This window comes from Rhinatrema bivittatum, chromosome 1, assembly GCF_901001135.1.
Source record: "Rhinatrema bivittatum chromosome 1, aRhiBiv1.1, whole genome shotgun sequence".
NCBI lineage: Eukaryota > Metazoa > Chordata > Amphibia > Gymnophiona > Rhinatrematidae > Rhinatrema > Rhinatrema bivittatum.
This window is the reverse complement of record NC_042615.1, coordinates 437,219,742-437,508,099: the sequence shown is the minus strand read 5'-3', so window position 1 is coordinate 437,508,099 and position 288,358 is coordinate 437,219,742. Positions and strand designations below refer to the sequence as shown.

General features: G+C 43.7%; 1 protein-coding gene and 1 pseudogene across 1 annotated transcript; both read right to left on the bottom strand.

The window, feature by feature from the left end:
• Positions 1 to 102,077: 102,077 nt before the first annotated feature.
• Positions 102,078 to 279,594, bottom strand: RAD23B (RAD23 homolog B, nucleotide excision repair protein). The gene is made up of 10 exons (XM_029604901.1): positions 279,075 to 279,594; positions 243,008 to 243,089; positions 226,754 to 226,833; positions 206,519 to 206,817; positions 181,864 to 181,919; positions 154,949 to 155,076; positions 123,447 to 123,567; positions 122,456 to 122,583; positions 121,178 to 121,342; positions 102,078 to 103,847 (listed from the first exon to the last, which is right to left on the bottom strand). Exons 1-10 carry the CDS (start codon positions 279,369 to 279,371, stop codon positions 103,734 to 103,736), a joined length of 1,470 nt encoding a protein of 489 aa, XP_029460761.1. The 5' UTR covers positions 279,372 to 279,594; the 3' UTR covers positions 102,078 to 103,733.
• Positions 231,113 to 231,284, bottom strand: LOC115093222 (annotated as a pseudogene).
• Positions 279,595 to 288,358: the final 8,764 nt, after the last annotated feature.

Genomic DNA, 288,358 nt, shown 5'->3' with positions numbered 1-288,358 from the left:
GCCTGCCTCCATTCCCTCCACCCCCCCACACCTTCCCCTCCCTTCCCCTACCTAACCCACCGCCCCAGCCCTATCTAAACCTCCCCTACCTTTGTTCAAAAAGTTACGCCTGCCCAAGGCAGGCATAACTTGCGCATGCCAGGCCAGCTGCCGGCGCGCTATGTTCCGGTCCGGGGGCTGGTCCGGAGGCCTCGGCCAGCCCCCGGGCCAGGACCACGCCCGTGGCCCCACCCCCAGAACACCCCTGATGATGCGCCGGCCACGACACGCCCCCCCAGGAAAGCCCCGGGACTTACGCACGTCCCAGGGTTTTGCACGTGCCGGCAGCCTATGCAACATAGGCTCGGTGCGCGCAGGGTGAGCTTGGGGCAGGTTTTCGGCGGGTACGTGTGTATCTTGCGCGCGTACCCCTTTGAAAATCTGCCCCTAAGCCAGGTGAAAACCTTTTCCAAAGTTTCTGTAATTCTTTTCCATAATAAGAAGACATCATCAATAAACCTTTTCCATAAAATTATATTGTCTATAAACTCATATTCTGTTAAAAAAATCTTTTTCAAATTTGGCTACATAAAGGTTAGCTACTGACGGGGCTATGGTGGACCCCATGGGCATGCCTTTAATTTGCTGAAATTTTTTTTTATTGAAACAGAAAAATTTTTTTGTTAATACTAACTCGGCTAACTGGGTCAGAAATTCACGTGGAATACGTTTATATGTTGTGCGTCTTTCTAATTGATAGTTAATAATTTCTAATGCTGCTCGCTGGGGGATATTAGTGTATAGAGCCTCTATGTCTAATGTCACCATTATAATCTCATCATTAATGTTATCAATTGTCTCTAAAGTATTGATAAAATGTGAAGAATCACGTATATAAGATGGTGCCTCAGATACTTTAGATTTAAGAATGGTGTCTAGGAAAGTAGGGAGGATTTCAAGTAATGATCCTATTGCAGGTGAATAACGGAGCCAATGAATCTATTTCTAAATCAGTGTTGCTACATACACGCTTCACACTCCTATCTAAGTTAGGACTATCAGGAAGCCTTTTATCATTTCTTTCCTCTCTGTCATTAATAATCTCATTCCTACTTTTAACATTTCCATTATTTCTATGTATCTGCCAAGAATATTGCCAAGAATAAACACGATTGTTCTTATAATCAGCTTCATCTCGTTTGAATTTATCAAACTTGATAGTTTTCAATTCTTTGGTGAAACTGTCAACATTCTTCTTGTAGTCCTCATGAATGATATCAAAACATAAATCATGTTTCTTCAAATACTCCAATTGGATGTCAAGTTCACTTTTGAGTTTCTCCTCTCTTTTCCTTGATGACTTAATTACCAATATCATTAAGTCCAGTGAGTATTTATTGAGAATTGCTTCTCAACAGTTTAGGAATTCTGAATCTTCACGATACATACTCGGTGGTTTATTAATGCACAGCCCTCTCGGTATAAGTTTGTACCGGCAATAGTCCAATAGGGTTGAAGCATGTAAGGAGCTTCTGATTAGACTTTTACTGATACTAATAGTATGTTCCCATTTTTAAGGAAATCATCAAATACTTCGCCATTCCTGAAGAAGGGTTCTGAAGGTAGGAGTTCATGGAGTTTACCATCTGTAAAACTAAGGACGTCTTTCCAGGGGGGAAAAGATATAGTCCTTAAAAGGAAAAGTCCCAAAAAGCACGAAGGTAGGCAGTCTAAGAAAGCCATCATTGGTATAGCTCTGGTTTTGTGCACATCTCTTTAGACACACAGACAAAAGCGGGCTGCGGCTATGTTTTATGTATTATATATTTATTGGTTATACCATTCCCTTCATTTAGTTTACATGATTTCTTTTATATTATTAACATAGCTTCTTTAGCCGCAGTGCATGACCAATGCGACGTCTGAGTTGGAGGTCCAATAGATGTATCGCATTAACAAGATCGTGAATTGCGAACAACATAAAAAGGTCAGTACATTCAGAATCACAGGCTTAAGATTAAATCAATTCTTAAAGAAAAATATAATAAAACATAATCTCACATATACTTTTTAGAATCAATGTTACAGCGGATTGCATTTGGATAAACAAGTGTGTCATGCAAGATTACAATTGTTTCATCCCGAGTCCATATATATTTGAGGTAAAACTTTAAAATGTATACACTTCAATCCTTAAATTCCCTCATTTTTTAATTAACTTTTTTTTAAATTAATTTTTTCAAAGATTTTCAAATATGGGCAAACTGCAATTACAAGAATAATTTTTCCAACTCCACTTTTAGGGGCAGATTTTAAATGCCCTGCGCGCATAAATCCAGCCGGATTTACGTGCGCAGGGCCCTCGCTCGCCGGCATGCCTATTTTGCATAGGCCGCCAGCGCGCGCAGAGCCCCGGGATGCGCGCGCCGGGATGCGTACGTCCCGGGGCTTTGTAAAAGGGGTGGGTCGGGGGCGTGTTGGGGGCGTGCCCGGAGCGATGCGGCGTTTTGGGGGCGTGTTGCAGCGTTTCGGGGGCGGCGACGCAGGCGTGGTTTCGGCCCAGGGGTGTTCCAGGGGCGTGGCCACGGCCTCTGGACCAGCCCCCGGGACCGGAACACGGAGAAGGGCTGCCAGCCGGCGCGCGCAAAGTTAGGGGGGTTTAGATAGGGCCGGGGGGTGGGTTAGGTAGGGGAAGGGAAGGGAAGGTGCGGGGGAGGGCGAAGGAAAGTTCCCTCCGAGGCTGCTCTGATTTCAGAGCAGCTTCGGAGGGAACAGGCAGCGCGCGGGGCTAGGCGCACGCTGGGCTCGGCGCGCGCAGGTTGCACAAATGTGCACCCCCTTGCGCGCGCCGACCCCGGATTTTATAAGATACGTGCGGCTATGCGCGTATCTTATAAAATCCAGCGTACCTTTGTTCGCGCCTTGTGCGCGAACAAAAGTACGCAATCGCGCAAATTTTTAAAATCTACCCCTTAATGTTTTAGTTTGATGTCACCATTGTAAATATGACTTTTTTGCATACATTATGATATTTTTTTAATTATGATTTTAATTTGATTTTAATTTAATATTTATGTTGTTGTTGATTATTGTCTATTCATCTACACTAAATCAAGTGTGTTGTATGATTTGCTTTTAGCCCCTGAGGCAGCCGTTCTGTCAACGGCAAAACTCGGCCAGAGTTGGGCTTTAAGAATATATACGTCTCCACTTCAATAAAGTTTTGAAAAAGACCGTGGCGTCTAATCCTTGTTTTCTTCCTGCATACAAATTAGGTCATTGAAATAGGGGAATCTGGATGGGGCGATGCAAAAATATCACATATATCGTGCGATATAATGTGTGTTAGAGGACTACCATGGCTTGATGAATCATCCAGTAAGTTAACCGGATAAGATTTATCCAGCTAGCTTACATGAGATATTCAGCAGCATGGCTATGTTGCTGAATATCTCCATCAACATTGCCACTTAATAGGATAAGTTATGTCCAGCTAAATCAGACCTGCTCTATGGCAGGTCTAACTTATCCAGTTAACTTAACAGGATAAATACAAATATTTCTACTTAACCAGCTAAGTAGCACTACCCCAATCTGCCCACTACTTAACTAGTAGATTATCTGGCTAACTACATAGCTAGATAAGTGATTTATCCTGTTAAGTGGCAGCCGTTGAATGTAGCCAAATATTCAGCAGCTGCCACTTAACCAGGTAGGTAGCTACTTATTTGGCTAAGTAGCACTGAACATTGTGTTCTTGAAGTTTAATAATTAGCTTGGTTTTTTTTTTAATATTAAGCAGAATGAGACTTTAGCTATCTGTATAGTTGTGCAGCATGCCACGCAGTGAGGACAGGATAGTCTTCCTTAAAAAGCTTTGTCATTTGACAGAGAAGGGCGACCAAAATTATAAAGTGCATGGAATGGCTTCCCAATGCACCAGGATGTGGTTAAGGCAGTCAATATACTGGGTTTAAAAAAGGTTTGGATAAGTTCCTGGGAGAGAAGTCCAGAAACTGTTATTAATCAATTTGACTTAGAGAATAGCCACTGCATTTTACCAGCATGAGTCACATGCAATCTATTTAATGTTTGGGTATATGCCAACTAGGGATGTGAATCGTTTATCTGACGATTGAAAATATCGTCTGATATTTTCAATATCGTCAGATATCAGGGGACCCCCGATAGCGATAGGAAACCCCACGATTAATTTAGTGGGTTTTCTTATCGTTATTGGGGGGGGGGGGCGGGAAGAAAGGACACAACCTAAAAACACAACCTGACCCTTTAAAATGAGTTTGTTAGTATCCCCCCACTCTCCGGACCCCCCCAAAAATTTTTAAATACCTGGTGGTCCAGCAGGGGTCCCGGGAGCATTCTCCCATGCTCGGGCTGTCGGCTGCCACTAATCAAAATGGCGCCGATGGCCCTTTGCTCTTACTATGTGACAGGGGCTATCAATGCCATTGGTCGGCCCCTGTCACATGGTAGGTGCACTGGATGGCCCGCGCCATTTTTAAAGATGGTGCCGGCCATCCATTGCTCCTACCATGTGACAGAGCCCGGCCAATGGCACGGATACCCTGTCACATGCTAAGGGCAAAGGGCCATCGGCCATTAAGTTTTTTAAACATTTTTCAACACAATTAGACTACAACCTTTTTTCCCAAAAATTCTCATATTAAGGTAAAGACACTAAGTACATTTTTTAAATAATTTAATTGACAATAAACTAAATAAGAATCTCCCCCTTTTTATTCTGGTGGCTGGCAGGACTTCTTTGGCTGGGTGCAGGGCAGGCAGCATTCAAGCAAGGTGGGTGTGCAGGCTTGAGGTCAAGGCAGGTGGAAAACAACAAAGCAAGGGCAGAAGTCAGTCTGGGTTAGCAATAGGGTATCAGTCTGAGGAAGGCTGACTGGGAAGTAAGGCAAAACCAGTGTTATGATTCTCAATTCGCGAGATGCTCCCTCAAGCCGCTAGACTCACCCTTGATGCTGTCACAGGGCTGCTGCGGCACAGACGCTGCTCTCAGCTGCTGCTCCACGAATGTGGCATGGACGCCATCAGACCGCTGCTCCTGCTGGCTTCCTCTAGGCAGGCGCGCACCAGAAAACATTATATGGGCTCCATGGTGGGAGAACAGGAATGGCGCAATCCGATGACATCAACACTTTGGATACCAATTAGCAATAAGCACCAAAAAATATTTTTTGGGGAAATTATATTATGTATAGTCAAATCACATGCAATTCCCCCTTAAGAGATTCTTTTTTCGTCAGATCTATCAATTTATTGATGCTCACGAATCGTGAGTCATTTCAATTCAGAAAACACTACTTCACTGGGAGGCAATCGAGCCTGTGTACTGACCCGAACTGACTTCCCGAATAACTACAAAAATTTTTTTTAAAGGAATGGAGGAAGGGTTTCATATATCTGAGTCTTAAACCCCCACCAGGGTGAACTCAATCCGTGCATGTATAATCATAAACCAAACCTCCTCCGTCCCTTATTTTTTATCTGTTCTTTTAAACAGTGTGCAACAAGCCTACACCCTTATGTGTTACATTTAATAAAAAATCATATTCAAGTCCGAATAGAGCATTCTTCTTTTTTTTAAATATCAAAGACGGATGAACTTCACAAAGGAATTTAAAAGTCCCGACTTATCTGCTGAAAGTTGACAGCTTTCAGCAGATAAGTCGGGACTTTTAAATTCCTTTGTGAAGTTCATCCGTCTTTGATATTTAAAAAAAAGAAGAATGCTCTATTCGGACTTGAATATGATTTTTTATTAAATGTAACACATAAGGGTGTAGGCTTGTTGCACACTGTTTAAAAAGAACAGATAAAAAATAAGGGACGGAGGAGGTTTGGTTTATGATTATACATGCACGGATTGAGTTCACCCTGGTGGGGGTTTAAGACTCAGATATATGAAACCCTTCCTCCATTCCTTTAAAAAAATTTTTTGTAGTTATTCGGGAAGTCAGTTCGGGTCAGTACACAGGCTCGATTGCCTCCCAGTGAAGTAGTGTTTTCTGAATTGAAATGACTCACGATTCGTGAGCATCAATAAATTGATAGATCTGACGAAAAAAGAATCTCTTAAGGGGGAATTGCATGTGATTTGACCATCAACACTTTGGAGCCATTTTAGCCTAAGCCCTGCAATGATTCCTTGCCTCAGCAACTGGTCTCCTACTCTTCAGTAGTGTGTGTTGCTACAGCATTGTTCTGTGTTCCTGGTCCCTGACTCCTGCCTTCCTTGTTCCTACCTCATCATTATGCCCAGCCCATCTTGTCAGTCTTGCTGTCCTACCTTGCCCCATCCTTCCTTCCTGTCTTCTTGGTCCATCCTGCACCATTCTTATGTCTTCATCTCACCTGGCCTGTCTCCTCAGATTTGACCTCTTGCCTGGACTCTGGCTTCTCTTGTTCACCACCGGCCTCTGATCCCCTGCCTGGTCACAGATTACTCTTAACTGCTTCCTGCATCTGACCCTTGCTTGGCCCTGGAACACTTTCATCAATGCCTTCTAAGAGACTCTCATCTAAGTTCTGACAGCCCCAGAACCCAAGCACTCAACCTACAGGGAAAGGGGCAGGTAAAGGTGAAGCCCTAGACCAATCTTTCGGCCATGAACCTCCACCAGCTGTTGTTGAGTGCTTATGGGGTTCACCCCATAGTCTGCATCAACCTCACCAGATCAACAAGGATCCACACCACTTAAAGCAAGGCGGAGAGGCAAACATGGGCAGAGCAGGAGCACGGTGCGACAAGACAGGAACAAGGTAACACAGGAACACAGGCAGAAAAAAGATGAAACAAGGGTCAAACTGGAACTGGGGGACAAAACAAAGTACAGACAGACTAGATAGGCTACCAGGAGGCCTGGACAAGACAAGGGCAAAACAGGGAACACAGAGACAGGCTAGGCCACCAGGAGTCCTAGATAGGACACATGAGAGCTATTAGGTAGCCCACAGGGAACCAGACAAATAGGCAAAGAATACAGGAACAAACAGAACAAGACAAGTAGGCCTAAACAGGCCATACTTGGAACACGAAAAAGCAGAAATATGCAGACAGGCAAGGCCACCGGGAGACCCAAAGGAAACAGGATGGCCACACAGAGGCCCAAACCCAAAAGCAGACAAGGACAGGACAGGAACACAAGAATAAGGCATTGTATACACGGACACAGTCAAACAGGAATCAATTGCAAAACAAGCAGAGCCACCAGGAGGCACAGACAGTAACTAAGGAAATGAACAGACAAACAGGACAAGACAGATCCAGACAAGAAGGCCTAAACAGGCCACACCAGGAACAAGGCAGGCAAGAAGGTCCCTAAAGCCACACAGAAACAAAGCAAGGCTAGAAAGGTCACTGAGACCACACAGAGGCAAGAACAAGTGCAAGGCTGGCCAGAGCAAGGAGCCAAGGTGACTCGATGAGGCACCGAGCAAAGTGTGAGGGAGGTTCTTACAGGGCTGGCCTTGCTGCATCATGCAGCCTTCAAGGTGGCAGCTATAGTGGGTCTGAACTTGGCCCAGTGAGGGCCCTTGCTGTCAGTAGCAGCAAGATTCATGACACTTGGGTTCTGTCAGTAGATGGAGTACAAAGACCCCTGTAGAAAATTTCAGTTTGGAGTTTCTTATTTATTGATTGATTTATTTACAATTCTTATAATCTGCCATTTTACCAAAGTCTGTTCATGGCGGACTATAACATAATTATTCAAAACAATCAATACAGTCACCAAGTAAAATGCAAATCACACATTAAAAACTTCCTTAAATAACAAACTCTTAAAAACTTTACGATAACATTTGTAATCAGAAATTACAGGGAGGGTATTCCATAAAAATGGAGCAACCAAAAAAAAAAAAGCACGGGCAAGCATATGGTGAAGCTTAGCAGATTTAGCCTTAGGCAATAACAAGAGTTATATTTATTACAAGATCTTAAAGAGTGCTGCATCTGATGCAATGGAAGAATATTTTTTAAATAATCAGGACAAGGGCCACAAAGCACGCAATGAACCAAAACATGAATCTTAAATTTCACCCATTGCTCAACTGACAGCCAGTGCAGCTGATAGAAAACTGATGAAATATGATCTCTTAATGCGCTTCTGGCCACTAACCGAGCAGCCGAGTTTAACAGTAACTGGAGAAAGCACAAGTGGCATTTTGGTAAACCAATATGCAAAGCATTCCCATAATCCAGAGAGGATTGTACAAAGGAATGAATCAGGGTTTTTAAATTCTCCTGACTTAAAACGAACCTTCATGCCACAGTTTATTTGGTTTGAAAAAAAAAACAAAACATTTCTCATAACCCTTTGCAGATTGCTCTGAAATGAAAATGAGCTGTCCTCAATAATACCCAGATCCCGGGCAACCTCTACAGAACCCACCTGAATTCCATCCATGGACACTTTAGGAAATGGGATTGCCTCTTCTAACCTTACTACAGGTAGGACCTCTGTTTTTCTGATATTCAATAATAGGCCATTATTTTTAAGCCACCAGTTTACTTCCTCAATAGTAGTACCTATAGTATTTGCTGTACCATTTCTTCTGGGTAGAAAGAGGAAGCAAAGTTTGGGCTTCTCCAGAAAAAGGAGAGGAGAAATACTAGAGGCAAGAGGAATCAGGAGGATGCTTGTGAAGCTTTAAAATTCTTCTACCCTGCTGCAGATGCTGCTCTTTCTAGTTTGCTATCCCCATCACCCAAAGAAACATTTCTGGGGTCCATGGTCATTGAGGGGTCATGTGAGTTAGAATTGCCAAGGTTGACCGAACAGTTTATCCAATCCTGGCTTTGCTTCAATGCATGCATGGATTCACCCATTGCTCTAATTTGTTCTAATTTGTCCAATTGATATCCCTAAGAAAATCAGGGTGACAAGTTCAAGCATGCAATGGGACAAATCCAGGACTGAATCAGACTGTTCAGTTGACCTGGGGTTAGTTGGCAACCCTAATGCAAGTAGAGAAATGTTTGAGCTTTCACCTAGAGTAGTGATGGCTAACCTATGACACGCGTGTCAGAGGTGACACGCCGAGACGTTTTTGCTGACACGCGCAGCGTTTCATGGACTATCGGGAATTTTTTTTTTTTTTTTTTATCGGCTGTGCCGAGCCTTTTTTTTTTCGGCTGCGCCGACCCTTTAAAATTAGGTTTTTAGTATCCCCCCACCCTCCGGACCTCTCCACCCCCCCTCCCCAATGCCCCCGGGCGCAGGGAGGTTCATTCGACTCAGCGATAGGCAGGGCCGTGGTGGAGCTCACGTCACCACGGCCCAAAGAAACAGATCGCATTTAAACACGCTGATGCTCTTCCTTCTTCCTGCCTGTGCGGCCCCAGAAGTAAACGTTGCCGGAGTCGCATGGGCAGGAAGGAGGTGAAGCATCAGCGCATGCAGAAGAGGAGCAGCACTTGTGCTTACGGGCCGCTGCAATTTCCAAGTCGCAGCGGCCCGAGAAGAGGAAGAGACCCGGTAGCAGGGCCACCGCGGCCCGAGAAGATCAGGGCCGCTGCAGGGCCCATCCTGTGGCGACCCGCGAAGAGGAGGCCCAGAGGTGAGAGAGAGGCTGAGGGTCTGTAGAGTGTGTGTGTGTGTGTGTGTGTGTGTGTGTGTGTGTATGAGATGAGTTGAGAGATTGTGTGCGTGTATGAGATGAGTTGAGAGATTGTGTTTGAGAGTGAGGACCTGAATGTTTGCAGAGACAGCATGTGCTTGAGCAAGACAGCATGTGGGAGAGAGAGAGAGAGAGAGCCTGTGTGTGAGAGTCAGACAACATGTGCCAGTGAGAGACTGTGTGTATGAATGATTGTATGAGAGAGCATGTGACAGTGAGAGCCTGTGCGTGTGTGAGAGAGAGAAATGCATGTGAGAATGAGAACCTGACTGTGTGTTTGAGGGAAGAAGATGGAGAGAAAAGAAACAGAAAAAAAGACAATATAAAAGGAATTAGCAAAAAAAATAAGAAAGGGAAGGTGGGAAAAAAAAGCCTGTGACCAACCAATTAGAAAACTAAGATCAGACAGCAAAGGCAAAAAAAAATATAGATTACTTTTTAGTGATTGGCACATGTAATCTTTGGGAATGTGCAAGAATAGCACTTTCTCTATGCGGATCTCACAATGTACGAGGCAGTAGAATGGGCTTCAGTGTCAGTAGCAGCAATCGGCACCTCCCCAGTAGTCATGTGGCAGCAGTGACAGTGGCAGCAGAGGAATGAGAGAGGTTCCGAGGTTGCTGGCAAAAGAGAGGGGGGTCTGCCTTTAGTGTGTGCATGTGTATGAATGGGACTCTGCCTGGGGGTGTATATGTGTGAATGCATGGGTGCCTGCCTGGGGGGTCTGTGTGTGTGAGAATGAATGTGTGTATGCCTGGGGGATGGGGAGGGAGTGGTGTGAAAATGAATGGGAGCCAATAAAAGAAACAGACTGACAGATGAAGTTTGTAACTCTTGCTTGGGCTTGAAGTGTACGAAATACCAACCTTCAATTGAAGATTTAGGCAATGAAATTCAGCAACAAAAAAGTCACTAAGCAGGTAAGGTAAAGAATTATTTGTTTTTGCTTTATTAATAAATACAGTACATATATTAAAATTATAATTTTGTTATTGATTAGAGCTACAAATATCACAAAATTATGGATTTTTCTAGAAGTGACACACCGCCCGAGTTATGCTCGGAACAACAGGTCCGAAGTACTGGAGCAAGCACCAGGAAGGAACCAGGGAACTCGTTGCCAAGTTGGTTAGTGGTTGCTGGAGATGGTCCTTAAATATCCCGGGCCTGTAAGTGTACGGAGAGTGGGGAGCCAAGCATGACATGACGTGAGTTGAGCCGCGACCGGCAGTCATAACACAGGGAAGGTGGGCTAGTGGCTTAGAGAGTATGGTCATATAGAGTTGACTTCTAGAGTGTAAAAAGCTGGTTTAGGAGCTGAAGGATTTGTTTGGTTTTTTTTTAGGAGATCAGTGCCTTGCCTGGCAGGGTCTGTCTTTAGTTGTAAGAGAGACTTTGGTTTACATTTAGGGCAGATGGAATTTGCTGGGGTGATGCCCTGGTCTCGTTTTGGTGAGAGACAAGCCCTGAATCCAGCGGCTAGGGTCGAGAAGATCTGTGTGTCATTTCCCCTGAAGGGGAAGTGCAGCCGTGACTCATCACCTCAAGAGAGTTTTGGACGGTAAAGCGTTTTACCTGTTTTAGTTAGTGAGAAGCTTTAGTGCCACGTCTTCTCACCGTGAAGCTGGGCTACATTAGCTTGCTTTTTGAGCATCAACCTTTCCTCTAGAGAGGTCACACCAGAAGGAGTCCAGAGAGCAGAGGAGGCAATATATTTTAGAGAAATCGGCCCCCCCCCCCCTCCCAATCTGGATCTCCACCCCTGGGACACAGGACACAAACTGGGGAAAGAACCGGACTCATGTGGATCTCAGGAATGATTCTGAGGCCCAGGAGATCCTCCATACACATAGGGATTTCCCTGCCAAAGTGGGATTTTGCTTACAGCTCACTTCGTAAAGGTTAAGGAATAGCCTGGGATCTGGTACTGCGGACGCATACACAGGAGAAGGAAGAAAAGTCCATTGTGTAAATACCCCAGTGCAAGCACAGATGTAAAGAGGACCAGTGTTAAATTGACTGGATGTTTATTTAGTTGTGAAGAATCAGTAAATTTACTTTGAACATCCAGTACTGAGTCCTGTGTAGTCCCTGCAGCACAGCATCACTGAAAAGAATAGAGAGACTGCACACCACACACAGAAACGAAGGAACAGCCACACCACCATCTGGGCCAAAAAGGTCATCCTTCTCCCCCACAGAACAGGACTCACACTTGGGACATGCAGCAAGGGGGAAGTTTGCCTGTGTAGAAGATCCCGGAAAAAATTATTTTGTGTGCCCTCAAGGAACAATACAATCCACCCAAAAAGGGTTACACTTAAAATCCAGCACAAGCACTGAGATGCCAAATGTTTTTGGGGGGGGTTTTTCAGATTTTGTATAAAATTCAGTGATTAGATGATAATTGTAATAATGTCAGAGAGTCCTGGTACTGGATACTCCGGAGGTCCTCACATTTCCCTCGTTGGCTTGGGTGTGAGGCAGAGGTCCCAGAACAACTCAGAGGCAGTGGATATAGTAAGACCCACACGGCAGGTATTTGTACAATAAATAATATATCATCTAAGAAAATGAGTTTATATAACTCTATATATTACAGAAGTGGAGTGTATGAATGTGTGTGTGTGTGTGTGTGTGTGTGTGTGTGTTTGAGTGTTTGAAAATTAATGAATGTCCCTTGTAGTCCTATTCGTTCACAAATTAGTTATCCTTAATTAGACAAAGGCCTATAATTCATGTCAGCATTTTCCTTTTTTCTCACATTCTGCCTCTACAGTAACCTTTAACGTGAGGAGCTTTTCATGTGTCAGTCCCAGGACACCTTTTAGCATGTAGGCATGGTCAAATTATATCTCCTTGAAGTTTCAGGATTTCTTACTAGATAAACCATTAGTTATCATCAAAGCTGGAGGCTGCCTGCCTATATACTGACATTATCTGAGGGACTGAACCTATTTCCCAGAAGCAATAGAACAGGCCTGCTTAGGCCAAGCTAGTTATACTAGATCTGAAGTGCATTCTGGGTAGGCCAAAGAGTCTTACTGACCATATTATGTAATTTTGACAATGTGAACTATTTTCCTAATTACCTATGAATTAAACAAAACATATACAAAATATCTAAATTCGCCATGTGAAAGTAGCTTTTAATTATGTCAGCGTTTAAACAGATATTAATTCTGTTGAAAGTATTAATTGAAGTAACCCGCCTGGTGCCTCTCTTCCTAATTATCTTTTCCCAGTTGAAAATGCTGTTGAAAGTTATTGAAAGCATTGGTGGTCTCTTTTGTTTCCTCATAATTTTTAATGTGTAACAACCTACTAATTAGCTTGAGCTATTTAGTCTGCTATTAATTACTATGGAATGAGTTTCTTTCCTAAGGTATTTCAAAGCTCCCTTGTAAATATGACTTCCTCAACCACTCTTATCTGAACTAAACTGAATTTACAACACTAATGACTGCCGAAATAGAGAATATAAAGTGTTTTACTTTAAAAGAAGGAGTCACATTGAATGGTACTTACAAACAGAGAGCCCGAAGCAATAAATGCAGGATAAAACCCATTCTAATATTTTAGCACAGTTTTTTGTTTACACATGCAGTAAAAAACCACAGTAGTGCAGGATATAGTAAGCAAATGGCATGCAAGTAGACTATAGGTTTAAAAAAGCATGCTAACCAAAAAAGGTTAAAAATGTGAGTAAAATTGAAAATTCATACTTGAAAAATGCATAAAAAGTCTGAAAAAAACAGCAGGTGATGAAAAAAGATGGAAAATGTGATCAGCTGCAGGTGCCCACCCCAGAGAGCTTACTTGCCATAACTTACCAAAATGGCCTTGCATGCGAGATTGTGCCCAAGTCAGATTTTATTTATTATTTATTTGAAAACTTTTATATACCGGTATTAGTATGCAAACATCATACCGGTTCACATTGTAACTAAAGGCAGAAATTACAATCAACAGGGAGGGGAAAACAAGGAGGATTATACATAGAGCAGGGGGCATAGAAAGTTAAAGCATTAAAACTGTAACGAGCTATTTAGAGGAATATATACAGGTTTAGGCAGATTATTTACAAGAGTTGAGGCTGTAACGTGCTATTTACAGGAAAGAATACAAATTTAAGTGGGTTACTTATAGGAAAGTATAGGAGTGGGTTCAGGAGGGCGGGGGTTGGTAGGGGAGGGGGAGGAGCAATAAGTTAGGGTCAAGGGGGGGGGAGGGGGAGGTTAGTCAGGGTAGGCTTGTCGGAAGAGCCATGTTTTGAGTTTTTTTCTGAACTTGGAGTAACATGGCTCCAGCCTGAGTGTGGTGGGGAGGGCGTTCCATTGCTTAGGGCCTGCAATGGAAAGGGCGCGATCCCTGGTGGAAGTAAGGTGGGCTTTTTTTAAGGGGGGAATGGAGAGGGTGCCTTTATTGACAGTACGGGTGGGTCGCAGATTGCAGAGTACCAGAGAGCTTATGCTTTGTTTTTAGTAGAAATGTATTTCATTTTTTCATAAACTTAAGAAGAGTTGCACATTATCAATATAAAATAATGACATGCTTCCATACAATGAGAACCACAGCAACATTTAGTTATACAAGAAACAACAACATTTTACCTTCCCTCCCTATTCCCCCCCCCCTCACCCTCCCCTTCTAACCAGGCCTGTCTTCCCCATCTAATCTTTCATTTACATAAGCAGAACAGTTTTAAGTTTCTTGTCAAGAGAAATCATTCAGAATCTGACTTCTAGTTTTATGTGGTAAATGAGAGATATAGGGAAGCCAAACATCCAATATCAATCTCTTTCTCCTAGGATGTGAGGATGGACAAGACAGCTGCTCCATTTTCAGCAAATGTTGGATTTTATTTTTCCAAAAAGTAAGTGTTGGAGCAATCGACTGTCTCCAAAAATCTAGTATAGCCACTTTTGCCGGTAATCCATATCCTTTGTGGTAAAATACATTAGGATTCTGATCTAATATCTCCAAATAAAGCAGACAAAGCATCAAACACCAATGATTGAGGTATGATGTATGTATGTATATACTTTTTTCCAGAAAACCTGTATTCTAGGACACCACGAAAAGGAGTAACCTATACTCCCCACTTCAGTGAAGCATTTCATACAAAGATCAGAATCAGCCATGTGAGCTAAATATGCCTGTCATTGTGAAATAAATGCATGATTCAAACATTTGAATTGTGTTTCTCTCAGTTGTATGTTATTAATAAATGTTGGTATGCCAGCAGAACATGCCAGGAACACCTTCATAGGAAGATGCATATGTAAATCCTTCTCCCACTTGTTCTGCAAGAAAGAAAAATCCCAAATCAGGTTCAGTGCGAACCAACAACCAATGAAGGGATAACAAAGTACGTCTCTCAGGGTCCCCTACATCAAACAATTCTTGTAAAATATGCCAATTTCCTTTGTTAAATTCAGAGGGACGCAGAGATCTCACATAGTGGCGGGACAGAAGATAAGAAAAAGAGTCTATCTCTGACAAATCAAAAGATTCCCACAAGTCGGCAAAAGCTAGGATATTCCCCTGATGATCCAGCAATGGACCCACAACCTGTACTCTTCGGGTCTTCCGTTCCATAAAACGTCCCCTGTCCACGCCCAGTGCACATATACTGTTACCTATTAGGGGTACAAAAGGTGATTTAGCACGAATTAAGTGTAGTTTGAAAAAGGAGCCACCTCCAAGACTTATGCAAAGGCTCAATCAAACAATGATGTCTCAGAGTGGTGGGCAATTGACTGTCAGTTAAATGCAATTTGAATTGCTGAGAAAAGGGGAAAACCAATTCAGCTACAAACTCCACGGCAGTATAATGAGCAGCTCCCTGGAGCCAGTCACCTACATGTCGTAAACCCTCTGCCATATTATATAATCTGAGGTTAGGAATTCCCCAACCTCCCTTCCCCCATGGTATCATGAATTACATAAGTGCTATATGGGATTTCTTCCCCTTCCTTATATAAGATCTCAATATCAGAGAATGTCTCTTCAAATAAAGATGGATTAATACAAAGACATATAACCATATGGGGATAAGTACCATCTTAAATAAACATATTCTACCAATAAGAGATAAGTTTAGGGTGGCTCCAAGCTGCTAAAGTATGTTTAGTGATATCTGGTAACTTTTGTGCATTGACTTCATAAAGCAAATTCATCTCATTTGTTAAAAGAATCCTCAAGTATCTTATATCTTAGTGTCTGCCCATTTCAAAGGAAACTCCCCTTACCACCTCTGCACTGGCCAATCCCTCACTGGTAAAGCTTATGACTTAATGAGCTTCAACTTAAATCCCACCAGTGGCCCATAAACTCTAAATTGTTGTAATAATGCTTCCAATGAAGTTTCTGGGTCCAATACATGGAGTAACAAGTCATCCGCAAAAGCATTAACCAAAATATTGGCCCTCAGATTTTTATAAGCTCCAGGCACTGTGGGATCTCGCCCAGATTTAGGTAAAATATTTATGTAAAATATTCTTGTTATATTTATTACCATGTTATAATGTAAAATATTCTTATATCTATTTAATACCATGTTATAATGTAAAATAGGGCTGTTACCACCCTATTCCTTTAGTTATCTGGAAACCGATGTGATATCTCGATCGAATGTCGGTATACAAAAGAAATAAATAAATAAATAAAAATAAATAAAACAATGGTAGCTCAATTTGACCCACAGGGTAATTCCTCAACCTTCAATAGTGTTTCAAAGACCGACACCAAGGAATCACTTACTTCATCTAACAGCAATTTAGAAAATTTGCCAGGCAGCCCACCTGGCCCCAGAGATTTGAAAGGTTTAGATTGTTTAACTACCTCCCAGATTTCGCCAGCACTGATGGGGGAATTCAAAATCTCCAGCTGATCCATCATCAGCTTAGGCAAAGAAGAGAAATGTAAATATTCCCTCAGATCTGCTGTATACAAATCTTTATAACACTGATAAAAAAAAAAATCTGGCTTATCTCCCTAGCTGAATGCACCAAGTTCCCATTCCCACCTCGCATAGAAGTAATATATGTTTTCTCCGTCCTATGCTTGATTAAATTAGCCATCATTCGACCAGGTCTATTGCCATAAAGAAAAAATGTATGTTTATAATAAAGCATACTCTTTTTCATTCGCTGATGTATTAAAGTATTCCGTTTAAACTGTGTTGCTAAATATTGTGTAACCCTACCCCAGTGTGTGTGTCCTGCACAGGTGGTTACAAAACAGTACTTGTTCTCTTCAGGGCAGGAACTCTGACTCGTTCTTGTACCCCCTTTAGTTCCCAAGGTGTGGATTCGCTGGACTGGGGAAATAAAGAGGAGTCCTCTCAGGTCCCGCTGTGACAGGGGTGGTTTTCTTACACATTCCCTTGTGTTTCCCCTGGGGAGGATACTGGTCTCTGTTGTGAGTGCAGAATAAATCCTCTGGAGCCACTTGGTTAGTGTCCAAAATAAAAATCTTTACTGTTAAGCACCGATGGTGAATGTCACAAAACTCAAACTGCAGCACCACAGAAATCTCTCTTCAGTTCCTTTACAGCCTCTTCTTTCTATCTGTGCAGGACTCACTTATATCAGGGCAGGGAAAAACATCCACTTTTCTTGGATTAAAGTAAAGTGGAGCTTCCAGATGAGCAGGGCTTTTAGGATGGTCAAAACCTCTTACAGGCTGATAAAAATAGCAAAGTCTGTGGCACAGAGAGTAAATCCTCTCTGTCTCTCCCCAGGATGGTGAAGCACTGGATGGGAGTCCCCAGTGATGTTGTTTCCTTTACTCAAGGTTAGCAGATTTTCAGGATCTCCTTGATCTTACACAGTCTCTTTAGTACTCTCTCTGGATCCTCAATGGGAAGGACCCTCTTTGAAACAAGCAGTTCTCTTGTTTCTAGCAGGAAGGAAAGGGCAGCCAAAACCTTCCTTCTGGATCTTCTAACAAAACTCTTTTACTCAATCAACTGAATTTAACACCAGAGTTGTTCCTTGCAGTGGGTCACTGTCACCCCCTTCCTCACTGAGGGTACAGAGGGCAGGTCTTCCTTATCCCTAGGAATCCCAGACACAGGTTCCCCAATCCCTGTGCCCAAGAAAGGCCCTGGTGTCTCACAAGGCTCCTACCACGAATTATCTCAAAACCCTCAAAGACAACCCAAAGGGATATCCCAGCCAGCTGGTGAGTAGACTGGAAGGAAAACCCTCCCGAGCCTGGTCAGGGCCCTCAGGCTGGGCTAGCCTGCTTTTACTGACTGGGCCTGCAAAACAACAAAAGCTAAGCTTCTCAACACCTCTGCACTCTTTGAAAACCTAAAGCTCGTTGTGGAGAGCTCCTAAATAGACTCTCAGGTGGACGGCCATTCCAGACCCCTCAAAGGGAGGGGCTGCATTTGAATGGAACCTCCCCTTACACTAACCTACTCTCTACTAGTTGAACTAAGGGCTCACCCAGATCTTACTGATAGCATGACCGTAGGGTCCGCAACAATTGCTACTTAGTATATGGGGTTGGATTACAGCGAAATACATTTTTATCCCTTCTCAGTTGGCCCTCTAATGTCAAAATTTCTCTAGCTATCAAACGCTTCTTGTGAGCTGTGTAAGCCGTAATATCCCTTTGAGTACTGCCTTTGCTGGCTCCCAAAATAAAAGTGGTTCCAAATAAGGTTGGTTATTAAAAGCGCTAAAAGCCTCCCACTTTTCTTTGAGATATTTCCCACATTTTTTGTCTTCGTAATGGAAGAGAGGAAATCACCAGGAGTAAGAAGGGTTATATGGTACCAAGCCCTCTAATTCCATCCACACCGAGGCATAATCTGAAATCTCTAGAGGCCTAATTTACAATTTAGATAGCTGTGAAAAATTAATATCTATTAATTGAAGGTAGTCTATTCTAGAATGAGTATCATGTATTCTGGAAATATATATATATATATATATATATATATATATATATATATATATAAAAAGTATTTTTCCCCAGGATGCAGACATCGCCAGACATCTACTAAATTTAGAGAATCACAGAGATAAGTACAGAATTCAATATAAAGTATTGACTATCATTCATGCTCTCATTTATAATGCTTCATCGACATGGCTCTGCACTAATCTTCGTATCTATAAACCTGCCAGACAACTCAGATCTATTTCAAAAAATCTTCTAGATATACCTACAATTAAACTGGCCAGACTTGAATTAACTAGAAAAAGGGCTTTTTCAGTAGCAGGCCCCATTCTGTGGAATTCATTACCCGATTCTCTCAGTCTTATACCTTCCACACAACAATTTAAGAAAAACTTACTTTCAGAAAGCTTACAACACACTGATCAATTCTCAAACATAAATTTCAACATTCATAACAGCACTCTCACATTTTCATTACTGTTCCCCTCTCATTTAATTTATTTTACATAATTCAAAAGATTATGAAGGCACTATGGGCCTCATTTTCTAAAGTATCGCAGGCCTGCGATACTTTAGGAAATGAGGGGCGGGGGGCCGAAATGGGGGGCGGCTTTTCGCAAGGTTCTTATGGTCAGTGTAAACTGTCACGGGGTGTTGTGCCCCCTCTAACCATTGTCTCCATTCTTCAAAAGCCATCTTGATGACTAACATTTCCTTGTCTCCAATTCCATAATTCTTCTCTGCGGGGGAAAACTTGCGGGAGAAGAAAGACAGGGGAGAAGAGTCCCTTGAGGAGAGTGTTGGCTGAGTGGTGAACACACAGCTCTTCAAAAATGTCCTCTTCAATTCGTTGAAGGCATAGATGGATTCATCTGGCCACTGCTTAGTATTAGCTCCCTTCTTAGTTAACGCTGTTAGGAGACTTCAGCCTTCACATGGACACAAAACCTCTATCTAACACGTGCCAAACATTGCTAGATTTTATGACAGCACTAGGATTTACGCTAATCACTGATAAGCCCACGCACAGAGCTGGACACTCTCTCAATTTATCATTCATTAACCACAACCACCTGGAACATATCAAAACCGATTACACACCCTTCCCCTGGTCAGATCACTTCCTCATACAATCCTCAATTAAACACATTGAACCCCAAACACAAGAAAAAAAGGACCCCATCAAATTTAAATACCGCCCACCTTATGACTTAGACACCCTGAAAAACAAGTTAGAAGAAAATCTAACAAAATTAGACTTCACCAACTGCTGCACTGCCACCACAACATGGATGCAAACAAGAAAATTAGCTGAGGAAATAAACCCAATCAAATTTATTAATATCAGGGATACAAAACAAGCAAACCCATGGCATAATGAAAAGATAAAAGAAGTCAAAAGACAACTAAGGAAAAAAGAAAAAGAATGGAGAAAAAATAAAACTACCGAAAACCTAGCAAAATATAGAAAACACCTAGCGTACCATAAACAAATAATTCTCAAAGCAAAGAAACAGTTCTATAGCCTTAAAATAGAAAAATATGCAAACAACCCAAGAACTTTATTCACCATAGTAAGAAACCTCACCAATGACACACTAGAGTCCTCACAAAACCTTCCAGAAAATAGATGCAATGATATTGCAATGTTTTTTAACGATAAAATCAAGAACCTAAAAACAAAAATCCCAAATACAACAAAACAAGTTATTAAAATGAAAGACAGAGACGTTATTCAATGGCCGACTTTCAATGAGGTATCAGAAATAGAAATCGAATCCATGCTTAAAAAACTTAATCCCGCACCCCATTCACATGACACAATAACAACCGTAGACTTAAAAAAAGTAGCCAACACTGTAGCTCCGACACTGGCAAAGATCATTAATCTATCCTTAGAGGAAGGATCCATGCCAGACACACTAAAAGGAGCCATCGTAAAACCAATTTTAAAAAAGAAAAACAGTGACCCACTGAACCTGAGTAACTACAGACCAGTATCGAACCTACCCTTAATTGCAAAACTAATAGAAAAAACTATACAAAAGCAACTAGCAGAACACCTAGAGAACAACAACATACAACATCCTTCACAACATGGCTTTCGAAAACACTATAGCACAGAGACACTTCTGCTGGCACTGACAGATAATATTATGAGAGGTTTCAATAACGACAAACATTACATTCTAGTGATGCTCGACCTGTCAGCAGCTTTGACACTGTAAATCATGACATACTTTTAAATAGACTAGAAGAAATAGGTCTAAACAACAAAACAATCAAATGGTTTAGATCATATCTCAGTAACAGATATTATCAAGTACAAATTAAAGATGCAACATCAAAAAAAATAAACCTTCAAACAGGAGTACCACAAGGATCCGCCCTTTCTGCCACACTTTTCAACATATACCTGCTACCACTATGCCACCTGCTAGCTGGTCTAGGAATCACACACTATATATACGCCGACGATATCCAATTAATCTTACCCATCGACGATACAATTGAGAAAACATTAAACATTGCCAACATGTATCTAGATATCATCAAACAGCTACTAAACCAAATGGAATTAATAATCAATATAGAGAAGACAGAATTCCTACACTTAGAATGAAAAAATACGGAAATTAAACAAAGCCCAATCACACTCAAAAACAACCAACAAATATTACTAGTAGAGAAAGTACGGAATCTAGGAGTAATAATTGACACTGAATTAAGCTTAAAACAACACATATCTCTAAAAGTAAAGGAAGGATATGCTAAACTTATGGTCCTCAGAAGACTCAAACCACTCCTAACAACTGCTAATTTTCAATCAGTACTACAAGGGCTGATATTTGCAAGCACTGATTATTGTTATGCACTTCTACTAGGTCTACCATATACCTCACTAAGACCACTGCAAGTTTTGCAAAACACAGCAGCAAGAGTTTTAACTGGCAAAAACAAAAAAGAGAACATATCACGGAAACACTGGCTGAACTACACTGGCTTCCGATCGAACAAAGAATCCAATACAAAACATTGTGCACCATACATAAGTTAATACATAACAAAAACGCAGACTGGTTAAATACAGCCCTTCGAGTACACGTCCCTAACAGAAACCTAAGGTCAGCAAACAAAGTTCTCCTGACCATACCGTCAGTCAAAACAGGAAGACTAACACAAGTAAGAGAGAGGGTACAATCATTGTCAGGACCCATACTATGGAACTCCATGCCCCTGGATTTAAGGTTACAAAGAGACAGCAAAACCTTTAGAAAAAGTTTAAAAACCTGGCTATTTAAACAAGCTTTCCAGAAAGAGAAGGGAGAATAGAAGCCAGGGATGGGCAAAGCACGAACAATTAAACAACCATACACACTGCAGAAATTCACTAAGGGGCGGATTTTAAATGCCCTGTGCGCGTAAATCCGGCCAGATTTACGCGCACAGGGCCCTCGCGCGCCAGCACGCCTATTTTGCATAGGCCGCCAGTGCGCGCAGAGCCCCGGGACGCGCGTAAGTCCCGGGGCTTTGTAAAAGGGGCATGTCGGGGGCGTGTCCTATATGACGCGGCATTTCATAGGCGTGACACGGCGTTGCGGGGGCGGGCCCGGGGGTGTGGTCGAGGCCTCCGGACCAGCCCCCGGGTCGGGTGATGGTGCGCCAGCAGCCCGCTGGCGCACGCAGATTTACATCTGCTTTTAGCAGGCGTAAATCATGCAACAAAGGTAAGGGGGGGTTTAGATAGGGTCGGGGGGGTGGGTTAGGTAGGGGAAGGGAGGGGAAGGTGGGGGAGGGCGAAGGAAATTTCCCTCCGAGGCCGCTCCGATTTTGGAGCGGCCTCGGAGGGAACAGGCAGCGCGCGCTGGGCTCGGCGCGCACAGGTTGCACAAATGTGCACCCCCTTGCGCGCGCCGACCCCGGATTTTATAAGCTACGCTCGTATCTTATCAAATCCAGCATACTTTTGTTCGCGCCTGGTGTGTGAACAAAAGTACACGCTCGCGCAATTTTATAAAATCCGGCCTTAAGTGTGTAGTTTTTAAGATATAGCGCACCATTACTAATGGATAAGTTACATTTGTAAAATTAGTTCTGTAATTAAAACTGAGAAGGAAAGACATGGACATGATTAATCACATTTAACAACGAACATTGATAACAAACTATGGGCCTCATTTTCCAAGGAGTTACCGCATGTGATAATTCCGCAAATCGCGCTAACAGCAGTTAACACGATTTGTGAATGCAAATTTTTAATTTCGTATTCAGGGGGTGGAGTAAATGTAAAGTAGGGAGGATTTATCATGTGCCGCAAAACAGCTGCACTGTTAACGTGGCCAATAACTACACCTCTTTCATTTGCGTTACGTTGTGCACTACAGGCTGGTAAAGGTTTATTGCAGTTCACAATATCTCTGACAGGCCTGTGAGAAAGAGAGAGAGAGAGAGAGAGAGAGAGAGAACCTTGTCATAGTGCCGCCTCCCTAGACAAGTATTTGTATCCCTATGGGAGGCCCACCTAGTAACTCGAGGTGAGGTTTAAGTATTAGTGTAGGGGGTTAGGGGCCACTATGTTAAAGTAAAGAATTCATGGCAGGAAACAGTAGACTCTCTCACCCTTTGTTTAGATACAATTAATCGCTGGTTGAAACATAACAAATTACTTTTGAATGTTAATAAGACTACAATGTTGTTAATTCATCGTTCATTATCTACTCCTATTCAGAATTCCTTGTCTATCAATAATATTTCATACTCTCTTTCTTCTCCGATTAAGAGCTTGGGTTTTCTGTTGGACTCCAATTTATCTTTCAAACCTCAAACTAGAATGCTCATTAAAACTGGTTTTTTTAAATTGCGTTTACTGGTTGGCTTACGCCATTTGCTTTATGAAAAAGATTTTCTGACTGTTGTTCGTGCGCTCATTTTTCCGCACATCGATTATTGTAATGGGCTTTATATTGGGCTACCAAAATGTCAAATTCAGTCTATTCAGCTTTTACTGAACTCCGCCGCTAGGTTGGTTTCTAATTTAAAACGTTCTGACAGAATTTCACCAGTGCTTTGTAGACTTAATTGGTTACCGGTTTGCGATCGGATTGCTTTCAAAATAGGTTTAATTGTTTTTAAACTATGCAACTCCAACTCATCACATTGGTTTAATGCTTTATTGAGAATATATAAACCAGTTAGATGTCTGAGATTCTTCGCAGTTAAACAATCTTGAAGTTCCTTCTATTCGTCACGCTCGTTTGTTCAGTACTAGAGAGACTTCTTTTTCAATTGCGGCACCCTCTCAATGGAATTCAATGCCTATAGATTTGAGATCTATGGATGATGTTAAGAAATTTAAATCTTCTTATAAAGAATTTCTCCTTGCCCGTGCGTTCAAGTTGTAACGCAATGTATTGAATGTCATTTGCTTCTGTGTCGATGAGTATTGTATTGAAGTGAATATGTTCGACTTCATATTTAGATGTGACATTATTTTATTTTTGTTTTTTTATTATTGTTTTTAATTTATAATGTTTGTTCGTTTTAGTTTTTGTGAAACTTTGTGATTTTATTATTATGTATGTAATTTTGTATATCGCTTAGGCCATTTGTGTTAAGCGATTAATAAATTTCTTCAAATACAAATAAAAAATACTTTCACATGCAACGTGAGACGTACGAACAGAGCAGTGGTCTCTTGTGAAGATTTGATGACCTACGGAGTGAGGAAACTCACTCCAAGTTGAGATTTGTGCAATGTTCTCTCCACCTAGATTGTTGTTACCCAGGTAGAGAGTCCATCAAGCTAGGTTGAGAGAACATTGCACAAATCTCATCTTGGAGTGAGTTTCCTCACTCCGTAGGTCATCAAATCTTCACAAGAGACCACTGCTCTGTTCGTACGTCTCACGTTGCATGTGAAAGTGGCCCCTAACCCCCTACACTAATACTTAAACCTCACCTCGAGTTACTAGGTGGGCCTCCCATAGGGATACAAATACCTGTCTAGGGAGGAGGCACTATGACAAGTCTGTCTCTCTCTCTCTCCCCCCCCCCCCCCCCCCCCCTCTCTCCCTCCATCATACTGAAACAGGCCTGTCGGAGACATTGTGAACTGTGATATACTGGCAATATAGCCCAAATTGGGCTAATAGCGCAACTTGCAATAACAGCCTTTTGCAGGATACATATGCTTATTAGCATAAGCTACACCCCTTTTTGGTATCGCATGCCATAATGCGATATTGGAAAATGAGGCCCTATGTTACCGAACCTTATGGCACCTATGTAAACAGACAAATTGTAGTATCATTACTTTTATGTGCCTTGATGTAAACCGTTGTGATGGTCCCCACCAAACAACGGTATAGAAAAGACTTGAAATAAAAAAAATAAAATAAATATAGTCTATACAGAGTCTTAGAGAACCATTCTTCTTGGCTACAAAGAAGAATCCTGCCCCTGTTGGAGAAGAAGATGGGCAAATAAAACCCTGGTCGAGGTTTTCTTTTATGTACTTAGACATTGCCTGCATCTCAGGTAGGGAAAGCGGATACACCCATCCACAGGACGGAACTGTACTGGGTAGTAGGTCAATGGCGCAGTCGAAGGACCGATGCTCCGGAAGGGTCTCCGCCTCCTCCTTGGAGAACACGTCGGCAAAGTTACTGTACGGAGGAGGTAACTGAAGGGTAGTGCTAGCAAGCACCAACTGTAGTCGAGGACTTGGTTGAAGGCAGGTAGAAAAGCAGTCTGTCCCCCAGGCTGTGATCTGCAGGGTCTTCCAATCAATGGTGGGTGAATGATTTTGTAGCCAAGGAAGCCCTAGGACCACGGGATGAATGGATTTCTCGAGAATAAAGAAGGACACCTCCTCCTTGTGGAGAACCCCGGTTCAAAGTGTCACAGGAGCAGTGCAAAGGGTGACCCATCCCGGGAGAAGGTCTCCTTGGATGGATGAGATCAGCAACAGTGGTATATGGGATATCGCGGGTAGTTGTAATTGGTGAACTAGTTCGGATAGGATGAAGTTCCCACCGGAACCGGAGTCAACAAGGGCTAGCATTGTAACAGACCCTCCGGAGAATTGCAACGTAACAGGAACCGTACATGGAGGAGCGAGATTGATACAGCCTACGGGACGAGGCCCGAGAGTTTCCCGGACGTTCAGGACATTGAGCCAATAGGTGTCCTTTGCCACTGCAGTACAGCACAAGCCGAGTCTCCTTCGACACTGTTTGTCTTCAGCTGTCAGGTGGCTACAACCTAGCTGCTTAGGCTCCTTCCTGCATTCCAGCGAAGCCCCAGAAGTTGTTGGAGCGACCACTGGGTGAGAAAAGGTCGGGGCCAGGAGAACCGAACGACGGGCTGGCTTAAATTCCTTAGCATGTTGTTGTAATCGTCGATCGATCCGACCTGCCAGTTCAATGAGTGCCTCGAGGTCATCTGGAAGCTCCTGCGCGGCTAACTCATTCTTTATGCGGGGGGACAACCTTTCTAGGAAGATACCATGCAGGCTGTCCTCACACCATCCCAGTTTGGACGTCAAAGTATGGAACTCTACTGCGAAGTCGGCCAGGGTGCGTGAGCCTTGGCGGAGGTTAAGCAATTCAGAGGTGGCAGTAGACTGGCGACCCGGCTCATCGAATACTTGACGGAATGTCTGGACGAACCGAGGCAGGTCTCCCAGAATGGAATCTCCATGCTCCCAAAGCGGAGATGCCCAGGCCAGGGCTTTACCATTCAGTAAGGAGAGGATGAAGGACGTCTTAACTCGGTCTGTAGGGAATTGCTGTTCCTGCAGGGAGAACCTTATGAAGCAGTGATTCAGGAACCTTCGGCACTGCTTGGATCCTCTGGAAAATTGAGGTGGCGCAGGCATATGGGTCACGGGAGTCGAGCTACTGGAACTGCCGGGGGAGGGGCGGAAGCCGCGGGTCCAGAGGCGGAATCCAGGCGAGTTGCCAGGCGCTCCACTGTGGCGGACAAGGTTTCCAGGGATTGCTGCTGCTGTAGTAGTCATTGAGCCAGGCCCGGAATAGCCTGGAGGCTAGATAAGTTCACCGGGTCCATGGCCTTCGCAAACTGTTACGGTTGTGGTCGCTTGAGCCGGAGTGAGTGGTGATGCCTGCCGAGGGACTACCCCCAATGGAACTCATCTCCGGGAGGTGGCGCTGGTGAAGAGAAGTACTCACACAGAATGTATCCAAGGGATCAGGCAGGACGGCCCTCCGACGAGCAGATAGCCTATGAATGCAGGAGAGCACCCGAGGAGCGGGTACTCAGAGCTTTCACCCAGCGAGACAGGAACCGAAACTCCATGAAGAGGTGGAATGAAGTCCAGGCAGAAGATCCGGGGCAGGCAGCGAAGAAGTGGAATGAAGACACAGGCTAAAGGTCAGGATGGGCAGCAGACAAGCAGAGGTGAGAAGACGAGCTGAGGTCAAACCAGGAGATCAAGCTGAGGACTGGGTACAGGAACGAAGGCAGGAAATGGAGTAGGGCAGGAACTTCAGAGGCAAGGCAGGAACTTCGGAGGCAAGGCAGGAATACCGAGGCAAGGCAGGAACACCGGAGGCAAGGCAGGAACTTCGGAGGCAAGGCAGGAATACCGAGGCAAGGCAGGAACTTCGGAGGCAAGGCAGGAATACCGAGGCAAGGCAGGAACACCGAGGCAAGGCAGGAACTTCGGAGGCAAGGCAGAAGAACAGCCAGTCAGCAACAAAGAAGACCTGTTGCGAAAGCAATGTGAGTATGCAGCTGTGGGGTTTAAATACCCCTCCTAGCAGACGCCATCTTCTGGGGCCAGGTTGATTCTCCCGCCACGGCCCCTTTAAGAGGCGGGGCTTCCTGCGCACGCGAGTCAGGGGAGGCCCCAACACTGGCTGGGAGGAAGACCCTGCTCGAGCCGCGTGGTCCAGCATTCGCAGCCTCCTGCAGAGGGAGGGCCCTCGCGCCGGGCAAACAAAGGAGGTAGGGGGGACTGGCGGGGGCTGCTGCGGCCAGGCGCCGCAATACCACAATACCTGTCATATCGGGCTCTGGAAGTTTATCTTCCCCTCCACCTACAAAGGATCCAGCCCTGGGAGAAGGAGCACATGTGAGAGACCTAGCCAGTGATGAGTTCCATCCCAGAAGAGCAATAAATAAGTTTGTGTACCCACCTGTGTAGGACAGGCACACTGGAGTGGGGTTATACACATCAGTAAATTTCAGTTGGAACCCAGACTGTTTCCAGCATGTTTATTGCTGCTATTGTGGTTGGGAGATCATCAGTGCTGTTTACTGAGGCCTAAGAGAGTGTTTTAGGGTAAACAATGAGAAAGAGCCTCAAAGCTGAGCTTCTTTGCACAGGGGATCCTAATCTCTCAGAGTGGAGTATTAAGTATGTGAGAACTGTGCAATTACAGGTGAATTTTAAAAGCCCGGCGCACACTGAAACCGGAAGATATGCAAATATGTTGGTTGACGCACACCGAGCGTATTTTAAAAGCCATCGGGTTAGGCATGTATCTCCCATGGCATGCACAAAAATGTTTTTTTAAAAAGGGGCGGGGAAAGGACGTCTCTATATTTCTCATGAAACCAGTGCATAAATACTTACAAAAGCATGCGCCAGGGTCCCCTACTGCATAACTTTACTTCTGCTGTGGATGGCGTGTAAGTCATAAAACAACAAAATATATGCATGTCAGCAGGGTTTTAAAGGTCGGGGTTAACAAGGGAAAAGGGAGGCTATTAAACTGGAGGCATTTGGAAGTCCTATCCCTTGCCTGAGCAAACTGGGAACCAACTGGTGAAACATCCTGTATGAGACTAAATGCACAATCAAATCTATGGGTAGAAATCCCTTGTGTATTGGGGAAGAGTACAGAGATAGGGGTATACTACCATCCACCTGGTCAAGATGATGAGACAGTGAAATGCTAAGAGAAATTAGGGAAGCTAACCAAATTGGTAGTGCGGTAATAATGGGAGATTTCAATTACCCCAATATTGGCTGGGTAAATGTGCCATTGGGACATGCTAGAGAGATAAAGTTTCTGGATGGAGTAAATGACAGTTTTATGGAGCAATTGGTTCAGGAACCGACAAGAGAGGGAGCAATTTTAGATCTAATTCTCAGTGGAGCACAGAATTTGGTGAGAGAGGTAATGCTGGTGGGGTACTTGGCAATAGTGATCATAATATGATCAAATTTGAATTAATGACTGGAAGGGGGACAGTAAGCAAATCCACGGCTCTTGTGCTAAACTTTAAAAAGGGAAACTTTGATAAAATGATTAAAATAGTTAGAAAAAAACTGAAAGGAGCAGCTACAAAGGTAAAAAGTGTGCAAGAGGCGTGGTCATTGTTAAAAAATACCATCCTAGAAGCACAGTCCAGATGTATTCCACACATTAAGAAAGCTGGAAGGCAAAATGATTACCGGCATGGTTAAAAGGGGAGGTAAAAGAAGCTATTTTAGCCAAAAGATCTTTATTCAAAAATTGGAAGAAGGATCCAACAGAAGAAAATAGGATAATGCATAAGCACTGGCAAGTTAAATATAAAAGATTGATAAGACAGGCTAAGAGAGAATTTGGAAAGAAGTTGGCCGTAGAGGCAAAAACTCACAGTAAAAACTTTTTAAAATATATGAGAAGCAAAAAGCCTGTGAGGGAGTCAGTTGGACCATTAGATCAGTGGTCCCTAACCCTGTCCTGGGGGCCCACCAGCCAGTCGGGTTTTCAGGATATCCACAATGAATATGCATGAGAGAAAATTTGCATGTTATGGAGGCAGTGCATGGAAATTTTCTCTCATGCATATTCATTGTGGATATCTTGAAAACCCGACTGGCTGGTGGGACCCCAGGACAGGGTTGGGGACCACTGCATTAGATGATCGAAGGGTTAATCTCAGACAAAAAGAGAGAAAATGGCGCAAGGACCCAACCCCACAACTTTCCTCCAGCTACAAAACACTGCATTAGATGATCGAAGGGTTAATCTCAGACAAAAAGAGAGAAAATGGCGCAAGGACCCAACCCCACAACTTTCCTCCAGCTACAAAACAGCCCTACACTCATATAGACTGTCTACCCTTAAACATAAGCGAGACTTCTATGGTAAAAAAATTCACGACTATAGCTTCAACCCCAAAGTTCTTTTCTCCTATGTCGCTAGCCTTACCACACCGATCCCTCCTACCATTCCAGATTCCGAGGCTATGGCTAAATGTGAAGAACTCGCCAACTACTTCCAAAGCAAAATCGCCAACCTGCTCTCCAGATTTTACCCCACCAACCCCCCTCCCCCCACCAACCCACTTTCAATCCCCTCCCCATCCCAACCCTCAATGGCCACAATTGACCTCACCTCCTCTAAAGAAATTACAGGCCTCCTGCGAAAACTTAAGCCAGCCTCTCACCCCAGCGACACCATCCCCACCAAAGCCCTTATAGCCATCCCCAACAGCATATCCAGCACCATAGCAGATATTATCAACTGCTCCATCACCCATGGGATAGTCCCAGATTCCCTCAAACACGCTGTTGTCAAACCCCTCCTCAAAAAACCCTCCCTAGACCCAAAAGACCCTTCCAACTTCCGCCCCATTTCCAACCTTCCTTTTATCTCCAAACTTATGGAAAAGGTGGTCAATTCACAACTCATGGACTACCTAGAAAACCATGATATCCTCCATGTTTCCCAATTTGGATTCAGGAAACACTTTAATACCGAATCCTTACTGCTCTCCCTTACTGACTATCTTCTCAGAGGACTGGGACAAGGTCACAGTTACCTCCTCGCCCTTCTCGATATCTCAGCGGCCTTTGACACCATCAGCCACCATCACCTCCTGACACGGCTAGAAAGCATTGGCATCTCAGGAATAGCTCTAGCCTGGTTCAAATCCTACCTCTCTAACAGAAAGTTCTCTGTTAAAATCGGAAACAACCTATCTGCCTCATACCCCCTACAACAAGGAGTCCCACAAGGCTCATCACTTTCATCTACCCTCTTCAATATTTACCTCATCCCTCTCTGCCATCTCCTCTCCGACCTTAAACTCAAATTCTATCTCTATGCTGATGATGTACAGATCATCATTCCCATTCACAACTCTATATCTGATGCCCTGGAGCACTGGGAAAAGTGCCTTGCAGCTATCAACACACTCCTCACCAACCTTCAGCTTGCACTCAACACGAACAAAACGGAACTCCTCCACATCTCCTCGCATCCCCCCGACCTCCTGCCTAACGACCCTAAACTCAACCTCCTCACAGCCCAACCTTCTGTTAGGGACCTCGGAGTACTTCTTGATCCCAATCTTAGTATGAAACCTCACATCAATTCCATCCTAAAAACTGGCTTCTTCAAACTCAATGTACTAAAGAAACTCAGACCCCTGCTCTACACCCATGACCTCCGTACAGTGATTCAAGCCACTCTCACCTCCAAACTAGATTACTGTAATGCTCTCCTCTTAGGGCTCCCACTGTCTTCGATAAAACCCCTTCAACTACTGCAAAATGCTACAGCAAGACTCATTACCAACGCACGCAAACACGACCATATTACCCCCATCCTCAAGGACTTACATTGGCTCCCCATCCTGTCCCGTATACATTACAAAACCTTGACCATAATACACAAGTCCATCCACTCCCACAATTCCAACTGGCTCGACCTCCCTTTCACTGCCCCCCAGTCCACCCGAGCCACCAGATCTACCAACAAAGGCACCCTACATGTCCAATCCCTGAAAATGGCTCATCTCTCCTCTACCCGCGACCGTGCTATCTCTATTGCCGGTCCGGCTCTATGGAACTCCCTACCTGACCACATGCGCATTGAACCGTGTGCAATTAAATTCAAAAAGAAACTAAAAACACTTCTGTTCAACCATGCTTACCCAGAATAACTCTTCCATCTCCCCTCGTAGTACCCCCCCTCCAGGGGACTGCCCTCTCCTTATATTAAGGAGACTACCATTGTAAATTATAAATTGTATTCTCTGGTTATGACTTTCTTGTTTTATCTATCCTTCCCACTGCCTATTTATTTTACCCCCCCCGCCCAGTTACATTCTCCTTGTTGAAATGTATTTTCCAAGCTTTAAGTTATTATGTGAACCGGTATGATGTACCCACTAATGCCGGTATATAAAAGTTTCTAAATAAATAAATAAAGGGGTGCTTAGAGAAGATAAGGCTATCGCGGAAAGATTAAATTATTTCTTTGCTTCGGTGTTTACTGAAGAGGATGTTGGGGAGATACCTTTTTACTTAGGTATACACTGCTCCTAGCTTATTTCTAGCTTCTGGCTACTTTTTTTTTTTTTTTTTTTAATATACAAACAGTAACTTCTGCTTATTAGCTGCCTTACAGACTATTAAAAATAAACACACTAACTACTGCTTATTAGCTGCTTTACTGACTGACTATTTAAAAATACAAATGGCCTAACTTCAGTTAATTCCCTGCCTGACTATTAAAAGCACAAACACACTAAATAATATTCTCAAATAGTTAACTTTGTCCCAATACTTTTAAAAAAGAAAATTTGCCAAGCAAAAAGTTACAGATTCCTTTCAGTCACCAGCAAGGTGATCCTCTTCTCTCAATGCTCCCACTGGATTGTTCTCCTCTCAGTGCTCCCACTGGTTAACAGAAGTTCTCTGTTAACAATCAGTTCAGGTCCCCAACGTCTTTCAGCACCTCCTGATACGCCAGTGAAAATATAAATCATGTATCGCTTCCAAAAATATAGTATCTGGAAGCACCAGCTGTTATTCAGCCTGCCTAGCTGCTGAGGTGACCAACTATCTGCATGCATTCTTTTAAAAAGTTGCTAATTGGCTCACAATGAGGTGCTCTGCAAGCTCACCTATCACATTCAAGTCATAGGGTCGAATAGGAAATGTGGCAATGAAGATTCCATTTAATTGGGTCCCGGAAGTATGAGGACAGTGGACAGCACTAGGTCATGTTTCTATACAGATATGGAAACAACCAAAAATATACCAAATGCCTATCTACAACTAAGAAGGCATTTCCTTTATGTGCAGACCATAATTAGGTCCTACTATATTGTCATGTTAAATACAGCAAACACCTATCTTATAGTGCAGTGCCCTCACACAAGCCCCGATGCTCTGTAGCCAAGGGGTGAATCAGGCTCTTCTCTATGGGCATATGTGCCCTACATCATTATAGAAGTACCTGGTATTGCAACAGTAACTATATGCCATGTAGAAACACTGGGACAAGGTATCTTATAGACATTACACACCGTGCTGCTGGTCTGGTTGTGAGGTGTCCAGCTCCACCACCCCAGTCACAGCTGACTCGGAAATGGTGGATAATACCATCCACTCCGTCGCTGTCAGAGTGTCTTGGGTGCCTGCCCCCTTGGCTAACATTTGCACCTGCTTTCTTGTGACACAATTCACCAACACTTCTGCTGTTTTTTTAAAACAGCATTCACCTTATGGCGAATGCGCTCCCATATCTGCTCCTTCTGGTAGCAGCCCTCTCTTTTTATATTATATGATCCTAATACCTCTTGAGCATGAAATTAAAGCATGTGAACTGCCAACATGCCTATTCCCACAGCGAAAAAGCCATAGGGGTCAATATCCAAAGCCATTTAGAGGGATAACTCACAGGTTAGCCATGTAACTCCAAGTTATCAATGTAAAATGTTTACTTTGGTTTATTCATCTCATGGAAACTATCAGCACAGATTAACTCAGAGTATTTTGTAATGTAAACTATTTTTAGTTAGAAATTTGAACACATTTCTATTTTAACATTCTAAAAAACACTGAAAGAAGAAGAAAAAAAAAAAGGACAAGGGAGAGCTAACTAGGGAGGAAACTATTAAGCAAACAAAAAACCCCAGAGACTTAGGGACAGCAGTAAACTCAGATTTAGGAGTCTGCTCAGGATGGCTGTTGGCTGCTGCCATGAAGCCCGCTGGGAGCAGGTGTTCCCATTAAAGAGCCTCTTTCTATCTGCTGGAGTGCGGATAACGGCAGAAGCAACAGACGGCAATGCAAGCCTCCCCTTGGCCAGCAAAGGCTGGCCAGTCTGCATTGCAGCATCCCTAACTCCCTGGGCCAAAGGGGGTGACGGCCCTACAGGGAGGGGCCTGGGGGCTGTTGAGGCCCGGGCTGCGCCTGCTGGAGGCAGAGGTGCTAGACCACTACCATTGGTTCCTTCTTTGGTGCACAGGGTGGGGGAGGAGCATCCTGCTCCTCCCTAGAGGTGGCTGCTGCTGCTGCTGCTTCGGCAGGGTGTAAGGCTGGGGCTTCACCACCATCGCCTGCTCTATTATCTTCTCCTTGCCCTGAGGAGGATGACCTTGCTTCAACAGAACCCACACTGCAAACAAAATTAATTACCTAACACTTAATCAATTTTTACTACTTATATATTTTTTAAATACTCAACAATTGACTAATTAAAAAAAAAAACTATTCTTTAATCGCGCTCATCACATTCACTTGTTAGTCTCCCTGAGACTTAAAAAATGTTTATGAAAAAATGTTTAAGGAAAAAATATTTAAGGAGTGTAAAGTGATGCTTCATAAATTTTCAGGGCACCATCCCGGTGTACCATACTTGTTCTCTATTTAATCATAAGCACCACCATCCACCCAATAGTCCTTTTATTATTTATTTCAAAAAAACATTTTTTAATTTATGTGTACTTTTTACGCTTGTTAAACAAATGATCCTAATGTGAAAAGCGCTACAGCAAGGAAATGCGGTTCACCAAGCCCACATCAAACATGGAGCATAGTTAGAAAATGCCACTTAGCTTTGAATATAAATCCTGAAGATCCAGTGTACCCCATTGGCAAAACTATCCCGACAAGGCCCAGTTTCAAAGTTCATCTTCGTCAGGGGGAGCCACTTCGATACTGCTTGTCCCAACTCACGCAATTTCCCGATTCAAGTTTGTAATAAAGCTCGCAAAGCGCTGCTCAGTGCTCCTTTCAAAAAATGGCGAACCCATTGTAATGTTATACCTTGTTGCTGTTTGTTGGTTTCTAGATCTAGGTCTTAGATGGTTGGCCTTAGGTATAAACACGAATATTCAAAAGGGATTGGCAGGCTAAGATCTGGACTTAGCCGGACAAACCTGGATTTTAAATGTGTCTCCCTGCTGACCAGATAAAACAAAGAGGCATTATGAGAACGTTTCAGGACCGGGACCTCAATTTAGCTGGGTAGCACAGAATATAAGTGACACCTAGCTAAGATTAGCTGGCTAACTGGGTCATTTATCATTTCACATTAGGGCCTTAATGCTAGCGATAATGCCATAACGTGTGCGTTAAATACCGCAGTGTGCCTTAGTATGCAAATGTGACATTTGCTATGCGAGTGGGAAGAGTCTGGGCAGAGTTAATGGTTATGAGCAGCTCTTAACATCAAATGTGACAGAGTAATGCACAACAATGCAGGTTTTATTGCCAGAAATAACTACACCTTTTTTCTGTGCGTTGTGCCGGCGGTAGCTGTGTGTTACCGGGAAAAGATAATTTATCGCACATGCCATTCGGGGAGAGAGAGAGAGAGATAGAGCACAAGAGGAGTTGATTTGAACAATGCACTCTCTACCTAGCTTCAAACAAGGTAGGTAGAGAGTGCATTTTACAAATCAATTCCTTTTGTACCTTCCATCAATTCAAACAGCAGAAAATCTTCAGTGATGCCAACTTTTCTGTTTATACCTCCTACTGTGTAAGTAACTCTATTCCCCCCAAATCTACCCCACCCTCTAAAACCCCACTCTGAGTTAAAGTACCCCCGTCTTACAGTGATATAAATAGTAGAGATGTGAATCGGAACCGGAATCGGATCCGATTTCAGTTCCGATTCACATCTATAGAGATGTGAATCGGAACCAGAATCGGATCCGATTTCAGTTCCGATTCACATCTCTAATTAGAGTGACACAGTCTTCTCTCTCTCTCTCTCTCTCACATATAAATTACCTTTTCCTGGTAATGCACTCTGCAGTACATTGATCAGCTCATGACCTGAAAATTAGCACAGGTGTAATAAATGTATTGCATCTTTGCGGAAATTACCTATGCGATACGGGAGAAGGGAAATTAGCCTAACCATGCCCCCCCCCCCTTTTTTTTTTTTTTTTTTAATCGTGGGCACTATTTCTGCGATATTTATAACATTTTGATAAATCTAGGCCTAAGTATGGTTGTGTGAAAAGCAGTCCTTAGGTTATCCAGGTATATTCAGCAAACAAACCAACCTGAACTAAATATCAAAACTGAAAACAAAAACAAAAAAAAAATCCTTGGAAAGGAAAAAACAAGCTAAAATGAAAGCTTTTGGTCTGCAGATCTCTAGTACAAGCTATTCTTAAAATGTTCTATTGTGGACTGGTAACTGGTTAAAAGGTCGGAAACAGAAGGTAGGATTAGTCAGTTTCCCAAATGGAGAAATGTCATTAGTGGAATATCACAAGGATCTATACTGAGACCTATGCTGTTTAACATATTCATAAAAGATCTGAAAAAGGGAACGACTTCTGAGGTGATCAAATTTGCAGATGTGAAATTATTCAAAGTTGTTAAAACAGTAGTGGATTATGAGGAACTGCAGAAAAAGGATTCACATTTGTTTGAAACAAATGGGTAAAATGCAGCAAATGAGTATTTTCGTTTCATTTGTGGACCCCTAAAACAAATGGAGGGGTGCTACAAAGAAATGAAAAATCTTTGTCTCATTTGTTTATGTTTCCCATTCATGTCTATGATCCATTGAAGTCTATGGCTGGGTACTGCTGAACAAAAAAACCATTAGGTGTTTTTGGAGGGTACTAAAATAAGTGCTTATCTGCATTTTCACAGCACAGACAATATTTCCAGTTGCATTTTTCCATTGATTCAATTTCAGAAAGCTTAAGTCAATTTTTTGGCAAACTTGTAAATGCCTTTATTACAAAGGTATTGTAGTGGAGGAGTAGCCTAGTGGTTACAGCAGTGGGTTACAATCTGGGTAGACCAGGATTCAAATCCCACTGTTGTACCGTGTGACCTTGGGCAAGTTACTTTACCCTCTGTTGCCTCAGCTACAAGCTTAGATCATAAGCCCTTGGGGATAGGGAAATGCCTACATTATGGGGCGGATTTTAAGAGCCCTGCTCGCCGGTGCGCCTATGTTCAATAGGCCTACCGGCGCGCGCAGAGCCCCGGGACTCGCGTAAGTCCCGGGGTTTTCCGAGGGGGGCGTGTCGGGGGCGGGGACGAGCGGCGCGCCATTTTCGGGGCGGGACGCGGCATTTCAGGGGCGGTCCGGGGGCGTGGCCGCGCCCTCCGGAACCGCCCCCGGGTTGTGTCTAGGCGCGCCAGCGACCCGCTGGCGCGCGGGGATTTACTTCTCCCTCTGGGAGGCGTAAATCCCCCAACAAAGGTAGGGGGGGGGTTTAGACAGGGCCAGGGGGCTGGGTTAGGTAGAGGAAGGGAGGGGAAGGTGAGGGGAGGGCGTTAGCGAATTCCCTCCGAGGCCGCTCCGATTTCAGAGCGGCCTTGGAGGGAATGGCGGCAGGCTGCGCGGCTCGGCGCATGCCGGCTACACGGAATAGGCAGCCTTGCGCGCGCCGATCCAGGATTTTAGCGGCTACGCGCGTATCTACTAAAATCCCGCGTACTTTTGTTGGCGCCTGGAGCGCCAACAAAAGTACACGAACGCGCCGTTTTTGAAAATCTACCCCTATCTGTTTTGAAGTGGTAAGAAGCAGAATATAAAAATTCTAAATAAATTAATATATATGTTTCCCCACTTCCTAGCTGAAGTGCTCACAACCTCTCTCCAAAGCTCCAGCATGCTCATAAGCTCCCCTCACAAAACCTAGCACTCTCTCTCTACTACCCCAGCACTCTGCCTAATGGCTAGCAGCCCCCCTACAATCCCAGCACTCTCCTTCCCTCCTGGCAGTCCCCGCAAAAGAGCTCATAGTGCTTTTGTTGGTGCTTTTTTTTTTCTTATTTTCTTTTCCTATTTTCATTTTTGTCTTTGCTTTCCTCTTCCCTTACCTCTCCAGACATTATTTTCCCCCCTTTTCATGTTTCTAAACACTCCCCCTCGACCCTCCCAGCTCTTTTCTTCTCCCTCTAGATCAGCTTCTTCTTCTTGGCCTGTAGGCAGCAGCCCTCAAGTCTCGTGTGCCTTCTCCCACCTCTGGCAGCTGCTGCAGCTCACCAATGCTGGAGCACATCAGCCATCATGACCCTTTCACTTCTAGGTTTGTGCTTCACCAGCTGTTGTGATTTTTCTTTTTTCTGCACCGGAGGAAGCAGAAGTACATCTGCTGCAGTGTGCCGGTGTGAGGGTGGGGACAGGTGGCTCGGGAGACAGCAGCAGGACGGCATCACTGTAGGCGGGAAGAGGGTCAGTTTATGGGATTTTTCACTTATAATTGAAATACTGGTTGTTTGTTTTGGCCACCCTCAGTGGCATCGTTGCAGACTTTGGGGGGGGGGGGGGGTATCAGATGGGGCAGCAGATTGGCCATGGGGCTGAGGGTGTGCCAATCTCCTGCCACATTTGGTACCTCCCAAAGGTACTTGGAGCCATCCTTGGCTTGCTATGACCCACACCATGTTGCCATTCTTTTGGGGAGTTAGGGAGAAGCAAGCTCTATGCCTAACCTACTTTTTAATTATTTTGTGAGATGGCCCAAAAGAGGATTTTTGTGTGTGTGTGTCACTTAACCAGCTTGCATTCTGAATACGGCTGGTTAAGGTTATTCAGATGCACATACCTGGATAATTTAGCACTGACCAGACTTAGCATTGATACTGATAGTGAGCCCTGCCTGGCTACGTTGAAAGAGTACTCCACACCCCATCTTTTTTATTTGGCTAAGTTTTAACCAGCTAATGGCTTCCTGGCTCAAACTTATCCCGGCAGCAGGGGCACATACTTAAACCCAAGGTTCGTCTGGCTAGGTCCAGAACTTAGCCAATCAAAATGAGCAGAATGGATAGTGGGCACAGTTAATATCTGCTTTGTCCGAGGTAGCTTACTTATATTTAATGGAGCGAGCTGGTTCTAGTACAGCAACTGAGCCTGGCACCACAGATGATAGATTTCACAAACCAAAGTCAAATCCCTCTGGCATAAGGAGAAAGATCAATTCTATGTAAAACCTACACCTGGAAATGTTTTTACAATTCCATTTCCTATAGATATGGGCATCTAGTTAACCAAGAAAAGCCAGGCTATAAGGTCACCTTGCAACCCAGGATGTGCCTTCAACTCCATTATCCAAGACAACTAGAGTTAAGTTCATTCTGTACATTTCCGTGCTTTGTGAGTCACAAATATCCATCGCCATAGCAATAATCCATGGCTATGATTAACCTCAATATCGCTATTGTTATCCTTCTAGGCAAGAAGTTTTAGCTGAGATTTATTGATAAGTTTGGAAGGGGTTTGTAGGCACAGGACTTTGCTGTTAAAATTTGTCATTAAAACTAAAATAGGGAAACCAAAGTCCCAGAACTGTAATTGAGCACAGACTGAAACATTTCATTAAATACAGAACAAGATAGATAAATCATGGATAATAATCCATAATAGTACTTGCGCATACTTTTACAACCATTGAAATAAAACCTATTTTATATATTCTTATATCTTTAGTGGTTTCCCCACCCCCTCACCCTCCATTATCAACATCTGTTTTCACTGAAAAAGTTACATAAGACTTGGCAAAAAAAAAACAAAAAACAACCAAGTAAACAAACATACATCTTCTCTGTGGTTAATGATCACTTTGTTCTGTACTGTGAAAGTCAGTAGGAGACTCCATTTCACAATCTTTCTCAAATATGTCACCATGAACTTCACAGCTATTATGCAGTTGTGACACTCTCCACTGTCTTTGGGTCTCTCTGGCTCCTTTCTACGTAAGATACATCATCCCAGATCAAAGAAAGAGTTTATTTCCTTGAAGCTTCACCCAACTAAACTGTGTTGTAATACTCAGTCCCTGTTATGAAAGCAGGCTCTCACTTTGCTGGGTAGACCCCAGCTGTTCTTCTCATGGTGGAGGTTAAAGAGTGTTCAGCATTCTGTTCCCATGTTTCAGGGGCCTTGCTTAGCTGCATTTCTTCACAAAGGGTTTAAACCCAATAAACCTTTTTTGTAAAACTACCCCCCCCCCCCCCCCACACACACACACACACACACCCCTGCCTTTCCATTACCTGTCCTGGATAAGGGGACAATTTGTTCCTGAGAGAGCTTCAATTCATGCAAAATAATTATCCATCTATGAATGAATTTGGGATTTAAAAGCAGAGATGAAGGATATCTGTGCGATAAATATGCGCAATATAAACGACTATGTCAGATAACTGGTAAGAACTTAAAATGTCTACGTAACTGGATATTGTTAGAACCAGCTATCATAGAATAGCTGTGTAAAATATAGATAACTGGTTAATGACATCTTGCACATGATTGGCCATTCAGATAGACATGGGCCTCTATCAGGTGACCACAATATAACACAAAATGGCTCCCCAATGCAGAAAAGTTCTCTTTTCCAAGGCTGACCTGAGACTTTTGGCCTGGATTGTCCTGGCCAAACAAAGAATACTTTTCCCTCCTGGGAATAGGAAGGGAAGCCTCACAGCAAGGACTCAGGCCTGGACCTTTATCCATCGATCCTTTAATCAGTAAGTATGATCTTAATGTATGGCCTTTTCCATCAAGATCATATAATTAATGGAAGGGTGGCATCAATCATACAACAGACTGCCTGTGAGAATTAAGGTTGCATCTTCTTCAGCTGGAGTAAGGGTCAACATAGCAGTGATGGGTCATGTAGCTGATGGTAGAAAACCTTGCCACGTAGGAAAATGCTGACACAATGCATTTAACCACTTGGTATCATCAGACACCCTGTAGTGGGTGTGTGCCATGGCAGATAGGCTGAAGAAGGTCTGATGTGATGTTCAAGGTATTCATAGTGCAGTGTATGGTATGTCCCCCAACTACCGTACACATGGTCAGGACTCATCAGCCACCATCAGTGATGCAGGTAATACTGCAGCTGCAGTATCAGGGTTGGGTTGAAGGGTTGGCAACAGAGAATGTTCCACAAAAGGCTATGTAGCATAGCTCCACCCAGCAGCCCTAACAAGTAGCAGGAAATAAGGGAAAAAGAGCAATGGGCATGCAGGCCATGGTCAGATGTGTTAAGAAATAGAAATGGTAAAAAAGCACTCCATTGGTGACTTTGTGGTACATCAGCAGTTCTCAGCCATATGAACGAGCATGGAAAATTTTAGGTATATGTGATGTTTACTGTCAGTGTTAAACAAACAAAAGTCTCATGCATATTGAACTATGACTAACATGCCATTATCTGTTCCATAGGCAAAACAACATATCTTGTGACATGGAGGGCCTAAAGACCAGATTTTGGGTGCTGAGGCACCAGAATCCAGAGCTTCTACAGGAGCTTAGAAGCCAGGGGCAGCCTCCAAATGGTAAGTGTGATTATGTGGGTGCTTCTTACAGTCTATCTTTTATTAGAAGAGCTAAGGATGTAAAACATATAGGTCACATAGCAATCATAAGCCATATATATGAGGAAGCACAATGATTTAAAGACTAACATGTACATCGAGGCATACAAACTAGTGTCAAGCATACATAGCCATGCAAGCAAAGAGGCTACAAAGAAAAAGGTGCTATAATAATACTAAATCTGTAGGAACACCTCAGATTCTTACACACCATCCTCCAGTGGTTATCTACCCTGTCCTGAGGACCATCCCTAGCCATTCAGGTTTGTAGGCTATCCATGAGGAATATCCCTTAGATAGAATAGCATACAGTGGGGGCAGTGCATGATAATCTAGATTATACATATTCATGGTGGATATCCTGTAAAGAATGCTGCATTGGTTAAGTCCCAATGACTGGGTAGAGAAGCCTAGCTCTATACTATCAAAGCCAAATGATTAACTACAATTGTTCATTTACTTCAGAATTAAATGAATACAATACAAGCAAAAACTTGGAAACAGATTTCCCTTCACATAAGCTGGATGTTGATGTATGTAGGCAGTTGTGACATGACTGTTTTCCAGTGCTTTCATCTCCCACCTGAATGTATAGATATTATTTATTTATTTATTTGCAATTTTTGTATACCGACATTCGTTAGGCAAACATCACATCGGTTTCCATGTAACATAAAACTGGCCAACATGGCTTTACAATGAAACTGATAATGGAACTGGGTGGAGGTAAGGTGGGGGAAAACAAAAGGGAATTACTGAACGAAAAGAATATTAAGGTCCCCAATGACCTTCTTTGGAATGAGATCATAACATGTTTACTGTTTCCTCCTAAATCAATAGCTAAGTATGTAATCACATCGCACGGGATATGCTATCAGTTATTGGACCATCATTTACAGAGCCTTTTGTTATCCAGGGTATCTCTTATTGCCAACTTAGGTGCAAGCATATATGTAACTGCATCCCTAGCAGGAGAGTATTCAGGTAAAACTATCTGTTATGCTTCTGCCTGTTAAAATAAATATACCAAAACCAATTCCACAAACTATAAACTCTACAAAGCTGGGAATGGACATTAGCATTAAAACCGGGACTTGCTCGGGTAATCCTTGTCCTATTATCGGGATGTATTCAAAAAGGTCACCCTGACAGATGCAAATTATTTATATTATGAAACAATGTATTTACTTCCTTTCTTCTTTGGAAATGCAAATATTTTTAAATGAATATGTGCTAACCACTATAAACCAATTTGATATGCTTGCATGAAAAGTCGGTATATAAAAATTATTAAATAAATAAATAGAGAAATAAATAAATGAATAAAATGTTGTCTTTTATTGTAGTTTCTTTGAACAGCACCATGGCACAAAAGTTATTGTCAAACTACAGGACACAAAGGCCCAGGCAGCCTGAGGAGGTTAACCATCCTTACAGCACCACATATACAGCTACTTTGTGAGAAATGGGTAATTTGAAACAAAGGGTCCTGAAGGTGTCAATAAAATCAGAGGCCATCCAAATACACATATCTAGAGGCATTTTTCCACATGCATATGTGACTTAGATGTTATACAAACTTCTCTATTTTGATCTTTTCCTTCAGGGAACTCTCATGGGGTATCCTGGCCAGAGGATGGACCAGCTCAGTGAACCATCTAACATGGCGCAGCTGAGGAGGAGGATGATGAAGAAGAGGAGAGTGGCGACGAGGAGGGGGAGAACATAGCTGAGCCTCAATTACAGGAGCAACGCCCCCTTGCAGCACAGCCCACATCTGGCCTACAGGCCCCTTCAACTGCTCCCACTGACAGCTATTCCCAGCAGCTCCTGGAGGCCACACACACCCTGGCTGTAAATTTTCTGGTGAGGCAGCTGGATAAGCAGATAGAATCCTCAGATGGCCTCACCAGGGAAAGTAGAGACCTCAAGCAGCCCATGGAGCTGATGAAATGGAGCACAGACTGCTACAGCATGGACTGTGGGCCAACCCCAGCAGATCCTATTTTTTTTGGGAACCTTGGGGGGAGGGGTTTGTTTTTGGATTTCTCTTTGATGTTTTACTATATTTAAATAAATATATATTGTAATTTGCACTTGTGTGTGCTGACATCTATTATTAATATTTCAGGTAATATCACAATCAAAAATATCATCTTTCTGTCCTCTTTTTATAATGAAACGCACAATCTGCATTTAAATACATCAGGCAGGAAGAAGTACATGTGTCTTTGCTTAAAACAACTTTATTATCCATATTATCATCAGTACTTACCAGGCCACCTGAAGATTATGCCTTGATAGGGATTCAGTATCAAGCCTCACCATTGAATTCAAGTCTTTACATAATCCAATCCATATCAATGCATTAAGAGTCATCCTTGGATAATGGTCTGTGCACCTCCTGCCATGTAAGTCATCTTCTGTTCATGGAATCACAACATCCAAAAGACCACAAAAAACAGAAACAGACCATGGAAGGCACGCTTGCGCTATGCAGAAAGGGCCAAGGCCCCAGGACGCTCTCCATACTCATTGCAATTTGCAAGTAGAGACACAAGTATAGCATGTGAGTAATGATCTGTCACAGGTCTTCAATGTGTTGTCAGAGAAGTAAAACAAATTCCATTCATGACCTGTGTAAACTGGCATTGCACTTCTAATAGATCATAAAGGCTTGTTGGAACCTAAGTGGCTAAGAGATGTCTTTATCATGACAAGCTCCATATATAACTAGAACATGTGCCTTCATACATGATGCTGGGAAAGGTCCAACATTCACTTCATCAAACTTTAGATCATATCTGTCATGGCAGACAGCAGACAAGAAAGGTTTTACATAAGGCTACTAGCACATCACTATTTTTGGCTATCCTGCTGTACAGGGCAAACATGGCACTGTCCTATACAAGACAAACATCACACACCAAAAATCATGCTGTTTATATGTTTGTGGCTCTCACCTTCACACACTCCAAATATTATCTTGTATGCATTGTCTGCTACCACTCTTTACATAAGTTACTAGGGCTATGTACTATCACTAACTGTAGCACTAATCCTGAGTTGACATTTCCAGCTGAACCACTCCTCCTCTCCTAACTTCTATTGCAGCAACCTTCTTGGTACATGGAAGCATGCCTTAGCAAACCTGTCACTATACATACCTCTTTCTGAATCTCTGGCCAAGAGTTCATTCGTTAATGCAGTCTGTACATGGATAGTAAGTTTTGTTGTTAGGCGATGTACACTTAGAATGTCTTTTCATATAGGCGGTATAAAAGAAACTGCAAATAAATAAATAGATAGATAAATAAATAAATAAATATGCGGTATGGCAGCAGCTGGAGCACAGACGGCCAGTAAAACTGCATTGGTACAGCTTGCCTGCAACAACATTGTAGGGACACAGATCAGCCCAGGATGTGTCAGATTATAAAGTACAATGCTGCCTGACATACTGTTATGTATCCTACCACTTAGAGATCCATGCATCCCACATTTGTTAGAGGTGTCTCTAGAGAAAGACTCTCACAGTGGTATGCTTCTCTCATAAACTTCACTGTCCTTCAGGGGCTTCTCAAAAGTTCCTGCCCCTTATTATCTGTTGCAAAGGCTAAAATAATATAATCTGGCTAGCATTGCTATTGCTTGCAGGGCTGCACAAAACTCACAAGTTGTAAAAACAAACAGGCTAGAGTAAACATCAACCAGCTGAAGGAAGCTCACAAACTGCTGTGAAAATCATGAGACATAGCAAGGAGGCTCCCAGCGTTAGATATGATCATTGTTTACAGTTCCTAGCAGAAGTCCTACCAGAGAATTGTTATAAACAGAGGAAAGCTCCCATTCAGATGTTACATCTGCTCTATTGTGTGCTGCTATAACTTGCCACAGAGCTGTACAAAAGGATTTTACCTTTATGGTAACATGAAGCACACAGCTAAGAGCAGGGAGATTACTCAAATCACATGTATTAAAACACCCAGGGATAGAAAATGGCCAAGGGTAATCTACAAACAAGCTAGAGATCTTTCAGCCAACAAGGGATTAACCTTCTTAGCTGGCAATCTTATACACCTGTAAGTAGTTATTGTTGTCCTGGGGGAATTCTGCGTACTGTTGGGTGCAGAATATACACAGAATTCCCCCCTGCACAGAATTGCCAAATTCTGTACAGAAAATGGCATAAAAGATAAAGGCCCCGCCATAAGGCGAACGGAGCGAGCTGTTTGCACAAAGATGAAGCCCCGGTGCACCATGTGCGACAAAGATGAAGGCCCCAGCATGCCGTGAACAGAGCATGCGAGTTTGTGTTGAAGATGAAGGCCCCCCACATGCCACGGGACATGCTCCGCTCACGGCATGGATGAGAGTGGATGTGTGTAGAGAGGTGTGTGTGAGAGAGAGGAGGGGGTGAGAGGAGGAGGGGGAGGGGGTGTGAGAGAGAGAGCAGGGGAGGGGGTGAGAGAGAGAAAACGGGGGAGGGGGGGTGTGAGCAGGAGGGTGTGAGAGAGAGAGAGAGCAGAGAGGATGCTTGAATGTGTGTGCCAGAGAGAGGGAGCCTATATGAGGAGATTGTGAAGGAGTGTATATGTGTGTGTGAGAGAGATTGGGAGCTGATGTGTATGAAAAAGGGATCGTGTGTATGTGAGGGTGCTAGCCTGTGTGAAGGGATTGTGTATGTGTGAGAGAGAGCCTCTGTGTGAAGGAGTGTGTGAGAGAGAGACATAGGTAGCCTGTGTGAGGATGTATGCGTGAGAGAGAAAGGGAGCTTGAGTGGGTGTGTATGCAAGAGAGAGGAACCCTGTATGAGGGGATGTGTGTGTGCAAGAGAGTGAGGGAGCCTGTATGAGGGTGTGTGTATGTGCACTAGAGAGAGGGAGGGACAGACGGAGCCTGTGTGAGGGGCAGTACTGAGAACGGGGTCAAACTTTGGGAGTGGTGATAGAGTGGAAGGGGTTGAGCCTAGAGGTGGAGGGGAGAGAATCTGGCAGGTGGAGGAGTTGGGGCCTGAGAGGGCAAAGTGGCCAGGGGAATAGGGAGAGCAAGTGGAAGGGACACTCTTACAGTGAATTTCATGGGGAATTCTGCTCAAAATATTTAAAATTCTGCATCTTTAAGTAATAACTTTTTTCTGTATTAATTTAAAATGTAATGTAAATGTTATTTTGACCAATATAAAATATGCAGAAATTTGCAAATTTTAAGTTTTTGTGTGCAGAATTCTTCCAGGAGTAAGTTATTGTGACTTTCAAAGCCTCAGCTTTACTGGGAATATAACTAACAGGTAGCTATTAGGGATGTGAATCAGGCTTCGGACGATATTTTCAAAATCGTCAGAAATCGGGGGCTCCCCCAAAACGATAGGAAAACCCCACGATATTGATTGTGGGGGTTCTCTTATTGTTTTGGGGGAGGGCGGGAAAAAAATAACCCCTAAACCCACCCGATCCTTTAAAACTAATCCCTTAGCTTCCCCCACCCTCCCGACCCCCCCCAAAAACCTTTTATAGGTACCTGGTGGTCCAGTGGGGGTCCCTGGAGCGATCTCTCGCTCCCGGGCCATCGGCTGCCACTAATCAAAATGGCGCCGATGGCCCTTTGCCCTTACCATGTGACAGGGTATCCGTGCCATTGGCCGGACCCTGTCACATGGTAGGAGCACTGGATGGCCGGCGCCATCTTGTGCTCCTACCATGTGACAGGGGCTGACCAATGGCACCAGTAGCCCCTGTGACATAGTAAGGGCAAAGGCTATCGGCGCCATTTTGAATACTGGCAGCCGACGGTCCGAGTGCAGGAGGTCGCTCCCGGACCCCCGCTGGACTTTTGGCAAGTCTTGTGGGGGTCAGGAGGGTCCCCCAAGAGCCCCTGGTGGTCCGGGAGCGATCTCCTGCACTCGGGCCATCGCCTGCCAGTAATCAAAATGGCACTGATAGACACTGATAGACTGATAGGTAGAAGGTGCAGGTAGAAGGCACATGGTAAGGGCAAAGGGCCATCAGCGCCATTTTGATTAGTGGCAGCCAACAGCCCGGGAGCGGGAGATCGCTCCAGGGACCCCCACTGGACCACCAGGTACCTGTAAAAAGTTTTTTTTTTTTGGGGGGGGGGGGGGGGGGGGGGGTCGGGAAGTGGGGGAAGCTAAGGGATTAGTTTTAAAGGGTCAGGGTGGTTTTTTTATCAGCTCGGGCGCAGCCGATAAACAAAACCGCGATCGGGCCCGATGAAAAAAAACCCACATGTGAATCGGAACCGGAATCCGAACCAATTCCGGTTCCGATTCACATCTCTAGTAGCTATTCCAAAATCCACAGAGTCTGGCACATCTGGTGGTTCAGGCCGACCTAAACATCTCCATATTAACCGAATACACAATAAATGGCTAAACATGTATCAATATGAACATACATGTCCGTAAGTGGATAGGTATCTAATATACATGGTTAAGGTAGGTGACCAAATAGCTGCATAGTAGCCATGTATGATTTTTGCTCATATTCGTTTTTTAACTAGCTATAATATAAGCAGCTAAGTGAGTCAATTATACACACCCAATGGCTCAATATAATTTACTTAACTGGCCATATTTATATGTGGCTGCCAATACTCCTAACCTCTTTTTCTGTGCTCTCCCTGATGGCATCTTGTGGTGGGAGTCAGAGGAAGGGCAATTTCCGTGCAGGATAAACAAGGATGGTGATCTCACTGATAATTCAGCATAAGGCTACCCTGTATTGCCAAAGCACTGCAATTGAAAACCTCAGAGCCTGGAGGGACATTGTCTGTGAGGTCAACGCTATGCACCACAGGAATATAATTAATATGTGTTTTTATTCTACATTGTAATTATTAGAGATGAGCTTCATTTTTTTTCTACCAGGTCAATTTTTTTGAGTCAGACGTTTCGGGGTAAAGTTCGTTTTTCCTCGGTTAGTTTTTTGGAAAAATGAACAAAAAACTAAGCGGGGAAAAATGAAACGGGCCCAAAAAATGACACGGGAAAACAAAGCTCAAAAAAACTCACCCCAAGCATTAAAATTTATTATAATACATTAAATACAAACCCCTCCCCCCCACCAACCTGATCCCTCCCCCAAGACTTACTAACATCCCTGGTGGTCCAGCGGGGTCACGGGAGCGATTTCTCCCTCCGTGCCTGCCTCGCATCAAAATGGCGCCGATAGCCTTTGACCTACTATGTCACAGGGGCTAGCGGTGCCATTGGTCAGCCCCTGTCACATGGTAGGAGCACAAGATGGTGCCAGCCATCCATTGCTCCTACCACGTGACAGGGGCTGACCAATGGCACCGGTAGCCCCTGAGACATAGTAGGTCAAAGGCTATCGGCTCCATTTTGATGTGAGGCAGGCCCGACAGCCCGACGGCATGGAGGGAGAAATCGCTCCCGGGACCCTGCTGGACCATCAGGAATGTTAGTAAGTCTTGGGGAGGGATCGGGATGGTGGGGGGTTGTATTATAGTAAATTTTAATGCTTGGGGTGGTTTTTTATTTAAAAAAATAAAATGTGCCACTCCCCCCATACAAACCCGAAAAACAAATTTTCCCCGAAGTTCGGGGAAAATCCGTTTCGGGGTTCGGGGCCCCCGACCCACGACAAATTAGGCAATTTCAAAAAAATTGCCTAATTCGTGATAAATGAATGCACATCTCTAGTAATTATTGTTAAATTTTATTTGTATATTTATTTTATTTTTGTAAATCACTGTGGGCGATAAATATTTATCGGTAAAGCATTTAATAAGTGATGATAGACAAATAAATAAATAATAGGGAGGTGGAGAATCTAAAAAAGAAATGGTGAGTCTTGAGGAAGACTATCATGAACAAACAGGTATCCAACCTCCTCTGCCACTTAGCAGAAAGTGTGCCCTTAACAGCATTTGAAGAAATGATCCAGCAGTCAAAGGACGAGGTTGCCATCCAGGGGGGTCTCAGGCCTGGATGCTGCTAGGAGTGTAAGATTAGCCACTAAACTCAAGACTGTGAGGTTTAGACTGCAGACATGCAACCAAATACTATTGCATGCCATTTGCTTTTATTTCATGTCTCGTATATATCACTCATTTCCAAGACATCTTCTGGGAGCATGCAGTCTGTATAATGCAAAGTCTGCTTTTGAAAAATGCATTACCTGTTAAATATTGTCAACCTGTTTGCCGTAGGTCACTATGAGATTCAAAGTTCCTCTTCATTCTACCTTTGCAGACGTTGGTATGATATAGCCATAAATGCCATGCTAATCTATGCCTCTGATTTCTATTATGATACATACTGGTTTATATCACGTGTTTCTTTATCTATGTAGGTATTTACCACGGCAACATTATGGCTTGTTGTATCATGAGCATTACACATCTCTGATTCCAAGCTATTATACCATGGTTCAGCCATATAGGATGGGTTAAGAGATGTGCCCTAAATAATGTATGCTATGGTCCTTTCTTTCTAAGAGTTTCCAGATCTGATGTGCCATTCCTGTGAGCCCCTTTGCACACTCTGCATCTACCTTATATGTGAGCACACTTTCATGTTGCCAGGCTATGGCATGAGAGTTGTACTTTTAACAACTGTATATACTTTATTCCTTTGCACTAGGAGAGACCAGAGAGGCCTTAGCTGGCCCTTCACTGCAGCAGGATGGAGACCAGGCAGAGGCTCCGGATGCATGCATGAAAGAGAACAGCCCTTCTTCACTGCCCGAAAGGATGATGGAGGAATGACACCCAGAAGAGGTGGCAGTGGATTCCCCTGCCTCTTTGGAGGATGGGGAAGAGGCTATCCCACCCCATACCAAGCAAGAATGCTGCATCAGACAGGAAGGTGTTGGGGCTGAGCCACGAAATGGCTGATGATGTAACTTGGTATATGAAGAGAGCCTCGCTGCTAATTAATGGGGTAATTAATGGGCCCTGCTGCAAGTGGTGACCACATTATCCTAGCATCTGGTACCCAGTGCTGCTGCATCTGCCCAGCACCAGCAGCACTGCCACCTACCATATGCCTCTCCCCCTACCAGGTCCACCTGTGGCTTTGAGAAGTCCAGGGCTTTTCACAATGCCATCCCAATGGTCTGAAATAGTGCTTCCTTCCTGAACGCCTGTGCTATGTCTGAAGCTCCCCCTCTGCGAAGGAGGCTAGATCCCATAGAAGAAGGGATTTAGAGGGTGGGTTTGGGAGAAAGGGGAAGAACTAGCTGTATATGTCTCATACTTTATACGTTGCACAATTAAATAAATTACTGTTGCTCACCAGAAAATGTTCTTGAATCAATGCAACTCTTACGGAGAGGGATGCATCTGGAGCATGACTTTCAGTGAAGCCTGCTTCTGGCTCTGAATCAGTCACTGGTGTGCAATACCTCCTCCTCCAGTGATGGGAGACCTCTTACTGGTGCTTCTGTTGTGGAGAGTACAGCAGGCCACAAGGATCTGGCATTCCTTGTCTGGGATATAAAGTAACGCACCCCGTATCTTGTCCAGACATCTAAAGCGTGTCCCCAAAATGGCAAAGGTTCACTCTATCACTGACTAGGTGCGCCAGTGGAACTTATTATAGATTTCTTCAGCAGGTGTCTGTGGATTCTGAACAGGGATTAAGAGCCACATTTTCAAAGGATACCCTCTGTCACTTGTACAGTGAAAGGAAAGTGCAAGGGTGTAGATTAGCAGTATCTAGGAAGAGAGTATGACAACATGCTAACTAGCAGAGAAGGATGCATGTGTGAACCAAGTGCCATGTGTGGCATTGTATAGAGTGCTATGTTTATGTCTGAGAGACTAATCCCTCTGCAACCAACAACAGTGAGAGTGATATGCAGTATGCACAGCCTGGCTTCCAGAGTTACCTCTCAGCTAGAAGAAGGTGCTCTCTCAGGAACCAAGGCTACAGATACTTACCAATGAGCCAGGGCCTGGATATGTTCCCACTCTCAAATTGCAATGCTCGGCCAGTCTAGACTGTGATAGAATAAAAGCATCAAAGCAGGATCCAGGATATTTGGCCAGTACATCTGTGATAATACCCCTAGCATACCAAACCACCTGCATATTGATGGCGTGAAAACCTTTCTTGTTTCTATAGGCTCTTTCATGCTGCATTGGAGGCCTTAAGGCTACATGTGTGCAATCAATAGCACCAATCACAGAAGAAAAAATCTGCTATGTCAGAGAATGTCCTCATTGTTTCCTCTCTCCTGTCTTGTTGATGGAAGTAATATATAGGTCATGCACAAAGTTGTGATAAACTGATATATATACAGTGGGGTGTGGCAGTAATGGCCACTTCCAAACCACTGAATAATGCCAGTAGTGTCACCTACAGTGGTTTGGAAGCAGCCAGTGGCTAAAAAGGCCAAGGCCATGGTGACTTTAATGTGTGTTGGTAAAGCATGGTTTCTCAGTGTTCTATTCTGTAGATCCTCTTTCAGGCAGTCACAATTATCCAATAGTGTTTGCTTATTAAAGCGATACCCTGGTGAACACTTGCTCCTCTGATAGGGCAAACGTTTATTCCGGCCCTGTACATCTGTTTTGGTTTATATCTCCTTCTTCACAGCTACCTCTACTGCCTTGCCCATTGCCTTTGCTAGCCACCAGTGCCACTGCCACAAAATGGGCAGCATGCCACATGTATGAAGGGTGATAGCAAGCGGAGATAAATGCACAGCCACTTAAACCACCACCAAAGTTATTCACCTGTTTTAAAAGGTCTACTGCAGCAGACGTCCAAATAGCTGTTCTAAGTTTAGCAAGGTACACTTCATCAGCCATGCGTCCATGAGTGGCTTAAAATTTGCCCTAGCCGGCTATAGTTTGAGCACATCCTGACACATCCTCTTTTTTATCTGCCTATATGCCACCGCTCAGCCTACATATTCTACTAAGTCGTGGCAGATGAAAATGCTCTATAGCTAGGTAGATGTTTTCTAGCCGGCTAAGATGAAATTTTAGACTGAGAACTGGTGCTTAGGTTTTTGAATATGGACCTCATCGTAAGTGATGGTAGAAAGTGTCCAAATTTGCCTATCCAAATGAGATTTTTCCATTTTGGGTAGATGAGCAAATAAATTCTCATACTCAACCCAACACCAGCTGCTCACCATGTCTTTTATCTGAACTTTCAACTTCTTTCCTACACCTGCCTTACATCTCTGTCACAAGTATGTCTCACATCTGTTATTGTACTACTCTCTACCATTTCAGGCCGCATCAGCTTCCTCTATGATTCTTACAAGACCAATACTGAATTCAACACCCAGGTCCCCAAGTTTTCTAATAAAGCACACAGCTAACAAAACTAGCAAAGGTTTAAGGTTTATTATTATGTATATACCGTTGTCTCGGCATAGCCTTCACAGCAGTTTACATATCAATAATTACACAGCAAAGAAAATACAATCAATTATTAAAATAGAAGATAAAACAGCAAAATTAAAAGATAAGAAATAACTAAAACCTATTAGCTGTTAAAAGTATATAATAGATAGCCATAAATATTAAACCAATAAAAATACTAAAAACATAACTATACATTTCTAGCATTAGTTATGGTTAAAATAAAGCCTCCTGTAGATATTAAACACATATCTGTTTCTCAGTTTCAGTATAGGCCGCATTAAACAACCATGTTTTTAGTTCTGCTTTAAATTTACTTTTTTCTTGCTGCATCCTTAATTGAACTGGAAGTGTGTTCCATAGTTTTGATCCTGCAATTGATAGCACTCTCTTTCTAACTTGACTGAGATGTGCTGATTTGATTGTCAGAACTGATAGAAGTCCTTTATTGGCCGATCTCAAGTCCCTCTGTGGAACATGCAATCTCAATGCTGTATTCGACCATTCTTGTCCTTGCTCCGTAAATTAAATTGTGTATTTTACAAGCTGCTTTGTAACGTATTCTGGAACTTATTGGGAGCCAAAGCCATTGTCCAAAACATCTGGTCTCCTAATGCTCATTGAAGATTGGGTTTTAACCATTGTCATTGCATGCAGGTCATCCCAGGTCCTTCTCAGAGGCCCAATGCCTGTCCACCACTGCTCTTAGGGCAACAGCTACCATTCTGTGCAAAAAAAACCCTTGGCTACTACCCCCATGGACTATGGTGCCTCTAGGTTGTTCTCCTGCTATCCTTTCACTTTTTGCAAGTAAGAATGTATTATGTTTATCCCATGGCATTTTGAAGTCCTTTACTATTTAGCTTCCCCCTCCAGTTCAGGAGAGCATTCCTGATATTCACAACTCTTTCCTTGAAAATATATTTTCCCTGATTTTGTTTCTGAGTCTACCCACTTCTGCTATGGCCCCTGGAGCTCATTTCACATATGGTACCAGAGCTGGGATTTAAACCATTAACCTAGAAATAAGAGGCTTTGTACTGCTGGGACCATTCTCCTGGGCCACTCAGTCCCAACCTCTTGATTCCACATGTAGCAGCAGATTAAAATGACTGGACAAGTCTGGTTTCTCTTCTTCACTCTTAGAATCAAAGCAGCCTGCGATGTGGGTTCCAGATCCCTTCTGAACACCCTAACTCTGTGGTCTTCACTAAATTTTAAGCAGGGGCCACTTTGGACCCAAAGGGACTGAAAGAAAGCTGAATAAAATCTTCCTGTGTGGGGCCATGGGTCATTGTCACTACAGACTGATGTGTGCAAATGATATACCCCCACCAATCTCTCTCTTTCAACTTCCTCCCCCAATTCTGTGCCACCATTTTTTTTCTCACAAATGGTGACCCACTCAACCTGCCCCTCCCCAAAACCACTACCACCACAAATAGAAAAAGCCTCTGAACCAGCCTTGGAGGGACAGATGGGCCTGGATTTGTCAATAGGCACACTAGGCCCATGCCTAAGGCAGCAGAAATCGGGGGGAGGGGCAGCTATTTGGTTGAAGATTTGCTGTCTTTCAGCTGTGCCAATTCTCACTCAGCAGGGAACATCCTCTTCTTCCTGATTGAGCCCCTCCCCTCCAGGCAACATGCAGGGAAAAGGAAAACCTGCAGCAGACAGAGCAAAGGAGGATCATTTTGAAATCAGGAGGTACTGAATAGAGATCATTGAGGGGTGTGAAGAGAGGCTTGGGGGGGGGGGCATATATCTAAGTGTGAGAGAGAGAGAGAGGAAAAAAGGTATTGGGCAGTGTGTGTGTGTTGAGTGAGAGAGAAAAATATTGGATGGGAATTAAGACAGGGGATGTAAGAAGGAGCAGGATCGGAGCATCGTAGGGATACTTCCCTCCTCCATTTCCCACCCAGTGAAATTCAATTCCTCCCACCCCTGATTCTTAGATAATGGAACCTTCCTTCCTACCTCTCCCTTCTCCCACAATCCTGGAACCCACTTCTCTACCCTTCCTACTCCCTCCTCCCTTCCATCAATCCAATAACCTCCCTTCTCTCTCCTCTCCTCTACTCATCCCAGATTCCTAATCTTCCCTATCTCCCTATCCCTGTTGTGTGTGCCAGCCATGGCAGGCCCTCTTACCCCTGTTCGCCTGTCCCAACACCTGGCTCCACTTCTCTCGTGGCCATGGGCCATCGCCTCCAACTCCTGGCCGCCCCCGTACTACTGACTCCGCGATGGACGCCTCTGCTCCGTGGTGGGCCTTCCTGCATGGTATGTGGGGAGACGCCACCGTCCCACTCTGCACGCATCTCCGCCTGTGCCTTCCCCAGCATCCCAGGACTCCATTTCCTGCAGCAGTCCCCGGCCTAAGAGATGACCCATGGGAAGGCCTCCCAAAGACATGCTGCCCCCAAGTTGCAAGCCATATTGTGGCAAAGGGCCATGAAGGAGCAGACCTGCTAATCAATGCCAACTAACAAGACATCCAAAAAAGCCTGGCTGGGCCTCTATACAGAGTTCCTGTGCTGGCTAGATGGAAGAAGACTGCTGGGGCCATCCTCGCTACAGAGTTCCTGTGCCAGCTAGATGGAAGAAGACTGCTGGGCCTTTCCTCACTACAAAGTTCCTATGCTGGCTTGCTGAAAGGGATGATTGACTGTCTACCACTGTTGTCCTGTTGTCTAGTTCTAAAGCCCTCCTTGATGCTCTGCCCATACTCCAGCTTCCTTGATGCAGTCTCCAGTCACAGTCCAACTGCTGTCTCCTCTCATCCTGTTTCATCTCCTACTCCTGATGCTGGTGTCTGTCTCTCATCTCATCTTGCTGCTGCCTCCATGGTGCAGAGTCTTCCCCCTGGTCCTCGGCCTCCATGCTGCGCTCTTTGGTCCTGGTCCTGCTGCTGTCTTGGCCCTTAGGCTGTCCCCTTGAGTGCACTCTTTCAATATGAACTGTCTGGGGCCTTCTTCTTGAACTCTGCTGCCTTAGCCCTTAGGCTATCCCCTTGAGTGCACTCTTTCAACATGGACTGTCTGGGGCCTTCTTGTTATCACCACATAGTTGTGCTGCTATCAGCTCTAACATTAGAGCTGTATTGTAGTTCTTGGGGTGCCACTTTCTACGTTCTTTGATGTAATCATGATTGCACAAAAGGAGAAGATATTAAGACTGTATATGAACTAGAGTACAACTACCACCAGTTTTCTATAGTACTAGAAACATTAATGTTGGCACCTAAGAAAGATTTAGGGAAAATAGCCCATATTATGAAAGTCATGAAACCTATTGAGCATATGAAATATGCAAGCTCCAAACATCTTAAGTCAGCTTTTTATGTTCTTACATTCCAAATGTTGCAAAAGTGATGCACAAATACATAAAACTGAAATTAGAGATACAAGAACTAAATTCAGACAGGCACAGCATTTGGGATCAGGCCCTTGTAGTGATGCAAGGGCTGGACATACATGCACAGCGATCGGGTTCAGGCCCTTGTAGTGACATAAGAGCTGGACGGGCAGGCACAGCGGTTGAGGTCAGGTACATGTGCTGATATTATCTGGAGCATATGAGGCAGTTGGAGCTGCTGCAAGGGTTTAAATTGCTTTTATTCATCTTGTCATTCACAGGGAAAATCTGGAAACCCAAGCAAAGGCATGTTTATTTTCAAAAACACTAGCATTTCCATCAACTCTGGTGTCAGCCTTGAGCGATGAGGGCTCATGATAACCCCCCGTCATTGAAAATACACGTGCACAATGCTTGGTGGACATGACAGATATCGCTGAGCCACTTTGGCTAGGTGTGGCCAGTCAGTGGATTTGTGTGCCCAATATGCCAACAGATCTATCTGCATGTCCTCTATGGGTTCTGTGAGATACCGTGTGTCACTGACATTTGTGCTGGTGTCGCCTTGGCTTGGGTGGGCTGAGAGTCCTTCTTGCCAGCTGCTTTCACTCTAGTCCATTCCAGACCAGATTTTTTAGGGGCAACATAGCTTTGGCATACTGGAGGAGGAAATACTAGTTGTCCCTTACACAGTGCTGATCCTGCTTCAGCTTGCACTACTCTCTGAAGTGCCCGCTGTTTCCTCCTCTGCTTCACACCTAATCTGCCTCTGCCTATGGTGCTCCTGTTCACGGACATTTAATTACAGCAGGTTCTTCACAAATGTGAGACAATTGGATTGTAGGGCGAGTTTCCCTTTCACACGAGGATCACAGACTGTGGCGAGCATGTATGTGTGGTCTTCTGTTAAAGGTCTTAATCTCTCTTGCACCGGCTTCTGCAAAAAGTCCAGACAATACAGCACCTCTGCTGTCATTCCCTCTTCCTGTTTAAAGCCCTTCAAATTTTCCTCCAGAAAATTAACTATAGGGATGATGTCAGACAAGGTGGCACTTCTGGAACTCAGCTCCTCTGTGGCATCCTTGAAGGGCTGCAGGATTTTTACCAGCTGACTCATGACTAACCAATCATGATGCCCTAGGGGATTATGCACACCTATGTCCACTGAACCACAAAGTTCATGAAGGGATGTCTGCAGCTACACTAACCTCTGCAGCACCATAAAGGTGGAATTCCACCGGGTGGCAATGTCTTGAATGAGACGCTTCTGATTTCCAAATCAGTCTGCTTTTGTCGGTGAACCTGCCCCGCCTTCACACTTCTGTGGATGTGGCTATGTTCCTGCACTTATGTATTAACGTATGCAGGTATTCATTCTCTTGGTGATTGGACTCCAACCCCAGAGCTGACTTCACTACCAAGTGCAGACTGTGTGCAAAAAGCCCCCATCATATATTGCCTTTACCATGTTTGCACCATTGTCTGTGGCAAAGAACCCTGCCTGAGGATTCCTGTCTCACTGGTTTAGTTGCCAGTCCACCAGCGTCTGTCTGATGCATGCTAGAATATTGGCTGAGGTATGGGCCTCGTCAGTCAGGTAGGTGTGCAGTAAAGCCTACCTCCACCCTAATACTTGTTCACTAATACAGCTGCTGCCTGCCTCTGCCTCAGCCAGGTCCCACCAGTGTACTGTCAGGGAGAGGTAAGTGTACAGCATTCATGGCAGTCCAGATATCACAGGTGAAATGCACACTCCCCTCTGGCTTAGGTAGCAGCACTTGGATGTGACTGCAACACTGGTTGTACAGGCTGGGGCTGACCTTTCTGCTAAATGTGGTTCTGGAGGGGACTTTGTAATTTGGAACTAAGACCTTCAGCAAATGCTTGAAACCCACATTCTCCACTATCTGCAAGGGCTGGTCATCAAGGGCAATCATTTCCGCAATGCTCCTGGTTATAACCTTTGAGGCTGCCTGCCTCCTTCCCCAGGATAGCATTACCGAACACCACCCCATTTCCTCCATGGTGGGTTGTTGCTTCTGACACATGGCAGGGGGCTGCTGGCCTGCCACCTGACTGCTAGAAGGGGCTGAGGGTGTGGGGCAACTCTGCTCCTTTTCAACCACTTTACGCTGCCTGGAAAAAAAGGGTCCCCTGACTGATACTGCCACCATCCCCAGCTGGCAGTACTGTTGTTGGGTTGTTGGCTTCATATGATGCATCATGCCAAAATTAGTTAGATGTTCCATTTGCTTGCCTCTGCTAATAGCCCTGGCACAGTAATTGCACTGAGCAAAACACGGGTCCTCCGTCACTTTAAAATGGCTCCAGACTGCAGCTTTCTTTCGTTATCCCTTCTCTAGGCTTCGGGATGGATGCTGGCACTGGAGCTGAAGTAGTGGGTGCACCCTGAGAAGCAATGCCAGGGGCATCAGTCACACTCTATGCCTGCACTGACTGCTCTTCCTCCTCCTCATCAGTTTCATCTTTCCCCTGCTTCACTGAAGTGGAGGCTAAGACAGACTAACTAATCCTCCTCAACCTTTTTCAGCTATTATTTCTTCCATTTCTAATTATGAGAATCCCACACAAGATGATTCTTCATCGGAATCAGAAGCAAACAGTGCCTGCGCTACATTGTCAATGGTAAGTCGTGTCTGCTGTCACACTGCTGCTTTTGGGTGTTGCCCTTTAGTCTTACATGGCTCAGCCTCCCCTTCCCTCACCTCCAAAACTACAGGGACAGATACAGGTGGTGGTGATGCATCATCTTTAAATTTCATTTTTTCCCAGATGGAACTGCCTGCCCCTCCAGAGATTTTAGATTTGAACAGCTCCCTTTTTAACTTTAATGGGGGACTGGCACTGCCTTTTGAAGTTCCTCCTCTGCCAGTCCCAATCACTCGACCATGTCTAGCTTTCCCTGACATTATGGATTTAATGTCACTACCTACTAGGGATTTCAATTAAAATAATTATTTCCAAAAGAGGCCCACTGGGGATTTGACTTCAGAGAGCACTCCTGTCCCAATATATGTGAGACGGCAGAAGTACCCAGTGCACCAACTTCTTGGCTTAAAAGAGCACAAAGAGACAGCTTGAGTTCAATAAAAATAACTGCAGTTAAATAAAAAGCATGGCTTGCTTGGCACATTAGCAAAAAGGAAGAAATCTCTTTTTCAATGGAAAATTCTATCAAAGTAGCTAGCAATTGAATACAGATTTGAGACACTCAGACTAGCTCTGAATGCAGCCACCTCCCTGGACCACCTTCCCCAGACCATCCCCACAAAGAAAGTGCGTGGCATGCCACGTGCTTAAGCTATAAGTACTGCTGCATCATCAGGAATATCCTCACAGAGCAGAGCGAGAGCGGCAATTGGCTGCATTAGAAAAATCTTAGCTCTGATAGGTTGCATTCTGGTATCCTTGCCAACCTGTCTGATCCACTCTATGACAGGGCAGTGAGGTCAGTTATGACTTACAGGAAAGGGCTGGTTTTTGCTATCTCCTATGTCAAACGGCGCTAAGAAATCACCGCGAGCCAAAAGAATGAAACTAATATATGTTGTAGTCATGGGGGATCACAATGCATTTCACGAACCCATGAATACAACAAATAGGGACTTATGTATTGCAGATTGCCCATGCGTTGAAAACGAATGCACATCCCTACAAAATTAAGAATCACTTCATCCTGAGCAAAGTCTATGTCAACAGGTAGTTTTGGCATGGATGGCACTGGCATGAGTCTTCCCAGGAGGATTTCATGTGGAGTAAGTCCATGTTCATGAGTTGGCATGTTTCTCATACTCATAAGGGCTAAGGGAAGAGCATCAGGCCATGTCAAAGAAGTCTCAGGGGTAAGTTTGGCCAATTTATTTTTCAATGTTTGATTTAACAGCACTATGAACCTGGAGGCCAATAGTCTGTATGCACAATGAAATTTGAGATTTATCCCCAGAACTTTTACCACATCCTGCATCACCTGCCTGGTAAAGGGAGTACCCCTGTTACTTTCAAGAATCTCTGGGATACCAAGAATGACTTCTTTTAACAGTTTCTTTTTAACAGTGACAGCATCATCCTTGCTGTTCCACCCCATAAACATACATGCAATGTGTAAAATATATTTCCACTGTAATACTGATGGCATCATAATAGGATCCATTTGCAGTCTCACATATGGTCCCCAAGTGGAGCCCAAATTTGAGAGTGCAACCCACAGAACTTTTCCTTTTATGGATTGTGTAGGTATCACATGTTTGTACAACAACTGAGGCAATGGTTCCTAGATTGTGAGCCTTCCAGTGGAAGCATGTTACCTTCATTACCCCCACCTTGAATGTGAGCTAGAGTGAACCAAATAAACAAGGTTTAGGAGGAGAGTATAAGGAGCAATTGGGAAGGTCATTGAGGCCACTCCTGAGGCCAGTGAGAGAAGCAGTGCAATTTTGATGTCTCTGACATGGGAATTCATCTGTTGCTACTACCTAAAGGGAAAGTCAGAAAGAGAAACCTGATCCAAGATCTGTAAAGGAAACAAATAATTAGAAGGAAGAGAAGAAGTGGGTGAGGCTGAGGTGGCAGCCCACATCTGGCAAAAGCATTCCCATAAGCCTTGAAGGTATCTGCTGAAAAATGAGCTGAACATTTCACCACCACCACCACGTGTGAAGGAAAAAACAAAGAATATACCAAAGCCTGAAGGAAACCATGGGGAGGACTGAGGCCCAGAGGAGATAGGGAAACCTCAACTCTTCCAAATAGCACCAAAATGGTGGACAATGCCAAAAAACATAGACACTCTGTATATATGACAACTGACTGGGAAGAGGCAAGGAGGCAAGCACAAGTTAAGGCCATGAGCTCTGCAATTTGTGAAAAGGCATATTAAGAAGGGGGGGGGGCTGCCTCCATAACCTCAGATGGAGAACAAACAGAATACCCAGTCTGAAGAGACCCCGAATGACCCTTAAGACAGGAGCCATCAATGAAATAAATCAAATCAGGATTAAAAAAAGAGGAATATCCTTAACATCAGGGTGAAATCTGGCATCTACTAGAACAGCAGCATCACAATCATGGGGCTCCCCCCTCATCTGGAAAAGGCATAAAGGGAAGGCAGGTTGAGGGTCAGAAAAAAAGGGCCTGTTTAAGAGCAAAAAAAAAAGGTGCTTCCCTTTCTACATTCCATGACTAGAGGATGGACTTGGAGGTCAGTGCCCCTTTCAGGAGATCATAGAGAGGCCTGGTGAGGGTGGAAAAATGAAGGATCCAAAGTTGGCAGAAATTTACTGTATGCAAGGAGGAGCATAGCTCCTTTTGCTATTGTGGGACTGGGTATTTTTAAGATAGGTTGATTGCAGTCTGCAGTAGGGGCCCTAGAACTTTGAGAAATTTGAAAGCCTAAGTAAACAACAGAGTAAAAGCAAAGTTGTAGCTTATTCTTGGAATCTTTGAGACCAGCCTCTGCTAGCTGAATTAGAAGCTGCAGGGTATCTTCACCAGAGGCTTCGTAAGTAACAGAACAGAGAAGCAAGTCATCAACATATTGAAGTAGTTTAGAACTTTTAGAGAAACAGAAAGTTGAGAATAGAATGAAGAGCCTGGGAAAAAATGGAGGGGGGAGTGGAATTAATGTTATAATTGGTTTTTTTTTTGGTTACCATGTTATAATGTAAAATAGGGCGGACTGCGCCCTATTCTCTTGGTTATCTGGAAACCGATGTGATATCTCGATTGAATGTCGGTATATAAAAGAAATAAATAAAAATAAATAAAAAAAAAATAAAAGAGTAGGGGGTTTCATGGGGACTGAGCTGCACCAGAACTGGGAATGTAACTGGGCACCACTGATGAGTGTTAGTCACACCCACAATAGGTACTTTCTCCAAAGAAAAAGGAAATGAGGGGGCAGACTGCATCTGGAGAGTGGGGCGGGATGTATTCATACCCACTATTCATTCAATAGGATTTCCAGAGACTGTCAAGGTAACAAAAGGCTCAGGGTAAGTAAAAGGAGAAGTTTTTAATAAAGAAAATTCTGGCGGTCTCCATAAATTCCTAGCCGGAAACAGAGAGGCAGTGGGACAAGCAGGAGAGAAAGGCACAGCATAAGGGGTAAGGGCAGTCGATATAGGATGAGGAGGGGTAGAGAGAAAGTGGGAGACAGGGGGTGCGCCATGGGGTAGTCCCAGTATGCAGAGGACAGTCCCGTTTCCAGTGGCTCATCCTATTACAGATATGACAAGCTTGATTAGTGTTTTAAGAAGAAAGGTGGGGAAGGGAAGAGGCCACCCATCTGTTTTCCCATGTTCTGTGTCTTCCTCTAGCAGCATTTTCCAATTGCTCAAGCTGAAGCACAAGCAAGTGGTCTGCCTGTGAAGCTTTAGAAGCAGACAACTGATCAAAGTAGACTTGCGCTATAGCACAAATTTTAGAGGGAATCTCTGTCGTCCAAGTTATGCAAGTGATGGCCACACACTAACACAACTTGATCAGCAGTCACTGGTAAAAGAAATTGGTGAGAGCCGCCTGATTTCTCTCACTCTCTGGATTTTCTAAACCTGAAAAATTAACATACACCTCTATAAGCCTGCTCAGAAACTCAGATGGCTTTTCAGCAGCAGTCATTTTACACTGAAATTTTAGGCCAATCTGTTTTAGAGGGGAAGATTTTGAGTGCAACCTTAAACAAATCCAGTTTCCTTTTCAGAAGGAGAATGTGGATTTGGAGGGGTTTGTTTGGGCTACCAGGCACGCAAGGGTGTACAGGAGTTTACATACATCTATGGGGAGAGCAAGTTTTAACAGTTGTTCTATATCTATGAAAGTGGGATTGTAAACGATGTAGCTTGCCTACCCACCTACATAGTTCCTGGTGGTAGTGTGACAAGGATTTCTTGATAGGCAACAAGTCTTCTTGCAGCTAGGGGATATATAGCTCCTGAGTGCTGGAGGAAGTAGTGGCACTTGGCACATACAATCAGAGCTGGTTGGACATGGTGTCTCTGGGAGGAGCGCAACCTTTCATGCACACAATTAGGTCATGCAATGCAACAATGGATTTGAGTAGAATGTCTGTATGGACCATCCTGCAAATGAGAAAATGGTGGACCTTCTGTAGACCCTCATGAACAGGAGAAGGAACATTGTCAAGCAATCATGGGAGGGTCCAGGTGAAGCACAATGGGAAATAACGGAAGGCTCCTGATAAGCATTCCAAGGAACATGTGCAGAAGTACAGCATGAGGGAATGACTGTGGAAGCTACATCAGATCTCAAAGAGATCAGACAATAACTTCCCTTGCTCATCCTTGGTTCAGGTTGAGTGGTGGCCTTCCTCATCTGTGTGTTCCTTTCCTTGCACTGTTTATGTCTCCCTGTGGCCTCCCTTGCCTTATGCGCCCAGGCTTGCTTCTGTTTATATCTCTTGGTGGCCCTTCCTCTTGTTCTGTTTAGATCTCTTGGTGGCCTTCCTTGCCTTGCTCTTGGTTAGGGCTCCCAGTGGCCCCCCTATCTCATCAGTGTGTTCCTAGCTTGCCCTTGTCCTGTGTTTGGGCCTCCCAATGGCTCTCTCTGTTGGTGGTTCCAGCCTTGGTATTGTTCTGGGTTAGGTTTCTTTGTGGCCTTCCTCACCAGTGTTTCTAGCTTGCCCTTGTCCTGGTGTTTGGGCCTTCCAATGGTCTCACTTGCCCACATGGTCCTAGCTGTGTTTCTGAATAATATTGGCCTGCTAGTGGCCCCCTTGTCTGTGTGTTTCCCTTGTGCCATCTGTTGTTCCTGCATTGTCTAGTCCAGCGGTTCTGAACCGGTGTGTCGCGGCTCCCGGTGTTCCACTGCCCCGCTTGTGCTTCCCTTCTCCCTAGAGGCGGGGCCGAAGAGCGGAGAGACGCTGCGTGCCACTGCTGGAGGCCAGGCCAGCAGGGCCGAAAAGTAGAGAGACACGTGCACCACCGCCGGCAGGGCCGAAGAATGAAGAGACGCTGTGCGCTGCCAGCGGCTGAAGAGAGACCTATGCACCGCCGTGGCGGGGCCGAAGAGTAGAGAGACTTGTGTGCCACTGCCGGACGCCAGGTCAGTGGGGCCGAAGAGCGGAGAGGCCCTGCACTCTGCGGGAGGCGGCTGGCGAGATGTTGCATGCTGCCAGAGGCCAGGCTTATTGGGCCAAACAATGAGAAGAGGTTCCATATCAGCTTGTGTGTGTGTGTGGGTAGAATGGGTACCTGGGTGCGTGAGTGAGAGCTCTTGTGTGTGTGGTTGTAAGTGACAGAGTATGTGTGTGAGTGATGGCTCGCCAGAATGACGGCTACTGCCTGGAGATAATACCCTTATTCAATAAACATACACATGGTTACTGCGACTCCAACATCGCTCTAAGCTACAACAGCAAGAGGAAATGTGGAAAAATCGGGTTTGCACTCACAAAGCGGGGAGTAGCTGGCTTGTTACGGCGGTTACTACCCCAAACCAAATAAGCCTGATACTTCACTTTCAATGCATATCCAGCATAGCTCTCTGCTTCAACGGCAGGGGAGAAGAAAAACTGATACTTCACGCATATCCAGCATAGCTCCCTGCTTCAACGGCAGGGGAGAAGAAAAAAGGATTCGCACTCACAAAGCGGGGAGTGGCTGGCTTGTTACGGCGGTTACTACCCCAAACCAAATAAGCCTGATACTTCGCTTTCAATGCATTTCCAGCATAGCTCTCTGCTTTAAAGGCAGGGGAGAAGAAAAACTGATACTTCACGCATATCCAGCATAGCTCTCTGCTTCAATGGCAGGGGAGAAGAAAAACTGATACTTCACGCATATCCAGCATCGCTCCCTGCTTCAACGGCAGGGGAGAAGAAAAACAACCAATAAGGGCTGAATAACATTCTGGGTAAAACAAATAAGCATGGGTGTAGCTTGCTTATTGCAGTGGTTACTACCCCTACTACCCCTAACTAATCAAGCTAGATATTTCACTTGGATGCAGCTCCATCACTGCTCTCTACATTAATGGTGGGAGTGGAAGGGAAATAGAACCAAAGAGCTAAGAGAAACAGATAAGTATGAGAAAAAATGTGTGAAGCTTGCTGGGCAGACTGGATGGGCCATTTGGTCTTCTTCTGCCGTCATTTCTATGTTTCTATGATAGAGACAGAGACATGTCAGGGAGATGACTGGTGTGTGTGTGTGAGAGAGAGACAGAGACAGGTCAGGGAGATGACTGGTGTGTGTGTGTATGTGTGTGTGTGAGAGAGACAGACTGGTCAGGGAGATGACTGGTGTGTGTGTGAGAGAGAGAGACAGGCTGGTCAGGGAGATGACTGGTGTGTGTGTATGTGAGAGAGAGACAGACTGGTCAGGGAGATGACTGGTGTGTGTGTGAGAGACAGACAGACTGGTCAGGGAGATGACTGGTGTGTGTGTGAGAGAGAGAGAGACTGGTCAGGGAGATGACTAGTGTGTGTGTGTGAGAGAGACAGACTGGTCAGGGAGATGACTGGTGTGTGTGTGAGAGAGACAGACTGGTCAGGGAGATGACTGGTGTGTGTGTATGTGAGAGAGAGACAGACAGACTGGTCAGGGAGATGATGGTGTGTGTGTGTGAGAGAGACAGACTAGTCAGGGAGATGACTGGTGTGTGTGTGAGAGAGACAGACTAGTCAGGGAGATGACTGGTGTGTGTGTGTGTGTGAGAGAGACAGACTGGTCAGGGAGATGACTGGTGTGTGTGTGTGTGTGTGTGTGTGTGTGAGAGAGAGAGATAGATAGAGACTGGTCAGGGAGATGACTGGTGTGTGTGTGTGTGTGGCAGAGACAGACTGGTTGTGGGCCCTATGGAAGAGGACTATGAGGACGGAGCTTCAGCAGCCACTGCTGCTTCTGGTGAGTGCTATTGGCCTGCAAGGGAAAGGAGTAGGAGAGTTGCTAGAGAGGGTAAGTAATGGAGAGATTACTTACCTGATAATCTAGTTTTCCTTAGTGTAGGCAGATGGACTCATTACAAATGGGTATAGTGTGCTCGTGCTAGCAGTTGGAGACGGATCCGACGTCAGCACGTGGTACATATACACCTGCAGGAAGTGCAGCAGCTCAGTATTCTTCCTTGCAAAACCTTCATGGATATATGTGTGACTGACCGATTGATTAACCAAACATGATTAACCTGACCGATTGATAGTAGCTGGAGACCTCCAGTGTTCTCAACTGGAAGGCGTCGACACCCGGCAGGGTGGATGCCCTATGTAAGAAAACATGGCTTACCTTGAAAGGGTGAAACCCCATGTATATCGGCAGCCGGGTGGGATGCTGATTCCATCTGCCTACACTAAGAAAAACGAGATTATCAGGTAAATAATCTCTCCATTTCCTAGCGTGTAGCAGATGGACTCATTACAAATGGGATGTACAAAAGCTACTCCTGGACTGGGTGGGAGGCTGCCCGAGGACAGTTTAGGATTGCCCTTGCAAATGCTGTATCCTCCCTGGCCTGGACGTCCAGACGGTAGAATCTGGAGAAGGTATGGAGGGAGGACCATGTTGCTGCTTTACATATATCTCTGCAGGCGACAGCATCCTAGTTTCTGCCCAGGAGGCCGCTTGGGCTCTGGTAGAGTGAGCCTTGACCCATAGAGGTGGTGGTTTTCCCGCTTCTACGTAGGCCGCCTTGATAACTTCCTTGATCCAGCGAGCAATAGTCACCCGGGAGGCCGCTTCTCCTTGCTTCTTCCCACTGTGAAGGACGAACAGGTGGTCCGTCTTTCGTACTGCTTCCGACATTTCCAGGTATCTGGACAGCAGCCTGCCGATGTCGAGATGGCGCAGTATTCGACCTTCTTCAGACTTCTTCAAACCTTCCATGGTTGCCAAGGATATGGTTTGGATGAGGTGGAAGTGTGACACTACTTTGGGTAAGAAGGAAGGAACCGTGCGAAGATGGATAGCCCCTGGGGTGAACCTGAGAAACGGATCGCGGCAGGACAGCGCTTGTAGCTCCGAGATGCGGCGTGCTGAGCATACGGCCAGCAAGAACACCATTTTCAAGGTTAACAAACGGAGGGACAGGCCTCGGAGAGGTCTGAAGGCGGGTCCCGCTAGGAATTCCAAGACTAGGTTGAGGTTCCACAGGGGCACCGGCCACTTCAGTGGCAGGCGAATGTGTTTGACTCCTTTCAGGAAACGTGAAACATCTGGGTGTGTGGCAATGCTGTTGCCGTCACTCCTGGGGCCGTAGCAGGATAGCGCTGCCACCTGAACCTTGATCGAACTGAGGGACAGACCCTTCTGAAGTCCATCTTGCAGGAAATCCAGAATGATGGGGATTTTAGCGGCATGTGGATTGGTGCTGCGAGTTTCGCACCAGGCTTCAAATACTCTCCAGATCCTTATATAAGTTAGTGATGTGGAGAACTTGCGTGCTCGGAGGAGTATATCTATTACCGGCCCCGAGTATCCCCTTTTCTTCAGTCTAGCCCTCTCAATGGCCAGACCATAAGAGAGAATTGAGCTGGATTCTTGTGGAGGATGGGACCTTGTCGCAGCAGGTCCCTGTGAGGGGGCAGGGGTAGAGGATCCCCTGCCAGTAGTCTTCTCATGTCTGCGTACCAGGATCTTCTTGGCCAGTCCGGGGCCACCAGAAGAACTAGGCCTCTGTGCCGCTGAATCTTGTGTATAATGGCACCCAGCAGGGGCCATGGGGGAAAGGCATATAGCAGGATCCCCGGAGGCCATGGCTGCACCAGGGAGTCGATCCCGTGGGATAGAGGGTCCCGCCTTCGACTGAAGTATCTGGGTACTTGAGCGTTGGACCTGTCTGCTAGTAGGTCCATGCCCGGAGTCCCCCACTGATCCACAATCATCTGGAAGGCCGTGGATGACAGCTGCCAGTCCCCCGGATTTAGGCTCTCTCTGCTGAGGAAGTCTGCCATGGTGTTGTCCTTCCCGGCGATGTGGACGGCGGAGATGTCCTGGAGATTTGTTTCCGCCCAAGCCATCAGGGGTGCTATTTCTAAGGATACCTGTCGGCTTCTGGTTCCGCCTTGTCGGTTGATGTATGCCACCGTGGTGGCATTGTCCGACATCACTCTGACTGCTCTGTTTTGAAGTCTGTGGGCAAATCACAGGCAGGCTAACCTGACTGCCCGTGCCTCCAGTCGGATGATGTTCCACCCCGACTGTTCTCTGTTCCACCGCCTTTGGGCGGTTAGCTCTTCGCAGTGTGCTCCCCAACCGCTCAGGCTGGCATTTGCAGTGAGCAGGGTCCAAGTTGGGGAGGACATCCTTGATCCCCGGCTCGTGTGGCCGGGCTGCAGCCACCACAGTTACTGATTCCGTACTCTGGCCGGTAGAGGTAGATGCACGGTATAGTTCTGTAATTGTGGGCTCCACCGAGATAGGAGGGCGTGCTGTAATGGCCTCATATGAGCCCGAGCCCATGGTATCACTTCCAGAGTGGAGGCCATTAGGCCGAGGACCTGTAGGTAATCCCAAGCTGTGGGCCGGGTGGTGCTCAGCAGATTCTGCAAACGATTCCGGAGTTTTGATTTCCTCTTGGAGGTCAGGCTGATCTTGTCTTCCTGGGTGTCGAATCGGACTCCTAGGTATTCCAGTGACTGCGAAGGCTGTAGGGAACTCTTGTTTATGTTGACTACCCATCCTAGGCTTTCCAGGAGAGATATAACTCTGTTGGTCGCCCGGTGGCTCTCCTCCGGTGACTTTGCCCTGATCAGCCAATCGTCTAGGTAGGGATGGACTAGAATGCCTTCCTTCCTGAGCGACGCCACCACCACTACTACTATTACCTTGGTAAAGGTGCGCGGCACGGTGGCTAACCCGAAGGGTAGAGCCCGGAACTGAAAGTGCTGACCCAGGACTTTGAAGCGTAAGTAACGCTGGTGATCCCGATGGATTGGGATATGCAAATAAGCCTCTGACAGATCTAAGGATGTGAGATACTCCCCTGGCTGTATTGCACTTTGGACTGACCGCAGAGTTTCCATGCGAAATCCTGGGACCCTTAAGTGCCGGTTGACTGACTTGAGGTCCAAGACAGGTCTGAAGGTGCCCCCTTTCTTGGGGACAATAAAATAAATGGAGTAATGCCCAGAATTTATCTCCCATGCAGGCACTGGGATTATGGCTTTTAGGGACAGGAGCCTCCCCAAGGTAGCTTCCAGCGCCGCCCTCTTGAGGGGCGGACAAGGAGATTCCACAAACTTGTCCGGAGGGAGACGAAGGAAGTCCAGGTAATACCCTTCCCAGACATTGGCGAGGACCCACTGGTCCGAAGTAATCTCGACCCACCTGTGGTAGAATAGGGTTAGCCTGCCCCCTATGGCTTCTTCCCCCAGATGGGTCGGCTGATTCCCATTGTGGGGTGCGGCTGGGCCCCGACCCCGAGCCGGCTCCTCTTGTTGTGCCTGGTCCGAAAGGACTGGTCCCTGATTTGAGAACGAGGTGCTTGGTAACGAGCCCTGTAAGGGTTGAATTGAGTGCTTCTACCTCTGGATGGTCTAGGAAAAGGGCACTGGTTTCTCCTTGACTTGTCTTCTGGTAGACGGGGTAATGGAGATGCGCCCCATTTATTAGCCATTTTCTCGAGGTCTCTGCCGAACAGGAGGGATCCCTTAAAGGGCATCCTTGTAAGGCGGGTCTTGGAGGAGGAGTCGGCTGACCAATTTCGTAGCCAGAGGTGTCTTCTGGCTGCCACTGAGGATGACACTCTCTTGGGCTGCCTTACGGACTAGGTCGGAGGCAGCGTCAGTGAAGAACGAGAGGGCTGATTCCATTTCTTCTCCCGGGGTGTTGTTCCTGGCTTGTGATAAGCAGGAGCGCGTCACCACGGTGCAGCAGGTCACAATACGTAGGGACATGGTTGCCACCTCAAAGGCTTGTTTCAGAATGGCATCCATGCGCCGGTCACGTGCATCCTTGAGGGCCGCCCCTCCCTCCACCGGAATGGTGGTGCGCTTCACAATTGCGCTAACTATGGCGTCTACCGACGGGCACGCCAGCAGCTCCTTGGTTGCCGGGTCCAGGGGGTACATGCTAGACAAAGCCCAACCCCCTTTGAATGAAGCCTCCGGCGCATTCCACTCCAGATCGATTAACTGCTGTGCTGCTTGTAGGAGGAGAAAATGGTGAGCCGTTGGACGCAGGCCCTCTAGGAGGGGGTTCATTCTAGGTTCCCCTGGGGTGCCCGGGCCCGGGATAGCCAGCTCCGACAGGCATTGAGAGACCAGGTCTGGAAGATCCTCCTTAAGAAAGAAGCATCTCAGTTTGATACGGCTCCATCCCCGAGGGAAGTTCTCCCTCCTTGGGGGGCTCGCCATCTTCCTCAGAGTAATCAGAGTCCCCATAAGTGGGGCTTCCGGGTGGCGGGTGGCCGTGCCTAGGTCTTAAGGGTCCCGGGGGCGGGTTATCCGGTACGTATGGGTCCGGTCGGGGATCAGACTGCATCTTGACAAAGGCGTGAATCCCCTTGAACAATTCCACCCAGGAAAGTGAAGCAGGTTCCAGCCGTAGGGGCACCAGGTCTGTGGGGTTCCCTGGCTGCTCACCGCAGCCTGCTAGGTTCGGGGTGTTCCCTGAGGAACTGGCAGTCAAACTGGGCTGGGACCGGCCCTGGCCTGGAACTCCCAGGGCCTCCTCACATTGGGCACATAGGGAGTCTGCTTCCTCGCTCTGTGTGGCTCTGAGGTGGCATGCTGAGCAGAGGCCTAGAGCTCTTATGCCTGAGTCTGGAGGTGCTGGCTCTGCGGACACATGGGCTCTCATACGCTCCATCGCGTCTGTTATCCGGTGTGCACTCAGCCTTCCAAAGTGCTCCTATCAACGTGCGCCGAACAACGTGCGCCTATCAACGTGCGTCTAGCAAAGCAATGAGCGCCTATCAAACGTGCGTTTAGTAATGTGCACCCAAATATTTTCGGGCGCCTATCATACGCGCCCGTCGCCCTGCTTAGCCTAAACGCTAGATTGAGGCGGCGAACCCAGGCAGATGGTGACGGCGAGCAGGCGGGCAAAATGGCGACCTCCTTGGCGGGCTGCCACGCAGGCAGACTCTGCTAATCCTCGCTCTTCGGAGACCAGTAAGGAAAGATGTACACCTTACCTGATCTTCGGCGCTTCCCGGCTGCGACCCGGGCGGTCTCCAGCTGCGGGGGGAGAGGGTAAGTACCGTTACCGCCACGCTTGAGGAAGTGCACTCGCTGCCTCTAAGCCGCGCCCAAACTCGTCTCGCTCGGGGGCTATGTCCTCACCGGGACCGAGGCTGCCTCTATGCCGTGCCCGAGCCCTTTCACTTAGGGGCTAGGTCCCTGCCGCGATCCGGCCACCAGACCGAGGCGCTTACCTCCGAGGGACCACGGAAATCACCTCGGGAAACTCAACTGGGGGAGGGACCCGAGGGTATCACCACAGGAGTGCGGGGCTCGTCTTCAGGTAGAATTTCTTCTAAGAATTTAGTCGTTAGAATTTGGAAAAACGCACAGCGAGCGTAAGGTAGCTCCAAACTGCTTTGGAGACGGAAATTACTGAGCTGCTGCACTTCCTTCAGGGGTATATGTACCATGTGCTGACGTCAGATCCATCTCCAAATGCTAGCACGAGCACACTATACCCATTTGTAATGAGTCCATCTGCTACACGCTAGGAAAAGGCAGCTTTTAATGTTGAGATTACTTACCTGATAATCTCCTTTTCCTTAGTGTAGACAGATGAACTCAGAACAAGTGGGTATAGTGTGCTCGTGCTAGCAGTTGGAGACGGATCTGACGTCAGCACGGGTACATATACCCCCCACAGGAAGTGAGACAATTCAGTAATCTTCCTTGCAAAAGCTGTAATGGATATATGTGTACTGACGATCAATGAAATAGTGAAACAGGATTCCCCTGACCGATTGATAGTAGCTGGAGACCGCCAGCGTTCCCAACCGGAAGGAGTCGACACCTGGTAGAGTGGACGCACTCATGTAAGAAGTGATAAGGCTTACCTTGAATCGGTGAAACCCCTGTATACCGGCAGCCGGGTGGGATGCTGAGTCCATCTGTCTACACTAAGGAAAACGAGATTATCAGGTAAGTAATCTCAACATTTCCTAGCGTGTAGCCAGATGGACTCAGAACAAGTGAGATGTACAAAAGCTACTCCCGAAGCAGGCGGGAGGCTGCCTGAGGACCGCGTAGGACCGCCCTCGCAAATGCTGTGTCCTCCCTGGCCTGGACATCCAGACGATAAAACCTGGAGAAGGTATGGAGGGAGGACCATGTCGCCGCTTTACATATTTCTGCGGGTGACAGCATCCTAGACTCTGCCCAAGATGCTGCTTGGGCTCTGGTAGAATGAGCCTTGACTTGTAGAGGTGGTGACTTCCCGGCCTCTACGTAGGCAGCTCTGATAACTTCTTTAATCCAGCGGGCGATGGTGGGCCGAGAGACCGCTTCTCCTTGTTTCTTGCCGCTGTGAAGGACGAACAGATGGTCCGTCTTTCGTACTGTTTCTGTCATTTCCAGATATCTGGGCAGCAATCTGCCGATGTCGAGATGGCGTAACAAACGCCCTTCTTCTGATTTCTTCAAACCCGCCGTGGTTGGCAAGGATATGGTCTGGTTGAGGTGAAATTGTGAGACTACCTTAGGCAAGAAGGATGGAACCGTGCGAAGATGGATAGCCTCTGGAGTGATTCTAAGAAAGGGATAACGGCAGGACAGCGCTTGTAGTTCCGAAATGCGGCGTGCTGAACATACAGCCAGCAAGAACACCATCTTCAAAGTGAGAGAACGGAGAGACAGGCCCCGAAGGGGTCTGAAGGTGGATCCTGCGAGGAAATCCAAGACAATGTTGAGGTTCCACAGGGGCACTGGCCACTTCAGTGGCGGACGAATGTGCTTGACTCCTTTCAGGAAGCGGGAAACATCTGGGTGCATGGCAATGGTCTTGCCATCCCTCCGGGGACCGTAGCAAGACAGCGCAGCCACTTGGACCTTGATGGAGCTGAGGGAGAGACCCTTCTGAAGCCCCTCCTGCAGGAAATCCAAAACAATAGGGATTGTGGTCGCACGTGGATTGGTGCCGTGAGTGTCGCACCAGGCTTCAAATACTCTCCAGATCCTGACGTAGGTGAGGGATGTGGAAAACTTGCGAGCTCGGAGGAGTGCATCTATCACCGGCTCCGAGTAACCTCTTTTCTTCAGCCTAGCCCTCTCAATGGCCAGACCGTAAGAGAGAATTGAGCCGGATCCTCGTGGAGGATGGGACCCTGACGTAGCAGGTCCCTGAGAGGAGGCAGGGGAAGGGGCTCCCCTGCCAGTAGTCTTCTCATGTCCGTGTACCAGGGTCTTCTTGGCCAGTCTGGTGCCACTAGAAGAACTAGGCCCTTGTGATTCTGAATCTTGTGTATAAGGACGCCCAGCAGGGGCCACAGAGGAAAGGCGTATAGCAGAGTCTCTGGAGGCCATGGCTGAACCAGGGCATCGATCCCGTGAGAGAACGGATCTCGCTTGTGGCTGAATTATCTGGGTACTTGAGCATTGGACCTGTCCGCTAGTAGGTCCATGTCCGGAACCCCCCACTGATCCACAATCATCTGGAAGGCTGTGGGGGACAGCTGCCATTCTCCCGGATTTAGGCTTTCCCTTCTGAGGAAATCTGCCGCGGTGTTGTCCCTTCCGGCAATGTGGACGGCGGAGATGTCCTGGAGATTCGCCTCTGCCCAAGCCATCAGCGGGGCTCTCTAGGGATACCTGTTGACTTCTGGTTCCGCCCTGTCGGTTGATGTATGCCACCGTGGTGGCGTTGTCTGACATCACTCTGACTGCTCTGTTCCTCAACCTGTGGGCAAATTGCAGGCAGGCTAACCGGACTGCCCGTGCCTCTAGACGGAATTGGAAGTGTCGTCCCAGAACCTTGAAGCGTAGGTAACGCTGATGATCCTGATGGATCGGGATATGCAGGTAGGCTTCTGACAAGTCTAAGGCCGTGAGGAACTCCCCTGGCTGTACTGCGGTCTTGACTGAGCGCAGAGTTTCCATGCAAAACCTCGGGACCCTTAAGTATCTGTTGACTGACTTGAGGTCTAATACGGGCCGGAAAGTGCCCTCTTTCTTGGGAATAGTGGAAATAAATGGAATAGTGCCCAGAATCCATTTCCCATGCAGGTACTGGGATTATGGCTTTCAAGGACAGGAGCCTCGCATGGGTAGCTTCCAATGCTGTCTTCTTGTGGATTGGACACGGGGATTCCACAAACCTGTCTGGAGGGATGTGATGGAAGTCCAGATAATAGCCCTCTCGGATGATGGCGAGGACCCACTGGTCCGACGTTATCTCGACCCATCTGGGGTAGAAGAGGGTTAACCTGCCCCCTATGGCTCCGTCCCCCGGATGGATCGGCTGATTCTCATTGGGAGGCGCGGCCGGGACCTGAACCCGAGCCGGCTCCCCTCTTGTGCTGCTTGGTCCGAAAGGACTGGTTCCTGGCCTGAGGACGAGGTGCCTGGTAGCGAGTCCTATAGGGAATGAAGCGTTGGGAGCTTCTGCCTCTGGATGGCCTTGGAAAGGCGCGCTGGTTCCTTTTGAACCTGTCTTCCGGCAGTCGAAGTACTGGAGAGGCGCCCCATGTGCTGGCCAGTTTATCAAGGTCGCTGCCGAACAGGAGAGAGCCCTTAAAGGGCATTCTGGTGAGGCGTATCTTAGAAGGAGCATCGGCTGACCAGTTCCGTATCCAGAGCTGCCTCCTGGCTGCTACTGAGGATGAGACCCCCTTGGCTGTTGTATGGACTAGGTCGGATGCAGCATCCGTGAGGAACGAGAGAGCGGACTCCATATCCGCTGCCGGCGCATTGTTCCTGACCTGTGACAAACAGGAACGCGTCACCACTGTGCAGCAGGTTGCGATCCGCAAAGATAGAGCTGCCACCTCAAAGGTCTGTTTAAGGATGGCGTCCAGTCGCCGGTCGTGAGCCTCCTTGAGGGCCACCCCCCCTCAACTGGAATGGTAGTGCGCTTGACCACAGCGCTAACCAAGGCGTCCACCTGAGGGCACGCCAGCATATCCTTGATTGCCGGGTCCAGGGGGTACATGCCCATTAGGGCCAGACCCCCTTTGAAGGAGGCCACTGGTGCAGCCCACTCCAAATCTATCAGTTGTTGTGCTGCTTGCAAGAAGGGAAAATGGTGGGCTGTAGGACGAAGACCTTCCAGCACGGGGGGTTCTGTGTAGCTGCCTCCATAGTGCTGGGGCCTGGAATAGCCAACTCCGTCAGGCACTGAGATACCAGGTCGGAGAGATCTTCCTTGGGAAAGAACCACCTCATAGTTCGATATGGCTCAATCCCCGAGGGAAGTTCCCCCTCCTCGGGGGGTTCGGACTCATCCTCCGAGACATCAGGGTCTGCCTGAGCTGGACTGCCCGGAGGCGGGTGCCCACGATAAAGGCGAGAGGGTCCAGGGGCAGGGTCAGCGGGAGCAGCAGCAGGGCCTGGCCAGGAAGCTGACTGCATTTGTACAAAGGCATGGATCCCTTTAAACAAATCCACCCAGGAAATGGAAGCGGTCTCTAGTTGTCTGGGTACCAGGTCCCCCGGGATCCCTGGTTGTTTGAGACTGCCTGCTAAGTCCGGGGTGGCCCCTGGGGAACTGTAGACAAACCTCGGTTGAGACTGGTCCTGGCCCGAGGCTCCCACGGCCTCCTCACATTGGGCACAAAGGGAGTCTGGCTCCTCGCTCTGCGTGGCTCTAAGCTGGCATGCTGAGCAGAGGCCGAGAGCTTTCACGCCAGAATCAGGAGGCGCCGCCGGAGACGCCGGGGCGTCTAAATGTTCCATCGCGGCTGGCGAATGCAGGACGCCAGCGCTTAATAATAATACGCGCTCAAGAATATACGCTTAATATACAATGTGCGCTCAATAATATGCAGTCAGCAATATACACTCAATAATATACAATACGCGCTCAATAATATGCCGTCAGCAATATACGCTTAATATACAATGTGCGCTCAATAATATGCAGTCAGCAATATACACTCAATAATATACAATACGCGCTCAATAATATGCGGTGAGCAATATACGCTCAGTAATATACAATATGCGTTCAATAATATGCGGTCAGCAATACACATGCAATAATATACAATATGCGCTCAATAATAGGCGGTCAGCAATATACGCCCATCAACAGGCGCCTATCATGGGCGCTCAATACCTGAACAAGGCCAACAAAATGGCGACCTCCACGGCGTGCCGCATGCAGGCAAAGCCGCCGATCCTCGTACCTCGGAGACCAAAAGTAAGAGATATACGCCTTACCTGATCCTCGGCGCTTCCCGGCTGGAACCCGGGCGGTCTCCGGCTGCGGGGGAGAGGGGAAATACCTTCACCGCCGCGCTTGAGGAATGCACCCGCTGCCTCTAAGTCCCCGCCGGGACAGAGGCGCCTCTCAGCCACGCCAGAGCCCTTCTCGCTCGGGGGCTAGATCCCTGCCGCAATTCGGCCACTGGACCGAGGCATAGACCTCCAAGGGATCACGGAAATCACCCTGGGAAACTCAACTGGGGGAGGGACCCGAGGGTATCACCGCAGGAGTGCGGGGCTCGTTCTGTAGAAATTTAGCAAGTAGAATATAGAAAGTAGAAAGTAGTATTGGAAAACACGCTCAGCGAGTGTGCAGGCTCTCCAAACTGCTTTGGAGACGGAAATTACTGAATTGTCTCACTTCCTGTGGGGGGTAGATGTACCCGTGCTGACATCAGATCCGTCTCCAACTGCTAGCACGAGCACACTATACCCACTTGTTCTGAGTCCATCTGGCTACACGCTAGGAAGGCAAGATTTTTGTATTTTTTCGTAGAGCCCATGACCGCGGCATGCCTTTAACACCAGCTCCCAGGCTGGTGTTAAATTTGCTGAATTACAATGGGCATATGCTGGCGGCACAGGAATGGTTTTGAATCGGGCGGCAATAGCTAATAGCCTCTTCTACATGAAATTTACATGTGATGAGCACTATTAGCTAAGCACTGGTTTGAACACATTTTCGACTCACTGATCCCAGTATTGCATCGGAGTTAAGTCTAGCACATCCAAAATGCATGTCCAACTGACAATTTAGCGGCATGCTGACCTGAGCACCAGATATTGCATTGGTCTACTTGATCTTCCTTTTTTCCTATAATATTGAATTGTCTCTCATAATGTATGGCTACCCCACAGACTTTCTTTATGCAAATACGAGAACTCTATGAATATATTAAAAGCTGAATACTGATTCTATTGCTTGATAATGGACAAAAATCGATAAAGATTCCACTGCAATGTTGATATAAAATGTATTGACCAGTGGGAGGATGAACTAAATAATCAAAACTAAATTGACAGACTAAGAAAAACTGGGTGGCCCTGCTCAGTCTTGAACCCATTTGAAGTGATTACAGGACACCCATTCTAACATCAGCATCCCAGCCCTGAACATAAATTTGATTAAATGTGATTTGTTTGATCAACGATTTTATATTATAAAGTACTTTTCAACAGATCTGTATTACATTGGCAAGACCACAAGCTGGTCCCCACACCTACAGCTGCAAAAGTTAAAGCCTGGATACACACAAACACCCACTAAGGTTTGCACCCATTGCTAGGCTGAAAAGCAGATAACTGCAATGACCCCAGATGCCCAGAATGGAAACGTCCAAACTGTTTCTATAATACTTCAATCCATGCTCTTCCATTCAGCATTACAACCTCAAGGACTGTCAACTGGGTCCACACCAAAGACATTCTGCCGCTTACTGCAATTACAAATGAGACCTGTGAGTGGACGTTCTCTGACTTCTTGCTTGCAACCTCAGAGAAAGGAAACCTGCAATCTTCTTTTGAACCCACATGGGGCATGCCTAAACCCCAGTGAATGGGCTCCTCTGTGGATAAGCCTTGAAATCTCTTATCTTCTAGAGTCTCCAATTCTACTAGAAGGGGTCCACCGGGGCCCCACAACGGAAACACTTGCACCATGATAAAGACTGTTTCCTGCACAAGATGTGACTAAGTACCACCCTTCTTCATTCTGAACCATGTCATCACAACAATGCCTGCTCCTGGAAGAAATATCTAGTGACTACAATCCAGAAGTGTCTTAATGTTACCAGCTGCTGAAAATATACTCATCTCGCAACCAGAATCATCATCTCTTACAGCTGTTTCATAGTTGATCTAGCATACCTTATTTTCAGAATGGACTAACTACTGAATTCTCACTTCCTTAACTTAGCCTGTTTCTAGTATAATCCAGTGAAACATGACCTCATAAGGATGACTACCTGCAAGGTCTTAAACTATTGAAGTTCACCCTAGTGAAAGCTTTACTCTTCTACCTGACAAAGAAAACTGGATCTGGTGCAAAGTGCTCCTTTGAACTACAGGTGGCACTGTGGGCTGCTTTGATAATATTTCACCTTCCAAGCTTGGTACTCACTTCTCCTTAACAACCATTTTGTTTCCTGCACAAACTTGTGTTATTCAGAGGCATTTTCAGCAGTCAACTGCTGGAGTTTGGCCCTACCTCGGTACTTTTACACTGATTCTGCTCCTACATTTTAAAGACTGTCTTCTGACTCTACAGTCTGTGCTCTTGCTTGGTTTAGTTCCTAGTGTGTTAGTTCTTTGCTCAGCTCCAGGCCCCTTTTCTTGTCTTGTTCACCTCTTATGCTTTGCTGGCCACCAGCATGAGAAGGCCCAACACAAAGGGAAGATGGCTGGCAGAGACTGAAGACGTTCAAAGTTCCTGCTTTCATTATCAGCAATAAATTTGCCTCTACAAATACTAAAAAATCAAAAAGGAACCAAAGAAGGTTCACTCACTGTGAAAAACACTTGTGTATATACTATTGCAAAGCTTTTATATTTTTTTAATATTTTTAAATTTTATGCACCTACACAAACTGTGGAATTCTCTTTATTAAATATAATGAACAAAACATTTTTGTAGAAGGGTTGGAAGGGTCTCATATAATCGTGTAGGCAACCCTGCCTCATTTGGCATGTTATAATCATAGAACCGCCAACCTCCTCCTTTTTTTTGTTATTTTCTATGCAAATATTGTAAAAAAACTTCGAAAAATTTCTATTGTGTTTAAAATTACCCAATGACATCCAGTGCAAAATATACTCAACTGGATACAGATTTTTCTTTGTTGTTTTCAAATACCACGGCACCACCGTTGATATTCTGTCAACTATGATCTCTGATCCTTCTCTTGTTGAGAACTAACTATTTTTATTACTGTGTATCAGATCTCACAAGTTGTCCATGTCCCAACATGTACAAGTGCGTCCTTCCTCAGGGGATGTTCCGGCGAGTGATGTTTGGACCCGCTGTTGAAAAGAAAATCAAAAATTTAAATATATAAATATTACTTTCCTTAAGTTGCTTTCCTTAAATGTCTGAAGAGGCTTCTCCGTTGCTTTAGTCGCTTGCCTTCTTGACGCGGTGCCCCGCTCCGATTTCCTGGTATGTCTACTGCATGGTTGGGAGACTTTGCTGATAGCAGTCCTCACTGATGGCAATCCGGATGTCAACTGAACATGGGCTGTGCAGGCTCTTGTTTTATGCAGTGAATTGTATCCTAATGTGGCCAATCAGAATTGCTTTTGTTGTCCTCCTATGGGAAGTGTTTTCATTCGCTAGTCCAACCAATGGTATCGTTTCTCTACGTCTGCTGTGCACGGACTTGATAGAGAACTGCCAACCTACTCTCCTTGTAAATGTAACTTGTTTGTTGGACCTGGTTGAAAACTACAGGTCCATTTTTACTTAGAGACTAGCTCTTGAATGAATAATACAATCATAAAGCAATTGATGACAAATTCAGTTCATCATTCATGCCCTTCGGGTTAGAAGATTTTAATGTGTAAATCCAAAACAATTCTCGCTTGTTTAATCGAGCTCTTAAATCGCCACCCCGCTGTGGGGTGGACACTTGTTCAAGCACTGTCCATTTAAGTTCCCGTATGTCATGAGATGCTGATGTTAAATGCTGCACCATGGGGGCTGTCAACTTAGCAGTGGTATACCGGGATTTATGTTCACTCAATCGAATTCGAACCGGCTGCGTGGTGCGGCCGATGTACAGTTTTGGACAGGGACACACTATTGCATAAATTACATTGTGTGAGTTACAGTCGGTGTTGCTCTTACGCCATACTTTATATTGTGTAACTGGATCAATCCATTTTATTCCTACAATACACTGGGAGCACCAACTGCAGTGTCCACATGTTTGATGACCTGTAATAACTTCTGTGGAATTTTCTTGCACTAGTTGTGAGTGCACCAGCATGTCTCGGATATTTCTGCCCCTAGAAATGGCAAACAGGAATTTCTCAAATTCTTCGTGTAAAGCCAAAACATGCCAATGTTTCTTGATAGCTGTTATAATTGCTCCTGTGGCTGTGGATTGTTACAGGACGCATACCAAGCGGTCAAGTTCCTTTTTCGGTCGATAGACCAACAGTTGTTGCCGGTCACTGAACTTGGCTCTTTTGTATGCTTTCTGGATGGCCTTAGACGGGTATCCCCTTGCCTTGAATCTTTCTTTCAGGATATTGGCTTGTACTTCATATTCTTCATTCGTGGAGCAAATCCTCCTGATTCTGAAAAATTGGCTCACTGGTAAACCCGTTTTAAAATTGTGTGCATGATGGCTAGAGAATCTTAGCAGGTTGTTTCGATCCGTATCCTTCCGATACACAGTGGTGTTTAAAGTGTTCCCAATCTTAGTGATCCTCACGTCCAAAAATGTAATACTGCTTGATGAAACTTGGGCTGTAAATTGTAAATGACTATCAACAGTATTAATCCATGTGAGAAATTTTTGAAGTCGTTGATCTGTACCAATCCAAATGAAGAAAATGTCATCAATAAATCTCAACCAACAGACGATATCTCCCCACCATTCTGATGGTCTTATATGCCTCTCCTCGAACTCTGCCACATATAGATTGGCTACGGCAGGTGCTAAGGGTGACCCCATGGGTATGCCATAGATTTGATGGAAGCATTCTTGACCAAACCAGAAATAATTTTGGAACAATACAATTTCTGTCAATTCAATCAACAAATTATTTGAAATTCTGTGGGGGATTGTTCGTTGAGGGTTTGTGTGACTGTTTGCAAAGCTTTATGTTGTGGAATGTTGGTATATAAAGAATTGATATCCATGGTGACCATGGTGTAATTGTCTTGATTGATAACCAATGACTGAATTAGAGTCAAAAAATGTGAAGTGTCTTTAACGTAAGACTGTATTTGTATAACATATGGTTGTAAAAACCTGTCTATAAACGATGCAACTGGCTCTAAAATGGATCCATTTTGAGACACTATCGGTCTGATTGGTGGATTGTCTAGGTCTTTGTGGATTTTAGGCAGCGAATATATCACTGGTTTCCTAGGATATGGTACAGTAAGAAACGCCCTTTGACTGTTAACCCCATGGAACTTTGCAATACTAATTCTACATTCTCTGAGATATTTTTAGTGGGGTCAGTGAATGTTTGACGATAATATCTTGAATCTTGTAGATGGTCAGTGAGTTTCTGAATGTATGCAGTTTTATCAACTACTACTACTGCTCCCCCTTTGTCGGCAGGCTTAATAACCACGCTTGACATGTTTCTCAATTGTGTGAGAGCTTCTCGATGGGCATGAGATAAATTGAAGTGTCGTGTGGTGGAAGTTCTTTCATGTATGGCTAGTTCTTGGAGGACTAAACTATGAAAAGTTTGAATATGTGCGTCTATAGGTCCAGGCAGTTGCCAATTTGATCTGGGTTTTACAATCGATGGGTCACTGTTGGTACTACTTTCACCCGAAAAATACAATCTCAAGTTTAATTTACGTATGAATTTTTGGATCGCCACCCTACTCTCAAATTCCGAGTGTATGTTGGTAGGTACAAAAGATAAGCCCTGATCTAAAACTTCAATTTGTGTGGGCAAGAGGGAGATAGATGATAGATTGACTACCGCTGATGATTGTGGGGTGGCTATGGTATTCCCATCCACCCCCCTTGTGTGTCATTTCTTTTGTCTAGTTTGTGAGATCTGATACACAGTAATAAAAATAGAGTTAGTTCTCAACAAGAGAAGGATCAGAGATCATAGTTGACAGAATATCAACGGTGGTGCCGTGGTATTTGAAAACAACAAAGAAAAATCTGTATCCAGTTGAGTATATTTTGCACTGGATGTCATTGGGTAATTTTAAACACAATAGAAATTTTTCGAAGTTTTTTTACAATATTTGCATAGAAAATAACAAAAAAAGGAGGAGGTTGGCGGTTCTATGATTATAACATGCCAAATGAGGCAGGGTTGCCTACACGATTATGAGACCCTTCCAACCCTTCTACAAAAATTTTTTGTTCATTATATTTAATAAAGAGAAATCCACAGTTTGTGTAGGTGCATAAAATTTAAAAATATTCAAAAAATATAAAAGCTTTGCAATAGTATATACACAAGTGTTTTTCACAGTGAGTGAACCTTCTTTGGTTCCTTTTTAATTTTTTTGATTATTTTACACTGTGTATGTGGCATTGATATATTTAGATTTGTCTACAAATACTAAGCCATTCACTCCTGGGTCAACTCACTGACAGCAACCATGAATGTTCTATCAATACCAATCCTGGAACTTTTAACAAGACAAACTTTTCAACTTATATTCCTGTGGACTTCTAACATTCATCAACTCTTGGTTCCAAGAACCATCATCCATCCCCTAACTTCTTGGCTCCATTGATCACCACTTCTTCTGACTGATTGACAAGTCTACACTGATGTTGCTAATGTGCATCATCTTAACCCAGCCATAATTCATACAGATGGCCCAAAAATCACAGAAATTAAAGAAAAATGGCAAGTGTACCCCCATTCACACACTGGACAAATCTAAGAGCTATAGGTGTCTTTCAAAAGGGTTAAAAGATTATCTTCCATCACAACTTCTCTGTTCGCTATGTCAACACTTCCATTACTTCTGCTTCCAGCTAACAACCAGATATTCATCAAGTGAAGACAACTGACCTCATCAGATCCATCCAGTTGGTACAAACTTATGAATTACTTTGGTTCCCAAACAGCGTCTATTAACTAAAAATCTTTCCTGCATAGTAAAGCAAATGGACAAAAAAAAGATTGATAAAACCAACAAAATTTCTTTACTTTGTGGTAGCATGGTATGTATAAGGTTTGATTTTAAACCTGCTTAGCTGGATTATATTACTGCATTTGATCTAACCCATGGTGACCTTCACAGGTTAGGTTTGGGAAAACCTAATTTGAACTTTAACTGTATTGGCCATTTCTTGTTCCCTTCTCTGAGAGAGGGGGAGAACAATTTTCAAATCAAAGCTATAAAACTACAAATTATTTTTTATGACAGTATTTTCTATGAACCAAAGCTTAGAATTAAGTCCCAGTAGACCTTCTTATATTTATCATTGATATCAAATGTATTATGTTGTCATACTAAATGACTTAAGGGGGGAAATGTTAGAGGGTTTTAAAACATTTTCCTGTGAAATTACTACTGAACTGTTAATCATATTGATCAGACTTCTAGAAATTCAAGGCTGACGACATAACAGAAAATGCTGAAATACTAGAATGCAGGCCAAAAGTCAAAGTATGTTGAGTTCAGGCTTAAGTTTTGTTCTTGTTTTCTCAGCTCAAATTACAAGAAATCACATGATTTACAAGAACCCCAGCCATATTAAAATGAGAAAATAAATTCCATCCTATTAAAAGGATGTTGCATTAATGTCACCGAATTAAGAAAATGTTATGAAAAACAAAGTAGCTCATTGGTCTGTAAATTGGATTTAAGGTACTTTGTAAACAATGCTTACTGAGACTGCTTCTGAATTGCCTTGCTGGTAATCACGCACTCTCCTGGAACATTTCAATAAAAGATCTTTCCTTAAGCTGCTGGTATGATTTGATTTAGGTTAAACCAAACCACCAGTTTTGAACATACATACTATACTAAATCAACCCAAATTTTCAGGACAAAGACCATTTCCACATTAGCAAAAATCTTGCACATTCACAACATTTACAAAGTCTCTGTATGGCCGGTTAATGATCCATCATAATGAAAATTAAGTTGCTTGCAACAAAACCACTGTTTCTGCTAACTGTTTCTGCTAACTGAGCAAATTCAACTAACTTGAGACTCTGGGATTGATATATTAAGCATAATGCTAATGCAATGATTACAACAGCTTCACAGCCTTTATCAGTAGAGAAGTACTCATAGGAGTAAGTTATATGATATTTATAAATTACAAACCACCTTTTTTCTTGGCTGAACATAATTATGTTTATACATAAATTTATGGTTATGATTTTTATAATATGCATTTTAGATTTAAGAATTATACATTTTATTAGCAAGCAATAGTATCCTTGATATAAGTAGCAACATATACCATTTGCAATATTTTCTTAATCTGTAAAATTTGGGAGGGGAAAAAACTCATGAGTTAACTTCTCAACATTCTTCTCAGTACAAAAATTTGCACTTATTTTAAAAGCAGAATTTATGCTTCTGAATCTGGTTCAATATTGATTTTAAACTAAGATTAGTGTACTGCTGATTTGGATGGCTGACAGCACAAATCTTAGCTGTGTCTAGTAATGTCTAATGTCTGAAACTCTCTCTTACTATGAATGCATAAGAGCATTAAGCAAGCCAAAGGAATATTAATCTAAAGATGGAGGGGGGGAGATCAAATATGGCAGGAGACAAAGACCATGTTGCATGGAGCTCTGTTGCTGGTGTTAATTTTACTCATCACCATGATCATTCCCCAGGGCATCATATGACAATCCTACAGCAGACTTGGGCACAACATGAAGCCTGTAATTGAAAACAATTCATTCACTGGCAAATTAGATGTAAAGTATTGTTAAGTCAAAGAGAATTTGCTATTGTAAATATTGTTTTTGACCTTTTTATTGTGAACCGCCGTGATTGTCTACAGAATGGCGGTATATAAATATAAACAAACTTTTTCAAGTACATTCAAAACAAAAAGTCTGCGAGGGAATCAGTTGGACTACTAGATTATCAAGAGGTAAAAGGAGCATTAAGGGAGGACAAGGCCATGACAGATCAAATGAATTTGTTTTGTTCTGTACTGAGGAAAATATAAGGCAGGTACCCCATGCCAGAAGTGATATTTAAAGTGATTATTTAGAGGAACAAACATCTCATTGAACCTGGAAAATCTAGTAGGGCAAACTAAAGAGTAGCAAATCACTGGACCATATGGTATACATCTCAGAGCTGAAAATGAAACTGTAGACATTAGTAATCTATAAACTATCCTTAAAATTAGCTACAGTACCTGAAGACTGGAGTGTGGCCAACGTTAACGTCAGCTTTTAAAAAGGGGTGATCCACAAAACTAAGTGACTGTACTGGGAAAAATGGTTGAAAACTATTGTAAAGAACAAATTTACTGAACACAGTCAGCCATAGTTTAATGGGACAGAGCGAAAATGGATTTAGCCAAAGAAAATTTAAACACATAAGAAATTGCCATGCTGGGTCAGACCAAGGGTCCATGAAGCCCAGCATCCTGCTTCCAACAGAGGCCACAAGAACCTGGCAATTACCCAAACACCAAGAAGATCCCATGCTGATGCAATTAATAGCAGTGGCTATTCCCCAAGTAAACTTGATTAATAGCAGTTAATGGACTTCTCCTCCAAGAACTTATCCAAACCTTTTTTGAAACCAACTACATTAACTGCACTAACCACATCCTCTGGCAACAAATTCCAGAGCTTAATTGTGCGTTGAGAGAAAAATAATTTTCTCTGATTAGTCTTAAATGTGCCAGTTGCTAACTTCATGGAATGCCCCCTAGTCCTCCTATTATCCGAAAGTGTAATCTACTCAAGACCTCTCATGATCTTAAAGACCTCTATCATATCCCCTCCTCAGTCTTCTCCAAGCTGAACAGCCCTAACCTCTTCAGCCTTTCTTCATAGGGGAGCTGTTCCATCCCCTTTATCATTTTGGTTGCCCTTCTCTGTACCTTCTCCATCACAACTGTATCTTTTTAAAGATGCGACCAGAATTGTACACAGTATTGAAGGTACGGTCTCACCATGCAGCGGTAGAGGCATTATGACATTTTCTGTTTTATTAACCATTCCCTTCCTAATAATTCCTAACATTGTTTGCTTTTTTGACTGCTGCAGCACACTGAGCCGATTTTAAAGTATTATCCACTATGATGCCTAGATCTTTTTCCTGGGTGGTAGCTCCTAATATGGAACCTAACATTGTGTAACTACAGCGAGGGTTATTTTTCCCTATATGCAACATCTTGCACTTGTCCACATTAAATTTCATCTGCCATTTGAATGCCCAATCTTCCAGTCTTGCAAGGTCCTCCTGTAATGTATCACAATCCGCTTGTGATTTAACTACTCTGAATAGTTTTGTATTGTTCACAAATTTGATAACCTCACTCGTCGTATTCCTTTCCAGGTCATCTATATAAATAAAAATGTTAAATAGTTTGGACAAAATTGCTAATCTCAGAAACCACTGAACCAATTGCTTTCAAATTTGGACACAACCTTCATTTCACATACAAGAAGGTTCTTCTGTACTTACATTACAGGTATGTCACACCTGTGACAGGTAAAATAGGTTTAAAAATTGTTTCGAGAAAACAGCGATATCTGCTGGACGTAAGCGCCATCTGTTACAACTTACACTAACACATGCTACACTAATCATTTCGCCAGTCCAGGTCCACGTTTCACTTCCATTTTAACACATTCGTGCACTTTTTTCGCCGGAAGATAACTATTTCCTTTACAGATAAAATACACCCACCACCCTCCTCACACATGCCAAATTGATTTACTTCCCACAGCCTCTCAACACACAAAACCACCCTCCTCACACCCCCCACACATTTATTTACTTCCCAGGCCCCTCACAACACACAAAACCTGACAGAAGTCCGGGAGGCTCCAGCGGGGGGCCAGGACCGGTCCGGGACATCTCCTGCACTACGGCCGTCGGCTGCCAGCAATCAACATGGCATAGACGGCCCTTTCCCTTACTATGCCACTCGGGGACACCAATGGCGGCAGTAGCCCATGTGACATAGTAAGGGCGAGGGCCCCTCGGCGCCATTTTCAGGACTGGTAGCCGGTGGACCTTTGTCCTTACTATGTCAGAGGACCTATTGCTGCCATTGCTCCACCCGACATAGTAAGGGCAAAGAGCCGTCTGAACCCGTTTCAGTGCTCGCAGCCGACGGACCAACGCCAATACATCGCTCCCGGACCGCTCCGACTGACATCTTTATCAGGTCTCCGGGGTCTGGAGGGTGGTAATTAATTTATTGCGAACATCTTGGGGAGGGGTCACGAGGGGGGGCAGGTTTCATTCATTCAGCAACTCTGGGGGGCAGGTGGGTGGGCTACTGTTTTTCGCAGGGCTGGGGGGGGAGGGACAGGAAAGTGTGGGGTGGTTAGTTTAAGAGAAGCTGGGTTGTGTATGGAGCTGTAAAAGGCTTTATGGAAAGGATGGCCTTCGTTTGTCTGTAGCAGGAAGGAGGATGCTAAGAGAAATTCAGATCATATATTATCATACATTTAAACTAAAGAATGGGGATGGCAGGAGACAGCCAATGAAGTTGGCATGTCACCCTTAAGCAATACAAAACGTGGGAGGAGAAAGTAAAAATCAGCTCAAAAAAGCAGAAAAGATGCCAAGGAAGTGCAACAAATCAAGGGAGAAAAATTGAAAAACTAGGACTAGAAATGCTCATAGTTTGAGCAATAAAATCCCAGACCTGCAGGCCCTAATGGTGGAGGCGGACTTGGATATTGTTGCTGTTACGGAGACATGGCTCATGGATTCTCATGATTGAGATGCGGCCATACCGGGCTATAACTTAAGAAAGGACAGAGGACAGAAAAGGGGGAGGAGTAGCTCTTTATGTCAAACACAATATCTAAGCAACTGAACTGCAAGGAATGTGGGATAGAGAAGTATTATGGGCCAGCCTAAGAAAAAGGATGGTGCATCCATTTTTATTGGTATGGTTTACAAGCCTCCAACTCAGAGGAACTAGACAAAGATCTGGTCGAAGACATCCAAAAGGTGGGAAAGGAGGGAGAAGTGCTGATTGTTTGAGACTTTAATCTGCCGGACGTAGACTGAAAAATCCCTTCTGCAGAATCTACCAGAAGTAGAGAGATAGTGGATGCCCTGCAAAGGGCTCTGTTCAAACAAATGAATGGAATCCACGAGGGAGTTATACTAGACCTAGTGCTCACTAACGTGTATAATGTCTAATGTCTGGGTGGGTACCCACTTCAGCACCAGCGATCAAATGGTATGGTTTGACATCATAAATAGGATACGGGACAACACACCAAGACCCAAGTTTTGCATTTCAAAAATACAGACTTTATCGAAATGGGGACATATCTGGAGGTAGAACTAGAAGGCTGGGAGAAAATGGGAGAGGTGGAACAGTAGACCAAACTAAAAGGAGCAATTACAAAAGCAACATATCTATATGTTAGAAAAGTAAACAAAAGAGAAATAAGGAACCAATCTGGTTCTCAAAGGAGGTGGCTACATAAACGCAAAAAGGAGAGCATTCAAGAAATATAAAGGATCCCAAAAGTAGAACACAGGGAAGAATATCTGGTGAAACTGAGGGAGACAAAGTAATCAAGAAAGCAAGAAGTCAGGCAGAAGAAAAGATTGCCAAAGAGATAAAGTGAGGTGAAAACATTTTTCAGATACAGAGAAAGGAGAATGGTCCAAAGTGGATCAACGTGTGGAGAGAAGAAGAAATGGCAGAAATAATTAAACAATGAAGAAATTACTTCCTGATAATTTTGTTTTCCTTAGTGTGAACAGATGGACTCAGGACCAATAAATATTGTACTCTTCTGCTAGCAGATGGGAGACATATTTCAATGCTGAAGTCACTCTAGACATACCCCTTAGGTAACCTTAGCTCTTCAGTATTTTTTTTCGAAAAGCCATTGTGGATATACCTTTGCTTAAATAACTTGATTAAACTTGATTAAAACTTGAACTGGTTCAACTAATTTCCAAACTGGAGACCGCCAGTGCACTCAACCAATTAACGCCGACACCGGACAAACTGTGGGTGTCTTGAACTAGGAGTAGGCCGCGGCTTACCCATATTTGCTTAGTCTTGAGATTTGCTATCCGAGGTTCTCCTTTTCTGGGGCAGCCATGGGCGGGATAGCGAGTCCATCTGTCTACACTAAGGAAAACGAAATTATCAGGTAAGTATTTTCTCCATTTCCTAGTGTGTAGCCAGATGGACTCAGGACCAATGGGATGTACAAAATCTAATCCCGATCGAGGTAGGAGGCTGCTAACGGTCTGGTTAACATCGCCCTTGCAAAGGCTGTATCCTCACAGGCCTGAATATCTAGGCAATAAAACCTGGAGGTGGTGTGCAAGGAGGCCCACATCGCCCCTAGTGTGTAGCCAGATGGACTCAGGACCAGTGGGATGTACAAAAGCTACTTCTGGACAGGGCAGGAGACTGCCCGTGGCTCACTTAGAACTACCCTTGTGAAGGCTGCGCCTTCTCGGGCTTGAACATTCAGGTGGTAGAACCTGGAGGTGTGTATGGAGGACCACGTTGCCGGCCGACAAATCTCGGCAGGTGACAGTAGCTTGGTTTCTGCCCAAGAAACTGCCTGTGCCCTCGTAGAATGAGCTTAACCTGTAGTGGTAAGGGCTGCCCTGCCTCTATGTAGGCTGCCTTGATTACTTCCTTGATCCAGCGGGTTATGGTCGCCTGCGAGGCCGCTTCCCCTTTTTTCTTTCTGCTGTGAAGAACGAACAAACGATCCATTTTGCGCACCGGTTCTGATCTTTCCAGGTACCGCACTAGGAGTCTGTCAATTACCTGCTATTAAGTTGACTTAGAAAATAGTCACTGCTATTACTAGCAACGGTAACATGGAAGAGACTTAGTTTTTGGGTACTTGCCAGGTTCTTATGGCCTGGATTGGCCACTGTTGGAAACAGGATGCTGGGCTTGATGGACCCTTGGTCTGACCCAGTATGGCATGTTCTTATGTTCTTAAGCAAACAGAATGTTAGGAATTATTAGGAAGGGAATGGTTAATAAAAAGGAAAATGTCAATACCTCTATATTGCTCCATGGTGAGACTGCACCTTGAATACTGTGTACAATTCTGGTCGCTGCATCTCAAAAAAGATATAGTTGCGATGGAGAAGGTACAGAGAAGGGCAACCAAAATGATAAAGGGGATGGAACAGCTCCCCTATGAGGAAAGGCTGAAGAGGTTAGGGCTGTTCAGCTTGGAGAAGAGACGGCTTAGGGGGGATATGATAGAGGTCTTTAAGATCATGAGAGGTCTTGAATGAGTAGATGTGACTTGGTTATTTACACTTTCGAATAATAGAAGGACTAGGGGGATTCCATGAAGTTAGCAAGTAGCACATTTAAAACTAATCGGAGAAAATTCTTTCACTCAACGCACAGTAGAGCTCTGGAATTTGTTGCCAGAGGATGTGGTTGGTGCAGTTAGTGTAGCTGGGTTCAAAAAAGGTTTAGATAAGTTTACTTAGGGAATAGCCACTGCTATTAATTGCATCAGTTCTCCAACTGTACTCTGTTGCTAGGGAAACCTTGTCCAGTGGTATTTGTACGGGGGTTTCGTATAAGGATAACCGATTTGCAGTTATCCTTTTTTGTTCACCCCCGTCTATTATTCTTTTATTATTTCTGAAAATATTCACTTTTTTATTTTTTTATTTCTTTGAAATCCCTTCTCCCTGGCTGCTTATCCGACCCACTTAAGTTTTTGTTTGATACTTATCAAGGTCATCGCCTCTGTTGATATTCATGGGTACGGAGAGAAATCAATCGCCCAGAATTAGATGCACCAGAGGTAGCCTCGATCTGGGCAAGACTGGGAGGATGTGCCCGCGGTAGGTATAAAAACAGACAGAATAGACAGGACGCCAAGACAAGCACGAAAGGCGTCGCTCACTTGACACACGGTACAACAAGAAGTAAGTAATTTTTAAATGAAGGTGGGATTATGATTTAGTTGAAAGCAATTTAGAGAAATTATGCTCTTAAACACCATTTAAGTAACTACTTTTTATTAAAGGTGATACTGACACTGTGAACCTGGTACACAGACAGTGCCAAATTCTCCCGCAGTCCCTGAAGCAGGCACACAGTGCCGAAACATGGCCAATGAGGACGGGCAGCTCCGTACCCATGAATATCAACAGAGGCGACGACCTTGATAAGTATCAAATAAAAACTTAAGTGGGTCGGATAAGCAGCCAGGGAGAAGGGATTTCAAAGAAAAAATAAAAAAATAAAAAAGTGAATGTTTTGAGAAATAATAAAAGAATAATAGACGGGGGTGAACAAAAAAGGATAACTGCAAATCTGTTATCCTTATACGAAACCCCCGTACAAATACCACTGGACAAGGTTTCCCTAGCAACAGAGTACAGTTGGAGAATTGAATAAGCAGGGAAAAGAGGTTGGTTGGTGATTAATTAATTGCATCAGTAGCATGGGATCTTCTTAGTGTTTGGGTAATTGCCAGGTTCTTGTGGCCTGGTTTGGCCTATGTTGGAAACAGGATGCTGGGCTTGATGGACCCTTGGTCTGACCCAGTATGGCAATTTCTTATGTTCTTATGACATTTAGATGGCGAAGAAGGCGTGAGAGTCTTCAGAGTCCTTATGTTCGTCCGGAGATGGTTTGGTTCAAGTGAAACTCAGAAACCACTTTTGGTAGAAAGGAGGGTCAGTGGGCAGTTGTATGGTTCCAGGCTTGAACCTAAGGAAAGGTTCCCGACAGAATAGTGCCTGTAGTTCGGATATGCGACGAGCTGAACATATTGCCATGAGGAATACAGCCTTCAATGTTAAGAGGTGCAGTGACAGACCGCGTGTTGGTCTGAAGGATGCCCCATCTAGGAAGTCTAATACTAGACAGATTCCATAGAGGCACTGGCCACTTTAGAGGTGGTCAGAGTTGTTTAACCCCTTTCAGGAAGCAGGACAAATCCGGATGGGTTGATAGCCAGATACCATCCACTTTGGCTCTGAAGCAGGCCAGTGTGGCTACTTGGACCTTGAGGGAGTTGAGTGACAACCCCTTCTTCATACTGTCCTGTAGGAACTCCAGAATCATGGGAATCTTCGCTGTCCATGGGAGTATCCCACGGTCCTCACAGCAGGCTTCAAATACTCTCCAGATCCTTATCTATGACAGGGATATGGAGAACTTGCAAGCTCGGAGCAGGGTGTCAATCATGGCCTTTGAGTAACCACGCTTCAGGCGAGTCCTCTCAAGGGCCAGACAGTAAGAGAATCGAGACTGATCTTCATGGAGTATCGGGCCCTGCCGGAAAAGGTCACTGTGTGGAGGTAGACACAGAGGGTTCCCCGCAAGAAGTCTTTGCATGTCTGCGTACCATGGTAGTCTTGGCCAATCTGGGGCCACTAGTAGAACTAGTCCCCTGTGATGTTCTCTCTTGTGTATGACCTTGCCCAGTAGTGGCCATTGGAGGGGGGGGGGGGGGGGGGGGAAGGCGTACAGTAGGCCTTCCTCTGGCCAAGTCTGGACGAGAGTATCGATTCCTTGAGAGTGTGGCTCGTCTGCAGCTGAAGAACCTGGGGACTCTGGTACTGAGACGGGTGGCCAGTAGGTCCATGGCTGGGAGGCCCCAGCGATTTACTATCAGTTGGAAGGCTGTGGTCGACAGCATCCATTCTCCCAGGTTCAGGCTCTCTCTGCTGAGAAAGTCTGCTGAGACGTGGTCTTTTCCTGCGATGTAGGAGGCAGAGATCCCTTGTAGGTTTATCTCTGCCCATGCATGAGAGGGTCTATCTCCAGAGACACCTGCTGGCTCCTGGTTCCTCCCTGGCAGTTGATGTAAGCAACCGTTGTCGTGTTTTCCGACATTACTCGAATTGCTTTGCCTTGGAGTCTGTGGATGAATCGCAGGCACGCTAGTCTGACTGCTCGAGCTTCCAGGCGGTTTATGTTCCATTCCACCTCTTCTTGTTCCATTGTCCCTGGGCCCCCCCAACCCTCGCAGGCTCTCATCCATGGTAAGGTCCAGTTTGGTGGGGATAGGCTTACTCCTCTGCTTAGGTGGTCTTCCTGTAGCTGAGAACGTACCTCTGCTGGTAGAAAAATTGAGTAGTCCTGGAACAGTGGGTTCGTGACAGTAAGTAGTGCTGGAGCGGTCACATATGGGCCCTTGCCCACGAGACTACTTCCAGGGTTGATGCCATGAGACAGACAGTCCCATACCTTGGGGTATGCATTGGTCATCAATCGTTGTGATTGTTCCATCAGCTTCCTTCTCCTCTGAGGAGGGAGGAAGACATTGTTCTGTTTGGTGTCAAAACGAGCCCCCAGGTAACTCTAGCGATTGAGAGGGCTGCAGACTGCTCTTGCCTGTATTCACAACCCAACCGAGTTCCTGCAGTAGGCTCATGACTCTGCTGGTCACCTGCCGGCTCTCTTCCGAAGACTTTGCCCTGATCAGCCAGTCGTCCAGGTAAGGTAAGGGTGTACCAAGATCCCTTCCTTCCTCACGGTTTCCACCATGGCCACCATGATTTTGGTGAAGGTTCTGGGGGCGGTTGCTAGGCTGAAGCGTAGCCCTCGGAACTGGTAATAACCCAGTATCGCAAAGTGCAGGAAGCACTGATGATCCTGATGGACTGGGATGTGAAGGTAGGCTTTGGAAAGGTCCAGGGAGATTAGGAACTCTCCCAGTTATACTGCATTACAGAGCGAAGAATTTCCATGCGGAAGTGTAGTACCCACAGATGATGGTTGACATTCTTGAGATCCAAGATGGGCCGGAATGATCCTTCCTTCTTGGGAACGATAAAATAGATGGAATAGCATCCCGTATTTTGTTGGGGCATTGGAACCGGAGTTATTGCCTTCAGACGAGTAGCCTTGTTAGAGAGTATTTTCCATCGCCAGTTTCTTGGTGTGGGAGTGGCAGGGTTGACATCAAATTTGTCTCGAGGGATCTGCTGCGGAACTCGAGTAGTAACCCTTCTCGAATGAGGTTTAGTACCCATTTGTCCAACGTCATCTCGACCCATCTTTGGTAGAAGAGGGCAAGCATCCTCTCTCCTCTTCCTGTGGGTGGGTCGGCCCATTCTCATTGTGGAGCACGGCTGGAGCCTGCTCCCGGGCCTGCTCCCCTCTTGGTCTGTGTTCCGAAAGGGCTGGGACCTTTCGGAAGGACAAGGTGCCTGGAACTGCAAGTTCCTGTAGGGTCTAAAGCGCTGCGATCCTCTGCCCTTGGTTCTTCTGGGGGAGGGTCGCTGAGATTTTACTCCCATCTTCCGGAGGCAGAAGCACTGGGGATTTGCCCCATTTGCTGGCTAACTTCCCCAATTCACTTCCAAATTGGGCATTCTTGTGAGATTAGTTTTAGATGTTGCGTCCGCAGACCAATTCTGTAGCCATAGTTGTCTTCTGGCTGCCACTACCGAGGCAATGCCCCTGGCTGAGGTGTGCACCAAGTCTGAGCTTGTGACAGTCAGGAAGGCTGCTGCTGGTTCCATCGTCTCACTGGTATACGTTACAGGGTTATTTGCCTCTCAAGAGGAGCAAGCAGGAACGTGCCAGTGTACAGCAGGAAGCAATCTGCAGTGTCATTGCTGTTGCGAAGGTCTGCTTAAGGATGGATTCCAATCATCTGTCCTGAGTATCCTTCAATGCAGCCCCTCCCTCAAAGGGAATCGTTCGCTTTGAGACGGCACAGACCATAGCGTCCACTTTCGAGAAACACAGATGTTCTTTGGTCGCTGGTTCTAGAGGGTATAGGGCTTCCAAGGACCGACCCCCTTTGAAGCTGGTCTCTGGGCCATCCCACTCCAGGTCAATCAGTTCCTGGATGGCTTCCATCATTGGAAAGTAGCATGAGGTCTTCCAAAGGGACACCAAGATGGGGGTTCTTGGTTCTGCCATAGGGTCTGTGCCTGGAATACCCAGCATCTTCAGAGTCTGGGAAACAAGGGCTAGTAATTCGTCTTTGTGGAAGAAGCGAAGCATGGTTCGGTATGGTTCCATTCCTGGAGGGATTTCTTCTTCCAGGGAGTCACCCTCATCATGAGGTGTCTGGGTCCCTGTCAGGGAAGTTCTTGTTTGGCGAGGCATGTCTCGAGGCTTACGAGCCGGGCCGGGAGGATCTTGAGCCTGAGGCGCAGCTGGGGCTGATTGCACCTGAATGAAGGCTTGCAGCCCTTGGAAAAATTCCAGCCAGGAGAAGGTCCCTGTGTCCATATTAATCCCAGGGGAGTCGGACTAGGGGCCCCTGAGATGCCTTCCCGTGGGAAAAGCCATCTCAGATATGCATTAGATCCGGGGAGCTATTGTCAGTAGTATTCCAGAACCATCTCCCGAAAGTAAGGGACCAGGCTTTGGCTGCCCCTGGGCTTCTTCACAATGATGACAGTTATCTAGTTAGGAGGATCACTGGACATGAGGCAGCATGGATTCACCAGTGGAAGGTCCTGGCAGACAAATCTGATTTTTGTTTTTGATTGTGTGACTAAAGAATCAGATCGAGGAAGAGCACAGGATGTGATCTATGTGTATTTCAGCAAAGCTTTTGATACTGTCCTGTATATCAAATAAAATGAGAAGCTTTGGAGTGAGCACCAATGTAGTAAGTGTGGATTACAAACTGGTTGATGGATAGAAGATAGTGTGCAATGGTAAATGGACCCTGCTGTGAAAGGAAAACATGTTAAGTGGAGTGCCAGAAGGATCAATGTTGGGACTGGTCCTGTTCAATATTTTTGTGAGCAACGTTGCAGAAGGGACAGAAGGTAAAGTTTGCTTATTTGTGGATGATACTAAGATCTGCAGAGTGGACATGCTGGAAGGCGTAGAGAGAATGAAATGTGATTTAAGGAAGCTTGAACAGTGATCAAAGATATGGCAGTTGGGATTCAATGCCAAGAAAAAGTCATGCATTTGGGGTGTGAATCCAAAAGAGCTGTAATGTAATGGGGGATGAAGGGCTGTTGTGTACAGAGCAGGAAAGGGACCTTGGGGTGATAGTGTCTAGCAATCTGAACACAGCCAAGCAATGTGATAAGGCGATAGCTAAAGCCAGAAGAATGTTGGGCTGCATAGAGAGGAATAACCACTAAGAAAAAGAAGGTGATACTCCCCTTGTACAGGTCATTGGTGAGGCCTCACCTGGAGTATTGTGTTCAGTTCTGGAAACCATATCTCAAAAGAGAGAGACAGGATGGAGGCAGTCCAGAGAAGAGTGACAAATATAGTGGGGGTTCTCAAATTGATTTATGAGGAGAGATTGAAGAATTTAAATATGTATACCCTGGCGGAGAGGAGGTGCAGGAGGCATATGATACAGACCTTCAGATACCTGAAAGGTTTTAATGATGCGCAATCAAACCTTTTCCGTTGGAAAGAAATCAGTAGAACTAAGGGCCATGTGATTAAACTCCACGGAAGGCAACTCAGAACCGTCATGAAATATTTCTTCACAAGAAGGTGGTGGATACCTGGAATGCCCTTCCAGAGGAGGTGGTGAAGACTAAATCAGTGAAAGATTTCAAAGGGGCATCAGATAAACACTGTGGATCCCTAAAGGTTAGAGAATGGAAATTAAGAAAAGAGTGTATGGGGTAGCTTGCTGGTGTGGCAGTTACTACCCTTAACTAAGCCTGATACTTCTGATGCAACTCCAACATTGCTCTCTGCTTCAACAGCAAGAGGAAATGGGAAATTGGACTCAGACAGCAACCAAGAGCCCTGACAGTTTGGCTCGGCAGATGCTAACATGCTGGGCAGACTGGATGGACCGATTGGTCCTTTTCTACCATCAACTGAGTTCCTATGTTACAGAGGACACCCAAAATGAAAGGGGATGGAACAATTCCCCTATTAGGAAAGGTTTGAGAGGTTAGGACTCTTCAGCTTGGAGAAGAGACATCTAAGGGAAGATATGGTAGAGGCCTATAAAATGAGTGGAATGGGTAAACTTGAATCAGTTTATTCTTTCAGAAAGTACAAAGTCTAGGGGACAAGCAATGAAGTTACTAGATAGCACATTTTTTTTGTTTTTTCACTATGAATTCATTGCCAGAGAATGTGGTAAAAGCTGTTAGTGTAGTTTGGATTAAAAAATGCTTGGATAAGTTTCTGGGAAAAAAAAAGTCCATACACCATTACTAAGGTGGACAAGGAAATCCATTGCTTATCCTTAGGATAAGCAGATGGAATTTATCAATCTTTTGGGATCTTGACAGATACCTGTGAACTGGATTAGCCACTACTGGAAATAGGATATTGGGCTTGACAGATTTTTGGTGTGACCCAGTATGGTAAATCTTCTGTTGTGTCTATTGCATCAGAGGGTGGAGGAGCAGCCCATCTGGAGCTAGACACTTCATTGAACCCTGATAATAGTGCAATGCCTCCAGCCCCCTGCTTATGATACTATCAGCAGTGGCATGAGTGTCCCTTAAAGGTCCAGGAGTATCAGGTAAGGGACTTTGAGGGAGCCATGGCATTTCAGAAGCTGTCCAAAGGAGCTGGGCAACAGCTGTGTATGTGTATATAATATATATATATGGTATTGCCGACAAAGAAACCAGAGAGTGTGAGAACAATTGGAGGCTCTCCTGAACATTCTCCTCAAATGGCACTTGGTCCCTGGAGTTTGGGGGGGGGGGGGGGGGGGGGTGTGAGAGAGAACTGGGGTTGATAGATGCAACAAATTTCAGAACCTGGCCTCTTCTGGAGGCAATTTGGTCAGTTCTCACAGGTCTGGAATAGACAGTTTCCCTCAATGGCAATTTTGACAGTTGAACTTTACTCGCTACAATGTGCAAGAACATCATGGTCAAATTAAGCAAATGAAGCAGCATATATCAAAAGCTAAAGAACTTTGAAAATGTGTCAAGAAATTTGAATTTGAGGTTCATAAATTTTAGTTTCATTGATACCTCTTACTGACTTGCTTACACAGTATCACATGGACTCTTGGAATTTCAAGGGAGGCTGTTCCTGCCATTAATAAAGCTTTCATTTTGCCATTGGGCAAAAGAAAAGAAAATCAAAGTGTGAACATACAAGGGAAAGATGTCTTGACAGCCTGGATTTGATGGGCATCCTAGAGGAGTCCAAGGAAGAAGAGGTTTTAACATACCACTATATTGGTCGTCTGTCTTCTCCCAGGACAGATTCAATATTTTGCCTTTTTGTTGGATGCAAGCACAATTTTTGGCCAGAGTGTCTGGATATTTCCTGATGTTTATAACATCACCCAATTACCTAGGACATTTTTAGAGATGCAGAGGGAGGCTGTCTTTGGGCATCAAAATAGAGAAATTACTTACCTGAATTTCATTTTCCTTAGTGTAGACAGATGGATTCAGGACCAATGGGTATAGTGTGCTCCTGATAGCAGTTGGAGACTCTGTCAGATTTCAATCTGACGTCAGCACCAGTACATATACCCGTGCAGGAAGCTCTCCTATTCAGTATTCTCCTCTCAAAGTAATTGTGGATATATGTACGTCTGGATAATTTGAATTATTTGGTAAACTTTAACTTAAATAACTTGAGAAACATGATCAACTTGAACTGGTTGACGTGGACTATACCTGGAGACCGCCAGTGCCCTCAACCGAGAAACACCAACACCCGGTAACTATGGGTGTCCTAGCCGAAGGGAAGCGTGGCATACCCATGTGTCTTGCTCTCAGGAATTGACACCTGAGGTTTTCGTGCATAGCGGCAGCCGTGGGCGGGATACTGAATCCATCTGTCTACACTAAGAAAAACAAAATTATCAGGTAAGTAATTTCTCCATTTCCTAGCGTGCAGCAGATGGATTCAGGACCAACGGGATGTACAAAAGCTACTCCTGAACCGGTGGGAGGCTGCCCGTGGCCCACTTAGTACTGCCCTTGCGAATGTTGTGTCCTCCCGAGCTTGAACATCTAGGCAGTAGAACCTGGCGAAGGTGTGGATGGAGGACCATGTCACCGCCCGACAGATCTCGGTGGGTGACAGCATCTTGGTTTCCGCCCAGCATACTGCCTGGGCTCTAGTGGAATGGGCCTTGACTTGTAGCGGTGGAGGCTTGCCTGCTTCTAACGTAGGCCGCCTTGATTACTTCTTTGATCCAGCGGGTTACGGTTGCCCATGCGGCTGCTTCTCCTTGTTTCTTCCCGCTTCGAAGGACGAATAGGTGGTCCGTCTTTTGTACGGATTCAGACCTTTCCAGGTATCTGACTAGGAGTCTGCCGACGTTAAGGTGGCGAAGACGGTGAGATTCTTCCAAGCCCTTGTGGTCGGTCTGGAGATGGCGGCGAGATGGTTTGGTTTAGATGGAAGTAAGAAACCACCTTTGGAAGGAAGGAGGGGACAGTGCGTAGCTGGATGGATCCCGGTGTGAATCTGAGAAAGGGTTCCCAACAGGATAGTGCATGAAGTTCAGAGATGCGACGGGCTGAACATATTGCCACTAGAAATGCAGTCTTCAAGGTTAGTAGTCATAGAGACAGATGATAGGTCTGAAGGAGGCTCCTGCTAGGAAGCCTAGCACTAGATTGAGGTTCCATAGGGATACCGGCCACTTTAAGGGTGGATGGATCTGCTTGACTCCCTCTCAGGAAGCGGGAGACGTCTGGATAAGATGTTAGGCTAATGCCTTCCACTTTGGTTCTGAAGCATGCCAACGCGGCCACCTGAACCTTGATGGAGTTGAGGGACAACCCCTTCTATAAACAGTCCTGCAGGAATTCCAGGATCATGGGAATTTTGGCTGTCTGCGGAAGGATGTCGTGGTCTTCACACCAGGCTTCGAATATTCTCTTTATTCGTATGTAGGTTAGCGATGTGGAGAACTTGCATACTCTGAGCAAGGTGTCAATCACCCCCTTCGAGAATCCGCTCTTTAGACGTGTCCTCTCAATGGCCAGACATTAAGAGAGAATAGAGTTGGGTCCTCGTGGAGGATCAGGCCTTGCTGGAGCAGATCCCTGTGTGGAGGTAGAGGGCTCCCCGTCACGAGTCTTCGCATGTCTGTGTACCACGGCCTTCTTGGCCAGTCTGGGGCCACTAGAAGTACTAGTCCCCTGTGGTGCTCTCTTGCGGATGATCCCGCCCAGTAGTGGCCACAGGGGGGAGGCATATAGCAGGTCTTCCTGTGGCCAGGTCTGGACCAGGGCATCAAGTCCTTGGGACTGTGGTTCTCATCTGCGACTGAAGTTGGGAACTTAGGATGCTGGACCGGGTTGCCAGAAGATCCATGGCTGGGGTTCCCCAGCGGTTTACTATCAACTGGAAGGCTGTGGTCGACAGCTTCCATTCCCCTGGGTCTAGACTTTCTCTGCTGAGGTAGTCCGCAGAGACATTGTCTTTGCCCGCGACGTGGGCGGCTGAGATCCCTTGTAGGTTTGCTTCTGCCCATGCCATTAGGGAATCTATTTCCAGGGACACCTGTTGGCTTCTGGTTCCCCCCCTGGCAGTTGATGTAGGCAATTGTTGTGGCTTTGTCAGACATGACTGATAGGTTTGCCCTGGAGTCTGTGACAGAACCGTAGGCAGGCTAATCTGACTCCTCGGGCTTCTAGTCAGTTGATGTTCCACCCCGACTCTTCCTTGTTCCATTGCCCCTGGACAGTCAATTCCTGGCAGTGGGCTCCCCACCCTTGTAGGCTCGCATCCATGGTGAACAAGACCCAGGTTGGTGGGGATAGCCTTACTCCCTTGCTTAGATGGTCTTGTAGCCACCATTGGTGCTGGTTCCACACTTCCTCCAGGAGCTGGAGGCGAACGAGTAGTCCTGGGACATCGGGTTCCATCGTGACAGTAGGTAGCACTGTAGCCGTCACATGTGGGCTCGCCCATGGGACCACTTCCAGGGTTGATGTCCAGGTCTAGCCCGGCCTGGGTTGATTAACCCGATGGTACAGACGCTGGCAGGCGATCTGTGCAGCTATCTGAGCCTCAGAGACCAGAGACTTAGAAAAGGTTTTCTACCTTACCTTGTCTCGGTGTTTCCCGGTGGTCTCCGGCTGCGGGGGGAAGAGGAAAGTACCTTCACCGCCGCACTCTGTATTACACCCTCTGCCTCTTAGCTGCTCCCATTGCCGGGGGCTAAGTCCACGCCGGGAACCGGCTACCAGCCCGAGGCCTACCCTCTGAGGGATCTCAGAAATCACCTCAGCAATCTCAACTGGGGGAGGGACTCTTAGGTATCACCACAGGAGAGCGGGGCTCATCTGTTCAGGTAAGATTTCTTCTTTGTTTGGAATTTTCTCTTCTTTGGTTTGAATACTCTAACACTGAGCAAGCGTGTATAGAGTCCCGAACTGCTATGGAGACAGAAAATACTGAAGAGCAGAGCTTCCTGCACAGGTAAAAAGTACTGGTGCTGACGTCTGATTAAACTCTGACTCATCCAACTGCTATCAGAAGCACACCATACCCATTGGTCCTGAATCTATCTGCTACATGTTAGGAAATGGTTATTACATTTCTTTATAAGTGTGTTAATTCTGGGGTTTATATATTATTCTTTGAGTCTTCACTATTGTTTTTTGCTCTAAAAGTCAGCCTGTGGTAGAGTGAGCACCAGTCGATGGTGGCTGGGTTTTTACTGGCATGTTTTTGCTCTTTAGATTATAGTGTAAGGTATCCTGTTTACAACTTTTTGGATGTATGCTCACCATTTCTTTTGGATCTCTCCTCTTTTGTGGTCTAATTTTAGGTATAGGATTAAATTTTCCTTGATTTTTTTTTCACTCATATAGTTGACAATACCTAGACTTTCCTTTTCAAGTTGTCTTGATTTATGTACACTTTAAAATGTAAAAACAAAACATTTTTTTAAAAAGGTAAACTAAAAGGTAGAACACTGGTTTTGGTAAATGACAATGTAAAATCCAACCAACCCCAGAAAACCTGAAAAAAACATGTTCAATACTGCACCAGTGTTAGTTCAAATTAATTCCTCCTATGTTTAGGTTTGTATTTGGACTATATGTATTTCTGACCCACAAGACAGCCCACTTAATATACAGGGAATTCAACAAATCAAAAGAAAAAGTTAAAACACTCTCCAAAAAGAACTTTTAATTTGATGTGCATAACATTTTTGGGTGAAATTTGATTGTTCTTTTTTAAAAATATATATTTAAGTGTATTTTACAACAAATTTTCCAAAAGGTGGCATTTTCATAGCAGTTGTAACCTCACAGTTCTGTGGCACCAACATCTCCATAGCAAAACAATGTCTGTAAATTAATTCTGTGGTCAAAGAAAAACAAAAACAGAACTATAAAAAAAATCCAGATCAAAACAAATTACAAGGATGAAATTAGTTGTTTTTCATGCACAAACTGTATTCAGGTTGGATTAACCTTATTTTACAAAAGAACATGGTAGGCTAGAGACACTTTTTGGTGGGCTGGAGAAAGTGAAGTACAGTATTTGTAAGGATCAACAAAATCAGTTTTGAAGTTTGCTTTCCCAATGCACTAATGGAGACTATTTTCATATAGGGAAAATATATTTTTCAAACTGGTTGCTATCCTATAAAACATGGTTTCTCTGATCATTTTTCAGATTACTCCAGAACACTTATTCTCTAAATATGTACCAATAGTTTCAAGATGGATACCCAAATTGCACCTCTGTAGCCTTCTCAGCCATGGAGCTTGAGAAACTTTCACATGCCATACAACCAGGTACAGGAATACCTCATGACGGGCAACAATGATCACTTAAGCAGCCCCAGTTTTGAAAGACAGTATTCTGAAAAAGTCAAAATTTTTTAAAAGCCTTAATAAAATTTAGTTTTTGTCAGATTTCTCTCCTAGTACAGGTTTATCACACCTCCCCCTTCGAGGAAATACTGATTTTTGTTGATCTCTATACCTTTCTCCACTATCAAAAAAGGCTGATCACACAAAATGATTCATCAAACCAAACATGCAACAATTGTTTTAAAACCTTTACTGCAATATAACATTGAAGTAAACAGTAATTAGATATCTACCATTTCTCCCCCTCACCCCAAAAAAAAAAAATGTAAACAGGAAAATAACTTGCCTGTCGTTGTACAGCTTCTCAAATCTTATCAGAAAGAGGGCATCTCACATTCAATGATCAGGCGGTAATGATTTTCATTTGAAGTTGAAATTTCTTAAAGCATTTAACATGAGAGAATGCTTTTTCTCTGTGCACTAATATATTGTTAAGCGCAAAATAACTATCCATCTTTATTTTGGCATGTTTTACAGTAGCTCCAAAACCTTTAAACTGATCTCACAAAGCCATTATTCAGTTTTACCATGAAATGCAGACTGTAAGATCTAGGTAGCAAAAGTTATTCCTAATACCATGTTAATAAAAAAAAAAAATGAAGCAGGGCATTACACTAAATTTCTGGATGTAGTACACTAACGTAAATAGTGAAAACCTACAGAAGTTAACCTACAGTTTTTATCAGAAGACACCTTACATGCCTGCAAAGCTGATTTTTGGTTGTAAAATATATTACATGTGGACTGCTGCACCTGCTTACCTAAGCAGACTTGCACTGTATTTATTCTTACCCTATTTCCTATATTATCCCAGGCCCAACCCTTTTACTACCTTATACCAAACATGGTGGATATGAGCCCAAATCATCCCCGACAATCCAGTGAATAAAATTAGTGTAATGCACTGGTGTGAACTGTGAGAATACATGTACAGTCTCTTCTTTTCAGTCATCATCAAAATTCTGTTGTAGAAGGAAGTTGGCTGCCAAGTTCTCATTCTTCTCACAAGCAAAGTATGCTTGTATCACAAGTCCTTCAGGGAATCCTAATGCCTTTAACTACAGGAGAAGAAAAATGTGTTTCAGACAGGCACAAAGCAATATACTGCCCTTTACCCACCCAAAGTAATTACTTAAAATCTGACAACATTCACAATTGTATGTTAGCTCAAAAGAGAAATGTATAAAGCACGTTCTTCCTGTAAATGGTGTTTTCTGTAGATATTATGGCTAATTCATCCTATGTGAACGACATCATCCAGTGGCACCTAATGGACCACCTCTCTCATAGCTAGTTGAGCTTTTGCTTTGAGTATGTACAGGAATTTCCACTTAGCTGTAGCCTCATGAGCTATCGGTCTATTTTAGAGCTAAACCCAGCTAGGTGGTCAACTCTCCAAGAAGCAGGCAGATATTAAGTATGGCTAGTTTATCCTATGTATGGAAAATAGCTTGCTTTTTCCATCAATAAGCAGGGCTGAATTAGCCATAACATGTGGAGAGTCCCAAACTGAAGGCTGCAGCAGAATTTACTGAATAAGCAACATGGACCCCACCATGGAGAGTAGACTGAGGGAACAAGCTACATAAACTGCTTGTCTGAATTTACTGTCACTCAAGAATGTCCAGATAGTAATCAAACAAAGCAAATGTTGCTTACCTGTAACAGGTGTTCTCACAGGACAGCAGGATGTTAAGTCCTCACATATGGGTGACATCACAGTACGGAGCCCAATCACGGAAAACTTCTGTCAAAGTTTCTAGAACTTTGACTGGCCCCTACTGGGCATGCCCAGCATGGCACTAACCCTGCAGCCAGTAGGGGTCCCCCTTCAGTCTTGTTTTGAAAGCTACAGGTAGTGCCGAAAAATAAAATTAACCCAACACCGCAGGGTGGCGGGCAGGTTTCGTGGAACCAACATCCTGCTGTCCTGTGAGAACACCTGTTACAGGTAAGTAACATTTGCTTTCTCACAGGACAAGCAGGATGATAGTCCTCACATATGGGTGAGTACCGAGCTGAGGATGTCCTAACACGCACCAAATGTACCCAACGGCGTGCAACAGGCACAACAACTGGGGTGGAATTTGGTAGAGGGCATCCGGAACCCTATCGGGCAGGCAGAAGGGTGTTGGTACGTCACGTTGGAAAAAGGTTGAGGACAGATTGGCCGAAGATGGAATCCTGTCTTCCGGATTTGTCCAAGTAATAGTGGGCTGCGAAAGTATGGAGTGAGCTCCAGGTAGCAGCTCTGCAAATGTCAGGAAGCGGCACTGATCGTAGGTGTGCTACTGAAGTCGCCATGGCTCTCACAGAGTGTGCTTTAACACGGTCTTGAAAAGGAATGCCTGCTTGCTGATAGCAAAAAGATATGCAATCCGCCAACCAGGAGGAAAGAGCCTGCTTACCCACAGGTTGCCCTAATTTGTTTGGATGGAAAGACGAATAACTGAGTGCTCTTCCTGTGGGCAACTGTACGGTCTAGATAGAAAGCTAGAGCCCGTTTACAGTCAAGGGTATGCAGAGTCTGTTCCCCTGGGTTGGAGTGAGGCCTGGGAAAGAAGATAGGTAGTATGATGGATTGATTAATATGAAACTCCGAAACTACCTTGGGCAAAAACAGGGTAAGCGCGGAGTACCGCCCGGTCCTGCAGGAGTTTAGTGTAAGGCGGATAGGTGACTAGGGCCTGTAACTCACTAACCCTGCGAGCAGAAGTGATAGCTAAAAGGAATAACACTTTCCATGTGAGATATTTAAGGTCACAGGAGTGGAGAGGTTCGAAAGGTGGTTTCATGAGCCAACAGAGAACCAAATTAAGGTCCCAAGAAGGGGCCGGAGGACGTAAACGTGGCTTGATATGGAGCAAGCCTTTAAGAAATCGTGTTACGAGGAGTTGTACCGAAATAGGGACATCCCCGATTCCTTTATGGAAGGCGGCTACTGCGCTGACATGCATTCTAATGGAAGAGGTCTTTAGACCGGATTCTGATTAATGCCAGAGATAGTCCAAGAATTTTGGGATTGGACAGGAAAAGGGATCAAGGGACTGTGAAGTGCACCATGATGTGTACCTTTTCCATTTATAGGAATAAGATTTTCTTGTGGAAGGCTTCCGTGAAGCAATCAGGACACGAGAAACTGATTCGGAAAGGTTAAGTGGTTGAAGGATTAACCTTTCAACATCCATGCTGTCAGGGACAAGGCTTGAAGATTGGGATGGCGTAGGCATCCGTCTTTTGAGTGATCAGATGCGGGTCCGTTCCCAAGGGAATGTGCCTGCGGATGGAGAGATCCTGGAGTATGGGAAACCACACCTGGCGCGGCCAGTGAGGTGCTATCAGGATCATGGTCCCTCTGTCCCGACGTAGCTTCATGAGAGTCTCCGAGAGAAGAGGAAGTGGAGGGAATGCATAAAGCAGACCGGTTGCCCACGTGAGGGAGAATGCATCTCTGGGCTGAGAGTGCTTGCTCCGAATTAGGGAGCAGTAATTTTCCACTTTGTGGTTCTGAGGGGACACAAAGAGGTCTATTTGGGGATACCCCCATTGCTGGAAGAGAGAGATCGCTACCGATGGATTGAGCGACCACTCGTGCGGTTGGAAGACACGGCTTGGTATGTCTGCCAAGACATTGTTCACTCCCGGCAAGAAGGTGGCCCTGAGGTACATCGAGCGGGAGAGCACTTCCACCCAAATCTGCGCAGCTTCCTGACACAGAAGGAAGGAGCCTGTGCTGCCTTGCTTGTTGATGTACCACATGGCCACCTGGTTGTCAGTCTGAATCAGGATTACGTGATTTGATAGGGAATCCTGAAAAGCTCTGAGAGCATATTGGATTGCTCGAAGTTCCAGGAAATGTATCTGGTGTTTGGCTTCTTCTAGAGACGAAGATCCTTGCGTCTGTAGATTGTTTACATGAGCTCCCCAACCGATGTTGGAAGCGTCGGTGGTGAGAATGATTTGAGGATCTGGGAGATGAAGAGGGCAAGCCTTGGAGGAGATTGGTGTGATCTTTCCACCAGGCGAGAGATAGACGGAGTGCGGTGATGTAAACAATGGTTGACAGAGGCTGAGTGGCTTGAATCCATTGTGACCTCAGAGTCCAATGCATGATTCTCATGGCCAGGCGGGCCATTGGTGTCACATAGACTGAGGACGCCATGTATCCCAGCAGGACGAGGAATTGGCGAGCTGTTGCAGTGTGTTGAGACTGCAACTGGTGAGCTAGAGACACGAGGGTTTGAACTCGCTGCCGAGGGAGAAAGGCTTTTGCCTGTAAGGTGTCCAAGTCTGCCCCAATGAAGGATAAGGTTTGAGATGGGAGTAAATAGGATTTCTTGTAATTGACAAGAAATCCTAGAGATATTAGAGTGTGAATGGTCAGGTTCAGGGAGGACCGAGCGACTTGCTGGGTTGGGGCCCTGATCAGCCAGTCATCCAGATAGGGGTAGACATGGACACCTTCCTTCCTGAGAAAGGCTGCGACAACTACGAGGCATTTGGTGAAAACTCGTGGTGCCGTTGCTAGGCCGAAAGGGAACACTCGATATTGGTAGTGCTTTTGGCCTACTAAAAAGCGGAGATACTTGCAATGAGCCGGAGCTATCGCAATGTGGGTGTAAGCGTCTAGGAGGTCTAGAGAGCAGAGCCAGTATCCTCTTTGTAGCAGAGGTAGAAGAGAGCCTAAGGTTACCATCTTGAACTTCTCTCTTTGAAGGTACTTGCTGAGGGCTCGTAGGTCCAGAATTGGACGAAGTCCTCCTGACTTTTTTGGGATCAGAATCCTAGGCCTTGTTGTGAAAGAGGGACAGGTTCTATTGTGTTTGACTGGAGAAGGAGGGAAACCTCCTGCTCCAGAAGGACAGAGTGGCCGGTTAGTCCCCATGTTTGCAGAGGTGGGGAGTCCGGTGGAAGAGTTAAGAAGTTTAGGTGGTAACCCTGAGCAACGATTGCTAGTACCCATTGATCGGTTGTGATTGAGTGCCACTTTTCGTGAAAGTGACCTAATCGACCTCCTACTGGTATGCTTTGTAGAAGGATCTGGCTTCCGCTCTCCAAGTGGAAGTCAAAAACCCGAAGCAGGCCCTGGCTGGGGAGCTGCTTGCGGTTTTTGCTTTCGAGGCTGGCGAGGCTGAGATTTTTGATAAGGCCTCGGTCTGGATCTTGTTGGTGGGGGATAATACTTCCGTGTATGGAAGAATGATAAGGGAGGAGGAATAGCCTAGTGGTTAGAACAGTGGACTATGAACCAGGAGACCAAGGTTCAAGTCCCGCTGTCACTCCTTGTGACCTTGGGCAAGTCACTTTACCCTACATTGCCTCAGGTACAAAAAAACTTAGATTGTAAGCCCTCTGGGGATAGAGAAATACCTACAGTACCTGAATGTAAACCGGTGTGATATCTCAATTGAGATGAATGTCGGTATATAAAAATAATAAATAAAAAATAAATAAATAAATAAATGATTTCTTAGAGTCCTTCTTGAAGGGCTATTTAGAAGGGAAATCAGAAGGTATCGATGAGAGCTGCTTGAGGGTCTCATGATGGTCCTTTAATTCAGCAACTATTTGTTGAATTTGTTCTCCAAATAGATTATCCCCTAAGCAGGGCAGGTCAGAAAGTCTGTCTTGAACTTCTGGGCGAAGATCAGAAGACTTGAGCCAGGCCCAGCGTCTTGCCGAAATGGCAGCCGCAGATACTCTAGTGGAAGTGTCAAAAATATCATAAGCTGTTCTAATTTCATGTTTTCCTGCTTCAAAGCCTTTAGTTACAAGGGCTTGAAGATGTTGTTGGAATTGTTCAGGCAGGGTTTCAGAGAAATCTTGTATTTGCTTGAAAATGACCCTATTGTATTAGGTCATGTACAGCTGATAAGAAGCTATCCTGGAGATAAGCATGGCCCCTTGGTATACTCGTTGACCAATATTATCTAAGAACTTGTGTTCTTTGATAGGAGGTATAGATGAGTATGGCTTCGTCCTTTTTGCTTTCTTTTGGGCTGATTCAACCACAACTGAGTGGTAGTCAAGCTGAGGTTTTTGAAAGCCAGGTGCTGACTGTACGAGATAAGTAGAGTCAGCTTTTTTATGTACTGGAGCAAAGGATCCAGGATTCTCCCAATTCTTTTTTAGGTCAAGAAAAACCTGATGAATTGGAATGGAAGTGATCACTTTAGGGGCATCCAGGAATTGGAGAAGCTCCATCATCTGGTGCCTGTCATCTTGCTCCGTCTGAAGCTGAAAAGGGACCAATTCCGACATTTCCTTCACAAAATTGATGAGAGGTCCTCTGGAGGAGAACGCTTTCTACTTTCAGTAGGAGAGGGCAGTGAAGGTAAATCGGTGTCTGTGGACGTATCCCCCCCCCCCCCCAGGTGTCATAAGGATCAGCGGGCTGACCTGTAGGACCAGGAGGGGGTTGGATACCCAAAGGTCCCAGCTGAGGCTCTGAGAAATTCTAAGGAATCACCGGGGGCACCGAGAATGCCCTGGCGGGCATCGGTGCCGGCATCGAAGGCGCCGATGTGCATATCGCCCCCGATGAATGAATCGGTGGCGAGGGACGACATGGCATCGATGGTTGAGGCACAACTCCTGAAGGAGGAATGCGGAACGGTGTTTCTCCTCCCGATGATGCTGTCATCGGGGAGCGCACCGGGGCTGTCGGCGACCCAGGAATTACCGGTGGAAGGGCGGTCATGAGCGCTTCCATCCGGGAAAGCAGCGGTGCCAGCGCTGCTGGAATCGGGTCGGTGACCGGTTCCACTCTCGGCGCTGGAGTCTGTGCCAGAGGGACCTGGAACCGTTGCATCGCCTTGTCGATGGCCTCCTGGACCAGTCTGTCCAGTTCTTCCCGGAGACCTGGGGTAACAAGACCCAGCTCCGTAACGGAAGAGGGAGGCTGAGGCAGAGCCGGAGGGACCACCTTTACAGGTGGAATCGCGACGCCCAAACCCCGATCGGGTGAGGGTTGCCTCGATGTCTCGCTCGCAGGAGTGGACGGTGCCGCTCCTGGCCGGGGCTTCTTCGATGGAGGCTCGGACGGTATAGAGGTCGATGAGTTCGGTTCCTCGAGGGTCCGAGACTTGCGATGCCGATGCTTCTCCCTCAGATCCCCTCGATCTTCGGGGGAAGGGACGGGAGTCGATGGCCGTGGAGACGTCAATGGCGGACGGTCACCAGAGGATTGTCGACGGTAGTGCGACTTCGACGGTGCCAGTTCCGAAGACGTCTATGCAATGGACGGCGTCGGGGTGTGAGCACGGAAAAGGAGTCCAATCTTCTCCATTCTGGCTTTGCGACCTTTAGGTGTCATCAAGGCACATTTGGTGCAAGTCAGGATGTCATGCTCACTACCTAAACACAATACACAGACTCTATGAGGGTCTGTGATAGACATGGTGCGCGTACAATCTGGGCACAGACGGAAACCAGACGCCATGGCAAAAAATTGAGCCACGGTACGGTCGACGGCCAGTAGGCCGCGAGGGTCAAACTAGACAGTAATCAACGAAAAACGGCAAAAAACTTACCGAAGTACCGCGGGCTGAGTAAAGAAAGAGGAGGGACCCCTGTGGGGCAAATTTAACCTTAAAGAAGTCCGTGAAGAAATTCCTTTCAGGAATGTGGTCAGAGCTCCTTAACCGTGAGGCTACTGCTGCGCGGAAAAAAGAAGACTGAAGGGGGACCCCTGCTGGCTGCAGGGTTAGTACCATGCTGGGCATGCCCAGTAGGGACCAAAGTTCTAGAAACTTTGACAGACGTTTTCCGTGATTGGGCTCCGTCCTGTGACATCACCCATATGTGAGGACTACCATCCTGCTTGTCCTGTGAGAAAGGTGTGTATCAATGACCATGTTGCAGCCTTACAGATGTCTTTGAGACAGCTCACAGATGAGCCATGACTTAACTTGATGAGCCTCAATTGTCTAATTTATAGGCCTGCTAACGTGGAGCAGCACATGCTGCAGTATGCTAGCCAGCTGGACAATGTATATTTTGGCCACTGTTCTGCCCAATGTATTGGTATCATAAGAGATGAATAATTGAGAAGGCTAACGATGTGGCCAAGTTATTCCCTTGTAGCAATCCAAGGCCCATTTACAGTCCAAGGTATGAAGGGCTTTTTTGCCTTCATGTGCATGAGTTTTCAGTTAGATTGTAGGCAGCACAATTGTTTGATCAGTATGGAAATCTGACAATCTTAGGTAGAAACTTCAGGTGGATGTGGAGCACTACCCTATTGTGAAAGAACATAAGGTTGATAATGAATTAAAGCCTAGTTTGGGGACTCTTCTGGCTAAGTTTACTGCAACAAGGAATATTACGTTCCATGTTAGATTTGTGTGAGGCCATCTCCAACATTCAAATGACAGCTCATCAGGTGTGCCAGGATCACATTTAGATCCCACACAATGGGAGGGTTTACAACTGGTAGTTTAGTATGCTATAAGCCTTTCATAAATCTTAATACTAATGGATAATTGGAAGTAAGCTTACCCTCAGTTTGAACATGGTAAGTTGCTGTGACATCGAGATGTATTCTTACTGATGAGGTGGCAAGGTCAGATTCACACAGTAAGAGCAGGTTTAGTAACTTTTCATCTACATGCAAATGGATTCAAGTTATTGTGTTGACACCATGCGGAAAATTGTATCCATTTGAATCCATGAGCTCATCTAGTGGAAGATTTTCTTGAGGACACTAATATGTCCTCCACTGCTTTAGGTAAGGACACAGAGTATTCAACATCCAACCTGTCAAGTTGAGGGAGGGAAATTTTAGATAAAATAAGCTTCCTTCTTGAAAGAACAAGTATGGATCTGATCTGAGATGTGTTGGAGGATGACTGGAGAGCTAACTACATGAGTATACCAAACTTCTCTGTGCCATACTGGAGCTATAATGATCAGACAGGTCCGGTCCTTCAGTACTTTCTGCACCCTTCTGACTTTCAGAGGAATTGATGGAAAAGCATTCATGAGATCTGCATTCCAGTCTAGCAGAAAAACATCCCAAGCAGATCTGAGTTTGCTGGGAGGAATGGAACAAAACTTTTCTAAGTTAGTTTTGATGCAAATATATGGACTGCTGAAAATCCCGAGACTGAAGGACTTGTTGGCTGTGGAATACAGAAGGAAACATTTGTGTAGATTAAAGATTTTGCTGAGGCAATCTGTCAATGTGTTGGTGATTCAAGAAAAGTAGATCACTTGCAGTACAGCTTAATGTCTACAGAACCACTTCTAGATATTTATCGCTTCTTGGCACAGTCCCCAAGATCCCATGGCTCTTTGTTCGTTCATATGGCAAACTGTTTGAAAGATATTTTTCCTTGAAGGAGGCAAGTGAAAGTTGTTAGAGCATACATGATCACTCATTTTGAGGGAAACAGATTGGAAATTGTTTCTCCAGGAATGACCAAGTCCCTGGAGTTCAAAAGGGGCCTGTGTGAGCCCCCCAACCTTTTGTGGGGTCACTCGTTTAAGATTTCTTGGTGAGGAGGCTTGATGTGGCAGTGCTCTTTCCTGTGAAATGAAGGGGGTCTAGCCACAATTCCTGCTTTATTTCTGTTGAAATCTGTACTTTGGTTTTAGGGGCAGAATCCGCTGGTCACGCTAGAAACGAAGGCCCCTCTGTAGGTGACACATATGAAGATGGGTCAGTACTGGAGTCTGCCATTGATTGCTGCCATGTGACTGAAAACAACCAGCACTTCTCTGGCAGTTGATTATCTGTATTCAACAGTCTGTAAAAGCCAATGCCTAGAGAGTTTAAGTTCAATCAGAAGGAAGGAAAGCTCTCTCCTGCAGAGAATCTATCCATGCCCCAAAGAACTTTATTTTCTGTAATGAAACCAGTTAACTTCTCTAAATTCACAAGGAAACCCGTCAACTAAGATGTATCAATTTTTCCAGGGAAGTAAGAACTTTCTGGTAAAGAAAATCCTGGATGCCCCGACAGTGTAAGTGTGCTGCTACTACAGCTAGGCATTTGGAGCACACACGGTGTGGTTGAAAGGGAACACCCAGTATTGACAATGAAAATGTTCCAACATAAAACGCAGGTGTTGCCACTAGGAGGGGTGGAAGGGGATATGAGCATAAGCATCTTTTAGATCTAAAGCACACATCCACCCCCCTACCCCCCCTTTCTGGATGAAGGGAAGGATTGGGTGGAGAGACTTCATTTTTAATTTCTCCAGGAAATCTTAATTCTTTCAAATCCCCTCCCCCAATTTCTTGAGGATGAGAAAATAGCAGAACTAGAATACCTGGCCATACAGATGAAGAGGGACTGGTTCTGTCACCCGCTATTCAAGGAGCGACTCCAAATCCAGGCAGAGCTTAGTCAAGCGAGAGATCTGGATTGAAGACTGAGTGGTGAGGTAACGCAGGAAGCTGGGAAACATACAAGTAGTATCCAGACTCCAGTACTGAGAATCCAGGAGTCTTTGGTTATCTTGCTCCATTCTTTTAGGGAGTGAATGATTCTCCCCCCTACCAGAAAGGATAATTGCTGGGTTTGAAGCGTGGTCAAAACCTTGGCCCAGACTTGGGTTGGACCTGTTGTGCTTCTTTAGGGTCGATGGCATCATGTTTCTGAGCATGAGTTGAAGTTGTTGCTGTTATAGTTGTAGAGACCATATCAGATAGCGCTGGAATTGTGGAAGGAGTGTCTCTGGAAATAAGGTCTTTTAAAAATGTAGAATGTATGCCTTGCAGAAGATGGCTGATTGGTCCCACGGAGAGGGTCTAAACAGTCAAGTGTTTAATATGAGCTTCTGTTTCTCTCAGCTTATCTACAAAGAGCTCATCACCAAAGCAGGGTACATCTAACTTTTCGTGCACATCTTCGCATAGGGTAATGGCTCTCAACCAAGCTATGGTGTGAGTTGCAATGGAGCTCAATGAGGAGCATGAGCTGGTATTTAACACCTCAGACTGAACAAAGATGGTGGCACATGCACTCTTTGGCATTCAATAGTAGCTGAGGATATGCGATACTGCTCTTATCAGTCAGAACACATGACTGTGTACAAAAGCTGAAGCTAAATATTGAGCCATTTATTTAAAGACTTTTATATACTGGTATTAGTGGGGGACATCATACCAGTTTACATTCGAACTTTTAAGTTTGAATGTTAACTTTTAAGTTCTTTTAAGGTTAAGGTGTTCTTTTAAGGTAAAGTTCTTTTAAGATCTTTTAAAGGTAAATGTTAACATTCAAACTTTTAAGTTCGAATGTTAACATTTAACTGATGAGCAGTAATCCATACATTAACCATGAAGCTTTGAAACATCTTTTTGTCAAGGTTGTCTAGCAGCTTGGGGATCTTTTTCTGGCAGTGTATTTGAATATATATTAGTTCTCTTTGGTCTTAATAGCTGATTCTACTTGTACTGAATGATGGGGTAATTATACTATTCCAAAGCCTGGAGATTTCTCAACTCTGTACTTGGCAAATTTCCTTGCTCCTAAGGCATGGAAAATTGAGTTTTTCCCATTTGTGAAACTTGCAGTATATGATGAACTGGTATTGCTGCTGGATCCAATGGAACTTCCAGAACCTGAAAGAGGCCTAAAACATCTGATCAAGGGTGTGTGCCCTCATGTGCATTCACTCCAAGAGCTTTTCCTAATTGACCAGAATCCTGGAGTAGGAAAGGTCTTCCAGGGGAGACGAGTGCTCTGGAGGGATTCCTGATCCCTCTTTGGAGCCTAGAGGTGAGGGAACACTAATTTAGAACACCAAATGATGAAGCTGGTGATTTACAGATCCCTCAGTCGCCTCAGAGGAGAAAGCGCCTGATGTGAATCCTCAGCGTGGCTAGAGTCTACTGCATGTGAATACAGTGAGTTATAAGCCCCTTAGAGGGTTTCTGATGGAGAATCTATGTGTACTGAGAATTCTGGGACTCCTTCTCGTGGAAGTAAAGACATCTTGGAAAGAAAAGGTTGAATGGTACCTAGCCATTAGGAAAATTAAAAAAAAATCCTTCAACTCTGCTACCTGGTGTAGGTGGAGGAACATCTTATACTAGAATGGAATGAGTACATCTTTTGGGCTTTGTAGAATATATACTGGTGGCCAACTGGAAATAAGACACTAGAGAGCAAACATGATTCGGTGTTTCTAGATGCAGACCTTGTGATAGTATTTTCGTTGGTAAGAATGCTCCAATAATCTGTGGTGAAAGGGGAAGCATACCTCTTCTTACTCCAGTGAAAAGCTTGCCCTGACTAGCATATACTGCATCCAAAGAGTTGCAGTGCAATGCATTGATGCTTCCAACGGTTTAATGGGCAAAGGCGCAGATAACTGATGTCCCGAGGCTCTATGCATAGACAGCGTTGATGTGCCCTTGTGTACCTGTGCCAATGCACTCGATCCTGTGTTTCTTTGGCATCAGATGTTCCAGTGGGTCCCTTCTTCAATTCATGGCAGCTATGTTTACTTATTTATTTATTTATTTATTTATTTGAAGCTTTTATATACCGAGGTTTAGCGCATGCCTTCACCCCGGTTTACATTGAAACGAAACAATGATACATAGAACAAGTAGTGAAACAAAAGTATATGCATATAACAGGTCATGGAGCAGGTTGTAACAGGAAATAACTAGAATAGTTTAAGCCAAATAGCGAAAATGAATATAGAAACGAAAAACGAGGAAGGTATATACAAACTCATGTTCTAAATACAAGAAAGTATGAGTGGGAGATGAAGGAAAGAAGGGGGGGAATGGGTGGGAGGAGGAAGGGGTAAATATCTGCGGAAAAGAGAAGAGGGGAGAAGGAGGTGGAGGCTTAAGGCATCACAATTGTAATTTGCTTAAATCATCATTGAAAGTCTGGCTGAAGATCCAGGTTTTCAGTTCTTTTTTGAATGATTTATTATCGATGATATTGGTGAGGTAGCATGGTAGGACATTCCAGAGTTTTGGCCCAGCTATGGAGAGAGCTCTATTTCTGGTGTTCGTAAGCTTTGCCATGGGATATGTGGGTAATTCGAGAAGTCGTTCGTCAGAAGTTCTGGTGTTCCGTTGAGGTTTGTGGGGGTGGAACATTTTACTGACTGCGGAGTTATCTGTATTGTGTACTGCGTCGTGGATGATCGTCAGGGTTTTGTATTCTATTCTCTGAATGATTGGTAGCCAGTGTAGACTTTTTAATACTGGGGTGATGTGATCCGATTTTTTATTTCCGGTCAGTACTCTAGCAGCGGCATTTTGCAGTAACTGTAGTGGTTTTATGGTGGATTTGGGGAGACCTAGTAACATTGAGTTGCAATAGTCTAGGCTGCTGAAGATCAGGGATTGTAGTACTGTTCGGAATTCCTGATGGTGGAGGAGCGGTTTTAGGTGTTTTAGTACATGAAGTTTATAGAAACCTTCCTTGGTTTTGGTTGCTATGTTTGTTTTTAGGTTAAGATCTTTGTCGATCCATACGCCGAGGTCCTATGTTAAGTTTTTTAGAGGTATGGAGATGTTGTTGATTAGAAGAGAGTTGAGGGAGATGGTTTGGTCTGAGACGTTTCTTCCAATGAGGATACATTCAGTTTTATTCATGTTTAGGCATAATTTTAACTTGTTGAGCATGTTACTAATTGTGGTTAGGTGTTTGGCAGCAGTGCGGAGAGCGTCTTCTATTGAGTTGGTGATAGGGATGATGAACTGAATGTCATCGGCGTACAGAAAGAAAGTTATTCCAAGACTGGAGATGAGGTGGCAGAGAGGGATTAGGTAGATGTTAAAGAGGGTGGCCGAAAGGGCAGAACCTTGTGGTACACCGGTGTCTAGAGGGAGGGGTTTTGATGAGATGTTATTCATAGTGACCTTGAAGGATCTGTTATTTAGGAAGGAGGTGAACCATTTGAGGGTGGTGCCGGAGAGGCCGATGTTTGTGAGGCTAGATAGAAGGATTTTGTGATCAACGGTATCGAATGCCGCGGAGAGGTCTAGGAGTATTAGGAGGTGGTTAATCTTGATGTCAGCACTTCTTAGAATTTCATTGGATAGGTTGGCGAGAAGTGTTTCCGTGCTGTGATTTTTTCTAAATCCGTGTTGATTCGCGTGTAGTATGTTGTTTGATTCAAGGTGTTCGTTTAGTTGGGATAAAGCAACTTTTTCTGTCAATTTGGCTAGTAGGGGTAGATTGGAGATGGGGCGGTAGTTATTCGGGTCTGACGGATCTAGGTTCTTCTTTTTTAGAATGGGAGTGATGGTTGCTGATTTTAGTTCAGTTGGGAGTTCGCCTTCTTCTAATGATTTGTTCATGATGGCGGCTAAGATGGGGGGCGATGATATGTGCCATATCTTTGAGGTTCCGTGTTGGGATAGTGTCAAGTTCATGACGCGCAGGATTTATTTATTTATTTATTTACTTGACCCGAGGATTTGGCCTTTTCTACTGATGGGGGGAAGATATTTTAGAGCTGGTACTCAACTCTATTCTCGGTGAGGCAGATGAAGCTGTATTTCAGGAAGAGGATTTTCTGCAGCTTCTATAAGACTTACAAAGCTCCTTCATTTTCCAAGCCCTGGACTGTTACATTTGCTGGGACATACTTCCAAAATTGTAATAATTCACTCGGTCCATGGTCTGAACCCAGGCAGCAATAGCAGAGTTCATGTCCATCATAATGGCCATTTTCCTGCCACACAGTGTCTTTATACCCACTTACCTTTTTTTTTTTTGTAAAGGTAGTACTAAAAAGTGCTGTTTGGCGGCTGCTGAGAAAACGAATCAACTTTAAAGGTAAAAGTTTAGGAAATTTTTTATAAAAAAAAAAAGCAGTACGTCTCTGCTAATGCTTGGACAACAAAAAAAAGACTGAGAGGCCTTCACAAAGCAATGCCCAAGCAGGAATTCCTGAATATAGTCAGTACAGCAAAAGCTCTACTAGTTATTAGAGAGGTCTGTTCAGTGCAGCTGGATAATGTCACCCACATGTTATGGCCAATTCAGCTCTGATTAATTAATGGAACTATCCGCCCCCCCCCCCAAACAAATTTATGACTCCTAAAACTACTTTATGCAAACTGTTTTACTCATCACTGGTATAGTCTCTACTTCTAACTACTGATACAAAGTAGTATGGACTCCAGTTGCTGTGCCCTTCACTCAGTTTTACTTCCCAGATGTGAATCTTCTGATATGACCTAGCCTGATTTTCTACTTCACTGATAAATGTAGTATTATTTTGGATAAAGATAGTTAGATCAAGCCTTCAGCCAGAAGACAAACTATATTCACCCAAACTGCCTCACAGATCAACACTATCCACATCATTACATCATATACAGTGTGGCTTCCATTTGTCTTTTTGATCACATTAGTCTGGACTACTGAAGAGTCCACAGCAGAGTAAAAAATATGTAGCAGAAGAAAAAATTCAGGAACTTTATTTAGTACAGGGAGTTTACATAATAGCTGGCCAATTGATAAAGGTGTCAAGTTCATTAAATAGACTGGAATATTTTAAGATATGCACATTTATAATCTAGCTGCACAGCCAAACCCAGTTTGAGAATTCTATGAATGTCAATCTAATGGCCGATGCATATTTCTTCTAAGCATGGCTTGATACAATTAAATCCTCTCCACTGTTTAATACCTTTATCCATGCCATAGCAATGTTGGTTGTCTTGCCTATATAATCCACTGTTTTACTCTTTAATAGTATAGCATTCATTATTCAGTTTAAATGCTAATTTCACCACTTGGAAAAATTAGATTAATTTTAGTGAGATATACTATTAGATTTTATATTTTACTTCTAATTGTATACAACAACATTCTTCACATTTATAAACAGCCACATAATTAGTTGGCTTATGACTGCATATGGTGTCTCCCTATTGTTCTTGGGGCATATTATCTAAAGTTCCTAGATTTTTTTCCTTCTGCTTTTTTTTTTTTTTTAATTGTCTTTTGTTATGATCTATTTTACAACTGCTATTTGATAGTTATTTATTTATTTTATTTATTTAAATTTCTTATATACCGGCATTCGCGATGGGAGTCGCATCATGCCGGTTTACAAATAACAAGGTGTGACAACAGAATAAATACTTAATAACTTAAAAACATTAACATGTGATAGAAGAATAAGGTAGCAGTTACAATAAAACAGGGATAAAATGCAACTTGGAATGAAGAGAAGGCAAAAGAGAGATTAACACTGAGATAACAAAAGAATGACCAAGGTAAATAAAACCAAGGTAAATAAAACCTGCCTCATTAAAAAAACATTATTGAGTTGTCAAAGGTTGTTGATTACCCTGACGGGAGTTCTTAGTTGCTTGTATAGTAGCTTCTATAGAAGCTACAATTACCATGGCATATACAGTGTGACATCTTCTGGCTTTTATTTTTTTTTTGCACTGGAATCTTTGTAGATTGCGATTAATTTTGTTAGTCCTATAAAATATGATATAGCACACCAACTTTCAAAATTAAAAAATCTTACCTTTAGAGGAAATTGAAAAAGGTCATATGTATCATGTTTTTGTCAGTACATTTGATTTTCTCCAAGACTAATACAGTTACAAGTACTCTTAACACTTGCTATAAATGAATCTGTTAGGTGCACACTTATGTTACACCCTCTCAAAAGTCCACTCCATTGGCAGTTTATGCTATGAGCTTATATTAAATGTATCCAGTGTGATTTCTGCAAGGATGGACAACCCAGCACCAAAATGTACTTAGATTTATAATAATGACAATGGTAAAGTGGGAGTACCCTTCCAAAACTATGAACATTAGCATCCTAACAATTAAAAGAACCTGAAAGAGGATGTCCATGATTTGCTATGTTTGTCATATGAATTAGTCTGAAATGTTTTGCTGGTAAAGCAATATAACATTTTATAATGTTCCCATCACAAGGTTTGCAACTGAAAAATTCAATGAACATTAAAAAAAAATGAATTACAGCAATTATGTTTAGTCTGAAAAGATATTTGGAATTGATATTAATCTTGTTCTGCCTATATGTACTATCCCACAAGAAGGGAAATCATGCAGAAGCATAGCTTTAGTAACGCTATCTAACAAATCTACAGAAGGGGTGCAAGTGAGTGGCTCTGGGGAGTGAGGGTTTTGAGTGGTGTGTGTTCAGGAAGAATGAAGGTTGCATAATTATGAGGGGTACAGAGCTATGTTTAGTGTTAGCAGGATTATGGGGGTTGTATAGGGTTGTGTTTAGTGTGGTAGTGTATGGTTGTATGGTAGAGGATGTGGTTATGAGTATGCCTGGGTGTTCATGAGTGGTTGCATTTAACTTGGAAGTGTGTTGTGTTTGCGTCTATAGTGGTGTCTGCAGATACGGGGGAGGGGAGGAGTATAAGTGGGTGAATGTATGAGGTAATATACCATATTTTTTTGCTCCATAAGTCGCACCTAGGATTCAGAGCGGGAAATTAAAAAAAAAAAAAAAAAATAGTGGGCTAAACCGGTTCTGTTCCCGGGCATCTGTGCGTCTTATGGAGCAAATTAGGGGAGGGCATAACATGTTTTTTTTGTCCCCATTCCAACCCTTTAAATTTAATTAACTACAACCCCCACCCTCCTGTCCTCCCCCCCACCCCCCCCAAGACTTGCCAAAAGTCCCCTGTGGTCCAAGCAGGGGTCTGGGAGCGATCTCCTGCACTCAGGCCATCGGCTGCCAGTATTCAAAATGGCACCGATAGCCTTTGCCCCTACTATGTCACAGGGCTACTGGTGCCATTGGTCAGCCCCTATCACAAGGTAGGAGCAATGGTCGGCCGGCACCATCTTGTGCTCCTACCATGTGACAGGGGCCGACCAATGGCACCGGTAGCCCCTGTGACATAGTAAGGGCAAAGGCTATCGGCGCCATTTTGCATACTGGCAACCGATAGCTCGAGTGTAGGAGATCGCTCCCGGACCCTCCGCTGGACCACCAAGGACTTTTGGCAAGTCTTGGGAGGGGGGGGGGGGGGTCAGTAGGGTGAGGGGTTTTTTTTGTTTTTTTTATATTCGCTCCATTAGACACAGACATTTTCCCCCCACTTTTGGGGGAAAAAAGTGCATCTTATGAAGCGAAAAATATGGTGTGTGTAAGGGCTGTGAGTGAAAGAGGTTTTGTGGATTATAGGGTTTTGCCTTTGTATTTGTAGGTAAGGGTGTAGTTGGGGCAAGGGTGTTCTACATGAATGTTTTGGGGAAGAGGAGTAAGTTAAAAGTTTACATAAAAAAAAACTTTTTCCAACTTACGTGATTGTTTATCATTTATTAGTTGGGTTTATTACCAGTCTTTTTGAAGATGAAACTCACACAGGGCAGGTTACAACAGTGAAATGGCTACATATAATCCAGGTATTTGTAGCTTGACACTGAAAGCATTAAAATCCTCACCCTCTCTATAGCTTCTTTTTCCTGAGGTGTTACTTGAATGTAGTTCATGTGACCACTTCCAGCTTCAGCTGCTACTCCACCACTGCTGCCTCCTCCCTGACCACCAGATTCTTGAACTGGCTCATTTAACATATGGATGAATTGTTCTTGATGTTGACTGATTTGCTGTGGTGCATTAGAGGACAAAATGAGACAAATCACACTAAATAAAGCACTGCTGATCCATCCTGCACACAAATTTAAAATATATGCACATTTCCAATCAACAATGTATTACATCTCAAAGGCACTAAGATGACAGTATTTTGGAACTGTGAAGCACTGAACAAGCCACAAGAAGTTTTCCCCAACAAGCTCACTGGTACGGTCAAAGGAAGAGAAACATGCAAAATTAAAGAAAATTTTAACACAATGGAAATGGCACTTGCTCATTCTCAGGACATCTGTATTAGCTAGACCCAGACTGAATCCTCCCACCAACTATTTAAAAGAATTTCTAACCCGCACCCTCCAGTAACTCAGGGCTGCATACAAGAATACATTAATAAAAATACACTGAAATAATGATTAAAAATTGATAACGAAACTGACAAAAATCAAGAGAGCATGGAAAATGTTACTGTTGAGGAAGGGAAAGATAGTGCCTTTTGCAATTCCAATCCATAAATAGTTATATATTGCTTTGGTGGCAAAAAAATGAAAGACTATACACTTATTTCTGAATCAGAAAAGTTAGCTTTTGAGCCATTATACAATATTTACATTAAGCACTTTAATTAAAAACATGGAACCTCCCATCTTTTCAAATCTAAAATTATACAAAAATTTATAGCACAATCCTGAAAGCTGGAGACAATTTAATGAAATTAATTACTGCAACAACTCAAACTCAACAGAAAGCTTTACCCTATCTACTCAGAAAAGCTGAAAGGGAGAAAAAGGGAAGAATTGCAATACTTTTTAGCACGTATTTCCTTAAAGAGTCAGTATAGCAATTTCCAATGTGACATTTTCTAAAGAATTCACTCATGTGGGACCTTGTGGTACATTGGATGAATCCAAGTAGCATATGTTTAAAAAAAATTATTAGATAAAACAAATGGTCTAGCTTCAAATTTCCCCCCTCCCATGGGCACAAAATTGAAAAAAAAAAAATCTTGAAAATGAAATCCAGGAAAGTTACTACTCTGATTGACTAAAAAGTATATTCACCATTCATCACAGTGAAGTATCGGAAACTGACTATAAACATTGATGCATTTGACATTAAGTTTTCACCTGAAGCAGAGAAGGATTCTCCCGTCCTATCTGCTGTAGCAAAGCAGGAAGCAGGGATGGATTTTGCTGAATAATTTGTCTCATCTGCTGGAACTGAGGCTGATTCCGTAAAAATTCGAGTGGGTTTCCTAAAGCAAACAAAAACAAAGTTTACATTACATAATTTGACACTATTCAATAGAGAAAGAGTCCTGTAGCCAAGCAGCCAATAACATCACTGGAATTCCCCAACAGTCCCATATCCAATACATTTTCCATGTCAGGCTTCTCACCATTCTAATACACTTCACCCCATGACACACTACCACTGTAATGTAATCTGTGAATCACTTGTTTATTGAGGCAAAACTTTCATTGTAAATAAACAGGTGGCAGCTGTTTCTTGGTAAGAACCACAACACTGGAATGTACCTTAGGAAATTCTGCATATTTCCTTGAAAATATTGGAGAGTATAATAATCAGGAAAGACTGCACAGAACAAGCACAGATGGTCCTAAGTGGTAGGAAGTAAGGATACAGTCGAATCAATTATTGCAACAGGTAGGGAAAATGAGCAGACTAGACTTGCAGTCTGTTGTCCTATTCTATATTTCTCTGGAAGTCCTGCAGAGATATCAGAAACCAAGTTCTCATTTTCCAGCACAGCAATTACACATCTTGATTATAAATTATACAAATTACATTTTACAAGAGATGTAGTTTCTAAAATAGCAGCCACCTAGTCAAGTGATCAGAGTTCACAAACAATTACTAAAAGAATACATAGTCCCCTTTTGATTGTCTAATCATAAAGTCAAAACTGCTAAAGCAGCAAAAATTAAAGAGGGCTGTCTCCAGACAAGACAAATATGCACTTCTGCTTTTTAAAATTGTTGGAACGAAAACAGCATTCCCAACATGTACACAGATTAACAGCCTGGCACTTTATCACATACTTCATTTGACTAGTATAGTCACTGGTTTTATCTGGCTGTGCTAGATCACACTTACCCCCTGAAGGAGCAGTTGTATTTGTTGTTGTTGTTGTAGCTGCTGCTCCTGCTGCTGGTTGAGGTGCTACTGCTTGAGGCGGCTCAGCCACAGCCTGGGTGTCTCTATCTCCAGGAATACCCTAGATATAAATAGTGCATTAACAGCTATCCAGAAATTAGCCAAAAGGATATAAGATGTTGAACATAGTTTGTCTTGCTTGAAGTTTATTCTTAACTCATTAACAAACTATAAGAAATCTTAAAATGGGAAAGGCAGCTTAGATTGGTCTTACTTCAAAGCCTTTAAGTCTGGTTTCAGGATAACCAAAATATGCAAATGAACCTTTTCTTAGACAGCTCAAATATTGTGGATATCCTGAATAACAGACTTGGCAAAGGATCCCAAGGATGCTTTGAAAGCCTCGACTTATTACAGTGTACTTTGCTTACATAATAGAACAGTGGACAAGCCAAGCCTCTTCATGCTAATGAAAGGATAATCAGTTAATGACTACCAATTACATTTTTTCAAAACTGAATAGTATTTTTTAATACATTTTTTTAAACTTTTCAAAACAACGGGCTATGAAGAGAAGCAAATCCCAATGTTAATAAAAAAGGATGTTAATATTTATCCCTCCCATTCCATAACCAACCACTAGTAATTTTCATTTTACAATTTGCTCAGGTTACATTTTTCTAACTCTCAAGTGCTAATCATACTGAAAAACTAACATACTCTGTGCTTCACGAAAAATGAATATTGTAAGGTGTATATGCCAGTTATAGATTGTACAATAGATATGGTACAGACATGGATTCCAACAAGAACTCAATCATCAGTGTCCTCTCCTGCTTATGTAATACTTCTAAATAAAAGATCCCTAAGGTCTGGAACATCTATAATGTCTATACTAAACAGTGTAGGCCACATAGACTGTTTCAAGCCATTTAGTCAAAAATTGTCTTTGGCCACTAGACTATCCAGAAATAGCCCTTTTGATTTATAATCGAGGGACGTTGATTGTTTCCTTTGTTTTTTCCAAAGAACATGATTTTATTCTAAAAATGTTTTTTTGCCCCAGATCACTACTATTTTTTGGTTATTGCGAATGGATGTATCCAGATATTACACGTACTATGCAGGAAAGAAGGAAAAAAATTTCTTACAATGCGTCAAGAAGTTCTCTCTTGGTGCTAACTTCATTCTGCGGTATCCCTGTAAATGTATCTTTAACCCATCAAAAATCTAAGCATATATATTTTGATCCTGCACAGCTGACATATCTGGATACTCACCTTGTCTCCAACTGATAATTTTTCTGATTGGCTTTTTGTGAATTGTGCCAGTTTAATCTTAGTTTTTTGTTTTTTTTTTTAATTTTCCTTAAATACTGCTCCTTGGATTCTGTCCCCTTCTTCCTCCCCACATTTTGTTTTAAACCTTATTGAGACCTAGGATTGTATATAATATAGTACTAGTCTAATCTCTTTTTTTTTCTTCGTATATTCTGAGTCTCAATATTTTTTCTGTCACAAGTGTATTTTTTTAAATGGATAAATAAAAAAAATAGCCTTTGTTTTTGTCTCATTTTAGGTTGGATATCATATATACCAAAACACCAACATTCTCAGAATAAGTAGCAAAGAAACCTTCAGTATACCACTGAAGCTCTTTCCAGAAAGCTTGAATTTTTCCACAACACCAAAATCCATATCTATATTCACCTTTTGAAATGTTGTCTTTTAAACAAACATCTGTGGAGCATAAACCAACTTAAAGGGCTCTTGTTTGAGATAAATATATTTGATGGAGAAATTCAAACTCTCTCAATCACATTTTCTTTGTATTTATGTTAGTAACGCATTTCTTTAACTCCATCATCATTATTCCCTGGCATCTATTCCATTCAGTGACACAGTAAGTATTCATTATCACTCAATGCCCTGCAACGCTTTATGGAAAGTTGCATGAACTCTTCTGCTTTCCAAATAAAATTTCTTTAAATAATTTTATATCTCCGATGTCTGTATTTTGTTTATTTCTGTTATATAATGTCTGAGCTGAAGGAAAGCATAAAAGTCTCAGACAAAGAGAAATGTTGCTACAACTCTTGATAACTTTCAATCATGCTCGCGTCAATGAAAATTTGCTTTATATCCTAAGCCCTATTTCTTTCCAGGTATTAAACACTGGATCATTATGCCCTGGTCCAAACTGCAGATTGCCTTGTATGGATATAAAAGGTGATATCAGATTTACCCAGTGTATCAATTTACAGAAAAAACTCCAAGCTTTTCTTCAGGATCCCAGTAACGTGCTTTCTAAGGTTCCCTTATTTACCTGTATTAATGAGTTTAATGAAAAAGGGAACATCCAATTTCTCAAATATAAGTGGAGCATGTTCAGAGGTCTCCAACAACCAATCTTTAATGTATTAATATGCATGCTAAATTATAAGGTTGGATATTTGGGCAATTTAAACCGCCTTGTAAGGATTTCATCAGTTAAAGAATCTCATCTTAACATTCCATATAAAATCTCTTATAATATAATTTATATCCTTAAAATCTTTTAGTCAACCAAATGGGAAGCATCTGCGGCAAATACAGCCATTTAGGTATCTCCATTATCTTCACTAGGTATTACCTGTCCTGTTAATGATAAAGTTAGTTTATACCAAGTTATTAAATTATGTTCCATACTTTTCATCAAGGGTTTGACATTAGCTTCATATAATCAACCTGGATTTTGATGCCTAGGTGTTTTAAATCTTTTACTACCCATCTCAGGAGAGGAACATCCCCCCCCCTCCCCCTTTAATCATTTTACATACCACTTAAGATGTTTAATGCTTCAGATTATTCAAGGTTAATTTTTAGACCTACAAATTCACCAAATTTATTGTGTATATGTATGACCCTTGCTAACAATTCAATGGGGTTTGTTAAATATACCAAAACATAGTCAGCAAAGGCTATTTTAAAGCTTTGGTCTCTTACGCTGTAAGCCAGAAATAGTTATTAATTTTCCATATTAATGGATCTATGGAGAGTATATATATAATATCAGCAACAAAGGACAAACCTTTCTAAACCCACTTCTAACATGAATATCAGAGTATTTGTGCCCATTAGCCAATACATTGGATACTGGGAATGAGATATTTCAAAATGTCTCCTTCAAACCAAAATCTTTGTAAGACAGAAAACATATGACCAGGAAACCATATCAAAGGCCTTTTCTGAATCAATTGCTACTGCTGGGATGTTATCTTTTCAAATTGTCAGCACCATAATCAATTTTAGGACGTGTTCCGGCTGCCCTCCCCTTCACAAAACCCACCTGTTTTCAGATATAATAGATGGTATAACTGCATTTAATCTTTCCACAAGTATTTTAGCAAGAATTTTTAAGTCACAGTTTAGCAAAGAGATAGGTCTATATGAAGCTGGTTTCAAAGGATCCTTTCCCAATTTAGCCAGTAATGTAGGCTCTGTTAAAACCCAATTGGAAGGAACCCTTCTGAAATGCATTCACAAAAAAGCTGTCATTGCTGTAGCTATTTGGGATCCCAATATCTATTAATTTAAATGAAACCCATCTGGTCCTGAGGACTTGTGACTTGCCTGCCTTAATTACCCTAAGAATCTCCTGTTCATGTATGGGCTTATTTACATCATGTAATTGTTCTCAGCTTAACTGCAGTAAAATTAGTCCCTTAAAAAAGGAATCTTCTTCCACCACTCCTCCCTTTCTATCCTCAGAATATAGAGATTTCTAAAAATCTTTTATGACTTCACATATTTCCTTATTTTTCACCAGTTAACCTTGTTTAGATTGTAATTTCTCAATAAAGGTTTTCTCCCTTCCATATTTTGACTGCATTAGCTAGGAGCTCTCGATTTATTAGCAAACAAATCCAGGAATAACTAGTATACAATTAGACCAAACAATTAACTAGTTATATATGTGATTATTTGCTGTCAAACTATCTTTATTTTATTAATTGTTCAATCTTGTGACTTTTACTGCTAAAATTATAAACTTTATTAATCACACAATCAAGGTGCTATTAAAAATTTTTTGAAAAAGGGGAAAGACTTCAGTATTGGCAAAAAGATCCAATTGTCTCAGAAACTTATTAATAGCCAATTATTTCAAACACTGGTCTTTTGTACCCCTTATTTGTTTTTTTCATTTAAAATTCCTTTTAGTTATCTTCAATAAATTTTTACTTGCGCATAGCTAATAATTCTGCTTGTAATCTGCCTGTGTCTTTTTATCTTCAATTGAATATTTTCACCCACAGCAAATAATCTTCAGCAATTTCTCGCTGTAGCCCCGCTTTAGACAGAAAACCGTTCTGAACTTAATCAAAGCGTTACTTGATATATGTAGCCAAATGATATAGGCAGCCAAATGATATAAGAAGTCGGTGAATGGTGAAAGGCATGGTATTGCCGCCAGTGAGAGAAAAACAGTTGTGAACGCGCAAAAAGATAAGTGCCTCATTGTTAAAAGATGTCGAGATGAAGATCATCAAGTAACGCTTTGTTGATTAAGTTCAGAACGGTTTTCCGTCTAATTAAAGCGGGGCTACAGCGAGAAATTGCTGAAGATTATTTGCTGTGGTGAAAGTATTCCTTGAGGATAAAAACATACAAGCAGATTAGCTATGCGCAAGTAGAAATTTATTGAAGCTCTCGATTACCAAAACGAAAAAAGTGTTCTGAATGGCACAGCATTCCTTATGCCCTTAAATGTAATCTGGTATTCAAGCTCTCTAGCGCTGATTTCTATTCTTCCATATTTTCTTTACTTGTCTATTAACTTCTGTTTAATGAGTTTTAATTTCTCCTCTATAGTAAAATTGTATTACAGAAAAATAAAAACTTGAATAAAACTAACGAGAATTTCGACTCGTAAAACTACCTTACTAATCTCCCAAAATAATGTTGGGATTCCCTGTGTTGACTTAATTGCAAAATCCTCCTATTTTTTGGTAAAGTAATCCTGAAAATCCAAATTAGCTAAAAAACTAGAAAAACAAATTTTTCTCTCTTTTCAACTATCACTATATATAAATCTAACCATATCAAAGACTGGTCAGATATGATAAATGGAACAATCTCGGCTGAAGCTGCTTGTGAGAAAATTGCTTGAGATACTAGAATGTAATCAATTCTGAAAGGGGACATGTGAGCAAGCAAATCATGTGAAATCCTTGACACCTGGATTTAGGCCCCTCCAGACATCCATTAATTGCAGAGATATACTATTCCTTTGATCGTTCCTTTCCTAACTTTTGGTTGCCCATAGATTTATCAAGTATGGGATCATGAGCACAATTAAAATCACCAATTACTGTAAGAGTTCCTTTTACCATACCCATTTAACTGCCTCACTAAACCTGTAAAAAAAAATCAACACAAAACAAAAACACACACATGATTATATGCATTTGGAGCATACAGACTGCAAAATGTTATTTCTTTCCCATTAATTTTTCCAGTGAGAATTAAGAGTTTACAGTCAGGGTCATTTACTTTACTTATCTGAAAATATTTTTACGAATAAGGATAGCTACTCTACATTTCTTCTCTTTTGCAGGCAAAAAACATTCACTCATGGTTTTTACTTTGTCTGAAAAACAAGTTTCTTGAATACAAGCAACCAACACTGTACATCTATGGAAAGTCTGTAGTATTTTCTTCCACTTTATAAGGAAGCCTAAACCATCAACATTCCAGGATACTAATAATTTTATCACCCATCCAGATTAACTTATCTTATCAGAACAGTGTTGTAAGGAGGTGTAAAGCTCCCAGTCATGCCTTCCACCTAAAAAAATTCCACTTCTGGCCAACACCTCCAACCACATTAACACTTTTGTATACTTTTGACCTAACAAAATTATTATATCCTTACTCCTCTTTACCCAAGCTCCCCCCCCCATCTCATTGACAGTTGCACTCTCGGAGAACATGAGGTACGACAGAATGTGCATGGGTACAATCCCCCTTAAGAATTTCAGCAGTAAAAACTCTCCCCTTCAAATGTCAAAACAGATAATACTAAGAAACAGTAAATAAAACAGACTATTTTTTACATAAACATTTAAGTGAGAACGCAGTTCTGTGGAGATGTTATGAGGCTCTAAAATATAGGTAGCGTCCCCCAAGCAATTGTACATCTACCTTTGCCCCAAAGTTATGACCAGAGCATATGCTGCCAAAAAACCCCAAGAATATTTTAGCTGTAGAGTTGATTTTTCTTCCCAATGAAGCCATCTCCAGTATAACCTTTTTAAAACATCATCAGTAAATGGAAGAATTAGTTTGACGGTGAGGAGGAGAAAATATGGCCATTTTTAATCCGCTATGCGTACAAAGTCCTTAACCTTGGGGGCCATGCTCTTTCCTCCTAACAAAGCATGGCATTCTGATAAAACCAGAATGCCATGAACCTTCTTACTTGGAGATTAAGTATAATAGACTGTGGAGCAGTGGATAATTTTTCCAAATTAAATATAAAGGAGCTCATGCATCATATTACAGACCAGATTTTCCTTTTATATTTTTCCTCTTTATAGGGTATTAAATTCTCTGCCTTTCTCCACTTATACTGCTCCCTCATAACAAATGTGGAGGCATGCTGGGAATTGCCACACAAATTTTATCTGTTTCCGAATTCTTTATGCTTTGTGGATTCACAGAGTAAGTATTCCTGAAAAAAAACAAATAGTACTACATTGGTATTTTAATTTTCATTTTCCTGAACATTTGCATCACCATTTGTTTGTGGGCAAAATTGAGAATCTTAGCTGTAGTTATGAATGGTCAGGTTGCTCCTTCCCACTTACTGTCCAAGCGATGTGCACGCTCTCTCTTCATGGTGCCTTGTAACTTCCAGACTGAATATTTCCAGCAGCCATTTCTCCAGAAAACTCATAAGAACATGCCATACTGGGTCAGACCAAGGGTCCATCAAGTCCAGCATCCTGTTTCCAACAGTGGCCAATCCAGGCCATAAGAACCTGGCAAGTACCCGAAAACTAAGTCTATTCCATGTTACCATTGCTAGTAATAGCAGTAGCTATTTTCTAAGTCAACTCCATTAATAGCAGGTAATGGACTTCTCCTCCAAGAACTTATCCAATCCTTTTTTTAAATACAGCTATACTAACTGCACTAACCACATCCTCTGGCAACAAATTCTAGAGTTTAATTGTGCGTTGAGTAAAAAAAAAAACTTTCTCCGATTAGTTTTAAATGTGCCACATGCTAACTTCATGGAGTGCCCCCTAGTCTATTATCCGAAAGAGCAAATAACCGATTCACATCTACCCAATTCTAGACCTCTCATGATTTTAAACACCTCTATCATATCCCCCCTCAGCCATCTCTTTTCCAAGCTGAAAAGTCTTAACCTCTTTAGTCTTTCCTCATAGGGGAGCTGTTCCATTCCCCTTATTTTGGTAACCCTTCTCTGTACCTTCTCCATCGCAATTATATCTTTTTTGAGATGCGGTGACCAGAATTGAACACAGTAGTCAAGGTGTGGTCTTCACCATGGAGCGATAGAGGCATTATGACATTTTCCGTTTTATTCACCATTCCATTTCTAATAATTCCCAACGTTCTGTTTGCTTTTTTGACTGCCACAGCACACTGAACCGATTTCAATGTGTTATCCACTATGATGCCTAGATCTCTTTCTTGGGTTGTAGCACCTAATATGGAACCTAACATTGTGTAACTATTGCATGGGTTATTTTTCCCTATATGCATTAACTTGCACTTATCCACATTAAATTTCATCTGCCATTTTGATGCCCAATTTTCCAGTCTCACAAGGTCTTCCTGCAATTTATCACAATCTGCTTGTGATTTAACTACTCTGAACAATTTTGTATCATCTGCAAATTTGATTATCTCTCGTCGTATTTCTTTCCAGTTCATTTATAAATATATTGAAAAGTAAGGGTCCCAATACAGATCCCTGAGGCACTCCACTGCCCACTCCCTTGCACTGAGAAAATTGTCCATTTAATCCTACTCTCTGTTTCCTGTCTTTTAGCCAGTTTGCAATCCACGAAAGGACATCGCCACCTATCCCATGACTTTTTACTTTTCCTAGAAGCCTCTCATGAGGAAATTTGTCAAATGCCTTTTGAAAATCCAAGTATACTACATCTACCGGTTCACCTTTATCCACATGTTTATTAACTCCTTCAAAAAAGTGAAGCAGATTTGTAAGGCAAGACTTGCCTTGGGTAAAGCCATGCTGACTTTGTTCCATTAAACCATGTCTTTCCATGTTCTGTGATTTTGATGTTTAGAACACTTTCCACTATTTTTCCTGGCACTGAAGTCAGACTAACCGGTCTGTAGTTTCCCGGATTGCCACTGGAGCCCTTTTTAAATATTGGGGTTACATTTGCTATCCTCCAGTCTTCAGGTACAATAGATGATTTTAATGATAGGTTACAAATTTTTACTAATAGGTCTGAAATTTCATTTTTTTAGTTCCTTCAGAACTCTGGGGTGTATACCATCCGGTCCAGGTGATTTACTACTCATCAGTTGTCAATCAGGTCTACCACATCTTCTAGGTTCACCGTGATTTGATTCAGTCCATCTGAATCATTACCCATGAAAACCTTCTCCATTACGGGTACCTCCCCAACATCCTCTTCAGTAAACACCAAAGCAAAAAAATCATTTAATCTTTCCACAATGGCCTTATCTTCTCTAAGTGTCCCTTTAACCCCTCGATCATCTAACGGTCCAACTGACTCCCTACCAGACTTTCTGCTTCGGATATATTTTTAAAAGTTTTTACTGTGAGTTTTTGCCTCTACAGCCAACTTCTTTTCAAATTCTCTCTTAGCCTGTCTTATCAATGTCTTACATTTAACTTGCCAATGTTTATGCATTATCCTATTTTCTTCTGTTGGATCCTTCTTCCAATTTTTGAATGAAGATCTTTTGGCTAAAATAGATTCTTTCACCTCCCCTTTTAACCATGCCGGTAATCGTTTTGCCTTCTTTATGTGTGGAATACATCTGAACTGTGCTTCTAGAATGTTTTTGGGTTTTTTTTTTTTTTTTTTTTTTTTAACAATGACCACGCCTCTTGCACACTTTACTTTTGTAGCTGCTCCTTTCAGTTTTTTTCTAACAATTTTTCTCATTTTATCAAAGTTTCCCTTTTGAAAGTTTAGCACGAGAGCCGTGGATTTGCATACTGTTCCTCTTCCAGTCATTAATTCAAATTTGATCATATTATGATCACTATTGCCAAGCGGCCCCATTACCGTTACCTCTCTCACCAAATGCTGTGCTCCACTGAGAATTAGATCTAAAATTGCTCTCTCGTCGGTTCCTGAACCAATTGCTCCATAAAGCTATCATTTATTCCATCCAGGAACGTTATCTCTCTAGCATGTCCTGATGATACATTTACCCAGTCAATATTGGGGTAACTGAAGTCTCCTATTATTACCGCACTACCAATTTGGTTAGCTTCCTTAATTTCTCTTAGCATTTCACTGTCCATCTCACTATCTTGACCATGTTCTCTACATTTTCTGGTAATCCTACAATTTGTATGTTATTTCTGCATGTATTTTCCAAATTGGAGAAATTACTTATCTGATAATTTAGTTTTCCTTAGTGCAGACAGATGGACTCAAGACCAATGGGTTTATGCTCCCCTGCCACAAGTGGAGACGTAGTCAGGTTTCAAAGCTGACATCACCCTAGATACACTACTGCAGTGACCTCAGCCCTTCAGTATTCTCTTCAAAAGCCACTGTGGACATACTATGGAAAAAAACTTGATTAAAACCGATTAAAAATGGATAACTGTAACTGTACTCAACCAAACACTGAACTCCAGTACGAATATACATGCCCTTATCTAGGGACTGGACGACTGCTTACCCATAATCTCTTGGAATTGATATCCACTCCATGGGCGAATCCTTGGCACCGTTCTTGGGCAGCCATGGGTGGGATGCTGAGTCCATCTGTCTACACTAAGGAAAAAGAAATTATCAGATAAATATTTTCTCCATTTCCTAGTGTGTAGCCAGATGGACTCAGGACCAATAGGATGTACAAAATCTAATCCCGATAGAGGTAGGAGGCTGCTCGCGGTCTGGTTAACACCGCCCTTGCAAAGGCTGTATCCTCACAGGCCTGAATATCCAGGCAATAAAACCTGGAAGTGGTGTGCAAGGAGGCCCACATCGCCCCTTGGCAGATGTTGATGGGAGACAGCAGTCTAGCTTCTGCCCTTGAGACTGCCTAAGCCCTAGTGGAATGAGCTTTAACCTAAAGGGGTAATGGCTTTCCTGCCTCCACATAGGCTCCTGTGACCAACTCCTTAATCCAGCGAGCTAAGATAGCTTGCGAAGCTGGTTCGCCTTGCTTCCTTCCACCATGAAGGACAAACAGGCGGTCTTGTCCTTCAGACCGGTTCTGAAACTTCCAGATACCGCACCAAAAGTCTGACATTCAAATGGTGGAAGAGGCAGTATTCTTCCGCACCCTTATACTTATCTAGAGATGGCAGCAAAATGGCTGATTCAAATGAAACTCAGACTACCTTGGGCAAAAAAGATGGAATGATACGAAACTAATGCTCCTGGAGTCAGAGGAATGAATCCAGACAACGCCTGTAGTTCAGAGATGCAACGTGCTGAGCATATAGCCACCGGGAACACTGTTTTCAGGATTAATAAACGCAAGGGAAGACTGCGTAGTGGCAGAAAGGAAGGCCCTGCCAACAATTCCAATACTAGATTAAGATTCCACAAGGGAACCGACCACCTAGGGGTGGCCGGAGGTGCTTCACCCCTTTCAGAAAATGTGCCATGTCCGGATGAGCCAACAGGCGGGTTCCATTCACCTCGCCCCAAAACAGGAGAACGCCACTACCTGGACCTTCAAGGAGTTAAGGGTCAAACCTTTATTCAAGCCATCCTGCAAAAGTTCCAGAATTAGTAGGATTTTGACCGCCCGAGGGGAAATACAGCGTTCCTCGCACCAGGCCTCAAATACTCTCCAGACCTGCATATACGCAAGGGAGATAAAGAACTTCCATGCGTGGAGTAAGGTGGCAACTACTGCTGCCGAATATCCTTGCTTCATCAGGCAAGCCCGCTCAAGGGCCAGACCATAAAACAGAATCAAGTCGGATCCTCGTGAAGGACAAGTTTCTGCTGTAGCAGGTCCCTGTGCGGTAGGAGGCAAAGGGGGGGGGGGGGTGTCTCCACCAGGACTCTCCGCATACCCTGGACACCGGGGCCAATCTGGAGTTATTAGTAAGACTAATCCCCTGTGGAGCTCGATTCTGCGAATGACCCTGCCCAGCAGGGGCCACGGAGGGAAGGCGTATAGCAACTCTTCTGGCCAGGTCTGAACGAGAGCGTCAATCCCCAGGGACCACTGATCTCTTCTGCGACTGAAGAATCGGGAAGCCTTCACATTATGAGATGCAGCCAGCAGGTCGATGGTTGGGAAAGCCCAGCAATCTATAATCAGCCGAAAGGCTTTGGCTTGCAATGCCTAGTCTCCTGGATCTAGACTCTCCCTGCTTCGAAAGTCTGCTCTGACGTTATCTTTTTGTGAGATGTGGGAGGCTGAGATCTGTAGATGTATTTCCGCCCATTCCATAAGGATATCTATCTCCTGCGACACTTGCTGGCTCTTGGTTCTATCCTAGCGGTTGATGTAGGCTACTGTCGTTGCATTGTCTGACATTACCCGGACCGCTTGACCCTGGATTCTGTGGCTGAATTGTAGACACACCAATCTGACTGTCCGGGATTCCAGGTGGTTGATGTTCCAGAGGGCCTCTTCCTCAGTCCAAAATCCCTGGGCCGTCAGTTCCTGACAGCGAGCTCCCCAGCTGTTAGGACCAGCCAGTTCGGAGAGGACAGTGGCACACCCCTTCTCAGATGAGCTTCCTGTAACCACCACTGGAACAGAGAGCATACTCCCATTGGTAAGTGAGGGTGAATCGAATAGTCTTAAGACTGAGGGTTCCGTAACAGTAGTAAGCATTGAAGAGGCCACATATGTGCCCTTGCCTACGGCACTACCTCCAGGGTTACCTCCATCCAACTGAGAACTTGGAGATAGCTCCACACCATTGGGCATATCGTACTCATCAACTGATGCACTTGGGACATCAAACTTCCTTATCTGCATGGTCGTAAGGAAGACCTTGCCCTGCTTGTTGTCGAACTGGACTCCCAGATATTCCAAGGACGGAGGGTTTGAGACTGCTTTTGTCCTGGTTTACGACCAGAATTCCTGAAGCCTGTTGGTTACCCAGACACTCTCTCCCATGGACTTGGCCAGGATCAACCAGTCGTCCAAGTATGGGCACTGCGACCACCATAATCTTGGAAAATGTTCTGAGGGCAGTGGCCAGGCCAAAGGGCAGAGCCCGGAACTGATAATAGCGACCAGGTACCGCAAAGCATAGGAAACTGTTCTTGACAGATTGGAACATGTAGGTAGGCCTCAGATAGGTCCAGTGAGGTTAAGAACTCTCCAGATTGAACAGCAATCAAGGAATGTAGGGTTTCCATACGGAAATGATTCACTCGTAGCTGTCTGTTGACGCTCTTGAGGTCCAGGATGAAGTGAAAGGAACCTTCCTTCTTGGGTATGATGAAAAATGGAATAATGCCCCATTTTTTTCCTGGGGCACAGGTACAGGTATTATAGCCATCATCCTGAGGAACCTCAAGAGTAGTCTCCACTGCCTGCTTCTTGTGCTGGGAGTGGCAAGGAGACATCATGAATATGCTCCAAAGAGTGCTGGGAAATTTCAGCGCATATCCTTTTCATATGAACTCTAGTATCCATTTGTCTGAAGTTATCTTGACCCATCTCTGGTAGAAGAGGGACAGTTGACCCCCTATCTCCTCATTCAGAGGGTGGTTCGGCACATTTTCACTGGGGGGGGGGGGGGGGGGGGTGTTTCAGGACAAACCCAAACCTGCCCCCTCTCTTGGGCTGTCGACTACTAAAGGACAGACCTCCCCAAAGGGCTGAGACCTCTGAAATGCCTAGTTTCTGCAGGAGCAAAAGCGTTGGGAGCTCCTGGATCGACCCCTCATAGTCGAGGGGCGCTGTAACTGCTTTTTCTTATCTTCTGGTAGTCTGGGAACTGGAGATTTGCCCTATTTACTGGCCAGCTATTACAATTTGCTTCCAAAAAGGAGTGATCCTTTAAAAGGCATCTTTGTAAGATTTGCCTTGGAGGTTGCGTCTGCGGACCAAATCCGCAGCCATAGCTGCCTTCTGGCCATCAACACTGAAGCAATCCTCCAAATTTACTTTTGCATAATGCACAATATGGAATGCCCAAGTAATATTTGGGTACAACCCCCATCTCCTCTCCCCTCCCCAATCCTCCCTCCATACTTCTAAAAAGTAGATTTTTTTTCCAGATAAGATTTTCTTTTGCTTCAGATATTTAGAATACAGTTTATTTTAACAAAATAAATATTTAGAATATATGGTGAGAGTAATGACAGAGAAAGCCATTTAACTGGGCCTATGGCAGGGTGGGTAAACTGTACCAGCAGCCTGCTAGACAGACCTAGCAATTAATTCATTCTTCTGCTCTCTACTTTTCAGCAACAAAGGATCCTCTGTATTTATTAAATGCCTTTTTGCTACTATTTTAACCTCTTCCAGTCAACTCCAGAATGGTATTCCAGACATTTATCACCAATTCTATGAAAAAAATATTTCAACATTGCTCCTGAATCTCTCTTCGTATAGTCATTATGGAACTCCTGCTCAAGAACTATTTCCACTGAAAAGTAAATGCTTATACATTACTTACTATACCTGCTACTTGAATGTGTTCTCTCGATGCGTCTTTCCTGTAGTGTATACATACGGTATTTAGATCCCAAATCTCATATGAATTCTGATAAAGACCCTGCATCATTCTGGTGGTCTAATCTGGACCACTTCCACTCTACCTATATTCTTCTAGCAGTACTGCTTGAGTACAATAAGTCTGTTCATCTGTAAACAGGGGTCTCCATACAGAGCAGGATGAATTAGTTATTACACATGGGTTATATCTGACAGCACTGACAGACAATTAGAGCTCAGTAAAGACTTTACGGAGCATGCACTAGAGTTCCTGCAAGTGCATGCTGCCTCTTGAGCCCCTCCCTCTCTTCCAGAGCTTAAACTTCAGAGAGATAATATCCACCGACCTCCCTGGAGATTAAGAATAGCTAATTCATCCTGTTGTCAACAAATATCCTTGTTTATAGGTAAACAAACCCGCTCCTTTGACAAACAGGTATGAATTAGCCATTAAATGTGGAGAGGTCTGCAGTGCAGAAACACTTAAAGACAGCCTGGCCCCATCACACGGAGTGAATTACTGCATAAGAACATAAATTGCCATGCGGAGTCAGACCAAGGGGCCATCAAGCCTAGCATTCTGTTTCCAACAGAGGCCAAACCAGGCCACAAGAACCTGGCAATTACCCAAACACTAAGAAGATCCCATGCTACTGATGCAATTAATAGCAGTAGCTATTCCCTAAATAAACTTGATTAATAGCCGTTAATGGACTTCTCCTCTAGAACTTATCCAACCTTTTTTAAACCCAGCTACACTAACTCCACTAACCACATCCTCTGGCAACAAATTCCAGAGCTTTATTGTACGTTGAGTGAAAGAATTTTCTCCGATTAGTCTTAAATGTGCTACTTGCTAACTTCATGGAATGCCCTCTAATCCTATTATTCAAAAGTGTAAATAACAGATTCACATCTACTCATTCAAGACCTCTCATGATCTTAAAGACCTCTATCATATCCCCCCCTCAGCCGTCTCTTCTCCAAGCTGAACAGCCCTAACCTCTTCAGCCTTTCCTCACAGGGGAGCTGTTCCATCCCCTTTATCATTTTGGTTGCACAAAATTGCTTGTCCAGTTAGTTTCCTTGAAACATGCTTTCTAATACTGGGATGTTACGGTGTGCACAGAGATTTGCAAAGTAACAGCTTTGCAAATGTCTTCAAGGGGCCCTGAAATAAGCCATTGAAGCTGCCATAGTTCTTATTTAATGAGCCCCAACAGCCTAATCTGTAACCTAGCCAACATGCAACAGTACACTGACTGGACAATTACTTGGCAACTGCCTTTCCAAATCTATTGGGATCAAAGGACACAAAGAGCTGAGAAACTTGACACTGATGTGGAGTCCTCTAGTTAATACACTAGGGCTCTCATAATTCAAGGCATGAAGAGACTGATCTCATTTATGCACATGTAGTCTTTGAAAGAACATAGGTAGCACAATAGCTTGATTAATACAGAATGCAGGTACCATGTTCAGAAGGAATTTAGTGTGGTTTTTAACTCACTCCATTATGAAAAAAACTGAAGGTCTGGTAAATATGAAACCAGAGCCTATAGATCACTTACTCTTCATGCCAAAATGATGGCCATAAGAAACTTCAAGTCCACCAACTTGAAAAGTTTGAGAGGTTTCATTAGTTGAAATAGGACTACACAGAGGTTCCAAGACACTGGTTGTTTTCTGACCAGATGTTTTGAACGTCATTGTGCTTTCATGAATTTTGATACCAAGGAATGGAGAGAGAACAAACCCCTTTTACCTGCTGGTGATATACTGTGATGGTGCCAAAATGAACTATGACTAAGGTGGTAAGGCCCAAGGATGAGAGGCAGACTAGATATTGAAGCAAGTTCCTCAGAACATGAGAAAGGATCCAGCTGGTTTTTCCTGTACCAAGACAAGAACCTTTTCCATTTGAAATGGTAGTATCTGGTTGAAAGTTTCATGGCAGAAATCAGAATATTCTCCAGTTCTTTGGGCAGGAATAAGGAGACTACTACTTATTAAACATCCATACCATTATGGCTAGTGATGATAGGAGGAAGGCAGTCTCTATCCAAACCTATGTGATGAGACCTGGAGACATTCACAATTGAACCAGAGTCTGACCTGACAGAGGGACAAGATATAGATACCATGCTTGCCATGGCCAGGCTAGTACTACAAGGATTGTTCTCACCTTTTCTTGAAGGACCTTCTGGACAGGTATGTGATTAGAGGAATCTATGCATAGCAAAAATGACTGGGAGATTATATGTAGATGCTCAGACACATGGAGCAGAATTTAAGACATCTATGTTGCCTTTTAAGAATAACAGATTGTTCTTTAGTTTTCCCCAGCAACTAACTGAACACGACATCCACGATTCCTTGATCCAGGGATTGTTTGTGTTATAACACTTATAAAGTAGTTCAAATATACAGGGCTCCTGCCTAAAATAGATTCAGAGAGTTTACATAGAACATGGCCATTTGGTATAAAATAGAAAGCAATAAAGCAGTAACTGGGTACAAAGCCAAAAATTGAAAAAACTGTAGAAGACTAGGATACATTCATGCAGTAACTTACAGAAACATAGAAATGACCACAGAAGACCAACATACCCATCCAGTCTGCCCAGCAAGCTCTCACACTTATTTTCCCATACTTTGTTACCCCAACCGCTGAGTTCAGGGCCCTTATTGGTTACTTTTTGATTCCAATTTTCTTTCACCCCTGCCACTGATGCAGAGAGCAGTGTTGGAGCTGCATCAAAGTGAAGCATAAGGCTTAATGTTTGAGGGTACTAACCTTCATAACGAGAAGTTACCCCGATGTCTGTATACTCAAACTGCTCAGATAAATGTTGAGATTACTTGCCTGATAATCTCCTTTTCCTTAGTGTATGCAGATGGACTCAAAACAAATGGGTATAGTGTGCTCGTGCTAGCAGTTGGAGATGGATCTGATGTCAGCACGGGTACATATACCCCCCACAGGAAGTGTAGCAAATCAGTAATCTTCCTTGCAAAAGCTTTTATGGATATATGCGTGACTGACCGATCGATTAATCAACAGGATTACCCTGACCAATTGATGGTAGCCGGAGACCGCCAGTGTACTCAGCCGGAAGGCGTCGACACCCGGCAGGGTGGATGCCCTATATAAGAAAACATGGCTTACCGTGAGTCGGCGAATCCCCATGTATACCGGCAGCCGGGCGGGATGCTGAGTCCATCTGCATACACTAAGGAAAAGGAGATTATCAGGCAAGTAAACTCAACATTTCCTAGCGTGTAGCAGATGGACTCAAGACAAATGGGATGTACAAAAGCTACTCCCGGACTGGGCGGGAGGCTGCCCGAGGACCGTTTAGGATTGCCCTCGCAAATGCTGAGTCCTCCCAGGCCTGGACGTCCAGACGATAGAATCTGGAGAAGGTATGGAGAGAGGACCACGTCGCCGCTTTACATATCTCTGCAGGCGACAGCAGCTTAGTTTCTGCCCAAGAGGCCGAGTGTGCTCTAGTAGAATGAGCCTTGAACCTGTAGAGACGGTGGTTTTCCCGCCTCTATGTAGGCTGCCTTGATAACTTCTTTAATCCAGCGGGCGATGGTTGGCCGTGAGGCCGCTTCCCCTTGCTTCTTCCTGCTGTGTAGGATGAACAGGCGGTCCGTCTTTCGTATTGCTTCTGACATTTCCAGGTATCTGGACAGCAGTCTGCCGATGTCGAGATGGCGTAGCATTCGACAGTCTTCCGACTTCTTCAAACCTTCCGTGGTAGGCAAGGATATGGTTTAGTTGAGGTGAAAGTGTGAGACCACTTTGGGTAAAAAGGATGGAACTGTGCGAAGATGGATAGCCTCTGGAGTGATTCTGAGAAATGGATCACGGCAGGACAGTGCTTGTAGCTCTGAGATGCGGCGTGCTGAACACACAGCCAAGCAAGAACACCATCTTCAAGGTCAACAAACGGAGAGACAGGCCTCGAAGGGGCCTGAGGGCTGATCCCGCCAAAAATTCCAATACTAGGTTGAGGTTCCACAAGGGCACTGGCCACTGCAGTGGCGGGCGAATGTGTTTGACTCCTTTCAGGAAACGTGAGATGTCTGGGTGTTTGGCAATGGTGTTGCCATCACTCCTGGGACCGTAGCAAGACAGCGCTGCTACCTGAACCTTGATGGAGCTGAGGGACAGACCCTTCTGAAGTCCATCTTGTAGGAAGTCCAAAATGATAGTAATCTTAGCGGCATGCGAATTGGTGCTGTGAGAGTCGCACCAGGCTTCAAAAACTCTCCAGATCCTGATATATGTCAGTGATGTGGAGAACTTACGTGCTCGGAGAAGTGTATCTATTACCGGCTCCGAGTATCCTCTTTTCTTCAGTCTAGCCCTCTCAATGGCCAGACCGTAAGAGAGAATTGAGCTGAATCCTCGTGGAGGATGGGGCCTTGCCGTAGCAGGTCCCTGTATGGAGGCAGAGGTAGAGGGTTCCCTGCCAGTAGTCTTCTCATGTCTGCGTACCAGGGTCTTCTTGGCCAGTCCAGGGCCACTAGAAGAACCAGGCCTCTGTGCCGCTGAATCCTGTGTACAATGGCACCCAGCAGGGGCCATGGAGGAAAGGCGTATAGCAGGATCCCCTGAGGCCACGGCTGTACCAGGGCATCGATCCCCTGGGCTCGAGGATCCTGCCTGCGGCTGAAATATCTGGGAACCTGAGCATTGGACCTGTCCACTAATAGGTCCATGGCTGGTGTCCCCCATTGATCCACAATTATCTGAAAAGCTGTGGGCGACAGCTGCCATTCCCCCGGGTTTAGGCTTTCTCTGCTGAGGAAGTCTGCCGTGGTGTTGTCCTTCCCGGCGATGTGGACGGCGGAGATGTCCTAGAGATTTGCTTCTGCCCAAATCATCAGGGGAGTTATCTCTAGGGACACTTGTTGGCTTCTGGTTCCGTCCTGTCGATTGATGTATGCCACCGTGGTGGCGTTGTCTGACATCACTCTGACCGCTCTGTCGCGAAGTCTGTGGGCAAATCGCAGGCACGCTAGCCTGACTGCTCGTGCCTCTAGTGGGTTTAGGTTCCACCTTGACTCTTCTCTGGTCCACCGGCCTTGGGCGGTGAGTTCCTCACAGTGTGCTCCCCATCCGTTCAGGCTGGCATCTGTGGTGAGCAGAATCCAGGTTGGGGAGGACATTCTTGACCCCCGGCTCATGTGGCTGGGCTGTAGCCACCACCGTAGCTGAAACCGCACTCTGGCCGGTAGAAGTAGGTGTACGGTATAGTTCTGTGATCGTGGGCTCCACCGAGATAGAAGGGCGCGTTGCAATGGTCTCATATGAGCCCGCGCCCATGGCACCACCTCCAGAGTGGATGCCATAAGGCCGAGGACCTGTAGGTAATCCCGAGCTGTGGGCCGGCTGGCGCTCAGCAGGACCTGCAGATGATTCTGGAGTTTTGACTTTCTCTTGGAGGTCAGGCTGACCTTGTCCCCTTGGGTGTCAAATTGGACCCCTAGGTATTCCAGCGACTAGGACGGCTGTAGGGAGCTCTTGTTTATGTTGACTACCCATCCAAGGCTTTCCAGAAGAGCTATAACTCTGTTGGTTGCCTGGTGGCTCTCCTCCGGTGACTTCGCCCTGATCAGCCAATCGTCCAGGTAGGGGTGGACGAAAATTCCTTCCTTCCTGAGTGCCGCCGCCACTACTACTATGACCTTGGTAAAGATCCGTGGCGCGGTGGCTAACCCGAAGGGTAAAGCTCGGAACTGGAAGTGTTGATTCAGGACTTTGAAGCGTAAATAGCGCTGGTTATCCCGATGGATTGGGATATGCAAATAGGCTTCCGACAGATCTAGGGAGTTGAGAAACTCCCCTGGCTGTACTGAATTCTTGACAGACCGCAGAGTTTCCATGTGAAAGCTGGGGACCCGTAGGTGTCTGTTGACTGACTTGAGGTCCAGGACGGGCCTGAAAGTGCCCACCTTTTTGGGTACTATGAAATAAATGGAATAATGCCCAGAAGTTCTCTCTCCTGCAGGTACTGGGATTATGGCTTTTAGGGCCAAAAGCCTCTGTAAGGTCACTTCTAGTGCCGCTGCCTTGAGCGGTGAACAAGGAGATTCCACAAACTTGTTCGGCGGAAGCCGAAGGAAATCCAGGTAATATCCTTCTCGGATGATGGCGAGGACCCACTGGTCCGAAGTGATCTCGAGCCACCTGCGGTTGAAGAGGGTTAGCCTGCCCCCTATGGCTGCTACCCCCGGATGGGTCGGCTGATTGTCATTGTGGGTTGAGGCAGGGGCCAGAACCCGAGCCGGTTCTCTTCTTGTTATGCTTAGCCCGAAAGGGCTGGTTCCTGGCCTGGGAACGAGGCGCTCGATAGCGAGTCCTGTAAGGGTTGAAGCGCTGAGAGAAATGTTTACCTCTGGAAGGTCTAGCTCCTCCTCGACCTATCTTCTGGTAGACAGGGTAATGGAGAGGCACCCCATTTAGTAGCCTAGTTCTCGAGATCGCTGCCAAACCGTAGGGAACCCTTAAAGGGCATTCTTGTGAGTAGTGTCTTGGAGGACGAGTCGGCCGCCCAATTACATAGCCAAAGCTGTCTCCTGGCTGCCACTGAGGAGGACACTCCCTTGGCTGCCGTACGGACGAGGTCTGAGGCCGCGTCAGTGAGAAATGCGAGAGCTGATTCCATGTCTGCTCCCTGGGTGTTGTTTCTCGCCTGTGATAAACAGGAGCGCGTCACAACGGTGCAGCAGGTCGCGATTTGTAGGGACATGGCTGCTACCTCAAAGGCTTGTTTCAGAATGGTGTCCATGCGGTCATGCGTATCCTTGAGGGCCGCTCCCCCCTCAACCAGAATGGTGGTGTGCTTCACTATTGCGTCAACTATGGCGTCTACCTGCATGCCAGCAGCTCCTTGGATGCCGGATCCAGAGGGTACATGCCTGCCAAGGCCCGACCCCCTTTGAATGAGGCCTCCGGTGCCTTCCATTCCAGATCGATTAGCTGCTGCGCTGCTTGTAGGAGGGGAAAATGGTGAGCCGGTTGGCGCAGGCCCTCTAACAGGGGGTTCATTTTAGGGTCCCCTGGGGTATCCTGGCCCGGAATGGCCAGTTCAGATGGGCATTGTCAGACCAGGCCTGAAAGATCCTTTTTCCGAAAGAAGCACCTCATGGTCTGATATGGCTCTTATCTCCGAGGGAAGTTCACCCTCCTTGGGGGGGCTCCTCACTTTCCTGGGAGCAATCCGAATTCCCATAATCGGGGCTGTCGGGTGGCCGCGCCTAGGTCTCGAGGGTCTAGGGGCCAGGATCAACCAGGACGGAAAGACCTATTCGAGGAGCAGACTGCATCTGGACAAAGGCGTGAATCCCCTTGAATAAGTCCACCCAGGAAAGCGAAGCCGGATCTGGCCATAGGGGCACCAGGTCTCTCGGGTTTCCTGGCTGCTCTCCGCGGCCTGCTAAGTCCGGTGTGTTCCCTGAGGAACCGCTGGGCTGGGACCGGTCCTGTCCTGGAACTCCCATGGACTCCTCACATTGGGCACACAGTGAGTCTGCTACCTCGCTCTGTATGGCTCTGAGGTTGCATGCTGAGCAGAGGCTTAGAGCTTTCATGCCAGATTCTGGAGGTGCCGGCTCTGCGGCCGCATGGGCTCTCATGCTCCATTCGCCTGAAATTCGGTATCTCCCAATGATGTGCGCCTAACAAGTGCGCTTAACAGCCTGTGCCTAGAACGGGCGTCTTATAATGCGACACGCTTAGTCAACGCGCGCCTAACGCGACGCGCTTAGTCAACGCGCGCCTAACGCGACGCGCTTAGTCAACGCGCGCCTAACGCGGGCGCTAACTGCGTGTGCCTATCGCGGGCGCTTAGCAACGAGCGCTTAGCCTTAGTTGGCGAAGGCGAGTAGGCAGGCAAAATGGCGACCTCCTTGGCGGGCTGCCTCGTAGGCAGGCCCAGTTAGCCCACACTTCCTCGGAGACCAAGTAAAGATGTACGCCTTACCTTGTCTTCGGCGCTTCCCGGCTGCGACCCGGGCGGTCTCCGGCTGCGGGGGGAGAGGGTGAGAACCTTCACCGCCACGCATAAGAAAGTGCACCCACTGCCTCTAGGCCGCGCCCGAGCCCTTCTCACTCGGGGGACTAGGTCCCTGCCGCGAACCGGCCACTGGACCGAGGCTCCTACCTCCGAGGGACCACAGAAGTCAGCTCGGGAAACTTCAACTGGGTGAGTGACCGCCTGGTATCATCACAGGAGTGCGGGGCTCGTCTTCAGTAGGTTTCTTCTATAAATTTAGTCTAGAATTTGGAAACACGCTCAGCGAGCGTTAGGTAGCTCCAAACTGCTTTGGAGACGGAAATTACTGATTTCCTACACTTCCTGTGGGGGTATATGTACCCATGCTGACGTCAGATCCGTCTCCAACTGCTAGCAAGAGCACACTATACCCATTTGTTTTGAGTCCATCTGCTACACGCTAGGAAATGCCTTGTTAGATGTCTGGATATAAATCCTCTTTTCTTCAAAACCCCCCCTGCCGTTGAAGCAGTGAGCTACGCTGGATATACATTCAAATTGAAGCATCGGGCTTAATTGGTTCGGGGTAGTAACCGCTGCAACAGCACACTACTCCCATGTTTGTTTACCCAGACTGTGCAGCCTTGTTGGTTGTTGCCCGAATTAGAGTCCTCTCTTCCACATTTCCTCTTGCCGTTGAAGCATAGAGCAATGTTGGAATCGCATTAACCGTGTGAACGTTTATTGAATAAGGGTATAAATCACCAGTTTGTAGCAGTCATTCCAGCAAGCCACCCCCATGCCTCTTCTCTTCATTCCCATCCTCTAGGGTTTATGATCCTCTAAGCTTTATGAATTCACAGTGTTTCCAATGCCCCTTTGAAATCCTTTACAGTTTTGGTCTTCACCACTTCCTCTGGAAGGGTGTTCCAGACATCCACCACCCTCTCCATGAAGAAATATTTCCTGACGTTGGTTCTGAGTCTTCCTCCCTGGAGTTTTAAAATCGTGACCCCTGGTTCTGCTGATTTTTTTCCAACGGAAAATCTTTCATTAAAATCTTTCAATTATCTGAACGTCTATATCATATCAACCCTGCTCCTCCTTTCCTCCAGATATACATATTTAGATTGTTCAATCTCTCCTCATAAGTCAATCGATGAAGACCATTCACCTTGGTCGCCCTTCTTTGGACCGCCTCCATCCTATCTGTCCCTTCGGAGATATGGTCTCCAGAACTGAGCACAGTACTCAGGTGAGGCCTCACCAAGGACCTGTACAAAGGGATAATCACTTCTCTTTATTTACTCGATATTCCTCTATGCAGCCCAAGCATTCCTCTGGCTTTAGCTATCGCCTTGTCACAGTGTCTAACTATCTGAAGTCGGCAAAACAATCACCCCAAGGTCTCTCTCCTGCTCAGACCTTCACCCCCCATCGAATAATTTCTTTCAGATTTCCACACCCCATATGCATGACTGCACTTTTTGGCATTGAATCTCAAGACTGAGGAGCTCACAAGGCAGCATGTGTATGCGTGAACTCCAACAGATTCTACTGAGCTCAGAACTTGGTCTGTGTCAGTACCATCTAATGTCACCCATACATTATGGCTAATTCATGCCTGTCAATCGAGAAATATTTCTTTAAAGAAATGGTAGATCCATGGAAGAGCCTCCCTGAGGAGATGGAGGGGACAACAGTATCAGAATTCAAGAAAACATAGGGCAAACAAAGGATTCTCTGAGGGAAAGGGACTATAAAGCTGAGAAAGATGTGGATAGGCAGACTAGAAACGTACATGGTCTATCTTGATTGGTAGCCAATGTACCTTTTTTCTTTTTATACAAGACCAATATGATCTCTAAGATGTGAGCCTGACAAAAGACAAACAGATGTGTTCCAAATCAATTGTAGTTTGCTGGTATTCTTTAAGTGGAAGTCCTACATGAAATGTGTTACAGTCTATATACGAGCCTAATGCATGGATTACTTTAGTCAGATTAAGATTTAAAAAAAGATGGCACCTATGGTGAAGACTTAAAAAATTAACTTCATGAAATCTGTGCATCCATGTTCAATGTTGAACCGATAACATCTAAACTGCATACATATCAATAACGAGGCTCTATTCAAAATGGACAAAGAATATAAATCCTGTGGGTAGGAAAGCAGAGTTGCTTACCTCTAACAGATGTTCAAATGACAGCAGGATGTCAGTCCTCACACATGGGTGACAAACAAATGGAGCCTGGCATGGAACACATGTCAAGATTTCTAGAACTTTGACTAAGCCTCTCTGAACATGTTCTAGCTTGCAACATACCATGTGTCCACTTGGGCTCCCCTCAGTTTTACAACACAGAATTAAGAAGGAAATAAAGAACAAACCCACAAAGTGGAATCCCAACTCCATAGGGAGGTGGGCAGGTTTCGTGAGGACTGACATCCTGCTATCCTTGAAAGACACCTGTTACAGGTAAGCAACTGTTTTCTCAGAGGACAAACAGGTTGGCAGTGCTCACACCTGAGTGAATCCCTAGCCACATGCCCCCCCGCAAAAAAAAAAAAAGAAAAAAAGAAAAAAGGCGACCAACAAAACAGGTGACTATGCACAACCTCAACAATGGAGGGTGGCTGCCTGAACAGAAAGAACAGTCCCTAGGTGGGAACAGAGTTGGGTTCTAAAAAATTTTCGAAGGACAGATTGGCCAAACCTGCTGTTGCATTGTTCTTCCCTATCCAAACAGTAATGAGATGCAAATGAATAGATAGACCTCCACTTCGCAGATCTGCAAATCTGCTCCATGGGGACTGCTTGCAAGTGGGCACAACCAACCTACCATGGCTTGAACAAAGTGAGCCTTAACATGACCCTCAAGATGCAATTTGCCTGGGCATAATAGAAGGAGATGCAATGTTAATCAAATGGAAAGTATCTGCTTGGTAACTAATCCCCAGACTGTTCTGATCAAAAGAAACAAAAAGCTGGGTGGACTGTATGGGCTTCTGTCTGCTCCAGACAGAAAACTCAGGCTCTTTTGGAGTCCAAACTGTGCAGGGCTTGTTCATTTTGGTGCAAATGGGACCTAGAAAATGTTGGCAGGACGATGGACTGGTTAAGATGGAAAGTCCAACACCAGCTTAGGCAGGAACTTAAGATGTGTGTAAGTAGGACCACACGGAAAAAAAAATTAGTATGAAGGTGGATAAGTCACTAAAGCTCTCTGACCCTGCACGCTGAAGTGCTGCCACCAAAAACAAGACCTTCCAGGTCAGGTATTTCAGGTCACAGGAGCACAGTGGTCAAAAAGGAGTTCATCATTTGAGAGAATATCATGTTGAGGTCCCAAGACACAGCAGGAGGCATTAGAGAAGGCTTCAACAGAAGCAGCCTCCACATGAAACATACAGTTATAGGCTGTACAGAGATAGCACATAATCATGGGTAAGCCTAACTACACTTAGATGAACTCTAATGGAGTTGGTTTTGAGACCAGCTTTGGAGAGGTGTAGAAGGTAGTCAAGCAGTGTGTGTAGAGCAAGAGAAAGGGTCTAGGACCTTTTCCCTCACACCACATGGAAAACCTCCCCCATTCATTCCATAAGACTTTCTGGTGGAAGGATTTCCGGAAGCCAGGACATGAAACATCACCCGAGAGATTGAGGGGTTATTGAATTAACCTCAACATCCAAGCTGTGAGCAACAGGGCCTGAAGATTGGGATGTGTCAACCTGCCCTGGTGCTGGGAGATGAGATCTGGGAGAAGCCCCAGTCAGATTGGTTTCCAGATGGATAACACCCCAAGGAGTGGAAACCAGATATGTCTTGGTCAATGGGGGAGGGGGGGGGGGGCTATGAGGATCATAATCCCCTGGTCCTCAAACTTAGCTAACAGCAGAACTGGAGGATATGTGTACAGGAGACCCTGGTCCCAATGAAGGGCAAATTAGTCTCAGGCTAGCTTACCATGCGTCCTGTACACGAAGCAGAACTAAGGAACCTTCCTGTTCCAAGGAGCCACAAACAGATCCATCTCCAGGCTTCTCCAGAGGCAGAAGATCCGATTTGCTACCCTTTGAAGGAGCAACTCAGTCTGTCCGCTATCCCATTCTCCAAACTGGCCAGATAAGTAGCTCTGAATCCTATCCCATGGGAGAGGGCCCAGGACCATATCTGGACCTGGGCCCTCTCCCATGCCTGTGTTTCTTGACACAGGCATAAGAGCCCATACCTGTTGACAACAGTACATCACCACCACTTGGTTGCCTGTCTGGATCAATACATGTTTGTTGGACTGCTGATCTCAAAACCCAGAGAGCATACTGGATCGCCAAGAGCTCCAGAAGTTGATTTGACAGATGTTCCTGGCGGCCATGTGGCCCGTCAGTCTCAACATGTGCTGAGCAGATACCTGCTGGCTTTGCTGAATCTCTACTGTGATGGTTTGTTGCTGCGGTAAGGCGGCCTTGGCCTGAGCCTTGTCTAGTGGGGCTCCTATAAAGTCCAATTGGGAGTAGTTGACGACAATCCCCAGAGACTCCATCACCCACATGGTTGAGTGCATAGACCTTTCAAACACTCCTGAGAGATACTCTTGACCAACCAATTTCCAGATGGGGAAAACATGGATTGCTGGTCTACATTTGGGTCAGAGTGCACTTGGCCTTTTTGAGAGCGGATTTGACTACAACAGATTGGTGTAGCAGCTGTCACTTGTCAAATCAGAGAGCCTTCTGGACAAGATGTGTGTCAGCCTATTTACAGGAGGCACAGAGAGGGGGTGCTCCAACATTTTAATCCGTAACTCCATAAGGATTTTGTGCACTGGAACTGCCACAATCTCCTTAGGAGGCTCTAAGTAGTGGAGAATATCCAGCATCTTGTGCCAGGTAGCCTCCATTTTTTTACTGAAATGGGATGGCTTCCACCATCAACCTGACAAAACCTGCAAAGAGCTTTTCTAAAGGACACTTCTGTCAGGAGGAGACAGGTCTGAGGGGAGGCCATCTGATTTGTTAGGATTAGAAGCATCAGAGGGGTCATACCCCCAGGAGTCATAAGGGCTCCTTATTCTCACTGTCTTAGGCAGAAGATAGGTCCTAAGGCACTTGGTCCCTGGCCAGTGGCATGGGAACCAACATGACAGGCCATGTTGGCCCAGATCCTAAGGCCGCTGCCTCCTCCTAGTAACTGGGGACGACCACTGGATTGGTTGGTGATTGTCTTGATGCCCTCTGGGGCAGAGAAAGCAGTGAAACCTTTGGCAGCACTCTGATAAGCACGTGCAGGGACTCGAGCAATGGTTTGAGGAGTGACAGTGCTGGGCCCGGTGCCATGACACTGAAGCCCCACAAAGCATGCTCCATGGCCAGCTGCACATGCTTCTCCAGCTCTTTCACAAAGATTGCCAATGCCAGGATTGACTGGGATCCAGGAGGTATGACCAAATCCTCTTCAGAAGAGAGAGGATGACGTCCGGCGGAGACCATGGCAAACCCCTGGGATCCATGTAGGAAAGGCAATCATAGGGTCGCTTCTGGGGCATCACAGCCAAAGCTGGTGAATCAGACACACACAATGCATAGACAGGGACTGATGCAGATGCTTTTTCAGCTTCCCTCGATGCTTGGATCGTCTTTTCCTCAATGCCAAGGTTGAAGATAACAAATCCGATGGCTTTGACCAGGAAGAGGCGGCAATGGTGAGTATCCAGCATCCCTAGAAGTCCTCAACACTGAAAGACTATGGCCTCTCCGATGATGGTTCAGTGACCATTGGTGTGGCTCTGTGGTCCCTTAATGTTAATGCCCGAAGAACCAGTCCATCTTGTCTAGTACTTGCTGCAACCCCAGATATCATGCAATGCCCCCAAGCAGAAGAAATCTATCATGGGGTCCATGATAGAGATAGTCTTATTGAACCAAGGACACTGCTTAAAACCATTTGATGAAATGTTGTGGGAAAAAAAATGGGGGACGACGACATGATATCAAAATAGATGTCGGCAGTGGTCGATGCCCACATGGGCACCGAGTGCACCAATGTCCTGGGGAATGGGCTGGATACAAAAGGAAACAATGAAAAGTCAAAAATCTTGACAGACAATAAGTGGAGAACCAGGTCACCCCGCATCAACCGAAGGATCATGACATAGTAAAAATGTGAAAAAATGCCAAGAAAAACTTCCTAAGCAGAAGAAGAGGAGCTAAACTTTGCAGCAAGACACTGGGCTCTGCAGAAAAGAAGAAACTGAGGAGATCCCGCATAATGCATGGTATATCGCATACCAGAGCATGCACAGACAAAGTACAGAAACTGAGAAAAAGTTTCCATGCCTGGCTCCATCGAATGCCGCCCACATGCGAGGACTGCCATCCCTGCTTGTCCTTTGAGAATTCTGTAACCCATAATACTTCATATCTAGATGGATTAAATTTTAATCTTTTTAAAATCATCCATTTTTGAGACATTTTCAAACAAGAATTAAGGTATGAACTTAAAAGCAAAAGCTGATCATTCATATAAATACAATATTTAGTGACCAAAAGGGGCTGAGGGAGAAAACGCAAAAAAAGTAAAAAAAAACCAAAAAACTTGAATGAGCAAAATAAGCAAAAAAAACCCTGGCAAACACAAAGGGAATAAAAAAATTATTAGGGAAGAAAAACATTTTATCCTAAGTTTTCAGAAAATATTTCCACACCTTTAGAGGACACAAAGTCTGTTACCTTTACACCAGGCAGGAAAGTTACCAAGTGATCCTCTCAGCTACCAGTCATCCAACTATTTATATTCCTAATCAAATTAACAGCAGCAGGATACCCTTGGAGATGCATCCTGAGTGCAAAAGAATTTATCACCTGGAGGGCAGGTCTGTTACAGGTGCACTTCCTACCATTCAGGCCGATACAGTAAAGCGCGGCCGCGGTTACCCTGCTTCTAACCCGCTTTATACCCACAATTTGGCTGCGTAAGTCCAACCCGTGATTCACTATCCCTTTTAACCCATCCTTACCGCTTCTTGAAATCAACGGGTAACCCTTTCCGCCCGCGGCATGTATATATGTAAACGATCGGATTAGCTATTCCCTCCGATCCAGTAACGTGCGCCCCGATTATCCCCTTTTTAACCTGCAGTTTTGCCGCGTGATTAACCTGCTAATTTACCGCCTACCCTTCCCCCTGTGTTAGTGTGGAGCATCAGGCAAGCACCAACAGAGACACGAAATTTCACGGGCAAACTTTCCTGTGAGGCTTCAGCAGCCCGGGGCGGATTGGGCGCTCCCCATGTGAGGCGGCTTCCAGCAGCCCTCGCCGGCGAAGGTGCATGAGTGCACACCATGACCTGAGCGACGTCCGAGGTCACGGCGTGTGCTCATGCACCTTCGCCGGCGAGGGCTGCTGGAAGCCGCCTCGCATGGGGAGCGCCCGATCCGCCCCAGGCTGCTGAAGCCGCTGTCGCCGCCGGCTGCCCCCGGGAGGAGGGGAGAGAGGACTGGGGCTGCTCCGGAGCTGTCAGCGCGTCCTCACGGGAGACCGGCACCCATGGACACGGCCAGGGCAGGTGAGCGGGGGCTGGGGGAAAGTTTGCCCGATCCTGGCTCCTCTAAAGGTCTTGTCCTGGGGGGGGAAGGGGGTCAGGCAGTGAAGCAATCATTTGCACAGGACAACAAAACAAACTGCTCCAGCCCTTCACCTGTATCCACTTCCTGGTACCTGTCATTTCAAATGTCGTTTGAAATGACAGGTATCAGCGCACCCAGGATACTGTTTAGGCACTGTATAGCGCTCTATACAGTAAAATGGATTGCGCTTCATGGACACTGCTTGCATTTGCATGCCATTTAAATACTATATCGAGTGGTATGTGATCCGGACTGTGCGTGCGGCAAACGAGGGTGCGCCCGGCACTACTGCATTCTTTCTTCCGCGTCCTTACTGTATCGGCTTGATTCTAAAGTAATGCTTTTTCAGGTGACCTTAATCCTCCAAAACATCACAAGTACACACATATACCCACACCCCAGTTCCTCCAGGTCTGCTGCTCTAGCCCAAAAAAAAAAAAAAAAAAAGTTGGTGATTATCTTTTACATTAATTTCACTGGTATCAGACAAGTAACTTAAGTTGCCTTAGATCATGTAGCTCAAATCACCTTAGATTAAAATAATACCAAAGTCCATATTGATCTAAGGACAGTCTAGAGAAGTTTATCATTAAAGACTTCAAGGATACCTTTATTTTTTTTTGTGCACATAAAATCTTTAAACGTACAAAAAGTTTAACTTTGTAATCCATGTCAAAGCAGTCCAGATGATGATACAGCCATGAGAAAGTAAGAGGTAAAGAATCTTGTACATGGAAACACCAGATGTTATCTACAAAAACAGTCAATGCTGTCAGTGTTTCGGCATGAAATGCCTGCTTCTGGGACCAAAATAGTCTAAAAGCAGGCATTTCATACCAAATCACTGGCAGTGTTGGGTGTTTGTGGACATTTGTTGGCATTTCCATGTACAAAGTTTTTTACCTCCATGTTCCCATGTTTATTGGTAAACATCAGAAAAAACAATGAAACTAAGAGCTGGTATCTGATCATAGCTGCATTGGGACAAAAAAATTGATGCACCCTTGGTAGAATATTGGGGCTGATGCAATAATTTTCGTGGAAAGCGGGCGCTGACTATTCAGCTCCCGCCATAATGTGCGCATGGCTCCCACAAGGGGGGCGCCATGCAATAGGCAAATTAGGGGGGGGAGGGTGTGTCACACTAGCAAGGAGGCGCTAGGGTCACTTGCACGACCTTAATGCCTCCTTGCTAACGCGACCCCGTGGTGGCTGCCGGTTATGAAAACGGATGCCGGCATCAGTCTGCCAAGGTTTTTTTTTTTTACTGGAGTACAGAAAAGCGGTTTTCTGCTTTTCTGTACTTTTACATGCACTCAGCTATTATTGCCTGCTGCAGGCAGGCATTAATATCTGAGCGATAAGTGTGTGTCTGAGACGCACATTTATTTCTTTGCATTTAGAGTGAATGAGTAAGCACTCCAGGACCACAGACTGTGACTGCTGAGTCACTTGTGCAATTTCCTTCATTTTCCAGGCCTTGCAATTTATGGATATACGGGGACATCCAACCACAATGGTAACCACTGGCCTGTCATGGTATGGTCCAAGGGAGCAGTATCAGAGTCCATGTCTAGTGGAAATGGACATTCTTCTACCACAAATACAGCCTGAATCCACTCGCCATGGATTTCTTCTCACTGGACACGGTGAGGAACAAAATGTTCTAAATCTTTATTTTTTGTAGCAATGGGAAGTACTGTTTTAGGGGCTGGGGCAGCTATGAAGAAAAATGTTAAGATTTCTCACAAAAAAAAAAAAAAAATTCATGTCCATGCAGGTGGAAGGAAAAAAAAAAAGTTGCGGGGGCTCAAAGCAATACCTGAGCAGGAATTTCCACACATGTTCAGTAGAGCAAAAGCTCTACTAGCAAAGAAAGCGGGTCTGTTTGGTGCCACTTAATGACATCACCCACATGTAATGGCTGATTCAGCCCTGCTTAATGACAGAAAAAAGTACTTACCATTAAGAGATATTCAACTGCTCTGTCAGGATTGTTGAAGCTGGCTCTTAGTGCAGCAATTACTTGCTCCCGCTCATAGCCCATAGACATGATCTCAGTTACCATATTCTCATACGACTGACCCGTCACTAACAAAAAAGAGGAAAATAATGAAATCCAATTAACTATTTATGATTAGTATTTTATACCTAATGTTTAATATTTATGATATTCTTTAAGTTGTATCACAGTTTTAATTGTATTCTTGTGAATTTTGTAATTATGTTGAATTACTGAGGTTCCTTTTCAAAAAGCAATATTCAATAACGTTTTACTCAATTAAATTTTATTCCAAGGCTGTAGAGGAAAGACAAAAAAATCCTATATCATAAAGTGACTCAGAATATACTAAACCTGAGTATTTTTGTTAGCATCTTTCTACATAAGCGAGCCCCCTTAACGTTTATTTTAAAATAAATAAATAAAGGGGCAGCATAAAGATTTATAAGTACTGCTTGTGCAAGTTTTTTTGTTTGTTTGTTTTTGTTTTTTTTGAACACTTGATATTGCAATATATAAGATCAGCAAAGTTGGCTTCAAGTTTTGCATTGGGTAGGCATACTGGCCTGTGTGTAGCACCCTAAGGTAGCCTAAGTTAGTGAGTAAATTTGCTTGGGGGAGAGGATATGGGGTGATGGTTCCCGATTTCCTGGCTTCAAACCCAGAATTTTGTTGGGGTAGGTGAATACACAAACATCTTAGGAGCTGTTATGGGGATTTCAGGCAGTTTACCAAAAAAGTTGCCAACGCCATGCTAAAGTGACTAAAGAAATGATATAAGAATTTAGGGAATTCATAAGAACATAAGAAATTGTCATGCTGGGTCAGACCAGGGGTCTATCAAGCCCAGCATCCTGTTTCCAACAGAGGCCAAAACCAGGCCACAAGAACCTGGCAATTACCCAAACAGCTAAGCTCAGGATTTACATCAAAAGATTTAAAAAAGATGACTACCAAAAACATGTCTTTACACATATTGCCAACTGAGAATACTCTTTACCCAAGATAAGAACTTTGTTAGTACAGTATATTTATTGGAATTATTAATTCTTCCAGGCAATGGGGATACTTCCAGCAAAATGCTTGTGCATGTGAAATAAAATGAATTCCAAGATAAACAGCAGACAAATATTAATAACATCAAATGCCAACATCCTAAGACTACTAATACTACAACTGATACCAAGTAATATGCAGTAAGAGAAAGGTGGAACTTGTATAGAAATTACTATTAGCACTGCATCAGAAAAGGACACTGGAGTTTGAACTTGTCCTGAAATCCCTTAATGAACATTATAAACTTAAGCACAAGAAAGGGCTAAATGACTACCACCTACATAAAACATTTATTAGGGATCATGAACACACCATTAATAAGCTACTGAAAGCAAACTTGCAGTATAATTTCAATGCACATTTAGTGTACCCTTTTCAGGGGAGAAAATATTTGCAAAATAAAGTATTGTTGGAAATCATATCATTTGTAACAATTTTTAGACTGAACATGTGCACAATACAAATATATACATGCAAATTAGTTGCATACTGACTGCTTAAACAGTAATGGAGAAATTACTTACCTGATAATTTCATTTTCCTTAGTGTAGACAGATGGACTCAGGACCAATGGGCATAGTGTACTCCTGATAGCAGTTGGAGACGGACTCAGATTTCAATCTGACGTCAGCACTACATATACCCGTGCAGGAAGCTCTGCTCTTCAGTATTCTCCTTGAAAAGCAATAGTGGATGTGTGTGTGTTTGGATAACTTGATTAACTTGAACTGGTTGACGTGGACTATACCTGGAGACCGCCAGTGCCCTCAACTGAGAAACGCCGACACCTGGTAAACTCTGGCTGTCTTAACTGGGGATAAGACTGGCCTACCTGTGCTTGTCTTGCTCTTGGGGATTGTCACCCGAGGTTTCTGTATTTTGAGGCAGCCGTGGGCGGGATACTGAGTCCATCTGTCTACACTAAGGAAAACAAATTTATCAGGTAAGTAATTTCTCTATTTCCTAGCGTGTAGCAGATGGACTCAGGACCAATGGGTTGTACAAAAGCTACTCCCGAACCGGGTGGGAGGCTGCCCGTGGCCCACTTAATACTGCCCTAGTGAATGCTGTGTCCTCCCTGGCTTGACCATCCAGGCAGTAGAACCTCGAGAAGGTGTGAATGGAGGACCACGTCGCCGCCCGACAGATTTCAGTGGGTGACAGCATCTTGGTTTCTGCCCAGGACACTGCGTGGGCCCTTGTGGAATGGGCCTTGACTTGTAGAGGTGGAGGCTTGCCTGCCTCTACGTAGGCCGCCTTGATTACTTCTTTGATCCAGCGGCTATGGTTGCCTGCGAGGCTGCTTCCCCTTGTTTCTTCCCGCTGTGAAGGACGAATAGGTGGTCCGTCTTTCATATGGATTCCGATCTTTCCAGGTAGCGGACTAGGAATCTGCCGACATTAAGATGGCATAGGCGGCGTGAGTCTTCAGAGTCCTTATTCTCGTCTGGAGATGGCAGTGAGATAGTTTGGTTTAGATGGAAATAGAAACCACCTTTGGAAGGAAGGAGGGGACAGTGCATAGCTGTATGGATCCCGGTGTGAATCTGAGGAACGGTTCCCGGCAGGATAGCGTTTGAAGTTCGGAGATGTGACGGGCTGAACATATTGCCACTAGGAATGTAGTCTTCAAGGTCAGGAGCCGTAGGGACAGACCGCATGTGGGTTTGAAGGAAGCTCCCGCTAGGAAGTAGAGTACTAGATTGAGATTCATAGGGGTACCGGCCACTTTAGAGGTGGTCTGATTTGCTTGACCCCTCGCAGGAAGCCGGAGACATCTGGATGGGAAATAGACTGATGCGGTCCCACTTTGGCTCTGAAGCAGGCCAGCGCAACCACTTGAACCTTGATGGAGTTGAGAGACAACCCCTTCTTCAGGCAGTCCTGCAGGAATTCCAGGATCATGGGAATTGTGACTGTCTGCGGAAGGATGTCACGGTCTTCACACTAGGCTTCGAATATTCTCTATATTCGTATATAAGAAAAATGTGGAAAACTTTCATGCTCGAAGAAAGGTGTCAATTACTGTTCTCGAGTATCCGCTCTTCTTCAGGCATGTCCTCTCGGTGGCCAGACCGTAAGAGAGAATAGAGTTGGGTCTTCGTGGAGGATCGGTCCTTGTTGGAGCAGGTCCCTGGTATGGAGGTAGACACAGGGGATTCCCTGCCAGACGTTTTCGCATGTATGCATACCACAGCCTTCTTGGCCAGTCCGGGGCCACTAGAAGTACTAGCCCCCTGTGGCATTCTATCTTGCGGATGATCCCACCCAGTAGTGGCCATGGAGGAAAGGCATACAGCAAGTCTTCCTGTGGCCAGGTTTGGACGAGGGCGTCGATCCCCTGGGATTGAGGGTCTCGTCTGCAACTGAAGAACTTGGGAACTTGGGCACTGGACCGGGTTGCCAGAAGATCCATGGCTGGGGTTCCCCAGTGGTCTCTTATCAACTGGAAGGCTGTAGTTAACAGCCTCCATTCCCCTGGGTCTAGACTTTCTCTGCTGAGGTAATCTGCAGTGACGTTGTCTTTTCCCGCGATGTGGGTGGCAGAGATCCCTTGCAGGTTTGCTTCTGCCTACGTCATTGGGGGGTCTATTTCCATGGACACCTGTTGACTTAGACAGCTTTTCCTCGGAGTCTGTGACTGAATCGTAGACAGGCTAGTCTGACTGCCCAGACTTCCAGTCGGTTGATGTTCCATCCCGACTCTTCCTTGTCCCTGGGCCATCAGTTCCTGACAGTGGGCTTCCCCACCCTCAAAGGCTCGCATCCATGGTGAGCAAGACCCAGATCAGTGGGGATAGTCTTACTCCCTTGCTCAGATGGTCTTCTTGTAACCACCATAGGAGCTGGGTCCGTACCTCCGCCGGCAACTGGAGGCGGACGGTGTAGTCCTGGGACATCTGGTTCCATCATGACCGTAGGGAACGTTGAAGTGGTCGCATGTGGGCCCTTGCCCATGGTACGATTTCTAGGGTTGATGTCATGAGTCCAAGGACTTGGAGGTAAGTCCCATACCATGGGACGAATGCCGTTCAACAGTTTTCTTAGCTGATCCAATTTCCTTCTCCTTGTAAAACGGAAGGACGATCTTGTCCTGATGGGTGTCGAACCGGACTCTCCAGGCATTCTAGAGATTGGGAGGGCTGGAGAAAGCTCTTGGTTGTGTTGACGACCCACCCAAGGTTTTGCAGTAGGTTCTTGACTCTGGAGGTCGCCTGATGGCTTTCTTCTGGAGATTTTTCTCTGATCAGTCAGTCGTCCAGGTACGGGTGTACGAGGATTCCTTCTTTCCTCAGTATTGCTGCCACTACCACCATGATTTTGGTGAACGTCTGAGGAGCAGTGGCTAGTCCGAAGAATAGCGCTCGGAACTGGTAGCGGTGTTCCATGATCGTGAAGCGTAGGAAATGCTGTGGTTGTGATGAACCGGGATGTGCAGATAGGCTTCTGACATATCCAGGGAGATCAGGAATTCTCCTGGCTGTACATGGGGTTTCCATGCGAAAGTGTGGTATCCTCAGGTAGCGGTTGACTGACTTTAGGTCCAGGATGGGCCGGAACATTCCCTCTTTCTTGGGGACGATAAAATAGATTGAATAGTGCCCAGTATTTTGTTGGTGCTTGGGCACCGGTATTATAGTCTCTAGGGAGAGCAATTTTCTCAGTGTGGTTTCCACTGCCGTCCTCTTGGAGGGGGAGTGGCAAGGTGATTTCACAAACTTGTCTGGAGGGATGCTGTGGAAGTCCAGACAGTATCCCCCTCAAATAATGGTTAGGACCCACTTGTCTGACATTATTCTTGACCCATTTTTGGTAGAATAGGGCAAGCCTGCCCCCTATGGCTTCTTCCTGAGGAAAGGACTTGATTCTCATTGTGGGATGCGGCTGGGGCCTGGACCTGCGCCAGCTCCCCTCTTGTTGTGATTGTTCCAAAAGGACCGGCCCCTGCCTGCGGGGCAAGGCGCTTGGTATGTGTTCTTGTACGGTCTAAAAGCGCTGTGCTCCTCTGTCCTTGGATGTTCGGGAAGAGGGACGCTTACTTTTGTTCTTGTCCTCTGGTAGCCGATGTACTGGGGATTTGCCCCATTTGTCGGCTAACTTCTCCAGTTCTCTTCCGAACAGGAGGGCTCCTTTAAAGGGCATTCTTGTGAGCTTAGTCTTGGAGGTTACGTCGGCCAACCAGCTTCGGAGCCAGAGTTGCCTTCTGGCTGCCACAATGGATGAGACGCCCCTGGCTGAGGTGCGCACCAGATCGGTCGCATCCGTGAGGAAGGATATCGCTGGTTCTAATGTTCTAATTTTTCGATGGGCATGGTAGCGTTCCTGGCGAGTGATAAGCAGGCACGTGTCACCACGGCACAGCAGGCAGCGACCTGTAGTGACATAGCTGTTGCATCAAACGACTGTTTAAGGATGGATTTCTGCCGTCTGTCCTGGACATCCTTGAGTGCCGCTCCTCCTTCGACTGGAATGGTAGTGCGCTTTGTGACAGTGCAGACCATGGTGTCCACTTTGGGAAACACCAGGAGTTCTTTGGCTGAGGGGTCCAGTGGGTATAGGGCTTCTAGGGCCAGTCTTCCTTTGAAACTGGCCTCCGGAGCATTCCAGGTCGATCAGTTGTTGTACGGCTTGTAGCAATGGGAAATGGTGTGAGGCCTGACGGAGCCAGACCAGAAGAGGGTTCATCATTGATTCCACTGTGGTGCTTGTGCTTGGGATTGCCAGTTCCTTCAGGCTCAGAGACACGAGGTCTGGTAACGTCTCTGGAGAAGAAACGCATCATGGTACGGTATGGTTCCATTCCAGGAGGGATTTCTCCTTCCTCCAGGGAGTCTGGTTCTTCCCCCGAGGGGTCCGTGTCCCCTAAGAGGAGGCTTTTCTCTGGAGAGTGCACGTCTCGGGGAAGAAGAGAGGGGGCTGGAAGATTTTGGTCTTCTGGTGGAGGCTGTAGCTGTGTCGCCGGTAGCACAGATTGTGCCTGGACAAAGGTTTTCAGCCCTTTGAAGAATTCTACCCAGGAAAAGGTTCCTAGGTCCATATTGAAGCAGGCAGCATTCCTCCAAGGGGCCCAACTGAGAAGGGACCAAGCCGGGGATAGAGAGGTCCAGGGTACTATCGTTGATGGAGCCGGATTCCTCTACTGGCCGGGGGGCCTTGGTCTGGTTCTCCCAGGGCCGCCTCGCACTGTATGCACAGAGCAGAGTCGTCCTCGTGTTGTGCAGCTCTTAGGTGGCAGGCTGGGCAGAGGACTTGTGACGGCTTTCTTGGCCGGTGGTGCCATGGTTTGGACACGTAGGGTCGTTCAAGACTAGTCTGTGTGTTTATTTGCGCGCACCGGGCGGCTTAGATATGCGATCCGGGGGCGACTAAGATGTGCCTGCAGGCCGCTATGTGCGTTACGGAGATGCGTGCACCGCTATGCATACAGGCTTAACTTGTGCGCCCGGCGCCGTTGAGCGTGCCGCTATGCGCTCGGCACCCTAGTGCGCGTCGCTGTGCGCCAGGCACAGATGCGTGCGCCGCAATGCACACAAGTAGGTTATGCGCCCGGCTCGCTGCTGTGCGCATGGCTCAGCGGCGAGCCGGACAGTATAGAGCTCAAGGAGGGAAATGGTGCCGACCACGCAGGCAAGATATGTCTAGCCTGTACGGGGTTGATCAACCCGATAGGACAGATGCTGCCTGGCGATCTGTGCGGCTGAGCCTCGGAGACTAAGAAAGGTTTCTACCTTTCCTTGTCTTGGCATTTCCCGATCACGGGCCAGGCGATCTCCGGCTGTAGGGGGGAGAAGGAAAGGTACCTTCACCGCCGTGCTCGGTACTGCACCCGCTGCCTCTCAACCACTCCCGTTCCTAGGGGCTAAGTCCACGCTGGGAACCTGCTACTGGACTAAGGCTTGCCTCTGAAGGATCTCGGAAATCACCTCAGGAATTCTTGACTGGGGGAGGGACCCTTAGGTATCACAAGAGGATAGCAAGACTTGTCTGTAGAGGTAAGATTATTTCTTTGTTTTGGAATTTTCTTCTTTGGTTTGGATTTTCTAACGCTGTGCAAGCGTGTGAGTAGTCCCGAACTGCTAAGGATACCGAGAAATACTGAAGAGCAGAGCTTCCTGCATGGGTATATGTAGTGCTGACGTCAGACTAAAATCTTACTCAGTCTCCAACTGCTTTCAGGAGCACACTATACCCACTGGACTTGAGTCCATCTGCTACACACTAGGAAAGTTAAATTTTTGCTGGGTTGCTGACTGTATAGTTGAACATACCCATCCCTCTATCTCTGCACAGATTGATCTGGTTGGACAGTAAGTAAACCAAATAACATCTGTTCCTATGAAAAGCAGTTCATCATCATTCCAATGTGAAGTAATTTATTTCTAATAGTATACTCAAATTTAAAAATTTAAAGTGGAAATTTTCCTTATTAATTTTACCTATTTAGTTTTATATTGATTGTGTTTCCTGTGTACATACCACTGGATACATTGTAAGAAGCAAAAAAAGTGGCTTTTAAGTACTTAAATCATGAACTCCTACAGCAGTTTCCTGCCTTTGCAAAGATGTCATGGATCATGTGATCCCAGATCCATCTCCTTTAACATCCCTTCCTTCTCTGGTTACAGCTCTTCCCCAGTATTTGATTTTTTTTTTTTTGGGGTGGGGTTAAGGGAGAATAAGAACAAAATACTGTTCACACTATAAAGGCTAATGGGTCCTGTATATAACAACTTTCAGAGACATATTGGGAGGGTTGGTCTTTATTAGAAGAATTAAAACATGTTAAGCAAAACTCCCATTCCATTGTACTACTCAACAGTCTTGACCTGTGAAGCACAGCCATTTTTCATAGGGTGGAATTTACAGCAGTTTGAAAAACGTCTCCCTAGAGTTGCATCGGCTGATGCCCATTTATCCAATATTTTGTGGACCCTCACCAAAGCTGCATTGCCTCTGTTGAAACAAGAAGAGACTGCTCTAGTGGAAGAAACAAAAGTTGAAGGAAAACCAAATGACTGCCGGTGTGATTTAATAGTGAAGTGAAAGAGGCAAAGCCAAAAGGGCATCATTCAGAAAATGGAATGAAGACACAAATTAGGAAAATAGGGAAGAGAATTAGCACTGGCAAGTTAGATGTGCAAAATTATTAAGCTGGCTAAGAGAATTTGAAAAGAAACTTGCTATCGAGGTTAAAAACAAGTAAAAGCGAGTTTGCTTACCATAAACGGTGTTTCCATAGATAGCAGAATGAATTAGCCATGCTGTCTGGGAAGCGTCAGACCCCAAGTAGGTGAAGTTTCCTCAGTAACAGAGCTTTGACTGTGCATCTGTGCAGTGGTGTTCCCGCGCAATTCCCTCTCTTCAGTTTCTTTGTAGCCAAGCGAGAGGTGAATTAAAAAAGTATGTGTCCTCCGACTGTCTAGGGAGGAATCGCATGGCTAATTCTTCCTATCTACAGAAACACCGTTTATGGTAAGCAAACTTGCTTTTTCCCGTCGATAGCCCCAAGCTCCCGGGTTGTGTCCCTGGTGTAGGTGTTTTAAGGATTGGACAACACCACTTGGAGTAGTAGACAGTCTCATACGTTTTGAAGTATCGATAAGACTGCTGTGCCCAGTGCTGCATCAGAGGTAGTCTGTTGTAGACAATAGTGGGATGTAAAGGTGCAGATATCTACTAACGGAACTTTGTGCAAGTGGGCCACTGATGCTGTTGTGATGTGTATCTGGTGCACCTTAGGCTTGATTTGTAGTTTGATAGAATGATCTGAGATAACCAACTGGCAATAGTTCTTTTTGAGAAAGGTTGACCAGGATCATTTGGATTAAAGGAAAGGAACAGTTGAGAAGGTCTCATAGTGGATTGAGTCCTTTGTTTATAGTAAGCTAGAGCCCTTTTACAGTATAAGGAATGCAGAAGTTTTTCACGCTCGTTATGAGGTTTTGGCATAAAAATAGGTAGAGTAATGGTTTGATTGAGATGAAATATAGAGACAACCTTAGGAAGGAAGGTGGGGTGAGGGCGAAGTGTCACCTTATGGTAGAATTCCAAATAAGGGGAGTACTGAACTAAGTCCTGGAGGTCACTGACTCGTCTTGCCGATGTGATGGCCACCAAGAAGACTGTTTTCCATGTCAGGTATTTAATGTGGCTTGTGTCTAATGGTTCAAAGGGAGGAAGCATTAGTTGTTCCAAAACCATGTTCAGGCCCCACGGCACCGGTGGTTTTGTTACCAGTGGTCGATGTAGTATGCCCTTCATGAATCTGGAGATCAACGGATGATTAGAAATTGGTAGATCATTATGAGGGTCATGAAACGCTGCTATAGCGCTGATATGTACTCGGACTGATGTGGTGGCTAAACCTGCTTCGTAAAGTGTATGCAGATACTGCGCAGTTGAGTGGCAGTGGCTGAAAAGGGGTCCCTGTTCCTTGGATTACACCAATTTTGGCAGCGATGGCGTTTTCCAGTATAGTTGCGTCTGTTTGAAGGTTTTCTGGATGCAATAAGGATATTTATTTATTTATTTATTTGTGTTTTTCTATACCGGCATTCACAGAAGTTCGTATCATGTCGGTTTACATAAAACAAGGGGTGAGCAATACATTATAACGTGCATAACTAAAACATAAGAGTATACATTACAAAATATAACAAGTGCATAGAAGAATAAGTTACAATAAAACAGGGGTTATTCTAACTGGGAGTAGAGTAAGAGGAAAGATAAAAGATTAACAAGAAGTAAAACGTTGTAGTGATTGGTTGGTAGTGTATGGCTCAGTTTAATAGAAGATGCTCAGTCTTGCTGCATTTGATGGAAGAGAATCATATCTTCTACCTGCGTAGGTAGGCCTAAGTGGTTTAATATTTTCCTTTCAATCTCCATGCCATGAGATGAAGCGATTGATGCATTGGATGGAGGAGAGAGCCTCCATCTTGAGTTAAAAGATGTGGAAGATTCTGCAGTGGTATGGGTGGGCGTATAGAAAGTTGCATGAGATAGATATGCATACCATGGCTGTCTCGGCCATGCTGGGGCAATGAGTATCATGTCCGCCACATCCTGAATGCATTTCTGAAGTATCCAAAAAATTAGTGGAATGGGAGGGTAAGCATAAATTAAGCCTGGTATCCATGGAATGAAAGGCTTCCGGGGTGAACCGTAGTTTGCTTGGATAAGTGGAGCAAAAAGTCTGAGTTTGTCTGTTGGCTTCCGTGGTGAAGAGGTCCATTGTGGGGAATCCCTACTATTAGAAAACGCTTAATGCAACCTCTGGATTTGAAGTCCATTCATGTGGGTGAAAAACCTGGCTTAAGCGGTCTGCCATTACATTGTCGAGACCTGGAAGATAAGTGGCCTGGAGGGATATATAGGCTTTGATTGCCTAGTGAAGTATTCAAGTTGTTTCTTGACAGTGTCCGGGAACCGGACCCTCCTTGTTTTTGTAAAACATGGTGACTTGGTTGTCAGTATATACCATGAGATGTGTTCCTTGGACTTGAGCTGAGGTGGTCTGAAGTGCTTTCCAAATGGCACGTAACTCTAGGAGATTGATTTGGTATGTGGCTTCCTGAGGGATCCATAGACCTTGAGTTTTCAGGTCACCTAGGTGGGCTCCCCAACCCTTCCTGGAGGCATCTGTTGTAAGTGTCAACTGATGAGGGGGTATGCGGAAGGGGGCGCCTGAGGATAGGTTGCTGGGGGAGAGCCACCAGTGAATGTCTTCCTTCATTGGCCTGGTAATTTGAACTTTGCAGTTGAGGTGCTGCAGGAACTGTGACCATTGAGTCTTTAGGCCCCATTGCAAGTGACGCATATGCAGTCTGGTGTGGGGGAGCTACATAGATGGCTGCCGCCATATGTCCCAAAGGTTGAAGAACTTGGCATGCTGATGCTTGGGTTTTGTCGAGTAGGCTGCGAGCCAATGTTGTAAGAGTTTGTATCCTGTCTCTGGGAAGGTAGGCTCTTTTCTGTACTGTATTGATGAGAGCTCCTATAAATTGAAGTTGTATAGGTTGCAGGTGTGATTTCTCGTAATTGATGAGGAATCCCAGAGTTTGAAGACGGTTGATTGTGAGCAACTTATGTGCTCATAGCGTAGACTGATCCGATGCTACCATTAACCAGTCGTCCAGATAAAGGAATATTTGGATCGATAGTTGCCTGAGATGAGCCACCACTACCACTAGGCATTTTGTGAATACCCTTGGAGCTGAGGATAGGCCAAAAGGTAGGACTTTGTATTGGTGGTGTGTGTTCTGAACTTGAAAACAGAGGTAACTCCAGGAGGATGGGTGAATGGGAATATGGGAGTATGTATCTTTCAGGTCGATGTACCATAGCCAATCATTGGGTTGTATCAGTGGCAAGATGTTCTTGGGAGAGGTCATCTTGAATTTCTCCTTCTGGATATGTTTGTTGAGTAGTCATAAACCCAGAATGGGACGGAGACTCTTTTTCTTGAGGAATGAATCGATGAATGTGTTTGATGCGTCATATGATGCTTTTCTTGTACGCTCTGCTTCGGCGGTGCATCATGCTTCTTTTTTGCGCCGTGCGCCGATGATGCATCGTGCGCTGATCCATGCACTGTTGATGCGTCGTGCGCCCGCTTTGTCGGCGCTGAAGAATGGGGTAGACCCAGAGGCCTGTGAGCCGGACAAAGCATCTCCTGATCCTTTTTTACGTGGTGCCGCCGCCGGAGCCCCGGCTTGTTTAAAAGGCCCTAAGAGTGTGTGAAATCCTGGCCCGGTAATGGACACGATGCATTTCAATTCAGAGGGTCCTAGGGAGGAAGCCCTTTTTATGTGGGCCTTACTCTTCTTCGCCGGTTCCGGCGAATAATGTGCTGACATCCGTGGGGCATAGGAGCCCGTCCTCAGGCGCTCCATCTTGGCTGCTCGCTGACGTTGGGACCTCGGAGAAATGCAGCTGCAGTCTCTGCACGACGCTTGGTCATGATCTGGGCCTAAGCAATATGCAAGCAATAATTATGTTCATCAGTGATGGACAATCTTGCCACATTGGCAGTATTTAAAGCTCGATGGCTTCAGAGCCATCTGGGATGAAATTTGAAAAAAAAAAAAACACGAAGAAAATAGTTGAAGAAAAAATCCCCGTGAGGAAAAGATCGTTGTGAGGGAAAACCCTGCGTGCAATCGGCTCGCGGAAAAAAAGAAACTGAAGAGGCGAGGGAATCGCGCGGGAACACCACCACGCAGCTGCACAGAGTCAAAGCTCTGAGACTGAGGAAACTCCGTCTACTTGGGATTGCGACACTTCCCAGACAGCATGGCTAATTCAGCCATGCTATCAATGGGAAATAAAACCTTTTTCCAAGTTCATTTGAAGCAAAGCGTGAGTCTGTTGGGTCTTCAGATGACAGAGGTGCTCAGGGAGGACAAGGAAATAGCAAAAAAAAAAAATGTAATTCTTCGCCTATCTTTAATGAAGAGAATGCTGCGATCATACCCACAAGGAAACTTGGTGATGATAGCGACTAGATGGAATAATTGTTAAATTGGAGGATATAACTCAGACTGACACTAAACAAAAGACTGGGACTGGATGGTATTCACAGAAACATGATGGCAGAAAAAAAAAAACTGTATAGCCTTTCTAGTTTGCTCATCTGTCCAGTTAATTTAGCTTTACAATTACTCTCTCCCCCTCAGATGCCCTGTGTTTATACCTGTGCTTTCTTGAACTCAAGATACTATTTTTGTCTCTATTACCTCCCCCGGGAGGCTATTCCATGCATCCATTATCTTTTCTTTAAAAAAAATATTTCCTACGATTACTCCCAAGTCTAAACCCTTTCCATCCTCATCCCTTGACCCCTTGTTCTAGAGCCTCCTTTCCATTGAAGAGGCCTGCCTCCTATGCATGGAGACCCTGGAGGTATTTAAAATGTGTCTCGTATCTCCCCATTTCGCCTTTTCTCTAGGGTATACATGCTTAGATCTTTAAATCTGTCCCCATATGCTTTGGAATGAAGACCTCAGACCATTTTAGTATCCACCCTCTGGACTGACTGGTTTATATCTTTTTGAAAGTGGAATCTCCAGAACTGCAAACAGTATTTCTAATGAGATCTCACCAGGGATCTATACAGGGGCAAATCACCTCCCTTTTTTTGATCATCACACTTCTCCTTATGCAGTTAAGCATCTTCATGGTTTTAGCCATTTTATCCACTTATCTGGCTACTTTAATATCAAATATAATCACTCATAGATCTCGCTCTTGGGTTTTAGCAGCATAAATGCATAACAATGCTATTTGTTTAGCATTAAATCTTAGCTGCCTGACTAGACCATTCCTCGAGCTTCACCTGTTATAAATTTTGGTATCAGCAAAAAGAAATCTTTCCCTACAATCCTTTGGCAATGTTGCTCACAAAAAAGAACTGGTCCAAGGACTAACCTTTGAGGCACACAGCTAGTACACTGCCCTACTTGGAGTGAACATTTACTACCACCTTTTGCTGCCTCCCACTGAACCAGTTTCTAACCCAGTCATTCTAGAGTCCATACCAAGGACACTCAATTTATGTATAAGTCTCTGATGTATGTTAAAGCCTTACTGAATTCCAAATACACTACATCTAGAACTCTAGCAGGCTCCCTCAATACAACTCTCTGCACAATGAGTGAAATACATTTATCAGATTCATCTGAAAATATCTACCTCTGGGAAAACTAGGCTGCCTCGCTTCTTGCAATCCACTGGATACCAGAAACTGCACTATCCTCTGTTTTAGTAGCAATTACATTAATTTGCTCACAGAGGTCAGACTAAACTAGCCTGTATGTTCCAGCCTCCTCCTTACTACTACTTTTATGAATGAAAACTATATTTATCCATCTTTAGACTTCAAGAACTACTTCCCCAGACTCTAAAGAAGCACTGAAAAGATCACGCAACGGAGCTGCCAGAACTTGTCTAAGTTACCTTAGTACCCCTCTGATGTATTCCAGCTGGCCTCATCGCCTTATCTAGTTAGCTCCTCATGAACACATTTTTCTGAAAATTGGCTGAGGTTTACCTCACTTCCAATCTTATTTGTATTTTATGTGGTCCTGCTCTTGGCCATTCCACAGTGAATACTGAACAGAAATATTTGTTAAGCAATTTTGCTTTTTCCTCAGCCACCACATATTCCTTCCCTTCTGTGAAGGGATACATACAAGAGAATCCCAGAATAACTTAAAGGACCAGATCCAATCCACCTTATGCCTCCGGTAACAGGGAATCTGGTCCAGGCAGAAGCCCATGGGAAGAGGTATATCTAGCCAAGCCAGGAGGCCCACAGAAGAGGAGAAGGAACACTACTGAACTGTAAGTTGTGACTGAATTTTGTTGTTCAACTGCAGAGAATAGCAGAATTGCTTTTTGGTTTTTGTCACTAATAAGAGTCTTTGCAAAGATTTCTACCAGAGTCCAGCCTGAATCTGTCCTCTGGTTACTCAGACTACTCATTATGCCACATATGGTGTTAGTTTGGGGATTTCTGCATTATGCCTCGCACATGCAAAGAAGTCACGCAATAGAGAAAAAAGTGGGGGTGATACAAATGCTGGTGGAAAGGCCAACAGCAGATCCATAAAGCTATTCAAAGGCTATATGAACAGCTTACCTGGAAGCAAGCTATGGCAGCCCTTGAGAATCCACCACCTCCCATCCTGTTTAGATGAAGGCAGGGGAGGACAGATTTTCTGAGAACCTTCTAAAGGACCACCCACATGATGGGGTGGCTAGAAGCTAATTGGAACACATACCTGGCAAATTTTCTCACAGGGAAATGCCAAGCAGCCAATCCAGAGGGATGGGCCACCTATGCAGAAGTGAAGGCTACTATCCTGAAAAGAGTGCCGTACACTACAGAAACCTTTAGGCAACATTTCCGAAGGGGCATTCTACAGCCTGGAGAAAGACCTCAAAGCTTGTTCTATCAACAGAAAGATGCCAGATGGCAATGTCTGCAGCCAAAACAAAACCTGGCCTTGAGGTAGCCAACCATGTGCTTCTGGAATAGATCCTATAAGGACACGACAGCCTCATGTGAAATTGAGTGCCAGCACCCAGGACTCACTTTGGAAACAGCATTAGAAGTGGCAGACACCTTTTACGAGGCTCAGATGATGCCGATGTGGAGCGAAGGCTAGATAGACAGCCAGCAGAAGCTCCATCGCACAGCAATGAGAGGAGAAACCCAGCAACAACACCCCAGAAGCAGATAGCTCGAGCTCTTTATCCCAGCCACAGACTTTTCAATTTGCTTCAACTTTGGAAGTATAGATCACTGGCTAAGGACTGGCGCTATGAGCACAGTGAAGCAATAGATGTCAATATAGAGACTAAAGTCCATATGGACAAAGGAAAGTCTCTTAAGCAACATCAACTCAAATCAAAGAAAAAGGGGGTTGTAGAGGAAGTGGTACACCCCAGTAATATGGGTCTAGACCTCTCTCCTTCTGTACCCTTTGTGCCCCTATGGAAAAGAAGAAAGTGAAAAGCTCCTAGGAGTAACGGGAAAAGTAAAAAGGCACCCCCCCCCCCCCCCGCCTTGCAGGTATACTCTTACTGTAAAGATGAGGGCCACAGGGTCATAGAGTGCCCAGGGCTTGAAGACAGTGTGGGAGCGCAAGATGGTGGAAAAGCACAAGCAGCAGGTTGTGGACTGACCCCAGAACGAAAATGAAAAATGGGAAAGCGAATGGGCAAAACTTCAAAAACATAACCTAATGGATATTCCACATCAGGAACTGAAGGAATTTATGATCAAGGTGAAGCTGGATGGAGTTCTTACCCAAGCCCTAGTAGACTTATGATGTAGTAAGACACTGGTTCATAAGGACTTGATCACGGCAGATGTCAACAACAAAAAAGAAGGCATCACTGATCTGTGCATATGCTGACAGCCCACAGTACCCCACCAGTCAGATCCTGTGGACAATGCTAGCAGGGCAAACTGTGGTCAAAGCGGGGTACTTCCGGAGTTTCCTTATCCAGTCTTATGGCATGATTGTCCCCAGTTTAAAATCCTGTGGGGTTAACTGATAGATAAGTTAAGCCAGATAGGAACAGTAGACACCATACAAACCCTGGAGCAATTTCCCAAATGACTTATGGAGGGGAAACCTTAAATGAGTTAAGCAACCCCAGTATAGGGCAGGGAATGAAGAGACACTGATGACTTAGGTGTATATTCTTAGTAAGGGCAAGCTAAGATGTTGGACCTGAAAGGGGTGGATATCTGAACAGGTATATACAAGACAGCCCCAGAATACCTTAAAGGACCGGATACAGAGAAGTGGCACAATCCAATTCTAAGCCTCAGGTAACAGAATCCTGGTCCGGGCAGAGGTATATCTAGCCAGGCCAGGAGGGAACAGGAGGCCCACGGGAGATAAGGAAGCCTAGAGAAAGAACACACTGAACTGTAAGCTGTGATACTGATTTTTGTTGCTGACTGCAGAGAATAGCAGAAATGCTGTTTGGTTTGCCACTAGTAAAGGTTTATGCAAAGATTTCTACCAGAATCCAGCCTGAACCTGTCTTGTTATTCAGCCCGCTAAAGGTGCTACACTTTCAACTGAGTTTCACAATGCCACTTTTGCACTTTTCTATCACTAACATATCTAAAAAAAAAAAAAAAAAAGGTCTTTTTTCTTCTATTTTAATTTTTCCATTCCTGACTACTTTTCCAACTTCTCCAGATATTGTTGCTCGCAACTCAGATATTATTGCCACAGGGTCAAAAAGTGCCCATGGCTGGAAGACAGCGTGGGAGCGCAAACTGGCAGAACAGCACAAGGAGCAGGTTGTGGAGTGCGGCCCCAAGAATGAGAGCAAAAAGTGAGAAAGCAAAAGCTGTAACCTGGTAACCATGTTCCACCAGAAATTAAATTGCAGACCTATTTCTGATTTGTAACCTTTCATTTAAAATATCCATAGTACCACAAAACTGGAATGTGGCCAGCGTGATGCCAGTTTTTAAAAATGGCTCCAGGAAAGATACAGGCATCTATACACCAGTGAACCTGACATGGGTGCAAGGCAAAATGGTAGAAGCTATTCTTAATTGTTTTTAACTACATAAACATGGTTTAATAGGGGACCATCAGCGTGTTTTTTGCACAGGGCTATTTTGCCTTACCAATTTACTAGATATGCTTGAGGATGTAAAACATGTGGATAAAGGTATTGGTATTTTCAGAAGGCATTTGAAAAATTCCCTTGTAAGACTCCTCAGGGAGGTGGTCACTGAACTGGAGTTAGTGTGTTATTCTGGACTAGTAACTGGGTAAGAGAAAAAGTAGAAATAAATAGTCAGTATTCCGAATAGAGAAAGGTTATTAGTGGAGTGTTTCAAGGGTCTGTGCTATTTAGCATATTTATAAATATTAAAGAGAAAGGAACAAGTGAGGCCACCAAAGTTGCAGATTCAAAATTGTTCAGAGTCATTAAAATAGCAGGGGATTGTGAAGAACTGCAGAAGGACTCTTTGAAAGTAGGGGACTGGGCAGCTAAATGGCAGATGCAATTTAAAGTAGGCAAGTGCAAAGTAATGCACAGAGGAAAAATAATCCCATTTACAAGTACATTCATTTTTATTTAAAAAACATTTCCCCATCTATAGTGAATCTGCCATACTAAGGTTACAAAAGATTTTAACACAAAATATAGTTAAAACAAAAATTGCCATACTTCCTATACTCAAACTAACACACACTATATCTAGAGCTCATCCATCATAAGCTTCCTGAAATACAGTTTAAGTTCTGAGAAAACAGAAGTCATCTAAGCCTCATAGGGATCCAAGGGAACCATTCCATAAAGCCGACATAAGATGAAGAAAGCCGCCTACTTAATTTTGCTTAAACAACCAAATTTGACCGAAGGGATGGATAACCTTTTGCCTGGGACCGAAGAGCTCGTGACTCAGACCATAAATAAATCAGATAAATAAGAGGTGCCTTTCATCTTTAAAGATTTAAAAACCATGACAAGGATTTTAAATTGGATACACTGCTGGACCGGGAACCAATAAAATTGTTGCATTCAAGACATTAGATGCTCCCAACGTCTATCCCTTAAAGCAAGATTGGAGGTGGGTATACATGAAACTGATCTCATGTTAGGAGTCATCACCTAGGAAAGACCTCAGGGTCTTTATGGTCAGTAGTTTGAAACATTTGGCTCAGCAGAAGCTGTCAAAAAAGCAAATAGAATAGAATTATATGGAAAGGAAGAGAACACAAAATTGAAAATATGCCATGGGGAGACCACACCTTGAGTGGTGTGTGCAGTTCTGGTTGCCTCATTTTAAAAAAAAGATAGTTGACACAGAAAAGGTACAGAAAAAGGTGACAATAGATAAAGCAGATGGAAAAAGGCTAAATAGATCAGGGTTTTTTAGCTTGGAAAAGAGACAAAGGGGATATGACTAAAATTTATAAAATTATGAATGGGGTTAAATGGGCAAATAGAGAATGATTTATCCTTTCAATCACCACTCCAGGCAACAGTAGCCAGCAGATTTAAAAGATCGTAGGAAGTATATTTTCACTCCGTGCACAATCAAGTTTTAGAATCTGTTGCAACAGTGGGGTTCAAAAGAGGTTCCTGAAAGAAAGGTCCATAAACCGTTACCAGTCAAGCAGACTTGGGAAAGTCAGTGTTTATATTCTTGGGGGTGAGATACAAGAAACAGTTCAACTATTGGGTATTTGCCAGATATTTATGATCCAGATTAGTCTTTGCTGGGCTCAAAGGACTTTGGTCTGACCCAGCATAGCACTTTTCTTATGAGGCAACCTTCTCATAAGATGGGCCGATGGCATACACCTTTGGAAAACAGTTACAGCTCCGTCACTGCATGAGAAGCTGAGCTCATACCTCTGGATGCCATTGGGCAAGATAAATGCTATTCTCTCTCTCTCTCTGCTCTTAGCTTTCAGTACTGATGGAGAATGACACTTCTACTCTGGTGTCTACACAACACTCATCTCCCTCAAGGGCAAATGATGCCTAGAAATCCTTCTCAGACATCACATAGAAAAAGCAATACAACTCCCTACTGCTAGACCTCTTAGGTCTTACTCTGAGAATGCCAAACAACTCTTCCATGCCAATGGACAGCAAGGCTTCTGAGTCCTTAAACACCAATAAAGATGCATATTCTTAAATCACTCAATGTCCAGATGTTTCAGTCTTTGGAACTTGACAGTGCTCAGTCCGTGAACAGATATCACTATTAGGATCATCATGCTCTAGGCCCAAACATTGAAAGCAAATACTGTGATAATCTGTCTTGGATATCTTTCGATTACATATACAGCATCTCTTGAAGCCTCTGGCCTTCTCTGATAGTGAGGAAAACCAAAGCAAAGCCAAAAGAAATTCTAATGCAGGGTCTTCAAGAGCCACAAACAGGTCTGGTTTTCAGGATATCCACAATGAATATGCATGAAATACATTTGCATACAATGGAAACAGTGCATGCAAATCTCTCATACACATATTGATGTGGATATCCTGAAATCTAGGCCTGTTTGTGGCCTTTGAGGACTGGACTTGGCCACCCCTATTTTAGTGGGAAAAAATGCCAACTAAGGTCGCTGAATAGGTCACACCAAGATAAGAAAACTCACAGGACTCGGCACGCAAGACAGGGAAAAACCTCGGCAAAATCTGCTCTATAGAATAAGAGGTTAGAAAATGAGAAAAAACCTTCAAAAGACAAATGCCGTCTGAGTTACAAGAAAAATGATAAGGGGAATGGAACAACTCCCCTATGAAGAAAGACTAAAAAGGTTAGGACTTTTCAGCTTGGAGAAGAGACGACTGAGGGGGGATATGATAGAGGTGTTTAAAATCATGAGAGGTCTAGAACGGGTAGATGTGAATCGGTTATTTACTCTTTCGGATAGTAGAAAGACTAGGGGGCACTCCATGAAGTTAGCATGGGGCACATTTAAAACTAATCGGAGAAAGTTCTTTTTTACTCAACGCACAATTAAACTCTGGAATTTGTTGCCAGCGAATGTGGTTAGTGCAGTTAGTATAGCTGTGTTTAAAAAAGGATTGGATAAGTTCTTGGAGGAGAAGTCCATTACCTGCTATTAAGTTCACTTAGAGAATAGCCACTGCCATTAGCAATGGTTACATGGAATGGACTTAGTTTTTGGGTACTTGCCAGGTTCTTATGGCCTGGATTGGCCACTGTTGGAAACAGGATGCTGGGCTTGATGGACCCTTGGTCTGACCCAGTATGGCATTTTCTTATGTTCTTATGTTATGTTCTTAAATGTTTCTGATCGGATCTGCAGACAAGAAAGGACCGAGGGGGGGGGGTCACAGTGCTGCAATGGCAGGATGGGAAATCTCACACAGGCCAAGAAGACATTTCAACAACTGAGGAAGATACTCTACATCATCAGGTGACATCTATTTGTGTGGCAGATTCATCCTGCTCAGACAAAATTTCCACCTCCAGAATTTCATGTGTAAAAACTTGTCCTGGGAGGACCAAAGCTCTGAGCTGACCAGACAAAGTAGCTCCTCACCTCCTCAGACTCTGCAGTGATCTGCATTCACTGCAGATCTGCATTCACTGCAGATCACTCAAGCCCTTGCTTTACTCATTCTCCCTGGATTCCTATTTGACCAAAGAGCCTGAACTCCTGGACCAAGTACAGCTAGAAACGAACATCTGGGAGCTGCCTGTGAAATACAAACCTAGTCAAAGGAACCATCTTGCTGGTCAAGACTATTATAGCCCTAGAATCAAACAAAGCCTGACAGATAAAATTAAGCTAAATGGAGCTCTGTATCACTAACAAAATCAATGACATTAATCCTCTGGTAGCTTGACCAGATCCAAACTGACATATGATCTTACTCAAACATAAATCCTAAAAGGAATTCAGTTATGATCCTGCAAGACAACCACTGTTATTAGCCTCAACACTCAATGTATCTCCTATGCAATAAGGTTAAGAGGAAAATTATCATTGTGCTCAGAATGCGGATATCAATGCTACAAGTACTTTGATAAATAATTTGGGAGTAAAGGGATGAGGGAGAAGAGGGCAGCAGCAGATGAAAACTGAAAAGAAGACGTCTGTACTGATACTGCAGCTTAACCAAAGTAGCCCTGCAATACCATCAATGACTTACAGCAACAAGAATGTGCAGATAAGCATCCTGATCAAGGAAAACCTGGTATACCCTCACCCAACTACCTTAAGCAGAATATGGAGGGATTTCATCCTGAAAACTGAACCCATGCAAATTTGATCAGCCTTTAAGTTCAAAATGGATTTCAAGCCTCAGAAATAATGGAATAGATTGCAGTGTACATTGCGACAGGATGTGCAGACACATGGCATATGTATACAACAGTTGGCCTAGAGTATTCCACAATCCTAAGGCCTTCGTTGTTTCCTTGAGGATTCTTAAGTTTATAAATGTGTCTGGAAGACTAGGTAAAGTTTTCAGGCAGCCCCACTAAAATCCTATCCAAGATCTGCACATCTATAGTAGTGTTTTCCTAGGCTATCAAGAAGCTAGCAAGGTATGCCCACAACAGGAAATGACCACCAAAAGCTCACCCCTAATATGTCTGCACATTAAAAATGGCCTCTGATAAAATTTGATGGTCACCTTAAATTTAAGCACAGTCTCCTAAGGAGCCTAAATGTTTGGGTGACAAAGCTCCATATACTCCCATATTCCTACCTGGGGAATACAAAGAGGATTGTCTGGGAATAGCTCTGTCCTGTGGAAGGAGGACTCTTTCCATCTGCCAACTCTTTAATCAGCATTCTGAGTTAGGAACCAAACTAGACCTTTAAAAAGGAATCCTTCCTCTTAATTCAGAGCTAAGAGAGCATACCTGGGGCTCTCATCCTCTTGTGATACTCTTTTCTCATAAGGAATGTTTCCCAAAAGAAGGATCTCCTTGAAATCTTACTAAATCACTACATGTCCTGGCTCAGGAGAGCATTTATAGGCACTCTGCAAAAATCTAGAATCTCTGGTTCGAAACATCACCAGGGTCCTCTTACTGATGCTATCCTCATTCCGAAGGCAAAGGAACCTGCTTCACAAACCTGAAAATTGTTTTTACAAACTCCAAATTTGTCTCAGAAGAGGGTGTGCTTTTCTATCATGATCCTTTTCCTTATATCCTAAAGAGCCATATGGAAGAATAGCTAAATACTACTTTGACAAGTTGAACCTATTTTTGGTGCCAGATCACCGTGACAACCAGAAATGTTGCCACAGTGCCCAAAATGTGTGTCCTGGTGCAGAGACACTGCCTCACAAAAAGCTGTTCTTTTGTCTGCACCACACAGCTCTCAATAAGTTTGAAATATGCAGTCAAACTCCCACGCTAGTCTCAGTCTTGTGAGAGCTGAGACCGCAAGAGAATTTAGAGTACCACATAGCTTAAAACTCATTAAAATCGTACAGTGAGGCAAAAGGAAATAGTCATGTGAGGATCAGGGTAAGAGTTAACTAGCTGAAAAGTTCTGCTCCAATGAAATAGAAAGAGCCTTACCATATTGTGCTGAGTGTGCCAAAGTGCATTCTGGAGAATGTGCTGTGAACCAATGATACAGGTGGCATCCTGGTGTGCATCGGGTTCAGATACAATAGCTGCTCAGCACCGTAGAGGTCTTCCATGCCATGAAGAACACTTGCACTGGGGAGGCTCTTCCCCGCCCTAGAGTTGAGGACAGGACCAGGCTGGTGGTTACCCATGCTAACTGTGCTAACTTCTTCAGCACTGAGGAGATAACTCTCGGAGGGGATCCTTATCATTCAGGCACTCTTCTAGGAGTCTTAGTACCATTTTCTGCACCATGCTCAATCTCTGACCTGCGACGGATCTGATACCCAGCAACCGGTGTCATGGATATAAGTCTTCAAGGACTTGCAGGGAAGAAGATCCCACCTTTGACTTCTTATCCCAAGTATCCGAAGACATCTCACTCCGGAAGAGGAACGGCTCCGTTGTTCTAATCTTATGCTGAAAACTTTCAGCTCTTATACACTGACGTCTTCTACAGAACCTCCATCTTCTGGGAAGCAGTACTACTGCACCATTGTAATCACCTCACTTTAGTTGCAACAGCCAGAGGAATTATGATCTGGGCCCAGGTAGTGACAGTCAGAATGCAAACCCCTAATGGACATACAGTGCCCACAAAGGCCTCAAAGAACTGCCAACGATGTTTGTCTTGGCCACTTTTCTCTTTTTAAAGAGCTAATTAGTTCTATGGAAGGGCTTCTGAGCCAGTAGCAAAAGCACAAAAAAAAAAAAGGTTAGAGAGAATTAGGCCAACAAACAAGGCCAAAAACAAAACTGATAGACTGAGGGCCTCTTGAGACAGCATGCACACACAATAAGACTTTCATAAGCTCTGCAAACTAGGTCCATGCTGGTGCCATTAGGTGACATTACCCACATGTTATGGCTGATTCATACCTGCTTGTCAAAGAGAAAAAAAGGAAACCGCTGATTTTTTTTTTTTTTGTGGAGGGCAGGCAGCCAGGGGAAGCATGAATACTACAAATAAACCAGGTTAACTGAGCCTCATTTCGTTCCCTCTCCAGTTCGCAGGGCCAATCATTCCTTGCCTCATGCTCCCACCTGAGAACACAGGTTTTCAGTGGACAGTTTGCACAAGCCACAGCATGTAAAGGTTGTCACATGCAGCTAGCTTTGGTCCAGAGATAAAGCAGTTACCAGCAAGATTGTTATGGCCAGGATTATTCCTCTGCCAATACTCAGTCAGTAATGTGTGGCTCTTTTCCATCATGGCTCTCCCCACCTACAAGTGTGGAGGAATGGGACCTGAGGAAGAAAGGGGGGGGGGGGGGGGGGCGGGCAATGGCAGGAGAAGAAGGTGCCCTCAGGGATGACTTTTGTTCCTTGTTTTTCAGTCACTTCAAAGCAGATTACATTCAGGTACTGTTGGTATTTCCCTGTCTTCAGAGGGTTCACAATGCAAGTTTGTACCTTAGGCAACAGAGGGTGTTTAACTTGCCCAAGATCACAAGGAGTGGCAGTGGGATTTGCACGCTGGTTCGCAGCCCACTACTCTAACCACTAAGCAATTCCTCCACTCTGATGTGATAGAGGGGGGAAGGAGAATGAGGAGAAAAGAGCCCTCAGGGAAGAGGAGCCTGATAAGGAAGGGATGAACACCAGATGGGGAAGGTGTCTTAAGGGAGTAAAGAGGATCTGGGGGAGAAGGGCATAGTTATTTAAAATTAGGATGTTTTGCTTATTTTTGGCTAGATTTTGTGCGATTTTGATGTATGTTTATGTTAGTTTACCAGTGGCTGTGGATTCCCCTTTGGTCTGTGAGGAACAAAGTATGGCAATAAGGCCTATAGAAAGCCACTTTTATACTTCTAATCCTGCTTTTTATACAGTTGTGCTCATATGTTTACATACCCCTGGCAGAATTTGTAAGATATGTAGCATTTTAAGAAAACATGTCTACATGCGCTGCTCTCCAATTAGAAATTGTTAATCTTTCCTTTTACTTCTCTTCTAAAGCCTTGTTGTACATTCCCTGTTGTAATGTAACTTTCGCTCTCAATGTTTTTTTACTGGTTTAAATGGTTTACCCCCTAGTTTATTGTAAACCAGTACGATAAGACCTGGTCTTGAGCATCGGTATATTAAAAGAATTTAAATAAATAAATAAATTTTTAATGCGTTTCAAATTAAAACTATTATGCATCACAGAATAGCACAACCATTAAGCTAACCATAGCAATAAAGGAAATAAAATGGACCTGTTCAAAAGTTTACATAACCTTGAATGTTTGGGCTAATAATATTCACTCAAGTTGACACACACAGGTTGAGATGGCAGTGAAGGGTAGGTATCCACACCTGTGCCTTTGATTGTAATTAGTGTCTATGTATAAACAGTCAATTTCTTAGCTTTTGAGAAACTTGTGCATTTCATCCAGGGCTGCACTGACTTTGGTGGTTACTGAAGCATAAGGAAACGAAAGAACTGTCAAAGGATCTGTGAGCAAAAGTAGTTCAACTCTATAAATCAGGAAAAGGATATAAAAAAATTCAAAGATTTGAAAATGTCAATTAGTACTGTTCAAACTGATCAAGAAATGGAAAATTATGGGTTCTGTCAATACCAAGCCATGAATCAGGTAGACCAAGAAAGATTTCAGACACAGCTACCACAAAAATTTGTGATGATGCAAAGAAAAATCCACAAGCAACTTCTACTGAAATACAGGCTTCTCTGAAACAAAGTGCTGTGGGAGTTTCAGTATGCATTAACAAAAATGGGATGCAAGGGAGAGTTGCCAGAACAAACCATTTCTGCACCAACGCCACAAAACAGCCCGCTTATAATACGCCAATCACTTAGAGAAGCCTCAAAACTTCTGGAACAAAATTTGGAGTGATAAGACCAAAATTGAACTTTACGGTCACAACCATAAACGCTATCGGGCCAATACAGTACAGCTTTACCCCTTATTCGGTATGGGGTAATAATGCGTCCAAAACGCGCTCCAATCCCCCCCCCCCCCCCCCCCCGAACCTAATAGCGCCCACAACATGCAAATGCATGTTGATGGCCCTATTAGGTATTCCCACGCAATTCAGAAAGCAAAATGTGCAGCCAAGCCACACATTTTGCTTTCAGAAATTAGCGCCTACCCAAAAGGTAGGCGCTAATTTCTCCGGGCACCAGGAAAGCGCACAGAAAAGCAGTAAAAACTGCTTTTCTGTGCACCCTCCAACTTAATATCATAGCGATATTAAGTCTGAGGTCCGAAAGTTTAAAAAAGTAAAAAAAAAATAAAATAAAATTTTTAAATGGGCCCGCGGCTGTCTGGTCGAAAACTGGACGCTCAATTTTGCCGGCGTCCAGTTTCCGAGCCCATGGCTGTCAGCGGGCTCGAGAATAGACGCCGGCAAAATTGAGAGTCTGCTGTCAAACCCGCTGGCAGCTGCCGCTTCCATCAAAAAAGTGGCGCTAGGGAAGCGCTAGTGTACCTAGCACCTCTTTTTACCACCGGGCCTAATTTAAATAAATTAAGATACTGTATTGCGCACAGAGGAGGGTGGCCTGTGCGTGTGCCGGGAGAGCGGGCGTTTGCCCGCTCTCCAGCGTTTTTACTGTATCAGCCCGTAAGTTTGGAAAGGAGGCAAGGCTTATAAAGAGAAGCACACATCCCTACCATGCAGCATGGAGGTGGAACTAAGGGTATGCAAACTTTTGAACAGGACCATTTAAAAAATGTCCTGTATTCCTATTTGTTTAATGATTGTGCTATTCTGTGATGTATAATAGTTTAATTTGAAACACAGTAAAAACAGATGTGTGATCACTCATTTTCTTAAAATGCTTTGCATCTTACAAACTGTGCCAAGCGTATGTAAAACTTATGAGCACAACTTTATATGATAAATACCTAATGAAATATTTGAGGTATTTCTCTGGTGACTCCAACATACCTTGAGTAATTTCTCATTAACTTACTATCTATAGCTATTTATGCATAATTTGCAGATAATACTTAATGTCCAGAAGCTTCAACATAAATACATCAAGGCCTACATAAGAGATACACCCCCAGTCTGGCTAGTAAACAGCTTAGTAACAGTCCCACCACCCCAGCCCTTCTCAAAAACAGTATTACACTTTTCAACTCTGAACAGTGGAATCCTGTGTTAAACATACAACCCTTTCCATATCCACAAGTGCAACTATAAAGTATAAAGAAATTGAACTCTGCTCTGAACTTACCAAGTGCACTTGTAGCATCTGCAAAAAGATGCGACTGAGCAGAGTCACCAAGTGAGCTGTAACACAACATTAAAAAAACTACAGTAAATACAAGTTATAAAGGTAAGAATTACTTAAAAATACCAAATAAGAGCCAGACCAAGAACACAGCAGCAGCACTACATTCAATTCCTGGATCATCCAGCACCTGTTCCTTGAGGATACTGCAGAGGCAGTATCCACAGCCTCTCCAAAGGCATCCCAGCCATTATGCAATACTGACATCTGTCAACTAACTTAAAAGCAGACTTGTGCAGGGCTCCAGAGGAAACTATAGTTATTTCTTCTCAGGTATAGGACTGCTGCTGCAATGGCTGGGCCAAATGGAACTGCATTCAAATACAGACTTAATATTACCTAAGATCACAATCAGAATTGCACTTATGTGGTTTAACAAAGTACATAAGATATCTGAAAATTGGGAGGGGAAAGAGGCAAGTGCTAATAAAAATCAGGGCCTTTATCCCACCATTTTCAGGATTACCACCAAGAACAGCCAGATAAAATCCCTCAATTATGGGTGGGATTTACAATAAATCAAGTTTGCTTACCTATAAACAGGGTACTCAGTAGACAAAAGAATGAATTAGCTAATATGAGTGGATGACATCTGAAGGCACCGACAGGCCCAGCTGTCAGTAAACTTTACTGAACATGCACAGACGTTTGTGAACTCTTCAATCTTCCAGCGCTTAAGCTTCAGCAAGGTTTTAATTCTCCTGGGAGGCAGATGTGTATTAAGAATAGCTGTCTGTAGAGAACATTTTACATAAAAGCAAGTTTGCTTTCTCCATCAACAAGCAGGCATGCAATAGCCATTACACATGGGGAGCCCCAAATTGAGGGTGGAACAGCAGAAGCACTTAAAGACAATCCAGCCCCACCAAGTGGAGAATGGACTACCAGGAGAACTGCTTGTCCAAACAGTGTTATTTTGGGACACAGAGCAGACAGTAGTTGGATGTGAAGGTGTGAACAGAATCAAGTAGCAGCTTTGCAAATGTCTTCATGACTCACTTGATTAGCCTTTACAGAGGTTATAATCTGTAATCCAGCATGTAATAATGCACTATACAAACTGAACTGATAGCCAATTGAAAATCTATGATCTAACAAATTATGCAAAGCACTGATCTGCATTCTGTCCAGACTTGTGTTTGAGCCTTTATACTGTCAGTTCACTTGTCTCCTTTATATGCTTTTCTCAATTGAGAAAATGTTCTAATTCCTCCTTTTTTGTACTTATATAGCAAACTATTAAATAATTTCTTCAACCTCTGCATTTTTGTCACTGTTCTCACAGCAAATGTCTTACATGATATTTTTTGTTACCCTGCTGCAAACTGGAGTGAGTAGGATAACAATCTTTTAAATAGAAATTGTCATTCCTAATCTATTAGGACACGAACAGTTGAGAAGCTTGACGGTAAGGATGAGTCCTCTTTAGGTAATACGCCAGGGCTCTCTTACAATCTAAGGCATGATGAACCCATTCTCCTTTGTGCACATGGTCTTAGAAAAAATGTAGACAGCACAATGGCTTGATTTATGTGAAACAGATACCACTTTCAGAAGGAACTTGGGCTGGGTCTGTAAAGCCACCATATGAAAAACTGCAGATATACTGAACATAAAAACCAGAGCGTGTAGTTCACTTACTCTTCGTGCTGAAGTTACAACCACGAGAAACCACTCTCCAGGTCAGAAACTTCAAGTCTATTTTTGAGAGGTTCGAATAGAAATTTCATGAATTCAGCTAAGACCACATTGTGGTCCCAAGGTACTGAGGTTTACAGACTTGAGGCTTGGAATGCCACAGTCCTTTCATGAATTTTGATACCAGGAATGGAGAGAGAGATCAGAGTCCATTTCACTTGCTGATATGACACAATGGAACCAAGATGAATTTTTGACTGAAGAGGTGCTAAGAACCTTGGGTGACAGGAGAAGGCGTACAGCTGGCTGGCCTTACACCAAGTCAAGAACCTTTTCCACTTGAAATGGTAGGATCTTCTGGTTGAAGACTTTCTGGCAGAAAATGTCCCACCTCTTTAGGAAGAGTAAGGAGAAGAATATCCATGTCATGAGGGCTAGTGATAGAGCCGGTCTTCATCCTGTGCAGGACCAGATTTAAGATTACAGAGCCCGTAGGCAGAAGATCAAAGATAGTGGAGTTTCACCCCTGGAATTCAGACAGCAACATATGGACTTCTGGATGCCTTCAGAATTTGGTGCCCTGGGCTTGTGCCTATGTTGCTTATTCTTAAATCTAACTCTGCACCTGTGTGATAAGAATTGGATATGCTCCCAAAGGAATTAGGAGTCTGAATTGACAGATAAAATATGGATATATCACTTGTGACCAGGCTGGTGCCATGAGGATAATCTTTACCTTGTCCTGAAGGACCTTCTGGAAAGCCCTGGTGATTAGAGGAATCAGTGAGCACACAGAACAGACAGATGGCGCCAGCCAACACAAAAGCCTCGAGAGCTGATTTGTAGCTGCTTAGATGCATGGAGCAATGTTGTCCTCTTAGGCAAGAAGGCCCATCACCGGCTTTCCCCAGTGACCGAACAAGTTGTCTGTGACCTCTTGATGCAGGGAACACTCATGCAGTTGTTACTCCCCTGAGACAGTCTGCCACCATGTTCTGGATTCTCAGAAGGTAGTTTTGCTTGGAGGTGAGAACTATGAAGTCCTGCCCATGATCACATTTGGAGGCCCTCCTTGCTTAAGGCATAAGAGCCAATACCTCCCTGTTTAGGTAGAACATGGCCACATGACCATGTTCATCTAGATCAAGATTTTCTTTATAAAAGAAGGTAAGAGAAAGCACTTAGAACACAACTGATCGCTTGTAGCTAACTTTCCACTAGGGACCATGATCCTTCAGTCCACACTGCTCTAGTGTGTGCCGCCTGCCTCTTGGTGGAGGAGTCAGTAGATAGTCACTTGATACAGTGAGACCCATCGTTAGACCTTCCAGATTCATCCCCCACTGAAGGGATGCTTTCATCCAGGGGCCGGAGATTTGGTGGGTCAAAAGCTGAGACCTCATTCCACTGGCTTTTAAGGCCCCACTGAAGGCCTTGCATATAGAGATTAGAGGAAGTACATGCACTGCAGCCACCATGTATCAAAGAGGACAAGGACCAAACTTGTTGATCCTCGGGTCTGTTGAAGGTGTGATCTTACCAGGCCCATCAGCAACACGGCTCTTTCAACATGAAGAAATGCCTTTTCCTGAAGAGTCTATTCAGGATCTTAGGAACTAAATACTCTGAGCCTGAATCAAGTTTGACATTTTAAAGTTCACCAGGATCCCCAGGGACTGGAAGAGGTGAATGATCTTTGGGGGACTGAATTCCTGACAAACATTGACCTGTCACCACCTAATTGTCCAGGTATGAGAACACACAGGCTTCCTGCTAACCAAGTTGTACCACCACTACCGCCTGAGATTTTATGAACATCCCCGGGGCTGCAGAAAGGCCAAAGGGGAGGAGCTTATACTGGTAATGCACATTTTCCTCCACAAATCTGAGGAACGTCCATTAGATGGGGCAATTGGAGATGTGAACTAAACATTTTTCAAATGCAGAGCATCTTAAACTTTTACTGCACCAACAACTTGTTCAGCCTCCACAAATCTGTAGAGGTAATCATCTTCTCAATTTCTTGGAGTATCAGCAAATACTGGAATGGAAGTCCTGGCCATACCCTTGAGGACAGTCAGATTTGACCACCATCGGTTGTAGGAGTGACCACTTCCAATTGCAGTTGTGCAGATTGAGAAGGGTTGGAGCTGAAGACTAAGGCCACTGTCAGAAGAGGGCAAGAGAATCGCAAGTGGTAATCAAACTCCACAATCTTCAGGACCTACCAGTCCTTAATGGTATGCAGCCATTCTGAGAGGAAGGACTGAACCCTTCCTCCAACCAGAGATGGGTATCGAAATAATCAATTGATTCTGGACTTCTAGCTGCATCTGCTGCTAAGCTTCTCTGATGATCTTGGGCAGGCAGCTTCTGAAGAGTGAGAGGAGCTCCATAATACTGAGAAGAACAGAAGGAGTATTTTTGAAAGAATGGATGCTTGTAAGGAATATACTCAAGGTTTAATTTGTGAAGGGAACAGCCTAGAACATACTTCCATTACTTTTCAAGCCTAGGAAGTACAGCAGCAGGGGTGTTCTCCAGCACCACCCTTCCAGGCAACCTACAGGGAAGAGAAGGGAAGGGAGATAAGCCTGGAGAAGTAGAGAGTAACCTAGTAGTTAGAGCAGCAGGCTGAAAACCAAGGTTCAAATCCTCCTTGAGGCAAGTCACTTCATCTTCCATTGCCTTAGGTACAAGCTTAGATTATAAGCCATCTGAGGACAGGGTAATACCTATTCTACTGGAATGTAACTTACCTTGAGCTACCAATGAAAAGGTGTGAGCTAAAATATAAAAGCAAGCTTGCTTACCGTAAACAGTGTTTCCGTAGATAGCAGGATGAATTAGCCATGCTGTCATGGGAACTGTCAATCAGGGCCCAGGAGGCAGAGTTTCCAAAGAGACAGAGCTTTGCTCTGTGCTTGAGTTCCCGTGCAGGAAAGATCTCTCCTCAGTCTGTGATTAAGCAGATGAATGCAAGGTACGTCAGGTCGACTACCCAGGGAGGCGGGTGGGTCAGCATGGCTAATTTATCCTATCTACAGAAACACTTTACGGTAAGCAAACTTGCTTTTTCCTGTTGATAGCAGGGCTGAATTAGCCATGCTGTCATGGGAGTCCATAGCTCCGTATCACGCCATGTGTTTCTTTTTTTTTTGTATGATGAGATTGTGGTGGAAAGTCGACTAGGTATTAAGATGTTCCAGAATGAAGTATTGTTTTACCCATCCTGGCATCGTCTGATGATTGCTGGTCTAGGCAGTAATGAGATGTGAAGGTATGAAGAGATGACCAGGTAGCCGCTTTGCAAATGTCAATGGGCTGTATATTCTTCAAATGAGCTATGGAGGTTGCCATTGCTCATACCTGATGAGCACGTGGGTGCGATGCAAGAGATATAATTCTGTTTGTTGTAACAGAACTGAATACATTGTGCTATACAGCTGGAAATGGTTCGTTTAGCTACCAGGGTTCCCGGAGCATTAGGATTGAAAGAGACAAATAACTGTGAAGCTCTTGTTTGTGAATGTGTCCTCTTTATATGCTGAGGCACGCTTACAGTCTAATGTGTACAATGCACGTTCCCTCTCGTCATGATGTGGTTTAGGAAAGAACGCTGGAAGTTCTAAGGATTAAGATGGAATTGTGAAACTACCTTTGGCAGGAACGATAGATGAGGTCGTAGGACAGCTTTATGGTGATAAAATTGCAGATAGGGACTATAATGCACCAAGGCTTGTAACTTACTAACTCTGCGAGCCGAGGTCACTGCTACCAGGAATACCACCTTCCTTGTAAGGTATTTAATGTGGGCTGAGTCCAATGGTTTGAATGGTGATAACATAAGTTGTTCTAATATTATGTTTAGGTTCCATGGAACTGGAGGTTTGGATATGGGCGGTAGAACTTTCGCAAGACCTTTGATGAAACGCGATACCAAATGGAGTGAAATAGGTTGGCCTCAATGTGGCCTGTGATAGGCTGAAATGGCGCTGAGATGAACTCTAACCGATGAAGTCGCTAGGCCAGCTTTGTACAAGGTGTGAAGATAATCTAGAAGAACCTCTAGTGAACAATCTAAGGGATGAAGGCCCTTGTCCAAACACCATGCTGAATATAGATTCCACTTGAATTGATAATTTCGTCTGATGGATGGTGTTCTGGATTCAATTATCTTTTGTGTTTCAATGCAGATGCCCTGTTCATCTAGGTGCCGGGAGGAGTGCATCGGATGCAGTAGAGTCCCCCTCTTGTGTTAGAAGATCTGGTTGATCTGGCCAAGGAATCTGATCTGCTATGGAAAGGTTTAGTAGGTAGGTGTAGTACCACGGTTGCCTTGGCCAAGCTGGAGCTATCAATCAGGCCGATACAGTAAGGAGCGGTAGGAAGAGCTGCGTTAGTGCCGGGCGCACCTGCGTTTGCCGCACGCACAGTCCGGCTCACCTACCGCTCAATACTGTATTAAAATCGCATGCAAATTCAAGCCACGTCCAACACGCGTCCATGAAGCGCAATCCATTTTACTGTATAGGCGCTTTATACAGCGCCTATACAGTATCCTGGGTGCTCTGGTACCTGTCATTTCAAATGTCATTTGAAATGACAGGCACCAGGAAGTGGATCCCAACTTTAACCAAAGAAAACCTAAAATCCCCTCCTCCCGAAGCGACTCGACATGTAAAATATGTGAATAAGTGTAACCAACTTACTTTTTGTTTCTTTTTCAGCCCTTTCAGCCTTCTCTGCCGTCCTCCGGAGGGGGCAGCCGGCGGCGAAAGCGGCTTCCAGCGGCCCCCGCCGGCGAAGACGGACGAACGCACGCCCGTAGTGCACGGGCGCTCAAGCCAGCGAAAGCACATGGACGGGCGTGCGTGACTTACGCCGTGACGTCACGCACATTCATGTGCTTTCATTGGCTTGAGCGCCCGTCAATTTGGGCGCTCAAGCCAGCGAAAGCACATGAACGGGCGTGCGTGATGTCACGGCGTACGTCACGCACGCCCGTTCATGTGCTTTCGCTGGCTTGAGCGCCCGTGCACTACGGGCGTGCGTTCGTCCGTCTTCGCCGGCGGGGGCCGCTGGAAGCCGCTTTCGCCGCCGGCTGCCCCCTCCGGAGGACGGCAGAGAAGGCTGAAAGGGCTGAAAAAGAAACAAAAAGTAAGTTGGTTACACTTATTCACATATTTTACATGTCGAGTCGCTTCGGGAGGAGGGGATTTTAGGTTTTACATGTCCAGTCGCTTCGGGAGGAGAGGATTTTAGGTTTTCTTTTGGGGGAAAGTTTGCCGTCTACCCTTACCCCTGCCTCTAACGCAGGGGTAGGGGTAGGTGGTAAATTAGCAGGTTAAACGCGCGGCTAAACTGCAGGTTAAAAAGGCAATAGTCGGGGCGCGCGTTACTGAATGGGGGGGGATAGCTAATCCGATCGTTTACATCTCATATACATGCCGCGGGCGGAAAGGGGTACCCCTTGATTTAAAGCGGTAAGGATGGGTTAAAAGGGATAGGTCAAATTGTGAGTAGAAAGCGGGTTAGAAGCAGGGTAACCGTGGCCACACTTTACTGTATCGGCCTGAATATTAGGTGTGATGCATCTTGTATACATTTTTGAATTGTCCTTGTTATGAGAGGTATCGGAGGAAATGCGTAAAGCAGATTTTCCGTCCAAGGGAGGAGGAACGCATCTTGCGCTGTCCGATGAGGACTTGGCCAAATTGAACAGAATCAAGGCTCTTTTGCGTTCTCTTTAGTGGTGAACAGATCAATCGTTGGTACTCCCCATTGAGCAAAAATTCTTTGCGCGATCTGATAGTTGAGGGACCATTCGTGAGGATAGAATATTCTGAGTCTGTCCGCCCGGGTATTGATGACTCCGGGGAAATAGGTCGCTTGTAGTTGTATGGAGTGTCGGTGTGCATGCTCATAGATGAGAAGGGTCTCTCTGCAGAGGGCCCATGAACTAGACCCTCCTTGTTTGTTGATGTAAAACATTGCTACCTGATTGTCCGTGTAGATCATCACACTTCGACCTCGAAGGTAAGGGAGAAAAGCTTGTAGTGCATTGTGAATAGCTCTGAGCTTTATTAGATTGATCTGAAGATTTTGTTCTTGCGGGGACCACAGACCCTGTGTTTGTAAGTGGCTAAATGCGCTCCCCAGCCCTTACTCGAGTCATCTGTTGTAAGCACTGTGTTGTGCGGTGGATTGTTGAAGGGGGCGCCCTTTGTAAGTGTAGGTTTGTTGAGCCACCAGGTACTGTCCTTGGACATTTCTGCTGTAAGTGTTACTCCGAAATGTAGAGGTTGGGAGTGTTGATTCCATTGATGTTTTAAGCCCCATTGAAATCGTCTCATATGCAATCTGGTATTGGGAACAGTGTAAATGGCCGCTGCCATGTGACCCAGTACCGTAAGGATCTGATGAGCTGAAGGACGTTGCGTTATTCTGAGGGAACGTAACAGGCGAATCATCTCCAGTCGCCTGTCCTCTGGCAGGAAGGCTCAGCTGCGAGTGGTATCCAATTGAGCTCTTATGAACTGTAGGATTTGTGTTGGGGTTAAGATAGACTTCTGGAAGTTGATGACTAAACCCAATTGGTCTAAAGTCTTGGTCAATTGGTGTAGGTTCGTTAATAGTAGCGAGGGATTCGATGCCACCAGAAGCCAATCGTCAAGGTATGGAAACATTCTCAGTCCCTGCTGCCGGAGGGATGCCATCACCACCACCATGCATTTTGTGAAAACCCTGGGGGCCGACAACAGGCCAAAGGGAAGAACCGTATATTAATAATGGTTGTTCTGGAATTGGAATGATAGGTAACACCATGAGGATGGGTGGATAGGGATGTGCTTGGAAGCATCCTTCAAGTCTATGGAGCACATCCAGTCGTTGGGTTGGAGGAGTGGTAGTATTGATTTCAAGGATACCATCTTGAATATTTACTTTACTATATACTTGTTGAATTCCCGGAGGTCTAGGATTGGACGTAGGCCACCGGACTTCTTGGGAATTAGGGAGTACGGAAAATAGAACCCCTTGTTGCGGGCCCACATGGGAATGGTTTGTATGGCCTGTTGGAGTAACGACACTATTTCTGTCGCTAATTGGGGTTGATGGAGTTTGGGACCCCTGCTGATAGATGTGGGAGTGGGGGATTTTCCTGAAAATGAAGTTGATATCCATTTTGTATGATGTCCAAAACCCAACGGTCGGAGGTTAGGTTTTCCCATTCCATGAAACATGCTGTGAGATGTCCTGGTGGACTGAGCTGTGATGGCGAAGGAAGTTCTAAAAAGACTGATGGTTTAGCCCGAGTTGCAGGCTGCTGGCTCTGGTTTCGATTAGGGCTCAGGCGTCCCCTCCCTCTTTGAGGTTGTTTGTGTTATACACATTGTTGCGGTTGGTAAGAGGGAAGCCGATAGAAGGTCTGAAGGGTCTACGAGAATACGTTTGTTTACGCCCTCCAGAGAAGTAGCGTCTTAGTGCATTGTACGCTTGGGGGGGGGGAGGGGGGGCAGTTAACGACTGCACTGTGACTGATTATTCCTTGAGATTTGGTACTGTCTCTTGAAACAGAGGTCCAAATAAATTGTCCCCTTTGCATGGCAAATTGGCGAGCTTGGCGTGGATGTCCTCACAGATCGCACTTGCTCTCAGCCATGCCATGCGGTGTGCCACAATTGCCATTGCAGAGGACCTAGTTGTGGTTTCAAAGGCCTCATACACTGTTCTGAGCAAGTGTCGAATGCCTTCTTCAATATCCTGTATTGGTTTGGATGTGGTTGGATCAGGGAGCTCTGATGTAAATAGCTGACCCTTAATCGCCTGCACGCACTCAAACAGATATTGGACGATATAAAACTGATGATGATGAATGCGTGCTGATAACATCGCTGATTGAAACGTTTTCCTTGCAAATTCATCTAGTGAGCGATGATCCTTTCCTGGGGGTGCAGAGGCATGTAGCTTAGTTTTCTTAGCTCTCTGCATGGCTGATTCCACCACGATGGAAATGTATGGAAATTGTGGCAACAAGTAAAGTGGGGATTGTTTCATCCAGTACTTTAAATCCGTCTTGCGAGACACCGGTGCCCTGTGTATGGTGTTTCCCACGACTTCTCTAAAACTGAGTCAAGAGCCTTGTGGGAGGGCAATGATGTAGGCTCTGCTGGTAAATCGAAGATCTAGAGTTTCAGCCCTGGGGTCCGGCACTTTTTGTAAAATGGAGCCCACCTTTTCTAGAAATTTAGGGTAGGACAAGTCCTCCGGAGGTGAGTATGGCTCTGGAGGTTCGTCCAGTACATCAGAAAGATAACCCGTGGATGTAACCTGAGACGAACAAGGTGAGCCTGGTTGGGCCGGAGAAGGTATTATAGAATCCAGTGGCTTGGGACTGGCAGGTTGAATGATCGGAGCAGGCTTCGGGATTGGCTCCCGTGACAAAGGAATGGAATGTGGTAAGTCCTCCTTCAGGGATGGTGGGAGGGTGAATGTATTTTGTAGTGTGTTAAAAAATCCGGACAGCACTTCTGAGAGTTGAGAGAAAGCTTGTTGTGTGCTGGGGGGCCGAGGGTAGATGATTGAGAGGTCCAGTTTACCTCCTATTATATGGAGGTCTTACAATATTACACAACTTGCGACACCCTATAATTTGAATAATATGTAACAGTTGTTAATATGCCTTCCAGCCATCTGAATGTGGTATAAACTGTTGCCTGTTTGTTTTACTCTGTGCTTATGATTGTGTATTATTTTATAGATCATTTATGGCCATCCAGGCCCTGCAGAAAGCAGAATTTACCCTGAAATGGGGAAATCCACATGGGCTTAATTTTTGTTTAATTTTCCAGCACAATTGAGATGGCCATGAGGGAAAACAGCCAAGGTCAGTGAGACCATCGGTTCACTATAAGCAGACAACCATCCCTGATGAAGCTGCAGCCCCGCAGCGAAACACCGGTCGCTGTCGGGTTTATTATACTAGGTTGATCAAATTGTACAGTCAGAGGATTCTTCTAACCAACTTTGAGGCTTTCAGCCGCATAATTAAATTGCAATTTAAGATCCTTGACTGGAGAATTGGGACAGACATAGAAAAACAATTTTGTTGCTACAGGCGGGATGCCGCCGTTCGAGTCGGATGATACAATATTTAAATACTTAAGAAAATCATATTGCCTTGGTACATCAACGACATACAGCCACCTAGCCGCAAATGATGTGCAGACCGGACGGTTCATGTCCAAGAGATTGAACACGTCGACAGGCTTGCTGATGCGGAGTTTATAAAAGTTATGCACTTATTTTGATACATTTTTGACACATTTAAAAAACATTGGTTTTGAGCTGTACTATCAATTTTCTAGGTGCCTTTTGTTTTTCATTCAGTATTTTCATATTGTACATGCTATTTGGAAACAGTGCACACTATCTGCTAAAATGAATAAAAAGGAAGGGTTTTTTGTTTATATTTACTCAAATTTGTTTCATTTTGTATGTGCTCTTTGCCCTGCAGTGTCTATTTCAGGGTCATTCCCTCCTTTCCTGTTTTCTACAAAACAGAGGAGGGGAGAAACAAGGATATGCATTATTTAAAACAATGGGCTCATTCATCCCATTTTACTGCTTTTGTGAGCAGTAGTGTTAATTGTCAAGGCTTCCACCCAGACCTTGATGATTGGCACTACTGCTCACAAGTTCCCAATGCCCCCCAGCATGCAGTGAGACATGCAGTGAATGCCTGTCAGCTCCATTGCTACTGCCACTAGTAGATATGTCGTCTTCCTGCTTATCACACTGGTATCCCAGGCCTTGCTGCCAGTGATCAGGAGAGGAAGGAGACAAGATTGAATGAGGGGATGTGTGGGAGTGGGGAGAATAAGTGAAGGAATCAGAGGTGGGGAAGGAAAGTGAGGGTGGGGGAGTGGCAAGAGTGAGAGATGTGGTGGGGAAAGTGAATAAAAGAATTTGAAGTGCTTGGGGTGACCTGGAAGAGGAGAAATGTGAGTGAGAAGATCAAAAGGTAACATGGGGTGTGAGAGATTATCAGTGTGGGGGAGCAATATGTGAGTTGAATGGAGGGGGAGGCAAGGAAAAAGTGAATGAGGGTAGGGGGTGTGTTTGGGGGTTTAAGAGAGAAAAGAGTTAAGGAGAGCGTGTGGCACTGATTCCTTCCTTCCATCCAAGAGGAAACAAAGAACAGGCCTTATTTTTGAATTCCAAGCCCCTCTGCCCCCATCTGAGGTGAGTGCAAACCAGTTTCCTTCCATCACATAAGGCAGAAGAGGGCCAGCTAATTCTGGCTTAAGAAGAGGCCGAGGGCGGGAGAGGAGAAAATGTACTGAAGGGGGCAATTTTTGTGGGAAAGAGAGGTGCTCAAGGACCACTAAGAATTGGAGGATAATCTTGGGGACTCTAGAACCACTTGGGGATTCAAGGGTGGCTGGGGATGGAGGATCAGGATAACCAAGACAGAGGTCGTGCTGGTGGTTAAAGAAGAGGGTCTCATTCTCCTTACCCCACTGGTCCTTAATCCTCAACCTCCACAGTGCTCAATCCCCAGCTATCCTTTGCCCACCAATGCTCAAACATGTTTAGAGTGCAATCTGATATTGTGTATGTGTTTGGGAGAGAAAAGGTTCATATCCAGCCCTGCTCCTGCCCCTTTGCATAGGTCACACTTGATTTTGGCCCCACCACACCTCACCTCCCCCCTCCATAGTTCCACTTGCTATCTACAAATTAAGAACTGAATACACTAGCATCAGGTGAGAGCCGGATGGTCTCCTGCTGCAGCCAATAGCGATTACAAAGTGGATTTATGTTCTTTAAATCAGAGGCACCATCTTGAACACATCTGTAAGATGATCATGCACATCCTCTCAGAGGTCACACCTTCATAACCATGTAACATTTCAGGCTCCTGCAGATGCAACAAAGTCCTGGCTGCTGTATCAATTACTTCATAAATGGAAGAAATAAGGTGCTTCTCACATTTGTTCTCTGCTTGACAGAATCCCATCTGTTCTAGGTCTGTCGAATCAGAGATTTTAGCATGTATTCATGCTGGTACTGGACCATGCAGAACTGGCACTCAGCCACCTAAAGCTTTTTCTCCAAATGCATCCAACACTTTTTTGTTCGACCCAGGAAGCATATTGGGTGGATCACGAGTGCACTTAGCACACTTCAATGTGTACTCTTGCACTGATAGTTGGATAACACCAAGTCCAAGGGACTCTTGGACCCTGCATTTTAAATCCAGTTTCCAGGCTACTGGCAGGTACAGCATCTTCTGCCACATCCTCCTCTGGAGGTGCTAAGAAGCTTCTGAACCAGGACAGCCATGAAAATCCACTAGAGGTTCAAGAAACTAGAGATGCCCCTAGACATCTGTTCTCAGATCATTTTACCTCCTGACACTGACAGCATCTTTGCCAGCTTATCCAAGAACAGAGAGAAGCAGAGATTTGCCAGAAGAGACTGATGCAGACGCAAGTCCAGTACGGGATCTGAAGAAATCCCTGTAGAATGTTCCTCCTCTCTTGACCACAGGGGAACACCAACCACAAGCCCGAAGGGGAAGAGGGTGATTCAGGAGAATAATGCTCTTCTGAGGAACGGAATATCTAGTAAGAACTATGAATCAATAAAGTCACCCTCATCCCCTTCTGACCCTGAATGAGGAGAACCTATCATCTTATGGTGAGAACTTACTCTCAAACTCTAGAAGCTCTTGAGTAGAGCCACACAGTGGTGTAGGACTTTAAGCGGTCCTACTATGTAGGAAAATTTTCACCATATTGGACAGGAGAGGGTCTCATTTTCCTCTCTGGTCCCCAGGGCTTGAGGCAAATTCTTTACTAGCTAAGCTGCAGAAGCCCCTGCATGGAATTGAAGACAGCCTCATCAGAAACTCAGATCACCATCACTTAGGGCTGTCTACAGCCATGAAAGAATGCTGCGCTACAGCAATTGTCTATCGTGGTAGTAAAAATCTCAAGGATGTACTCCGTACTGGCTGCACTTAACACTCCCAAACAGCACCTTGGTCCATGGACTGAGTCAGTTGCGCTTGTTACACCTTAACTTTACCTGCAGAATTTCTGGGTTTATGTGCCAATGTGCTCTGCTCCAATGTGACAGACAGTGCTCTGACATACCTCGCAAAGAGGGTTGACCATCTGCAAATGTGAGTTCTCCACAGAGAATACGGATGGTGCCCTGGTTAGCCCATGTCAGAGAAAAATGACTGCCATGGAAATCTTCCACACCATAATATACAGAACTTTGCTGGCAAAGGTCCCATCAAATAAAAGCCACAGTTACTGATAGAAAGCCTGCACTTATCTCCTGTGTCTAGGAAGGGCCTGCTCCATCAGAGCCCTGAACCAGTGGTACTGACTCCCCCCCCGAGCTCCTTTGCATTGTTTAGGTACTTTTCTTTGCGTCTTAGGTTTTTGCGCCCCACTTAACCCTTGACCTGAGGCAAAGGGGGGGGGGGGCGGGGAGGATTTTCTGTGCTTTCAGGATCCAGCTGTGCTAAGCCCAGTGGTACTTCACTCATGGACTAAGAAAGTCTTTGCTCACAGCCTCATGCCATGGCTTGGGGCTCTTACCCCACTGGCATCTTCCTTGTGGCCTCCATCTTCAGCTCAGTGATGCTGCACCTTGGGAGACATCCAACCACAGCTATAACATTTCCAGGAGTCATGGTCCGTGCTCAGGCAGCAGTAGAAGCATGCATATCCATGATGGACATCCAGTACCCAAAGATGCAGGCCTTAAAACCACCAAGCTGAGGCTTCTTAGTCTTGGATTTTTCACATATTCGTGTCTATTTTTTAAAGAAATTAAGAGTTCTGTTTGGAGGGTTGCCATGGAAATGGCAAAAAACAGGAATCAGCAATGAAGCAGATGAAGCCATTAAGAAAGCCAAAAATCAAAGGTTCAGAGACTGGATACACATGCAGAAGCTCAAAGAAAGAGTGAGCTGCTCGCAAGGCAGCATGTGTGCAGAAACTCTTGCTTATATTCAGTTTTTACTGAGCTCTGAGAGCTGGGTCCACATCAGTATTGTCTGTTTACGTTACCCATGTGTAATGGCTAATTTATGCTTGTTTGTCGACAAAACTGCTTTCTACTTAAATGGACTTAATTGTAAAAAAAAAAAAAACAAAAACAAAAAAACCCACATACTTTTTACCTCTGGTATTTCATTACAACCATTACTGTGTGTAATGGAAAACAGAAATGGGAAGGTATGAAATAAAACAGTTTTGTGAGCAACTAAATATATACATGAAATGCCTCAAACATTGTGCAAAACATCTTCTTCATTATGTCAATAATCGAGACTAGAGAAATGCCACCCTCTCAGACCATTAAATTAAGAGCTATGCTTTTTCCTGGAGGTGAATAAGCAGCCAATTTCACACCATTACTTGTCCTTGTATGTACATTTAGGTGCTCACAAGAACAAATCTTTTAAACAAACTTCAGCAGAAAATTAACACAAGATTTAAAAAGGAAAACTCATTGTGTTGCATTTTTCATGTTTTCCTTGGTCTTTGCTACTGCCTAAACACTATCAAGTACTATCATGGATAGAAATTCTTATCTGTAACAGATGTGAAAGGACAGCAGGATGGCAGTCCTCACACATGGGTGACATTAGATGGAGCCTGGCACAAAAATTTGATTTAAATGTTCTTGAAGCTGTGAGCATGCCCTACTGGACAGGTGTAAATTACAATACTGCCATGCAACCACACAGGGGTCCTTCAATCTATTCTTCAGCTTAGACTTGGAGAAATCAACTCCAAGGGTAAAGCAGGTGGATTTTTTGAGGACTAATATCCTGCTGTCCTCAGAGCACATGCTTTCTCCAAGGACAAGCAGGATGACACTCCTCACACATAGGGAATATCTCTAGCTATAGACTGCCCTGAATGAGAGGGAAAACTGTGAAACCATGTCTATGGGCAAAAACATTTTTTTTTTTGTGGGGGCGAGATGCCATCATTGTATATATATTTTTTTTCAACCAAAATAAAAGGACATAGGAGAGATGGAGTTGGGTTCTGCACCTCAAAGAGATCACCCTCACCCAGGACAAACTGGCCAAACCTGTGTCATTGGGAATTCCTGTCCAAGCAGCAGAGTGATGTGAATGTGTGGAGAGAACTCTACATCACAGCCTGCAAATCTCCTTCATGGAGACTGATCTTAGGTGGGCTATTGACAACATCATAGCTCTAACACTATGAGCCTTGACATAACCCACCAGATTCAAGCCTGCCTGGGCATAACAGGAGATGCAATCTGCTATTCAATTACAAATAGTGCGCTTGGCAACGTTATTTCCAGGTTTGTTGTCAAAAGAACACAAAGCTGGGTGGCCACTCCAGATAGAATGCCAAGGCTCTCTTGAAGTCCAAATTGTGTAGCGCTTGTCCACCTTTCCGGGACACATGGCCTGGGAAAACATTGGAGAACGACTGAATGTAAACAGATGTGATATCTCAGATCGAATGTCTGTATATAAAAAAAAAAAAAAAATTTTAATTAAAAAAAAGTCAGACATTACCTCAGGCAAGAACTTAGGATGTCTGTGCAGAACCAAAAAGCTTGGTAGAACGTGACTAGAGCTCACCAAATCTGCAGGCTGAAAGAACCACCATAAAAAAAAAAAAAAAAAACACAAACATTTTAGGTGAGGTACTTCAGTTAGAGGCTCAAAGGAAGCTTTCATCAGCTGAGTCAATATCATCCATGATGAAGCAGGAGAGTTGATGGAAGACTTCAAAGTGAAGTAAGCCAGTCATGAATTTGCCAACTAAAGGCTGCACAGAGCTCTTGGCAAAAGAACAGAAAGGTAACAAAAGGGGAGCATGTGGAACCAGCTGATGCTGAATAAAGCCATTATGACCAGCTGTATAAATAGCCGAAATCTCAGTATAGCATGGATCGACTATAAGAAAGCTTTTGATAGCATACCACACTCTTGGATAATAAACTGCCTTGAAAAATACAAAGTGAACTCAGTACTGATAGGGTGCAACAAGCTCATCATGAAAACATGGCAGACTACAGTCAATCTGAATTGTGAGAATGGACAATATGCCATCTCTAACATTAAGATCCAGTGAGTAGTATTTCAGAGAGATTCCCTGTCACTTGTTTTGTTTGGCATTAAATCCGCTAAGCACACTATCCTTAATCCTAGAATGACCAATTCCCTACCAATTATATCTTTTACCTGTAGATTTGAAACTTAGCTCCTGTGATGCTCACTTAGCAGAATAGCTTCAAGTAGTGAGTTTCTCAGATGTCAGGATGACATTTGGCCTAGACAAATGTGCTAAGGCAACTTTCCTTAAAGGAAAATTAAAACTGAAAACATCTCCCTGACTAAAGATTGTAATATAAAAGAACTGGAGCAGGAAGAGATTATATCTAGGAGCAGAGAAAGGTAGAATTATTAGGCATAAAGCACAGAAAGAAAAAGATTAGTAAAGAGTACTATAGGAGACTGAAGTAGATATTGAAAAGTGCCTTAAAACAAAATAAGATACAAGCTATTAATCAGCTGGCAATTCCTACACTATCATACAGTTTTGGAATAACAGATTGGCCCCATAAATATGTAGAAGAAATGGATATAAAAAAAAGTTAGTCTATGCTCAGATAATTATAAAAAAATCAGTGTATCCTGAGATTGTACATTCCCAAAGCTGAAGGCACTATGGATCTTATTGAAATTGATTACACAGTTCATAGATAATTAACAGCATCAACTGATCCAAATACTCAAATAGTGCTGAAGTAAGAAAACGAGCAAGCATAATCAGTCTCAGTCCTTAAGCCTGGACAACCATTCTAGCCAATAGAGAGAATTAGTGAAAATCCACCAGCATAAGGGAAAGCAGCTAGAGAATTACCAAATCAAGAGGAAAAAAAACTTTAAAGAATCAGATCTGCAAACAAGGAAGGATAATTGGCAGAAGCACAAATACAGTGGGAAGTATAGAAAGCTACTCCAGAAACCCTAAGTGGATCAAGATTTGACAGCAGTGGTAAAGGAAAGGTGAATTCAAACCTAAGGATGAGAGAGTGATAATTGTAGTGCAGGACAGAAGACTACAGACAAGTTGGTTCATGGCCAGCATAGAAAAGACTGGTAAAATGGACGAATGCATATTCTGAAGAACAGAACTGGAAACAGTTACACATCTTGTTGTGATCAGAAGGCCTGTATACAGAGAGGCACAAATTAGCATGGTTCATTCATTGGAAATTGTATAAACATTACAAACGTACCAATCTAAACTGAAACGAACAGAATGAAGAAGTTATGATCACCTGTGACATTCCTATTCACACCGATAGGAAGATAGATACTAGAAAACCAGATATTGTGAATGAATGCCAGTGCTGATAGAGATGTCAGCACTTAGTGACTATTCTGTGGATGGTATGGAGAAAGCTAAGACCCTTAAGTACCAAGAGATACAATCAGAAACCAAGATAAAATGTGGGAGAAAAATACAGAAATAGTCCCAATTATATTTGCCTGATTAAGAAGAATTTCAAAGCACATCTTAAAATGTTGTTTATAAATATTCCATCCTATGAACTCCAGAAAGCGGCTGTCCTTGGTTCAATCCAAGTACTAAGAAGGGCATTAGCAGTAACTAAGACTGCGATCACTCCCAACATACCTTGGCTTATGAATGAAGTTCATTCCTGTCAAGGAATGCACAAAACAAATCCATTTGGAGAAACTGCCCCATGAGTTAACTTTCAACTGTATTACGGTGAACCTTAATTGAATTGGTCTTAAGCCCTGACTCAGAAAGATATAGAAGGCAATTAAGCAGGAGAAAAGACCAAAGGCATTTTCTTGACACCACAAGGCAAGTCTCCACTTCAATCCACAGGACTTCCTGGAAGTCAGAAAAACCAGATACATATCCCTCTGGAAGATCCAAGGATTGCAGAGCTATCCTCTGAAAATCCAGGCTATGAGGATCAAGAATGGTGCAACAGTCCTTCAGTCTTGCGTAATGAGGGCTGGGGAATTCCTCGGTCTGATCAGAAACCAAATCAGTATCAGCCAAAAGGAAGTTATAAAAATCATATTCTCTCAGTCTCTTCTGAGAAAGGGGGGGGGGGGGCAGTTTTCTGAGGTTAGTTTGCCTTGAGACTCTTCTAGAGCAGAGAAATAGAACCTCCCTGTTCAAAAGGATGCAAGCAGATCCACCACAGGCATGCCTCACACTAAAAATCTGATTTGCTACCCCTTAATTCAGGGACCACATGTGTGGTTCAAGGATATTAAGTCCACTAAGACAATCTCTACGCCTGCCAAGCAAGAGGCCCTGAGAACCATTTCTTGACAAATGGCCCAGTTCTATATTTGGACAGTTTCTCAATACAGGAGATATGATCCCACTCTTTTCTGCTTACGGATGTAGAAAATCGCCACTTGATGGTCAGTTTAGATAAAAGTGGTACTCTGTTAACTGAAAGCCTTCAGAGCATAACAAAACAGTCCTTAACTCCAGGAAGTTTATCTTATGAAGCTTTTCCTGAGTTGACCAACGGCCCTGGGTGCATTGTTCCTCTACATGGGCTCTGCAGCCCATGCTGGGCACCTTCATGGTTAGGACAACGTGAACAGGAGGAACTTGAAAAGGTACATCTTTTGCCAGATTGCAGTCACCACAACAGGATGTTCTTCAGAAGCTGGGTGATGCAAATGCTGTTTAAGATCTTATGTGACCTAAGTCCACTGCAATTTGAAGGTTCACTGAGCTCTTCTCATGTAAAGATGTGCCAACATATTCCATGCTGACATCTGCCGATTCATTTTCTCCACAACAAAATAGTCCTCTGTGGGATGAAGGCTCTTGCCTGAGGCATATCTAGCAAAGCTCATATAAATTTCATTTGTGATGACAGGCTCAAGTAGGACTTGACAAACTAGAACTCCAACATACAGATAATTTTGCAGCATTGCTTTGAGCCATGCTCATGACCAGCCAATCATCCAGGCAGGGAAAAACATGTACTCCTAATTCACATAGAAGTGGCTGCCCCCACTGCCAGACATTTTGTGAACACATAGTGCAAATGCTAGGTCAAAGCGCAGCATGCAATACTGAAGCGACGTTATCCTAGTACAAATCTGAGATTTTCTGTGACCTGAAGCTATGTGAGTGTAAGCATCCTTTAGATTTTGAGAGCACAGCCAATCTCCTTTTCAAGCAAAGGAACTAACTGCCCAGGTAATCCATTTTTAACTTTTCCCTTTTAAGTAACTTGATTTGCACACTCGGGTGAAGGATGGTACAGAGTTCCCCTGATTTCTTTGGGATCAGGAGTTCTTGAGTGGAATCCACACCCTCTTTGGCCTGGTGAAACAGGCTTGACCACACAGCCTGCCTATAGGGCTTAATTTGAAGACAAAAAGGAAATGGAACTGTGGAAAGGTGGGGGTGGGGTGGTTTGAGCACAGATTGGGGCTAAGATGGAGGATCACCGGGGTAAGCAAAAAAAAGTTAGGTACTCTATACCCTCCTTTCTGCTCTAGAAATCCTTGTGCTCCATTCTAAGCCCCACCCCCCCCCATTAATCTTAGTGATCCTAGGAACCCCAAATCTCATGCTTAATCCCCTAGTCGTCTTTCCTCCCCCCTTACATGGAAAATTACTTTGAGCCTCAGCTGACTCTCCTCTGCCTTGAAGGAGAGGACATTCTAACATGTATCTGCTTTCCTCGGCCTCTTTAGACCTGGGGGCAGGGGGGGGGCATAGAGTTCAAAAGCATAGCTTGCTCAGGAAGCAGCACTGCAACCCACATCCACTCCGATCTGCTCACTAACTGTCCTCCCAATCCTCTTACTCTCTCTCTCCTGTTATATCCCTTCACTTGCTCTTGTCCCTACCCCTCTTTGATTACTTCATTCTCCCTAATCTCCTCAATCTTGCTCCCTCCCGCTCCCCCTCCCGTGTGGTTCCCAGGAGCAAAGATGACAGAGCCCAGAAAGTGAGCACAAAAAGCAGCAGCGGCACCAGTAAACCAACATACCAGGAGTAGCAGTAGTGGTGAGAGACCGTCACCGCTCGTGCCTTCAACCTTGGCTATTCTCTCACACAGCCTCCAATTGTGCTGAGAAACTGCACAAAATCCAAGGCCCATACGTCTGTCCCTGTCTCAGGGTAATCATCCCTAAAGCTCTGGTCTTCTTCCTCTAGGGGCCTGGAAGGCCAGAAATGATTGTGCTGCTCCTCGCTCTGCTCCATTTCCATGGAGACAAAACAGTTATACTGCCAACTCTACTCTGCTTTCTTGGGTCCTAGATGAAATGTAGCAGAATGCTATTTTGGGCTATTCTACCAGAAATTATATGCCAGGTAGCAGACATAAAAAGAATAAATTAGTACAAGTTTGAAACTTGTGAGCAGTAACGCTGTTCATCAAGACCAAGGTTGAAGCTTTTATAATTGGTACTATTGCTCAAGATTCAAACTTAGGCTAATTCAACCTCTTTTTGTGTCTGTTCTTTACTCTACGGTGTGTTTCAGGATCACCCAAAAAAGGGAGAGGGAGCTAGATTAGGGGGCAGAGTGGCTGTTCATTTCTCAGTCTGCTCCACGTTTACCTCCTGTTCTTTCTCCCTGCCGGCTGTCTGGATGGGAGGGTCTGGCACAGAACACCCCTCCTGCTCTGCCTGTTGAATCTTGAGCAAAGAATTGTGGTTGCCCTGATGTCCACTTGGACATGAGGAATTAAGGGTCAAACAGACACATAGGTGATACCTTTTTTTTTTTTTTTTTTTTAATTGGTCATAGATCTATTAATATAAGAACATAAGAAATTGCTATGCTGGGTCGGACCAAGGGTCCATCAAGCCCAGCATCCTGTTTCCAACAGAGGCCAAACCAGGACAAAAGAACCTGGCAATTACCCAAACACCAAGAAGATCCCATGCTAATGATGCAATTAATAGCAGTGGCTACTCCCTAAGTAAACTTGATTAATAGCAGTTAATGGACTTCTCCTCCAAGAACTTATCCAATCCTTTTTTGAACCCAGCTACACTAACTGCACTAACCACATCCTCTGGCAACAAATTCCAGAGCTTTATTGTGCGTTGAGTGAAAAAATTCTCAGATTAGTCTTAAATGTGCTACTTGATAACTTCATAGAGTGCCCCCTAGTCCTTCTATTATTTGAAAGTGTAAATAACAGATTCACATCTACTCGTTCAAGACCTCTCATGATCTTAAAGACCTCTATCATATCCCCCCCTCATCCGTCTCTTCTCCAAGGTGAACAGCCCTAACCTCTTCAGCCTTTCCTCATAGGGCAGCTGTTCCATCCCATTTATCATTTTGGTTGCCCTCTATAACCTTCTCCATCGCAACTATATCTTTTTTCAGATACAGCGACCAGAATTGTACAGTATTCAAGGTGCGGTCTCACCATGGAGCGATACAGAGGCATGTCATTTTCCATTTTATTAACCATTCCCTCCCTAATAATTGCTAACATTCTGTTTGCTTTGACTGCTGCAGCACACTGCGCCAATTTTAAAGTATTATCCACTAAAGTAGTCCAATAAAAAGTAATCACCTCCATCTTGTTTGTTGACCCTTAATTCCTGTTAAGTGGTGGAGCTCTATTCCAGGCCACTCCCCCCAAAAAGTCCTACTGGCCTATAAAAGGGAGACCTCAACTGTAGCAGTTCCTGACACAGAGGCACTGACCAAGCAGGCCTTCGGCAGGCAATTTGGTGGCATATCCAATAGGTTAAATCTGGACTCATGTGGTCTGGTTATCCTAGGCTAATGGTTTACGTAAACTTCAGCCTCCTTCCAAGCAGCAGGTCCTCTGCTGTCATGTTTCTATGTTTCCTCAGGAGCACCAAGGAATGGGTTCTAGATTTGTTAAGAACAGCTTCTTCCAGAAGCTACTGCTTCTCAAATCGGAGGGGCTTCTGGATACAATACACATCTGATTTCTTATTCACTAGTGCCACAGAGAACAAGTTTTCCAACATCCTTATCTTCATCTACCAAAGGATTTTAGGGACAAGGGCAGCCACTGTGTCCTTTTGGAAAGGGGGGGGGGGGGGTGAGCTCTCCACACATCAGTGAATGTTCAGCATCTTGGTCCTGGATTCATCCTCCATCTCCAATGTAAATGAAATGATATTCACCATCCTCTGGATGAAGCCAGCAAAAGATCTTCCTGTCCAGTTTCTCCTCAAAAAAAAACTGCCAATGTCAAAATGGTTGCAGACACAGGAGGAAGAGAGGCTCCACCTTCCTGGGATACCAGAGGTGTATCGCTAGTTGACACCTAGATCCTTTGAGAGCGATACAATTCTCAGTACTGAAAGCAGGTGGAGCTCTTATCACCTCGAAAACACTTCGGGGGATTCAAGGCAGCTGCCAGAATGTCCCCACTCTCAGCATCGTCAAAGACCAATGTTGATGTTTCTTGGCCTTCACCCAATGCATCTCACTGGAGCTCCATGATGCTAGAACTGAAGAGGCTGAGCCTTTCATGCTCTTTGGGTAGGAGGATCTAGACACAGGTATGTCCCCTCAATCCTATCTGGCACTCAAGGTCATGGAGGATCAATACCATTCTCAATGTTTATGTAGCTCCTGGATCCTTCGATGCTGATACAGATGGGCCAGACTTATGAAACCCAAAAAGCTTCTCCATATGCTCGAGTCAGGATTGACATCCCCTAGGGCTCACAGTTGTACAAAGGAGTCACCCCTGAACATTGTGGTTGGCTCACAGGCAGCTGTGATAGACATGGTCCTCTCACACAGAGGGCACTTCTTGAAGCTGCTGGTTGCTTTTTCTTTTAGTGGCATCTGGCAAAAAATTAAAAGCGAAATCAAACAAGATGCTAGATCAAAAATACAATCAGTGCTGCCTCGATGCACCTGTACATCATGCAACTGCCAATAAAACAAAAATAAACCACCGAAAACCTTACGTACTTAAGATTACTAAAGAGACAAGAGAAAAAGCTTCGGGGACCCATAAGACAATTCCTGCACCACTTAGGAAGCAGAATTTTCTTCCTAGCAGTAGACAAGAATTGTGACTCATGGACTCCTTGGAAAAAAGACTAGAGTGAGAGGGCCCCCCATATGGACAGGTGACAGTATTGCATGCTCAGATTTATATTTATTTAAAATTCTTCTATTCCGCTGCCTCCATACAATAGTTTAGCGTGGAAACTGAGGTCAAAATTCTATGCCAGGCTCCATCTGATGTTGTCACTCATGCATAAGGACTGCCATGCTAATTTATCCTCTGATAAAAACACCTGTCTTACCTAATCTTATCCCTGCTAGACAGGCACTCCTGGATAGGTAAGTATGTGCCACAAAGCTTTCCCCAAGAATAAGCAGCAGGAAAGGCTTTGAATGTTCACTGCCATGATTCTTTTGGGCCTTTTCGCTTGTGAGGAAATCATGCTTGGTTTAATAACCAAAAGGTAGAGATGTTGAGTGGAAATCTGTGCTAGCCTCATAATTAAAAAGAGAAGTGCATGTGAGGGGGTACTGTGGGATTAATTGAAAACTAGAATAAAATGGGCCACTGCTTGCTAATTATATGATATAGCTTTCCAGAAACAAATGATCAATCTCTATAGAGGAGGCTGAAGGAAATACCTACCTTGCATAGTTACCATCTAATTTGATAACAGAATTTGAACACACACAGCATAGTAAAGCTAAACAATTATTTTGCCTACCTATAAATGAGCCTTGTATACTCTATTCTATTTCAATAATGCTACCTAAATAATATATCCAATATCATGGTTATATTGTCCTCCACTTTCCCACTTACAGAGTGTGACAAAAATATAGAACATTAAAATGCACCAATTTCAATAAGGATTACAGATATATTTTACCTGTTGCTGGGTTCTTTGCTGTCAGTTGATGCTGAGGTGACAGTGTCTGGGGCTTTGTCAGATTTTTCAGACGGTTTCTCCTCTTCTTTAGGAGCACAGATAGTTAGAGGTTCAGAAGGTGCTGCAGCCAATATTGAGGTGGGAGGAGTAGGAGTAGAAGGAGGAGTAGAAGTAGGGGCAGATATGGGGCTAGAAGTGGCTGCTGCTGTTGTAGAAGTGACAGCAGCAGTGGCTACGCTTGATGAAGGCGTCACAACTGTTGATGGTGCTGCTGCAGTTGTGGTAATAGCTGCTTTGGGCTATAGAAAAAAAAAACACAAAAACAAGCATATAAGAAATATCATGCTGGATCAGACCAAGGACCATGAACCCCAGCATCTTGTCTCCAACAGTGGCCTGGCTAGGTCACAAGTACCCAGCAGATCCCATAAACTAGATCTACTTCCTGTCACTCCCAGGGACAGCAATAGTTTTCTTTAGTCTACTTTGCTAATAAATATTTTATGGACTTTTTCTCCAGGAACTTGTCCAAACATTTTTTTAAACCCTGCTATATTAGTTGCTTTGACCACTTTCATATGGCAACTTATTCCAGTGCTCGATTGCACATGGAATGAAAATGTACTTTCTACAATTTCTTTTAAACCCATTGGCTTTAGTTTCATTTAGTAACCCCTTGTTTTAGTATTTTTTTAAAAGGGTAAATAAACATCCTTTATTTACCTATTTCATCTGCTCATAACTTTATAAATTTTTTATCATGTCTCTTCTCAGCCACCTCTTTTCCAAAGCTGAGCAGCCCTGGCTTGTGTAGCCTAGTATATGGAAGATACTCCATTCCCTTTATCATTTTTATCACCCTTCTTCTCCACCTTTTCTAGTTCTATGTCTTTTTGAGATGAGATAGACAATGGATTAATACAGACAATATGATATTCTCAGTTTTATTCTCCATTCTTACCATACGATTTGCTTTAACTACTGCCACACACTTGTAGGTGCCCAGAGCCTCTATTGCAAGCATAACTTGTGATAAAGAGTGGTGAAGAGGCAGAGAAACAATTTTTGACATGTCACACAAGTAGTCATTTTTGTTCTAAGTTGTTTTTTTTTTTATCATAAGTAGATTTATAATTACTAACAAATATTCTATAGAATTTATGCTTCAGTTTTGCGCTTTGATTTTGCTAGACAGGCAGACACCGAAAGGGAAATACTAACTAGAGATGCTGTATTAGCAGAAAAGTACTGTGCCTCAGGGTTATAGAAGTCGTTTAAAAAACACACCAAGGTCATGCTGGTAATGTAGCTACAGATAATATTACATGCAGGGTGAAAGCAAATTTACATATAGCCCTTTGGATTTATAATAAAAAGCTGATCAAGAAAATTGTGTAACCTAGTTTAGGGATTGGAAATGTACAAGTATAAATCCTATGTTTCTTATCAGTAAAATCATTTGAGAGAAAGTTTTATACTGATGCTTTGTGTAGCACTGTCACTCTCTCCATAAGGTATGCTGCCTTATTTTTATTTGTAACCTTCAACAAAAAGCTTTTCTCCACAGCTGTTGGCTCTAAGCATTTATTTATTGAACCAAACCAAATGGAGACCCAAATGAGACCTAGAGGGAGAGTGGAAATGTCTTCTTAGCTGCCCCGCCTAAGGAACAGTGGACACTTTTCTTTGCCTTCGTTGTTCTCTCTCCATAGCAGCTAACTGGCTTTTTCTCTCTACTCCAGGTAGATAAACTCATTTGATTTGGGACTTTTTTCCTTGCTAAACCAACAGCTGGAGAAAACTTCATAACTTAATAGTCAGGGATATTACCCTGAAGACCAGGAGACTGGCACGGCAAGGTTATCCCACTGTGTTGAAGTCACCACAATGGAGAAGGACAACACACCCAGGCTGACCTTGGAAGGGTTATTCCGTGTTAAGTAAATCATAGAACTAACAAATGTAAGGATTTGGTTCAAATAAGACTTAAGATTATAAAAACATAAGTCTGGTTAAGTTTATAGATATAAACTAACTTTAAAGGTACCTAGGTATAGTGTGTGGGATGGCAGATGCTCTGTGTTAGCATCTTGTCCTGTGTATCCTGAATGCAGTATGCAACTGCAGCTGTGTGCCATAAGATATGTGCAACTGCAGATACCATGCATCATATGGAAAACTGGGTTTGCCATAAATTCTCTGTTGGATTGCAGTGTGCTGTGATTGCCAGGTCTCGTATTCTTGTGCAAAATCAATTGGATTATCATCATTCTGTGTATAGTAGAAGTACTGATTTATAAAACTAGAAGGAATTGTTAAGAAGCTATGTGCACATGTGGGTAGAATTACCAACATAAAATGTTTAAAAGAGGAAATGAAGACATGGCTCAAAGAGCTGCCAGAACTAATGAGATGATGCAGCAAAAGTATGGGACAGTTAGCTTATGATATACAAAAGATAAAGACATGGATAAATAAGTTAAAAACTTCAAAGTGGCCAAATAAGGGTTTGTTTAAACCTGCTGTAATTAGAGATGTCAATGCATGAATTTTCTTATAAAACCTATACCAAGTGCCCTGTTGCTGTGGCAATATTACAACTTTTTGAATCAACATGTATGGTACCAATATGATTTTCAATTAACTTTATAGCTGAAAGACATGCGAACAGTTTGTACAGGAGAATTCGGTTCTTACTGAAACTGACGCTTTATCTTTCCTTTTATCCCTCCCCCCATTTCAATCTGCACCCCCTGCACAAAATGTTTTTTTCCTTGTTTTCAGAGTCATCTAGGGCAACCTTATCAACTTAAATTATGCTCTAGCTACACTGCACCAGAATAAGGTTAAATTGACATCACCAAGGCTGGATATTCAGTCCTGCACTCTGTTCAGAAGAGGCTGTTACATCCTTGATGGCTGCAGAGACTTATTCTATTTGTGAGAAACTGGCAAGATTAAGAATCCAAGATGGCAAGGAATTGGCAGATGTACTCCACAAGGAGTCATGGTTAGGGGAATATCACATCTGATGTACTTTGTATTCTGAAATCACATTTAACTACCGAGCAATTTTTTAAAACTATTTTGATCATATATAAACAAAAATGACAAGAAAACACTTTATGAAAAGTGTTCAATAATGAGAAAAACAGGAAATTATATAAGAAAATACACAAAATACACATATTGAGAGAGGGAGGGCCACTATACAAAAATTGTAAGAAAAAATATGAAAAAATGTAGCTCGCTGAATTAGCCTTTAAATGATTAAGGGACTGTAATACCCTATTTTTAATCTAAGAAGAAAACAAAAAAGCAAAATTCACACAGTCTCTGAAGGAGCCTTATCAGAAAGACAAGCAGTCAGTTTAGCGGGTTCAAAAAAGACAACATTTCGATATTCGATTACACATTTAGCAGGATATTTTAAATAAAACATTGCACCTCCCTGTAATACTTGCCTGCATCTTAATTGAGTGGTACGAGCAACATCCAGAAAAATACAAATTTTACAGAGATAAAAAACTCATCTCTGTTTGAAAAACATTTCATAATCTATTCTTTATGCGGTTCTAAAACCAAGCTAACGACCAGAATGGCAACATTAATCTGGCCTTCTCCGGTGTCTTCTAATAAAGGTGTGAGAATTCCAGTATCCAAGGGGGTAGATACAAAGATTCTTAACTTTAGATATGTTTTCAAGTTTCCTACGAATGGAGGGAATTATCTTTTATTAAAGCTGAAACATGTTTGGATAAAGTGGATCAGTTACCATCTTTTGGAATGCTCAACCAAAGATTTCTCCTGAGCCATAAGACAAAGATTAATATCTTTAACGTTGATAGCAACCTGGGAGATCTGAAAAGCCATCAACTGCCAGCCAAATAGTTTCCAAAGAAAACACTTGCGGTTTAGGCAAGGTAAAAGCAGTCTCTAAAGTCTCACCCAAAACAGGCTGCATGCAAGCGCCTTCCTGAAGAAAAGTCATTTCTTGGGCTTCCAAAAGAGTAGACTCAGAGGGTTGGACCGTCATTTCCTCGGCACTGCAAGATACAGCCACTTCAGTGGAATCCATCCAGGTCCTCTTCAACACATAGGCCTGGATGAGATCGTCGAGTGGGGACGAAGAACTTCCCTCAGTTGGAAATGGAGCGCCTCTCTTCTCCAGACTCAGAGGTATCTGGAGTCGCAGGGGATGGTAGCAATATCTTCCCTAAAGTCTCACTGCGCCACCGGGCTGGGTACTCTCTCAGACAAAGCACTCAATTGATCTTTGAACAGGAGTATCTGAAGGCTCAGTCGGGTAAGCTCTCACCTTCCCTTTTCTCTTTACCATAGTGCAAAGAAAAGGAATATTAATCCAAGAGGAAAGGGGGACTGACAGGGAGATCAGTGTGCTGCAGCCATCTTGCTCTGCCTAAGCAATTAAGTATGGGCTGTTTGTGCACCTGTTTTAATTTGTCTTCAAGGCTGGACATATCTACTAACCAGCAAGTCACATGTTAACCTGTCAGAAGTTGAAATGGCTATCATTTCACAAGATCTAGAAGATTTGGTAGTTTGTTAACCCTTTAAGCCGAATTGGTATGTAGTTAAAACCACTACTCAGTGTAAGGATGAGCCTGTCAGTGCATTTTGTATGCGTTTCTTAAAAATGTGGAAAGCTAATGCAGATGTGCTTTTAATGGATCCTTTGACTGCACAATGTACACTCTGGTTGCTCCTATGCATGAAAACATGCATAGATCGGCCTCTAGTTACAGATCCCTCTATAACTTGGGTAGAATTTATGAAAAATGCTATTAGAACTGAAAAGGCTATTTACACACACACACCTCAGTTCCTTAACAAAAAGGAACAAGAATATCGAAGTACAGATATGAAACCTCATCGCCGAAGTAGCCATTATTATTGTGGAAGGAGAGGATATTATAAGCTGGACTCTAGGTACAAGTATACTGACAACTGTGCACCACGACAGCAGAGGTTTTTATCTTGTGGTTACAGTCATATCAAGACAATGTCCAGCAGCAGACTTTTGTAGGGGCATAGAGGAAGAAGCCCAATTGCCTTTACGCTGCCTCAAAACCCTGACATTTATGTCATTACATCTGATTAAAGGTGGGAGCTATAGGCTGGCATTTCTTATTGACAAATGTACTGTGTGTAATGATTGTATTTGTCATTAATTTCAAGCTCTAACCAGTTCATAAAAAAGTATTGTTTCACTTTCTGCTCTGTTGCTATGAAAGGAAAATTCCAGTGTTTTTACTACAAAAACACTGAAAGATTTACACTCCCTCCCCACAAATGTTGAGCAAGTTGTGCTAGCTTGCATTGCCAACATGAGGTTTATTTGCATACTTGCAAACAAATGACTGCTGCAATGAATTGCAGATTATACAAACTGTGTGGATATTTTAAAAGCTATTTTTAATTTAACTGACAATTTTTGAACTGTTTGAAACAGCAGCCGAATTGAATTACACTGGTTAGAGCAGGGGTCGGGAACCCATGGCTCGCGAACCAGATATGGCTCTTTTGAGGGCTGCATCTGGCTCGCAGACAAGTGTCGCCACACTTTCCAGTACCCCGCTGACCCAGCTGCTCCCCGGTCCTCCTCCGCCTGGGCTTAAAATGCTGTCAACCCGGGCGGAACGCGGCAGGACAGCTGGAGTCAGTGGCACCGGCGTGCTCTCTTCTTCCCGCCCCCCCCCCGCGGCCTGGAAGAGGAAGTGAAGAGCATCGGGTGCGTGCGCGTGAAGCAGAGACCACGCTAGTGTGGTCTCTTCTTCCCGCCTCTTGGAGGAATCCATTGATTATATTATATCAATGGATTCTTGGAGGAATCCATTGATATAATATCTAAAAGAGCAACATTTTTTGTGTCATTTGTTTTGGAAAGGGATAAGGAATCCATATTAGAGAAATTCTTTAAAAATAAAGATATTCTATTCTGTGGGCAGAAGGTCTTTATATTTCCAGATGTATCCAAGCCTACACAGGCAAGGAGAAAGCAATTTTTACTCTTGAAAAATAAAACCTTGGAAATAGGAGTAACTTTTTATTTGAAATACCCAAGCAAGTGTTTTATAAATTTTCAAGGGAAAAAATATATATTTATGGAACCTTCTCACCTCCAAACTTTTTTAAAGGATAAAAGTGAGGTCAATATGGGAACACCTATACCAGCAATAGTACAGTCCAATAATATAGATTTAACAACCCCTTCTCCCTGAAGTTTATTATTTGTTTTAATGATATATTCTTTTTAGGCCTCCAACCATTATTGGTTTCATTGTGAAAATTGAAGGAATATGGATAAAAAATGAATGTAAAGTGTTTAATGGTTTTCACATTGAATTGCCTATGTTATGCACAGAAATGTGATATTGTATTATAATTGAATAATATTTAATAAAGAGTAAATTTAAAAAAATAAAAAAAATAAATTAATTCCATGTTTCCTAGCTCCATATAACTAATGTTAAATTCTTCTACTCATTACTTCTGCCTCAAGAGAAAGGGGTGCTATCTGCCAGTACTGTAAAAATATTCACATCTATTTTCGTCTCATGTTTTCTAGTACCTGTTTCTTATTTCTGGCTTAAGCTGTGAACTAAAAAAACCCCCACAACCTCAGAATACGATTCCCCCTTTCTTTGAACAAACCATGGAGAAAATACAAATCTTTATGCGTAGATGCTAATGTCTGGTATCCTTATGGGTAACAACCAAAAGGAAGTACCTCAATATTAGTGTATACTGTTTTTACTTTTAATTTTATATGTGAGCTTAGTGCTTGTACTTCTGCTTCATTGTGTGTATAATCAGTCTTTTAAAACCATCAAATATAAGCTCTCCTTAACCACAGGCCTTAAAGCATTTTAGATCAGCTAAATGTAGGTCTTTTTTCCAAAATACTTATAAATCCGCCCATGTCAAATTTCTGGGATGGCTAGTTTCACCGACTTATCTTAAACTGTCCGCTGCATTGCTGATAACGTTTTCTAGGCGCTGTGAAATTGCCCAACACTAGCAGTATTTCGGCAATCAATGCCTGCTTCATGGGCCGGGAGAGACAGTATGAAGTCGAGCTGGGATATGAACGCCGCTGCGAACTAACATACTTTTCTTTTTTAAAGTACATATGTATACAAAAACCTTAAAAATTGAGCTCTCAGTAACTACACTTTTTATTTTCCTTTCAGATAATTAATGTATTTATGAACTTTGAAACACCACCTCTATGTATTCAATGAAAATCCTATTACATTTTAAAATGTGTTTTGCCTCACTTGCCCGAGGAAAGACTCCCCCGCTTTTCACGTCTGAAGAATGTGCCGCTGAAGAGAAGAAAACTAGTTTGCTGTGTGCATTTATCGAGTTTTATATACAGTCGTTCGGTTTCGCCATCACAACGGTTTACAAAGTTTTGATGTTAAACGGAGTGTTCAAAAATTCATATGCTTGTTAACATAGTTATCAATTAAATGGTGTTGTAAAATTAGGATTCAGTTTACACTGTTATTAATCAAGTTAAACTTAATGAACAAGTTAAAATAATGTGTTCTTGTACACTGAATGCAGTATGAGAATTTAGAAATCAGAGAGCTCATTAAAAGAGAAACCGTAGAGGTAAAAATACTCAGATTCTTTTGCGTGGGAATTGCCTTCATTAAGATACATCCGATACAGGAGATTGCATTGGAATTTTACTTATATTTGTTAGCACATAGAGAAACCTCTGAGAGTATGCAGAAGAGTTAACAAATCTTGTATTGGTTTTAAGTGTAAAGCTACTTGTCCTGGAACCAGTGACTTGACTCATTTTTAGCCTTGCACTGTGCATCTCTCTCTGTGTACAGGAAGTATATAATGCAGACAACCTTTGAAAGAGAAATCCTCAAATCCACTCCATTTTTTATTCCTCTCAGCACAATTATACTTTAACTTCCTCAAGAAAGAAAACTGTATATAACCAATGTTAAATTGATACTTAAATATTTTGAAAATTCTGTTGTATGCAGCCAATCTAAGTTAAAATTGTTTATTTTACCATTTGTTCTAGCTAGATTAAGAGGAGAAAAATGTTAAGTGCTGCATGGACCTTTTCAATGGCAACCCCACACCTTCTTAGCTATTTGGGTTTTATTCAGATAAAATACAGAAGCTATCAATGTTTTTAAGTTTCTCTGACTATATTGAGTTTTTGTTTAGCTAACACTGGACTTTTGTTGTTTACAATATTTTATAATATATAGCTAGCTCACAACTTTTAATTTACAGTTCAGATCTGCAATTACTGTTGATATTGGATATATGGTACCCACTACAGACTTCCTTTCTGTATTAGCTCTCAAGTTTTAACAATTTAGAAAACGTTAACTATTTGTTGAACAAAAAAAGCTATATATAAAAAACACTGCAAAATCAAAATAAGAACTTTGCTAACTGGAGGATGAACCAAATTAAACTGACTCAGACTAATTGAACTGTTAAAATATTAAAGCTACAGCATTCAGAGACACTAATCTTGAACCTATCTGAAGTGATTATTGAATACCCATGCCAACACCTGACACCCCAGCTCTGAACATGAACGTAACTGAATGTGATTTGTTCTAATCAAAAGACTTAGTTTCACATTTTAAAGGACCTTTCAACAGATCCATGCTGCAATGCCGACATCTACTGCTACAAAAGAAAGCCATGAGAAAAAACAAAGATCTATGGCTCACTCATTAAGACTATCACCCCCATTGCTAGGCTGAGCAGCAGATTACCACATTGGTCCCAGATGCCCAGAATATTGAACTATTTTTTATTTATTTTTTTATTTAAGGGTTTTTTATATACCGGGGCACGTTAAAAACATCACCTCGGTTCACAGTGTAACATAACATAGCAACAGGCTTTACAATAATTTATAGTAGGAGGAAACATTGAGGCAACTAATTCAACTTGAAAGGTGGTTACATGTTCACATATTTAAATATATTCACATAACTATATTCACAATAACTATATTTACATTTTAATTATTCACATGGTGCCAGGGAATATATGCGGTTAGATCAGGTGGTAGGAGGGTGAGGGTGGAGGGTTGGAGGGTGAGAGGGGAGGAGGATGAGGGAGGGTTGGAGGAATGGGAATGGGAATGGATGAGGATAATCTGCTTCTGCAATGTTATCATCCATTCCCTTCTATTCCAATTTTACAGCTACAGGACTTGACCACTGGATCAACCAGTGGGTATAAATGTAAAAGTCCCATCATGAATTTGGAGACGAGAGGGTGCATGGAAGTAGGTGCTCCATTGTCAGGAGAATAAGCTGCCATGGCATGGAGATGTATGCGCATTTATGCAAGTGCCAACCCAGACGGAGAGAATGCAGATTAAGACAGTGAAAGCGAAGGACACAGATGTATTTCCGCTTGAACAACTGCAATTTGTGGATGGTTTCCTGGCTGAGAGAACATTCTGAATTGGTTCTGGTAGAGAATCAATATCCAATGCTGTTAGATTCAGATATCGCAGCATCGGTTGCAATAATGTGCTATCTAGTAAGGCAGGACTGTCCTCCAGTTTCACTGGAGGTTTTATGGAGAATTGACCTAGATAGGCATACCAGAGTTATCTGGGCCATGCCAGTGGGATTAGGATCATCTTGGCTTGGTCTCAAATTAAATTTCTGAAAGATCGTCGCTACAAGTAGTATTGGAGGAAAAGTGTATAAGAGGCCTATATCCAAAGGAACTAGAAAGGAGACCGGTGCCTTACATAGATCACTGGACCGAATGGAACAGAATAGATTTAGTTTTCTGTTTTGTTCTGATGCAAAGAGGTCTATGCTCAATTGTCCCTACAGACGGAAGAGATGGATCGGCTATGGATTGTGTCAGGGCCCATTTGTGTGGGTGGAATATTCTGCTGAGTATCTCCCAGTGTTCAAAATGCCAGGTAACACTAGGTCACACTTAGAATTGATTTGTTCTGAATTGCTCTGTGCTATATGTGCAAGGCTTTCTGACACAAAACCCATGAGCCTGTACCTCATGGGTCTTGCTACTTGATTGTCTGTTTGAATCATGATACGATTCCCTCAGGATTTGGTAGAATGCTGTCAGCATGTGTCGCATCACCCTAAGTTCTAGTAAGTTGATTTGCAATTGCCTTTGACCAGACGTCCTGTGTTTTGTACTGCCCATGTTGAGCTCCTCAACCAATGGGGGGAGGCATCTATTACTGGTACTACTTGATGCGGAACTGGTTGGAGAGGTGCTCCACCTTGGAACACCTCCGGCCGTAACCATCAACAATTTTCCTGTTTCATTTCTGGGGTTATGATTACCCTTTGTGAAGTAATAGGAGTTTGTTCCATTGGGTCCTCAATCACCATGGGCGATGATTTATGTAAGCATATTAATGGGATTTACAAGAATAGCCACTGCCAAGTGTCCTAAAAATACTAGAATGCAGACAGTTCATATCCTCTTCAATAATGTTTTATTCAAATTTGCAGAGCAATGGGACTCTGCCCTAAGGAAGGAATGCTCTTGCCTGTGTGGTGTCTATTACAGCCCCAATAAATTGAATTTATGGCATGAGATCTAGAATGGATTTTTCAAAGTTCATGAGAAATCCCAGGGATTAAAGTAAGTGTACTGTTATTTGAGTAAGCAACGGGACGATTTCCCTTGTGGGGACTACCAGTAGCTAGTCATCCAGATAAGGGATATATTTGAATCCCTTGACAACACAGAAGAAATGCCTTGCAGTGGTAGTAGCTCATGAAAACTCAGGGGTAGAGGAGTCTCCAAACGGAAGACCCATGTATAAGAAATGGTGATTCGCCATCCAGAGGGGTGTATTGGTATTTATGCATAAGCATATTTGAGGTGTAGTGAACACATCTAATCAAGTTGGATGAACTTATGATTTCAAAAGACTTAAAATGGGTTTGGTAGCCCTCCTGTCTTCTTTGGGATTATGAAGCATTGGGAATAAAAATCCTTGGTTATGAAAGGAAAGTGGAACCTCTTAAATTGTATTCTGTAGCAGAAGATTTTGTACATCTTCCTTCAGAAATGGTAGGTGGGATGGATTAATAGGCAGTACAGCAGTGTATGGGATTACCAGTTGCCTCAAAATTAAGTTTATGGCAAATTTCCTTTTTTTATTCATACCCTTGTTAATTTTATTTTTTTAATTTTGATAAGTTAACTAATTTTATTCTGACATTTAGTGATTATAATTGTGTTATTTTATTTATATATTTTTTATATTATGGACATAATTTTGTTCACCGCCTAGGCCTAACAGTGTTAGGTGGTTTATAAATTTAAATAAATGTAAATGAAATGGTAACCCTGCTGTACTATTTTCAGGACTCACTTATCTGTGTATATTTGGTTCCAGATTACCTGTACTAGGTAGTAGGGTTGCTTGTAGGTTAAAGGCACCTGCCTGCAGTGTGAGGTTCCGCAGATATTGACAAGGATTGAGCTGCCACATTTTGTTCTTTTATTTGGAAATAGTCTCTTGTAGCTTCTCTCCAAAAAGGTTATCACCCAAGCATGGAAGATCAGCTAGTTTTTTGGTGATGTCCTCTCTAATACTGCTGGCCCTGAGCAATGTCTTACGATGTGTCCCCTATTGATGCAGATGTGCGAGCTGTTGTAGCAAACGATTCAGACTGAACATGTTATCTGATTGCTTCTTCTAAATTGTAGAGTGGAGCAGGAGCTATCCTGTTCACTTGTTTCTGAATGAATAGATGGCTTCAAGTTTTAAACATTCATAAATGTATTGTACCATATAAAATTGATGAGTATTGCTTGCTGTTAACATGGTGTCTTAAAATCTTTTTGCTAAATTCATCCAGAATGCCATGACCCTTCCCTGGAGGGGGTTTTAAAACCCACCTCCATTCTAATTTGTTGAAGTGGAATCAGCAATGAAAAAGGCAGAGTTGTGTGGTAGTTGAACAGCTCCATATTCTGGTGATTTGTTTTCATTGGAATTTGAGATCCAGCTTCCGGGCAGCTGTTATCCCAGAGTATGGCGTTTCCCACATTTTCATGAGTAAAGGAATCTAACATTGCATGAGTTGACAAAGCAGAAGACATTGCAGGGATGTTGAGTATTTTCAATATGCCCATGACTTCTATTTTAAGCGCTGTTCTCATCTTCACCACAAATCAGGTATGTTAGATCCTTTGGTTCAGAAGTGTGATCCAGTGGCCCGAAGGCATACCTGTAGAGCTGCTTGGGAACGCCTTTGCAGATCAATGGCTGGAAGAGGAGGAATGTGGTGAGTGAAGGACTTTGAACCCCTGAGGGTTCCAATGCTGAAAGGAGGTTGCTCACTGGAAGCCAATCTTCTCTGTTGAGTTGAAGATAGTAGAAGAGGTTGGGTACCTGACATTAACCTTTGAGGTGAGATCAGGATAATAGCATAGGCCAACAGGAACATTTTTTCTGGGTTGGGTAGTAAGGAGGTAAAATTTCATACTATACCTTATCTTGCTTGTTGGGATCTCTGGTCCAGTGTCAGCGGAGGGGCATCCTCTTCTGAAACAAGAATGGGTTCACGTTCCAATGATGGCAGAAGAAGAATCAAGCATATAGGATCTGGAGTCTGAAAACAGATCCTGAGTTAACTGTGACACTAGTAGTGCCCTGGTTATATGAGATGGAAGCTGAAGCTTGGGTTCAACCAAGGAAGTAGAACATACGACTTGCCATACTGGGTCAGACCAAAGATCCAACAAGCACAGTATCCTGTTTCTATCAGTGGCCAATCCAGGTCACAAGTACCTGGCAGGATTCCAAGGAGTAGCAGAAGTTGCATATTTGTGTTGGTAATGCCACACTCCAAATGTGCATATTGCTCCTCAGGGTGACCTGGTTATACTGGAAAGTAACATTCACCTTTTCTGGATGCTCTGGATGTCATAGAATAGGGTGATAATGGAGAGAACTCTAGTAGGACTTGTATGCTTCGAAGGTACTGGAGCTTGAATTTCAGCCTTTTTCTGAGTCTTGTACTGCATTGTATGTTTTGAAGCAGTATGCATCAGCATTGCCTTCAATGATTTTTGCTTTGCTAAAGCTTGTGGATATCTTTGGTGCATGGATTTCTCCAGAGGTTGTGAACAGACATGGTGTGCATAGAGTTGCGCGATAGTCCTTGGTGCACCAAGCGCTTTGATGTGCCGAGTGTACACTGTTCCAATGTACAGAGATAGACCACTTTAATGTAATTACTGTTTGTAAGCTGTAGAGGCAGCGTGCTTCGAAGACTTCTGTGTTTCGACGTTACATTGAAGATTGTTTAAGACAGCACTGGCATGGAATGTGAATGAGCTAAGGAGTGTCTGTACGTGGCCTTAGGTGACATTGAAAGGATCTGTCTTGCCAAGCTAGTAGAACGTTGAGCTAAACTGAGCATTTGCAGGAAGTCCTGTGCAAGCATTGTCACAGAATCTTTGTTTTTTGTCCGTGCTTTGCACGGACAGCTACTCTGAAATTTAAACCTTCTTAGTCACTTTCACTTCACATGACCCATAACAGCACTTTTCAGGGCTGCTAATAAAATGAAGAAAAAAAAAGGAATTCTGAGTAGGAGCCTTATTTCAAGTTTTTTCCCTCATGGCCCTGAAAAAAGATAAGTGGCTTCAAACCATGGTCCTGTGTATTTTGACAATTATTTTAATTATACTGTTGTATTTTACTCTGCTGTAATCCATCCAGAACAGATAGTCTGGTAAGTGGGTGGAATAGAAATTTCTATACATAAAATAAGTTCATCACACTGACATGACCTGAACTGGATGATCAAAGAGGCACAGACATCACCAAGGTTCAGGTCAGTGGAGTCTGTCACAAGGATAAGTTAAACCACTCCATACTTCAAAACAAATGAACAAGTAAACAGGACTACAAACAAGGATTCTGAATGCAGAGGTGGAAGATATGAATTAAAAGAAAAAAAGGCTAGCTGCTTTTACTTGCAGCACAGTTGAGGAAAAAGTAGGAACTTTCATAGGTCTCCCTCATTTATTTAGCAGTTTTCTAGAAACTCTGAGCATGCTATACTGCCACTCTTCCATACCAGGGCTTCCTTCAGTCTAGAACAGAGTTTAAATTAGGAGAAACTAAGAGACAAGTGGGTTTTGACACATCCTGCCTGTCCTTAGAGAACACCTGTTATAGGTAAGCATCTCTGCTTTCTCCAAGGACAAGCTGAAAGGAAGTCCTCACACAAGGAGTCCCTAGCTATAGACTGCCCCAAAGAAGAGAGACATAGAAAACTGCCAATGGGCAACAACCTTTTTTTGTATTTTCTGTCTTTTTAAAAGGGCAGCTTGGAACTAAAATAATAGGCTCTAAGAGTGATAGTGAGTCTCCCAGGACAGACTAGCCAAACCTGTCACATTGGGAATGCCTGTCCAAACAATGTAATATGAATGTGTAGAGAGAACTAATGTCACACCTTTGGAGTTCTCCTCCATAGAGACTAGGTGTGCTACCAACATCGACATGGCACATCAGATTCAGGCACACCTGGACATAAAAGGAGATTCAATCTACTAGGCAATTTGAAAGAGTGCAATTGGCAATAGCAATCCCAGGTTTGTTAGAATAAAAAACAAAAAAACTGGGTGACCTATCCTAAGAGGTTCATTCTGCTCCAAACTGGGGTGCTGGACAGCTTTGGCCTAACTATTTAGTAGTTTATTTATTTATATTTATTTCAGATTTTTATATACCAGCATTCGAGACAGCAGTCACATCGTGCTGGTTCACATAAAACAGGGGTGCATAGTAAACATAACTATAACAATGGTGTTGAAAAGGCAGTTACATATAACAGGGTGATAAGAACTTGGCTGAGAAGGAAGAGAAAGGAAAAGTTATTAAATTCACACAGGTACAACGATAGAAGATAAGGATGACCATGGTGTAGTTGGAGATTAGTTAACCATGTTGGAGATTAGTTAACCATGGTATAGTTGGAGATTAGGGGTGGCTTGGAGGTGTTCGATCAATTGGCGTCCGGGAAAGCTTGTGTGAATATCCAGGTCTTTAGTCTTTTTTTGAAAGTTGAGATGCATGGTTCTGTTCTGAGATTTGAGGGGATGGAGTTCCATAACGGTGGAATGGCTGTAGAGAAAGCCCGGTCTCTAAGTGTTGCTCACATTTGTGAACATGTGGCCTGGAAAAGAATGTTAGGACAATTAACAGATTAAGATGAAAATCCGACACTACCTCAGGTGGAATTTAGTATGCCTGTGCAGAACCATGCTATTGTGGAAAAACTTGGAATAAGATTTGTCCATTTGCTGATATTTTTAGAAGCCTTTGGAGAAACTTGATAAAATGAGTGCATTTGACTTATTTTATTTTGAAATTTAAATTTGTTTATATTATTGTTTTGTTTGTTTTTGCTATGTTGAAACCCATTTAACATGACAGATTTGCTATAGGCAGGCTATAAATATGTTAAATAAGTTGATACCAAAATCTGCAAAAGGGTAGACATCCAGACAGATGTGGAAAATATGAGGAGAGATCTAGCAAAGCTCAAGGAATGATTGTGAGACTGACAGCTAAGATTTAAAGCTAAAAAACTGCAGGGTAATACTTTTAGGCTGCAAATTGCCAAGGGAAAGGTACAATATTGAGGTGAAATTCTAAGTACAAAAGAAGAACAGTATCTGGGGGTGATTGCATATGATGATCTTAAGGTACTAAAACAGGTGGAGAAAGCAACAGCAAAAGCCAGAAAGATGTTTGGCTACACAGGGAAAGGAATGGTCAGCGGAAAAAGGAAGATATTGCCACTGCACAGGTCCCTGGAGAGACCTCATTTGGAATACTGTGTACAATCGTGGAGACCACACTTTCTAAAGGATATAAACCAACTGGAGTCAGTCCAGAGGGTGGATACTAAAATGATCAGTGGTCTTCAATTTAAAGTATATGGGGATAAACAAAGATCTAAACACATATACTCTTCAGGAAATGTAAGAAAGGGGATATACAAGAGACATTTAAGTATATCAAAGGTTTCCATGCACAAGTAGCTTGCTTCTTTCATCAGAAAGGAGGCTGTAAAACAAAGGGTCATGGAATGAATGTGAAAGAGGGTAGACTGATGAGTAATCTTAAACAGTTCTTTACAGAAAAAGTAGCAGATGCATGGAATGGCCTCCTGATGGAGACAAAGAAATTCAAGAAAGCATGGAATAAAAGCAAGGGATCCCCTAGGGAGTGATGGGAATAGCAAAGCTAGATAAATTGGACAGATGGGCAGACTAGATGAGTCATATGGTGTTTTTCTGCCATCATGTTTCTATGTTTAAATGAGGATAAGTCACTAAGGACTGGAGCCCACCAACATTGTAAACTGAAGTGATCATCACCAAAAATATGACCTTCTTGGTCAAGTACTTGAGCTCAAAAATAGGTTATGGCTATGATTCCCAATCTTTTAGGCCAAGCACACCAACATTGTCAAAAAGGTGTGGCATACCAGCCTCTTCAGAGCAGGTAGTGGACATGGGAGGGGACTCAAGCTTCTGGGTTATGTTCCTCCATACATGTGAATTCCCTACCCCATTCTGCATGGTTACAAACTACACTGGTGGATTATCCACCAATTCAGCACATTTTTTAAGTAACACTTCCTTGAACTTCAACCACAATTTCACTCCAAGGCTGTCCGAACTTGTCGTCCGGGAGCTGAAGACTACAGTGTAGTTCTGGGACAGTGGATTCCATCATGATAGTAGTGAGCGCTGTAGGGGTCTCATGTGAGCTCTTGCCCATGGCACTACTTCCAGTGTGGATGCCATGAGGCAGAGGATTTGTAGGTAGTCCCATGCAGTGGGGCAAAGCTCGCTCAACAGGGTTTGCAACTGGGTCATCAGTTTTGACCTCCTTGCCGGTGTCAGGATGATCTTGTCTTGTTTGGTGTCAAACCAGACTCCCAACTATTCTAGAGATTGGGAGGGCTGCAGACAGCACTTGTTAGTCTTGACCACCCACGGCTCTCCAGTAGAGTTTTAACTCTGTTGGTCGTCTGGTGGCTTTCCTCTGGGGATTTCACCCTGATCAGCCAATCGTCTAGATAAGGGTGTACGTGGATTCTTTCCTTACTCAGTATTGTTGCCACCACCACTATGATGGCATCGGCGTGGTCGCCGGAAGCTAATCTTTTAGGGCTTGCATTACTGCCTCTTTAATGAGCATGGACAAGTCCTGTGGGATGGCTGGAACGGCTGGCGCCGGAGGAGTTGACGATATCTCCTGCGATGCCTGTACCGGGTGTATCGAAATAGGCTCAGACAGTAGCGGTGCATCTGTGTGTTTTTGCCGCTTCGCACTCGGTTCCCCCAGGGAGGGAGTTAACAGTGATGTCGAGGCATGACAATGTCGATGCTTATGCCTTAGTTCAGTTACTGACCTTATGGAAACAGTCGATGGTGTTGGCGATGCTTTATCTCCAGAGCCTTCCAGTCGACATTTTTTCAGCAGGACATTTTTTTGTAACTCCTGCTGGGGATGATTTTGTAGACGAAGGTGAAGGAAGGAGTTGTAGGTGAAAAAGATGTTCCATTTTTTCTTGCCTAGGCTTCCTTCCCTTCAGAGTCATTTCTTCACATTGTTGGCAGGATGAAATGTCATGTTTTTCGCCCAAACAGACGACACACTCTAGGTGTGGGTCTGTAACTGACACGGTCCGATTACAAATCGGGCATTTTTTTAAGACCCGAAGCCATGTCAGTATCGACGGCCATCGATACTTTTTGTACTTTTGTGAGAGAAAATTATCGCTCTCACAATGTGAAAAAAGGTAACAATTTCTCACCGTCCGGTGAGAAAGGAGAGTGAGATCCCGTATGGGAGAATTTCTTTGAAAAAATTGACTTTTTCAGTCAAAACTGAGTAAAGAAATTCACAGGGTTCCTATCTCCGCGATGCTTACAGCAGCACGGAAAAACGAAGACTAGAGTGAGACCCATGTGGCAGAGAATATCATGGCATGCTGGGCATGCTCAGTGGCCTCACAGTGCCAGTCAAAAGTTTCTAGAAACTTTGACATAAGTTTTCCTGCAATAGGGCTCAGTCAGTGACGTCACCCATATGTGAGGACTAGCACCCTGCTTGTCCTGGGATAACACATTGAAATAATCGGTTCAATGTGCTGCGGCAGTCAAGAAAGCAAACAATGTTGGGAATTATTAGAAAGGGAATGGAGAATAAAACGGAAAATGTCATAATGCCTCTGTATCACTCCATGGTGAGACCGCATCTCAAATACCTCGTACAATTCTGGTTGCTGCATCTCAAAAAAGATTAGTTGCGATGGAGAAGATACAGAGAAGGGCGACCAAAATGATAATGGGAATGGAACAGCTCCCCTATGAGGAAAGACTAAAGAGGTTAGGTTTAAAATCATGAGAGGTCTAGAATGGGTTAATGTGAATCAGTAGTTTACTCTTTCAGATAATAGAAAGACTAGGGGGCATTCCATGAAGTTAGCATGGCACATTTAAAACTAATTGGAGAAAATTCTTTCACTCAACACACAATTAAAACTCTGGAATTTGTTGCCAGAGGATGTGGTTAGTGTAGCTGTGTTTAAAAAAGGATTGGATAAGTCCATTACCTGCTATTAAGTTGACTTAGAAAATAGCCACTGCTATTACTAGCAACAGTAGCATGGAATAGACAGTTTTTGGGTACTTGAGGTTCTTATGGCCTGGATTGATCACTGTTGGAAACAGGATGTGGGCTTGATGGACCCTTGGTCTGACCCAGTATGACATGTTCTTATAGTGTCTGCATCTGCTAGGAGACAGATACTGAAGAGCTGAGCTCACTGCAGGGGTATATCTAGGGTGACGTCAGCCTTGAAATCTGACTCAGTCTCCCATCTGCTAGCAGAAGAGCACATAACCCACTGGTCCGGAGTCCATCTGGCAACACGCTAGGTAGGAAAGGAGGAACATTCAGAAGTAATCCAAGAAAATATTTCTTTACAGAAATGATGGTAGATGCATGGAACAGCTTCCCCGCAGAGTTGATGGAGACAAGTGTCAGAATTCAAGAAATCATGGGACAAGTGTAAAGGATCACTGAGGGAGCTAAAGGGACTAAAATGCTAAGGATGATATGGATTGGAAAGACCCATATGGTCTTATCTGCCATCATGTTTAATGTTTCAATAGTTACAATACTTTTATTCTAAAAAACAGAATGTAGGAGCCATATTCAGCAAAACAATTCTAGTTGCTGAAGCGAAGTTTAGGGCATGCAAGGTCTGAAATCAGCTAATCTTATTGATTGAAGGGCTTTAGCACACAATCTGCTTGAGCAGAGTTAATGTTGCACAATTCTAAATCATACAAGGACCATATTGATAATTGTACTCTACCACATGGAGACAAAATACAGCAGCAGAAAAAGACTAAGATACATACTGCCCATTTTATCTGCTTACTGCAATAAATTATCTTACCTGATCTCCAGCATGAAAGAATCTTTGTGCTTATCACATGCATTCCTCAATTGTGATTTTTTTTGCTTCCACTATTTTTGGACAAATCTTTTTACATTACTTCTTGGTTTACCTATTTCTAACCTCAGGATTATATGCAACTTTCTGCAAAAAAATATTTGCCTCTAGAGCTTACACATCCAAAGATTTAAAATATGTCACTCGTCCAATACGTCCTTAGGTTTTTAAATCCTCTCTCAGAAGCTTCATTATAAAAGGTTCTAACACGATTTGATGGTCTTTATCAAACATGTTTCTGTCATCTTTCTAAATGCAAGACCTGCAGAACTGGACAATATTCCAGATATGCCAACACTAACAATCCTAATATGTGGAGCACATACAATGGAATTTGACCTTTGCTAAGAAGTTACACAGACCTTGCTCTCACATTATAAAGTCCTAGTAATAGTTGATATTTTAGATAAAAGATTCCAGAATGTAGTGCCCAAAATATAAGACTAGTTGCACCATTATACACCAAACAGCAACAGTCAGATGGCTTGATTAAATATTTTAACTGTCATACAGCTGGCAAACCCATCTGATACGTACAGACAAGCAGAATTGTATTTATTTTTTTTTTTGCAATATCTAAAATCCAAAAAGATTTTGCAATAAAATGAGATGGCACCATCAAAGCCTCATAGTAACTTACTTTGGTCACCATAACCACCACAAAATTTTTGTCATCCATTTTGTATTCTTTGAGAGCTGTATCATCATTGAGGATTTTACCTACATAAAAAAATAAAAGGTTTATATTAATAAAGAGCAACTTTAAAGTACAATAAATTGAACTTGCACCATTTTTAATAGGAATTGCTAACTAGGGAAGCTCATACAATTTAGCTATAAAGTTAACATAGTACAATTACGTACAATTTTTGGGGGGTATAATCTACTGTACAGTCAAATACCAGTACGTGAACTCCAATGGCAGTAACTAGAAGGTATTAAAAAATAAATAAAGTGAGAAATGTTTACTGTTGCACAAACTTATTCATATATTCATTCATGTGTTATACATTTTCAAATACAATTTTTAATCATTTCAGATCCATTACAAAACCAAGTGTTCTGATAAGAAGCTAAAAGTATCAGTTAAAATATTTTAAAACTAAACTAAACACACGATTGAAGGGGATATTTGATTTTTACATCTTAGAAAAGTATAAATTTAATCTGAGCTTCATGTATCTCATCTTGCTGTTTGGGGGTGGGAGGCAGTCACCAATGGGAAAAATAGTTCCACAAAAATGTAAACATGGTTAGAAATCTGGTTCAGCGACACAGGAACTGAAAGATTGAAGCAATACTCTCTCAAAGTATGCACATGAGAAATTCAACTTCATACAAGTATAGGATCAAGACAGTTTTCCCTTAACAGGCCGATACAGTAAAGTGTGGCACGGTTACCCTGTTTTTAACCCGCTTTGTACGCACATTTTGGACGCGTATGTCTAACCTGCGATTCAGTATCCGGTTTTACGCGTCCTTACCGCTTACTGAAATAGACGCGTATCCCTTTCCGCCCACCGCATGTATATATGTTAATGATCGGATTAGCTATTCTCTCCGATACAGTAACGTGCGCCCAGATTATCGCTTTTTTAACCAGCTATTTTGCCACGTCTTTAACCTGCAAATTTACCGCCTACCCTGACCCTGGCATTAGTGTGGTGTTCAGTCAGCTTCCCGCTGCCTTGAGGTCCGGCTGAAGCCCAGCAGCAGTTCTCTGAATCCGTTCTGTCGCGCTGCAGTTTATGCCACCGTTGGCTCCGGCCGAAGAGTCATCACTAACTGCTGGTTGAGTTGCCCGCAGCAAAGAAAAAAAAGCACCACATGCCAGCAACAAAGAGGACTGCTAGAACTTAGCCGCCCAGTCCCAAACCAACCCAATCCACAGAAAAAAATGCTTCTCGCACAAGGGGGGGGAAAAAGTAACCCAACCTGGCACCATTGCAGTTAACGTCAGAGTACTTCAGTTCCGTAGGGAACAATGGACACTGTTTCCGGGGGCTCCTCTGGCCTTCTCCTTGTCGCCGCTGACTTGCAGTGGGCACGAGCTCCTGTATCAGGCCCTATCCCTACACACCCCACGCCGTGACCTCTGACGTCCAGCTGGGCGCTCAGGTCACAGGTGCGTTCATGCACCTTCCTGCTGCCTTGAGCGCCCAACTTGCACGTCCAGGCGGGCGCTCAAGGCAGCGGGAAGGTGCATGAATGCACGCCGCGACCTGAGCGCCCGGCTGGACGTCAGAGGTCACAGCTGGCGTTCATGCGCCTTTCCGCTGCCTTGAGCGCCCAACTTGGACGTCCAGGCAGGCGCTCAAGACAGGGTAAAATAGCACTGCATGCCTGTCTAAATCCTTACAATTAACTGTCCTTCTGCCTTACTTTGGCACAGGGAAGCAGGAGTAACTTTCAGTCCTCCTGTAGCTCTTTACATTTCCTCAGGCACACACTAGTACCTATATTATAATAATCTTGTTCTTAAATTGGAGGCTGGATGCTCCAAGTTCCCTTTTTCAATCATGGAATCTGGTACAGTCACTGAGGCACTCCCACCCTTGTCCAGCCACACCCATCTTCTCCGTAGTTTCTCTTTTCAAAAACTCTTTGCCCCCAGAGAGCAGATTATTGCTCTGATATCACAAAAACAGTGACACCTTAAATGTTTTCACAGACCTTATTCCAGAGTTTATCAGCCTTCCCCATTCCATGGCACAGGTATCAGCCAGTTCTAGTAAATCTTTAACATTTTTCAAAGAACGCACACCACGACCTGAGCGCCCGGCTGGAAGTCAGAGTTCACGGCGTGCGTTCATGCGCCTTCCCGCTGCCTTGAGTGCCCAACTTGGACGTCCAGGCGGGCACATGAATGTACACCGCGCCCTGACAGGCTACGAAAGCGGCAAGCCCAGCAGCAACCGGTACAGCGGCATCGGCTTCGACCAGCGGCACATCTGCCCTCGCTCCAGCTACTCGGACTCGCGCTACGGGGCCCCGGGCGACCCTGAGGCTGACTGCGCCGACACGCCGCAGGCCAGTCACGCTCCAGCCTGTGCGGTCAGTCCCTGGAACTGGAGGAGGAGCTGGTGCTGCACATGAAGAAAGTATTTTGATGAGTAACTAGTGTGTGGTACTTGCTTCAATGCCGACAGACATTCATGGGCCTTCCCTCTGCCTTGAGCGCCTAGGCTGGACGTCCAAGCTGCGACCTCGGACTTCCGGGTTGGACGTCCAGCCGGGCGCTCAAGGCAGCAGGGTCTGTAGGAGAACCATCCGCTTTCCTGGTGAAATGACATTTGAAATGACAGGTACCAGCGCACCCATGATACTATATAGGCACTGTATACCGCCCTATACAGTAAAAATGGATTGCGCATACCTACCGCTTCATGGATGCGCTTTGGATGCCGCTTGCATTTGAGTCTCATTTGAATACTGTATCGGGCGTATGTGACCCAAATTGTGCGCGCGGCAAACGAGGGTGCGCCTGGCACTGCCGCACTCTCTTACGCATCCTTACTGTATCGGCCTGTAAGTAAGCCATGAATCAGTAAGTCACAACCACTAGAAGACAATCTGATCATTTAGAGTGATTCCTACATTTAATGCACAACTCAACATACGCAGTCCTGAAAAAAAACTGGATTCTAGGGATGTGCAGCAGGGACGGATAAGTCCCATTCGGTATTCGTCGGGACCCAAATCCGTTGCATCTGTTCTCGGGGGACCCCGATCCGTTCACTAGTTACATATGTATTCGTTTCCCAAAAAACTCCATCCCAACCCTTTAAATGTAATTTACTACAACCCCCACCCCTCCTGACCCCCCCCCCAAAGACTTGCCAAAAGTCCCTGGTGGTCCAGCGGGGGTCCTGGAGCGATCTCCTGCACTCGGGCTGCCGGTATTCAAAATGGCACCGGAAGCCCCTGTGACATAGTAAGGGCAAAGGCTACCGGTGCCATTTTGAATACCGGCAGCCCGAGTGCAGGAGATCGCTCCAGGGCCCCCGCTGGACCACCAGGGACTTTTGGCAATTCTTGGGGGGGGTCCAAGAGGATGGGGGTTGTTAGTGATATGTTGTATTCATGGGGATTCGCCATACATTTCGTGACCCCCACGAATACAACAAATATGGCATATACGTTGCAGATTGCCAATATGTTGCAAACTAATGCACACCCCTACTGGATTCTTTGCATGCAGTAATATCTAATTGAACTAATCTAATTTGTTAAAAATGAGTCCGCAACTCCCACGTCCATTCTTCAGATGCAACTAACTTTCCAGTTCTTGCTGAACTGGCAAGTTACAATTCTAAAGCAAGAATGTGGGTCTACTGCTATAAAACAAGGGTTTTCAATAAGAGCTGCAGACAAGACTGGTTTTTAGGTTACTCACAATGAATATTTATCAGATTTGTACACGTCGTCATTTACATATTCTGGTTACACGCCCCCCCCCCCCCAAAAAAAAAAAGACTTGTTTGTAGTTTTAGTTGAGAATATCTGTCCCAGAAAGGGGCTCTGCATAATAGGAGATGGTTGTCCAAAAAAAAAAAAGAAGAAGAAGAAAAGATGTTGGCAAGTTGCCAGAGCCCAAAACTTCCCGATACCCTGCTCAGCCACAAAAGATACTAATAATGTACCACGGTCAATTATTTCCAGTCCAGAATCTCAGTCAAGTTGACAAAATCAATACCAGTTGGAGGTTGACCAGAACTTAATTCAAACTGTATGGAAGGTGGAAGAAAAAAGGCTTTGTTAATAGTAGGAATTTGTTCATCCGGAATGGCCAGATCATGAAAATACCTCTACTGTTGAAAATGGAAGTTTGCAGATAATCCTGGGAAAACTAACAAACCTTAATTTAAGCCATTTATTCCAATTTTCTAAGGCTTCAATATCTTTGATGTTTGATTCCACAGACCGGATTTGTTTGGATCCCAGAAATCACTGTCTTTTTCTTTTAAGAGTTACATTAGACAGTTTAATTAAACTTGAGTCATCTCCATGTAACTTCTTCATGGTTTCAAATCCCTCTTGTATAATACGCTTTTGTTTCTAAAGGCAGTCAGGCCTTCATCATTCTTTTTGTCCCAGTACCATCCAATTACAAGTCAAAGTGGGACCAAAACATTTACCCAGTGCTCACGCATAAAATTCACTATGACCATAAGAGGCAAGAGAATCAACCTTGGCTGAACATTCTTTAATGGAACGCCAAGACTTGCCGTCAACTGATGTCGCCAGAGTTACCACAGCTGGCTTAAGTGGTGAGAGGAGCGACTCACTTGAAAAAGAAGGCAAGGATGGTGAGAAAGATGTCAAAGAAACCCCATTGCAATGGTGTCCATCGACAGTATACTTCACAATGAACCCTCCCTCTCCAGGGAAGTTATAAAGCCACTCTGCTTGGATGGTGTACTAGCAGGAGCCCCCTCTATCTCCTTTGCAGCTATGAGGTCATCCAGTGGCAATGGGGGCAACTCACGATGCTGAGCTTCTCTCTTTATGGGCGGTGGACATACAATGGGGCTGAGGAAAACCTTTCCCCTGGTGAGTTTGCTGCTCACCTCTCACAACGGGGACTTCTCCCTCCAGAAAAGCAGCTCTGATGGCCATGAAGGAGATGAGTTGCTGGTCATCCAAGGTAGGGGGAGAATAGAGGGAAAAACCCTCAACTTTCCTTTCCTCTTAGCAGGCACGACAAAAGGCAAACTAGATAATGGAAAATGTAGGAGGGACAAGGAGCAGCCTTAATCAGCCATAATAGGTGCTGCCATTTGCATAAAAGATTACTCTCAATATCGAATTCTAAGCAAGTTCAAAAATACATAATAGTAAATATTGCAAAATATTTCATGCCTGTTTTAACAAATAAAACTGATTATTCAGGTTGTCCTACGAAAAAAGAGCCCATTAAACAGAACTGCTTTAGGATTTTTATAAAAACCTTTAGTCAGATTCCACCCTTAATGAAATAAAGGCTAAATCTAATAAGAAATTTAATTTTACCTGATAATTTCATTTCCTTGAATTCCAGACAAATGGGTTATGTCACCAAGACAAAAGGAAGAGACAAAAACTGCAAGTTTTCTATTATATCACAACACTAAATGAACTGGTGCATCAATGAATCTCTCAAAGCTAATCAAACGAGTTAATTTTCAGAGTTAACTTTAGAAATAAGGCCTTTTCTCAATCTTCACAAAGGGAGAAGGTAATGCTTGCTAGGTTCCTTTCCTTCTACATGTCCTTCTCCCTTCTGATATCTCAAAGAATATCCTGGGAAGGTTCTGAACTGGTAGGTACTGATATGCAAACATTAGGGGAAAAATGCAGGAATGCTTCTATGGCCAAATTCAAAAGCAAAGAATGTTCAAGCAGCAGCATTGTATGAATTATCAGGAAGGCTGCTCACTCTAAAAATGCTAACAGCAATTTAATTATGGGTGTGACAGTTGCTTGGTTTTAATTTTTAATATTACAACCCTTAACATAAGGCTGGGGTAATCTACACGAAGTGACAGTTACTTTCCTTAACAGAAACATGGAGGTAACCTGCATGGAGAAGCAGTTACTACCATAAGAAGCTTGCTGAGCAGATTGAATGGACCAGTCTGATCTTTGTGCCGTCGGTACTATGCATATTAAACAGGACAGGAACTTCCAAAAGAAATTTATCATTTTGAAAGCATCTCAAAATGTTCTATGTAAATCCAATCTTTGTAGATTTGTATTCTCATCTTCTACATTCCTTCAATATAAAATGGTAAGGAAAATGAATGGTTAAGGTGAAAGCTTAAGATCACCTGCTGTAAGGGGTGTGATATGGGACTGATCACTACTTTTTCCTCTGAAATCAGATCCCAATGGCAGCTTAACTAAGGAGCTCTCCTCTCACCCCCAATAAATCCTCCATCTCATCCTACTTAAAAACCTGACTTGTGAGTTTTGGTTGTAAGGTCTCATCGCTGTGCTACGGCAATGAGGAAAAAAAAAATCTGTTGACCTGAGGCATTTTTCATATGCCGGGATTGGCATGTTGTCAGACTGGATAATACTTTAAAATCGTTGGCTCAGTGTGCTGCGGCAGTCAAAAAAGCAAACAGAGTGTTAGGAATTATTAGGAAGGGAATGGTTAATAAAACAGAAAATGTTATAATGCCTCTGTATCGCTCCATGGTGAGACCACACCTTGAATACTGTGTACAATTCTGGTCGCATCTCAAAAAAGATATAATTGCGATGGAGAAGGTATAGAGAAGGGCGACCAAAATGATAAAGGGAATGGAACAACTCCCCTATGAGGAAAGGATGAAGAGGTTAGGGCTGTTCAGCTTAGAGAAGAGACGGCTGAGGGGGGATATGATAGAGGTCTTTAAAAGTTATGAGAGGTCTTGAACAAGATGTGAATCAGTTATTTACACTTTCGAATAATAGAAGGACTAGGGGGCATTCCATGAAGTTAGCAAGTAGCACATTTAAGACTAATCAGAGAAAATTCTCTCACTCAACGCACAATAAAGCTGTGGAATTTGTTGCCAGAGGATGTGGTTAGTGCAGTTATTGTAGCTGGGTTCAAAGGAGGCTTGGATAAGTTCTTGGAGAAGTCCATTGACTGCTATTAATCAAGTTTACACTGGAGTAGATTTTCAAAGGGTATATTACGCGCGTAATCCCCACAAACCTACCCCTGCGCTCGCAGAGCCTATTTTGCAAACGCTCGGCGGCGCACACAAGCCCTGGGACACGTGTATGTGCCGGGGCTTTCAAAAATGGGCGGTCCCGAGTCCTTGGCGCATGCAAATTATGCCTGCCTCAGGCAGGCGTAACTGACAAAAAGGTAGGGGGGGGATTATAAAATTGGGCGTAGATTTGGTTGCGCCGGGTTGCGAACAAATCTATGCCCATGCGCAGGTTTAAGATCTGCCCCTTCTATTGATTGCATCAGAAGCATGGGATCTTCTTAGTGTTTGGGTAATTGCCAGGTTCTTATGGCCTGGTTTGGCCTCTGTTGGAAACAGGATGCCGGGCTTGGTCTGACCGAGCATGGCAATTCTTATGGTTCTTAATAATGGCGGAGGATGATCGCAAGTCTGCAGAGGTAGGCCTTAATTCTCCTAATGGCGCACTTCAAGTTAAAGAAGGTGATTTACTAACCCAAGCAGATTTTCAAAGTTGGTTACAGGACAAAGAAAACCTTGGCTATTGCATATCCCTCTCCCCCTCTCTATCCTAGAGACAGTTTAGGATTTGCAATCTGAGGTTGTCGAGATCAGCAGGAGAGTAGATATGGATATCAGGGCCAATAAGCTGGCTACTTATTCGCAGTTGCAGAAATCTGTTGAAACTGTGGAGAAAACTAACACTGAGCTCCTCAAGAAGCTGGAAGACCGAGAACTGAACACTATGCTGCAACATATTTTAGGGATCTCCTAGATTTCAATAATTACAGCCAGATCAGATATTTGCAAATCATTAGGTCCAAAGCAGTACAATTTCCCATGTGATATAGCATGCACTCAATTTTTCCATTAAACAAGTTATTTCCTAGCGAGGGAAAATGGGCACACTGATATTGAAATGATGTAATGTGGGAATTTATGCTGATCTTTCTCCTATAATTAACAGGAAGGGAAGAGAATTCAAAGATTACCCCTGTTTTACACACAGAATACCAGATATGGATGGCTATTCCTCTCTTGCCTAGCCTCGGTGGTGGTCACATCAGAAGCTGTAGTTCTACTTCAAGTGGCAGAGATACAAGCAAATGTATCTCCAGTGTCTGACAACTGTACCCCCAAAAAGAGACACTAAAATGGCAATGGGTGTCTAAGGTGGTATTGGGGGGGGGGGGTTCTTCTAAATAACAGCTGCTTGATTTCAAGTTGTTCCCTATGGGAACGGACTGTTTTTCACAGTTTTTGTTTTTCGGTGACTTTTCATCTTCCAATATGCTTCTGCTTAGATGTCAGCGATGGTGGTTCTATTAAAAAATATATATATTTTTTCAGATTTGAAGAATGAGGACTCTACATTTTTTTCACACTTTTTTGTAGGTTGAGGGGTGTGATTTGCTGATGTCATTCCTCATGAAAGAGCAGACCTGCTATGAGAGGTTAGCAGTCCAGGGGTTTGGGTTTTTTTTTGGGTGGGGGGGGGGGATTGGGGGAATCTTGTTTTGACGTTACGAGTTTGAGTTATTTTGATGCTGTTGGGGTGTACTATCTGGGTTCCATTAAGATGCTTGCAATGTGTATTTTTTTCTCTTATAGTTTATGCCTATGTTAATAAGGATAGCATCATTAAATATTAAGGGATTAAACTCTCCAATGAAGAGTTTGTTTAAAGAAGCTACCTTTTTAAAGGCCTCTATTTCTTATTCAAGAAAGACATCTCCGAGATGAGCGTTTGATTTGTTCAAAATTGTTGCCACTTATGTTTTTTCCTTCAAGCACAGTCAAGAATAACTATGAAGAGGTTGGTATTTTGTTATCTAAAGAATTAACCCCAGAGGTAAAGGAGGTTAGACGAGATATTGAGGGTGCGTATATCATGTTACACTTGAAGTCATACGCTGAACAATTTACTATTGTTAATTTGTATCCTCTAAATACAGACCAGTGTGCTTTTTTCTTTTTCTCTGAAGTTTTCTCTTTCACTGTGAAAGGGCATTTGTTTGTGGGAGGGGACTTCAATATACAAGGTCTCCACAGTTAGATAACACTACAGGAGGTGGTTTATACACTAGGCCTCTGATTTAAGCTTAAGTTTTGTAGATAGATGGGGGCTTTACGACATTTGGACAGTGTTCCAAAAAAAAAAAAAAAAAATTATGGCCAGATGGGTGAGTCACACCACTTATTCTCGCACTGATTTTTTTCCCCACTTGGTAACTTTAGTTTCTTGAACAAAAAGTTAGGAGATAAGGACCATGCACTGATCTGGTTAGATTCTTACAATTACCAATAAAGGCAGAAGATTTTGGAGATTTAATGACAGTTTGTTGAATGATTCAGACTTCAGTGACAAGTGATATTCAGGTATTTTTACACACTGACAAGTAGGGAACTTTTCCTGTAATGTTATGGGAGTGTCAAAGCAGTTATGGAAAAACTGGATTTCCCATGCCTCATACAAAAAAAAAAGCCAGAAAACTGAGAGTCTCTCAAATTAATAGGCCACAAGTAGTGCATAGATATACTCCAGGGGTTGAAGGCTGCTAGACACTGTATTTTTTGGATATTAATATATTGCTCATCAGTTAAATTTTGTTAAGCACGATTTCTCCGATTTCTCTGAACATGGCAACAAGGCTAGTAATCTTCTTGCTAGGAGAATGAAATATAAATTCCTATAAAATCATATTGTTAAAATTAAAGGCTGAGATGGGAAATCTGTAAGGGATAATAGACATTTTCCTTATTTTATAAAGAATTGTATTCTCTATATTATTCGCTGTCTTTCTGGAAATATGTATACCTAACAGATATCGATTTGCCATCACTCCCTTTGGAGTACCAATCTCCTCTGAACAGAGATGTAGAATTAGATACTTTAGGCACACTGAGCATATTCTGACAGATTGATTAAATCAGCAGCCATCCCTATCCAGAGGGAAATGGGATGTGAATTTGTGGAGAGCGCTCCACGTCAAAGCCTTGCAAATCTCCATGGGAACTACTCGCAAATGGACCACTGATGCTGCCATGGCTCTGAAAGAATGAGCCTTGACATGATCCTCAAGATGCAGTCCTGCCAGGGCATAACAGGAAATGCAATCTGCTAGCCAACTGGATATTGTCTGTTTGGCAACAGCAACGCCCAACCTATTCCTATTAAAAGAAATAAAAAGTTGGGTGAACTGTCTATGGGCTTCTGTCTGCTCCAGATAGAAGGCTAAGGCTCACTTGCAGTCCAAACTGCAGTGCTTGTTCGCCTTGGTGTGAACGGGGCCTAGGAAAAAATATTGGCAGAAAGATGGACTGGATAAGATGGAAGTCTGTCACCACCTTAGGCAGGAACTTAAAGTGTGAATGCAAGATCATCCTGTCATAGTAAAACTTAGTGAAAGCTGGATAAGTCATAAAGGCCTGGAGCTCGCTGATCGTGCATGCTGAAGTGACCGCCACCAAAAATATGACCTTGCAGATCAGGTACTTCAGGTCACAGGTGCGCAGCAGCTCAAAAGGAGCTTTTATCTGTTGACCTAGCAACATATTGAGGTCCCAAGACACAAGATGAGGCCTTAGGGGAGGCTTCAATTGAAGAAGGCCCCACATGAAACATACAGCTATAGGCTGTACAGATGTGGGCGTACCATCTACATCTTGATGGTATATGCCAAATACACTCACATGAACTCTAACGGAGCTGGTTTTCAAGCCAGCCTCAGATAGATATAGAAGGTAATCAAGCAGTTTCTGTGTGGGGCAGATGAACGGATCTAGGGTCTTCTGTTCACACCACATGGAAAACATCCTCCACTTCAGTCCATAGGACTTTCAAATGAAAGGCTTTCTAGAAGCCACCAGGATCAGAGACATCTTCTGAAAGATCAAGCGGATGCAGAATCAACCTCTCAACATCCAGGCTGCGACAGGGCCTGGAGATTGGGATGCTGCAGCCTGCCCTGATCTTGCGTGATGAGATCTGGGGAAGTCCCCAGACTGATTGGTTTCCAAATGGACATCTGCTGCAGCAGTGGAAACCAGATCTGTCGTGGCCAATGAGGGGCTAAGAGGATCATAGCCCCTCTGTCCTCCCAAAGCTTCAAGAGAGCCTTCGCCACTAAAGAAATCTGAGAATATGCATAGAGAATACCTTTGCTCCAATGACAGAAGAGGGCATCCAAGGCTGGTTTGCCTCTGACCTGTACAGGAAGCAGAACTGAGGAACCTTCCCTGCTGCAGGAGAACACAAACAGATCTAATTCTGGGCTCCCCCAGAGGCAGAATATTCAATTCACTACCCCTAGTCCAGGGACCACCTGCAGGATCTGAAGGCTTGATTCAGACTGTCCACTTCCATGTTCTCCATCCTGGCCAGGTACATGGCCCTGAGCACCATCCCGTGGGACAGGACCCCCAACCAGATGTTACACAGGACGTATAATCCAATGGCTCCCTGCTTTATGACAAACCACATGGCTACCTGTTTTTTGGTCTGAATCAGGACAACTGTTGGGACAGCCAATCTCTGAAAGCCTGTAGCATGTACCCAAATGCACGAAGATCCAAGAAGTTGATTTGACAAGAACATTCCTGAGCAGACCAAAGACCCTGGGTATCGAGCCCATTTACATGAACTTCCCACCCAGGGTAGATCTATCCTTTGTTAGAACAATAGGGGGGGGGGCAGCTCCGAAACGAGATCCCCTGTTCCAGGTGGAAAGTACCTACCATCAGGACAATGAGTCCCTGAGAGACAGGGTGACTCAGGTACAACCCTGGAGGCTCTGAGTTGCCTGGCACCACTGTGACCTCAGAGTTCATTGGTATCCTCACATGTATAAAGATGCTAGGAGAGTAAGATTGACAGTTGTGGCCATATGGCCCAACAGCCTCAACATGTGCCAGGCTGATACCTGCTGACTCTTGAATCTCTGCCGCCATGATTGCCACGGTGACTGACCTCTGGTGGGGCAGAAAGGCCTTGGCTTGAGCCATGTCTAGCACGGCTCCTATGAAGTCCATTTAAGGGGACAGGGTGAGATGGGACATCACAGTCACACGGACCTCATGTTTTCTGCACTCCAGACCCTTGTGCACTAGTGACATGAGGATGTCTTGTTGCTGTTGAAGCAGCTTCTCAGCCACCTCTTGCACCTGCTTCCAGATGTCCCACAAGTACTGGCTCATGTAGAGCTAGTAGGCAACGATGCGGGCAATAAGCATGGTGCCTTGGAACACTTTCCTTCCAAGAGCATCCTCTCTACGGTCCTTCCCCAGGGGCACAGAGGAATGGGTCCAAGAGCACTTGGCCCCTTAAGAGCGGATTCGACCACCACTGACGCTTATCAAATCCAGGAGCCTTCTGGATGAGGTAGACCTCGTCTGCCTTGTTAAATGGGAGGCACTGTCAGGTGATGTTCCCATATCCTCAGCAGCAACTCCTTAATCTCATGTACCCTGGACCTCCATGATTTCCATAGGAGGCTCCACGAACTGGAGGATCTCAAGCATTTTGCACCTGGCATCTTCCTCTGTCAAAAGCTGGAAAGGGATTGCCTCTGCATTCATCCTCACAAATCCTGTGTAGGTTAAGTGCTCAGCCAGAGACTTTCTTCGCTCTTCTGTAGGAGAAGGATCTGACGGGAGATAGAGTCCTCACAGAAGGACTTGGTCGGATCATCCCCCCAGGGGTCATAGGGATGGGGCCCCTAGGTGCACGGCCTATTTCCAGAGGTGCAGGCACTGGTAGAACTGGACAGGGGAGGCTGCAATTCTCAGCATCTCTGCCTGCCTTAGTGGAGCTTCCTTCTCAGGGGAACCGGCAATGTCTATTAACGGCTATTAATCAAGTTGACTTAGGGAATAGCCACTGCTCTTACTGGCATTAGAAGCATGGGATCTACTTAATGTTTTGGGTACTTGCCAGGTACTTATAATCTGGATTAGCCATTGTTGGAAACAGGACGCTGTGTTTGATGGACCCTTGGTCTGACCCAGCATGGCAACTTATGTTCTTAGGTATCTGAAGATCTGTATCATCTCCCCCGCATTCTCTCCCCTCTAGGATATAGATATTTAGATCTTTCAGCCTCTTCTCAAATGTCTTCTGATACAAACCCCACACTATTTTGGTTACCCTTTCTCCATTTCTTTTGCTATACAGTTTCCAGAACTGAACACAATACTCCAAGTGAGAATTAATCAAGGACTTCTACAAAGGAATTAACAGTTTTCTTACTAGTTATCCCTCTATATGCAGCCCAGTATTCTTCTGGCTTTAGCTATCACCTTATCAGAAGGCAGCAAAACAAACACCATTACTTCCAAGGTCCCTCTCTTGGTCCATGCACATCAATCTTTCACCCCCACTGCATACAGCTCTTTTGGATTACCGCATCCTCATTTGCATGACTGCACTTCTTGACATTGAATCCCAGCTGCCAAGTATTCAATCACTCTTCAAGCTTTCTTAAATCACTTTTCATTCTACTCCTTCAGGTACTATGTTGCAGATCTTAGTATCATCTGCAAACAGAAACTACCTTCTATTCCTTCTGCATTGTTGTTCAAAGATATTGAACAGAACTGATCTCAACATGATCCTTGCAATACAGATTTCTATCAGTCAACCAGTTTGTAATCCACACCACTACCTTGGCGCTCATTCCCAAGCTTATTTCACTCACAAGCCTATGCAGGACTGAATAAAAAGCTTTGTTGAAATCCAAGTACATCACATCACGTGCTCTTCCTTAATTTCTCTTGTCACCTAATCAGATTTTTTTTTTTTTTTGTCTGACAGGACCTTCCCTGGTGAATCCATGCTGCCTCAGGTCCAGCAAATCACCAGATTATAGATAATCTACTATCCTTTTCTTCAGCAGTCTCCATTAATTTTCCCACAACAGAAGTGAGGTTGACCGGCCTATAGTTTCCAGCCTCCTCTGTTACCACTCTTATGAAGTGGGACCACAACTGTTCTTCTCCAGTCTTGCAGCACCATTCCCATTTCCAGGGATCTGTTGAACAGTTCTTTCCACGGACCCGCAAGCACATCTGAACTCCTTTAGCATCCTGGGATATACCTCATCCTGCCCCCTTGGCCTTGTCCACTTAAACATTCTCTTCTGTAAATGGGGTTGCATCTACCCCACCCCCATTCATGGACTTGTCAACCAGCAATAGTCCTTTTTCCAGGGTGGTTCTTTAGTGAACACCAAACTGAACTATGTTCAATATGTTTTTTTCCTTTCTCCATACATTGTTCTTTCACCTTTCAGTTTCACTATACCACCTCGAGCCTTCGTCCTCATGTGTCTAAAAAATGTTTTGTCTTCTCGTTTTACCTTTGGCAATCCTTTCTTCCACGACCTTTTGCTTTTCTGATTTCTCTCTAAGTCTCCTTCAGCTTCACCAGATATTCTTCCCTGTGTTCCTGTTTGAGATACTTTGTACTTCTCAAAAGCTGTATTTTGCCTTTATTTTTCAGCCAACTCCTTTGAGAACCAGATTGGTTTCTTTATCCTTTTGCTTATTTTTAGAACAGATTTGATGCCTTTATAATAGCTCCTTTTAATGTGGTCCACTGTTTTCACCTCACCCATTTCCTCCCAATAGTCTAGTTAGTTTCCAGTTATGTCCCCATTTGGACAAAGTATATATTTTTTAAGTTCAAAGTCTGGATTTTCGTAGACACCTCTTTGCTGATTATATCAAACCATTCCCTCTGATGATCACTTGTGCTCATGTGAGCCTTTATAAGGACATTAGAGATACTATTCATTTACGAGTACTAGGTCAAGTATCATTCCCTCGCTTGTGGATTCCAATACCATTTGATGGAACACAGCCCCTTGAAAAGCATCCACTATATCTCTACTTTTTGCAGATTCTGCAGTAGGGCTACTCCAAACTACATCTGGCAGATTAAAACCTCTAATGAGCAATACTTCCCCCCCCCCCCCCACTTGCTGGCAGGGGGCATAACCTACTCATCTGGATTGTATGGCAGACAGGATAAGGATATAGGTATTAGTTTGGTTTTATTCTTGATTTACCACAGAATCAAGAACAGCATACCAAAGCAGTTTACAAATAAAAGGATATTACTTAATACAAATAGCTAAAAGCATTCCTATGTAGAAATTAACTAGTTAAATGAACTCCAAAATTATAATAAATCAAACTTTAAAATAAATAAAATCCTAAAATTAATATTCTTAGCTAACCGATAAAAATTCACTTTCACAGGTATTCAGTCAAGAAAAGTACAACCAATAGATAAGCGTAACAACTTATATCTCCTATATCAAACAAGATAAAGCCGGATCAATGCCAATTAGGTGTCATAATTGGCAAAAAAACTTGTTAGGTGGCTAATTGTGCACATGTATTGATGGAATATGTGGATTCTGCCAAAAATAGTCCTTCATGGACCCCCCCCTAACATTGTAAAAATTTGGTGATGCTCAGATGCAAAAGCCAAATACTTATTAGGGGACAATTATGTGCACATACTTGTGAAATACATGGATCTCACACACAAAAAAAAATTACCTGTCAGAATTCTCATGTACCCCCAACAAACCATGAAAATATGTTGTGCATAAGACACCAAACAGGAAAGTTATTAGTGGGGGACAAATACGCAGACAGGGTAATCACATAAGCCTCCTATCCTTCACAAATTATGCTAAATACTTCAGGCTCTATTTACCAAATATAAAAGCAGCTTACTTCTCCACTGACAGCTCTTGTGCTCTAAAAAGGTGAAATATAGATGACTTACTCTTTTGCACTAGTTGTGCAAGGTCTAGCCAATAAGGGCATGTGCCACATGATTGGCCTGCATCCTAGAGTTTAGATTGGGGGGGGGGGGGGGGGGGGGGGAGGGGAAGGAAGTAAGGCCACATAGGTAGCATTGGAACATAAATCCTAGTTGGCTTTTTACTCTTCTACAAGCCAGGTACTTTAAGTTCAGTACATTTTAAATCTGAGGCCATGAATTAAGAAATTAATCCATATACATTACTTCCTCTTTTGCTATGTCCAAATTTTAACACCATAAAAAACTAAAGGAGACCATTTCTTCCTCTACTTCAATGTTCTTGTGCAATCTATACAGCAACTTCGGGTGGTGCTACCTGTTCAAGCACTGCATGATATAGTCCAACTCTAATAGGTATCTTGTAAACTATACCCATATGATATCTAATAAATACCTGCATAAATTAACTTCTGTCCAGCTACTGGAAAGGCATCCTTCCCCTTTTCAGATTCGATTTTCTCTTTCAATGCCTTTACCTGTGGATACAGGAAAAAAAAAAGATGCCAAAAATCAGATAAGCAGTTTCAAAGATATTTATATGATATACCTGATTAATCTGAAGCTCTGCCCTAGGTACTTCTTCTGTAAAGGAGACCTGTAGTTTGGAGGCTATAGAGAAAAAATTGATATAGGAAGAAAAAACTGCGCTATCAGATTTAATTTTCTCTTTCCAAAATTTTATGTTCAATCCCAAAGACATGAAAAACTAGCAACCAATATTGACACCCTGATTTACAAGGAATTTCTCCCATTTTATTCATACTGGCTTTGCCTTTAGCGCTGCAAACAACCGGATGTACGAAAACATTTAAAAGTTATTAGAGACTCATCTTTTCAGGCAGGCATTTGATTGTTGAAAGCATGATGATATGATCTGTGGGCTTACAGTTACCTGTGTGTTATATTATGTATGTATTTATTGTAAGCTGCCTAGAACCATATATAGACAAATTATTTTAAATAAATAAAAATAAAGTTGATGAATCAGGCCATGTCTTCTCTGTAGAGGCTTACTCAAATACTTGCACTTTGTTTACTTTATTTCCATGTATTCCCTTTAGCTCTAAAACTGCATCAAGCAAAGAAAGTTTACTTACTATAGACAGGATGAATTGGCTATGATCTGTTGGTGATGACACCCGGCTGCACTGAACGATCTATATCTCCAAGCTAATAGAGCTTTGAGCATATAAGAGAGTTCCTGTACAGGCGTTGCCTGAATCTCCTCAAAGTCTGTTTCAAAGCTAATATAATAGGTAAGTCTGCTATCCAGGCAGGGGACAGGCATCTCATGACTAATTCATAATCTACTGAAAACTGTATGGCAGACATGAAAACTTTACAGTAAGCAAGCTCATTTTCCAATTGATAAGCGAGGCTGAATTAGCCATGATCTGTGGGGAGTCCCAAGCTGATTGCTGCAGCATAGCATTATAGATATAGCAACCCAGACTCTACCGTGGACAGCAGCAGAAAGAATGTCAGTGTTCTGCAGACACTAATGATATCGTGACATTGTGACAGCAGCCCTGCAGGCATATTTTAAGTCCTGCTAATTGAATTGCCCCTGAGGCAGCTCTATGAGCGAAACTCGGCCAGAGTCGGGCATTGAAATAAAGGGCTTCTTCTGATCGTCCGATTCTCATTGTCTTTACTGTATCACAGCCAACTGGATCGGCTTCCGATTTGTTTTTTGGGTCCATATGTCTATGGGTACATCCTTGAGGTGCTCTATGGAGGATGCTTCTACCGCTTGCACTTGGTGATCTGAGTTAGCGAGATCAAGCCTAGTCACTGAGCAGCAATGTTATATGCAATTAGTTATCCAATCTGATAATGTTCATTTAGTTACGGATAGTCCAATTTGTTGGGATCATATGAAACGAAAAGCTGTGATGCTTTCCTATGAGCTTGCATTCTACGTTTGTAGTATGCTAGAGCTCTTTTGCAGTCTAATATGTGTAGCAACTTTTCATCATGTGATGTTTTGGGCAGAACATTAGAAGCATAATCGACTGATTCAGAAGAAAGCAGAAACTACTTTTGGAATAAACTTTGGATGTCCCCTGACAACTATCTTTTGGAAGAATTACATGTAAGGTGAGTAATGAACTAAAGCTTGTGGAGGTAACAGCTACTAAAAAGAGAACCTCCCACATTAAGTATTTTAGTGATGCAGTTTCCATAGGTTCAAAAGAAGCTTTCATTAATGAAGTGAGAACTATGTTGATGGCCCAGGATACTGCTGGATGCAGATATAAGAGTCCCTTCATGAAGCTGGGGAATATAGGGTGCATGGACATCTGAGCTCCATGTTCTGGAGAATGATAAGCTACAATGGCACTCTTAACCATGCAGTTGCCAATCAAGAATGGAAAAGATAATGAAGATAAGATAGTAAAGAGCGAGGTTCACAGCTAAAAGGATTCTGGTTATGTGAGGTACACCATTTTGAGTAAAGTTTCCACTTGAAAATGTAACTGCATCTTGTGGATGTTTTCATGCTAAGAGCAAGGTATTTCGTATAGGTTCTGACAAAGACCATTGTGCTAGAGTTATGCATTCAACATCCAAGCTGTTAGATTCATAGTGACAGTAATGACAACATAAAAGGACCAAATGGTCCATCCAGTCTGCTCAGCAAGCTTAAGGTAGAAACTGCCACTCTGTGCAGATTACTCCCATGTTTCTCTTAAGGGTAGTAACTGCGGCTCCATGCAGTTATCCCCAAACCTTGTTATAAAACCCATAAAAATTGCACCTAGCAACACTTTATTGGGTGATGAGCTTTCTTGAAAATTCAGACAGTGAACATAAGAAAGAAGAACATAAGAAAATGCCATACTGGGTCAGACCAAGGGCCCATCAAGCCCAGCATCCTGTTTCCAACAGTGGCCAATCCAGGCCATAAGAACCTGGCAAGTACCCAAAAACTAAGTCTATTCCATGTAACCATTGCTAATGGCAGTGGCTATTCTCTAAGTGAACTTAATAGCAGGTAATGGACTTCTCCTCCAAGAACTTATCCAATCCTTTTTTAAACACAGCTGTACTAACTGCACGAACCACATTCTCTGGCAACAAATTCCAGAGTTTAATTGTGCGTTGAGTAAAAAATAACTTTCTCCGATTAGTTTTAAATGTGCCCCATGCTAACTTCATGGAGTGCCCCCTAGTCTTTCTACTATCCGAAAGAGTAAATAACCGATTCACATCTACCCGTTCTAGACCTCTCATGATTTTAAACACCTCTATCATATCCCCCCCTCAGTCGTCTCTTCTCCAAGCTGAAAAGTCCTAACCTCTTTAGTCTTTCCTCATAGGGGAGTTGTTCCATTCTCCTTATTTTGGTAGCCCTTCTCTGTACCTTCTCCATCGCAATTATATCTTTTTTGAGATGCGGCGACCAGAATTGTACACAGTATTCAAGGTGCGGTCTCACCATGGAGCGATACAGAGGCATTATGACATTTTCGTTTTATTCACCATTCCTTTTCTAATAATTCCTAACATTCTGTTTGCTTTTTTGACTGCCGCAGCACACTCTACCGACGATTTCAATGTGTTATCCACTATGACACCTAGATCTCTTTCTTGAGTTGTAGCACCTAATATGGAACCCAACGTTGTGTAATTATAGCATGGGTTATTTTTCCCTATATGCATCACCTTGCACTTATCCACATTAAATTTCATCTGCCATTTGGATGCCCAATTTTCCAGTCTCACAAGGTCTTCCTGCAATTTATCACAATCTGCTTGTGATTTAACTACTCTGAACAATTTTCTGTCATCTGCAAATTTGATTATCTCACTTGTCATATTTCTTTCCAGATCATTTATAAATATATTGAACAGTAAGGGTCCCAATACAGATCCCTGAGGCACTCCACTGTCCACTCCCTTCCACTGAGAAAATTGCCCATTTAATCCTACTCTCTGTTTCCTGTCTTTCAGCCAGTTTGCAATCCACGAAAGGACATCACCACCTATCCCATGACTTTTTACTTTTCCTAGAAGCCTCTCATGAAGAACTTTGTCAAACGCCTTCTGAAAATCCAAGTACACTTCATCTACCGGTTCACCTTTATCCACATGTTTATTAACTCCTTCAAAAAAGTGAAGCAGATTTGTGAGGCAAGACTTGCCCTGGGTAAAGCCATGCTGACTTTGTTTCATTAAACCATGTCTTTCTATATGTTCTGTGATTTTGATGTTTAGAACACTTTCCACTATTTTTCCTGGCACTGAAGTCAGGCTAACCGGTCTGTAGTTTCCTGGATCGCCCCTGGAGCCCTTTTTAAATATTGGGGTTACATTTGCTATCCTCCAGTCTTCAGGTACAATGGATGATTTTAATGATAAGTTACAAATTTTTACTAATAGGTCTGAAATTTCATTTTTTAGTTCCTTCAGAACTCTGGGGTGAATACCATCTGGTCCAGGTGATTTACTACTCTTCAGTTTGTCAATCAGGCCTACCACATCTTCTAGGTTCACCGTGATTTGATTCAGTCCATCTGAATCATTACCCATGAAAACCTTCTCCATTACGGGTACCTCCCCAACATCCTCTTCAGTAAACACCGAAGCAAAGAAATCATTTAATCTTTCCGCGATGGCCTTATCTTCTCTAAGTGCCCCTTTAACGGTCCAACTGACTCCCTCACATGCTTTCTGCTTCGGATATATTTTAAAAAGTTTTTACTGTGAGTTTTTGCCTCTACAGCCAACTTCTTTTCAAATTCTCTCTTAGCCTGTCTTATCAATGTCTTACATTTAACTTGCCAATGTTTATGCTTTATCCTATTTTCTTCTGTTGGATCCTTCTTCCAATTTTTGAATGAAGATCTTTTGGCTAAAATAGCTTCTTTCACCTCCCCTTTTAACCATGCCGGTAATTGTTTTGCCTTCTTTCCACCTTTCTTAATGTGTGGAATACATCTGGACTGTGCTTCTAGAATGGTATTTTTTAACAATGACCACGCCTCTGACATTTTTTTTACTTTTGTAGCTGCTCCTTTCAGTTTTTTTCTAACAATTTCTCTCATTTTATCAAAGTTTCCCTTTTGAAAGTTTAGCACGAGAGCCTTGGATTTGCACACTGTTCCTTTTCCAGTCATTAAATCAAATTTGATCATATTATGATCACTATTGCCAAGCGGCCCCACCACCATTACCTCTCTCTCACCAAGTCCTGTGCTCCACTGAGAATTAGATCTAAAATTGCTCCCTCTCTCGTCGGTTCCTGAACCAATTGCTCCATAAAGCTATTATTTATTCCATCCAGGAACGTTATCTCTCTCGTGTGACCCGATGATACATTTACCCAGTCTATATTGGGGTAATTGAAGTCTCCCATTATTACTGCACTACCAATTTGGTTAGCTTCCCTAATTTCTCTTAGCATTTCACTGTCCATCTCACCATCTTGACCAGGTGGACGGTAGTATACCCCTATCACTGTAGTCTTCCCCGACACACAAGGGATTTCTACCCATAAAGATTCAATTTTGTATTTAGTCTCATGCAGGATGTTTATCCTGTTGGACTCTATGCCATCCCGGACATAAAGCGCCACACCTCCTCCCGGGTGCTCCTCTCTGTCATTGGATATAATTTGTACCTCGGTATAGCACTGTCCCATTGGTTATCTTCCTTCCACCATGTCTCTGAGATGCCAATTAAGTCTATGTCGTCATTCACTGCTATACATTCTAATTCTCCCATCTTACTTCTTAGACTTCTGGCATTGGCATACAAACATTTCAAAGTTTGTTTTTTGTTTGTATTTTCATTCTGCTTTTTAATTGATAGGGATAAGTTAGAATTTTTTAGCTCAGGTGAGGTTTTAGTTACAGGCACTTGGACTACTTTTCTAATTATTGGAACCTCACTGTTGGGATGCCCTAATTCTAATGCATCATTCGTATCCTTTAAAGATACCTCTCTCCGAACCATGCGCTGCTGAGCGACTGTCGGCTTTCCCCTTACAGTGCTGTGATGCTTTGCTTATAGAGTTGGCTGTAGAAGCAGTCCTGTGCTTTTTCCCTTATGTCGGCACATCAGTATTCCAGAATATAGAAACAGAGGCTCTCAGTTGTCTGAATCCAATTTCTCTTTTCTCTCCTGCCCTCTAAGCAAGGAGCAATGTTGCAGTTGCATTAAAAGCATCAAGGCGTATTGGTTAAGAGTAGTAATCTACATGCCTTAAGGATAGCAATTGCCACACCAGCAAGTTACCCCTTTGCACGCTTTTCATTTCTGTGCTCTAGACTTTAGAGATCCAGTGTTTATCCCAAGCCCCTTTGAATTCTTTTAACCTTTACACCTTCTCCAGAAAGGCATTCCAGCATCCACTACACTTTCCATGAAGAAATATTTCACGACATTGGCTCCAAGTCATCCCACCTGGAGTTGCATTTTGTGACCCCTAGTTCTATTGTTTTGTTTTCTTTCCAATAGAAAAGTTGTGAATCAATAAAAACATTCAGGTATCTGAAGGTCTATATCATAACTCCCCTGCGCCTCCTCTATTCCTAGGTATACATATTCAGATTCTTCACTCTCTCCTCACTGCCTCCATCCTGTCTCTACCATTTTTGAGATACAATCTCCAGAAGTGAATACAAAACTCCAGTAAGGCCTCACCAAGGACATCAACTTTTTCTTACTGGTTGTTCCTCTCTCTAAAGCCAAAAGAATACTGGGCTGCAGTCATCTTCAGATAACCAAACACTATTAACACATGATTTCTCTTTTGATCTGTGCAGAGTCTTTCATCCACATCAGCTCTTTTTGCTTACTGCACCCCAGATGCATGATTCTGCACTTCTTGGCATTGAATCCCAGCTGCCAAATCTTCAACCACGCAAGCTTTCTTAAATCACTTTTCATTCTACTCCTTCAGGCATGTCCACGGAGCACTGATCTCTCTTCAGAATAGGTTCCATTTAACATTGCACACTATCTATCAGTCAACCAGTTTGTAATCCACACCATGATTCTTGGCGCTCACTCCTAAGTTTCTCATTTTATTCACAAGCTTCCCATGCAGGACAGTATCAACACCTTTGCTGAAATGTTAGAATAGGTAGAAAAGGACCAGTCAGTCCATCCAGTCTGCCCTGCAAGCTTATGATAGCATCAGCCGCACCATATAGATCTCCCCCATAATGGTAGCATCAGGAGAATGCATATGAACCATACAAGTTACCCCCATACTTAGTTTTACAAACTGTTAAAAGTCAGGGCCCTTGTTGATTGCTGTCCGAGTCCAATTCCCGGTTACTTCTTGTCATTGAAGCAGAGAGCAATGTTGGAGTTGCATTACAAGTATAAGGCTTATTGGTCAAAGGTAGTAACAGCTGCATGAGTAAGTTACCCCCATGCTTGTTTCCCCATACTGTAAAATTCAATGTCTTGTTGGTTGCTGTCTGAAACTAATGCCCTTTTCCTCCCGCCGATAAAGCAGAGAGCAATAATGGAGTTGCATCAACAGTATGAAGGCTTATTGGTTCAAGGGTAGTAACTGCCTTACCAGTAAGTTACCCCCATGCACTCTTTTCTTCAATTTCCATCCTCTAGCCTCTAGGGATCCACAGTGTTTATCCCATGTCCCTTTGAAATCTCTCACCATTTTTGTCTTCACCACCTTCTCTGGAAGGGCATTCCAGGCATCCACCACCCTTCTCTGTTAAGGAATATTTCCTGATGTTGGTTCTAAGTTGTCCTCCATGGAGTTTCATTTTGTGACCACTAGTTCTACTGATTTCTTTCCAATCAACGGATTGTTGATTGTGCATCATTAAAACCTTTCAGGTCTGTATCATATCTCCCCTGCACCTCCTCTCCTCCAGGTATACATATTTAAGTCCTTCAACTTCTCATAAGTCATCTGCTGGAGACCCCCACCATTTTCACCGCCCTTCTCTGGACTGCCTCCATCCTGTCTGTCCCTTTTGAGATACGGTCTCCAGAACTGACCACAATACTCCAAATGAGGCCTCACCAAGGACTTGTACAAGGAGATCATCACCTTTTTCTTACTGGTTATGCCTCTCTATGCAGCCCAGTAATCTTCTGGCTTTAGCCATCACCTTGTCACAGTTTCCAGTGATCTGAAGATGGCAAAGCAGTCACCCCAAGGTCCCTCTCTTGCTCCGTGCACAACAGCTCTTCACCCCCCCCCCCCCAACACATACAGCTCTTTTAGATTACTCTACCCCAGATGTATAACTCTGCACTTCTTGGCATTGAATCCCAGTTGCCATATCTTTGACCACTGTTCAAGCTTCCTTAAATCATGTCTCATTATTTCTATTCCTTCTGGTGTGACCACTCTGTTGCAGATCTTAGTATCATCCGCAAAAAGACAAACTTTACCTTTTATCCCTTCTGCATTGTCGCTCTCAAAGATATTGAACAGGACCCGTCCCAACACCGATCCTTGTGGCACTCCACTTAACACCTCTCTTCAGAGTAGGTTCTATTTACCATCCCACACTGTCTTCTTCCTCAATCCAATTCTCTAGTCACCCAAACAAAAATGAGATTTTTCTTACAGGATTTTACCCCGGTAAATCCATGCTGCCTCAGATCTAGCAACCCACCATATTACAAATAATTCACTATCCTTTCTTTCATCAGAGTCTCCATTATTTTTCCACCACTGAGAGGAGGCTAACCAGCTTGTAGTTGTCAACCTTCTCTCTGCTACCACTCTCAGAGTGGACCACCACAGTTCTTCTCCAATCCCACAGCACTACTCCTTTTCTAGTGACCTATTGAATAGGTCCTTCAGCACCTCTGAGCACTCAGTATCCTGGGATATATCTCATCCAGCCTCATGGCCTTGTCCACTTAGTTTGCCTAGCCTTTCCCATACATTCTCTTCTGTAAATGGAATTTTGTCTATCCCATTCCTATCTATGGTCTTGTCAACCAGCAAGTCCTTCTCCAGGATCTTCTATAGTGACCAAACTGACATTTCTTCATTTCTCTCCACACATTGCTCATTTCAATTTCACTATACCACCTCTGGTCTCCCTTCTCATATTTATAAAATGTTTTGTAACCTTGCTTTACCTCTTTGGCAATCCTTTTTTCCACCTGACATTTTGCTTTGCTTATTTCTTTCTTCAATTCCCTCAGTTAACAGATATTCTTCCCATGTTACCTTTTTTGGGATCCTTTATATTTCTTGAACACTGTTCTTTTTGCATTTTATATTTTCAACCATCTCCTTAAGAGAACAAGATTGTTTTTTTTTCTCACATATGCGTTGCCTTTTAATAACTCCTTTTAATTTGGCCCACTGTGGTTCTACCTCATTCATTTTCTCCCAATCTTCAGTTCTTCCTCCAGGTACATCCCCATTTTGACAAAATCCATTTATGAAATTCAAAACTCTGGTCTTCACGTGACTTCTCTGTATCCTATTCACGAAATCGAACTAGGTTCATAATCTAATTGATCTGATTCAGAACTGGCAGCGTTGAACTAATAACGAGCCTCATTCTTGGGTTATAAGTGCAGGATAGTCTTCCAACTGGATGGGAGGTCTTTCAGGAAATTATATTAGACAGGCATACCATGGTTGTCTCGTCCATGCCGGCGTGATTAGGGTCATCCTTGCCTGGTCTTGCATGAATTTTTGAATGATATGAGAGGTTTTGGAGGACAAGTGTACACCAGGCTTATGCCCCATGGATTTAAAGCATCTGGAGCATCTTGCAGAGCACTGGGACGGATAGAACAGGATCCATTTAGTTTTCTGATCTGTTCCACTGCAAAGAGGTTGATCTATGGTCCCCCGTCCCCCCCAGTTTGAATAGCTGATCAGCTATGGACTGTGTCAGGGACCTTTCATGTGGGCGGAATATCCTGATGGACTGGAAAGATGGAAAGTGATACTAATATGATCTGTAATGGCCTTCTTGGCTAGTTGAGTCTATTTATAAAAAAAAAAAGAAAAAAGGGCATCTTTCCCTAGTGTGGTATTTCTTAGATGACAGACTGAACTGCCATATTCTGTTCCTTTATTTGGGATATCATCTTGCAAGCTTTTCTTCAAAAAGGTTGTCACTTAAACATAAATGGTCAGCCAGCTTTTCATGCACGTCTCTTATTCTACTTGGTCTAAGCCACGTCATGCGATAGCTCCTATGGCTGCTGCAGATGTGGGTAGACTGTCAAAAGATTCATAGACTGACTGTAGAAGTCTGATGGCTTCTTCTAACTCATAAGAGCAGCATGGAAGTTATTTGTTCACCTGTTTCAGAATGAGTGAAAGATTTCAGTTTGAAACCACTCAGAAGTATTGCACCATGTAAAACTGATGAAGTGATTCTCACTGTTAGCATAGTGCTTTAAAAAAAGCTTTTTTGCTGAAATAGTCTAGGATTCAATGATCCTTTCCTGAATGTGTATTAGAAAGGAGGGGGTTTTTTGCCTTTTTCATAGTGGATTCTACCACAACAGAGCTGTGGGGGTAGTTTGATGACTCCGTATCCTGGTGATTTCTTTATCCAGAAATATCTAGCTTACAGTCTATTCCAGAGGATGGTGTGTCTCACATATTCATGAATACTGTATCCAATACCACCTGCACTAGTAAGGCAGAAGGGTTCATCAGGTACATCAAGTATTTTTAGAATGCCCATGACCTCTATTCTTGGGTCTAGATCTTTTTGTACTTCTATTTTAAGTGTTAAATCTTGTTCAGGAAATGGGACTAGGTTGGGTCTTTTGGTGGAGATGTGTACCCAGGCGGCACTGGAGGGGAGGCTGAAGGAACACCTGTGGAGCTGCCTGAGGACTCCCCTGGAGAATAAGTGGACCAGGAAGACTGCGGCAATCTAGGTGGTCTCTTAATATGTGAGGGCACCGTTGGAGGTAAAGGAGCTTCATCGGGGAGGGGGGGGGGAATCTTCTTAGTTGAGATAACAGCGATGCTGGAAAAGACTACTCTGCATTATCCTCTGAGGCGTCATAGCAATAATGGAGTAAGCTGGCAGGAACTCTGGCTTTTCTACCTGTGGAAGTAAAGATCTAATTCTGTCAGTGATGTTACATTGTCTGCTGAGATCTTTGACTTGGGAGTCAGGGGTGGAGTATTTTCTTTTGAAAAAAGTATGGCCTCATGGGTAGAGGGTGGATGAATGATAGTGGAAGTAATCAACAAACAGGATCAGAGTTTGAAGGTGCAGTCCTTGATTTAATAAATAGGATATAGGTACTGTCAGATCTAAAAGGAGGAAGATGCAGCCTGAGTTCATAGGAAGTTGGAACCGTGGTTAAGTATCTGATTTGGTAAAGCTGCTTTTAATATATCTTGAGCATGCCATTCAGGTTGACCCGGTAGTATTGAAAAAGGATATTGCTGCCTCATGAATCCCTTAAGATGCTGTAGATCAGGGTGAGTGTACTGATAGAGGTTTGGCCCCTCATCAGAACTTGTCCCCTGATAATTCAGTTTTGAAGATTTTTATGCAGATTTGGTCATTTGTTTTGGCATTTTTGGTGCATCTTGAACATGCTCCATAGGGGACAGAAATGCATCTGTTTTCTGCTTCGTTCATTGGTCACTAGGATCAACGTGCGCCCAGATCTTTGACAAACTGTGGCTTGCATCAAATTCTTCGGCACAATACTCTCTCTCAAAGCTTCCGTGCTGCATTCAAAGGTGGTTCGACACTGCATCAAAGATTTTGATTTTTTGGGGAGGGACTGGCACTGAATGTGCTGAATGCACAAAAATCCCAGTGCTTGATTTTAACATGTTCTCCAAAAGTCACTACACTATCTCAGAGGATTTGCTGCACTTTTTAAAACAATGAAGCAGTAATTTTAATAGGAATCACACAAGAGAATTAACAGATTGCTGTACTGAACATGTAAAACAGACTAATTCAATTATTAGGATACTAAAGTGTGGCATGTGTGGCAGATTTAATACTTCCTTAGGAAGATGAGATTAGTGTATTCCTTAAATCCTCTAGTCCTTCTCCCATAAGAACTAGTCATTCTTCGTCCTTCCCCCCACCCCCAAAGCCTCCAACACACTTCTTGCCTCTTCCCTTTGTAGCACTCCATACCCTCAACATCTGACTCCATCTTTTTTTTCCTTCCTCCCTCCATTCAGCAGTGCATCTCTTCCTTTCTTTTTCCATTGGGCCACAGTGGAACAATCAGCTGAGCTCCATTAGAAAGGAAGACTACCCTGCACATGCCATGCTCTCTGCTAAGCAAATGAAACTTTTGAGACTACAAACTTTAAAAAACAAAAAAAATACTAATATTAGGCAATACTCTATCTTTTCTTGTGCCTATTTAATACTAACAACCACAAGCACAATTATTTTTTTTTGTTAACTTTGATTTCTTATACCAACAATTGTGATGGTTATAACAATGATTAAATGACACACCTAATCTTTATCTTACTAAAATCACCATCCATTCATACTCAACCACACCTCTCACTTTTTGTGCAACATATGCAAAATAGAACTTACATAATATTCACTTAAAATATTACAATGACAAACATTTATGTAATTTTATACAACTTGATATAACTCATCTTAATATTAACACGTTGTCATCAATATACGTTACCAAATTAACCCTTATACCACTGTAAAGTGATAAGAACAACATCAGTGTCAAGCACTTCGTTATCTTTTTCTGTCTATCCCAACCGGGCCCTGGATTCGCCTTCCGGCTTCTTCAGGGGAATATATATATATTATTCGACCAGTGCTTAATCTCTCACAACACGTCCATATATGCTCTACCATTCCATAAGGGTACTTATGTTCTTCGTTACATCTGTAACTTTATATTGTGAGAGCTTTGAGCAACGTTAGAGGCATTGGTGAAATATGTATGCACTGCTTGTGTCGCGCTATTGAAATATCAAGAAGAGCCAAATTTAGAAAGGACAAGTCCTGTTGGTTAAATACCGGTTTTTGAACTGAACAGGGAAGCTCCACCGGTTCTATTAATGTTTTGTTAAAGGACGAGATCTACGAGATATGATCATTTAAAAGATGGATTTCGTTGATAGTGATGACAGCAGGTTATGAAAATTGACACAGATATACAACACAATATAAAGTTACAGATGTAACTAAGAACATAAGATGAGTTATATCAAGTTGTATAAAATTACATAAATGTTTGTCATTGTAATATTTTAAGTGAATATTATGTAAGTTCTATTTTACATATGTTGCACAAAAAGAGAGAGAGGTGTGGTTGAGTATGAATGGATGGTGATTTTAGTAAGATAAAGATTAGGTGTGTCATTTAATCATTGTTATAACCGTCACAATTGTTGGTATAAGAAATCAAATAAAGTTAACAAAAAAAAATAATTGTGCTTGTACTCCACTCGATGAGTGTTTGTGGTTGTGTGTGTATATGTATATATATATAGATATATATATATAGTGGTAATGTATGTAATTATGTCAGGATGATGCCAGATGACTAAGCATATATCAAATCTAAAACAAAGCAAAAGGATAGACAAAATTACTAGAACAAAGGCAATTAAGGCAATAAGATAGGCAAAGGCTCAAACAGATGTGTACTGCCCAAAGAGAAAAATGCTGAAGCAACAGGTCACCTAAAAATGAGTGTGGCCTGGGCAGAAGAGCTAACACAGGAGGGGCTGATGGAGCCACTACCTGGAAATTTTCCTCTAAGCACTGAAAAGATTGAAGGGAGACAGAGGGTAAAGGGGGGGGGGGGGGGGGAAGCAAGCAAAAAGAGGAGCAGAAAAGAACGCAGACATCCACAACTTTTCTTCATATTCACAATGGCAGGAACAAGTGATGGAGCAAAGTTTAAAAAAAAACCAAACAAAAAAATTTGGATGAACATTTGTTGAGACAGTGAAATTCTAGTTATTACATAACAATGCAAACAAAGCTATGGGATAATATTCACAGTTCTGTTCAACTTATCACTTAAAACAAGAAATATTCCAAAAAACAGCATATGTTCCAACAAAAGTGGAATATAAGAAGAAAGCAGAAAACTACAGATTTTTTAGTTTGAGATCAATAGTGGGCACAGTAACAGAAGCATTACCGAAGGATAGAACAATGCAATACCTTGAAGACATTGATTAGGATCATAAATGAGCAACATGGCTTCACAAAGTAAAAAGCTTGCCAACACTTAAGCAATTTCATTGATAAATTGATCAGTGAATGATGGTTTTTTTGTTTTTGTTTTTTATAGCATTTGTTTTCTAATCCAAGATAAAGTACCCATAGCATACATCTTACATGTAGACAATAGGATAAATCAGCCACAAAATCAGTGGATGTCAGACAGCACCAACATGGACATGTATGGGCAGGAGTTCCCTTACATTGCTGTTTCCTTATGAGCCCCTCAAGCTCTTCCAGAGCTTAAGCTGAATAATCAACTCTCCAGGAAATTAAGTGAATAATAAATGTATGGCTGATTTATCCTATCTACAGAAAATCTTGTTAAAAGGTAAGCTTTTCAACCTGCTTTCTCAGTTGAAAAGCAGGATTAAATCTACCATTACCAGTGGTGATTCCCAAGCTAAGTGTTGCCTTGAGGAGCAGCAGTCAGACAACACAGACTCCACTAATAAAGAGTGGACTCTTGGGTGAACAGGCTGCATAGAACTGGAAGACCAAAGACAATCTCCGGGACAATGTCCTGACAGCGGTGGGACGTGAAAATGAAGACAACCAAGCAGCAGCTTTGCATAATTCTTCTATTATTGTTCCAATAATTTTGATGGCGAGTGCTCTGGTAATTGGCAGTAGCAAGGGTATTTTGCTCCCTTTCACGCGTCAATCTGATTTGCTTGCTTATACAATTATGCAGAGAGTTTTGTGGCATACTTTGTCATGGATTCCGACAGTTTAATGGCCAAAGGCATTAAGGATGAAAGTTCTGGGCCTCAATGCATCAAGGACTTGTGCGCCGATGCATTCAAGTGTTTCCCCCCCCCCACTATACTAGCTGTTCCAATGGTTTTGCAAAGTGATGCCTCTTTTCTTTGATGCATGCCAGCTTTTGCTTCTCAACCCTCTTCCAACAGGGGAGAAATTTTGGAAAAGTACCTTCTCAGTTGCATTCCCAAGGAGACTGCAGAACGACCAGAATGTGGTTTCTCTAAGACTTATGCAGTTCTTCCATTTTCCAGGCTCTTGATCTGTGGGTCCGAGGGGACATTAGTCAACAATTGTAAAAGCTGGTCTGGTTATGGTCCGGGACAATGGTAACAGATCAAGAGCCTTCCACAAACAGTCCTAGAATCCACTGACTGTGACCTTTTCCTTAGACATCCTAAAGAAATAAATTTTTATTTTTTTTTTACATTAAAAAAAACAAAAAAAAAAACCACCCACTGAAAAGGGCTGTATGGGGGCTGCTGAGGCAACAAGGCAACTTTAAAAGAAATGTTATGAACATTTTAGGGAGAAAAGGGGAATAGACTGTGCTTGGGGGGGGGGGGAGGCAGGGTTGATGCAGCAATGTCCAAGCAGGAATTCCCACACATGTAATAGTTCAGCCCTGCTTATCGATGGAAAATACCTAAATAGGAAAAAATGGTAGAAACAAAATAGGAGACAGTGACTGAATAAAAGAAAGTGCAAGGAAAAAGGAAGCTAAAAAAAAGGAGAGAAAGCTGAGAAGTACGAAATTCAACTTTCTTAAAACATGTCTAAGCACTATGCTTAGACCAACCCATAAAATACCACTGTATAATCAACCATAATACAATCCTAGCACATCATTAAACAAAAACAGAGTGCAAACATGACAGCAAAATGAGACCATGTGGCATATCCACATGAAATTCTCTGCTCTACAATCCCTACCACTCCCTCCAAGATCCTCTGTGCACATCCCAGGCTTTCCTGAATTCCCAATTCTGTCTTTGTCTCCACTACCTCCACTCAGACTGTTCCATGCATCCACCACCTTTCTATAAATAATTATCCTCATTCATTCTCATCCCATAGCCTCCTTTCCATTGAAAGAAGTCAGCATCCTACAAACTCATCTTCTCTAGAGCAGTGCTTCTCAACCGGTGTGTCGCGTCTCCTGGTGTCCCACTACCCTGTCCTACTTTCCTTGTCCCTTTTTCCAGCCCCCGCGAGGCAATTGGAAGCCTCCTTTCTTCTTACCCCCATTGCCCAATGGGAAGCCTCCTCCCTTCTACCTACCAGTAGGCGTAGGAAGAAGGGAGGAAGACTGACTGGCCGGTGAGGCAGGCATCAGAATGCCCAGGGGTGGGGTGAGAGGAATATAAAAGTGTTGAACTCCGACAAAGCAAGGCCACCACGGGAGCCCATTCCCATGGCGGCGAAGAGGAAAACCAGACCCCGACCGAGGCCACCCTGTGGTAGCAAAAAAAGAAGGCCCGCCGGAGTAAAGGCGTGGCAGAACTGGAGCCCATCCCCACAGTGAAGGAAGAAGATGTTTTCTGGTGAGAGCTGGTGTCTGTGGGTGTGAATGGAAGCCCGGGTGAGAGCATGTGGGTGTGAAAGCATGTGTGTGATTGAGAGCTTGTATATAAGGGAGCATGAGTGTGATTTGAGAGAGAGACTGATCAGGAAAATGACTGGTGTGAAAGAGACCGTAAGAGAGTGAGTGTGTGCTAAGGAAGAGGACTGTGAGGACAGAGCTTCAGCAGCCCTTGCTGATTCTGATGAGTGCTATTGGCCTGGAAGGGAAAGGAGTAGGAGAGTTGCTGCAGAGGGTAAAGGTGGCTTTTTAAATTTATTTTTCTTGATTGCATAATACCCAATAAATAAAATGGCAGTCAATGTCTGCTGTTTTGAAAATATTTTATGGATATTTGGACATGTTTTAATAATTTTTATGAGTTTAATTGTTGGATATTAAATGTTACAAAAATGTTTTGTAACATTTTTAGTTTAGCTTTACATTTATTTCTGTGTGGGCTCTATAGCAGCTTGGCTTATTCTGTTTTCCCAATAGGAAATGTGTTAGTGTTTAGGGCCTGGTTTAATAGTTGTATTTATTAGATAGGGTTGTTACTGTTTGAGTGTAATCCATAATACAGGTGTAACTGTGCGGATTAGTTTGTGTGCATTATTGCAAATCCTGAGAGTCTGTTAGGTGCTATATTTCTCCAGGTTCACACTGCATGCAGAGTGGCTGTTTTGGTTTTCCATTCCAGTTTCTGTCTCCACATTTATAATTTGTGGTTTTTCTGTACCTGGTGAAGGGTGTGTGACCGAGGTGAGGTATTTTACTAGCCTGTAGGCATTTGTAAATCTTATTTGTTGTGTTTTCTCAATAGGATATGCATTAGTGGTACATTACTGTCTTTTCATAAGGAAGGCTATTTTGCCTGGTAGTAAGAGGAGTTTGTTTTACTTATTCTGGTTCTGATGACATCCCAGTAAATCTTTTTTGTATGGCAAGTTGTACAGGGTAATGCCCTAGATCTGCTCTGTACTAATTGCTGGGGGTTGAGGGGATTCTGTGGATGCAGAGTGCATGTTTACATTTAGCCCCGTGATGGTCACATGTTCAGTGTCACGCATGTGAGAGCCATCTGTCAGGTGTATCCCGGCCAAAACATGTTGAGAACCACTACTAAGGGTATACAAATTTAGATCTTCCAGTGTCCCAAGGAACAAAGCCTATTGGCCATTTTAATAGCCATACTCTGTACCAATTCACCTATTTTATATAACTTTGAAGGTCTCCAGTACTGAACCAGTATTCCAAATGAGGTCTCCCAGGGAAAAAAAAAAAACAGGCAGCAATATCACAATTGTTAGCTGCCTTGAGCTGCGTATTGGTGGCATAAAACAATTTTTTTTTTTTTTTACTATTCCTCATAAGCACTCAAGCATGCTTCTAGCTTTTGCTATTACCTTACCACCTATCTGGCCATCTTGATATCAGCTCTTGTTTTTATACTTAGAATTTCATCTCCTAATGCTGTACTGTTTTTTCAGCTTCTGAAGCCCATATGCATGACTGCACTTTTTAGCATTAATCTTAGCTGCCAGACTCTAAACTATTCCTCAGATTTCACTAGATTCCTCTTTATGGTTTCCACACCTTCCTGGGTGTCTACCTTGTGGCAGATTTTATCATCTGCAAGAATACAAAAAACCCCCACAACATTAGACTGTCAAGGACTGATCCCTGCAGCATGCCACTAGTAATGTTCTTCTGTTGGGCATGAGCTCCATTTACCACTACTCTCTTCCACTCAACTAGCTTCCAACAGTCATTTTAAGACCCATACTAGCGGTTCTCTATTTATAAGACGCCTATGAGAAACATATCAAGGGCCTTACTGATGTCCAAGTATACTCCATCTAGCGCTCTTCACCTGCTCCAACTCTCTTGTAACCCACTCAAAGAAATTGATCTGATTTGTCTGACAAGACCTACCTCTGGCAAACCTAGCAAATCATGATAAAACAGTAATAACGTTTAGTATATCAATATAAAATTTCTAACTACCAGAGAAAAAATAGCAGCTCTAAAAATCCAATTTATAAAGCCATATATATTAAATCAGTATATAACCTCATTCAATTCTCACACAAAACAGTGGTGTTCTGCACGCACCCAATGTTTCTTCCTAAGGTGGTCTCTGCTTTTCACATTAATCAATCCATCATGCTACCAACCTGTTTTCTGAGACCCCAGCGCATGAGGGTGAAAAGGTCACTGGATTGTAAACTGACTTTGGCTTACTATAAAGAGGACTTGGCCGCATTTTAAGGCTTCCCGACTCTGTATTTCCTACGATCCTAACAGGCTTGGTGAGTGTCGCTAAGCATACCTTACCCAACTGGCTAGCCAACTGTATCCATCATTGCCACAATCTTGCAGGACTTCATATTACGGACTCTGTAAAACAGGGGTCAGGAACCTTTTTGGCTGAGAGAGCCATAAACGCCACATATTTTAAAATGTAATTCCATGAGAGCCATACAATATGTTTAAAACTAAATACAAGTAAATGTGTGCATTTTATGTAAGATCACACTTTTAAAGTACAATAAGTCTCTGAAAATATTACACCAGGCCTTAAGACACCAATACATCTCCTATTAGGAAAACGGACCAAGTCAGGCTGCTATAGAGTCCTACACAGAAACTACACGCCAGCAGAAAACCTCACCTGAATCACGTGCTGTCCCTCACCTAACATAGAATAAAGAGACCAAAACGCATAACAAGAAGCATGCAGAAAAAACTGAATTGGAAACTGCAACAAGCCAGAGTCTCTGTATGCAGTGTAACAAAGGAAAAAAGAAACATCACACATCCTTATAAAACAAATCAAGAAATATAAAATCAGCAGTAAAACTGTACTAACAAAAAGAACATATTTCGAAACAGCTGATGAGTGGAATATCCAATAATTAAAAACTCATATAAAACATTTCCAGATACCAACAAAATATTTCAAAATAGCAGACACAAAGATCCAGTAATGAAAAATAATAAGGATACAAAAATTTTTTTGCTCTGCATACCTGGGAACGTTTGATATCCAGGTGTCCTGAGATTGTTCTGAATTAGCAGGAGGTGGGGTGGTTTGCTTGGAACTTTCTCCTCTCTCAGTCACATACCAGCGCTCTCTCTCACACTGGCTCTCAATGACACACCTATACACACATGCTCTCAGTCACTCACATATACAAATGTTTTTTCTCTCTCACTTATATAGGCTCTTAATTACACATTTACACACATGCTGTCTATCTTTTCACGCTTACACACACACACACACAGGCTTTCAATCACATAAATACATGTTGTCTTTTTCTCTCACACACAGACTCTCATTCACATGCTTACAAACATGTCCTCTCTTTCTCTCATTTACACACAGGCTCTCAATCACATACTCACATGCTCCCTCACCTAAATCAGCTCTCAATCACACAGACACACATGGTCTCTCTCTCTCATTTAAACACAGGCTCTCAATCACATACTCACATGCTCCATCACCTAAACCAGCTGTTAATCAGACACAGACACACATGATCTCTCTCTTACTTATACACACAGGCTCTTAATCATACATACACATGATCTCTCTCACACACAAAGGATCTCAATCATACACACATACTCTTTCAAACAAACAGGTTTTCAATTACAAACTTACACATACAGGTTCCCAATGGTAAACTTACATTCATGCTCTCTCTCTCACAGGCAGGCTCTCAATCACAGACATACTCTCTTTCACATATACAGGCTCTCAATCATTCACATACATGCAATCTCTCACTCACACACACAGGATCTCAAACACACATGCTTGCTCGCTCATTCACTCTCTCTCTCCCCCTCCCCCACCCCGGGAACTCGCGGCAGCAGCAGCCTCCTCCCAACGCTAACCTCCTTCATTTTCAGCCCTCGCGGAGGCGAAGGCGGAGTCCCATCGGCCGCGGTTGAAGATCTTCATTTTCCTCCGAGCCGCGCTGCAGTCTTCTTCCCGGACACTAGCGTGGCCTCTTCTTCCCGCGCAGGCACCCGATGACTCCCGCGCAGGCACCCGGATGACTCCAGTCGGCGTGCTCTCTTCTCCTCCCCCCCCCCCCCCCGCGGCCCGGAAGAGGAAGTGGTGAGCATCGGGTGCCTGCGCGGAAGAAGAGACCACGCTAGTGTGGTCTCTTCTTCCCGCGCAGGCACCCGATGCTCTCCACTTCCTCTTCCGGGCCGCGGGGGGGGGGGGGGGGGGAGGAGAAGAGAGCACGCCGGTGCCGCTGACTCCAGCTGTCCTGCCGCGTTCCGCCCGGGCTGACAGCATTTTAAGCCCGGGCGGCGGAAGACCGGGGAGCAGCTGGGTCAGCGGGGAACCGCGAAGTATGGCGACACTTGTCTGCGAGCCAGATGCAGCCCTCAAAAGAGCCATATCTGGCTCGCGAGCCATGGGTTCCCGACCCCTGCTGTAAAAGCTCATCATGAGAATTGTGGCCTCTTCTACACTCATCTCCACGGACGTCCCTCTTGAGGACATATGCAAAGCTGCTATGTGATATCGGTGCACACTTCCACCCACTACTATCTGGACAGTAGCTCAAAGGGAGACAGTAAATTTGAGCAAGCAGTACTGCTAAGTCTCATCCCTACCAAGTCAACACTGCACAGGGGATTGTTTTCACCAAGTTCCAGTGCAACCCTCAGCTTGGGACTCCTCAGCTGTCATGGCTAACTCAGCCTGCTTATTAACAGAAAAAGCAAATTCTATTTTCTGTAGATAGCAGGATGAATTAATCAAGTTTTATGCCTGCCTCCCTGGAGAGCAAACGACATCTGTTAGCTTGTTAATGACTGAAGCAGTTTGTAACATAGTACAAACCTCTTCAGAGAGCGTGCAGGAGTAGCCTAGTGGTTACAGAGCAGAGTTCAAATCCCACTGCTTGGGATTTGAACTTGTGACCTTGGGCAAGTCACTTTACCCTGTGTTACCTCAAGTTCAGCCTTACCACCATCTACCACCCTCTCCATGAAAAGATATTTCCTGATGTTGGCTCGGAGTCATCTTCTCTTGGAATTTCATTTCATGATCCTTAGCTCTAGATTTCTTTCCAACAGCAAAGGTTCAAAGTTTGTATATCATTAAAACCTTTCAGGTATCTGAAGGTATCCCATGCATACTCTACTAGCTAGTAGATATTCATTTGGTGCCACTTGTCATAGCTAATTCAGTCTTAGATGAAAAGCAATCTTTAGCAAATGCCAGAATGATTTAAATAAATATTTACTTAGATTACTCCTTAGTCTATCCCCTTTCTCCCTCCATCCTGTGAGTCCCTTTGCTCTAGACTAGAGCTTCCTTTGTTGAAAGAGGCTAGCCTGTGATTGGAAACCTTTTAGATATTTAAAAGTCTTTATCTCCCCTATTTCACCTTTCTTCTAGGGTGTGCATTTTAGATTTTTAAGTCTATTTCCATAGGCTTTAGAACAAAGACATGTGAACTTTTTAGTAGATAACTTTCTGGACAAACTCCAGTCGGTTTATAACCTTTTGAAGGTGCAGTCTCCAGAATTACACACAGTATTCCAAATAAGGTCTCACTAGGGACCTATACAGAGGCAATTTCACCTCCCTTTTTCTGCTGACCATTCCTCCTCCCTATGCAGCCAAGCATCTTTCTGGCTTTTGCTATCACTTAATCCACCTATCTGGCCACCTTATGATTATCAGATACAACCACCCCCAGATCCTGCACTTTTGTGCTGAGAAGAATTTCACCTCCAATACTGTACCTCTCCTTTTGTTTTTGTCTAAATGCAATACTGTACAATTTTTTTTTAGCATTAAATCTTAGCTGCCAGTCTGTAGACCATCCCTTAAGCTTTGCTAGATCCCTCTATTTTCCACACCTTTCTGGTTGTTTAGCCTGTTGCAGATTTTGGTATCAGCAAAGAGACAAACCTTTCCAGACAATCCTTCTGCTACGTAGCTCACAACAATGTTGGAAAGAATTAGTCCTAGCACCGATCCCTGAGGCACACTACTAGTAATGCCCCCTTCCTCCAAGTAAACTCCATTTAGCACTACCCTTTGTCACCACCCACCAAGCCAGTTTCTTACCCAGTCAGACACTGATAGTTTAAAATTTCTTTTGGTAAGGATTTCCAGATGATGGGTATGGTACAAAAGCCCCCTCGTTTTCATTTATCTCAGAGTGGTTTACAAAATAAAAATGTTTCAGCCATGACTATGAGAACCAAAACTTAGAAGTCCATTGCTCCTACCATGTAACAGAGGCCGGGCAATGGCACCGATAGCCTGTCACATGATAAGGGCAAAGAGCCATCGGGGCCATTTTGATTACTGGCAGCCGACGGCCCAAGTGCAGGAGATCACTCCTGGGATCCCCGCTGGACCACCAGGGAATTTCAGCAAGTTTTGGGGGGGTATGCAATGAATTAAATTTGAAGGGTTGGGTATGTTTTTGGTTTTTGTTTGTTTACACCAAATGTCCCATGGGGGGTGCAACCACGTGTCCACTCCAAAAATCCTGAAAACTCAAGCTAGGGCTTATTATCAGGGAAACACAGTACTACCATTTGGGAATAAAACCTCCAGATTACAAACAAATAGTTGATAAAGTTTAACAACTCACTACAAATGTTAAAAAAAGAAAAAAACTAAGACAGGAAATTAAGATGCTGCAAAGTATTAAATTGATTTCCACTAGGTCCATCAAGCCAATTTGCTGTGTATCAATTGGAGAAGTTACCTGATAATTTTGTTTTCCTTAGTGTAGACACCAGGACCAGTGGGTTTATTTATGCTCCCCTGCCAGCAGATGGAGTCTGAGCAAAATGACATCACAGTATATATATAGCCCTAGAGTGACCCCAGCCTGCCAGTATTCTCTTCAAAAGCAACTGTGGATGGGGGAGACAAGATGGCCACGCATACACGCTGAGAGAACGCTGCTCTGAATTTTTTGAGAAGTTTCCTTGAAATATGCCACCGAAACGAAAGGGGAAAGTTCGGGTCTACCCCTCCGAACCACCCCCGACTTCAGGTCAGCGTCTGATAACATCATATGCACCGGCGTTGGTAACTAATTTGGAGGAGAATGCCCCCGCTTCGGTGTTGGAGGAAGGAGCCCCCTCGCCGCAGGGGGAAGTGACACTAACTCCTCCTGATCCCCGGCACCCAATAATGTCGTCATCCACCAGCTCCCCCGTGTTTGCCGGAGAGCAGCCAGCCGAAGGGGCGGCTGTGGTGTCGGCAGGAGTGGAACCCGGAGGAGAGCTTCCCAGCCTACCTGAATCCCCCGAAGGCACTGCAGTGAGTGGAGTTGGAGGTTCTAACAGACTCCTGAGCAAGGAGAGGGAGAGAGAAGGGGGGGAAGGCTGATGATGGTGGAGAAAAGTACGGCTGAGAATGGGGGTGAGTTAACCCACTTTCTAATACCAGCAAAGCCAGCAATTGCGACCCTTGACTCATTATGGGACTTAGTGGCTGGTTTGAGCAAGGCTCTGTTTGAGACTAATGCAAAAGTTGGAACTCTCAACACTAAGGTGGAAAGAATTGAAGAAAAAATGGCAAAAAGTGAATCTAGGATAGATTCAGTGGAAGCTATATTGGAAAAAAAATACTAACATTACAACCAAGTTAAAGATGTTACCTTCAGCTTCCCGCAGAATTGAGAACCTTGAGAATTACTCCAAAAATCTCAACCTTAGATTTACAAACTTTCCTAGGATTGTGGGGCAAACAATGGATGTGACTCTTAAGATATTTCCTTGAGAATTTGAAGCTTAATGAACAGGGTTTACCCTGTATAGTTAAGCAAATTTTTCTTATGTCACCACAGGTGGCCAGACCACGTTCTGAAAATCAGGCTGAGATTATGGAGAATTTGACCAGATACCTAGAAGATTCTTCAACAGAACTGTGTGATAGAGCTACTCTTCTAGTTACCTTTGCAACTGTGCATGATATGGGAATTGTGATGAAAAATTTCTTTAGAAATATTTCAACTCCATTTTATGGAGCAATGGTGAGAATTTTCCCAGACCTTGCTCGTGTTACACAGCAAAGGAGAAGGGAATTTTTGATTTACAGGTCACAAGTTAAAAGTTTGGGATATTCCTATGTTTTGAGATATCCAAGTAGATGCATTATAAAACGAAAAGATGAATGTTTTGTTTTCTACTATCCTGAGCAACTCAAATCATTTGTAAATGCTAGGGTGATTTCTGTAATTTCTCCTAGCGAGCACTAAGTGGAATCTAGAATAATTTGTGTTACCAATAATGCTAAGTCGTTTCTTAATGTAACATGAAAATGTTGGATTTCCTGAGTATACTCCTAAAATCCGTCTCCTCAGTATTTCTTTGTAGAGGATTCTGATATATATATATATAATTTTATTTACCAATCGATATGGCTGTATCCTATTTTCTTTAGTAAGGTTTATCTTACTTTAATTGTTTGAAAAGCACAATAAAGATTAAATTAAAAAAAAAAAAAAAGCAACTGTGGACAGGCTAGCAAAAAACTTGATTAAAAACAGGTAACCAGAACTATACTCAACCAACCATAAACACTGAACTCGCATAAGATTTAAGGTATCCGAAGCTAGGAGCTGGATAAACACTTACCAGTAATCCCCTGGGACCCAGAGCCCCACAGGACTATTAACACACTCATGCAGCAGCTGAGGGCAGGAAGCTGAGTGCATTTGACTACACTAAGGAAAACAAGATTATCAGGTAAGTAATTTCTCCAGCGTGTAGACAGATGGTCTCAGGACCAGTGGGATGTACCAAAGCTTCTCCCCAACAGGGTGGGAGGCTGCCCATGGGCCAAGTCAACACCGCACATGCCAATGTTGCATCCTCCCGGGCCTGCACAGCCAGACTATAAAACCTGGAAAAAAAAATTTTTCTAAGGAGGACTACCTCATAGCTCGGTAGATTGTGATGGGAGATAGACTAACCTCCACCCAGGACACTGCCTGAGCCCTATTGGAATGAGCTCTAACCTGAGCAGGCAACAGCTTTCCAGCAACCACATACACGGCTGTGACTACTTCCTTAATCCAACGAGCTATGGTAGCCCGCGAAGCCAAAGCCATAGAGAACAAATAGTCTTTCAAAAAGGTTCAGAGACCTCCAGATACCGCACAAGTCGCATGACATCCAAAGAGCGCAAGAGGCGATACTCCACATCCCTGACCTTATCCAGGGATAGCAAGGAGGAGGACCGATTCAAATGAAAGTCTGAGACTACCTGGGGCAAGAAAGATGAACAGTACGCAGCTGTAACACCCCAGAGTCACCCGAAGGAACGTGTCCCAGCAAAACAAGGCCAGCAGCTCAGAAATCTGACATGCAGAACATGTCGCCACCAGGAACACAGTCTTCAAAGTCAACAACCTTAAGGAAAGGCTATGCAGTAGTCTGAACATAGGGCCCACCAAAAACATCTATCAAATTATGACTCAACAGAACCGGTAACCTCAAGGGAGGCCTAAGATGCTTCAATCCCTTCAAAAAAAAAAAAAAATGGGAGACATCAGGATGAGACTACAATGACACCATTCACCAGGCCTCAAACAGGCAAGAGCCATAACCTGCACTGTCAAGGAATTAAAGGCCAATCCTTTATTCAACCCACCCTGCAAAAAATCCAGAATGAAATGAATCGTAACTGAACTAGGAAGAACCTTCTGCTTCTCACACCAGGCCTCGAAAACTCTCCAAACACACATATGCCAAGGAAGTGGAGAACTTGCAAGCACCAAGTAAGGTGGCAATCACCGCAGAGGAATAACCATGCTTTAACAGGCAAGCCCTCTCAAGGGCCAAACGTGAATTGAGTCAGATCCTTGTGAAGAACCGGTCCCTGCTGTAACAGGTCCATGTGCGGTGGAAGACAAAGGGGGGCCTCCACCAGGAGTCATTGCAGATCTACATACCACGGATGCCTGGGCCAGTCCGGTACCATCAGGAATACTAGCCCCCTGTGGCCTTCGATCTTGTGAATTCTCTTGTCCAGCAAGGGCCACGGAGTAAAGGCATAAAGCAAACTGTCTTCCAGCCAGACCTGTCGGGAGCGTCTATTCCCAGGGCCCATGGATCTCTGCCGAAACTGTAGAAATCGAGGAATCTTCGCATTTCGAGAAGTCGCCAGCAGGTCTAAGAATGGAAGGCCCCAGTGATCCACAATCAGCTGAAACGCCTTGGCTGACAACACTCACTCTCTCCTGGGTTCATGCTCCCTGCTGAGAAAGCCCACTCTTATGTTGTCTGTTCCTACAATGTGAGAGGCCAAAATCTGCAGAAGGCCTTCTTCCCTGCGACACTTGCTGGATCTTGGTTCCTCCCTGGCGATTGATATAGGCCACCATTGTTGAGTTGTCAGACATCACACGAACCGCTTGATCCCACAGCCTGTGGCTGAACTGCAAGCGTGTCAGCCGTACCGCCTGAGCCTCCAGGCAATTAATGTTCCAGCAGGACTCTTCGGCATTCCAATACCCTTGGGCCATTAACTACTTCCAAAATGCTTGAAGATGGAGAATACTGGCAGGCTGGGGTTGCTGTAAGGCTATATTATACTGTGACATTAGCTTGCTCTGACTCCATCTGCTGGCAAGGGAGTATAAACCCACTGGTCCTGAATCCATCTGACTACACACTAGAAGATGGAACTTTCTTCTAAGTAAACTACAAGCTTAAAACGTACACAAGTTTAAAATTTTGTAAAGAGTGAGGAAAGGGTAGATGGAGCAGCCGTAGCCAAACTGCCCAACATTGGGCTGAAAAGAAAATGTAGAATGCACTATCATGACTACACTAATACCTACTTCACCTTGAGCAAGGTGCAGAAAAAAAATAAAGACCACAGCTTAAATTTCTTGAACCTCCTGATAACCAAAATAAAATGAATAAAGGCTTTGAAAAGAGAAATGCCCAATTCAAGCACTAAAATACCCCACCCAAACACAAATGGTCTCTTTTCCTTACCAAGGGGTAGAAAAATATTTGGAAACTCAGGTACCAGTCAACATTAAGAGCCAGGGAAAAGTTTATCCTTTGAATGCACAAAAAAAAATAAAAACAAATTGAAGAGGAGGCATATTGTGCCTGCTTTCCACAAGGCCCTCAGTTGGGAGAGTTGGGTTCTACACCTCAAAAAGGTTCCAAAGGACAGATCGGCTAACAGACTGGCTGAACCTACTGCCGCATCAGCCATCCCTATCCAGACAGCAGTGGAATGTGAATGTGTGGTGAGAACTCCATGTCGCAGCCTTGCAGATCTTCACAGGAATTGCTCGTAAGAGGACCATCAATTTTGCCATGGCTCTAAGTGAACGAGCCTTGACATGACCCCCAAGATGCAGGCCTGCCTGGGAATAACAGAAGGGTATGCAGTCTGCTAGCCAAATGGATAGTGTGTTTGGCAACGACAACACCCAACCTATTCTTGTCAAAAGAAATAAAATTGTGTGGACTGTCTATGGGCTTCGGCCCACTCCAGATAGAAGGCTCGCTTGAAGTCTAAACTGTGCAGTGCTCATTCACCTTGGTGTGAATGGGGCCTGGGAAAGAATATTGGCAGGACGACTGACTGGTTAAGAAGGAAATCAGTCACCACTTTAGGCAAGAACTTAGGGTGCATTCACAAAGCCACCCTGCTTGATAAAATTTAGTATAAGGTGGATAAGTCATTAAGGCCTAGAGCTCGCTGATAGTCACCAAAAAAAATGACTTTCCAGGTCAGGTACTTCAGGTCAAAGTTGTGCAGCAGCTCAAAAAGGAGCTTACATCAGCTGAGTTAACACCATGTTGAGCTCCCAAGACACAATGGGAGGAATCAATTGAAGCAGGCCCCAAATGAAGCTTACAACTATAGGCTGTACAGAGATGGGGTACTAGCTAAACTGTGGTGGTATGCACCAATTGCACTAAGATAAACTCTTTTGGAATTGGTTTTTAAGCCAGCCTCTGACAGGTGTAGAAGGTAGTCAAGCAGATTGTGTGGGGAAGGAAAATGGATCTAGGACCTACTGCTCACACCACAAGGAAAACCTCTACTTCAGTCCATAGGACTTTCTAGTGGAAGGCTTTCTAAAAGCCACCAAGACCCAAGACACATCCTCAAAGATCAAGGGGATGCAGAATCAACCCATCAACATCCAGGCTGCGAACAACAGGGCCTGGAGGTTGGGATGCCACAGCCTGCCCTGATATTGCATGATGAGATCTGGGAAAGTCCCCAGACTGATCAGTTTCTAGATGGACAATTCCCAAAGAAGTGGAAACCAGACTTGACCTGTCTTAGCCAATGAGGATCATAGTCCCTCTTGTTCTCACAAAGCTTTGGAGTCTGCCACAAAGGGAATCTGAGGATATGATTACAGAAGACCCTTGCCCCAATAATGGGCAAGGATGTCCAAAGCTGGTTTGCCATCTGACCTGTACAGGGAGCAGAACCAAGGTACCTTCCTGTCCAAGTGCTTGGATATCCCAGTGAACACTGCTGCATGTGAGGAAATGGAAGCCACATCATACCACCCAGACACGGCATTAAAGCAAGACAGACTTTAGAAGGAAGCCACAGAGAGGCAACAATCATTTTGAAGAAGTTACAGAGTTCGGTGGCTGAGACTGGAGTGGAGGTGCACCAGTCGACCATACAACCGGCCTGCATGGAAAGGTGGCTAAAAAGAAGCCATTACTGAAGAAAAACTATATCAAAGCACATCTGGAGTTTACCAGAAAGAATCAGAGTGACCCAGCTAAAATGTGTTATATGGGTTATTTTAGTCAGATGAGACAACTGGAGCTTTTTGGCCAAAATTCTGTGTGTGGCGCAAACCTAACCTGCCCATTCCTCAGCAAACACCATCCCGACAGTAAAGAATGGGGTGGCAACATCATGTGAGGATGCTTTTCCTCAGTGGGAACTGGGCATCTTGTTAAAACTGAAGGAAGGATGGATGGTGCAACATACAGGGAAATACTGCAAGACAATCTGCTTAAAAAAATAAACAAACAAAACTTGGGAGAATATCCTGCTGAAAGGTGAACTATGATTCTAAGCATAAGTCCAAAACAACACAGGAATAGCTGAACAAAAAAAATGAATGTTCTACGATGGCTAAGTCAAAAGTCCACATCTCAATTCAATCAAGAATCTTTGGAACTATTTGGAAATTGCAGTCTATAAGCATTACCCAACCAAACTGAAAAGCTTGGAGTAAATCTGCCAGGAAGAATAAACAAAAATCATTCCCAAACACTGTGCAAAACTGGTAGCAACTTACCCCAGAATTGAAGCTGTTATTGCAGTAAAAGATGGTTCTATCACGTATTAGTCTGAAGGAGGTTGAATACTTATGCAAGCAGCATTTTTCAGTTTAATTTTACTTTACAAAAAAAATACAAAGAAATAATGAATTGCGACTTTGAAAATTTACTTTAAAAGCATACCGGTTTGTAACAGACATACTGTTGAATAATCTGTGTGTCATTTGTAATCCACACAAATCTAGTGACATTTTACGGGATCAAATACTTTTGTAAGCTACTGTAGCTGGGTGGCTCATGGAAAAGAGGATCAATTACTAACTTGCCAACCTGGTGCGAAGATAGGGGACCTCATGTGTCCCCCTAGATAAGATTTTAGTCAGATCCTCCCCAGCACACTCTTTGTACATGTGGGTACTAATGTCATAGGAAGATGCAAGAGGAAGGATGTGGAGGATAAATTTAGACACAGGTAGCAGAAAAATCCAGAACCTCCAAGGATGCACTCAGAAATTCTCCCTGTTGCACACACAGGAACCTAGAAGTAGGCTGAACTCCAGAATCTCAATGTGTAGATGAGATGATGGTGCAGGGAAGAGGATTTTAGATTTGTTACGGACTGGGAAACATTCTAGGGAAGGGGGAGCCTATTCAGATGGGATGGGCTCCACCTTAAGCGGAATGGAACCAGACTCCTTTAAAAAGGAAATAGAGCAGCTTTTAAACTAGACCATGGATCCTTAAGATACATCCCTTCAAGCTATGCTTTTGTGCAAACAGTTGCACAAAAGCATAGCTTGAAGGGATGTATCTTAAGGAATTTAGAATATCCCACTAGAGAGGAAGTGTTTAAAGCTGGAAGAGCCCAGACAAAAGGTAAACAGAGCACCCAGATGTGAATAAACTGCTTGTATCATTTACTATCTCCTTTAAAAAGGAGATAGAGCAGCTTTTAAACTAGAATAAAGGGGAAAGCAGACAGTCGCTCAGCAGCGCATGGTTTGGACAGAGGTATTTTTAAAGGATACTAATGATGCATTAGAATTAGGGCATCCCGACAGTGAGGTTCCAATAATTAGAAAAGTAGTCCAAGTGCCTGTAACTAAAAACTCACCTGAGCTAAAAAGTTCTAACTTATCCCTATCAATTAAAAAGCAGAATGAAAATACAAACAAAAAACAAACTTTGAAATGTTTGTATGCTAATGCCAGAAGTCTAAGAAGTAAGATGGGAGAATTAGAATGTATAGCAGTAAATGATGACATAGACTTAATTGGCATCTCAGAGACATGGTGGAAAGAGGATAACCAATGGGACAGTGCTATACCTGGGTACAAATTATATCGCAATGACAGAGAGGAGCACTTGGGAGGAGGTATGGCACTTTAGGTCCAGGATGGCATAGAGTCCAACAGGATAAACATCCTGCATGAGACTAAATACAAAATTGAATCTTTATGGTTAGAAATCCCTTGTGTGTCGGGGAAGACTATAGTGATAGGGGTATACTACCGTCCACCTGGTCAAGATGGTAAGACGGACAGTGAAATGCTAAGAGAAATTAGGGAAGCTAACCAAATTGGTAGTGCGGTAATAATGGGAGACTTCAATTACCCCAATATAGACTGGGTAAATGTATCATCGGGTCACGCTAGAGAGATAACGTTCCTGGATGGAATAAATGATAGCTTTATGGAGCAATTGGTTCAGGAACCGATGAGAGAGGGAGCATTTTTAGATCTAATTCTCAGTGGAGCACAGGACTTGGTGAGAGAGGTAACGGTAGTGGGGCCGCTTTGATTTAATGACTGGAAAAGGAACAGTGTGCAAATCGAAGGCTCTCGTGCTAAACTTTCAAAGGGGAGACTTTGAGAAAATGAGAAAAATTGTTAGAAAAAAACTGAAAAGGAGCAGCTACAAAAGTAAAAAATGTCCAAGAGGCGTGGTCATTGTTAAAAAATGCCATTCTAGAAACACAGTCCAGATGTATTCCACACATTAAGAAAGGTGGAAAAAAGGCAAAACGATTACCGGCATGGGGAGGTGAAAGAGGCTATTTTAGCCAAAAGATCTTCATTCAAAAATTGGAAGAAGGATCCAACAGAAGAAAATAGGGTAAAGCATAAACATTGGCAAGTTAAATGTATGAGAGAGAATTTTGCATGTTATGGAAGTGGTGCATGCAAATTTTCCTGGTTTTCAGGATATCCACAATGAATATGCATGAGAGAGAATTTTGCATGTTATGGAAGTGGTGCATGCAAATTTTCCTGGTTTTCAGGATATCCAGTCAGGTTTTCAGGATATCCACAATGAATATGCATGAGAGAGAATTTTGCATGTTATGGAAGTGGTGCATGCAAATTCTCTCTCATGCATATTCATTGTGGATATCCTGAAAACCTGACTGGCTGGGGGGTCCCCAGGACAGGGTTGGAACCACTGCCTTAGACCTTCTCCCAACAGCAGCTGAGCAGGCTCAGATCTATTACCATCTCCATGCAACATGTTCCTTGGTGAAGAAAGATGAGGTCACACAGCCTGTATGGCTCCTGTAGGAAAGCTCAGTGGCTGCTGGGAGAAGGGTTGGGCTGCTAGTTTGAGCAGGTTGGGGCTGAAGCACCAGTCAGAACAGTTCCGCAGTCACCCATCCAAATACAGACAAGCAGCTTCCCCCTGCCTCTCTGGCTCTGTGCAGATTTAGTAATGCAGTAGTGTTGCAATGCAGTAAGTGGTAACATGAACACGCTGGGGGGAAAAAAAAAAAAAAGGAGGAAGATCCTAGAGACATCACAGCTGGTAAGGATGAATGTTTGAGGGGAGGGAGATTTTGTGACCAGGAAGAGATTTTTGGAAAGGAAGGAGATGATGAAAAAGCACAAGGAAAATGGAAGAAAGGGGAAATGCTGGAGCAAAGTGTAAAGGTATCAGCATCAACTGAACAATCATTTGAGGGGAGGTTATATAAGCAGATTGGGAGGGAATGGGACTGTGGGTGGCTTCTGTCAACCAAAATAAATTCCAATATTTACTCAGAAAAATTATACATTTTTCCACCAATTTTCTCCCATTTTTATTACTAAAATAAACCCTGACAAATTCCTGGGAAAAGATAAAAATAAAAAAGTAAAAATGAAAGTCCTTAACTATTGAAGGCCCTTCCCATTTGTCTCAGTTCACTTTTGAAGATGCATATATGCCTTCTCAGGCACTAAGATCTGTAAGGTGTAGTTTTCTAGATGCTTTCTCTCTGCAGCAACTAACAGAAAAACTTGCCAAAACTTATGTTGCAAGGCTGCAACTTTTGAACTCGTTGCCCGATGATCTCTGAACAGAAATTACTCTTGGAACATTTTAAAAATGGCTTAAAACCTTATTCCATATATCTGCCTAAAAAGTGAGTGCTTAATATTTTTGCCTATGAATTGCTCTTCTATAATTATATTCTTAATTACTGTTGAAGTCTCAAGAATAGGTTTAGACACATGCCAGACAAATTCACCTGAAAGTCAGTATACCCATTCCAAAAGGTATTTACAGTGGACCCTTGACAAACTCAATTGGTTCCAGAGAGCTGGTTGTAATTCAAGATTATTTTTTCCAAAGGAAATAATGGAAATACCCATAATGTGTTCCAAACCTCCCAAAAGCACCCCTTACCTAACCATTTCTATAATAAAAAATAGTTGTATGTCTGTAATTACCAGAAACACTAATAATTTCCTAGTGTACTCACCAAAACATTATAAAGTGTGCCTAGCCTACCAGAAACAATTCAAGCCCACTAGGACTGTTTCTGGCTCACTTGGTCTCAACCTTTTTGCAACTGTACCTTGCCAGCTGAGTGCTGACCCACAATGCTTGCCGGGTCTGTCCAAGTGCGCCTGAGATGAACAGGCCTCACTGGCAGCAGCAGCACCAGCCAAGCCCTGTAGAAGTCCCGCCTACCAAGACCAAAAAAATGCGATAGGCAGTAACAAAGGACCAATTACAAGCAATCTGCGGGGAAAAAAAAAACCATACGCGGCACGAGCAGCATTCAGGTTGTAACTCAAAACAGGGCAACTTGGTCATAACCCAAATTGTTCTTAAGTCAAGCCGGTCGTAACTCAAGGGCCCAAATTATAACCATTTGCATGAATTGTGTCTGAATGCATTATGCCAGTATTTATGAATGTAATATTTTACCCCACCCAGAACTATGGATGAACAGACTAGAAAAATGTTTAAATATTTTTACCTTCATGAAACCTGCAAACAATTGCTGTGTCCCTTGAGAAAGTATTTTGTTGTATGCTGCAGTCAATTAAGGTTAAGGCACAATCAGGCCTGCATCGAGTCAAAACATCTTTCTGCCTGACTTGAACGTGCATTTTCTATTTGCAAAGCTTACTGCCTATTCAGCAAAGAGCTCTGTGCACAGAAAATGTGCGTACTGCTTAGCGCCCTCACATGGAAACCCCATGCAAATGAGGGCATTAAGCAGTAGTTATCAATGCAGAGACTATGTGGTCAGCACACTTTTTTTTTCTTTTAGAGGAAGAAACTTAAATCCTGGGTCAGAGCTTGGAGTTGTTTCCAGAACTACTTTAAAAAAAAAACAATGGGGGGGAGGCAGAAACACTTAAGTACCTGCACCCCCGCCCCACTTAGCCGGACAAATACTGATTTATCCAGCTGTCTGGCAGCCAGATAGCTGGATAAGTCAGTATTTATCCGGCTAATTAGCAGCAGTAGCTGCTACCACTTACCTGGATAATGGTCTCTCAAGGATGTCTCCCTCCTTTCCCAAATTAAAACATGCATTCAGCCTATGCCGAAGACATTTTAAAGTTTGTCAGTTTTTGCCTTTTTTTTTTTAACTCCTGTTGCCTAGCATTAGCTTACATCAGGAGTTACATATTTTAAACTGAGCATTAAAACCATGTGCTGAAATGAAGTGCAAGATGTTTTAACACTCACTTGCCTGCTTCGCCCTGAATGTTTGATAGAATGCCTTAAGTACAGCCTAAGGAAACAAAATCAAATCATGTCTCAAAGAACAATACAGCTATGATTTTGGAACAGGATTGAATAACCAACAGGTAAAGAATTATAGCAAGATCATATTCACCAGAAAGCAGATACAAAACAAGAAAAATTCACTACCTCACATATGTCTCTAATACACCACAAGGTGGTAGATGAAAAAAAAATGGAGCACAGTAATTTAACCCTCAGTTGTATGCCCATAAAAATACATATTTTACTGCCACTGTAGCAAAAGGGTTCTGCATATAAAAAGTGTGCACAACACTGTGCATTTAAGTTAACACACTTGCATGGAAACTGTATACTAATGATGGCATTAGATATTATGCCAATGTAGAGACTCTGGATTACCTTTTGTTTTCTGTGTTAAACTCCTAGTCCAAGGTAGAGTAAAGTTTCCAGGGTTGATCTTAGTCTATAGCTCAAACTGGAGCTCCCATGTCTGGACCTCTAGTTGGAATTTTGTTCGTAGAAAACATGCTTTGTGCACAAAAACAAGGTTTTTCCAAATAAAAAATATTTATGCACACAAAATGCTTCCTACACTGAAAGATTTTGAGCGCACAATCTTATTTTTAGGCATGGAAAAATGTGATTTGTGCACATAAACTAGTTTTTCTGTATATACATTTTCTGGTGTGTGGGCATTTAACTCCCAATGCATTAGCATAATAACAGCTTACTGCATCGGAAGTTAAAACAAATTGGTTTGTGTATGTTAGGAAACTTCCTAAATTTCAAAGTGTTACCGCTCAGCTGTTTACACCAACCAAAATACTAGCACACTATCACTACCGTGCCAAAATTTTTAAATATATTATTTGTACATGCTCTTAAACATTTTAATAACTCATACTTTTACAATTAAAGGGGCAAAATGTAGTAAATGCCCGTTTTATATTACATGACCCTATATTTTGCAGGTATTCGGGGACCGCCGGGCAGCAGTTCCAGCACCTTACACAGACACCTGTAACACTTCTAAAATAAGAGCCAAATATCTGCATCCTAATTAGGCCAAGCCAATTTTAACTGAGCGCTTAATCTGCCAACCAAGAATCCATTTTTCCCTTAATAACCTTTTAGAATTTACTGGGCCAGCGAGTACAGGGAGCCACAGAAGTCTTAAAACAAAGGGCTTAAGCAAATAGCTATCGCCTCCCCCCCCCCAGTTTAGTTTTTCCAGAACATTCTCAATCAGCAGCTTTGCTAAGTATTCGCACCCCTGGCACCTTTCCCTAACTCGCGCAAGCACCTTGCGCGCGCAGAAGGGACTTCGGAGTTTTCTATTTCCACCCTCTTATTCGTCCCTCTCTGGGGTGCCGCGCGCCCCCTCCCCGTGACGTCACAGCGACGTTCTCAGAACAGTCGACTAGAATGGGGGGAGGGACACCACCGCTGGAGGCCTCAAACCCGCTTTTAACGCTCATACGGATCGCCGGCGCGTTCAGGCCACCAGCCAGTACTAAAATAACGAGGTCAAAAGGCCTCCCAAACAACATCCGGCCTTCCCCCCCCACCCCCCGCTCACTCCACCGCCCTCCCGCCGGGAGAGAGAGAGAAAGCCTTCGCCTCATAATCCTCCACAACCCGTCACCAAGCCCACCCGCACCCCTTACCGTTTTCTCCGGGTCAATCTCGATTTTGAAGGTCTGCTGCTGAAGGGTTTTCAACGTGATCTGCATGGCGCCACCGTGTGTGCGTGTATCGCTCTCGCCCCTCCGGCCCCGCCGGCCTTCTCTTTCTTCCCGGCTCTGTAGCTTTAGGGGGTCGGCAGCGATATCCCGCTGCTTCGTCTGGGTGCAGATTCTCGGCAGCCTCCTCCTCCTCCTGCTGCTGCTGATGCTGCTTTTATTTTTTTTTTTTTGCTCCTGTTTATTATATAGTCGCTGCTTCACTTTGTATTCCTTTAACATTCAAACGAAGCAAACAAAAAAAAAAGAAAAAAAAACCTGTTTTTCCTCGGTGGTTCCTGCTAGTGGAGGGAGGGAGGGAGGGGGGGGGGGAAGGTAGGCAGATCTCGTTAGGGCGTCTCGTCTCCCTGCGCCAGGGCGCTAATTCGCAAACTCATCACCACGGCCGGGCCGCAGCCGCCATCACACGCCAGCAGAAGGAGTTACGCGCCACCGCGCATGCGTGGAAGTGTCTGCCCACCGCCTAACTTTTTTTTTTTTTTTTTTTTTTTTTTGAGGGCTAGAGGAGGGAGTCGGTCTGTCACGTGGCTGAGGGCTGAGGCGCTACGGAAGAAAGCGCAGAGCTAGCTCTGATTCGTAGTTTGTGTACATCGTGCGTCACTCCCGCCCCGTCTCCGGGACTCACTCCAGCACCTGCGCACACGAGGAAGGGAAGGAAAGAAGACTGCCGCGGTTCGGAGGCTAACGTAGGACTTCCCAGACGTGTCCTGGGGAGCCCATAACTAGTCCGAGCTCCAGAATGTTCACAAGGGCTATACCGAAATAGACCTGCAGAAATTGGAAACGCAGTATATGCTAATTTGTCTTGTGCATATTCATTGTCGATATCCTGAAAACTTGACTGGCAGTGCGTTTTGGGCAGACCTAGACTGATATCTGATTACTAGGAACATGTTGTTCTCGGTATTTTTAGTTGACATAGATAAATCCGGTTTTATGTAAAGTATTTCATTTTTAAGTTATTATTATTATCTGTGTTGGTATTTTTTTTTGCAAACATTTTATTATGTAATTTTGTTTTATATTGTAAACCTGCGTGGAGTGGAGTCTTATATGAACGGGCAGTATATAAATTAAATAAAATGTTCTCATTTCCTTGAGATGTGCAGCACTGTATCTGCCTACCTGACTTGGAAAAAAACAAAGATATGATCTGGTCTTACATAAGATCAGATGTGCTAGCTAAAGCACTAGTGTTTTTGCAAAATAAATAAATAAATAAATGCTTAATACTGTTGTCCCTGCTGGAGCTAGGAGTTTCTGAGCCTACCCTGGGTTTTTAAGATAGAAAAATACAGTGAGATGCATGTTAGAACAAATCCAAAGTACTAGTATAGACTGCTGGGAGACTAATTACTTTGGATCACATGTTGAAACTGCAGCAATGCTCAAAAAGGCCATCTATATGTTAGTGTCAATTTGCAAAAGCATTGATAACAAATCTGAGAATATTATGCCTCTATAGAGAGTTGTGATGCGATCTTGGCAGAGCTCAAGAAGATATAGAGAAGGGCAGCTCTCATAAAGGCTGAAAAAGTTAAGGATTTTTAGTTTGGAAAAGAGAAGATTGAGGAGGCAGTGATAGAGGTCTACACAATCATGAGTGAAAAGGAACAAACACAAACAAGCTGTTGTTTATCCTGTCCAAAAATACTAGGACCAGGAAGCATCAAATGAAACTGTATGTTAGCAGTCTCAAGACAAAAACAAGAAAATATTTCAGTAGTTGACGAGTAGTTTAAATTGTGAAATCTGCTGCCATGGGATGTAGTCACAGCAAGCAGCATAGTAGGCTTCAAAAGGTCTGGATGCGTTTCTAGAGGACAAGGACACAAACATTAGAGACTAGGTAGGGTTTGAGTTGCTACACACTTATTTCTACAGGAAGCATTTAGATGAGCCCTGGTTTGCAAGGGCATAGCATCCATAGTGCACAGGCATAACCAACTTGAGTTACTATCACCTCTAGACCTTCCCCCCTCCCCAATCCCTTTGTTCTCCCCATCTGCAGCTTGCCATCCATTCCCATCTGCTCTATTGTCAAATACCAATAAAGTAAAGCTCTGCGCCCACTTTGGACTGTCAAAACACTGAATACCTCACTTAGGGGGTCATTTATCAAATCGCGTTATGGCGTTTTTGCATGCGTTAAGGCATTTTCACATGCGTTAAGCGCCTTTAACGCATGCGACAACCCCTTAATGCATGCGAAAACGCCTTTAACGCATGCGATAGCACCATAATGCATTGTGCGATGCAAATCTGAAAAAGAAGAGTTAGGGGCGGGAGTGGGTTGGGCTCACAGTTTTGCTAAGCCCTATCGCACAGCTTTAATGCTGATTTTAACTGCACCTTTTTCATTAGCGTTAGGCCATGCGATAGGTTGCATTGGGGCTTTATTGCACATTGCGATGTTTTCGCCCATGCCAGTTTTAATACTTTTGAAGCTCCCGGAGAGCCAGCATAGCTATCAGAGAGAGAGAGAGCCTAGCCATAATGCCCTCACACTAGATAGGTATTTATATCTCTATGGGAAGCCCACCTAGTATCGCATGTGATATTTTTCGCATTTTGATAAATCCAGGCCTTAGTCTGACACCATCATCGAGGGCCAGCTCAAGGTCACATGTGTTAGTGCATCAGCAATGGGATCATTTCAGGCCAGCCTTTGTTGATAACATTAGGGGAGACAATTCAGAGTTGGCAACCCCGAGTGGAAGCAGAAATGTATTTTGACCCGTATGGCTTGCCATTCTGGCTCCAGCAGACTCATCTTTGGCAGGCATGGTGCAGCAATTTTGTACTCCTTATCTGGAGGCGGTGGCTGCTCCCTGCCCTGCCATGCTCTGCCTTATTTCCAGGGTTTGGAGAAAGTTCTGAGCAGAGGGAAAGCCCAGACGAGAGAGATCACCGTCAGTCTGCATAAGAGAGGGAAGAAAGCAGAAGGTTGAGGAAGAACCTGCAGTAAGGACAGCAAGGAAGAAAGCCCAGGGGATGGAGCAGAAGTTGCAGGAGGAAAAAAAGGAGGGAGGGAGAAAGGAAGGAAAGAGGGGACAGAATATGAATCAGGAGCAGTAGAAGGAAAGGAGGGAGAGAGAGTGAGGAAGGAGGAAAGCCCAGAGGATGGAATAGGAGGATTAGAGGGAAAGAGAGAAAGGAGATCCCAGAGGATGGAGCAAGAGGGACAGAGAGAGAAAAGAGAGCCCAAAGAATTGAACCCAAGGCCAGTGACAAATGTCCAGACCCAGAGATCGAAACTCTGCTGTCACGGTTTTGCCTGCCGTGCAGCCTCACCGTGCCCTGATTCTATCCACTAAGACATTGTCCCACCATCAGATGCCTCCAGTGAGCTCTGTTCCCAGATATCCAAGCCATCTCCTCAATAGCCACTTGACTCAGTCTGTGGTGCAGCCTCCTTTCCACTAGGCGTCCTCAGTGAGCTCCTATTCTAGCCTTGCCAAGGTCTTCCTGCTGCTCACACCACACTCAAGCTCCAGCCCCATTTAACCCTGCCTTGCCAGAACTTAGATGCCTCTTCATGAAGTCATCTGTGGTTCTCTGACCTGCCTGCTCTTAACTTATTCCATGCCTTGTGGACTTCTTGTATCTTGCTCTTTTTCTTGCAGCCTATTTAGGTCTCACTTTGCCTTGTAGCATCAGGGCCTTCTGTCTCCTTGTACCTTGCTCTGTGTCCTACTCAGGCCTTATTTTGCCTAGTGGTTTATGGGCCTTCTGTAGTGCTGCCTTCGGGCCTTAGTGTTCTTTGTTGTCTAGACCCTTGTCCTTGTCTGGTCTTCTCCTGCCCAGTCTAGCTCCTGCTAACCATTCCCTACCTTGCCATTGCTTTGCCTTGCCCCAGTACATATCCAGTCCCAGTCCCTGCACAGTATCCTCTTCAGACCTGTGTCTGTATACAGTCCTAGTCCCTGTTTAGTATGCTGTCTAGTCCAGTCCGTTCTGACACCTATGGTCACATCTGCTTGACCCTTATTATCAAGATGAGTGCCCAGATCGTTTCTGAAAGTTACCCTGAGCTATCTGTGCTCAATGCCACCTGTGCACTTTGCATGGACGCTTCCGTGCAAGTGCCCGAGAGGGATAAAATAACACGTGTACTTTTGTAATATGCACGTGTGCTCTTTTCCTCCCCCCCCCCCCCCCCCCTCCCAACCTAATACACCCTTTCTAGGAATGCCTCCTTGCGGTGCAGCTACAAAAGGGCATGTTCTAATGGAACCCTTGTGCACTACTAGTATGGGCCGAGGAGGGAAGTTTTCAGACAGCACAGCTTAGGGCTGTCTTTGGAAATTGCCTTCCCCCTGTGTTGAAAGAAAGCAACCTGAAAACCAGACTGTTCGGCAGCTGGTAAACAAAAAGATAAATAGTGACATTTTCCTTTTTAAAATTAGAGAGACGATAAATAGCAAGTGTGAGGATGCACTTTTCTCCCTCTTTATAGGGCCTGAAATCCTACCAGTGCTTTTTCTTGCCAAGAAGCCTGGATTCCTCTTCTCCTCAGTCATCAACAGTTTATTTAGACATTGCGCAAACCCTTCAGTCTGGGCTCAGCTTATTGGGCAGCTGGCAAGATGCTGCGGACTTGGTTTTCCTGCACTAGATTACACTAGCATCATTATTTTGCAATCCCAGGCTCCTGGATTTATATCCATGGGCGTCTGTGTTGTCTTCTGGTATGAAGAAATCCGCCAGCTACTCCTTACTGCTCTGGCTAGCACCCAGGATTGGTAACTGAACTATTTTAGCAATGGTATAAGCAACTTTGGAGAGAGTGCCAATTTGGCTTGCCAAAAGTTAGTTTTAAAACCTTCCAATGTAGTTGTGCAGATATGATTCCTCAATAAGATTAACAAATGTTTCGGGGGTTTTTTTTAGGGTAATCAAGCACAAATAACTTAATATTCATGAAAATTTAGGAGAAAACCAGATCAGCTTGGGTTCCATGAGGAATGAGGTTGAAAATCACTCATCTAGAGAAATTTTAGAGCCTCCTGGTATAATTTAAATTAATGATTAATTCCTCCAAATCAAAGTTTTGCTCTTGGTATGTTTTTCTGAAACACTTCAGTTTAAGCATGAAGCTTGGTATGCTGTTCCACTAGTTTGTTAATAACTTTTTTTCTTGTATAGATTTTTTATTTTATTCCTCAAGTGTTTTATTCCCTGGGATAATGATTATACAAAAGATCTTTTGAGATTTTTCTTTTATTGCTGACTTCCTCTGAATTTCCCGTTTTTCACTTCATTTATATTCAGATCTTCATTTAAACAGTGTTTAATCTTTCATATTCAAGACTTGCTCACATTCGTTGAAAATTCAACAAAAGACTTTTGTAGGGGGTGGCAGAACACGGTCTCCCCCAGCTCAACTGCCGGCACTCTCCATTCTCCTCCATGGACCAACCCCACCACCATTTCCTCTTTCCCACTCCTAGTTCTGGGGTGGCGGCCCAGCTGTGCTTACCAAAGTTACACAACCTGGGTCACTTCCCCCTCTCTGGTGTTCCAGACTCCTTCCAGCTTGTGCAGCCTCTGGTCACAACTCTTGGCCCATGTATGTGAGGTGACTATCACTGGCTCTGACAGATGCTACCATCACCAAATTTTATATATATATAGAAATTTTAAGAGTTGGAAGGTTGGATTGTTTCAGTACCCATATTTTTCCCCCTGTTTATTGATTGAGCCATTGTTTCTTGACATGAGGCAAAACTAGAGCATATCCTCCCACCTTTGCATGAGAAAAATGAGTTCCTTGTCACTCTTTTGCAAGTCATCACTGTCAATAATATGCTTTTCTAAATCACCTTTTCTGTGTATTTCTGTGATTTATTTATTGCTTTATGGTATAGAGAGAAGCTCCTCTATAGCAACATTTTTATTTTCATCTAGAGCTTCCCAATGACAGAAAATCAGATTCCACATGTTTTTAAGTAGCTTAGATGGGGTCTCAAAGTCTTCCTTACGAATCCTTATGATATGACTGCAAGTGTCATCTCTCTGTAGCTGTGGTGATCACCATGTAGCAGCAGGAAAAAGACTCATGCTTCCATTATGGCCTCATTCCTAGAGACATTCACAGGCATACCAACTAGAGCTGACATTTGATGCCGAAAAGATTGGCCTTTGATGTGTTGTATTTGGCGTTCTGCGGGCTATCCCCGTGAACCACCATGCTCACCTCCTGCCCAGACCCCCACTACCTTTGCTAGCCGCCAACATCTCCACATGGTGGAAGGCTGCCGGCCTAAAACCGCCAGGCCTTTGACCGACACCGTCACTGTCTTTGTGGCTGAAGCTGCTGCCGACTTGTGCATGGTGAGACCCCTCAGACGTGTGTACCTCAGCCCCAAGTTTAAAAGGACCGCAGCGGAATTCCCCCGCGACTCCTATTGAAGACATTAACCAGCTAAGGTCTATAAAACGCTTCCAAACTGAGACTTCCTTGCCTTGGCAATAGATTGACTACTTTTGGTAAAGCAAGTTGTCTCCACATGCTCCTAGTCTTCATTCCTATGATCCCAGTTATTGTCTTGGCAGCTGCTGGTCTTCTCTTTTGAGTTCTTCGCCTTCGTCCTGTTGTCAGTTTTCAGCTTTTGTGGGGCTGTAGAAGCTGTGAAGCAACTTAATAAGAAGAAACTGAATTTAAAAATTTTCAAATTAGTTTAGAAACATTTTTTCAGAAGAAAATATAGGAAAGAAAGTTTACATCCATGCCATGCTGAGATAAAAAAGGCTGAGGAGACTCATGAGCCATCGCCTATGTTGGAAATCCCACACAAGCTTGGTAGAGTTCAAAGTTCTGATAGCTTGGAGAGGCAATGGCTAATTCAGCCTGCTTTTTGAGGGAAATCCTCAAGTTCCAAGAGAAATCAAGAGATGCAATCAGAGACCAAGAAAATATGGAAGAAAGAAACAGAAATAGTCAATTTTATTGGAAGCCATTGGACTGTTTAATAAGAATCTCCAAGTGCACTTTGATATGTTGCTTACACATATTACACCGTATGAACTCCAGAAGTAGTATCTCTTTGACACAATGCAAGTATTGAAAAGGGCATTACCAATGAAACTGAGAGATTGAGATCATATCAAACCTTTGCTTAGGAATTAGCTTCATTCCTGTCATGATATATGTAAAAATTAACCCATTTGGAGACATTGTTTCCATGAAAAATTCAAGGCATAGCCATAAGAACATAACAACAATGCATACTGGGTCAGACCAAGGCCCAGCATCCTGTTTCCAACAGTGGCCAATCCAGGCCATAAGAACCTGGCAAGTACTCAAAAACTAAGTCTATCCCATGCTACTGATGCTAATAATAGCAGTGGCTATTTTCTAAGTCAACTTAATTAATAGTAGGTAATGGACGTCTCCTCCAAGAATTTATCAAATCCTTTTTTAAACCCACAAATAGGATAGGATTCCCCCTCACTTTCTGAAAAGTGCTGGCAGAAATAAACTACATTATTCGCTTCAACTCATGGCAGAGAAGTAATCAAAAATACTTATTGTTGAGACATGCCTAAGATCTGTCTTCTTTCTGTACTGATTCCTCTCTTTTCTTGCTTCTCCTTTCTTGCATGAAATAATGGGGCAAAGAAGCTTATACTTATATGGGAAAACAAAAGAATGTATGTGACTTGTTTGAGAAATCAAGAGGTGATGACTTGGTTTTCAGGAATCAGGAAGGTTATCATGGTTGCTTTTTAATGTTTTATTTATTAAGATGTTTATTGTGATGTTTTATAGGTCAATGGTTTTTGCTGTGTCTGTTGGTTTATGTATTTTGTTAGGTATGTAATATTTTTGCTTAGAATATCATTTTGATTTTTTTCTTAGAAAGGTCATTAAGTCAATAAAATAAACTATTGCTATCTTTCAAACACTCTTTCAAACACTCAGGGAGAGGTGATGATGAAAATTCTGAGGGCAGAGGTGACACAGGATTCAGACAAGGTTAGTATGTAATATAATGTAGAAAAGCAAAGTTTTGTTTCCTGTAAAATGGCACTTTGCTTCTAAGCATATCATACTAAACGTGGGGTTGTGGTAAACTTTGAACACTCCCTGATCCCAGAGGTCACCTACAAAAAAAGTATACTGAAACATTTCTGGAACCAGAAGCATGGTTGGAATATTGGGTGTTATGCAAGCTAACCCTTTATGGAAAAATCCATTCTGGTGAGGATACAGCTGGACTCCGTGCTGGAGTTCATTTGGATCCCACCAGTTTTTCAAGTACAGAAGTCATACCATTTGTAGTAATTAAATGAGTCTTTGTGGTATTGTGTACTAGGGAGTTAGTGACAAATACATTAAAAGTCTACATTTTAGAAATAAACAAACAATTTATTAACCTTTTAGGCTTCTGTGGAGTCCAAATATCCTCTACACCTCCAGCGTCTAACCCCCTTGCCTTGTTTCTTACACAGCCTTAACATTACCTACTGTATTTATGCAGATAATGTTTAACTGGTGGTTCTTCTTGGCTCTGTTACGTCCGTCGGTCGCAGACGGCTGCAACCACTCTTGCTCACCTCTTTCTTTGCTTCCCTGATTCCATGGGGTAGACTGGCAGCCTCCGCCAGCTGCTGATGGCCTGCCTACCACTCCCAGGCCTCCTGGGGCGGCACGGACCGCCATCTTGCTGTCGGAAGTCCTTAGGCACGCGCGCATGGACCAGTCTTAAAGCCATCATGGCAGGAACATTGGGGGCATCCCCTCCGGATGACATCATCCCTCCTGGACATATAAGCCCGCTGGCTCTGCCTACCGATGACTTGGCAAAGAGTACCTTCTTGCTAAATCCACCTCGCTCTCAGAGGACCTGGGTTCCAGTTCCTGCTTCCAGGCATAGACGTCCAGGGTACCCGCTCCTCGGGGGCCCTCTCCTCATCTTGGCTATCCGCTCCTCGGAAGGCCTGATGCTTGGGACGTCTGCCTGCCCCGTTCCCCGGGGCTTCCCTGGAACCTTCGCTACACTTCTGTGAGTACCCTGCTCCATGGACTACTTCCTGTTCTACCGAGGATTCCTCTGGTGTACCCCGCTCCGCGGACCCACTACCAACTCTATTAAGGACCTTACTGGTGCTCCCTGCTCTGCGGATCACTGTCATCTCTACTGAGGACCTTCCCTGTGAGTACCCCGCTCCGCAGGCTATTACCATCTCTATTGAGGACCTCA

What these genes read in the sequence shown, in the direction of transcription:
- RAD23B (XM_029604901.1), bottom strand. Translation starts at nt 279,371, where the DNA reads ATGTTAAAGGAATACAAAGTGAAGCAGCGACTATATAATAAACAGGAG. An exon ending in AGATGCTACAAGTGCACTTG is followed by an intron (nt 155,077 to 181,863) that starts GTAAGTTCAGAG and finishes CTTTTTTGTTAG; the next exon opens with TGACGGGTCAGTCGTATGAG. An exon ending in TACAACTGCTCCTTCAGGGG is followed by an intron (nt 122,584 to 123,446) that starts GTAAGTGTGATC and finishes TGTTTGCTTTAG; the next exon opens with GAAACCCACTCGAATTTTTA.